This window comes from Delphinapterus leucas, chromosome 2 (assembly GCF_059928025.1).
Source record: "Delphinapterus leucas isolate spDelLeu-1000000601 "Yukka" chromosome 2, BTC_Dleu_Yukka2, whole genome shotgun sequence".
Lineage (NCBI taxonomy): Eukaryota > Metazoa > Chordata > Mammalia > Artiodactyla > Monodontidae > Delphinapterus > Delphinapterus leucas.
This window is the reverse complement of record NC_143130.1, coordinates 178989320-179231886: the sequence shown is the minus strand read 5'-3', so window position 1 is coordinate 179231886 and position 242567 is coordinate 178989320. Positions and strand designations below refer to the sequence as shown.

The window sequence follows — 242567 nt, the reverse complement described above, 5'->3', positions numbered from 1 at the left end:
TGCTGTCAGGGCTGGTTTCTCCTGAGGCCTCTCTCTGGACCTAAAGATGACTGTCTTCTCCCTGTGTCCTCACATGGTCTTCTCTCTGTTTCTGTGTCCTAATCTCCTCTTTTTATGAGGACACCAGTCATAATGGATTAGGGCCCACCTTAATATCCATATTTTAATATAATTACCTTTTTAAAGACCCTCCCTCCATATACAGTCACACTTTGAGGAACTAGGAGTTAAAATGTGAACATATAAATTTTGGAATGCAGTTCAGTGCATAACAATTCCTGGAAGGATCTGCTGGATCTCATCCTCCAGCTAAAGTGTATTAAAGCTAGAGCACTGCAGTTGTTCTTTAAGAAACAAAGTTCAGGGCTTCCCTGGTGGCAGAGTGGTTAAGAATCCACCTGCCAACGCAGGGGACACGGGTTCGAGACCTGGTCCAGGAAGATCTCACATGCCGCGGAGCAACTAAGCCCCATGTGCCACAACTCCTGAGCCTGCACACCTAGAGCCCATGCTCCACAACAAGAGAAGCCACTGCAATGAGAAGCCCGCACACCGCAATGAAGAGTAGCCCCCACTCACTGCAACTAGAGAAAGCCCACGTGCAGCAACAAAGACCCAGTGCAGCCAAAAATAAAATAAATAAATTTAAAAACAAAAACATTCACTTTAAAAAAAAAAAAAGAAACACAGTTCAGCTTAGGATTCATAAGCATCCCAATGTATTTCCAAGGAGAAGAGGCATCTTACCATCAAAAATGACAAAGCACACAGGAAGTGAAACACCATGAGAGCACGCCAGCAGAATCATATAAACTGGATAGAATGGGATTATCAGACACAGAATTATACTTTATATTTTTAAAGAGATGAAATCAACTTCTAGTTAGTACCGCACCACTATAATTTTCTACTCTTTGTTTCAAACCTTATGCATCTTTACATTTTAAATGTGTGTCTCATAACAACAGTAGTTTGATTTTAAAAATCTAATCTGATAATCTTTGTTTCATAAATTGAGAATTTATTCCATTTATAGTTAATGTAATTAAATTATAATTGGGTTTAAATATAACATCTTTTTGTTGTTGTTGCTGGTTTTTTTTTTTTTTTGGCCACACGTCTTGCAGGATCTTAGTTCCCCCACCAGGGGTTGAACCTGTGCCCCCAGAATTTACTTTATATTTTTCCTTAAATTGGTAAGGAAATGACCCTAAATAATGACCATGGAGATTTGTAAGAGATTCAAGTAGACCTTCTAGAAATGAAAGTTATAAGAATTCAACTAAAATTAAACACTAACTAAATGGCTTAATAACCAGACACAGCAGCAGTATGAATAAAACTGGCATAACTCAGATATCCTTGTCCCTGGAGAAAATCTCAAAGGATCTACAGATAAGTGACAATTAATATGTGACTTTAGTAAAGTTGCTGGTTTATAAAAGTTTGCTTACAGAAAGGATTCTGGGAAGATGGCAGGGTAGGAAGCCCCAAAATCAGTCTTACCACCTAGCCAACAATTGCCCTGGCAGAATCTGTCCGATGTTACTATCTGGGGACTCCATAGTCTACTGAAGGCTTTCAGCATGCAGGCAAAGGCTTGGACAGTAAGTTGCATGTAACTTTAGTCATTTTCAGGTCTTAGCACAGCAGATGCCCGTCCTCCACCCTCAGCCCTGTCGGTGCCAGCTGTGCGCACCCTCCATACAGCCTGCAGGGTCAGGGTGGGCCCAAAGGACCCTGTCTACCCAACATTGGAGACGTGTGCTCCAGCTACTCTTGTGATTACAGGGGTCCAAAGAGGGAGGCAACCTTTGATGTTGCCCCTCCCCCATTATTGCAATCCGCCCCCCTCCAGCCAAAGTGACTTCCAGGGGATATAATAGGCCAGTGCCCTTCCCAGTTTCATTTTTCTTTTTCCTCTGTTGGGAGCCGGATATTGGAGACTAGGGCACTCAAAAACAATTACATATACAGTGACAGCCAGAAGATGACTGCACATGCCCAGGACAGATGCAGGCTCAGAAAAGAGCTGAGAAGACCTTAAGTTTACACTTTATGCTGATCCTTGACATAAAGACAACCCTCAAGAGAACAAAAATAACCAAATCCCCCAGGAAACTCTGGGGAAGGGGGAGCATCTGATTTCCAGACATACCACAATAGATTCAAATGTCCAGTTTTCAACAACAGCAACACAAGGCAAAGAAAGAAAAGTATGGCCCATTCAAAGGAAAAAGAAATCAACCAAACAGTTCCTGGAAAAGATCTGATGGCAGATCTCCTAAACAAAGACTTTAACACAACTATCTTAAATATGCCCAAAGAAATAAGATGTGGAAAAAGTCAAGAAAACGATGTATAAACAAAATGGAAATGTCAAGAGGTAGAAAACCTGAAATGAAACCCAAAAAATTCTGGAGCTAAAAATGTATGATAACTGAAATGAAAAATTTGCCAGAGGGATTCAAAGGCAGATTTAAGTGGGCAAAAGAAAGTCAGTGAGCTGGAAGATAGGGCAATGGAAATTACCAAGTCTGAAGAACAGACAAAGATAGAGGAAAAGTGAACAGAATCTAAGGGATCAGTCAGAAACTATCAAGTGGACCAACATACACATTGTGAGAGTCACAGAATAAGAAAGGAAAAAGCATCAGAGAGAATATTTGAAGAAATAATGACTGAAATCTTCCCAAATATGATGAAACATGTGGATATAAATGTCCAAGAAGCTCAATGAACTCCAAATAAGATGAATGCAGAGAGCCACACCCACACCTGCTATAATCACACGTTGGATAGAAAGACAAAGCATCTTGAAAGCAGCAGGAGAAGTGCCTCGTCACATACAAGGGATCCTCAATAAGATCTAAAGCGGATTTCTTACCAGAAGCTTTGGAAGCCAGAAGGCAGTGAGTTAATAGATTCAAAGTGCTAAAACCAAAACCTCTGTCAACCAAGAATCCTCTATCCGGCAAAACTGTCCTTCAGATGTAAGGGAGAAAAAAGACATTCCAGATAAACGAAAGCTGAGGGAGCTGGTTGCCACTAGACCAGCCCTGCAAGAAATGCTCAAGGAGTCCTGTGGGGTAAAGGGAAAGGACACTGGACAGTAACTTTAAGCCAGGTGGAGAGACAAAGATCTCAGGATATACATGGGCTGTTATAAAAGATATTGATGTCACCTTGGTTTGTAACTCCACGATTTGTTTTCTGTATAATTTAAGACTAATGCATTTAGCTATTAGTTCATGTTTTGGGACACAAAGTGTCTAAAGATATAGTTTTGTGAAAACAGCTAAAAGGGATGGAGCTGTAAAGGTGCAGAGTTTGATACTGAGGTTAAGCTTGTGTAAATTGAAATTAGAGTGTTATAACTTTAAAATGTTAAATGTAATCCACATGGCAACCACAAAGAAAATAGCTATAAGTCTGCATGCCGTAACTAAGAGTCCACATGCTGCAACTAAGAGCCCACATACTGCAACGAAGATCCCATGTGCTGCAACTAAGACCCGGCACAGCCAAAATAAATAAAATTAAAACAATTTTAATTTTCTTAATTAAAAGGAAATAAGGAATTTGTGTTTCACCATAAAATTCAACTACACACACAAGATGACAGTAATGCAGGAAATGAAGACAAAAAGTTATAAAGCATATAGAAAACAGCAAAATGACAAGAGTCCCTTTTATCAGTAATTACTTTAATCCATTTACATTTAAACTGTCCAGTCAAGAGTATCCATTCTGTCAAACACACATGATCCAACTATGTCTACAAGAGACTCACCTGAGATCTAAAGACACAAACAGATTGAAAGTAAAAAAGATAGGAAAGATTCTGTGCCAAGAGTAGCCAGAAGAGAGCAGAGTTCGTTATACTAATGTTAGACAAATTAGATTTTAAGTAAAAAAATTGTTACAAGACAAAATAATAAAAGGTTCAATACAGCAAGAAGATATAGTAATAGACGTATATGTACCTAATGGCAGACCAGAGTATTCGAATAAAAAATAGAAAGGGTGAAACAGTTGGCTCCACAATAGTGGGAGACTTCACTACCCCCTCCCAATAATGGACAGAACATTGTAGCGGTCAGTTCCTCTATAAATCAACTATACCTAACAGGCATGTACAGAACACTCTACTCAACAATAAGATACACATTCTTCAAGGGAACACGGGATGTTTTCTACCATAGACCATATATTAGGCCACAAATTAAGCCTCCATAGATTTAGAGAGATGCATATCATATAGGATATCTTCTCTGTCCTCAAGGCGATAAATTAGAGGTCGACAGAAGGAAACTGAAATTCAAAAACTGGAAGTTAAACATAATCTAAACAACCAATGGATCAAGAAGAAATCACAAGGGTAATTAGGAGTTACAGACAAGTGAAAACAAAAAACAACAAACCAAAATGTGTGGGATTCAGAGGAAGCAGCGCTAAGGGGGAATTTATAGCCACGAATGCTTACATTAAGAAAATAAAGGGCTTCCCTGGTGGCGCAGTGGTTGAGAGTCCGCCTGCCGACGCAGGGGACACGGGTTCGTGCCCCGGTCCGGGAAGATCCCACATGCCGCGGAGTGGCTGGGCCCGTGAGCCATGGCCGCTGAGCCTGCGTGTCCGGAGCCTGTGCTCTGCTATGGGAGAGGCCACAACAAAGAAAATAAAGGTCTCAAATCAACCACCTAACTTCACAGCTTAAGCAACTGGAAAAAAGAAAACTAAGCCCAAAGCTAGGAGAAGGAAGGAAATACAGGGCAGAGATAAATGAAACAGAGAATAGAAAAATGAGGGAAAACATAGTCAATGAAACCAAAAGTTGGTTCTTTGAAAAGATCAAACACGTTGACAAACATTCAGGTAGGTGGACCATGAGAGACTCAAATTACTGAAATGAGAGATGAGCGGGGACGCTACTCCTGACCAGCAGAAACAAAGCCTGCGAGAGCTGTAACAGCGATGCAGACAAGTCGTGTAACTTCGATGAAAGGGGCACAGGCAGCCAGTCGGACACAAAGCCGTTTGAAATGTTTTATTCCAGTTTCCAAGTGTCACCTGGTAAACCAAGGTTTGGTCGTTAACAAAAGTACTAGTCACAAACCCATAAAATAGAACACATCTGAATCCATTTGGTCCACGTAGGCTTAGCTAGTTAACTGTTGTCTCATTGAGCAGTTTACTAACGTTTCTGGACTAAATCCCAAGATGTCACCCATCAGTCGGCTTGTCTGTTTGTGGAAATTGTGGCAGGTGACCCTGGGAAGCCTGTGTCCCAAGTCCAGTCTCTACAGTGTCAGTGGATCAGGGGACTGGCACGGTCATTGGTGAAGTGTTTCCTTCCATGAGATTCTGACTCTGATGTGTAGTTTGAAGCACATGTCTTTCAGTAAGTGACAGAGAAGTGGAAACCACCTGTTGATGACAGTTAGCCAGAGTCACTAAGTTCTACCACTATCACAACCCACGTGTCAGATGGAAGAGATGAGTCTTCTCCTGAGAACAAGATCAGTTAAGCATCTAGCCAATGACTGTCGTGCAAGTGGACATTGGAAGTACTTCCAGGTCGTTTTAGTTTACCCCACAAAACATGTTTGATTGTCACCACTGACAAGTATTGTAGACCTAGAAACTGCTTTTTAAAACATCCATTCAAGACTTATTGTTTCCAAGGGAGAGGGATGGATTGCGAGTTTGGGATTAGCAGATGCAAACTATTATATATAGGATGGATAAATAACAAGGTCCTATGACAAGGTCCTACTGTACAGCACAGGGAACTATATCCAATATCCTGTGATAAACCATAATGGAAAAGAATATGAAAAAGAATGTATATGTGTACACGTGAGTCACTTTGCTGTACAGCAGAAATGAACACATTGTGAATCAACTATACCTCTCTCTCTCTCTCTCTCTCTCTCTATATATATATATATATATAAAATTTTTTTTGACTTAACTGTGCTAGTATTTTTACTGGGATTAGGATGCAATGTTGAGTGTTTAGGGCTATGCATATGACATTCTGTACATTTTGAGTGGTCTGCCCCAATCTTGTTTTTCCATAAGTATGTTATTTTTACTGAGCAATTTTGCAGAAGGTAACTTTTTTTTTTTTTTTTTCAGTACGCGGGCCTCTCACTGTTGTGGCCTCTCCCGTTGCGGAGCACAGGCTCCGGACGCGCAGGCTCAGCGGCCATGGCTCACGGGCCCAGCCGCTCCGTGGCACGTGGGATCTTCCCGGACCGGGGCACGAACCCGCGTCCCCTGCATCGGCAGGCGGACTCTCAACCACTGCGCCACCAGGGAAGCCCCAGAAGGTAACTTTCTTAAGATGCATAAATGTTGTTAGAGTAGAAGTGCCTGCACACTACACACTATACTGAAACTATACCTGGGAGCAGGATGTGACAGGTGCCACAAAACAGGGTCCTAGGGTACAGGGACATGGACAGTATTTTTTTTCCTGTACAATTACTTCTCCAGGATACGCCACTAAGCTGCTTCACGGGAGGGTAAGTGCTCCCCCTGGAGGAACTTACAGTCTGGGGGCCAGTTCCTTCTCCACTCCAGGCGGCGTTTCTAGCACACGATACTCGATACTCGCGCTGGTTGAGATTAAGCCCTGGCTACATATAAATAGAATGGTGTCTGCTTTCACTTCCGAGATTACATTTTACAGAAGAAAGCAAAGCGTCACCTGGTCCTTTGCAGCTGTGACTGGTTTTGCCTGTGGAGCCATCCCCATTCCCAACCTCTCTCCTCTCAAGTTCAGTGGATACACAATAAAATATACTTCTAAAAAATAAGTTAAGGGGCTTCCCTGGTGGTGCAGTGGTTGAGAGTCCGCCTGCTGATGCAGGGGACGCGGGTTCGTGCCCCGGTCCGGGAAGATCCCACATGCCGCGGAGCGGCTGGGCCCATGAGCCATGGCCGCTGAGCCTGCTCGTCCGGAGCCTGTGCTCCGCAATGGGAGAGGCCACAACAGGGAGAGGCCCGCGTACTGCAAAAAAAAAAAAAGAGAGAGATGGTAGACCTCAGAGTGACTGTCCCTTGAGAAGACCAACCACTCACTTGGCCAGTTTATTACATCAGACCTCCTCCAACCAGGAGAGGAAGAAATTCTTCCTCAACAGAATCAGTACCTACCCTGGATATAGATTTTTTTTTTTCTATGCCCAGAGCTCCTCTGCCAGCTCTGCTCTCCAAAGGCCTACCTGATGCCTGATGGATCTTACATACATCACTTCAGAGTGAGGGCCACATGGTACAGCAAAAGAGGTACGGCGATGGGTTAGGACTGCAGGATCTTCTGTTCCTAATAGAGGCCATATCACCCTGAAGCAGCTGGCCAGATAGAAGATTGGAATTACCTTCAGCTGCTAAGACATCAGATTGGGGACCTCATCCTACAGGGTTGAGGGTCTGTCCACCAGGGTGTAGAGTAAGAATGGAACCAATGGCCCACATATGATACTACATCCAAATAGCTAGAAGACGCCGGCGGAAGTGGGAGTGGCCACTCTTCTCATCACTCCTGGAAACCCATGTGAAGGATTTGTGCTTCCTGTCCCTGAAGCAGTAGCTTCCACTACATTATTATCCAGGGGATGAACTCTTCCTCCGGGTACAGTAAGGGTTCCACTGAACCTGAAGCTATGACTACCATCTGGTCACTCTGAGCTCTGTATTCTGATGGACCAGCAAAGAAAGGAGTTACTGTCTTGGTGGGGGTAATTGACCCTGGTTATCATGAGAAGCCACGGTGCTGCTGTACAATGAAGACAGAGAGGAGCACGTCTGGAACTCAGGGGATTCTCTGGAGCATCTCTGGGTGCTTATATCCTAAGTGAAAATGGTGAATGGCCTATTGCAGCAACCGTATTTTGACAAAAGCAAGGCAACTAAAGCCTCAGACTCCTTAAGTCTGAAAGTCTTGGTCACCCTACCAAGCAAGCAACCTAAGCCAATTTAAATGATTGTTGAAGGCGAGGAAAATCTCACGTGAGTGGTGGAGAAAGAAGATGAATAGCAATTGCCCTCTTCAGTCCAGGTGCATCAGCAGCTCTAGCTTCTCCCCCTAATTTTCGTGCATTTAGCCTTTTGTGGATATTGAAAGAAACTGAAAAACTGGACTTCAGTATGGCGTGAGAGGGTCTGAGAGGCGCAAGCGGCTGACGGTGGCTGACACCCCTGGTGTCCCACGTTACACACCATCAGCCCACTCTGTCCTCAGCCACAAGCGTAACGGGCAGTTCCACGTACGCTCAGGTTGACGGCATCCCGAGCCAAGTGGGCACCATGCAACCTTTCTACTTCCTACGGCAAGGCTGCAGTCGTTTTGTTTTAAAGACCACAAATTCTTTGATGCTCATCCCATCAAGAGGTAGAGTCTCTCTGCTTCTTGATTTCGGGCTTGGACATGTGACTTGCTTTGGCCAAGGCGATATTAGCCAGCATACCATGAACAGAGACTTGCAAAGTGCTTGCTGTGTTTGTGACTCGCCTTTTCAATAATTCTTTGACCTACGCAGTCCAGGCCAATATGGTAGGAAGAGTCAAGTAAAAGCACCACCATCAAAGACTCAAAAGATGTATGGATGGTGGTCCCTCCAAAATATTCATTTGATTCATCTGTCTGGCGTCTACATAACACATAACCTAGATGGATCATGGCAGATGGCGGTGGACTAATGTGGACTTAAACAGGTTAAACAGGTAGTAATTCTAATTATAGCTGATGTGCTGGATTTGATATGTTTTTACTGGAGCAGATCAATCAACCCTCTGGAATATGATATACGGTTATTGATTTAGTGAGTGGTTTAGTCTCAACACTTATGAAGACAGAGGAGCAGAAGCAATTCAGCGCTATGTGGTAAGGTCATCAATACACCTCAGCTCCACGTTAAATCTGCTGCCCTCTGTTCCAGCACGGGCAGGAGAGACCTTGATCATCTTGATCTTTTGCATGACGTCATGCTAGTTCACTATACTGACGACACCATATGCTAATGGGATCTGTTAAGCAGGAAGAGGCAAGTACTTTGGACATGCTAGGGGGTCTCATATATGCCAGATAATGGGAGATTAAAGACAATTCGGCGGACTGGCACATCAGTGAAATGTTTACAGGTCCAACGGTCTGAGCATGCTGAGACATCTTCTCTAAGGGAAGGGAAGATTGCTCCCTTTTGCATCTCCTACCACTAAAAAGGAGGTACAGCTATGTAAAGGGGCTCTTTGTATTTTAGAGGCAACAGATACTGCACCCACTTATTGAGTGATCCAGAGACTTCCAGCTTTGAATAGGACCCAGAGCAAAAGTGGGCTTTGCGGTGCGTGCGGGATGCTTTTTGAGCCACAAGATCCAGCACATCTAATGGAAATAAAAGTGTCAGGATTGGATTTGAATGCTATTTGGACTCTCTGGCGAGCCCTGATAAAAGAGTTGCAGCAAAGCCCTCCAGAATGTGGGGCAGGTCCACACTCTCCCCAGCACTTATGAAACAGCTCCTGGGAGCTGTCAGCCCTGGTAGACATACAGCAGAGGGTCATGGCCACAAGTGACTATGCAGAAGAGCTTCCTGTCATGAGCTGTTATCTGACCCACTGAGTCATAAGAGAGTCAGTCACAGGGCAGGCATGCCCAGGAGCCATCTGTCATGTAATGGTAGTGGCACTTTTGAATCAGGCTCAAGCCAGTGCAGAAGACAGGAGTAAATTCCAACAGATCCACCACCTCTTCTCTCTCAAGCCTCACCCACGGCCCCTGGGGAGTTCCTGATAACCAGCTGGTGGTAAAATGACGGGCTTGGGCCAGTGACCCACTCGTGGAATTTGTGCTTCTTGTCCCTAAAACTCTGTCAAGTTAGAGTTCCCAGGGATCTCTCCCAGGAGAGAACACTGAAACCTGGGACACGGCAGGTTTTGCTAATTACCACTTGGCTACTCATTATTACTGGTAAAGTTTCCACAAATTGTCATTGACTCTGCATGCCAGTGGACCAAGGACAAAACGGTACCAGATCCTATCACCCCGAGAAGCTCCTACACGATGGGGACACAGGGAAGAGATTGTCGGGAGCTTGGGGATTCCCTGGGACAGCTCATCTTAAGGCTTCCAAGAGACAGCTGCTGGCCGTCACCTTGAGAGGGGCCTGTGACTGATTGGAATGACACCATCTTGTTTTCATTGAAAAAGGGGAAAAAGGGAGCCCCCACATTATAACATGCAAGGAAACTAATAGATCCAGGGCGGCAAGGGGAAGACAGTAATGGACACAAATGTTACGCGTCCCCCGGGTCCCCTCGGTGCTGCCCACCTCCTGAACCTCCCTGTGGCTTGTTCCTCCCCAGCTGTTTCTACTCCCAACTGACTCAGCACCCAGATAGTCCTGGCACCTGGGACAGAATAGCCCTGTGCTCTGTGGACGCTGGACGCCTCTCCTTCATTGCCACTACATTATCCGACCTACTTTACACACATCTGCAATGCTGGCCTTCTCTTCACTCCTCTGGAGGAAGCCCCACATCCCAAGCTGCAGGATCTGCACCCTGACTGCCCACCGAAGGGCCAAATGAAGTAATGTAGAAGGGTGAGAAAGTGACCTCCTCGTAGCGCAAACTTTGGCCAATGGAAAACTGAAGGCATCTAGGCAGACACATTTCCTCCCCTCTTCCCTCTCACGAAGTGCTGAGGAAATTCCCCCTCCCAGTCTATCCAAAGAAGTCCCACGGGCCAAGCGAACTCACCTGCCAAGCCTCTGCTCGCCCCTTTGGGCTCGCTGTGAAATGGTACCAGCGCGGCGATGCATCACTTCACACTGGGCCGCACTCTGCTTGCCTTTCTCTTGTCTCCCCTCCTTGCTCCCTGGTTTGCATCTCCCCTGAAAAAGCATCGTGCCAACTTCATCTTTGCCTCAGGCTGTTTTCTAGAAAACCCAGGCTAAGCCGTACTTCACGTATTTACTTTCATTTTGAAATTTTTATTGGATAAAATATTTAAAGCTGTGGTCTTTTCTTTCTGTAATTGTTTCCCCACTCAGGGAGTCAGAACACTGAGTAACCCAGGCGGCCGGCAAAGGGCCTGAGAAGGGATGGGCTCGGGAGCGGTCCATTCCGAGTTGCCACCACGAGGGGGCGCAGCCAGCTCGATGGAAGAGAAGCAGCGCGTCTGCCCTGAGCTTCCAGATCAGGGCATCAGGCCGGAGTCTGCAATCCCGAGAGCCTCATGCAAAGCCGAGATGGGCTGGTGTCCTCTCCCCGACGGAACCCTGCTCTCCAAAGTTTCCTCTGCACGAGGGGGTTCCCAACACCCGCCTCCCTTTCTTTCCAGTCTTGGTTCCCGTTGATTGACGTACAGCGTCCAGGTCAGTCCCCGGGGCCACTCCCTGGCTGGGGCCCCCCTCCCGGGAGCTGCCCTGCCCCAAGGCTGGCCCACCTTTTCAGGGATGTCATTGGGATCATTGGCCTTTGGAGGACCCAGGGCTGCCATCTGCCCCTGGGCAGCATATGGAACACAGGAAAGGCTGGGCAGCACGGACCTTGTGCCCTGATCCCCAGGGCCAGGGATCTGAGGGGTGAGTCATGGGAACAGAGTGGGCGTTGGGCTGACAGATGTCATTGTGGTGATCTGGAAGGGGGACTCAGAGTAACGACTGGCCAGCGGGGAGAGTGCTGGATCGTCAGTTCCCTCCTAAGCCTCGTGGGGAAGGCACATGCAGGAAACAACCAAAGGGAGGCCCAGCCGAGCTCCCCGCCCTGGTGTCCACTCTCCACGGTGTCCCCGTGGGTGACCCAGCCTGTTCTTTGTCCCCTGCCCACTGATTCTCTCCTCTCAGTGCGAAGGGGAGGGGCTGGCTCCCACCATGCAGCCCCCTCTCTCTGGGGACACCTCTCTCAGTCCGCCTGGCTTCTCTCCTTCCAGCTCAGAGTGCCCTGTGTCCTTGGGAATCCCAACACTGCTTCCTCTTTAAGTCTATCTAGAAGTTCACTAGCCAGCTCAGCCCTTGCTAAACAATCCTGGAGCAGTCCTTGGATCTCCTTGGAAAAAATAAGAGTTCCCCTTCCTCTCCTGGCCTCCCAGATTTCACCTATTGATAACGTAGTACAGACTGGGATGCTGACTGCACTCAGGGCAAAGACTTGGCAGGCAGAGGCAGCTGGCAGAACTGCCCCCTTCCCCCCATAGGGCTGAGGCGAGCTGAGGCAGGGCCCCTCCCAGCTAAAGTGGGACTCGTGTGCCCCTACTCAGGCTGCGGAAGGACCCAAGGACTCCTGCACAGAGTGGGCCGGGGTCTCTAGCTCACAGGGAGCAGAGTGAAGGTCAGGGCAACTCGGGGGCATGGAGTGTTGACAGGGCTTATCCTGCGAGACAGTTCCTGACCTCCAAGTTCCGGACTTTGCCCACCCACCCCTGAGAAACAGCCGCCCTCTGGGTCCAAGAGCACCTCTGCTGACCAAGCTTGACCCAGCTCTCCTTTCACCCTGTGACCCCAATGACAGCTTCCTGGGCAAAGACCCCCTAGCCCACCAGGTACTTGGCAGCCCTCAGCATGGGTTCCTCCTTCAGGGGGTGGCTCTGCCCCAAACCAAGACAAGCTGCTCTTAACCGCCCACCACAGGGCCCAGACCAGGCAGTGAGGGTGACGAAATTTTACTGCCTGTCCTGGGGACCCCAAACTGGGTCCCCTCCACCACTCCTGGCTACACTTCAGGAAGCTGCAGCCCTGGGGTCTTGGACAAGCTCTAGGTGGGCCCTGGCCCTCCAGGAAGGGACGATGTTGCCCTCCTTCCCCCCAGCCTAGGCCTAAGCCTCCCAGCCCCTCAGTCCTCCACCTGGATCAACTCTTCACAGAATAACTGGCAGAAGGATTGGCCAGTCCCTTTGGGAGGAGCCCGGCCGCAACTCAGGCCCCATCACATAATATACCAGTGTGACTGGTCTCGTTTTGAAGTAAAACCCTAGGCATCCTTTGCTCTATTATATAGACTTAAAAAAAGAAAAAACAAAACAAAACGATTTTCTAGTTTCAAAAGTACTTCACTGTAGAAAATGTCCAAACTAAATAAAATATCAAATAAGAAATTTAAAATTATTCATAATTCCAACAGACTCAAGCACTACAGACATGGGTACGTGTTAAACAAACTCTTTCTACACCATGTTTGTACAAAATACCATTTTGTTTTTAAAAATCTGAACAGGGAGTTCCCTGGTGACGCAAGACTCTGCACTCCCAATGCAGGGGGCCTGGATTCGATCCCTAGTCAGGGAACTAGATCCCACATGCATGCCGCAACTAAGAGTTTGCCTGCCACAACTAAGGAGCCCGCCTGCCGCATCTAAGACCTGGCACAACCAAATAAATAAATACATAAATAATATTAAAAAATAGTAATAATTATAAAAAATCTGAACAAAGAAAAGTCACCCACCATCCCATAGATTTTAAAGGACTATGTGAAGGACAGACTGGACGGGACCCCTCCGCCCTCAGCCCGTCTGTTGCTCTCTCCCCTCCCCAGGCGTGCAAACACATCTATATTCACGCAGCGATCCTGCCATAGATACTCTACTGCAAGTTTGCGTTTTTCACTTAATGTCATGTCACGGACATTTTCTCCAATGAGTGAAAATGGACCTGGCTCATTTTGCGGCATGCGGGATCTTAGTTCCCTGACCAGGGATCAAATCCAGACCCCCAGCAGTTGAAGCTCAGAGTCCTAAGCACTGGACTGCTCATTTTCTGAAATGACCACATTGTCATGTAGTGTAATTATTTCCTCTTGCCCTCTTGCTGGATATTTTGGGATTTTCCAGTTTCTCCTACAGCAAGAATCCTTGTATACATAACAACACATGTCCATTTATTTCGGATACATACATTCCCTAGAAGTAAGATTGTTACCTCAGAGATCTTGTGTAAGGTGAGATAAGACTCTTTATCTCTTTTTTAAGATAAGAAATCTAGCAGAGGACTTCCCTGGTGACACAGTGGTTAAGAATCCACCTGCCATTGCAGGGGACATGGGTTCGACCCTGGTCCGGGAAGATCCCACATGCCACGGAGCAACTAAGCCCGTGCACCCCAACTACTGAGCCTGCGCCCTAGAGCCCACGAACCACAACTGCTGATCCCACGTGCCACAACTACTGAAGCCTGCACGCTTAGGGCCTGTGCTCTGCAACAAGAGAAGCCACCGCAATGAGAAACCCGTGCACCGCAACGAAGAGTAGCCCTCGCTCGCCACAATTAGAGAAAAGCCCGAGCACAGCAACGAAGACCCAACGCAGCCAAAAATAAATAAATAAATAAATGTATAAAATAAAAAAGAGAAATCTAGCAGAGAGGCAAACTGTCTACTGTTTGTCCGAGAAATCTCTTAGGTACTTACACTGTTTAGGAATCCAGAAATGTGATTACACATGGTTACCAAGTAAGACCAGTAAGCAGAGTTCAGGTTTCTACCGGAAGTTGTTCTCATGAGTCATGGCAACAAATTCTAAAGTCTTAGAAAAGCGTTTTAAGACCCTTCTGTTTAAATAACAGATGCATTGTAACAGAAGTGAGAAGTCGGTAACAGTATAAATGTTCAGACAAGTCCCAGTTTTGTACCAGAAGACAAGATTTGTACAGAGTAAGTGGTCTGAGTTCAACACCTTATCAAATCAAATTCTTCCATCAAGTTTTATAATTCAGAATGATATCTTTCCCTCCATGATTTCAGGGGAAAGGAGACATCTTTAACTATCGACTCCATTTTGTTAACTAGGTAGTCTTTCGTTTTTAAGGCCAGGTTCTGGAAGTTCATTAGCTGGCCTTAGAAGCAAAGAACAGATGTGTGGAGCTCCATTTTACTGAGCAAAAAAGAGAAATAAATGAATAGGATCTTAATTAATAACAGCTGAATAAGGAGCACATATAATTTCTCTTCAGCAAAGAATAGAAACGCTTTTTAATGGATACTGCAATAATTAATTCCAAAAAGACTTAGGCCAATTCATTCTTCTACCAACAGGGAGCCAGTTTCCTCACAATTTTGCCAGAACTGGAGGCAATTATCTTGTTTATTTTCGGACAATCTGATAGGACACACACACACACACACACACACACACACACAATTAGCATGTTTTCATGCTTTAAAAAAAGGGCTGGGGACTTCCCTGGTGGTCCAGTGGTTAAGACTGTACTTCCAGTGCTACCACTGCAGGGGATGCGGTCAGGGGACTAAGGTCCCATGTGCCACGTGGCACGGCCAAAAATTAAAAAAAATTTTTTTAAGGGCTTTATTGAAATGTAATTGACATGTAATAAACTGCACATATTTAAAGTATCCAGTTTAGTAAATTTTCATATGTGTATATACTCATGGAACTATCACAGCGATCACGATTAAAACATCCATCATCACCAAAAGTTTCTCACGCCCTTTGTAAGCCCTCTCCTCGCCCTCGCTGCTCACCACCCCCCAGGCAGGGACAGACCCGCTTTCCTAGTTAGATCAGCTCGCATTTTCCAGTGGCGAGGCTAATGGCCACTAGCCCTCCTGCTCGCTGCTTTTGCAGTGTAATTGTCACACCCCCTGTGGAGGGCCATTTGACGATATCGGTCAAGGTGACAAATGCACAAACTGAACCAGCCATCCCGCTTCTAGGAATGAATCTTATCAACATCCATGCAAAGTGACGCAAGGACCAGCTAGACACTTCGATTGTAGTAGCAAAATGTTGGAAACTCCCTAAATGTCCATCCGCAGACACCGGGGAAATAATTGCAGTGCACCCAGACAATGGAGTACTATGCGGCCATAAAGAAGAATGAGGAAGTTCTCTTGCTTCTGATACAGTAATTACCCCCAGATATGATGTTAAGGGGAAGTGTGTGTGCAGAGCAGTGGGTGGTGTGCGTGCCTCTTCACTCTTTGGGGACCATCAGGAGAGCCATGACCCTGACCTTTGCCCCTCTTGCCCTTCCCCACTCCTCACTGCAGGAGAGGGAGGAAGTATTTCCCCGGCTGGCTGGCAGTTGGGTGGTGTTATTAAGGCTTTCTCTGTCTTTTATTTGTTACATTTGTCCCACTTGGTCTCCTTCTGTCTCCAAGGGGGAGATCTGCCCGGGGAAGCACAGCTGCTCACATCCAAGGGGGTCTGTGTGTCCAGCAGTGGTGCTCAGTGTTGGACAGCCCGGAGCCTGAAGTGAAAGCCACATTCTCCATGTAAGCTTTTTCAGTAATGCCCAGGATACTTTGATCTTCACCTGCCTGCCAAACTCAGATTGTGCACAGGTAGGTCATTTACTGGATCCCTAACAATGAGATTGTATGCCAACAGTTTATACACATGCCATACATGCATTCTACAAGGTATCTGTGTATTTTGTGTGTGTGGTAAAATACACATAACATAAAACTTACCATCCTAACTAGTTTAAAGTTACAGTGGTATTAAATACATAGGTTCACATCATCGTGCAGACATCATCACCATCCATCCCCGTAATGCTTTTCATCCTGTAAAACTGAAACTTCATAACTATCAAATAATAACTCCCCATTCTCTCCCCCCGCCAGCCCCCTGCAACCACCATTACACTTTCTGTCTTTATGATTTTGAACACACTAAGTACTTCATCTACGTGGAATCATACAATATTTGTCTTTTTGTGACTGGCTTGTTTTATTTAGCACGATGTCCTCAAGTTTCATCCATGTTGTAGTACATGTCAGAATTTCCTTCCTTTTAAAGACTGAATAATTAATCCCATCTTAGTTCAATGGAACTCCATTTAATTCTATTTTAATTGCATTGTATGGATATACCACATTGTGCTTATCCATTCATCCATCCATGGACACTTGGGTTGCTTCCATGTTCTAGCTATCGTGCATAATGCTGCTATGAACATGGGTGTACAAATATCTCTTTGAGTTCCTCCTTTCACTTTTGAGTATATACCCAGAAGTAGAATAAAGAATCATAGGGTATTCTTTTTAAAATTTTTTGAGGACCGCCATGTGTTTTCTCCAGCAGCTGTGCTATTAGGTTGGTCAAAAAGTTCATTCTGGTTTTTCCATAAGATGGTACAGAAAACCCAAATGATCTTTTTGGCCAATCCAATGTTTTTCACATTCCCACCAACAGTGCACAAGGGTTCCAATTTCTCTACATCCTCACCATCACTTGCTGTTTTCTGGTTTTTTGATAGTAGCCACCCTAATGGGTATGAGGTTGGTATCTCATTGTAGTTCTGATTTGCCTTATCACTAATGATTAGTGATATTGAGCATCTTTTCATGTGCTTGTTTATATATCTTCTTTGGAGAAATGTCTGTTCAAGCCTTGCCCATTTTTGAACTAGATAGTGTGGGGTTTTTTTAAAATTACTGTTATTTTTGAGGTTTAGAAGTTCCTTACATATTCTGGATATTAATCTCTTATCAGATATATGGTTTGCAAATATTTTCTCCCATTCTGTGGGTGGCATTTTTACTCTGTGGATAGTGTCTTTTGATGAACAAACTTTGAAATTCTAGTGAAGTCTAACTTGTCTATTTTTAATTTTATTACCTATGCCTTTGGTGATATGCCAAGAAATCATTGCCAAATCCAATACTGTGAAGGTTTTGACCTGTGTTTTCTTCGAAGAGTTTTATAGTCTTTGGTCTATCATTTGGGTTCTTGATCCGTTTTTAGTTAATTTTTGTAAATGGTGTTAGGAAAGGGTACAATTTCATTCTTTTGCATGTGGGTATCCAGTTTTCTGAGCACCATTTGTTGAAAAGACTGTCCTTTCCTTATTGAATGGCCTTGGCACCCTTGTCAAAAATCATTTGACCAGGGGCTTCCCAGGTGGCGCAGTAGTTGAGAGTCCGCCTGCCGATGCAGGGGACACGGGTTCGTGCCCCGGTCCGGGAAGATCCCACATGCCGCGGAGCGGCTGGGCCCATGAGCCATGGCCGCTGAGCCTGCGTGTCCGGAGCCTGTGCTCCGCAATGGGAGAGGCCACAACAGTGAGAGGCCCGCGTACCTCAAAAAAAAAAAAAAAAAAATCATTTGACCATGTATGGGAGGGCTTATGTCTGGGCTCTCCATTTTACTCCATTGACCTATGTCAGTCTTTAGGCCAAAGCCACAACTGTTTATATTACTATAGCTTTGTAGGAAGCTTTGAAATCAGGACATGTGAGTTCTCAGTTTTGTTCTTTTCCAAGATTATTTTGGCTATTTGGGGTCCCTTGAGATTCCATGTGAATTTTAGAATGGGTTTTTCCACTTCTGCAAATAATGTCATTAGTTTGCAGAATTCGGGATTTTCTAGGGATTGCATTGAATCTGTAGATTGCTTTGGGTAGTATTGATATCTGACAATATTAAGTCTTCCAATCCCTGAGCATGGAATGTGTTTCCATTTATTTGTTTCTTCTTTAATTTCTTTCAGCAGTGTTTTATAGTTTACATTGTACAAGTCTTTCCACCTCCTAGGTTAGGTTAATCCTTAAGTTTTTTTTTTTTGTTTGTTTTGTTTTTGCGGTACGCGGGCCTCTCACTGTTGTGGCCCCTCCCATTGCGGAGCACAGGCTCCGGACGTGCAGGCTCAGCGACCATGGCTCACGGGCCCAGCCGCTCCGCGGCACGTGGGATCTTCCCGGATCGAGGCACGAACCCGCGTCCCCTGCATCGGCAGGCGGGCTTTCAACCACTGCGCCACCAGGGAAGCCCCAATCCTTAAGTATTTTATTCTGTTTGTTGCTATTGTGAATTTTTAAAAAATTCCTTTTCATATTGTTCATTGTTCACATATAGAAATGCAAATGATTTTTTCATTTTACTTTGTATCCTGCTACTTTACTGAATTCATTTATTAGTTCTAACAGCTTTATGTGTGTGTGTGTGTGTGTGTGTGTGTGTGTGTGGTGTCTTTAGGATTTTCTACATATAAGATCATTTCATCTGCAAACAGAGATAATTTTACTTCTTCCTTTCCAATTTGGAAGGCTTTTATTTATTTTTCTTGTCTAATTGTTCTGGCTAGAACTTTCAGTTCTGTGTTGAATAGAAGTGGTGAAAGTAGGCATCCTTGCCTTATTCCTGATCTCAGAGGAAAAGCTTTCAGTCTTTCACCATAGAGTATGATGTTTGCTGTAGGTTTTTCATATATGACTTTTATTATGTTGAGGCAGTTTCCTTCTATTCCTATTTGTTGAGTGTTTTATCATGAAAGGGCGATGAATTTTGTCAAAATTTTTTCTGTATAAAAGAAGTTGATAATTTTTTTTTACCTTCATTTTGTTTTTGTGGTGTATTACAATGATTGTTTTAATACATTGAACCATCTTTGTATTCCAAGAATAAATCCCAATTGGTCATGATATATAATCCTTTTAATGCTGCAAAGTTTGGTTTGCTAGTATTTGTTGAGAATTTTTGCATCAATGTTCATAAGAGATACTGGCCTGCAGGTTTCTTTTCTTGTAGTGTCTTTTTTTTTAACATAACTTTTTTTTTAAAGTAATTAATTTATTTTTGGCTGCTTTAGGTCTTCGTTGCTGCAGGTGAGCTTTCTCTACTTGCGGCGAGCGGGGGCTACTTTTCGTTGAGGTGTGCAGGCTTCTCATTGCGGTGGCTTCTCTTGTTGCAGAGCACAGGCTCCAGGCATGTGGGCTCAGTAGTGTGGCTCACGGGCTCTAGAGCACAGGCTCAGTAGTTGTGGTGCATGGGCTTAGTTGCTCCGCGGCATGTGGGATCTTCCTGGACCAGGGATTGAACCCGTGTCCCCTGCACTGGCAGGTGGATTCTTAACCACTGCACCACCAGGGAAGTCTCTCTTGTAGTGTCTTTATCTGGCTTTGGTATCAGGGTTATGCTGGCCTCATGAAGTGAGTTAGGTAGTGTCCCCTCCTCTTTAATTTTTTAGAAAAGTTTGAGGATGTGTATTAATTCTTTAAATGTTTGGTAGAATTTACCAGTGAAGCCATCAGGTCCAGGGCTTTTCTTTGTTGGGAGATTTTTGATTACTGATTCAATCTCCTTACTAGTTATAGGTCTTATTCAGATTTTCTGTTTCTTCATCATTTAGTCTTGATAGGTTTTGCATTTCATGTGGGTTATCTAATGTTTTTTTTTTTGCTGTACGCGGACCTCTCACTGCTGTGGACTCTCCCGTTGCAGAGCACAGGCTCCAGACGCGCAGGCTCAGCGGCCACGGCTCACGGGCCCAGCCGCTCCGCGGCATGCGGGATCCTCCCGGACCGGGACACGAACCTGCGTCCCCTGCATCGGCAGGCGGACTCCCAACCACTGCGCCACCAGGGAAGGCGGGTTATCTAATTTTTTGATGTACAGTTGTTCATACTACTCTCTTTTAATCCTTTTTATTTCTGTAGAATTGGTAGTAATATCCCCACTTTCATTTCTGATTTTAGAAATTTGAGTCTTCTTTTTTTTCTTAGTTCAGCTAACTAAAGGGTTGTCAATTTTGTTGATCTTTTTGAAGAACAAACTTTTGGTTTCATTGATTTTCTCTATTGTTCTTCTATTCTCTATTTCATTTATCTCTGCTCCAGTGTTTAGTATTTCCTTCCATCTAGTAGCTTTGAGTTTAATTTGTTATTTTTCTAGTTCATTTAGTAAAGTTAGGTTGCTGATTTGAGATATTTCTTGGTTTTTAATGTAAGCATTTATAGCTATAAATTTCCCCTTAGCGCTCCTTTTCCTGTATCCCATAAGTTTGGGTATGTTGTATTTTCTTTTCTTTTTTTTTTTGCGGTACGCGGGACTCTCACTGTTGTGGCCTCTCCCGTTGTGGAGCACAGGCTCCGGACACACAGGCCCAGCGGCCATGGCTCACGGGCCCAGCCACTCCGCGGCATGTGGGATCTTCCCGGACCGGGGCACGAACCCATGTCCCCTGAATCGGCAGGCGGACTCTCAACCACCGCGCCACCAGGGAAGCCCAGTATGTTGTATTTTCAATTTCACTCATCTCTAAGTATTTTCTAATTTCTCATGTGATTTCTTCTTTGATTCATTTGTTGTTTAAAAGTGTATTGTTTAATTTACACAATTTTGTCAATTTTCTAGTTTTACACTTGTTATTGATTTCTATCACATTGTGCTCAGAGAAGAAACTTTGTATGGTATTTGTCTTTTAAACTCTATTTTAACAAATCTAAATTTTTAGGTTTGTTAAATCTAAATCTAACTGAGATTTAATTTGGGACCTAACTTATGGTCCATCCTGGAAAATATCTTATGTGCACTTAAGAAGAATTTGTACACACTTCCCTGGGGGTCCAGTGGATAAGACTCCGTGCTTCCAGTGCAGGGGGCTCAGGTTCAATCCCTGGTTGGGGAACTAAGATCCCACATGCCATGCAGAAAAAAAAAAAAAAAAAGAAGAAGAATTTGTACGCTGTTGTTGGGTAGGGTGTTCTATATATGTCTGTTAGGTCTAGCTGGTTTTCTGTATTGTTTAAGGCCTCTGTTTCCTTACTTATCTTCTGTCTGGTAGTTTCATCCATTATTGTGAGTGAGGTATTGAAGTCTCCAACTATTATTGTAGAACTGTCTATGTCTCCCTTCAATGCTACCAATTGTTGCTTTGTATATTTTGATGGTCTGTCACTAGATGTGTAAATGTTTATAATTCTTATATCTTCTTGCTGTATCGAAACTTTATTAACATATACTGTCTTTCTTTGTCTCTAGTAAACTTTATTGATTTAAAATCTATTTTGTCTGACATTAGTATAGCCCCCCCCCACTCTCTTTTGGTTACTATTTGCATGGAATATCTCTTTCTATCCTTTCACTTTCAATCTGTTTGTGTCTTTGGATCTCAGGTGAGTCTCTTGTAGGCAATATATAGTTGGATCATGTGTTCTTATCCATTCTGATAGTCTCTGTCTTTTGATTGGACAGTTTAATCCATTTACATTTGAAGTAGTTACTGATAAGGAGAGGCTTACTTCTGTCAGTGTGCTGTTTATTTTCTATATGTCTCATAGCTTTTTTGTCCATCATTTCCTGCACTACTGTCTTCTTTTGTGGTTAGTTGATTTTTTATAGTGAAATATTTACATTATTTTCTCATTTCCTTTTGTGTATATTTAAAGGTAGTTTCCTTGTGGTTACCATGGAGATTACATTTAACATCCTAAAGTTATAACAGCCAAATTTAATTACTTAATTAATTAATTAAATTAATTTTGGTTTATTTTTGGCTGCATTGGGTCTCTGTTGCTGTGCGTGGGCTTTCTCTAGTTGCAGTGTGTGCGGGCTACTCTTCGTTGCGGTGCGCGGGCTTCTCATTGCGGTGGCTTCTCTTGTTGCAGAGCAGGGGCTCTAGAAGCGTGGGCTTCAGTAGTTGTGGCACACAGCCGCAGCAGTTGTGGCTCGTGGGCTCTACAACACAGGCTCAGTAGTTTGTGACCCACAGGCTTAGTTGCTCCATGGCTTGTGGGATCTTCCCAGACAAGGGATCAAACCTGTGTCCCCTGAACTGGCAGGCAGATTCTTAACCACTGTGCCACCAGGGAAGTCCCTATAACACCCACATTTAAATTTCTTCCAGCTTAACTTCAATAACATATAAAACTCTGCTCCTTTACAGCTGTCCTCACCTCTTTCATTGTCAGTATCACAAAATTACATCTTTAAAGATTACTGTTGTGTCAGTCCCAGCCTACTGAGGGGAACGCTCTTGGCTGGGAATGTCTAAGGCACTGGCCTGGGCCTGTGTTACTCATAGTGAGCACCACAGGCATTTCTGCCATCAGAACCAATGTTGTGGCTGGGCTGGCCTTGCGTTTCTTAGTATGATTGCAGGATGCATGCACTTCAGCAAAAACCCATCAGGGAAGTTTGAGGAACAAGCTTTATTACTCACAGGTCCTGGAGGGTGCACAGCACATCTGAGGGCCACATAGTTAGATTGTGGGAGAGAAAGAGAGACAGAGAAAGAGGACCTGGGGCTTTGCCCTTATTGGGCTCCAAAGATGGTGTCTGGGGTTTTGTGGGTCACTCATCATTGAAATATAAGAGCAAGAGTTAGGGTGTAGTTTTCTACCAAGTTGTCAGTTTTCTACGTTTCCCACAGTGTTCTGAAAGGGGAACATCTTGAGTTCGGGTGGCCTAGTTCCTTAACTGTTTGTTTTGGTAGTAGCTTTTTCAAACAGATGGCAATATGTTTATTTGAAACGGATGTCTCAGCATTTACACTACAATCAAAGCTTAATTTAGGTACTTACACTACACTTGTGTTTCCCAAAACATAAATCAGTAATTCTTTTAAATTCATTATTCTCCTAAATTATGTACAAAACAAGGTTTGGAGTTACAAACCAAAGTTACAGTAATACAAGCTTTATACTAGTAATTTTTTTCTTTAAATGTGTTAATCTCTTAATCATGCAGAAAACAAGCAAAAGTACAGTTACAAACCATTGTTACAATAATACTAGCTTTTGTAATTGCCCATGTATTTACCTTTATGGAGATGTTTATTTCTCCATACGGCTTCAAGTTACTGTCCAATGCCTTTTCATTTCATCTTGGATAACTCTTTTGGGCATTTCTTGCAGGTCAGGTCTAGTGGTCATGGAGCCTCTCAAGTTTTGTTTATCTGGGAACATGTTCATTTCTCTCTCACTTTTGAAGGACAGTTTTGCTGGGTATAGGATTCTTGGTTTACAGGTTTTTTAATTTTAGTATTTGCATATATTGGCCCACTGTCTTCTGGCTTTCATAATTTCCGATGAGAAATCTGCTGATTATCTTACTGAAAATCCCTTGTATTCATTTCTCTCCTGCTACTTTCAAAATTCTTTCTTTGTCTTTGTCTTTTGAAAGTTTGATTATAATGTGCCATGGTGTGAGTCTCTGAGTTCATCTTACCGGGGGTTTGTTGAGCTTCTTGGATGTTTATAGTCATGACTTTCATCAAATTTGGGAAGTTCTCAGCTGTCATTTCTTCAAGTATACTCTCTCTCTTCTCTCTGGGACTCTTATGATGTGTATGTTGATCTATTTGATGGTGTCCCACAGGTCCCTTAGGCTCAGTTCACTTTGTTTTCAATCTGTTTTCTTTGTGTTCCTCAGCCTTAATAATTTCCATTGTCCTACCTTCAAGTTCACTAGTTCTTTCCTCTGCCTGCTCAAATCTGACTTTGAATCCCTCTACTTTCTTTCTCATTTCATTTAGTGTACTTTTCAGCTCCAGAATTTTGGGGGGAGGTGATTCTTTTTAGGTTTTCTCTTTACTGATATTTTCAATTTGTTTACACATCATTTTCTTGACTTTCATTACATCTTCCATTAGTTCTCTGCGCTTCTTTAAGACAATTATTTTAAAGTCTTTGTCAAGTTTATCTTCTATCAGGTCTTTTTCAGGGACAGTTTCTGTTGGTTTAGTTTTTCCTTTGAATGAGCCATACCTTCCTGTTTCTTTGTATGTCTTGTGATTATTTGGTTGAACACTGGACATTTCAATGTAGTAACTCTGGAAATCAGATTGTCCTCCTTCCCCAGCGTTTGCTGTTTTTTGTTATTGTTTTTATTTTTTATCTTTATTGTTGCAGGCTGTCTCTGTGCTGAGGATTCGCCTGAGATGTAAACATAATGTCTTTCTGAGTCTTTCCTGGATATGCACTGTCACTTACTATTTTCCCCCCGTACATGCAGTTGTTTTTGAATGCCCTACTCTGGCTCCCAAAAGGATAAAAAGCAAAAAGGAAGGGGTGGGGAAGGGCCATGGCCCTTTAAATCCCCTGCAAGTCACTTCAGCTAGTGGGAGAGGGTCTTCCAACAATGGGGAGGGGGCAGTGCAACAACAATAGCTGCCACCTCTTTGTCTGCACCTCTGTGATCAGACACAGCAGTCCGTGATGAGAGCACAAATTCCCAATATTTGGAGAGCAGAGTCCTTTTTTCCCACCCTAGTTCCCACATGCTATGTGTGGGCTGCTCCAAGAACATGTATATAGCTGCCTGCCAGGCTTCCCAGCCTGGGGGTCTGGCAATGGGAGGAGGATCCCCCAGAGAATCTGGCTTTGAAGACCAGAAGGGTTTGATCATAGGAATTACAGGACTGGGAGAAACAGAAACTCCACCCTTGGAGGGCACACACAAGGACCTGTGCACACCGGACCCAGGAGAAAAAAGCAGTGACCCCATAAGAAACTGGGCCAGACCACCTGCTGGTATTGGAGGGTCTCCTGTAGAGGCGGGGGGTGGCTATGGCTCACTGCGGGGGCAAAGACGCTGGCAGCAGCACTTCTGGGGAGTACCCACTGGCGTGAGCCCTCCTGGAGGCTGCCATTAGCCCCACCCAACAGCCTGTAGGCTCCAGGGCTGGGAAGCCTCAGGCCAGACAATGAACAGGGTGGGAACACAGCCCCACCCATCAGCAGACAAGCGGCTTAAAGTCTTGCCCACCAGAAGGACAAGACCAAACTCCACCCACCACCGGTACCTCCCATCAGGAAGCCTGCATAAGCCTCTTAGACAGCCTCATCCACCAGAGGGGAGACAGCAGGAACAGGAAGAACTACAATCGCAGCCTTTGGAACAGAAACTGCAATCACAGAAAGTTAGACAAAATGAAACAGCAGAGGAATACATCCCAGATGAAGTAACAAGATAAAACCCCAGAAGAACAACTAAGTGGAGATAGGCAACCTTCCAGAAAAAGAATTCAGAATAATGATAGTGAAGATGATACAGGATCTTGAAAAAATAATGGAGGCAAGGATTGAGAAGATGCAAGACATGTTTGACGAAGACTTGGAAGAACTAAAGAACAAACAAACAGAGATTAACAACACAATAACTGAAATGAAAAATACACTAGAAGGAATCAATAGCAGAATGAGTGAGGCAGAACGGAGAAGTGACCTGGAAGACAGAATGGTGGAAATCACTGCCGCAGAATGGAATAAAGAAAAAAGAATGAAAAGAAATGAAGACAGTCTAAGAGACTTCTGGGACAACATTAAATGCATCAATATTCACATTATAGGGGTCCCAGAAGGAGAAGAGAGAAAGAAAGGACCTGATGAAATATTTGAGGAGATAATAGCTGAAAAATTCCCTAATATGGGAAAGGAAACCATCACCCAAGTCCAGGAAGTGCAGGATAAACCCAAGGAGGAACATGCCAAGACACATGTAATCAAATTGACAAAAATTAAAAACAAAGAATATTAAAAGCAACACGGGAAAAACAGCAAATAACATACCAGGGAACTCCCATAAGTTTATCAGCTGATTTCTCAGCAGAAACTCTTCTGGCCAGGAGGGAGTGACATGATATATTTAAAGTGATGAAAGGGAAGAACCTACAACCAAGAATACTCTACCCAGCAAGCTCTCATTCAGATTTGATGGAGAAATCAAAAGCTAAGAGAATTCAGCACCACCAGACCAGCTTTGCAACAAATGCTAAAGGAACTTCTCTAAGTGGAAAAGAAAAAGCCACAACTAGAATCAAGAAAATTACAAACGGAAAAGCTCAGTGGTAAAGGCAAACACACAGTAAAGGTAGTAAATCATCCACACACAAATATAATATCAAAACCAGAAATTGTGCCAAGAGGAGAACACAAATTCGGGATATTGGAAATGCATTTGAAATTAAAAGACCGCAACTTAAAACAATCTTGTTTTTGTATATTGCTATATCAAAACCTCATGGTATGTTCTTGGAATGGAAGAATCAACATTGTGAAAATGACTATACTACCCAAAACAATCTACAGATTCAATGCAATCCCTATCAAACTACCAATGGCATTTTTCCCAGAACTAGAACAAAAAATTTCACAATTTGTATGGAAACACAAAGACCACAAATAGCCAAAGCAATCTTGAGAAAGAAAAACGGAGCTGGAGGAATCAGGCTCCCAGACTTCAGACTATACTACAAGGCTACAGTCATCAAGACAGTATGGTACTGGCACAAAAACAGAAATATAGATCAATGGAACAGGAGAGAAAGCCCAGAGATAAACCCATGCACATATAGTCACCTTATTTTTGATAAAGGAGGCAAGAATATACAATGGAGAAAAGACAGCCTCTTCAATAAGTCATGCTGGGAAAACTGGACAGCTACATGTAAAAGAATGAAATTAGAGAACTCCCTAACACCATACAAAAATATAAACTCAAAATGGATTAAAGGGGCTTCCCTGGTGGCGCAGTGGTTGAGAGTCCGCCTGCTGATGCAGGGGACACGGGTTCGTGCCCCAGTCCGGGAAGATCCCACATGCCGTGGAGTGGCTGGGCCCGTGAGCCATGGCCGCTGAGCCTGCATGTCTGGAGCCTGTGCTCCGCAACGGGAGAGGCCACAGCAGTGAAAGGCCCACGTACTGCAAAAAAAAAAAAAGGGGAAAAAAATGAATTAAAGACCTAAATGTAAGGCCAGAAACTATCAAACTCTTAGAGGAAAACACAGGCAGAACACTCTGTGACATAAATCACAGCAAGATCCCTTTTGACCCACCTCCTAGAGAAATGGAAAAAAAAAACAAATGGGACCTAATGAAACTTAAAAGCTTTTGCACAGCAAAGAAAACCATAAACAAGATGAAAAGACAACCCTCAGAATGGGAGAAAATATTTGCAAACGAAGCAACTGACAAAGGATTAATCTCCAAAATTTACAAGCAGGGAGGGTGGGAGGGAGATGTAAGAGGGAGGAGATATGGGGATATATGTATATGTATAGCTGACTCACTTTGTTATAAAGCAGAAACTAATACACCACTGTGAAGCAATTATACTCCAATAAAGATGTTAAAAAACAAAAACAAAAACCTCATGGTAACCACAAAACAAAAATCTACCATAGATACACACACAAAAGAGAAAGAGGAATCAAAATACAACACTAAAATTAGTCATCAGATCACAAGAGAAGAGAACAAAAGAGGAAGGGAAGAAAAAAGATCTACAAAAACAAATCCAAAACAATTAACAAAATGGCAATAAGAACATACATATCAATAATTACCTTAAATTTAAATGGATATGAACAGACTGATCACAGGTACTGAAATTGAAAGTGTGATTTTAAAACTCCCAACAAACAAAAGTTCAGGACCAGATGGCTTCACAGGAGAATTCTATCAAACATTTAGAGAAGAGTTAACACCTATCCTTCTGAAAATATTCCAAAAAATTTCAGAGGGAGAAATACTCCCAAACTTATTCTATGAGTCCCCCATCACCCTGATACGAAAACCAGACAAGGATACCACACACAAAAAAAATTACAGACCAATATCACTGATGAACATAGACGCAAACATCCTCAACAAAATACTAGCAATCCGAAACCAACAATACATTAAAAGGATTATACACCATGATTAAGTGGGATTTATCTCAGGGATACAAGGATTTTTCAATATCTGAAAATCAATCAGCACGATACACCACATCAACAAATTGAAGGATAAAAACCATATGATCACTGACAAAGGATTAATCTCCAAAATATACAAGCAGCTCATGCAGCTCAATATCAAAAAAACAAACAACCCAATCCAAAAATGGGCACAAGACCTAAATAGACATTTCTCCCAAGAAGATATACAGATTGCCAACAAACACATGAAAGGATGCTCAACATCGCTAATCATTAGAGAAATGCAAATCAAAACTACAATGAGGTATCACCTTACACTGGTCAGAATGGCCATCATCAAAAAATCTAGAAACAGTAAATGCTGGAGAGGGTGTGGAGAAAAGGGAACCCTCTTACACTGTTGGTGGGAATGTAAATTGATACAGCCACTATGGAGAACAGTATGGAGGTTCCTTAAAAAAACTACAAATAGAACTACCATATGACCCAGCAATCCCACTACTGGGCATACACCCTGAGAAAACCATAATTCAAAAAGAGTCATGCCATTTGTTTTGTGTGTGGCAGTTTTAAGTTACTAGTTTTTAAAATCAGTACTTTTTAATGGAAACAACTTGACCAAAAATCTGTCACAGAATTTGAGACCCATTAAAAAATTTAATGAGAAAAAAAAAAAAAGAGTCATGTACCACAATGTTCATTGCAGCTCTATTTAAAATAGCCAGGACATGGAAGAAACCTAAGTGTCCACTGACAGATGAATGAATAAAGAAGATGTGGCCCATATATACAATGGAATATTACTCAGCCATAAAAAGAAACGAAATTGAGTTATTTGTAGTGAGGTGGTTGGACCTAGAGTCTGTCATACAGAGTGAAGTAAGTCATAAAGAGAAAAACAAATATCGTATGCTAACACATATGTATGGAATCTAAAAAAAAAGGTTATGAAGAACCTAGGGTCAGGACAGGAATAAAGACACAGACATAGAGAATGGACTTGAGGACATGGGGAGGGGGAAGGGTAAGCTGGGATGAAGTGAGAGAGTGCCATGGACATATATACACTAACAAATGTAAAATAGATAGCTAGTGGGAAGCAGCCGCATAGCACAGGGAGATCAGCTCGTGGTTTGCGACCACCTAGAGGGGTGGGATAAGGAGGGTAGGAGGGAGACGCAAGAGGGAGGGGATATGGGGATATATGTATGCATATAGCTGACTCACTTTGTTATACAGCAGAAACTAACACACCATTGTAAAGCAATTATACTCCAATAAAGATGTTGAAAAAAAAATATGATCACCTCAATAGATGCAGAAAAAGCTTTTGACAAAAGTCAACACCAATTTATGATAAAAACTCTCCAGAAAGTGGGCATAGAAAGAACATACATCAACATAATAAAGGTCATATATGACAAACCTACAGCTAACATCATACGGAAGGTGAAAAGCTGAAAGCATTTCCTCTAAGATCAGGAACAAGACAAGGATGTCCACTCCTCCACTTTTTTTTTTAAGTGAGTTTTTTTTTAAATTAATTAGTTTATTTTTGGCTGTGTTGGGTCTTCGTTTCTGTGCGAGGGCTTTCTCTAGTTGCGGCGAGCGGGGACCACTCTTCATCGCGGTGCACGGGCCTCTCACTGTCACAGCCTCTCTTGTTGCGGAGCGCAGGCTTCAGACGTGCAGGCTCAGTAGTTGTGGCTCATGAGCCCAGTTGCTCCATGGCATGTGGGATCCTCCCAGACCAGGGCTCAAACCTGTGTCCCCTGCATTGGCAGGCAGACTCTCAACCACTGCATTACCAGGGAAGCCCCCTGCCACTCTTATCGACATAGTTTTGGAAGTCCTAGCCACAGCAATCAGAGAAGAAAAAGAAATAAAAGGAATCCAAACTGGAAAAGAAGAAGTAAAACTGTCACTCTTTGCAGACCACTTTAGAAAATCCTAAAGGTGCTACCAGAAAACTACCAGAGCTCATCAATGAATTCAGAAAAGTGGCAGGATACAAAATTAATGCACAGAAATCTGTTGCATTTCTATACACTAACAATGAAAGATCAGAAAGAGAAATTAAAGAAACAATCCCATTTACCATCACATCAAAAAAATTACAATACCTAGGAATAAGCCTACCTAAGGAAACAAAAGACCTGTACTCCAAAAACTATGACACTGATGAAAGAAATTGAAGATTACACAAACAGATGGAAAGGTATACCATGTTCTTAGATTAGAAGAATCAATATTGTCAAAATGACTATACTACCCAAGGCAATCTAGATTCAATGTAATCCCTATCAAATTACCAATAGCATTTTTCACAGAACTAAAACAAAAAAAATCTTAAAATTTGTATGAAGATACAAAAGAGCCCGAATAGCCAAAGCAATCTTGAGAAAGAAAAACAGAGCTGGAGGAATCAAACTCCCTGACTTCAGACTATACTACAAAGCTACAGTCATCAAAACAGTATGGTACTGGCACAAAAACAGAAATATAGATCAATGGAACAGGATAGAAAGCCCAGAAATGAAACCATGCACCTATGTTCAATTAGTCTATGACAAAGGAGGCATGACTGTACAATGATGGAGACAGTCTCTTCAATAAATAGTGCTGGTGAGGCTTCCCTCGTGGCACAGTGGTTAAGAATCTGCCTGCCAATGCAGGGGACATGGGTTTGAGCCCCAGTCTGGGAAGATCCCACATGCGGTGGAGCAACTAAGCCCGTGTGCCACAGCTACTGAGCCCACACGCCTAAAGCCCATGCTTGGCAACAAGAGAAGCCACAACAGTGAGAAGCCCATGCACCGCAATGAAGAGTAGCCCCTCTTGCTGTAATTAGAGAAAGTGTGCACGCAGCAGCAAAGACCCAACTCAGCCAATAAATAAATTTTAAAAATAAATAAATAAATGGTGCTGTGAAAACTGGATAGCTACATGTAAAAAAATGAAATTAGAACAGTCTTTAACACCACACACAAAAATAAACTCAAAATGGATTAAAGACTTAAATTTGAGACTGGATACTGTAAAACCCCTAGAGGAAAACATAGGCAGAGCACTTTCTGACATAAATCGCAGCAAGATCTTTTTCAATCCATCTCCCAGAGTAATGGAAATAAAAACAAAAATAAACAAATGGAGACTAATGAAACTCAAAAGCTTTTGCACAGCAAAGGGAACCATAAACAAAACGAAAAGAGAACCCACAGAATGGGAGAAAATATTTCCAAATGACGCAACTGACAAAAGATTAGTCTCCAAAATTTACAAACAGCTCATGCAGCTCAATATCAAAAAAACAAACAACGCAATCAAAAAATGGGTAGAAGCAGCAGCATACCACAGGGAGATCGGCTCAGTGCTTTGCAATGTCCTAGGTGGGTGGGACAGGGAGGATGGGAGGGAGGCTCAAGAGGGAGGGGGTATGGGGACATGTGTATGCATATGGCTGATTCGCTTTGTTGTGCAACAGAAACTAACACAGTATTGTGAAACAATTATACTCCAGTAAAGATCTATTTTTAAAAAAAATGGACAGAAGACCTAAATAGACATTTCTCCAAAGAAGATAAACAGATGGCCAAGAGGTACATGAAAAAATGTTCAATATCGCTAATTATTAGAGAAATGCAAATCAAAGCTACAATGAGATATCACCTCACACCAGTCAGAATGACCATCATCAAAAAATCTAAAAACATTAAATGCTGAAGAGGGTGTGGAGAAAAGGGAACCCTCCTACACTGTTGGTGGGAAGGTAAATTGGTACAGCCACTACGGAGAACAGTATGGAGCTTCCTTAAAAAATTAAAAATAGAGCTACCGTATGATCCAGCAATCCGAATCCTGGGCATATATCTGGAGAAAAGCTTGGTTAGAGAGTATGCATGCTCCCCAATATTAATTGCAGCACTGTTTACAATAGCCACGACATGGAAGCAACCTAAATGTTCGACGGATGAATGGATAAAGAAGATGCGGTACATATATATAATGGAATATTACTCAGCCATTAGAAGAATGAAATAATGCCATTTGCAGCAACAAGGATGGACCTGGAGATTGTCATACTAAGTGAAGTAAGCCAGACAGAGAAAGACAAATACCATATGATATCTCATATGCGGAATCTTAAAAAAAATGATACAAATGAACTTCTTTACAAAGCAAAGAGACTCACAGACTTAGAGAATGAACTTATGGTTACCGGGGGGAAGTGGAGGGAGGGATAGATTGGGAGTTTGGGATTGACATGTGCACACTGCTATATTTAAAATAGATAACCAGCAAGGACCTACTGTATAACACAGGGCACTCTGCTCAGTATTCTGTAATAACCTAAATGGGAAAAGAATTTGAAAAAGAATAGATACATGTATATGTATAACTGAATCACTTTGCTGTACATGTGAAACTAACACAACATTATTAATCAACTATACTCCAATATATATATATATAAAAAAGCTGCCTACCACATGGCTGGGGATGGGGGATGGGTAGCTGCTACTGTGCTAGGAGCTGAAATTGACCAAAATTAATCAGCAATCAAAATTTATCATCCAAGTATTTCCGTAGGATTTGCAAGCCTTCAACAGACTCCAGAGGTGCAAAATAGTTACATCAGACAGACTCTGTCCATGTGATTGTTGTCTAGGTGGGGACATAGATCCCTGGTGCTTCCTCTTCTGCCATCTTCCCAGGATCCTCTCCAAGGTGTGTGCATTTTATAAAGATATAACACAATGCACATATACGTGTACCATGCCCCCAAATGATACTATTGTTCACCCTGAAAATCAAAGAAACGAAACTAAAAGCCTTTTAGAACAAATAGCACAATCTGGTAAGGTCACTGATTACAAGACAAATGTACACAACTCAGTAGGTTAACACTTTGTGCCCAGGACCTCATAAGATGATTTTTATGGTAAAAGGTCTGATTCACAATATTGGCTAAAACCATGAAAACCCTAGTAATAAGTTTTAAAAGAATTGTTCAAGACCTATACGATAACAGCTCAATAGAGAACATTTAAAGCTAAAAATCAAGAAAGAGGACCAGGGAATTCCCTGGCAGTCAAGTGGTTAAGACTGTGCACTTCCACTGCAGGGGGCACAGGTTCCGGTGCGATCCCTGGTCAGAGAACTAAGATCCCACGTGCCATGCAGCGTGGCCACCAAAAAAAAAGGAGAGGGGCAGAATCCATGGGTAGAGTACAAGGGGCTGCCTGGGGTGGTGCTGGTGGCAGGGGGCAGAGAACTGACTTTTTAATTATAAGCCTAGAACTGGTATTTGACTTCTTTGAACAATATTTACATTGTTAGTCTGTAAATAAAAATATAAAATGAGATTTGAAAAAATTCACAAGACAGAACAAATTTGTGAGAAGTTACAAGATAATTTTGAAACCTTGGAATTACATTTTTAAAAATAAATATTCAAATGCCCTCCAGAAATTTTGTGCTAAGTTACAGTCCCACCAATGGTGGGTGCATGTATTAATTTCCAACACTTTGCTTGTGTAACCCTGGGAGTGGGTGTTGCTTTAGGAGTGAGGCAACTAGGGCACAAATTTTAAGTGCAGGCTTGGTATTTGCATGATCCTTAGAAGAGCACTTCCTTAAATTTTGTGCCTTGGTGCCTCACTGCTTCATCCTAGTCCTGGCCCTGATTGTGTCCCTGGGTAATTGCAGGGATTAATGCCACCACTGAAGACTTGAAAGAAGCAGGAATGGGAATGCCTAATACAGTCTCATACATCTAACTCGCCAGCTTAGCCTGTGCAGATGTGGAATGGATCTTGGAGAATGACTGTGAACTGTAATAAATGTGATTAGGTGGTGACTCCACTTGTGTCTGCTGTCCCAGATGTAGTAAGTTTGCTGGAGCAAATCAAAATGGCCCTGGCACTAGGTATGTAGCTACTGGTCTAGCTAATAACTTTTTCTCTGTACTAATTTTCAAGGACCACCAGAGACAGTTTGCTTTTACCTGGCAGGGTCAACAGTAAACCTTAACAATGTTGCCTCATAGCTATGTAAATTCTCCTGCTCTCTGCTACAATATATTCCACAGAGATACAATTGGTTTTCCACTATGTCTAGAGTGAGAGATGGCTAAAGGGACAGATCTACGCTCATTTAGACAGTTGCTAACAGTTTGGCTGGATGGACCCCAAACAGAATTGGGAGTTTGGTGACAAGAATATCTGGGGAAGAAGTGTATAGACAGACCACCTCTCAGAGGGGGTACAGACAGAGATTTGTGTGTGGTATGAATACCTATCAAAGGGCATTCACTTCGGAAGACGCTTATTAATCAGATGAAAGAATGAAGCACTGCAGTGGTGTCAGTCAGCCTCTGTAATAGTTTGTTAGGGTTTCCTTAACAAAGCACCGCAAACTGGGTGGCTTGAACACAGAAATGTATGTTTCACAGCTCTGGACGCTACAAGTCCAAGATCAAGTTGTTGGCTTCCTTCTGAGGGCTGTGAGAAGAAATCTGCTCCATGCTTCTCACCTAGCTTCTGGAGGTTCTCTGGGAATCTTTGGTGTTCCTTGGCTTGTAGAAGCATCACCCCAATCTCTGCTTTCATCTTCACATGGCATTTGTGTGTGTGTGTGTGTGTGTGTGTGTCCAAATCTCCCCTTTCCATAAGGCCAGCAGTGATATTGGACTAGGAGCCACCCTAATGATGTCATTTTAACTTGATTACTTCTGTAAAGATCCTGTCTTTAAATGAGGTCACTTTCTCAGGTATTGGGCATTAGGATTTCAATATGAAGGCAGGGGGGAAGAACACAGTTCTACCCATAAGATCCTCTTTCTCCAGCCACCCCAGTGCTTTCTCAATGGACCCATGAACAAAGCAGCTACAGTAACAGGGATGGTGGCTATGCATGGGGTCAACAACACAGACTTCCTCTTACCAGGCAGCTCTAGCTACTGCTGAGTGCCTTATCCGACAGCTGTAGGTCAGCACTTAGCTCTTGGTGGCACCATTCCCTGTGGACAGCGGCCAGCTGCCTGGTAGCAGGTTGATTACATTGGACCTCTTCCATCACGAAGGGGCCATGATTCGTCCTCCCTGGAATAGATGCATTCTGGACATGGATTTGGCTTTCTTGCCCACAGCGCTTCTGTCAGCACCATGACTGACAGACTCATGAAATGCCTTATTTACCATCATGGTTTCCACGCTGCATTGCTTCTGAAACCAAGGAACTCATTTCACAGCCAAGGAAATGCATCATGGCTCCCGGCCATGGAATTCACTGATCTTACTGCATACCTGATCACCTGGAAGTGGCTGGCCTGATTGAAAGGGTGAGCGACTTAGTCAAGTTTCAGTTATGGTGCCAGTTGGGAGACAACATCCTGGACTGATGAGTCTCTGTTTCACAGGCTTCTTTATATGTTTGGATCAGAGACATGGGTCTGTTTCCGCCGTGGCCATAATGCACTGGTCCAGGGACCAAGGAGTTGAGTTGTGCCGAGCCCTCTCTCTTATACCCAACATTGAGCTCTGCTGATTTCAGGGTCTCAGTCCCCACGGTGGGGCATACTGTGGCCTGGGGACACACAGAGGCTTCATTAAATTGAAAGACAATACTACCACCTAGCCCTTTGGGGCTTGTTATGCATGGAAGCAAAAAGCCAGCGGGGGATTGCTCTGTGGCTGGAGTGACCAATTCTGATCACTGGGGGGAAACTGCATTGCTGCTTTGCAGTAAGGACTGGAGGGTGGGTCTGCAGAGCAGGGCATTCTCTGCAGCTCTTCTGACAATTTCCATGACCCACAGGAAGGGTTAACGGAGAATCACATCAACCATAGCAGGGCAGCATAGCTGGGGACTCAGGCCCCTTGGGTATCTTCATTCAGGTCATTTCATCAAGTAAACATCCCCGGCCAGCTGAGGTTCTGACTGAGGGTGGGGAAAATCCGAGCTGGGTAAGGAAAGAAGGATGAGTAATGAGAGAAGGAAGCCACAGACACCGTAGGGCCTCTCCATAAGCTCTCCACAGCTCTTACAGAATCAAGGGCCGTGGTACCTTTGCCTCATTCTCTTTGCTTGTTTAATGCGTTTGTTTGCACATGCAAACCATTTCCCTCTTTTCTCCCCTTGACATTGTGATTGTACGTGCAGTTTGTTGGAGGTTAACTTTACAATTCAGAGTTCAGGTAACAGACTATCCAGTGGGCCGTGACTAAATCTGAGGAATAATGAGCATAGCCAGCGAGGGATACGGTGACTCTTGTGACTGCATCTCCTCATTTTGGAGAAAGAGTGAGCACCTTCTCTTGTAGGAAGTATAGGTGTCTTGTGTTGAGTGGAAATGTTTATGGAAGGTTAAGTATGCGCAGAAGGTGCGTCTGGAAGCTGATTGCCCGTGGGCAATCTACTGCCCGCCCAGCCCCCAGCTCCAAACTCCTCCTACATTGCCCTGCTTGGGGATTCTGGAACTTTCTCCCTTGCAGAGTGCTAAGCTTCGTCAGTAGAGGGCGCTGGAGGGACAGTGAAGTGCGAAGGGGTCTTCTGGTTCAAAGTGTTTGTTGGCTGCCACCTGGCACAACTCTGTGTGGACTGCCTCCTCCGCCACCTCCTGAGGTGGCCTTGCAGCCAGCTCTGAGCACGGCACCTGCCGGTGCACGGCTCACCTGCCATCCCAGGGAGTGACTTTCCAGCAAGTTCTACAGGCACAGCACCTCACTGAACTTCACCGGGGCTGCATCCTCCCCACTGAGGCCTGAGTCCAGTCCCAGTGCCGGTGTGGAGGTGAGGGGACGCTTCCAGATTTGCTCCTTCCTTGGAACTGTGCCTCAGCCCTCAGCAGGGGCTGAGCGCCTGCACTGTGAGAGTTCTCCTCATGCTTAGTAGCCAGTCCCTGTCACTCCAATGCCCTGCTGCCGTCCTGCTTTAAATGCTTCCTGTTCCAATTACTGTGTGCTTTCCACCTCTTGACTGGACCCTGAATGACGCAAAGACCAGAAAGGTGCTCAGCTACAAGCGTGGGCCATTGTTATGGCCGAGGGATGCTTAGAGGGCAGAGCCACGAGTGGAGAAGAGATGGTGGAGTCCAGAGCTGGGGAGAAGGATGGATACTCAAGGGCACCCCAGGGAATAGCCACCCTCTCCCGGAATAGGGGGTCGGGCAGCACACAGAGGCTGGCCTTCAGAGTTGCCTCCGGCCCCTCCTTTTTCGCGTGGCATTGCTAACTGACGTCATCCTCTCCTCTGTGTTGCGTGTATAAAGTCTAACTAGTCTTTATAGTTCACAAGACTCTGGGTCAGGAGTTGCTCCAACCAAGGAGCTGTACTGGAGAAGCCCATCTACGTTCACAGGATCACGGGATCACAAACAGACAGCCTGATCCATGAGAGTATGAGACTCCGGGAGATCTTGGGACGGGGGTGAATATATTTTTCATGAGGGAGGAATATAATAATTGTACTCAGAGGGTAGATTGTAGGGGAAAATGGCCACAGCATTCAGCTTCTCCCATCAAAAGGGAGCCGGTTTCTCCAGCCCTTGAATCTGGACCTGGTCATGTGACTGCCTTTGACCACTGGGACCTTAGCATATGTGACGGAAGCAGAAAAAGTGGGGCCTTCCCAGTGGTTAAGACTCCGCGCTTCCACTGCAGGGGGCGCAGGTTCAATCCCTGGTTGGGGAACTAAGATCCTGCATGCTGAGTGGTGCAGCCAAAAAAATTTTGTAAAAAAAGACAAAATAGAATTCATGGTTGAGAATTTCTATCTTTTGTATAACACAGGGCACTATACTCAATAACCTGCAATAAACCATGATGGAAGAATATAAAAAAGAATGTAAATATATAGGTGTATAACTGAGTCATTTTGCTGTGCCGCAGACATTGGCCACACATTATTTTTTTTTTAATTAATTAATTTATGTTTGGCTGCATTGGGTCTTCGTTGCTGCATGCGGGCTTTCTCTAGTTGCGGCGAGCGGGGGCTACTCTTCGTTGTGGTGCGCGGGCTTCTCATTGTGGTGGCTTCTCTTGTTGCGGAGCACAGGCTCTAGGCGCGCGGGCTTCAGTAGTTGTGGCTCGCGGGCTCTAGAGCGCAGGCTCAGTAGTTGTGGCACACGGGCTTAGTGTCTCTGCGGCATGTGGGATCTTCCTGGACCAGGGCTTGAACCCGTGTGTCCTGAGCTGGCAGGCGGACTCTTAACCACTGCGCCACCAGGGAAGTCCAGCACAACATTATAAATCAACTATATTTCAATTTTTAAAATAGTAATAAAAAAAGAAGAAGTGCTTGTGCACCAGGCTGCCCTCTATTGCTGCAGGAGCCTTCCCACCATTGTGTGAACAAGCTCAGGCCAGCCTCATGGGAGATGAGAGGCCCCAGCTGCCCCAGCCATCCTCCCCAACCCAGAAACTTCCACAGTTGAGGGCCCAGGGCCATCCGGACAAGAGAGGCTGTGGGTCCAGCCTCGGGGTCAGCCCTAAACCATCGGACCATCCCCCCATCCACCAGAAGCAGAGTCACAGTAGTGGAGATCTTAGCTGACCATCCCTGCATTCCCTGACCCCACCCTGTCCCAGGCCCTCAGGGTGTCTCTGCAGGGAAATAACTGTCCGTACAGGAGCGCAGTCCGCCTGATTCACCGCAGTCCTTAATGCAGGTTCAGCATGTGCGGCACCCACCTGGAAGGCTCCCTCCTTCCTGGGGTCACCCCCACGCAGCCCTCCCAGGTGAGGCTCCAGCACAAGCCTGATCCATCCACCAAATCCAAGGACTGTTTACCGCCCTGCAATGATGGGCAGAAGCCAGGGGCTGAGCCTGGTCCGTGCCCACTTACGCCGCAGGCAAGCCATCTCCACTTCCCTCGATGTTGCTGTGGTCTGCTCACCTCTGGGTCTCTCCCTGGCATTCTCAGGGAACGTCAGCCCCTGCCCGCTGCCCTCTCCACCACGTGGTCAGCATCCACATCTTCCTCCCGGTTCCTGGAGCCCTCGGCTCCCCGCAACGTCAGCCACGCTGTCTCGGAGCCTCACCCCTGCTGTGTCTTCACCGGTAACCGCAGCAGGAACACGACCTCAACGGTCCTCCTATCCCCACACCTACCAACTCACCCCTGCAACAGCACCCCAGCCCCCTGGGACCCCATCTTCTGACCCAGCACCATTTCACAGCCCCTCCCCATCTCACACGCCCACCAGCCTCCTGCCAGCTGAGACCCCAGGTCCCCTGCTCTAACCTCTCCTGGGGGAACCCCTCACACCTCAGCTCTGCTCACCCCTTGGTGTGATCGCCTGACCCAAACCATGTTCTCGGTTAAACCCAACTCTGCGACTCCAGGCTGGTACCTGAGCACTGAGCTTGGCTGGAGAAAATCTCAGGCTGATGACCCCACTTCAGGGACCCTCGACTTCGCCGGATGATCCCACGCCAGAGAGTCCCAAGTCTCCTCTCTCCTGGGACCTCCAGCATCTCAATGAAATATTAGATTATAACATGTATAACACGTTCACATGGCTCGATAATGAAAAAATTAAAACAGGACACAGTGGAATATCTCCTCCCCAACTGCTGTCTCCCTCCCCTTCCCCTCCCCCTCCCCCTCCCCTCCTCTCCTTCTCCCCCACCAGCCCTGCACACGCACTTGTGCGCACGCACTCACCAACAACCATGCTTAGTTCCTGGTGTGTTCTTCCAGGCTGCCTTAATGCACACACAGAGGCAGACACGAATGTCTATCTTTTCCTACTTTTGTTTTTTTCGATGGCGGAACACCACCAGCTGTTCTGCGTTGTGCTTTTTTCCTCAACATTATATGTTGGGACAATTTTCAAATCAGAACCAAGAGAACTTCCCCATTTTCTTTTCTGGCCGAATGGTACTCCACTGTCTGGGCGCACTGCAAATATTTCCCCAGTGTCTACTGATGGACATGCAGGGAGTTTCCAATATTTTCCTGCTACAATGGAAGCGACTGTCCTGATCCCTGTGTCGTTTTGCATGGATGTTGGAGTGTTGATAAGATTCATTTCTACAAGCGGGATGGCTGGTTCACAGGAGTATTTGTGGGCTTCACTGATCTTATTGAATGGCCCTCCACAGGGGCTGTGAAATCACACTCCCAGAGCAATGAGGAGAACGCCTGGTGGCCGTCAGCCTTGCCAGACACTGTTGTCACCCATACGCTTGAGGTTTGGACAGTCTAATGAGCCGCCCTCGCTTTCTGCACATCTTTCAAACTTAACTCCCCAGATTTCTCCCCCAGGGATCTCCTGTCTCCTCCCAGGCCTCCCCTGGCTGTGAAGAGGCCCCCAGGTCCCCGGCTGGGATGGTGATGGCTCTTCTCCCTCATCCTGCCCCTAGCCAGGCTCATCTCCCTCCAATCACAGGGCTCACAGACCAAGCTGTCTCTCCCCAGGCACCCCAGCACCCCTTAAGGGCTCTCCTGGCCTCCCCGCTGCCCCCCACTCTCCCTGCAGCAGCCAGCAAGGCCTTTCCCAGTCACACATCACAGCAAATGGCCTCTTCCAAGCCCTCCAGTGCTTTTCCTCTACAGCTGGAGTGAATCCCAACTCCCAGCCCCAGCGAAGGCCCCCGGATCCCCGCCTGCTTCTCTGGGGGTGCCTCGCTCCACTGCCCACTCTCGGCCACCCCCGCCCTTGAGCTCTTTCTTTCCCTAAAACCTGAGCCCCTTCCAGTTCCCACCTCCTGGCGTGGCCAGGCTGTCCCCATCCCGCCCCTTTCCCGTCTGTGCAAATGGGTCACCACGCATGGTCCCCTCCTCAGTGATCACTCCCCATGGCCACAGTGAGAGCTGGCCCTCTGCCCGTAACTGCGGTATCACCCCCTCCCCGTCTCCCCCTGCACTTGGGCCTGGACTGTTTACTTACTTGCTCCCTGTTCTTTCCGGGTCTCCCGGGAATGTGAGCCCTTCAGGGAGGGCCCGGGCCAGCTCTGCCCCCGCCCCCAGCAGGGATGGGGCGAGGGCTGGAGGGTCCCACCCATGTTTGTCCCACCATCCACCGTGACCTCCCTTCCAGTTCACAGGAGCCTGGATGGGGAGCCGGGTCTTGGGGCCCCTGCCCCGGCTCTGTCCTCTGTCCCCTCTGCCCAGTCACTCACTCCCCAACTCTGGGGCAAATCCTTCCCTGAAAGGAATTTTCCTGCGGCGATCAGGAAGTTACTGAAGTAGGTGGCCCGAGCTGGTGGCCCTGACGGGAACTCGTACATCTCTACCCCTCCTACAGGAACAGCAACGTGTCCCTAACTGCGACGGCCATGTCCTCTTCTCATTGCCCTTCGCCTGCCCCGCCGGGGGTGGCCCTTCCTGCGCTGGGTCCAGCAGGAGTTGACCTGGCCCTGCCCCCCCAACCCCACCCCAGGGTGCCTGCCTCTGGCTGCCTCTATTCTCCTCGGACCCCGGCCCACCCTGCTGCTGTGAGACTGGGGGACTCAGCACCCCAGCACTTTTGAGTCCAAATCCATCCTCTTTGGTCCATTAATGTCTGCCCGGATTGATCTAAAACTTTCCATCTGGTCCTCAGCTCCTTTCACGTCCCCCTGTGCACCCCCTTCCCTCTTATCCCTCACCCCGGATTCTGCGGGAGGATCCAGGGGAAACCCGCGGCCACTCCCACCCCGCACTGCAGGCTCAACGCGCCCAGGACCCCGCACTCAGAGCCCAAACGCAGGGCGTCCCCAGTCACCACTGTCCCCTCCCCTCCCCTCCTTGCACAACACCGCTTGGTGGATCCATCCCACCCCCATCTCATCTGAAAGGACCTTCCCTCCCCATCCAGGCCTTTCCTGCCAGACTCCAGACTCCACCCACCCTTGGCTCCCTTGGGCGCCCCTCTCAGCTCTGTGGAATGTGTTCACCCAGGTTCCCCTTTCCCTCCCAGGGACTCTGCCCTTCCCCCAATCCTGGGCCAGGATGGGGATGTAGAGGACAGCTGGGGTCAGCTCTGTTCACAGCTGTAGCCTTCAAGGTCAATTCCAGAAATATGAGAGTCAGTTCCCACTGGCCCTATGCGCGGAGCTGAAAGGATTGTCTGGAGGCCCCGCCTCCCCTTCCTCAGTAAAGGACAGTGGGGGGGCTGGATAGGGTCATGACCACCCTTTACAGGTGAGGAAACTGAAGGGCGAAGTGATGGGCCTTGCCCCACAGCAGACCCCCCCAAAACTCACGCTCACAGGTAAGAAGTGGGTAGGAGGCGCTGGGGGGCCAGACTCATTGGGGATTTGACACAGAAACTGGGGGCACAGGGTCTGCCAGACCCCAAGAGGCTGAGAAAGCCACTGATGGCCCATCCTTGCTCCCAAAATAAATCACTCCACAGCCACTTTTGAAATCAGCTTTATATCAAGCTATAAAACTAAGATCATGTTATAAAAAAACACATACAAAAGCAGTACTATCAAAAATAATAATAACATCAAACATGCTAACTCCTACAAATGTACAAAGGCCTTTGTGCACCACTTACACGGGCCAGTTTCCGGCCACAGTACCTGGAAAGAGGGAGCACAAACCCGAGAGCTGGCTGCAAACCCCATCACGGCGTGCCCAGCGGCGCAGGCGAGGTGGAGTTGTGCCTAAGTCTGACTGCTGAGAGCCTCTGGGGTAAGCAGAGGCCGAGGAGGGTAACTGAACCCATGTTTTCCTGGGATAGGACAAGGCACCCCACAGGGCAGGGGATGGGTGGAGGCTGTGGTGGGCAAAATAATACCCCCCTCCAAAGATGCCCACGTCCACATCCCTGGACCTGTGACTACGTCACGGTCCAAGGCAAAGAGGACTTAAGGGGTCAGGTGGAATTCAGGCTGCTAATCAGCTGAACTTAACATCAGAAGAGGATCCTGGATTGTCTGGGTAGGTCAAAGGTCATTGTCTGGGTGGGTCAAAGGTCATCACTGGGGTCCTTAAGGAAGGAAGATGGAGGCAGGAGAGGGGTGCTGAGATGTGAAAAAGAGATCGACCGGCCCTTGCTGGCTTTGGAGATAGAAGCGGGCCACTAGCCAAGAAACAGGGGAGGCCGGCCTCTAAAAACTGGAAAAGGCAAGGAAATGGCCCTCCAGAGCATCCAGACGGAACCAGCCCGGCTGACACCTTGGCTTTAGTCCACTAGACCCATGTCAGCCTTCTGACCTCCACAACCGAAAGAGAGTTCTTGTTTTAAACTACTGAGCTTGTGGAAGTTTGCTGAAGTGGCAACAGGAAACTAATCCAGAGGCCGAGGAGTCAGAGGTCAAGCTTGCCCTGCCCAGACCTCAGCCTGACTTCCGGGGAGGACCTGCGGAGGAACCCCTGGGCCTGTCTCTGTGTGGGGGAAGGCGGAGGCCGAGAAAACCCAGGAGGTCCTTGCCCCTCCTGGACCCATCCTCAGGGGAAGCCCGTGGGGAAGCAGAGAAGGGTCAGGGGCTGAGCTGCAGGGGCCCTGATGCCAGCTCTGCCCCCAGCTTGCCATGTGACCCCACAGGCCCCTTTCCAGGTCCCAGATGAGAGCTCATCTTTCCCTTTTTTCCCTCCAGTTCTGCCCTCCATTCCACGCCCTGGCTGAGCCCAGCTCAGCACAGCCCTGGACCAGAGGAGGCAGAAGGGGTGACGCTCAGGCCGCCACCCAGGAGCTGGGGAGGCGCCAAGACCCAGGCTGAGGAGGGCAATTCGGAGGCAGCCTGTGGAAGGACCCTACAGACAGGCGGTGACCCTGGAGCTCCGTCCCCTGGCCACTCCCCCTCCTGGCCCCTCCTTCAGAGCGTGCAAGATCCACCGTCATCTACAGGGAGCTTCTCATGTGTGGCCTCCTTGGGTCCCCATAGCTCCCCCCACCCCGCCACGGGAGGGGTGAACAAGCCAGGGCCTGTCCAGTTCCCGCGGCCCAGGGACCTGCACCTAGGCCAGGGCTGGTCAGAAGCAGCAGCAGAAGGCAGGACGTCCGTGAGAGGCCGTGTGGGGCTGTGAAGCCGGTGCTGGTCTGAACGGCCCCCGAACGGGGTGGCATCCGCCGCTCGCCATGAGCTCACAAGCAGGTCAGGCCGCGGAAGTAGCTAACCAACCTTTATAAGTGAAAACAGGGACTTAGAGGGCTCGCGCGCCCCCGTGTGGATGTCCAGGATGCTCCGGATGCCCCTGAATTCACTGTTGGACAGGTTCCCCTTGATGGCCAGGATGGCACTCAGGTGGCCTTTGCTGGCAAAGAGAGTATCCTGTCAGTCCAGCCCGCTCACCAACACCCCTGCTCACACCCCCTCCCAGCTCCCCAGACTCCGGGCGGAGCCACAGGGCACTGCAGCCAAGCCCCTGCCCACGAGCAGCAACCCCCCCCACACGCTCCTTTGCCCACTGAGCTCCTGCGGCGCTGGCCACCGTGCGTCTCCAGAGCGCGCGAAGCTCCTGCCCACCTGGGGCCTTTGCACTGGCTGTCCGTCCTGGAGTGCTCTTCCCCATGCTCTTGAGATAACCCGCTTCATCTCACCCTTTAGCTCTCAGCTAAAATGTCAGCTCCCCTGAGAGGCTTTCCCATCTCTAAAGTCAGCACCTCCTGTGGTTCACAACCTTGGTTAAACAATCTTTAAAACTCGCAATTGAACTCCTTTGCCTGATCACCTCATCGTTGCTAACCTTAAACAGACTGTAAGTAACATGAGGGAGAACGAAGACCTTGTCCGTCTTGTACTTCATTGCATCCTGGTGCCTGAAACAGAGCCTAAGGAGACCAGTACCTAGTAGGAGGCCAGTAACTGTTGGTGGAATGGGTGGATGGGTGGATGGATGGATGGATAGATCAGTGGACGAATGGATAGGTGGATAGGTGGATAGATGGATAGGTGGATGGGTGGAAGGGTGGATGGGTGGAAGGGTGGATGGGTGGAAGGGTGGATGAATAGGTGGGTGGATGGGTGGATGGGTCAACGGATGGACAGATGAGTCGATGGGCGGGTCACCAGATGGATGGATAGAAGATGGGGGAGCAGGTGGGTAACTAGGTGCTTGTATGAGTGCGGAGACGGATGGGTGAGTGTGTAAGTGAGGGGATGGGTAGATGAGTAGGTGGACTGGGTCAGCCCGTGGCTGGACTAGGCTACGCTGGGACAGTCCAACTCATATCCCATAACTGGAACAGTCTGACAGCATTAGAGGACCCAGACCATAGAATCAATTTCCCTGACTCACCAGATCCTCAGGCAGCCAGGGGCTAAGCCTCCACTCCGGAACAGGGGTACTAGGACCCAGGGCACAGGTCACGCCCCTGAGGGCCCCTAGGCTGAGTGGTGGACCCCAGCTTCACTACTGACTTGCCATGGCCTCCAGCAGGTCCCTGGTCTCTCTGATCTCTGTTTCCCCTCTGAGGGGCAGTTATCATAAAGGCTAAGAATGTGGGCTGTGGAGCCAGACCCCCTGGCTTTGTCGTCTTAGCTCTACCACTGACTAGCTGTGTTACCCTGGACACGTTCCTTAAGCTCCCCAGGTCTCATCTGTAAATGGGGATGAAGAGTGTCAGCCTCACAGGGTGGCAGTAAGGACTGAGTGAACAGCCACTGTAAAGATCTGGGCATGGTCGCCGGTACACAGCACTCAGCAAAGGGACTGCATCACGGTGGCCGGTATCTGAGCTCTACCCACCCTGGAGGGACTCATTCTGGCTCCACCAGGCCCTGACCACAGTCGGGTACATCAGGGTCATGCTACCTGCCCAGGTCCTCTGGTGCCCCTGTTCTCACCTGAGGTCAGGGTACCAGGTGGCATACGTGGCCACCTCGATCTTGATGGCACTGGGGTCTTGCAGGCGAATAATCTCTGCGAGCGTGGGGAGGGCACGATGCAGCCAGGTTGCCGGGGAGCCCTGCAGGCACAGGCCTGGTTGGAGGGAGGCTGTCCCTGCCCCGGAGGCCACCCAGGGGCCCAGAGAGGCTCAGGTCCGACCTGATTGGGTTTGGAGAGGCCCAGAGGGGCTGTCCTGGCCCGTGAAGAGCTTGGAGCAGGAGGGCAGCCTATGGGAGTGGGAGCTGGGAGGGGCGGGTGGGGGCTTACGTTCTGAGTGCAGAAGCGCTGGATGAGCTCGGCGTCGGCCAGGATGTGCCCCGCCAGCTGCTGCTGCTGCTCTGCCGTCTTGAGGACCAGGCGCCGCTTGCTGAGGCGGACGATGTACTCCTTCACCAGGTGCAGGTGTACAACCTCCATGAGCTCCTGGGTGGGCGAGTGGGCAGGGTCATGTAAGCCAACACACAGGGAACTCACCACCTCCCTCGAGGCTTCGAAGCCAGGGTCCAGGGAGGGGCGGATGCCAGAGCAAAGGAGCGCGTCCGTATGTGTGCGCGTGTGTGTGCGCGCATGTCCAGACCACCCCCTCCCCCCCACCGGCTCCTGCCACCAGCTCAGCACCCCCTTACCTCCCGGAAACAGTCCTGCAGTTCAGAGAACTCAGGCAGCCTCTCACCCACCACGGAGATAATTTCCTCCAGGGTCTGCGCGGGGGCCGCCCAGCGGGTCCGTGTGAACCTCTTGAACAGCGGCTGTGAAAGGAACGAAGTAGTATGTCTGGCCACGCCCTGCAGAGGAAGGGCCAGCCGCAGAAACATGCACACACAGACACACACGGACACACGGGGCCCAGGACAGGGGCCGGGGACGTTAAGGACTCCCAGGGAAGCCAGGGAGCGCTCGGGCCCTGCTCACAGGCAGGGACTGGAGGCGTGGTCTGCACACCCTTCTCACAGGCCGACCAGCTGCCATCTGCCTGCCCTGAGGCCTTTTCCACTGGCCGCCCTCCTTAAATAAATAAATTCCTGCATAAACAAAGCCTTGTGCTTGGCTGGGCCTGTGAGGAGCCAGCCAAGTCATCCAGGGTCACCGCCTGGTCACCCACAGCTGCTGGGCACTGAGGCCAGGGCGGGTTCCCATGGAGGGCAGGCAGGGAGTCCCTCCTCCTCGTTTCCTGGGACCCCTGCCTCATTCTCTGCTAAAGGCGCTAAAGGGTTTCTGTGGATTTCTTGGCCCACAGCAGACGTGATGACGGCTGCCAAAGGCTCTGAGCATCACAGCTGGGAGTTAGGCACGGGGACAGGGCCTGGGCAGGAGGGTCTGGGGCGTCTAAGCGGGGGACGGGCACTGAAGCTTCCCGTCTGCACCCGAGGGCCCTGGGCGGCCCTCTGAGGCCAAGCCCCGGGGCTGAAGCGTTGGGAGTGAGGTCAAGGGCCCGCCATGGCCCCCTCACCTGGCCTCACACCACGCCTTCCACGTGCCAGCTCTTCGCTTCTGCCACCCTCCCTGCCCAGTCTCCTCCCAGGCCCTCCCCGCCCTCCCCCAGCACTGGGCTCAGCATGTGGCACACGGCGGGAGGCTCCGGCTACCTTCAGGACCCCAAACAGGCTCTGGAGCAGGGTATCAACGCCATGACTCTTGAGCTCATCCAGGGGGCTCAGCAGAGGGCTCGGGAGGTCCTGTGGTGTCTGGCACTTCTGGTCCACGAACATCCTGGAAGGACATGGGAGGCAGGGAGATCACACCAGTCCTGCCCAGAGAGCCAGTTAGCCTGAGGCTAATCTTCCTGAACCATTCCTCTAGAACCCTCCCTGGCTCCCCATTCCCCATGGGAGCAAGTCCACGTCATCCCACCCATGCTGCCGAGGCAAGGCCCAGCCTTCCCACTCCCAGCACACACGTAACACCGCATCCTCTTCTAACTGAGGGCCTCTCCACAGCACCTCACTTTGCTCATCTGCTTAATGGACGTGATCACTGTACCTACCTAATAGGGTTGTCATAAGGATAAAATAAAATAAAGTAAATCAGTTGCGCGAGTGCTTGACCCACCAGCACTAGATAAACGTTCACTGCTGCTGCTGCCGCTGCCGCGCCACAGGCCCTGGCATTTCCTTACGGACCTGCTCGTTTTAATTCAACATCTCTGCTGAAGCTGCCCCTCCCCCCCTCCCCCATCCCGGGCACCTCCCAGCCGCCTCCCAGTTACCCTCTCTCTCTCTCTCTCTCTCTCTCTCTCTCACAGGCAGGCAGCCTCAGTGATGCCGGCTCCCACAAACCCCACCCAGTGCCCTCACCGGAAGGAGAGGCAGTTGTTGATGTTGGCGATGACATTGGCCCTGTAATTTCTCAGCTGTTTGCTCCTCTCCAGAAATTCATCAAAGGCACGCTGGTAGCTGGTGAAACCGAAAGGGAACATGCGGGACCAGCACAAACACCGGGACAGGAGCAGCCTCCCTGGGTTTACATATGGGCTCCCCACAGCACAGGGAGGGGCCCCTAGCCCCGAAGCATCCTGTAACTGGCTTCACGTGCTCAGGCCAGTGAGGCCAGGGCCCCTGCAGAGCTCCTGAAGAGGATGTCCACCCCGCTCTGCTGCCTCCCTCCTTCCCCCAGGCCCCCTCTAGAGCTGGAAGACTGGAGGCCTGGGCCATGCAGGGGTCCTCAGAGGAGGGGGAGGGAGCTAGCCAAGAGAACCGTGAGGGTGCAGACTGGAGCGTCCCCGGATGCGGAGGCCAGTGTCTCAGTCCCTCACGGGGCATCTTCTTTGCAGCTGGGGGCTGCTCTGCTGGGAGCTTTGCCGAAAGCAGGTGGTCAGATTACCTGAGGCTCTCAGCACCCAGGTGGGTGGTACAGGGGGATGAGGACGCCTGCTCAGAATGACAGACCCCCGAGGAGCAGGGAGGGGCACTGATCTAGCTTGGATCCCCACCTGGGGCACGAGGACGGGGCGGGGCGCTGAGAGGGGTGGCCGCAGGGACCCTTCCTGCGTGCGCACAGGCCGTCACCCACCTCTTGAGGAACGCAGCCAGCTCCACCAGCAGCATGTGTTTCATCCGCGCGCCCAGGTCAAGGGTGATGCTCTCGGCCTTGGCCTGGCCCTGGGAGATGATCTGCAGGGGTGAGGTGAACTGAGCAGGGGCCCACCCGGTCTAGGGCTGGGGCTGGGGCGGGTGTGGGGGTCGGTAAGACATGGAAAAGAGGGACTGTGCTCAGGGGCGAGCGTGTGTTTGCACGCAAGGATGTGCGCTCGTGCACGAGGGGCAGCCGTGCTACCTGGATGACGTCAATGGCCAGCTCACTGTGGCAGCGGCCGTCCAGCCTCTGCGGAGCCACATCCTGGGTCCAGCGCTGTGACTCCAGCTCCAGGGCACGGGCCATCAGCTCCTTCACGCTGGCCTTGGGGGAGGAGGGGCTGGTCAGGGGAGCGCGAAGCCCACGTGGATGTGCCTGTCAGGCTCCCTGCCACGTCCTGTCTGCCCCGGCCGCCCCTCCGCTTCCTTCCCGCCCCTCCTTTGCCCCGGCCCTGGCGCTGGCGCTGGCGCTGGACTCACCACCTGATTGGAGAGGAACGTGGCCTCCAGCAGCCGGATCTGCTTGGGGGACAGGAGGCTCCCAAGCCTGACTCCTTGCAGCTCGCCTGCCAGCTTGGGGCTGTTGATGATGTCACTGTGGGCAGAGGGGGCTGGCATGAGGAAAGCTCACGCCACCCCTCCAGCAAGAGCCCTCCTCCTCGGCCTCAGCCTCTGGCAGGCCCAGAGCTCAACTGCCTGCCTCCACCGAACCCCATCCCTGCTTCCCCACCTCATGTGGTGGGTCCTGCACCTGCTCAGCCTGATCCAGGCCCCAAACCCTGGAACCGTCGTGCCTCCTTTACTCTCACCCGCATCTGCTTCTGCTCCAAAATACTGCCCCGAGACTGATGAGCCGCGAGCTACGGCTAGAGGCACCCCCCTGACCAGCCACCGCCCTCTCTCGCCTGGCTCACTGCAGGACCCCCCTCCCTGCCTCCCCGCTTCTGCCCTCACCTCCAACAATCCCTCCTCCACCCAACAGGCAGTACCACCTCTCAGGTCTGATTTCCCGGCTCTAAGGGCTCCCCGCTCTCACAGACAGGATACAGCTCCTTACCCTCTGCCTCCTTCTCACCCATCCCCCACCACACTCCAGCCCTGCTGGCCTTGGGCACCCACTAGCCCTGTGCCCTCTTCCCCCCGCCCCCCCAGCCGGGTCTGCTGCCCCCAGAGGTGGGCCAGTCCAAGCAGGAAGGGCTGTTCCCGCACCACACTGAACTGCTCTGAGGAGGCAGATCCACCCATCCCTGTGGCACCTCTGTTGGGTCCCAGAGCCCCCCTGGGGACTGCCCAGCCCTGGCACTTCCTCAGGGACCTTGGTCTGCCTGGAGGCTCAAGAATGGCCCTCTCTGCCCCTCCCCCAGCCTGGATGCGCTGTGTCCCTTTGCTCCCCGCACTTCTGGCCACACAGGCCTCCACGGAGCCACCCTGGACTCCCCCCCTCGGGGCTCCATGCCCGGCTGGCCTCAGTTTCCTGCTGCAGTGACCCCAGTGGGTCCCAGGCTAAAAGCCCCTGGGGTCACTGGGACAGGAAGGCTGAGGGTGAGAAGTGTGAGTGCCTGGCATTTCTTGGTGAGTCAGGACAAGCAAGAAGGAACAGGTTCAGAGCCGCCCTGACTCTCCCGCAACCCCTGCCCTGTGCCAACTTCCCTATGCCCTGCCGACTCCTCACCCACCACTCCCCAACCGGCCCTTCCTCCGGCCCCCGTGAGGCTGACCCACCAGTACCAACCGAGACCACTGGCCACCCAGATGTGTTCCCGAGATGCTCGGACATTGCTCACACGGGCTACACCTCCAGGCTTCCTGTGGGCTTTACACTAGGTGCCGGGGCCAGTCCCTATAGGAGCCCCTGGCCTCTCGTGCCCTGGTCATTTCCACGCTGCAGTATAAGTCTCTCCCCACCCAGCTTGTGTGAACGACCAGAGGTCTGGGGAAATGAGGGGATGCCTGAGGCGGTACCCGGCTGGTAACCAGGTATCCTTCACCGGCAGAGCAAGTCTTCCAAACTGAGGGGCTCCAGGCCTCGGGGGCCAGAGCCCAGCTCTGTGCGGCCTCACTGAATGACCCTGCACAATGGGGATCTTTCCAACAGGCCCAGCGGCCCCACCCTGCCCCTGCTCCCTGTCCTGCCTGGGAGTGCCCCCAGGGGCCTGCTGGATAATCCAAACACTGACGAGCTCCACACAGCTCCCAGAATGCTTCACAGCTCAGCCTCAGGCCCTGGAAGATGACTCCCTTTGCCGGGAACACCACCCTCCCTCTTACTGACCTGTCCTCCTCTTTCCTCCCCTGCCTGACTGCCTGGCTTCTATTAGACTGTGAACTGCCCCAGAGCAGCAAACTCCTGTGGCAGGTAGAAGTCTGCGCCATCTCTTCTGAGCTGGCTTCCTGGGCTGACCCAGGCGAGGTCAGGGCCCCCTCCTCTGGGCTCCCCTGCCACACCCCTTCCTGCTCTGGATGGGCGCTACTTCATGTCCTCCCCAGACTGGGAACTCATGAATGAATGATGAAGTCCCTGCCATTCTCTGTGCCTCAGTTTCCCCAACTGTGGAATGGGGCCGAGGCCCAAGAGACTAAGGACTCCAAGTGCAAAGCAGACCCAGCCCAGGCCCTGCCCCCTTGAGTCCAAGCCCATCTGTGCTTCTCCCACCTGGAACTCCCTGCACGCGGTGACAGCCCCTGCAGAGCGGCCTCCCTGCCCCTGGGGCCCCGCCCAGCACCGGGGCGCCCGGCTGCCCAGCCGCTCACTTGGGGTAGAGGTTCTGCACCCAGACCAGCAGCACATAGGTGTCGCGTTCGCTCAGCTCGAACTGCGCCAAGTCCGCCAGCTGCGCCGCGAAGTGCTCGTGGTAGCTCTCGGCGTAGGCCGCCACCACGGCGAACTCGGCGGGGAACAGCGGCTTCAGCCGCTCCACCACGGCCTCCAGGTCCTCCTTCATGGTGCGGCCCATGTGCAGGAAGGCGCGCTCGGCCTCCGTGCGGCCCTCGGCAGCCGCGGCCGGCCGCTGGCCCAGGCGCTCCTCGGCCGCCTGCGCCACGCCGCGCCGCCACAGCTGCAGCCAGCGCCGGGGCCGTGTGGCCGCCAGTGCCGAGGGCCTGGGCCCCGCCGCCGCCGCCGCGCGGTCCTCGCGCTCCTGCTCGGCCAGCACGGCCAGCGCCTGGCGCAGCCGCTCCGGCGCCACCTCCAGCGGCCGGCGCAGCAGGCCGAGCACCTGGTCGCGCAGCAGCACGTACAGCGCCTCCACCTTGCTCTGGCGCCGCAGCAGCTCCTCCTCGTTCATGCCGCCCGCCGCCGTCGCCGCCTGCAGCTCCCGCTCCAGCGCCAGCAGCGGCCCCGCCGCCTCCAGCCGCCCGTGCTCCAGGTCGGCCTTGAGCTCCTCCACTGTGGCCAGGACCCGACGTTAGCGCGGCCCGGGGCCCCGAAACCCACCAGTCACCTCCCGTGGGCCGAGACCTCAAAAGGTGAGGTGAGGCGCCGGAAGGGGCGAGTCGACGTCCCAGACAGGACCGAGGACCCCTCCGCTCGCTCCCTGCCCCTGAGATCAGGGCGCGCAGGGGAACCTGGCAACGGAGACACCTCCGCGCCCACCTTCCCTGCCCTCTCTGTCCTGGGTGAGTGGGGCGCCCACTCCAGTGAGCCCCGATCCTGCCCAGACCCTGCCCGGCTGGGACCTGGGGCCCCTGCCTACCTGTGGGCAGCCGGCCAGCCGGCCCGGACTGGGACTCAGAGTCGCCCTCTGTCTCTGCTGAGCTGGGCTGACTCTTCTTCTTCCTCCCTTTGGTGAAGACGCTAAACATGTTGGCCAGGCCTTTCGACTTCTTCTTCTTCTTCTTCGCAGCCTCTTCTTCATCCCTATCTGGGGCTTCGTCGGCCTCCAGGGGTGGCACCAGGTCCTCGGAGGAGGCCTCCGACATGGAGGCTTCTGACTCTGCCTCCGAGGTGAAGGGCAACTTCTGGGGGCTTCGGGGCAAGTCAAGGGCCCCTGGCGCAGGCTGCTGGCCCGTAAAGCCTTGTAAGGTCATCGTCTTCAGCATCACGCCGGCTCAGGCCTGCGGGTTGGCAAGGCGAGGGAATGAAAGGCTCAGCGGTCACCAGGGGATGGGCCTGGCTCCCGGCTCCCCGATCCAGGTACACAGCCAGGTTGATGTGTTTTCACCCGTATGACCACCAGGCTCTGGCCTTCTCCTGGCCCAGATGGGCACCAACAACTCAACTCTCTCCCCAGACACCAGTTCCTCAGGACCCACCGCCCCTCTGAGAACTGCCGAGGCAGGGAGGAAGCTGGGGTTGGGAGGCATATTCCAGACAGAAGGGGCCTTCACTTCGTTTTGGCAAGTCCTTCCTTGACAGCCCACCCTCTGGGCAGGGAGAAGGGACTGCAGTGCATGAGAACCACCCGGATTCCACGAGACCCCAGGGGAGCAGGCAGACCACGGGCCGCCGTCCCACGGCGCCGAGCGAGAACCGAGGTCCAGAAAAGTCACAGAGCACCAGAGGCTGGGGCCGAGGCGGGAATCCAGCCCCAGCCCCGTCCTCCATTTTGCCTGTTCTTGTCTTGACTCGTGCAGCTTTGGGGTCACAGAGGAACGCTCTGAGCAGAAACACGGCTGCTCCGGCTGGGACCACAAGGTAGGCAGGGCCTGACCCCTATATGACCTTGGGGCTCAAGTCTACAGAAACCATAGTGCCCCCTCAAACTTCAGGGGGTCTTTCCCATGTCCATAGGGACAAGGGGCCCAATGAGGCACAGGGCTGTCTGAGGTCACACGGCAACTGGCAACTGGGACTGGAAACCCAAGCTTCCCAGCTCCACAAATGGGGTGACATCATCGTCACAAAAGCTTCCACTTTCTGGGCGCTTCCTGAGTGCCCATCCCATCACTTCCGCACTCCCTTCCAGAAGGCGTGTTATTTTCCTCATCTCACACAGCTAGCTCAGAAGGGCTTAAAATGTCCCAATGGTCAACAGCCTGGGCTTGGAACTCAGATCACCTGGCTCCGGGCACCCCTGCCTCGTGGCCCCCAACACCTCGCGAGCCGCATTCAGAGGGGCAGCACCCTCCCCAGCGCCTTGACCATTGTGAAAGCCAGGCCAGGACTGGTGGAGGGGAACATGGCTGACCCCAAAGGAGGGAGCGGGGCAGGGCTGGGCCTCCCTGGTAACTGGGGTGATCCATAACCACAGTGCCTGCCCCACCACCGGAGAGTAAACACACCAAGTCATGACTCATACAGACAGTGACTTCAGTTCGCCCCTGCAACGGCCCTGCAAGGCAGATGGGGTGATCCAATCATCCAGAGAGAGAAATTGAGGCGGCAGGAGGCGGGGTGGGATTAGGCCTGCAGACTTTCTACAACCCCTACTGCCTCCCCATCGGCCCAGCCTCCTCTCGCATCCGCCCGGGGACTCGTCCCAAACCCCCGGGCTTGACCAGAGCCACTCAGTGGCCAGGAAGCCGGGGTTTCTCACACTCCCACTGGCTTCAGCAGGTGCCTGGGCAGAGTCCTACCCTGCTGGATCTCCGTTGCGTCCCCTGTGCCATTTGGCCTGAGAGTTCCACTCCAGAACCAAGCAGGGAGTACTCTGGGGAGCCCCAAAGCCAGGGTCCCCAGGTGCAAGGCCACTGGGTATTTCTGCCCTGCAGAGCCCTTGCCTCAGCTTCCCTCCTAATCCATCCCATTTTCATGCCAGGCACCCACAGGAGCTGGTCTGGCTGGCTGGCTGGGGCTGCTCAGCGCCACCCTGGGCCCCCAGGCCCCACCTCTGCCCCCCGCTGGCGTGAGGGTGAGGGCCATCTGACCCGCTGTGCTCCCACCGGCCTCACCTCTGTCCTCACTGCCCCCCACCTCCTCCATCCCCACACGTGCTAGGCTCTACCCAGCCTCCAGACCTGGCTCCTGCAGGTCCCCGCATGGCATCGCTGCCTCCTCGCCTCTGTGGCACAAACTCTCCTCACCCTTCAGGGTCCTGCAGCAGCCCCCTTGGCCCACATCCCAGGCCTTGACTCTGAGGCAGCTGGTGCAATAGAAAGAGAACAACTGTGGGCTTAGCTGTACCACCCACTAGGGTGTGGACCAGACTTCACCCTTCCTTCATAGGCCTTAGTCTCCCCATCTGGGAAATGGGGATGAGGACCCCACCTCACAGTACTGCTGAAAGGATGTGAGGAAACCACTCAGACACATGCTGGCACCTAGCCAGGCCTCAGTAAGGGTCTGCGTCATGTGTCCCAGTGTCTGTCAGGCTAACCCTGGCGCCCGGATACAGCAGAAGAGGGCAGGAGAGGGATCCTTTAAGGCCAGGCTCGCGGCTGGGCACACTGAGACAGGAAGGGGAGTGCTCCGAGTCATACCCTGTGGCCACAGCCTGTGGCCCAACAGTGGCACCCCTCAGGTCCTCCCAGCTCCCCCAGCTTCTCCTCAGGCACACACACCCTCACTCTCCTTTCCGGGTCAGGGCTGAGGTCCACCCAAGCCTCCCTGGTCCCTGTGCCTAGCTCCTCCGTGCCTATAGGTCCCGCTTCCTACCGCAAAAGGGACACCCGGCGCCTTTCCCCACAGCCTCTCCCTGATGCTTTTTGCGGGACACAGTCCTCCGCTGGGAGCATCTAAGCCGGACCCTCTGCACCCTGACGCAGCAGCTCAGCTTGGGGGCCTCAGTTTCCCTAGAAGAGGGGCTGCCAGAGACCTGGGCTCCGTCCCGCCCCCTTGGTCCCCTCCGTCGCGCCGGCCGCTCCCTCGTGGGATGGGGCCGGAGACTCGGGGTCGGGGCGGCCGGACAGCCGCGCGGAGAGGTTGGGGACGGACGCACCGCGGGCGGAGGTCACTTACTGTGTCCGGGCCGGGCCGCCGCTGTCTGGGCTGAGCCGGGCGCCGCCTGAAATAGACGCAGACTCCGCCCCCGCTGGGCCCGCTCGCCCCGCCCGCCGCCTCCGCGGAAAACCCGCGGGCGAAGGCCAAAGCACAGCGTGGCGGGGGCTGCCTGTGTCCCCGTGTCCGGTGTCGCGCGCCGCCCCCAGGCGGTGCTGGGCCTGCTTAGCAGGGGAGCGGGGGAAAGGGTCACGACCTCCCACCAGCCCGGACGGGATGACTGGGCTGGCCAAGCGTCGCCAGGCTGTGTCGGGCGCGGGACCGGCACCCGAGGCGGACGGAGTGGGTCTGGCGCTGACCCGTTGTCCGACGACGGCTTCCGATTGGCTGGCTGGGAGGGGCCCCCGCGCTCAGGACCACTTTCGCGCGTCACAGATCCAGCACCCACCCCAGCTCAGCCCAACTGTGGGGAGTCCCCTTCCCCCCGCGGGGTGCTGGGGACAGTCCCACCTGACTCCCTCGGAGGTTAGCCGCGCGGAGAATCACCCCGTCTGGAGAGAGTGTTCCCCCTCTGGGTATCACTGTGGCCGCAGAGAGCCATGGGAGGGGGCCTTCATGGAGGAGCCTCCCTAAGGGATCGGGGGTTGGTCAGCCATGGACAAAGCACCTACGCTGGTGCCTTGCATACGCTGTCACCATCGAGTCCTGCTTAAAACGGAGAAATGGCTCACAAAAGGGAGTGACTTGGCTTCCCTGGTGGCGCAGTGGTTGAGAGTCCGCCTGCCGATGCAGGGGACACGGGTTCGTGCCCCGGTCCGGGAAGATCCCACATGCCGCGGAGCGGCTGGGCCCGTGAGCCATGGCCGCTGAGCCCGCGCGTCCGGAGCCTGTGCTCCGCAACGGGAGAGGCCACAACAGTGAGAGGCCCGCGTGCCGGGTGGGGGCCGGGGGGGGGGGAAGTGAGTGACTTGCTCGAGGGCACACAGGCAGTAAATGGTGGTCGGTGGTCGGAACCCACACGCAGGCCTGTAGGACTCCCACTGAAACACTTTCCCTTCCTGGGACCGGCGCTGGGCCAGGACAGGCTCCTAAAGGCACCAGATGGGGACCCCGACAGCTCAGGCTTGAGTCTCACTCAGCCCAGCTTTGTCCGCACTCAGCGTGGCCTTGAGCAGGTCACATCCCTTTCTGGGCCTCCGTTTCCCTGTCTAAGCCCTGTTTTTCTGTCAAAGGGCCGGAGGGCTGCTGGTGAAGAGTACCTCTTCTCCGTTTCACATCTTAGGAATTCCTGCCCTCTGGAAAGGACCCTGTGGCTCAGGAATTTCCCGCCTGGGCACCAGCTTCCTTTTTGCTTCTTAATAGAGCCTCTGCTCCTCCCTCCCTTTTGTTTGCCACCCCTCCCCCTCCCCACTGGTTCCCTGCTCCCCCTGGGAACTGGGCACATATCTCTGCAGGCTGGGAGGCCTGGCCAAGTGGGCAAGGCAGGGGGGAGATGGGGGTGCCCTTTGGAACTGAGAACTTCCTCTTCCTCCTTAGGAATGGTGGCGAAGGGTCAGTTTTGGGCTTGGACATCGATCCTGTCCCTCGGGGGGTGAGGGGTGGGAAGGGGGGGCTGCAGTAAGAAGGGCTCCACCCCTTCTCTCCCTGTAGCCGCAGGGGTGACATTTTTCAGATCTGAACCAAATGGTCACAGTGCCCCTTGACAGGGAGGGTCATTCCAGCTGCTCCCAGTGCATAGATGGGGAGACTAAAGGCCAGAACCCCTCTCCCCGCAAGTTCATCCAGCCAGACAGGGTGACAAGGGCAAGAAGCAAGGGGTCCTGGCCCAGTGCCTCCGTGGCTGCCTGCTGTGGCCTCATTGCACAATCCCCATGCCTTCCCACCAGGCTTCTTCTTCTAACCCCAAACAGATTGGGAAATCGCTGGAGAATCCAAAGTGCTCTGGGTAATGGGGGGAGGGGACAGTGTCAGGCTCAAAGACCCCACCATCCCCTCAGAGCTCCAGACCCTGGTCTTCAGGGACAGGAAGGATGCTTCACCGGGCAGATGCTGGGCAGCCACCCTCGTCCCCAGCTGCCATGACACCTGCGCTCCCTCTCCATGGCCTCACTGAGCTCCAGGCTGCGGCTAGGGGGTAGGAAAAGCTGCCCACCCCTCCTGTGGCTGCACCAGGCACTTCTTTCCCTGAGTTCAGGCATGAGGGTCAAGCATCACATACGTGAAACCCCCAACTCAAGGGAAATCCTCTGAAAATAGGGCTGCATAAAGGGCCAAGGGGTGTGACTGCCAGTGGGGCCCATAGGGCAGGAGCTATTCTAACCCCCTCTTGACAGATGAGGAGACTGTCCCCAGGAGACCACACTTCCAGAAGGAGCCAAAGGCCAGCCAAGAATTGCACCCTCAGCAGGAAATGAGCATTAGATGCTTGTTGAGAGTGTCCCTGGCCAGCTGCTCTCCCATCCCCCACCTCCCCAGGCGATGGGTGGGGGGGCTGCGGGCCAGTTCCACCTGGCAGGGAGGGCAGCACGCAGGAGCGGACTGGCAGTAGATCCTTCAGGCCAGCCCAGAAGTCAAGTGTGCCAGCACCTGTCCAGGAGCTGTAGTCAGCTCCTTGCATGCAACTCAGGGCTTGGGAGGCCCAGGACACGTGCCTTCCCTCCTCTTGGAAATGACAGATGACTTTTTTTTTAATTGTGGTAAAATACACATAACCAAATGTACCATTTTGACCATTTAAAATACATAGTTCAGTGGCATGATGTCATACATTGTTATGCAACCGTCACCACCATCCACCTTCAGAATTTTTTCACTTTGCAAAACTGAAGCTCCGTACTCATTAAACACTAACTCCCCCTCGTCACCTTCCCACTAGCCTGGCACCCACCATTCTACTTTCCATCTCTATAAACTTGACTATTCTAAGTAGATCATATAAGTGGAATCAAAAGGATGGTAACTGTCCTTTGGTAACCGGCTTATGTAACTTCACATAATGTCATCAAGGTTCATCCATGTTGTGGTGTGTGTCAGAATGTCCTTCCTTCTTAAGCTTGAATAATGTTTCATTGTTTATCTTTTCATCTGTCCATGGACGCTTGGGTTGCTGCTGCCTATTGGCTGTCGTGAGTAATGCTGCTCTGAGCACGGGTCGACAGCTGACATTTGTCAACAGGTGCCAAGCTCTGTTCTAAGTGCTTTGCATGCACTAACTGATTTCATCAATCTTATGAAATGGGTACTCCTTAATTATCCCCTTTTCACAGATGAGGAAATCGAGGCACAGATAGTTCCAGTCGCGTGGTGGTCAGCAGTGGAGCTGGAAGCCACACAGTAAGCGTTGTGCTGTATTACTTATCCCCTAATGTTGATCAACTGAAATACAGCTTGATGCATTTAAGTCAGACACAAGGAAGGACTGACTGCTGGGCTAGGAAGCTTCGATGCACAAATGGGAGCTTTTACTGCCCTCTACTCCTTTTTCATCTTTGGAAAAAAAAAAAAAAGATTTCCCAATCTCTTTCACGACCTTGTCCAGTCAATTAACTGAGTCTTCACCCTCACCCTGTGGGGCAGCAGGAGGGGCTGACCCAGTCCCAGCAGCCCAACCAGAGAATAATGCAGGCGGTGTGTGTTTAATGTTCTCCCTCCTTTCCCCCTCCCGAAGCTCCCTGGAAGAAGGGTGGGAGGCAGAGGGAGCCCGTTCTGGCACAGGGCTCAGCAGGTGCAAAAGCTGGCGGGGGGATGGGACTGGAGCCAGAGGGCACCAGGAGGACCTGGCTGGCAGGGCGGTGCTGACCGCCGGTGGACTCCTCCTCACGGCCCTGCCAACTTCCCTCTGTGAGATGACTTGCACTTCCCACTGCCCCAGCCCTGGCTCTCACGGCGCTGCTTCTCCCTTCACTTCTCAGGCGGTCACCTGACCTGGGACCCTTCCTGGAGCCTCTTGTTTCCTGGGGATGTCCCACTCACTAAGAGCGCTGGGCAGAGCCATTGGATCCTCTGTTGACAGGTGAGGAAACTGAGTCCTGGAGGGGTAAGTGAATGCAAAAGCTGAGGCCTTCAGGCTGGCATCTCTGCTGCCACCCAGTCTTCCCCAAAGGGGAAGTCACTTGCTCAGGGTCATTGGCAGCTGCACCTGACCTCGGCCAGAGTCTCCTGACCCCGCTGAGGACCATGGAATGGCCAGGACAGCTGACCAGGCACCACCCTCCCAGGCCAGCCCCTCCCAGGGGGGCACCCATCAGAGCAGGCGTACCCCGACAGGCAGTGCCCCCCAACCCCCAGGCAGCCATCTACTTGATAACAGCCCCTCCCTTCCTCCCAGGAGGAAGTTAGACCTCACACTCCTTTCTGTGTTTGGCAGATGGGGAAAATGAGGCCTGAGGAGGAAAGGCTTCCTCTGGTGCTCGATGAGCCTGGCCCACTTCCCGTGCTGGAGGTGGGACCACTCGGGAGAAAGCAGGGCCCACTGGGCAGCAGGACCCTAACCCCAGTGGCCTTCTAAGGAGTGTAATGCAGGAGGGCCCCCTGGAGGGATGCCCTTCCAGGGCATCAGGGAATTTCCGTGCCAGCCCCAGTGACCTGGCCTGTTTCCTAAGTGGGCCTGGCTTTTCACAATGGCTTTCAGTGGTGATGCAAGATGGCCAACTTCACCTCCTAGCCCTTCAGACCCGGGGCTGCCCTGGTCCAGCAGCCTGCGGGCCCTTCTCCTAGACGGCATCATTTCCAGGAAAACAGCCTTACTCCTCATAAAGTCCCACCCAGTGACAGAGGCAGGTCACGTGGCAGGAGCTCTGCTGGGAATCCCAGTGCTGTGTAGAGCCCGCCAAGGCTGAAGGGGAGCAGGGGAGCCTGCCCCAAACCGCCACAGGGCCCACCAGTTCCTCAAATCCGGGTGTTGGAATGCCTCCTCATCCGATACCAGGGAGCTCTGCCCTCCTGGACTTTGGAGAAGGAAGGCATGATGGTGGGGCTCGGGCATGGGACCACTTGGACCCTGGGGCACTCCACCACTTACATCTGTGTTTTTTTGTTTTTGTTTTTTGGCCACGCCTCGGCTTGTGGGATCTTAGTTCCCCAACCAAGGATGGAACCCCGGCCCTTGGCAGTGAAACCACTGGACCACCAGGGAATTCCCACATCTGTGTTTTTAGGCACATTGCTTCACCCTTTGGGACCTCCCAATCCCTTCTGGAAATGGAGCAGACACTTGCTCAGGGGGTTGCCAGGGAAGGCTCCAAGGAGAGAGTGCATATAAATAACAGGAACTGCTACTCGGAGGGAGTGCAAACCCCAGGCCAGGCCCTTATCCAGCACATCAGCATTTTCTCCTGTAATGCTCCCAATTTTACACCAGGAGATAGAGCCCAGAGAGGTAGAGTAACTGCCCAAAGTCACACAGCTAGGAAGGTGCAGAGCTGGGACCCCGGCCCAGAGAGGTCTGAATCCAGAGGCTAATTCTTTTTCTTTTAATTGAAGTATAGTTGATTTACAATATTATATTAGTTTTAGGTTACAACGTGGTGATTCGATATTTTTCCAGATTATACTCCATTTAAAGTTATTATAAAATAAGAGGTTAATTCTTAACCCCCGCGCCGAATCCTTAGGAAGGAGGAAGGTCATGAATCACGGTGCAGAGCCAGCACACAGCGCACCCCAGAAACAGCGGGACTTTGCACAGCATTCCTCCTTCCCGCATGCTAAGAGTCCAATATTTGGGGATCCTATCAACCTAAGAGCGTTAGGTTCTCTACCGTCTGCTTTCACAGGGCTCAGGAAAGACTGCCGTCCCCCCAACACAACTCCCTCCAGCAAAAGCAGGTGCTTCACCAATGCCTGAAATGTCACTATCCCATGGATGTTCCGTGTATACAGCCCACTATCCGTGTATATATCCATGTGTATAGCCATGTATATTGCTTCTTACAAACTCAAGGGTCCTATAAGGAGCCCTCATTGTTTCTGGGGAAGGACACAGGGAGATGGGAATAAGGAGACGTTCACTGTATATCCTTTTTGTACCTTTTTAATTTTGAGCTATGTGAATGTATCACTAAAACATTAAGGTTAAAAATGAAAACATTTGGGCTTCCCTGGTGGCGCAGTGGTTGAAGGTCCGCCTGCCGATGCAGGGGACACGGGTTCGTGCGCCGGTCCGGGGAGATTCCACATGCCGCGGAGCGGCTGGGCCCGTGAGCCATGGCTGCTGAGCCTGCGCGTCCGGAGCCTGTGCTCCGCAACGGGAGAGGCCACAGCAGTGAGAGGCCCACATACTGCAAAAAAAAAAAAAAAAAGAAAACATTTAACAAATGCATTTTATTATTTTTATTTTTTTAAACATTCATTTATTTATTAAACATTCGGCTGCACCGGGTCGGGCCTTAGCTGTGGCACATGGGATCTTTAGTTGCGGCATGTGGACTCTTAGTTGCAGCCTGCCTGTGGGGTCTAGTTCCCTGACCAGGGATCGAACCCGGGCACCCTGCATTGGGAGTGCGGAGTCAGCCACTGGACCACCAGGGAAGTCCCAACAAATGCATTTTAAAAGCCGCTAATGAGCGGGTGGGTGTATGTGCACCCAGAGGATGGGAATCCCTGGAAGGATGAAGGGTTTTGTAATGACCCCATGGGTCCCAGGAGAGGAGTGGACCCAGAGGTGGGTGTGACCTGTCGAAGTATCAGTCCGCTGCAAGCATTTCACTAGAGCAGGGGCCCAGGGAGGCTGCCCTGAGTCCCTAGAGGCACTCAGCCACGGGGGTGTGACGGCTCCCAGCAACTCCGCCAAAAAGGGCCCTGCGCTGTCACCCAGCGGGCCTGATTCCCCCAGACCTGGAGCTCTGTGGCTCAGCCCTCGTCAGCAGCCCCCTCCGATCATCTGATCGCAGTGCCTGGCACAGGCCCACTGCCCAGTGTTCTGCACCGACTGGCTGGGGAAGGACCATCCCATCTCCTCCCCCTGGGCCGAGGATGGACAGTGGGCAGACACTGACCTTGGTGGGCGGGGCCTCTGACCTGCTGGAGTTGCCTAAAGGACTCAGGGGTAGCAAAGGAAGGGAGGGGACGGAGAGTGGCCCCGGGGACCCCGCAGCTCCTCTCCCCGCCAGGGCAGTGCTGAGGGGCCCCGCCAGGACCACATCCTAGCCGCTGAGGGTGCTGCCCCTGTGTCTAGGGGCCCCATGTGGTCCAGGGCCTGGAAGGAAGGGGCCGGGGTCACCAGGCAAGGAAGGAAGAGGGAGAGGCCGTGTAGACACGGAGGTGACACGATGACTGCGTCTCGCAGCAAGCCCTTGGTGCCGGGTCTCTTTGGCCGGTGTCATCTACCCCTGAGTTCCCTCACCTACTGGGCGCTCCCTTCCACATCGCAGATAAGGAGACCAAGCCTCAGAGGGGAAAGGGCCCAGGTCACCAGCTGTGGGAGGGCAGTGCTGAGACCTGAACACGCTCAAGCATGGGCGAAGGGCCACAGAGGGCACAAGTCCAGGTGGAGCTAGGGGGGACACCCAGGTCCCTCCTGTCACCCCAGGCTGTCCTTGGGTAATCAGGCTGGGTTCATCCTGTCCTCGGACCCGAGCACCCTGCCTTGGGCAGGCGGCCCCCACACACTTTCACTGCCCTCCAGCCTCATCAAGGACCCACAGGCTCAGGGCCAGAGACCAGACGTGACCCTTAGTCCATGAAGGAGCCCCAGGAAACATGGGCACTGGGGGAAGCCAAGCTGAGCCGAAGCGGGAGGAGTAAGGGGCCGTGCGGGGGGAGGGAGTGGCCAGGCAGAGGTGCGACCAGGGGTCAGAGGTAGGGCCCAGGACCCGAGATCTAGGGGCAAACAGGATGTCCTGCTGCACAGGGGAGCACAGACACCAGGCAAGGCCCGGGCACTGACAGGGGCTGGCACATTCCAGGAGCGCACACACATATGAACACACACACATGCACACAAGCACACACATTTCCTTATCAGCCAGTCAACATGGTTCACAAGTCCGGAAGAAGCTCTGAGAGCCAGCCCCCTCCCCCCATGCTTGGCCTGGACAACAGGATGGCCACGGAAGCACTCTGGCCCTTCGCAAGGCCTCATGGGACCTGGTGGGCAGGGGGGTCCTGAGCACAGCCCCCAAGCCCGGGGCAGAACAGCCAATGGCCAGAGCCCTGGACCTGAGCCAGCCCTGGGTCCCCTGGCCTCAGCCCTCCCTCCAGTCTGCAGCCTCCCTGGCTGCACCTCCATAGAAGCTGCCGTCTGGCTTCCTGCTCACCCCAGCTTGGCCTTGGGAAGCTGACCCCAGCCCCCAGACTCTGCTGGGCTCACAGGCACATCCACAGGGCACACATACCCACCGGGCATGGAGGATCCTGCCGGGAAAGCCTTGACTTCCTGTCTCTGGGCCTGGGTCTCAGCCTAAATCCTTCCCACTGCAACATGAGGAGTCTGCTCAGACCCACACCCCTCCCCAGCCTCCTGTTGGGGGGCCTTGCCCACTCACTGACACCATCCACCTCAGGATTCACTGACAGAGTCCCCTACCCCTGCACCCAGCCTCTTCTCGGCTTTTTCTTGCAGATGGTGGCCTGGCCAGACACCTGCGAACATGGGGTCACGGTGGGGCCAGCGCCTGGCTTTACAGCAGGCTCTTAACTTCACTCTCCCTGGCCTGGGAGGCACAGACAGAACCCCTATTTCACAGCTGGAAAAACTGAGGCACAGAGAGGTGAAGAAACTTGCCTACAGTCTCCTGGCTGGAAAGTGGTAGAGCTGAATCCCCTCCCACCTCTGCAGCCTGGCTTAGAAACCCAGCCCCAGGACCCTCAGCCTGCAGCCAAGGGGCTCAGGCAAGGTCAGGCCTGCCAGGGTCAGGGCGAGGAACAGGGCCTGCAGGAGGGGGCCTCCCTGAGGGGCCTGGGGACTGGGACTCAAATGTGGGAGGGGGTGGCAGGGGCTCCCAGGGGAGAACCTGGCCAGGACCAAACCAGATCAAGGCTTCCTATACCCTCACCACCACCCCGGCCTGAGACTCTCACCCAGACCACTGCCGGCCCCTGGGCTTACATGTGGGGTCAGGCTGACCTGTCAATCACCTGCCCCTCCCTAGGAAAAGAGGTGCCCCTCCGATACCTCCCCTCTCCCTGGCTGTGAGGATCCCAGGCCACCAGTGCTGGGGCCTGTTGTGAAGCAGTGCCAACCTCCACCCTCCACTGGCCTCAGTTTCCCCACTGACACAAGGACCGCTTGTCAGCGTCAGCACTCACACACCCCGCCCCCGCACCTGTTCCCGGAGCCTGGGAGCCCCATCCTCTCTGCTTCCTCCTTCCTGCCTTGCTCACCCCACCCCCGCTGGATTCCCCACTTGGGAAGATCTGGACACTCCCTCGGCCCCCGGCCTGCCCCACCCCTGGCCAGCTGCCCCCATGGAACAGGCTGCCGCTGGCACCTGTTCCTGCTCCCCCCGGGACCCCGAAAAGGGACTGGGGGGAAAGGCACCTATCGCTGCCTCCGGCCGCATCCTGTCAGTCTCCCCATCTCAGAGCTCAGCCTTCCTGGCAAGCCCGAGGTTACAGACGCAAATGGGTTCCAGAGCAGCCTCAACTGCAGGCTGGAGCCCAATTTCAGTGCCAACTTTTTGTGAGAGGAGAATGAGGAGGGGCGTGCGCGGGGGCGCAGCGGGGTGATCTCCTTGCAGCGCCACGGCCAGAGCCAAGACCTGCAGGGGCAACCCCTCATACACACACTCCAGGTTGACACCTGCCCTGCCACAGCATACAACTCTCACTGCTGGGAAGTTCCTCTCACAACTAACCCAAATACCTCAAGCTGCAGAACAAGGCTTGGCCTTTTCTTGTCTCCCAGGGCCCAGGCCTGCTTAAAACGGGGCAGAGCAGCGCTCACCCCGCTGGGCAAAGCTCACTAGGCGCGCGGCACTGGGGGCCCGGGGTCAAAGCCTGGCTTGCTCTGCAGCCACAGGGGTGGGCCTTCCCAGTTCTAGACCTGCCTCAGTCTCCCCATTGGTACAGTGAGCAGGAAACAGCCATCACCAAATGGAGTCACCACGGAACTTCTGGCTGGACCCTGGGCGCATGGGAACCCAGACCTCCTGCCTGAAGTCAACTTGGCCTGCCCCTCCTTAGGGAGACACCATTTTCATTCATGTTTATTTTAAAAATAAATACTCTGTTCTTCACTTTCAGACTGGGGTGGCGCTGGACAGTTAGGCAGGGAGGCCTTCCTGGGTGGGCAGTACCGATGGGAACTTCTGACACGCCCGAACCCTCCCCCGCAAATGCCTGAGATGCCTCTCATGGCTGTTCATTCTGGTCACCAGCCATGTGTGGCTGAGGATGGGAATTCCACAACCATGGGCTCCTGACTTGGGGTTCAGTGCCTGGGGGAAGGTGGCCAACCCTCCACCTGGGGTCGGCCCCTCTCAGGCCCAGGAGCACTAGATGCAGGTGATTAGCACATCCATGGAGGTGGGCACCTCGATCTCCTCGAAGAGCACGTGGCCCCCAGCAGCGCCGGGGCCCCCTGCCTCGGCCACGGCCCTCAGCAGGTCCTGGGCATGCGTCAGGAGGTGCTGGTTCCGACGGTGGCCCAGTCGGCGCAGCGCTAGAATGGCCAGCACGTGGTCCCGCCTGCAGAGACACGCGGACCCTCACTGCAGACCCAGCAGCTTCAGTGACACCCCAGACCCCGAGGTGAGGAGAACCCTGGGGGCTTGGGCTGGAAGTATGAGTGCACCCAGCATTCCTGGAGCCTGGTCTCAGAGAGACTGAGAATGAACCTGGAGGAGCCGTGCTCCTGGAAGAGGTGGCTGGGCCTTGAGGGGTGCGAAGCCACGTAGAGCCAGGAGGGCAGGCCTCTGTGGCCTACGCAGAGGTTCAAGAAACCTAGTGGATTGAAGGATGCAGCAATGCGGCCACACGGGGGCGGGGGCGGGGCCGGGGGAGCCGCTGGCCTCAGAAAGGAGTCAGGGCCTCCTGCTTCCAGCCCTGTGCAGGGAGCCACAGCCAGGCAGCAAGCAGAGAGGCAGCATGGGGGTGGGAGGCCTGCGCCCAGTGGTGTCAGGAGCTCCCCCTCCCCTCCCGAGCACCCCAAGAAGCTCGAAGCACCACCCCACAAGCTAGGGAGGGCAGGCCAGCCCAGGGCAGGAAAACAGGGACGGGCCAGAAGGGGAACCTCGGGCGCTTGGAGGGGAGGGGTGGTCACTGAGGACTGGGGGCCTGGAATTCTCCCCGGGGGGTCGGGGTGCAGGGCAAGGCGGTGGGTCCAGGAAGGAGCTAGGCCGGGGGTTTTCTGCAGTCTCCCCACCCTGGAATCTCCAAGGCCATGGAGAAATTCGGGCTGGGATTTCCATGGGTACCATGACTCACCACCACCACCACCACCACCCCCCCACCACCACCACCGCCCCCCCGCCCCGTCCCATCACACACCCGGGATCAAAGCCTCCTTCCTCCTGGCCAGGTCTGGGGCTTCCGGAAAGAGCCTTCTCCCAAGGGTGGGGGCAGCGGCCTCCCCTCAGCCTCCCGGGGGAGGGACGTGTCCCCACCATCAGACACGGGAGGAGGGTCTCCCACTCCCTTCAGACTCCAGGGGTGGGGACGTGTCTCCCCATCTCACCACAGGACTGAATGAGGATGGTGAGAATAGACCACGAAGGAAGGGCAGGCCCGATCCCACGAGGCCCCGCCACAGCCTGAAGGCCGGGGGCCCTTAGCTGCTGCGCCTGCACCTGCGCACTCAGGCCGGCGCTAGTCCGAGCCCCTCCCCCTCCCCTCCCCCCTCCCCCGAACCAGCTCGCGCCGCCCTCAGGCTCGTCGCCCGCCCACCTGCAGCCGCAGGGACACTTCTGCAGGCACGAGTCCCCTGACCCCAGGGCCCCGCGGGGCCCGCCAGAATCTAGTGGGGAACGGACCTGATGTCGGGGTAGCTCCGGATGAGTGTCTCTAGGTGCCGCCGGATGTCGTCTTTGTAAGTCTCGCCCAGTATGTCCGCCACGCACGGGATAGCTCGGCCCAACCAAGTAGCCTCAGAGCCCTACGGACACAGGGAGACGCGTGCGGGGTGGGCCACCGGCCCCCCCCCGGAACCCCCTTGCCGCGCCTGCCGGCAGCCCATCCATTAGAGCCCCGTAGAGCCCTCCTGAAGCCACCACCGCGGTCCCACTGGGTTGCCTCCTGCATCGCGGAAGGGGACGCGGGCCTCGGCACCGTGGACCCAGTCGCAGCTCAATAGTCATCTTCCCTCTCCCACGATAGAGCACGGAGGTGTCTTCCAGAATCTGCTCGGATGGGTAAACCGAGGCCCCGCGGGCAAGTCCTGCCTGGAGTCGTACAGCGGGTGGGGGACCAGCAGCCCAGATAAGAGGTGTATGTGGAGGGAGCAGACTCTCGAACTGCTCAGGGTCAGGGGCTCAGGAGAGGTCTTCCATAGTTCCCGCCCATCAGACGGGGCTGCGACCCTCATCCCTTCCCCACACACCCCACAAACTACATGCAAATGAACGCAAACGTATGCAAAGTGTCGTCCCCACCAGCCCCGCTCGGCTGGGGAAGAGTGCGCAGAATCACTTCCGACAAAGCCTGCCCCGCAGGGGCTCTTACAGGGGCGAGCGGAAATGAGAATGGGGGGTGCTAGTGGAGGGTCCCCACGCTGGAGGCCCCCCGAGGAGGCCGGCACTCCGGGCAGCCAGACAGTGCTCCTACCAGGCCCTGGAAGGTGTTGCCAATGGCCTGGGCGTCCAGGCCCATCTTCTGGGAGCCACTCACGCGCTCCACACCCCGGAACCGCTCGCGGGGCCTCAGCGCCTGCGCCAGGTACTCGCGGACGACGTAACGGTGTACCTCCTGCAGAGTCTCCTGGGCGGCCAAAGCGGGAGTCTGGGTCAGGGTCAACAGTAGGGGCCCTGGGCATGCCCCCACCACAGCTCGCCCCCCCCATACCTGCGCCCGGGGCGGGACCACATGCTCGAGGTGGCCGGCGAATGCCACCACCTTGTCCAGGAGGGGCTGCAGCACGTCCTGTGTCAGCCAGGCCTTGGTGCACAGGACCTTGAAGAGCGGCTGGGGGCAGAGGGGGTCAGGAGTCTTCTAGCCAGGTGTCCTCCCCACGCACTAGACCCTCCCCTGGGAGCCCCGTGCATGGCTCCTGACAGGGGTGTTTCAGGCCAAGGGACAATCTGTCAACAGGAAGAAATTCTGGGGAGCTATCTGACCCCCTCTCTACGGTACCTTGGTGACATTCCCTCTCCTGCCACAAATTATGTCACTAGGCCTTTCCCAGGGACTGCCTCCTCCAGGCCTGGAGCCCCAGTAGGCAGAGTTTGAGTTTGAGTTTGAGCCTCTAGCCAGGCCTTGCTTGGGGAGTCCTGGGGGGGCTTGAGGGGCCGGACGAGGAGGAGTTCATTGGACACACCCACTCTGAGACTGGGAACTTGTCTGGGTCCCCCGCCAGTCCCCCGACACACCACCCCAGCACTGCCCCCACGGTAAATGAATGCCGTGACTTGGGCTTCCAGGCTCCAGGACACAGGGGGCACCTGCTGGGCATGGAAAGTGGGGAGAGAAGGGCCCATTCCCCTCACCTGCACATCACCCTGCAAGCCCTGGAGCAGCCGCTTCTGAAAGGCGCAGGTGGCAGCCACCAGGGGCTTCTCCAGCTCTTCAAGACTTCCTGGGAACCTGGCCAGAAGATGAGTTCTGGGGAGGGGCCAGGATAGGGGACAAAGTGAGCAAGGGGGAACAGGCTGGGGTCAACGCCTGGCATACTGCCATGAAGACTGGTGCCACACCAACGCCATTCACTTAGACTATAATGTGACGGGCAGACCCCTGGGGCTGCACAGTGTAGTAGCCCTGGGAGCAGAGTCAAGTGAGGGGACGGCACTATGCCCCAGGTCATAGAGGGGCAGGGCAGTGGAGTGGTGGTGGCCCCACTGCATGGCAGAGCTCCCCTTGGCAGCACTGAGCCGAACCTGCACCCCTCTTGGTGACAGAACAGTGCAGCGCAGCCATTCCTGACACAGGGGCCCCTCCTTTGAGCCTCATAACTGCCTCTCCAAATATTATAATGTCCCCATTTCACTGTTGAGTAAACCGAGGGCCAGGCTCTGCCCGGTCCCCAGCCCAGGGACACAGAAAGGCAGGCTAAATTTCCATCAGGGGCTTGGCCAGAGGCTGCCTACCAAGGAACAGAGAATGTTCCCTGGGGCTGAACCCCAGGGTTCCCCGTGCCCAGGGCCAGTCTGGCACAGATTAGGGACAAGAGAGTGTTATAGAAGCAGTGCCTCAGCGTGGTCAGGCTTTGGGTTCACACAGACCTTGTTCACGTCCCAGATCCAGCATGTACTGTCTGTGTGACCGTGGACGAGTGGCACTTCCTTTCTGAGCCTCCACATTCCCATCTGTACATGGGGACCCCACCCTCGCGCTGCAGCAGCTGATGCCTCTTAAGTGGGGGGGACACTAACGCTTGGCACAGAAGGGGGACAGCCAGTGCCAGCCCACGGGGGGGCCTCTGCCTTCTGGGGGTAGATAAACCCAGGCCCCAGCACGAGCAAAGCCTGGGGGGGGAGTGTCAGGGAGGGCTTCTTGGCCTCTGCTCGGCCTTGAAACTCCCCGCATCCCTTCCAGGGCCTCAGCTCTGCGGGGCCGAGACAGGACCCCACAGCGGAGACGGAGGCGGAGAGGCGAGCTATCCCTGGAGGCCTCCTGGGAAGGCCGCCTGAGGCCGCCGCGGTAGCCTTCCCGGTCCCGGTTCCCTCAGTTTGCGCGCCCCCTGCCGGCCGTGCTCGGCACCGCCCCTGCGGAGGAGCGAGATAAACCCACCTGAACTCCTCGCAGGCATTGATGTTGGCGCACAGGTTAGGCTCGCTCACCGCCCCCGACTCCAGGAAAGCCTTTTCAAACCTGGCGGAGAGGTACGCAGAGGTCTTGGAAACTCTTTCTGGCTTCTATGACCTCGCGTCCGCCCTCCCTTTGGCCTTACGATGAGGCTTGTCCGGGGATCTCGGACACTGAGCCAACAGGATGGGCCCTCCCCAGGGACGACCACCGTCCACACCCTGGCCACTCCACCCACCACACCCCGGCCCAAGGTGCGCCCCTACCTGGGCAGGAAGAGGCCAAGGGCCCGCGTGCAGATCTGCAAGGTGGTGGCCTCCAGCTCCGCGGAGATGGCGCCAGCTGCCTTCACGTGCTCTGCCACGAGCTGAGAGCGATGCCATGCGCTGAAGGCGCATCTGAGCCCTCAGTCCCGATGCCCCCAGCCCCCCACCTCGCGGCCCCGTGATGTCTCCAGCCTTCCCTGCCCTTCCTCGACGTCTCGCCTGCAACTTCCAGCGGCCCCAGCCTCGAGGTCAGCCGTCCCAACTCCCCCCACCCACAGGGCCGCCTGCTAAGCTGGGAGCTGTGGCCTGGCGCTCCCAGCTTGGCCAGGCAACCCGAGGGCCTCTGATCCAGCCCCATATGGGGCCTCAAGCTCCCGTCTAACGGGGAGGCGGTTATGACTGTATTTTACAGCTCTGGGTGTCTCTACCGCCTGAGGCCCAAACACGTGTCCCTCCTTCTGGGCACACCATGTGTACGTCGATGGACAGTGGCGTATGGTAGTGGCCCTGCAGCACGTCGGGGGCCTCGGCAGCCACCCAGCGACTCTGTTCTACCTGCAGGATGCCATCGAAGCAGCTCGCGATCTTGGTCTGTGCGGGGTAAGGAAGGGGCCGCGGTGAGACCCTCCCAGGAAGGAGGTCCCCTACCTCCCGAGCCCAGAGCCCCGTCACGCACCCTTGGAGACAGGGGCCACCCTGCTGGTGCACAGGCCCATGCCTGAGGGCACGGAGCCTCCCTGCAGTGGGGCGGCGGCGGCCACACTCAACCTGGACTCCGCCCCCTCCGGCCTGGCCCCTCGTGGCCCTTACCTCCAGGAAGCTGGTGTAGTCGCTCTCGAGTCGGGCCCACACATCGGGTGCCAGGAGTGGGGGCAGCGGCTCCGAGGGCAGAGCCAGGTCCTGGGAGCCCAGGAAATCAGGACTGGAAGGCAGGGTGGAGCCTGAAGTTCTGAGCAGAACTCTGATGGGGCAGCGGCTGCCCCTACTCCCCTCTGGATAGGCTCAAAGCCTAACGCCATCACCGTGAGGGCCCCGAATCTGGGCTCAGCCCCTCAGCCCCCACCGCGCCCTCCAGGTTTCCATCGAGACACCCCTCCCCGCGGCTTCTGACTGCAGGACTTCCTGTTACCCTCAGCGACCAGCTGTGCATGCAGACTGCGTAAAGAGGGCCGTCCAGGTGGACCTTGACCAGGTTGCCTCGGGTGACCACTACCCTCACGGTCAGGGTACACCCAAGACTGAACTCTAAACGCCCCCAGGACCATGCAGCTCAGGGACCAGCCACTACCCTGTCCACACTAGGGAGGCCCAGACAGGGGCGGGTACTTGTCTGAGGCCACAGGGCCTATTAAGGAGCCCAGAACTTTGGCGCCCTCCTCCGGCTTGCCTGTCTGCCCGTGGGGCTGGGGAGCGCTCAGCGGGGGAGGTGACCCACCCCACGACGTTCTGCAGAGCCCTGAACCCAGGTGTCCATCCAAAGCGAGAGTGGGGCTGAAAGCCAACTCACGCCAAGTGCTGTGAGCCCACGGTTGTGTCCTGCCTGGAGGGGTGCCCGTTGCTAATTCACTCAGAGGCACCCTGTGGACTAGCTTGTGCCTAACTGGGCTCCCTGCCTCATAAGCAACCCCCGCCCCCCACCCGGATGCTTTCCAGCTTCAGGAACCGGCGGCTGGATGGCCCCCTCCCCTCTCGGGAGAGCACCATGGTCTAGAACGGAGAGGAGAGAATGTCGAAGCCTCCTGGATATCGCCAGCACTCTCCGGGGAGGAAAAGGGGAAGAAAGGTGCCCTGTGCTCTTTAGAGCAGGTTCCTGAAGGCCTCTCGCGTGGGCAGTTCCAGCCCCTCCTTGCCCCTCATGGCGTCCTGGCTGGGGCCTCACCTGCTGTAGACATTGGAGGCCCAGTCCAGCAGGACGTAGAGCTGCTCGCAGCCATGGGCGTCGTGCGCCAGCTCCTGGAGGCGCTGGGCCACTGCGCCGTGGAAGGCGCGCAGGTAGGCCTCCCACGCGGGATAGCCGGCGGCCGCGTAAGCCGGGTGCACCTCCAGCTGCACCTTCTGCAGGTCGCGGCGAACCAAGCGGCCGAGCTCGGCCAGAAGCTGGGCCAAGCCGGAGGCACCCTCGGCTGCCCCCGGGGCCTCCCCTGCGCTCACCTGCTGCACGCGCTCACGCGCGCTCCGGCGCACCGCGTCCTCCCAGTGCTGGCGCCAGTGGCGCGGCGTGCACAGAAAGTCGCCGTCTGCAGGGGGCTCTGGGTGGGCCTCCTCTTCCGCGCGCACCACGCGGGCCAGCTCCGCGAGCACGGCCGCGTCCACGCCGTCCGGGCCCAGGGTCTCGAGCACGATGGCGCCGATCTCCGCAGCCAGCCCGTCGTAGTGCAGGCACAGGTCCATGGCGCGCCGCGCAAAGCCCGTGGGGTCCTGCTCGAAGGTGCGCGAGGCTTTCTCGGCCACTAGCTGAGTCTCGAGGTGCCGCAGCTGCTCGAAGGCCGCCAGCAGTTTCCGCTCCGTGATGAGGTCAGCCACAGATTTGTCTTTTGCGAGGTCAGGTGAGAAGAGGGGCAATGAGGGGGACGCCTCAGCTAGGCCTGTCGGCCCCGATCCCACACATCCGGAGCCGGGCTGCCGGGCCCCAGAGCTGCATCTGAAGGCCTGCTCCAGGAGCGACAGCCCCAGGTGCCCTGTGTCCTCTGGAATCACCTTTGAAGAGGCAGAACCCCAGGTCCCAAGCCTGGCTCAGAACAGCAATTGGGATCAGCCCCTGCCTTCCCCCTCCCCCACTCCCATTCCCACTCCCAGCTCTACAGAACTGGACCTGGTGGCTTCAAGTACGGTCCTGACTGCAGGTCCAATGGGGTCAGAGCTCAGGGTGGGCATGCCCAGGCTCCTGCCGCAGTGTCCAGCTTCAGCACTTCTTGCTGTTCCCTGCTCTGGGCCAACTTCCAGCCCCTAGGAGCGCTCTACCTTCACCTACATTCCCCCTTCAGGGCCCTACTCCAATGTGTCCTCTCCTGGGCAGCCCTCTGACCTCTCCTCTGCCCCATGGCTCACAGGCACCCTCTGTGACGCTGTGATCTGAGAGGGCCAGTGCCTTCTCCACCACTCTGGTTTGGCCAGGAGCCAGGCTGTGGAAGCCTGTGGAGTCCGGGGGTCCTGCAGATCTGGGTTCACATCCCATTTTTCCACTTCCCAGCTGTGAGACTTGAGGCAAGTCACTTAACCTCTCTGAGCCTCACTTTTCTCAGCTGCCCTTGTTGGAATGTTGGAAGAATTTAACTTGAGATTGTACAGGGGCAGGGGTTTGGGGTAGCTAGGGAGGAGAGCCTGTCAGGAAGCCTAGGCCCCACTGCCCCCCTCTCTGGCCTCGGTTTCCTCCCCTGCTTAGCGGTGAGGAATCCCTCACCTTCTAGTTCCGCAGGCCCCGCCCCAGTGGATGACTGCGGGCTGACACCGTCCATGGCCCTTGAGGACGCCTCCCGGCCATGGGCCACCCCTGGCCCAGTGGTAGCCTGGGTCTGGTCAGCAGCCGGGCCCTCGTCCCGAGCACGCCGTAAAGACCGGAACAAGAGGCGGGAGCTGCGCCTGAGCAGGCCTGGGTCCTCCTGGGGGGCGCAGCCCGAAGCCCGCTGGCTTGCCTTTGAGAAGGCCCGCCGAAGGGTGCCCAGGCCAGGCCTCAAGCCCTCACGATGGGCGCTGGACGTATCCTCACTGCTTGCCTTCCGAGTGCCCTGAGCTGGGATCCGGGGTCCCGCAGGCTCCCTGGGGCTGTGCAGCTCCGGCCCAGAGGCCACTGTCTGAGGCGACGGCATCTTGGCGGCAGCAGAGCTGGGGGCGAAAAGGAGGCTCAGGAAGCCCTGGGGGGTGCCTAGCCCCCAGGAGCAGACACAGAAACCCATGAGAGCCCTGTGGGATGTGCTGGGGCCCAGTAGCTTAGTCAGGGAAGCTTTCCCCAGGAGGTGACCCCAGGGCTGTCAAAAAGGAAATGTCACCAGGCCGCTCCCATGGCCAGAGCCGTCTTTGTGCCAGGCTGCAGCTACTTCTGCAGACACAGACAGCTGCTTCCATCAGGAAACCTTCCCTGACACCATCTTCCAAGAAGGTCTCCTCCAGGCCCACCTCACCGGCTTTGCCAGGCCAGACCCTCCCATCGGAGCTGGAGAGGGAACTGAACGCGTGGGTTCTGGGGCACAGCCCGACCCGCAGCCCACAGTCCCCGGGGCTGGGCCCAGAAACCACGTCCAGGACTTCCTGGACCTTAGGTCCTGAGGCTAAAATGCCCACCCCCTCCACAAGCCACTCACTGCCCCCCACCCCATCCTTCAGCTCACCCCCATTCAGCCATCAGGCCTAACTGCTTCTGCTCAAAGCGGAGCTCAGGGACCCCCGTGGGAGGCCATGCCTTTTCCCTGGGTGTCTCAGAACTGGAGGGAGGTGGGGTCAGGCCGGAGGGGGCTGGCCTAGGCCACCGGGGGCTTATCGGGCCTTGCAGCCTGCAGGGAAGGCTGTGGGAGGGGCCATGCTTCTATATTTAACCAGGGGCTGGAGGTTCCCAAGCTGTTTCTCACCCATTGCATCTCCTCCCCACCACCCAGAGAGGTATGCTCTGGCCCCTCCCCGACAGAGGGTGGGGAGGGGGTCCCCAGGGCATGGGGGTGCAGAACAAGGGCTGCCCCTGACCCACCCCGAGCGGGGCCCTCACCACCCAGGCTCCCCCAGGCTCTGCCCACACCCCACCCCCTTTCCGCCCAGCCTGGCTGTGTTTGACTTTCTGCCTTTAGGTAAAGCTAGGGGTGGGAGAAAGGAGAGAAACTTCTTGGCTTGCTGGAACCTCCCACCCACCCCATTGTGTTAAGAGGGGTTGGAGATGGTGGGGGGCCAGCAAGGTCTCACTTTGACCTTGAAGAAACTGGGGCCCAAAGAAGGGCAGGACCTGCTGAAGTCACTGACCAACCAGAGGCTGAGACACCCCCATCCCCAGGTCACCCCCCACCATGGGGACAAAGGCCAGGCTGGAGCCAGCACCTGACTCTTGGGTGATAGTGGGCAGGAACGGCCTCTCCCCAGGCCTCAGTTTGACACCAGGATGGGCAGGACCCAGACCCCTATCCACCCCCTCATGCCCTCCAGCGAGATGTCTGTGCGGGGGTCAGACATGCAGGGGGTCCTCTGAGGCCTACCTTCCTCTCCCAGAGGCCACTGAGCTGCTGGAAGGAGGCCCCACTGAGGGAGGGGCAGGCTCAGGTGATTGATGGGGGCCTTATCAGCCCCACCCTGGCCACAGGTCGTTGTCCTCCCCTGGTGCCAGGACTCGGGGACCCTGCCCGCAGACCAGCCCAACGGCAGGGAGCATTGTCACAGGAGCCGGCCATCCCCTCCACCCACTGCCCCCCCACCCCACCCCTGGTGTCCCCCAGTGCCCAGCAGGGGCAGGTGTGGTGATGAAGAAAGCCATTCCAGCTGTGCCCAGCCTGCCGTGCTCCGGGCTCTGTCTCCAGGGAGTGTGGGGGAAGGACAAGCTGGCCTACCTTGGCTGGGAAGAGCTCACACTTAGTAAGCACCCATTGCGTGCTCAGCCCAATGCCCGACACACGTCAGATCCCCATGACGATAAAGTGGCAGGGTGTCGTTCACTGCATTTCATACATGAGGAAACAGGCTCAGAGAGGGACAGGGTCTTGCCTTAAGCCACACAGCTCCCAGGCGGGGAGCCTGGGCCAGCCCAGGTCTGTCTAGGAACCTGGGAGCAGAGGCTGGACTCCTGTGTCTCCCGGCATCAGCAAGCCCTGCTGCCCGAGGAACCCTTTCTCCTGGCAGAGGTTCGGAAGGTGGGGTCAGCTCCAGATGCCCGGAGCGGGGTCGGACTTGAAGCTCTCCCAGGAAGCCTAGAGGCAAATTCTGGGGGAGGAGGGGCAGCTGGTGGCTGGGTCTCATGGGAGGTCACAGAGGCAGAGACTTGGAGCCCACCTACCCTGCTCAACCACCCTCGTCCCAAATCAGAGCTGCACTGAAGGCCCATCGAGGCCCCTAGCTGGTCCCTCTGCCCTCTGTTCCCTGAATCCCGCTTCTGCAGCTTCCCAAGTCATTCTTGACCTTCACAAGGCACAAGTCAACCCGGTCACTCTCCTACTTTAAACCCTTCCGTGGCTCTCCGCAGCCCTCAGGCCAAGCCTGAGCCCCACAGCCTGGCATTCGAAGCCCCCTGTCCTGGACCGAGCTTTCTGCAGCCTCATTTCTGGGCCTCCTTGACCTGCACCCATCCAGCCCCACCAGCCGCCTTGTGCCTGTCCAGCCTCCCACCTTCTACTTAGGCTGCTCCTTCTCCCAGCCTCCCCCTCTACTCCCCGAATCTGACCTGGTCTTCAGAACCTCGGGTGCAGGTGCCTCCACCTCCAAGGAGTCCTTGGGCTGTGCTGTACCACCTGTCTGCTCGTCAGGCCCTCGGACTGTCCCTGTGGTGATGGGGCCTCCTCACTGGCCTGGGGACCTCTATTCTTCTACCCCCTCCCCGTCACCCCAGAGCCAGCCTGGCGGAGGAGTGAACCATCAATGTAAGGGTCACCCCCTGCCTGGCTGGCCTGGCCAGGCGTCACGCTGGTGTCTTCTGGGCTGCAGACTCCTTGCCGACTCTACCTTGGCCCCTGCCCCGTGCCTGCCTCCCCACCCATGGGGCCTCTCTCTGGCTTTCTTTCTCTCTGTCCCATTGCCCTGAGTGTTCAGAGGCCCTGGCCCTTGTGCCTGGGACGTGGTGCTGGATGAGCTTCAAGGCCCAGGAGGCCCAGGCCTAGCCTGAGCCCTGGGCCCCATGTTCTCCAGGTCAGGCCAAGACACCCACACTGCAGGGCCAGTGGCAGGGGCAGGAATGCCACCCAGAAGACATGGTCACTGGAAGCTCCCATCTGGGGCCACCCTATCTGTGACCAAGAAGTCAAGTTTGGGCTTCCCCCACCACTTGCTATCCCCAGCCCCAGCTTCCACCCCCTTTTCCTAGGCCTTCCCTCCTATAGCATCTCCTCCCAGGTATCCCGTGGTGCCCTTCCCACTCCCAGCCTCTCCACCTACCCTGGGCCTGGACTGTCAACCCATCCTTCAAAGCTCCAAAGTAGCCGCCTCGGGCAGAGGACTGTGTCTCCCTCATACCTCCCACCTGCCACCCCCCCATCACCTGATCACAGGTCCTAACTGTACCCCTTCCTAGACCCCTTGAAACCCATCTTGTCAGAGCAATGGGGGGGGGGGGTCTTGCCAAAACATAAACCTCCCTTAAAACCCTTCCTTGCAAGGTAAGGTTCTTCTCCTGAAATACGGAAGAAGACAAGCGTGTGTTCTCACACCATTCAACATTTGCCTAGAAGAACTAGCAAAGGCAATAAGGCAAGAAAAATGAATAAGAAGTATAAATATCGGGAAGGACCTGATAAAAAATGTCATTCTTTGTAGGTGACATGATCGTCTGCTTAGAAATAGCTTTTCTATACTCCAGAAAAGCCTATTTTTAAAAGGCACTTAAAAGGCTTCCCTTTTTAATAGCAACAAAACATAACCCCTCTCCCCACCCTGGGCTGCCATCACCCTCGGGAGAAGCACAGACTCCTTAGCTGGGCATTCAAGACCCTTCCTAACTGGCCCCTCCAGTTTCATCTACTCAATCACTCACCCACTCTGATCACTTGGATGCACTCACCTCTCCTCCACACCTTTGTACAGACTGTTCCCTCTGCCAACAGTGACCTCGCCCCCACCTTCTGCAGCTGCTGACTGCTTCAAGGCTCAGCACATGTGGCTCCTCCCCCAAGAAGCCTTCTCCAACCAGCTGAGCCCCAGATCATGGTCGGCGCCTCCTGCTCTGGGCCTGGTTCCTGCCCTGGGCACAACTTCTCCCATGATCGGGGGACAATTACAGGGTTTGGGGCATCTGCCTCTTGACCAGGAACCCCCCCAGGGCAGAGAGTGGGCCTGACCCAGCCTCCAGCCAGGGCTGGTACATGGCAGGTGCCCAAGGAAAAGAGATAAGCAATTTCATGTAGGCGCATCAGCCCATAGGTGTGCCGCTACTTTGTGCATATGGGTTTTGCACAACTCTGTGTTAACCTGAGTGTGTCTCCCGGTACGTGTGTGCCTCAGAGTGTCTGTGAGTGGTTCTGTTCGTGAGTCCATGTAGGTCTGCATGTCTGCATGTTCATGTCTGTATGCTTTCTATCTCTGTGTGTTGTGTGTGCATGTGTGCACACGTGTATCACTGTGATTTGAGCTGGCATTCTGGCCTGGGCTCCGAGCCGGGGTGCTCAGCCTGGAAGGCCACTAGCAGAACCAGAATTGTCCTCAGCCCCTTGAGTCCCCGCCTACTCCCCACAGCACCCCGCTGGCCCTCCTGCCCCACCTGCACAGACATACCTGCCGGGTGAGTAGACACTGGGCCCCAAACAGAGCAGGGCTGCCAGGAGAAGCCAGCCGAGCTGGGGCCTCAGAGTGGGGCCTAGGCGCTGGGGCCTCTGGAGCAGCCAGAGCGAGTGACCAACAGCTGGGACTCCCCAGCTACCGCCAAGCTGGCCACGGCCCCCAGCCCCACCCTCCACCACAGCCCCATGCTTTCACTTGTAGAAATGCTCCCGCCCCGTTCCCACTCCAGAGGCAATCACTCCAACCTTTGACTCCTGGCAACGCAGGCCAGCGGCCGTGGAGGGGAGGGACGAGGAAGCAGCGCTCCGGAGGCCGTGGAGGGGGTGGACATGGCTGGGGAGGGCTGGTCACACTGAGGCCAGAGGCAGCAGGCACCAGCTGGCTGGAAGGGGGCACCCAGCCCACAGCGGCCAAGCCCAGAAGGACCCCTCCCTCCAGGGCAGAGTCGCCAGCGCCAGCCCTGTGCCCTGCCTGGCGCTGAGAGCCCCAAGGGCAGAAATGGGGGGGAGACAGCAACAGCAAAGGGAACATTGTAGGCCACCTGCCAGGAGCTAGAAGGAGAGGGGCCCTCGAGGACAGATAGGATTACGCTCAGGGACAGGAGGGATAGCAGGGGTCCGCCCGTGAGGGAAGGTGAGGAGGTGGGCCTGAGCCTGAGTGGCCAGGAGCACAGGTCCCACTCCTCCAAGGTGGCTCCAGCTAAAGACATTTTGTGGGGAGGGTCACTGAGGAGACGCTGGCCCGACACCCTCCTGGGGGGATTCCGCTGCTGGCGTCCTACGGAAAAAACTTAGGGAAAATCCAGGGAGGACAGATCCAGGCCTGTTCACTCGGGCTGGAGCCACAGGGGCGTGGGGCAGAGCAGGGGAGGTGCTCTGGGCAGCGTTCTGAAGAGAGCAGACACAAGCCCCTGAGCTGTCCCAGGGCGCTGGGGGGCTTAAACAGCAGACATTTATTTTCTCACAGTTCTGGAGGCTGCCAAGGTCCCAGATCAAGGTGTTGACAGGGCTGATTTCTCCTGAGGCATCTCTCCGTGGCTTGTGGATGGCCGTCTTCTCCCTGTGTCATCCCTCTGTGGGTCTGTGTCCTCATCTCCCCCTCTTATAAGGCCATGTTGGATTAGGACCCACCAAAATGGGCTCATTTTAACTTAGTCACTCTTTACAAAGACCCACCTCCAAATACAGTCACATTCTGAGGTACTGGGAGGTAAGACTTCAACATAAGAATTTTTTGAGGACAGAATCCAGCCCATAACAGATTGGAAGGCACCTGAGATGCTGCAGTACCTTGCTGACATCTGCACATGGACCAAGTTGTACCTGGAGATACCAGCACCTCCTCCAGGAAGCCCTCTAGTTTTCTCTTGAGTCATTAGCTCCCAGAGCCCTGGGTTCTCCTCTGTGAACTGGGGCCATAAGAGTCCCAGCTCAAGCCTATGAGGCACCCAGCTGGTTGGGTGGGCCTTCCCCCCCCCACCCCAGCTCAGGCCAGCCTGCCCAATGGCCTCCTGTCCCATGTGTCTCCAACAGTCAGAGACTAAGAGATGAGAGGGGCAAGCACAACTCAAGAGACCGAAGTGGTGGGGGGGGGGCCCTCGAGGTGATCACCCAGGGCTCTTCGGTGGAAGTCCTGGGACCCCGTGGGGTAGCTGCTCCCCACCCATATTGCACTAGGACACCAACTCAGAAAGGCATAGGAACCTGCTCACGGCCACACATTTGGCAAGAAAGAGGCTAGGCTTCCAGCCTAGATCTCTGCCTCCGAGGACTGGGTCTTCCCATGGGGCAGGGCCCTGGTGGACACTGGGGGCTCCTTGGTCTGCCCCTCCTGTTCTCCAGGTCACGGGGCACATCTGAGTGCTGGGACCTCCCAATGTAGGTCACCTCCACTCAAAAGATAGGTCCCTAAAAAGTTGGTGGTGCCCAGGCCTAGGGGGTTGCCCCCTGACCTCTTCTCAGCCCCCAGCTGCACCCCACCCCTGCCCAAACCTGTGCCCGCTTTTCAGCATGAGGCTGTGCTCTTTCTTTTACTCTATTTCCATGTTGTTTTCCCCCAACTTTCTCAGTAAAATCCCTTTGGAAAAGTCCCATCCTTGTCTCAGAGAAGCCTTGGGCACAGGGCCGGTCTGGCCCGGGTCAGGAGAAGGCCGAGCAGAGGGGGCAGTTGGGAAGGGGCGGAACAGCTGGGAACCCCAAGAAGAGAGCAATTCCTCTGCCCCATGTTGGGCCGCACAGCCCTGGGAGAGGCATTTCTCATTCAGCCTCAGGTTATTCCTCCATAAAATGGGGTTGTTGTTGGGATCCAGTGGGCTCACCTCAGCAGAGGACCTGGCACCCAGGGCAGGAAGGGAGGGAGAAGGACCACACCACCAGATGCTTGCCTGTCCTAGGGGTTCCTGGGGAGCCAGGCTACTGCACGCTGAATGTAGAGGCCCAAAGTGGCAAATTCCACTTACACTGCCGCCGGGTCCAGGGCAGAGACCGGCCTGGGAACACGACACCAAGGCTCCAGCCTCTGCCCCTAACCGGCTGTGGGCCTGGGCAGGGGTCAGTGTCTGTCTCTGAGCCTCAATCTCTCCGAGGCCGATGTTGCAAAGTTTAGGTTGGCCAGCTCCTGCGCGCTGGGGGCGGGGCCGCAGGAGGAGGGGCGGAGCATATATCTCTGGCACCGCCCCCTACAGTTACGCGCAAGCTCGCGGGTCAGTCGCTGTGTGCGTGGTCTCAGCCTGCTGGTCTTTAAGGGCCGAGGCCCTGCGCTGTGCGGGACAGCAGACCCACAGGGTGAAGATCGCCCCCACTGGGCTGCCTCCCCGGGCCTGACACCCCCTTATTCCCCAGCTCACGGAGCACGACGGGGACCCGGGACCTCCAGTTACGGGTCGCCTCCACCCAAGAGCTGCCCTGTTAGGCGGTGAGCTCCAGAGTGGCGTTGTGGGTACCGCTAGGGCTTAGGTCTCGGGCGCACCTGGGATCCTGACCCAGCCCGGCTCTTTGTCAGCTGTGGGACCTTGAGAAAGTCGCGTTTAAATGGCTGCAACACTCTGCCCGGGAGGGGCGAAGATGAAATCTCAGTAAATGGCACCATCGTCCCGCCCCTCCCCAGCATTCCACACCAGGAACCCGGAAATGACTCCTGCTTGCTCAGGCCCTCGACCCAGTCCCATGTGTCAGCAAGTCCTGGCAAGGCTTCCTGTGAAGTGTCTGCCCCCTGCCCCCTTGTGGAGCCGACAGGAAGGGTCTGTGGAGGAAGAGGGGCGGGACCTTGAAGGACAGCCCAACCCCCTCCTAAGAGGAGCCATCCTGGGCCTGTGTACTGGCCGCAGGTTTAAAATTAAAGCAGGCTGCCAGGCAAACTTCTGCACCTCGCCTCCCACCTCTCCTGCATTTGGGGGGTGGGCTATTTTTAGAAAGAAGGCGGGTAGGAGAAAGTGCCTTATTCATCCTGGAGGTTAGCAAGGCCTCCAGGAAAGAACAGAGGGGCCTGTGTCTCCCACCTCCTCCTCCAGGTTCACCAAGACCTCACGCTACCACCCACCTGGGCCTGTGGATTTGTTGAGCTAACATCTATGCAGGGCTCCCCCTTGCCAGGCCCTGAGCTTCCTCAGGCCTGGGTCAGCCTGGCTGAGAGCAGGGGGCCAGGTTGGGATGATGGGAGGGAGGGTGGCACAGCTGGGGAGTGGGTCCAGGCAGTGATCAGGTTTCTGCGCCCCAGGCCCACCCCAACCGGCCAGCAGAACCAAGAAACGATGTCGCTGTACCCCATGGAGGGATAGGGCCCTCGCGTGGCCCAGGAGGAGGTGCTACCCAATCTCCCACATGGACACTCTGGCTGGATCAGTGGCTTCCCAACTTCAGGGATCCCGTCATAGCCGGGGCCAGCACTAGCCTTGGGCTCCTCACTTCGCACCTCAGCTTCCTCATCCATACGATGGGATTACGCAAGGACTTAATAAGATTCAAGCTGGAATAGGTGTGCCCCACCCATGTACCATTCCTGTGCCCTACTGCACCCAGAGTGGGTAGGGGGTGACAGGAGAAGTCCTGCCTCGGGGTCCAGCCAGGGCTGGAGGTCCCAAGGAGGGGGGGAGGCCACCTAGAGGAAGCTGGTCTTGCCTTGGACAGCCTCAGCTGAGGCCGAGCAGAGCAGAGGGCCCTAGGCAGGGTGCCAGAGCAGCAAACACGACAGTCCCGTCAACCACCCTCACCCCCAGTGTGGAACACCCAGTGGTCACTCACTGGGCACTCTGGTCTGGTCAGCATGGGCTCTGAACAGAGGCCCTTGCCTGGAATGCCACTGGCAGAACCAAAATTGTCCTTAGCTCCTCGAATCCCCACCAGGTGCACCCCCTGACCACCAGGAAGAGTCTTTATTTCTGCTTCCAACCAGAGAACAAGGAGGGGTGTGATCCGGACCCTGGGCTGTGGACAGGAGAGGGCAGGGGCTTGCAGTGCTGGCGGAGCTGGTGAGGCCGGAGGTGGTAGCTCAGCTCTGCCTACTGGGCGCCCGGGCAGGCCCAGGCCGCTCTAAGCATCCCCAGCCGCTCTGGGGCTGAGGCCCTCTCAGCTGTCAGAGCCCAGGGACAGCGGAATCTGGCCATGTCCTTGCCCCATCACTGGGTGCAGGGGGACTGGTCCTCAGAGCTGGCACGCTTGCTGCCAGTGCCATCTGGAACCTTCCCTGGTGCTCCCAGCAGACGCGGTGAGGGAGGCTGCAGAAACACAAGGGCCTCCGTGTTGGTGGGTGATGCATTTCTGACAGGTCTGCAAGGAAACGTGCGAGGGTGGGGCAGGCCCCAAGTTTCCCACGGGCGAAGGAGAGGAGGTGCTGGGTGCGTGGTCCTCGGTGAGAGAGGGCGGATGAGGCCAGGCTCTGGGAGCCCCCGCCCCAGAGCATGGCCACCAGAGGTTGGGAGGAGGCCCGGGGACCTCCCCAGAGCCCACGTGTCACTGGTTACCCGAGGGGCGGACCCTGGACAGACCTGGCAGAGGCTGAGGGGAGTCTGGGGAGAGGTGGGCGGCACGGCACGGACAGGCTTCTTCTGGGCCCCGGCTGCAAGGGGCCTGCGGGCCAGGGAGGGCTGCAGCGGGGGCGGGGAGCTGGCCTCTGGGGAGGAGCAACCGGCGGGTGGGGGGTCAAGCAGCCCCAGCTGAGGCTGAATTCCCTGGGACAGACTCCCCAGGGGTCTCCAGGGGACAAAGCTAGCCAGGGCACAACGCACCCCTCATGCATCCTCCACAGAGGCCCTCACTGCCCAGCCCGCTGTTTCTCCCGTGCTGCAGGGCTGGCTCCTGGCTGACCCCTCTCCTGCCCGCATCCCCCTCCCAGAAGCTCCGCTGGCTCTGGCAGCCCCTCGGCCTTTAACCAGGGCGCCCACGCCAAGACAGGCACCTCCCACCAGGCTGGCCCATCTCCCCGGCCTCGCACCCACACCCGTACCCCGCGCAGGCTCTGGTGGGCAATGCACGCCTGTCCCAAAGGTAATGAATCGTGAGGGCGAGGGGAGAGGGGGCGGGACCGGGTGGCGAAGGGTGAGAACAGACCCATACCTGTGTGCCAGGCCAGGGGCCACAACAGCGGATGAGGGGACTTCGTGTGCCGATGGGAGGGGGACGGTGACAGGGAGAGGGGCAGGCCAGGCAGCGCCTAAGCGCCGAGCAGAAGCTCACAGGGCAGGCAGGTGAATGGGTGCAAGCAGGCTGGAGGGTGGGGGACCCGGCTCCTGACTCCTCTCGGGACCCCTACAGGCAGCCCCTCACTCAGCAGCAGCAGCCTGGCTCTGGGCGGACCCCCTCTGGGCGCCCTCCGGAGGCCAACGCAGCTCCCCGCTCGCCACGGCACCCCCCTCGCCGGGCTCCACCATGATTGAGGGCAGCCGCTGGCCCACCCGAGGGCCCTTCTCCCGGGCACCCACCATGGCCTGCAGGGAGGGTGGGTGGGGGTCAAGGCAACGCCAGGCCTGGGCTCCCCACTCCCTGCCATGCCTGTCCTGCACTGTCCCAGTCCCCAGGGCCAGGAGAGCACACGCGCATACATGCACATCCTCCAGAGGGTCCCGGCCCCTCCCCCATCCCACCGCTGGAGCTGGGGCACTCAGCACCTGGGATTGCGGGCTCTCCCTGGGGCAACACAGGACCCACCTGGGCTCAGCCCTTAGGCCCATTTAACAAACAGCAGCCTGAGACCAGAAGGCCAAGGTCACATGGTGAGCGAGCTCAGGGCTTTTGTGCATCCCCAGCTGTCTCCGGTATCCTGCAAAGCCCCTTCCTGGGGGTCTTTCCTACTGGGCCCTTGGCCCCCTCCCCAGCTCGGAGGAGCTGGGAAGCTGTTGCCATGGCAACCTGAGTGACTTGCCCCGGGCTCATTGTTCAGTGCCCACAGGAGCCCTGCGGGGGGGCCGCCTCCCCAAGCTCTCCTGGTGCCTTCAGCATCTCCGCCTCCCATTCAAGGCCTTCCAAGGTAGAGGCCCCAACCACCAGTGCCGCAGCACAGGCCTCCGGCCCGGCGCCACAGCAGCCCTGACTTCCCTCCGTGCCTTTGCCTCGGCTGGTCCCCTTCCTGGAGCTCCCCACCCCCCTTCTTTCACCCAGAAAGAGGACTGCTTGGTGCGTGTCTGCCTTCCCCCAAAGGTGCATCGAGGAAGGGCAGGCGCACAGCCGGCAGGACTTTGTTAAATGGCCCTGAGTCCCCCAGCAGAACCATCTGAACATGTGTTTAAATGCACTCTCTGGGTGGGGGCCCAGGAAACAGCATTTTAACAAAGTACCACAGGTGACCCTTAAGTGTGAAAACAGGTGTCACTAGCCTGGGACATCTGCGGAATCGGAGTGACAACAGAGCAGGGACCCCAGCATGGCCCAATGACTGGACCTCCTGCTGGCCTTGCCAGTCCAGGGGCTCCTTCTGGGAATCCCTCTCCCCCCATCCCACCCTGCCATTCTCCTTCCTACCCTCCTCCAGGGAGCCCTGCTGGTCCCCGCCCGGGGGTGCTCCTCTGCCCAGACAGTGGGGGAAGGTGATCCAGGCCCGTGGAGTTTGGTGTCCACCCTCCCCGTCTGCCTCGCCAGGAGGGCAAGCCCAGGCTCCAGACTGGCCCTCGTGCAGCTCTGGGCTGGTCCCCCCACTCTGGTCCCACTGCCCCCAACAATGAGAAGAGCCCAACTCCAGCACTCAGGATATCAGGACGGCACCCCTTAGGCAGGGACCTCACTTTTCAGCTCCATCAGTACCACCCGGAAAAGTAGCACTGAGGGCAGGGGACCCTGGCATGGCCTCACCCAGCAGAGAGCAGACTGTCTTGGGCACAAGGTCTGCTTTGCAGATCAGACCCCCGTAGAGGAGAACCTCCACCCAGATGGGTAAACTGAGGCATGTGCTGAGTCGCAGGCCAGGGTTCCAGGGTGGCAGACCGCAGGGTCCCAACTGCATACCTTTCCTGCCAGGCCTCCAGCCTCCTCAGCTGGGTTCAGCTCTGGCACGGTGGGCTGGGGGGCACTCATGCTGCTGCCACTGTTGGGCTGCTCGGAGACAAGGAGCAGAAATGGGGTGTCTGCTGTGGGCCAGATGCTCGATCCCACCCTCCTCCCGGAAGCTTCAGACGACTCCAGCCCACACCCGCCCCACCCCAGGCCCAGCACCCACAGCCCAGGCTGGACCTCTCTCACTGCTGCTCCCTGCCTGAGCCCACCCTCAGGGGGGCGCTGAGGGACAGGTCCCACACGGTGTGCCCAGGCTGCAGCGGGGCAGTGGCAGGAGTGCTCAGTCCTCCCTGAGAACAGACACCCTGCACACCCAAGGCGAAGGGAAACTGACCTCCTGCCTGCGTGTGGCCACGCCCACTCAAGCCAGGCGCAGGGGCAAGGGAGCCCCACCAGAGACCACACAGCAGGGGCTCTGGGAAGAGAGGTCCTGCCAGGACTCGTGGGCACCGGCCTCAAACTCTCCACCTGCACTAGGCCAGAGGCAGAAATGGGGGCGGGCTCTGGCAGGCAGACACCTCGTTGGGCGCTGGCTCGGGGGACAGCAGCGGCCACGTGCAAGGGGCAGGAGTGCTAGCAGGGAGGGCACTGACCGGCAGGCTGGAATGCTTGTGATGCCCTGCTGCTTGTGGGGAGGGGATCCTGTGCCCACCCAGCAAAACAGGATGGCTGCCTTTCTGGGAAATGAGGTTTCTTTCACCCAGCACCCAGCTTAGGTCAGCTGAAGTCCCACTGGGACCCAGGGAAGGCTGCGAGGGGACCACACACTGCAGTGGGCATCCCAGGGCATACCCACCTGAGCCTCCACCCAATCCCAGAGCTTGTGAAAGCCCCTCCCCCCAGGCTGATGCTCCCAGGTCAGTCCCTCCAGAGGAGCCCTTCATAGGGGATCCCATCCCAGGACCCCAGAACCTCAAGTAGAGCCCGGGGAGCCAGGACAGAGACCAGGAAAGTGGACTCAGAGATTCAGACAGATGCGAGAAAGAGCCAGAGGGACAGGCAGGAAAAACCCACTGGCCACAGAGACAACGCAGAGCTGATAGGACTGGAGAAAGAGCGATACAGAGAGAAGACAGAAACTGCCCCAGAGAGATTATGCGGATGGAGAAGGAGAGAGGAGGGGTGGTAGAGACAGGTGATAGAGCCAAGGGGGCAAGCAGGCAGCCAGCAAATGCCTGAGGGCTGCCACCCCGCAGCCCGGCGCCAGGGGCCAGTGCCAGTGGGGCATCCGCACATCTAAGGCTCCGCCACCCACACCTCCCTCAGCTGCCAGGTGTGTAGGGCCAGGTATGGCCGCGCACAGCCCCCACATATACTGTTCTCGCCCAAAGCGCAGCGTCCAGCAGCCAAGGGCTGACTGTGGTCCCCACACCCTCCCCTTCTCAAGGGAGCTCCGACTCAACCCCCCCACTCGCCCCTTCCTCCTCTCCCACCCACGCCGCGCCTGGCCGCCCGGGCGCCCCGCGGGGCCCCGGCCGGGTCAAGGGTGAGGAGGGGCGCCCCTTGTGCCCCACTCACACTCACCCGCCCGCGCTGGATGCACGCGCCGGGGCTGCCACGCCGGGCTTGGAGCTGCTCGCCCCGCTCGCCCTCCGTGGCTCGCTCCCTCCCTTCGTCCCCCGCGCTCTCCGCCCACGGGCTGTCCCTTGCCCGGCCCTTCATTCACACTCACGCCCCTCGGCTACCGGCCACCGCCCTTCCCAGCTCCAGCTCCCAGGTAGCACCCCGGCCTCAACTTCCCTTTGACAAGACCGCATCCCCCAGAACCTGATCCTGGTCACTTGAGGCGCCCAGCCTCAAGTTTGAGGTGCAGGAATTCAGGGGGCAGAATTTGGGGAGGCCAGATACATAGAGGACGCCCTCCAATTGGAAGGGGGAGTGAAGAGGACTACACTCAAGTGTGAGGGCCAATATGTGCATGGGGGGGGCGTGTCACTGCACCAGTCCCCTCTTCACCCCTGATGCCATTCCCCAAAAGGAACAAAACAGCCTTGGGACAATCAGTCTCATTCAGCCTGGTGGATAGGCCTGACACCTGAGGCCAAGATGCCTAACCTCTGATCCACATAATTCCCCACCCTTCCACCATCCGGCACCTAACATCCACCATCATTTATCCAACGTCCAACGTCCATCCAACAACCACAATCCATCACCATTCAGCATCCACTTATCCAACCACCGTCATCTACCATGCGTCATCTATTCATGTCTCTTCTACCATCCAATCACCATTCAACCACCACCCAACATCGACCATCTACCATCCATTACCCTCCATCAATAAACCAACGTCTGTCCCATCCACAATCCACCACCTAACTTCCACCATCCAATTACCATCCATTCACTACCCACCATTCAGCCACCATCCAACCACCATGCATCCATCCATTCCCCACCACACCCGCCATTTACCAAGCATCAGTACGCCATGAAAATACCCACCCTTCAGTCCAACCTTAATTCACCATCCATCCATCCACCACCTGCATATCCATCACTCACTATGTAACAGCTTCCCATCAATATTTAACAACTATCTATCCACCATTCACCACATATCTGGCTGTGAATCATCAATCTACCATCTACTGTCTATTTATCTGAATTTATTCACCACCCAACCATTAGCCTCCAGCCAGCCAGCCACAACTCACCCGTTCACAATTCAGTCACCAGTCATGCCCCTCCCTAATCCATTCGTATTTCTATGAACCATAATCTACCATCCCCCACCCACTAGCCATCTACCGTTCACCCACCTCTTATCCCTATTCACACATATCTATCCATTCATTGCCCATCTCACAATACCCTCTATCGTCCATTCATCATCCATAATTCATTATTCATCCGAAACCCATTCAAGTGTCATCTACCACCCATCCATATTCATCCATTCTAGAAAAACTTACTGAGTGCCCTCTATGTACCAAGCATTACTTTAGGTGCCGGGGGTAGAGTAGAGAGACAGCAGTAAGCATTCATCCACCATAACTCCTCCACCATTACAATCCATTCACCATCCAGCCAGTCATTATCTGTGCATCATCCCCCATCCACTATTCACTATTCATTCAACATCCATATTCATTTATGATCCATTCACTCTCCATTTGCCATCTACCCATCTTCCTCTATCTATACATTAAACCTTGCATTTACAGTACACTGACCACCTACCATCCATCTACCATCTCTCCACCATCTTCCCATCCACCATTCACCTTTCATGCATCTATATTCCAAGATGTAGCCATTTATCATTTAGCCATCATCCATGCATCACCTAATCGTCATCTATCTATCCAGAATCCACCCATTCATTATCTGTCCACCATCCACCTTTCACCTACACGTCCACAGTACACAAACCCTTATCTATTGACCTAGCAACCATCCATTTATTTGCCATTCATGCACCTTCCAGCCACCATTGACTTGTTCACCATTGATGATCCATCCATCAATCATATATCCATTCACATTGATCTACCATCTTGCCATCCATTCTCCACAGCTAGATCCTTCACAAGCATCCACTTACTATTCACCCACCATCCATCCATACTCCCATGATTCATTCACCCAACAAGCATCCGCCACCCGCCACCTGTCACCTGCAATGCATCCACTATCTATGGATATTTCAGTATCCATCAATCCGCCAATTTAGTGTCCACATTCACCCACCCTCCATCTATCAACCTACAGTCTATTTATCTATTCATCACCACTTAACTACCATTATGTAGGTGCATCCACCATCTTCCTACCATATACCATCTAGCACCACCATCTACCATCCTTCCAGTACTTATCCAACCATTATCTATACACCATCCACCCAACCACACACACATTCTGCCATTGCATCCATCACTCATCCATTAATTCACCTCCCATGCAGTCATTCATTCCCCACCAACCACCTGCCCACTTAGTAACTTACCCATCCATCATTCTGAGATGAATTCATCTATTCCTATATTCTTATGTTATCCATACACATAAACAGAAGTAAATCATTCTCACTTCTCTTTTTCCACCACCCATCTCCATCATTCACCCATCCACCCATCTTCTCACCATTCTTCTGCCCATTTGTTCATAAACTAAGCATTTATTTATTAATAAATCTTAATATTAAACATAAATAGTAAACACTTATTACTCAGTGCTAGCGCTGGGTTCTGGGATCATCGAAATGAATAAGATCTCATCTGTATTCACAGTCTGATGAATTCACAGTCTGATGGTTCAAAAAAGGGAAACATCACAATAGCCAAGACATGGAAACAGGGTTTCCCTTTTAAGAATCCGCCTGCCAATGCAGGGGACATAGGTTCGTGCCCTGGTCCGGGAAGATCCCACATGCCGCGGAGCAACTAAGCCCGTGCGTCACAACTACTGAGCTTGTGCTCTACAACCCGCGAGCCACAACTACTGAAGCCGGCATGCCTAGAGCCCGTGCTCCGCAACAAGAGAAGCCACTGTAATGAGAAGCCTACACACCACAACGAAGAGTAGCCCCCGCTCACTGCAACTAGAGAAAGCCCTCACGCAGCAACAAAGACCCAACGCAGCCAAAAATAATAAATAAATAAAAATTAAAAATACATTGAAAAAAAAAAAAGACATGGAAAGAACCTAAATGTCCATTGACAGATGTATGGATAAAGAAGATGTGGTACATAGTACTCAGCCATTAAAAAGAATGGAATAGTACTCAGCCATTAAAAAGAATGAAATAATGCCCTTTGTAGCAACATGGATGGACCTAGAGATTATCATACTAAGTGAAGTAAGTCAGACAGAGAAAGACAAACACCATATGATATCACTTATATTTGGAAGCTAAAATACAATACAAATCAACATATCTACAAAACAAAAATAGACTCACAGGTATAGAGAACAGACTTGTGGCTGCCAAGGAGCTGGGGAGGGAGGAATGAGAGTTTGGGATTAGCAGAGGCAAACTAGTATGTATAGACGACAAGGTCCTACTGTAGAGCACAGGGAACTATTATATATTCAATATTCTGTGACAGACCATGGTGGAAAAGAATACGAAAAAGAATTTATATATATGTGTATATCTGGGTCACTTTGCTGTACAGAAGAAATTAACAAAACATTGTAAATCAACTATACTTCAGTACAATTAAAATTTTTTAAAAAAAGGGGAATCAGGCCAGACAGAGAAGTGTCAGTGTCAAAATGCATACTGCGTCCAAATCTTGGTGCCTCCATCTTCTGGCCATGGAATGGCTGTAGCTCTTCGCACAAGTTTCCAAGGAGGATGAACTGGAAGGCGGCATCACGTCAGGATCAGCAGAGGCCTGATATGGGCAAGGTGGCTGCAGCGTGGGAGACTTGATGATGTGGGTGAGAAAAGAGGTGAGAATGGGAAAAGAGGTTGGCAGATATGAGGCAAGGCTGGGAGTACCCGGCTAAGAGACTGGTCCCTGATGATGGGTTCCTGGTGACAACGGGGAGCTCTGCGGGGCAGTGTTTAGGCAGGCAAGTACCCCATTCAGCTAAGTCCTGAGAAGGGACCCCTCCCCCAATATACATACACTTCTTCATTGGACAGTACCTGGACCAGAAGGACAGGGGCAAAGCTGCGGTGGTCACTGTGGCTGCAACCACACCCTCTCAACACCCAGGCACCCTTGTGTCAGGAAAGCGTGTGTGGGCACACTCCCCTCCCACCACCCCATCCCCCCAGAGGCCATCCCACCTCCTTTCCACTTGCGCAGGATTTTCTCTCCCTACTTGTTAATGAGGGTGATAGCTGTCACCCAAGGTGTTGCCTTTCACCCAAGATGTTAGCTGACAAGGGCCTCACGGCTCCTGGGGTTCGCTCACTCCTAATAGGGCTCTCAGGAAGTGCTCAAGGCCCTTGAGGCTTAAAGCTCTGATGGTGCGGCGGCGGCTTGGGACGGGGAGTATCTTTAAGGACAGGCCTGGAGGCCTGTATCTGAGCCCACAGAGTCCAGTCTTGGGGCCCATCTTTGCCTCCAGCCTCCGATTCTGCTTTTCCTCCCCCCTTCTGCCCTCCACCATGGGCCCTTCTCCACAGGAGACAGGCAGAACTGGAGGCAGGAGCTGTGTGTCCCGGCCGCTCCCAGCCTTTGCTGTGTGCCGTTGGGAAGCCCTGCCCCTCTCTGGGCTTTGGTGTTCCCGCCAATGCAGTAAGAGAATGGAGTACCAAATGAAGAGTAAGAACCAACTATCTCTGATGTTCCCTGGCCCCGGTGAGGCTGGAGTTATCCCCTTCCCAGCCCCCTCACCTACACGCACCCTCCAAAGCTTGAATGGAGGTGAGGGCAGCGCCCGGCTGGGGGTACTCAGAGTGGGTGGAATCCTGGCTCTGGGCCAGGAAGGTTTGCTCTTGGCGCCATCTTGTGGCCATTCTAGAGTAAAACATCCCAGACTCCCGCGAGGGCCACAGCAGAGCAAAGGGAAATTCAGGTGTTAATTTGAATGTGAGCACCTTTGTCCTATACTTTGTCCTCGCGTGCTGATCCTCTGTGAGAGGCAGGTCCAGAACGGAGTCCCTCTGCCCTTGGTGGGCTGCTGGGCGGAGGGTCCTAAGTAAATGACCCCAGTGGAGGAGTGGACGGGCCCAGGGGGTGGATTGACAGCGAGGGAAGAGGGAGGTCCGGCTGGAGAAAACATCCCACCCCTACCCCGCTAGAACGAAGGCCCTGAGGCAGGGATTTTCAACCTTTGCTCCAACACTAAATCCCCAGCCCCTAAAGATTGGTTGACTGCACAAAGTTTCTGGACATTTCTCTCTAATGTAAATAATTAGATTTCAGAGTTTTAAAAATGCCATAAGAGAATCGCACCCAGAAAGCACGGGCGAGCAGGTGTGCAGAGCACAGGTGCACGGCGCCCTTCCCAGCGTCTATAGGACCCCAAGAGCCGCCGGCCTTGCCATCAGCCCTTGAGACCTGTGATGTGCTCCGCCTACGCTGAGCGCCGCGCCGGGACAAGTGCGGGGACAGATCCCGGAGGCAGGGGGAATCTGTCCTCCGGGTGAGGCCGGAGTGGGGAGCGGAGAGGGACCTGGGCCTGCCCTCGGACCCGAACCGCCCTCCTTGACCTGCACTGCCGCTGCGCTGAGCCTGACAGGGGGACCGGGTGGATTGGGGTCCTGAGACAGGGCGTCAGCTGGGGTGGGCGGGCCGACGGCCCGGAGGCTCCAGGGGTCGGGGCTGGGCGTTCACTGCTTCTCTCGAGCGCCCCCTCCCAGTCCTGGCGACGTCCGTCCGCTCGCCTTCCTCCAGCGCCCGCTGGCCACGAGGCGACCCTGCGCGGGCGGGGAGCCCGGGGTCGCCCAGGCCCTCCGCCCCACTCCTCGCTCCCGCGACCCCCGACCCAGGAAAGGCAGATTGAGGGCGGTTGGCCTGGGAGCCTCGCCCCGCCTCCGACGGTAGGAGCGGGCGGTGGAGGAAGCGCCGCTCGCGGCCCGGCACCCGCTCTCCCCTCGGACGTGGGCGGCCCGGAGCCTGCCTCTCGGTCTCTGTTTCTCCGGGTCTCCGGCCCTCCCTCGGGCGGGGATTCCGGTTGCAGGAGCCAGAGAAGGGGAATCCAGTTGACCTTCCTTCCTCGCTCAGCGCCACCGCCTGCAGCATCTACCCCAGGCACAGCCGGAGAACCTGGGGCCCGGAGAGAGCGGGCTCGCCCGCGAATGGGAGGCGGAACCGGACGGGAACCAGCGCCAGGCGCCCCGCGCGGCGCGGGCACCCTGCCCTCTGGGGGAGGAAGGGGCTTGCTCCCCATTTCAGAGGCGCGAGGCGCGAGGCGCTCGCTCGCCCCCCCAACCCCCCCAACCCCCCCCCCCACCCCGCGCAGGGAACTCAGCTCGGGCGGAGAAGGGAAGCGGGGGGCGGGGGGGCGGGAATCTGTCTCCGCCGGGCCCGGCCTGGAGGACAGGTGACCTGGGACAGGTGGGGATGGAAGCGAGAGAGGCAGCCCAGGTGTAGGGAGAGCGCGGCGGGCAAGTGACCGTGGGGCTACTGCTGGAATCCAGCGCCGGTGCCACCGCAGAGCTGACGGAGGCAGCAGGGGAGGAAGGGAGCTGTCCAAGGCCACGGCCGCAGAGGCCACTCGGTCATTCTGCCTACCATAGGGGACAGTGTTGTCGCTTGCCCTTCCCTGTGCCTCACCCCAGCCCTGCCCGATGTGCGCAGGGAGAGACTGGGGCTGGGCAGGGCTCATGGTCCTGAGTTTTTTGTTTTTTTCTGTTTTTGATCGATTGGCTGCGTTGGGTCTTTGTTGCTGCGCGTGGGCTTTCTCTAGTTGTGGTGAGCAGGGGCTACTCTTCGTTGCAGTGCGCTGGCTTCTCATTGCGGTGGCTTCTCTTGTTGCGGAGCACCGGCTCTAAGTGCACAGGCTTCAGTAGTTGTGGCGTGTGGGCTCAGCAGTTGTGGCGCACGGGCTTAGTTGCTCCGCGGCACGTGGGATCTTCCCGGATCAGGGCTCGAACCCGTGTCCCCTGCATTGGCAGGCGGATTCTTAACCACTGCGCCACCAGTGACGTCCCTCACGGTCCTGAGTTTTAATCTCTAAAGCCCCCGAGGACTCGCCCAGTGCCAGGAGCAGAGGGCAGAACCCAGCTGGCCAGCCTCGGAGACACCCCAGGTCTTGCCCCACGTGGCCACCCCACTAAGCTGAAGTTCCTGTTCACAGAGGTGGGGACAGATTGTTCTCCAAGACGCACTGGTAAATTAGCAATGCCTGTCCTGAGCCCCTTTGTGTAATAAACATGAAGTTTAAAATATGTGCCCTTTTATACGTATATATGTTTGTATGGCATTGAAATGTTCTGGAAGTACACCAGTATTCTAGCTGAGCCTGCATTGCACTTCCTGTGTACAAGGCACTGTCTGGTGCTTTGCCAAGCTCACTTAATCTTGGAAACCTTGTGAGGATGGTATATTATTATCTCATTCTAAAGAGGAGGACACCGGGCACAGAGAGGCTGAGGAAACTGCCCAGGGTCACAGAGCTGAGAGGTGGGGCTCGGGTTTGGGTGGGCACGTGAGACCTGCTACAAACCACTGGGCTGGGCTGTCGTTTTCGGGGTACTGGGCGCGAAGGGGTCGGGAGGCAGACCTCTCACCGCACCTCCATTTAACACTGTCCAGCCACACCCCAGCTGTGGCCCGGCCAACCCCGTGGGTCCTCCAGACCTCACAGCAGCCCTGGAATCAAGGGCGGTTAACTTCTGTTCCCGGATACGGGCTCAGATACTGAGGCTCCGAGAGGGAAGCGGCTTGCCCCAGGGCTCCCAACGCAGAAGTGAAGCTGGGACTCGAGTCTTCCCGGCCCCTCCTGCCCTCCAGGGGGCGCCCCGGAGTCCTCCCTCTCCCCGCCCCAGGGGCGTCGAGTCCCTGCCAGACGGACGGGATGGATGTTAGGCCCTTGGACGGCGCAGAAACTACCCGCTCCCCGGCACCCTCGCGTTTAACCGATTCTCGGGAGCTGGGCTCGAAAAGCCCCCGCGTGACTTTCCTGCGCGCCTGGGGGCAAAGCCCTGACGGCCGGCGGAGGCAAGGCCCCACCTGAGCAGGCTCTAGGTGGGCGGCGGGTGGGGCGGGGCGGGGTTCCCAGCCTGGAGGCCCGGCGAACGGTGACCCCGCGCGTCAGGGCTGAGCGGTGGGGCCTGGCACCCCGGTCCCGCCCGGCTTCTGCGCCCGGGAGCCGCCGGGAGATCGCCAGCCCAGGCCTGGACAGCCCACGCCCGCCACTCTGCCCGGCCCCCCAGCCCCGGTCTTCTCCGCTCCCTCCCCACCCCTACCTCCGGCAGGTCCTTCAGCCGCGCGGCCACCATTTTCTCCCGCATCCGTTCCCCAAGCCCCCAAGCGCGCAGCGCGACATCCGCCGTTCCAGGCGCACCTCGCCAGTGGGAGCCCAGGCCCCCAAACCCCGCGCCCCAGGGCCGGGCGCTCTGCGCCGCTCCCTAGTTGGGTGGGAGGGTGGGGAAAGGCGGGAAGCTCTGCTGGGAGGGGCGACCCAGGCGGCAGGCCCTGTGGGCAGAGGCCAGGCCTCCAGACTCCCTGACCCTGGAGAGTCAGTGGGGGCCCGGAGCCCTGGGTCTTGGAGGCCGATTTAGGGAGATTATCCTCTGAGCTCTGCGGGCGGCACCCGGGGGAGGTGTGGGAGCGGGTACGGGGTGGTGGAATGGTGGGGTTAGATCTATGGTAAGATCGGCAGTTCTAATGGTGATGGAGACGTGAGCTGTGAAGTGCCCTCGGTGCCCACCCTGCGCATTCTCTCGCTTAATCCTCACAGCCTTGGGAGGTGGGGACCCTTATACCCTTGCAGCAGATGAGGGATAATTTGCTGACAGGTGAATCATCCCTTGGGCTCAATCAGGTGAAGCGGGGGCTGGCCCAGCAGTCTCCCTCCCTCCCCTTCTCACTCAGCCCTGGGGGACTGAGGGGAGTAGAAGGGAGGTGAGCGCCCACCACAGCCCAGAGCAGAGGCCCTGGAGGGAAAACAGCCACCGATGGTCCCCAGGCTTCAGCGTGCAGCAGCGTGGCACGGAGGCCCCTGCCCCTGTGGGTCTGGGGTGCATTTGTAACAAGTTGCCAGGGGTTATGCCGCTGGTCGGGTCCGGGGACCACACTTTGAGAACCACAAGGTGGGAGGGTGGCCACAGCGACAGGAGTGTCATCAGTCTGCCTCTTCCAGGCCTCCTCGGTCCACACACCAAACAGGACATGTCAGCCTTGCAGGCTGTGCTCGAGGTCGATGCTCAGACCTCTGCTGGCCACACAAGCTTAGACGAAGCCCTAGCTCCTCCAACTCCCTGTGCGCCCCTGGACAGCCTCTCACCCACTCTGAGCCTCAATTCCCTCATCTGCACAGTGGGGGGAGCTCAAGGCCGTGTGCAGATAAGCGAGGGGCCACGTGGAAAGTGCTTGGCATGCAGAAGTAGCTGGGGTTGGTACTCCTTACGGAGTTACTCTTTCTTCCTGGGAAGAAGACACCAGCCTGGGTTAAGAGGAGGCCCCTGCTGCTTTGAGGGAAGGTGGCACAGTGGTGGGCCAGGGTGCCTAGGCTCGGAAGCAGGCCCTGCCTTTACCAGCCGTTACTTTGCTTCACCGAGCCTCAGTTTGCTCTTCTGAAAAAGGGGGCGATTCCTGTCCCTGCCTCGTTGGGTTCTCAGCAGATTAGTCTGTAAAGAGCACTTAGGGCGCTTAGGGTGTTTGCAGTCTTTGCTGCAAAGCCTTGATGTCCTCCCCGAAGCCCCCCATCCCCACCCTACGCCTCCTCCCTGACTTTCTGGTCTAGCTGCCACACCAGCAGCAAGTAATTCCCTCTCGAAGCAGCAGTGTAGACTCTGGGAGGGGAAGTCCTAGGTCAAAGGCTCAAAAAGGGGACGCCCCTGGTGGTCCAGTGCTAAGACTCCACGCTCCCAATGCAGGGGGCCGGGGTTCAATCCCTGGTCAGCGAACCAAGTCCCACATGCCTCAACTAAAGATCCCGCATGCTGCAACTAAGGCCCGGCACAGCCAAATAAATTAATTAATTTTTTAAAAAAGGGCTCCAAAGGGCCCCCTTATCCCTGAGGCAGTGAGGAGCCTTCCAAGCAAGAGAGAGATGTGATCAGAGCCAGGCTTCGGGAAGATGCATCTGGCGGCCAGTGGAGGATGGGGGAGACCACCAGGTGGGGGAGGGAGGCCGGGTGGGGATGAGGCTGCACCGGCTGCCTTGGTCGCCGCCTCCAGCCTCTCTCCTTCCATTGTCGTCACTACCATCAGCCACTCTTGGTGTGACTGGGACGATCTGCGTTCACGTTCCCAGTGCGACTGCAGGTCACCCGTGACCTCGCTGAGGTCTCTCCGGGACCCTGTAATGGAGGGTCTCCCTCTCTCTTTCAGAGGAGGAGCTGGGGGTCACAGAGCTGGGCCTCGGTCTAGTCCTCTCACCCAGCCCTCAGAGCAGCCCACGTGGGCAGCTGCTGGATACTGCTGGGTTCAGTGGTTTTGGATGCAGAGAACATTCCAGGCAGCCACGGGGCGTTTCGCGCAGGGACATGCATGGGGAGGGGCTCACAAACTTGCAGCCAGTTCTGTGCCAAGGTGCCCAGGCAACAAGAGGCCGCACACTCGAGACAGGACCGCCTGACGTCCCCTCGCCTGCCCCCCCGCCGCTGCCCTCACCGTGGGCTCCCTGACTCCTTCCTTCCTGTGCACACGTCTGTGGGGACACTTTCTTTGTGTCTGGCCTTGGCAGAGTACCCGCTCGTGCCCCTGACCTTCAAAGTTCTCCACGTCGTCAGCTCGGAGGCTGAGAAAGCGGAAGAGAAACACCCCTCAGGAAGAACTGTGGCCTAGGGAGGCCGGCAGCAGGAAACCTCAGGAACCACTGTCAGGGTCACAGCGGCCGCAGGACCCAGGCAGCGACTGTCAGGGAAGGTGGAGCCGCTTGACCTATCAGCTGAGGCCCAGCCACACACGTCTCGGCCTGCCTGCCTCTCCACCATTCCATGCTGGCTGCCCTCTGTTCCCGCTCTGTGACGGGGATTTCTCTACCTGGAAAGCCTCACAGAGCTCCTTCCTTTTTGTTCACTTCTCAGCTACAGTGTCCACGCTGTAGAGGCCTCCCCGTAGTCCCCATCTGGAAGGCAGGCACTGCCCTATCTCATTACCAGGTCCACTTCCTTCCAAGCCCTTATCACTGTCCAAAATTCTCTCTTTCTACTCCTCTGTAATCTGTTCCTGGACCAGAGTGGACGCTTGGGCAACCACCTGGGCCGCTGCTGCATCTTCGGCACCTAGAACAGTGCTGGACCTGTATCATTTTTTAATGGCTACGGGGAACTCCATATTTTGAAGGTACCATCATTTATCTATCTGTCCATTGATGGACATTTAGATTTTCATTATTTTAATTGCAAGTAACCGGTTCATGAATATTACTGTACACAGGACTGCATTGGTCAGAGTCCCAGCAGGGGCACACGAAAGCAGGGAGATCCAGGAAAGCATAAAATGGCCTGTTTACTGACGTGTGAGCAGGATTCCGGGCAGTTGGGGAGGGATGGGGGGGGGGCAAGGCTGGCAGCGGCAGGGAGCTATTACCACCTCTGGGGGGGAGGGGCAGTGGGAGGGAGGGGTGGCTGGAACCTGGGGGCAGCTGTTTCAAGGAGAGGGGCCTGGAGCAAGCCGTGGCTGCAGCGACGGGAAGGGGGAGGTGGGGACAAGATACCCTTCTCGCTCTCCTGAGCTCCGCCTCCCATGGGTACAGCCCATCTGGGGCACAAAACAGGCAGAGAAGGACGGAGAGTGGACCGGGAGGGGCACCCGCCCCTCGGCCTTCAGCATCCACCCCTGTTCAGTGGGGGACATGTGTCCTCAACACCCAGGGCGCACGATGCTACATTAGCCTCTGATCGTGCTGGGTGATGGGCAACTGGGGAAGCAGCCAACCCCGAAGCCGGAGGTGGTGAGCTCGTGGTGAGCATCACAGCGCTCCCCATATAAGGTCGCAAGGGTGGAGCCGGGCAGGTGAGAAGGAAATAGCCCCCAGGGGGCTTGCTGGGCCAGTGCCTGCTTGCAAAACGTCCTGCAACCACTGAACCCTGGGTCAGCCCAAGGGATGACCCAAACTTTTGTTCCTTCAGGACCTGAGCGCTGTGTGGGCCCATCATTAAGGAACTCCCTTCCTTTTTCCCAGTAAGAAGAACCACAGTGCAATCCCCGGACTCCACACGTGATCTACCTGGCCCCAATGTGTAGACTCAATTCAAATTCCCTCTGATGACTGAGATCAACATCCCCTTCTATGCCTGCTGGTTCAGTGGTATAAGGAACCAGAAATAGCCCGTCGGGGGAGGGGACAGCCTCGGCTTTAATTCACTTTAATTCATTGGGAGCATGACTGTGTTTCCTGATGGAGGCATTCCTTTCTTGGACACTAGCCCAAGGTCACAGGAAGGAAAGCAAAAATTCCTCCAGTGCGTTCTTTCTTTGGTGTAATCGTGGGGAGGGGCCACTCCCACCTCCATTGCTTGGTTCCTGGACCCATGCGTTTGGGCTGTGGGGGAATGGCGCCATATAATGCCTGCTGGGTCAAGGCATACACTACACCCTGGAGAATAGCGCTTGAACCTTGCAGGGTGTTGGCTCTCAACCAGCACCATAACTAGTCTTCTACAGACCCTTCCACCATTCTCCCCAGCCAGCTGCTTCTGGGTGATGGGGCACATACATGGTAAGTCCAGGGAATTTCATGGGCTTGAGCTCTCTGCCACACTTTCTTCAACAAAAAGTGAGTCCCTTGGCGGTCCACTGGCGGCCCAGTGGTTAAGACTTTGCCTTCCAATGCAGGGAGTGCGGGTTCAATCCCTGGTCAGGGAGCTAAGATCCCACATGCCTCGTGGCCAAAAAAACCAGAAAACATAAAACAGAAGCAAGATTGTAACAAATTCAATAAAGACTTTAAAAATGATCCACATCAAAAATCTTTAAAAAATAATAAAATATTTTTTAAAAAATGAGTCCCTCAGTCCAAGGCAATGTTGCTTCAATTGCCATGGTGATGGATAAATAAAGCATTCTCTGAGTCCACAAATGGCCGTGTCGGTAGAAGCAATGTGGCTGGAAAGGCAAGTTCTGACCTGAAATATACAAGGGCAAAACAAATCACTGTCTCTTCCATGATGAAAGAGGTCCTATATCTCCAGGCAACTGCCTGGTCCCTCTGGGGAATGGTACCAAATTAAGAGCTCAGCGTGGGTCCCTGCTGGTGACAAGGTGGGCTCTCAGCCATAATGGAAACCAAGTCAGCCAGACTGAGGGAAGTTTGTGTGGCTGAGCCCCTGTGTAGCCTCCATTCCTGCCTCCTCGGCCACTTGGACGTGGACCCGTTGAGCAAGCACTGGGGCAGGGGAGGAAAGAGGCTGACGTCCTCAGAGTAGGTCATCTTGTCCACTTGACACGCAAGAGCTTCCTCCGTGGTAGATGTCCTTTGGGGAGTATTTATTCTCACTCTGTACCCGTTCTGAGAGCTCCATCTGCTTGCCCTTCCCCCAGATCTCCTAGAAAAAGTATTCTTTCCAAGTCTCTGATCAGCTGGCCAACCTGTTAGCCACTGCCCATGAGTCAACATAGAATCAACATTTTTGCCTCTGGAAGAATTTCTCTCCACTATGGTCCTTCAGGGCTTCTTCTGAGTGTGTCTGTAAAGCCACAGCCATCCAGCTCTGGCTGGAGTCACCACCCCAGGCAGACAGATCTTTAAGTCAGGCACACACCTTTTCATCCTCTGTTGACTGATCACCACACTTCCCATGAGTTTAAAACAGTTGGTAATACAGTAGGAGCAGGTACCACGGAGTCTAAGTCACCTACTCATGAAGTTTCCTTGTTCCTTCCAGGTCTGTCAGGGACCAGTTTCATTTTACAATGGAATGCTGCGTGCATATCCATGTTTAAGATTTAGTAAATAAGATAACATCTATTTTATGATGGACAGCTTGAGTCATAGTTTCTTGGTATCCATGGCCAGGCATTAAGTCGCCACTTAGATCCAGCAGCAAGCCAGGAGCTCTCTTTGAAATGGAGAAAAGTTGTTGGCAGAAGAAGACATGGCCTGACTCCAAAACTCTGGGTGCACACACAGTGATTTTCCTATTGGGACTTGCTCCACAGAGCACCTCTGTCTGCCACACACTAAAAACAACAGGTTCTGCTGGATCATGGGGTTTAAGTGGCAAGGCAGCTTGCATCAAAGCCTAGACCTGATGAAGAACCCATTTGTTCTCTGGGTTCCACTCAAAATTAGCAGTCTTAGTGGGTACCCAGTAAATGAATTAGAGAAGCTTACCCAAGCAGTAAATGTGTCTATAAAATCCAAAGACACCAGTCAGGCAATGGACCTCTGTCCTCATGGTGGGCCTTTGTATGTCTGAAAATGTCTTTATTTCCACCTTCGTTTTTGAAAGACACTTTTGCTCGGTATAGAATTCTAGGCTGGCAGTTAACTTTTTTTTTTTGGTCCTTTAAAGATGTTGCTCCAATGGCTTTTCATTCACGTAATTTCCAATGAGAAATTTGTTGCTCTGCATGTAACGTGTCTTTTTTCACCCTCTGGCTATTTTTTTTTCTCTTTATCACTGGTTTTGATTATGATGTGCCTTATTTAGTTGTTTGTTTCTTGGGTTGTTTTTTTTTTTTCTGGTACGCGGGCTTCTCACTGTTGTGGCCTCTCCCGTTGCGGAGCACAGGCTCCGGATGCGCAGGCTCAGCGGCCATGGCTCACGGGCCCAGCCGCTCCGCGGCATGTGGGATCTTCCCGGACCGGGGCATGAACCCATGTCCCTCACATTGGCAGGCAGACTCTCAACCACTGCGCCACCAGGGAAGCCCGGTTTTTGTTTTTTTTTTTGATGTTTCTTGTGCTTGGGGTTCATTGAACGTCTTGGATTTGTGATTTATGGTTTTCATCGAGTTTGGAAATTTTTCAGCCATTATTTCTTCAATTTTTTTTTTCTGTCCCTCCTCTTTCTTGCTCTTCTCCTTTGGGATTCCAATCCACATATTGGACCACTTGATATTGTCCTACAGTTCACTGATGTTCTGTTTATTTTTTAAATTCCTTTTTTCCTCACTGTTTTATTTCGGATAAGCTCTATTGCTATGCCTTCAAATTCAGTAATATTTTCTTGTGTAATGCCTAACCTGCCATTAATCCCATACAGTGTGTTTTTCATCTCAGAAAGTGTAGTTTTCATCTCTTAAAGTTCTCTTAGGTTTTTTAAAAATGTCTTTTATGAGTCTATAAACTTTAAAAAAAATTTATTTACTTTATTATTTTCTTTTTTGGCTGCGTTGGGTCTTCGTTGCTGCATGCAGGTTTTCTCTAGTTGCGGCGAGCGGGGGCTACTCTTCATTGCGGTGCATGGGCTTCTCATTGCAGTGGCTTCTCTTGTTAGGGAGCATGGGCTCTAGGCACGTGGGCTTCAGTAGTTGTGGCACACAGGGTCAGTAGTTGTGGTGCATGGGCTTAGTTGCTTCGCAGCATGTGGGATCTTCCTGGACCAGGGCTCAAACCCATGTCCCTTGCATTGGCAGGCAGATTCTTAACCACTGCGTCACCAGGGAAGTCCCTCTGTTAACTTTTTGAACATGTGGAATAGAGCTTTCATGTCTTTCTCTGTTAATTCTAGCATCTGTGTAAGTTCTGGGTGGATTTTGATTATTTGCTTATTCTCTTCACTATGGGTTGTGTTTTCTTGCCCGTTTGAATGTCTAGTAGTCTTTGATTAGATGCCAGACATTGTGATTTTACCTTTTTGGGTGCTGGATATTTTTCTGTTCCTATAAATTTTCTGGAGCTTTGTTCTGGGATGCAGTTAAGTTAGTTGGAAACGGTTTAATACTTTTGGGTCTCGTTTTTATGATTTGTTAGTAGGCAGATCTGGAGCAATGCTCAGTCCAGGGCTAGCTCCCACTCCCAAGGTATAACCTTCTAGAGAATTCTGCCCAGTGCTGGTGAATTAACAAGTTTTTCTAGTCTGACTGCTGCAAAACAACACTATTTTCAATGTAGGTGAGCACCAGGCACTATGCCTGGTTCTTTCCCCAGCCTTGGGTAGTTTCTTTCTACACAAGTGCTAGTCAGTATGCTGTTGGGTACTCAGGGGGACCCTCTGCTGATCTCCTGGTTCTCTCTCCGTGCAGCTCACTCCTCTCTGGTACTTTGTCCTGAGCCTTCCAGCTGCCAGACCCTCAGCTCTGCTTCCTCATCTCAAGCAGCCCACGGGGCTCCCCCCCCCAGTCCCCTCTCCCTGGATGGGCAGCCATAGGGATCACTTTTGTTTATGGTGTCTGAGGGATCACAGTCCTTTGTCACCTGGCTTCTAGCATCGTGAATATCGTTGTTTCATGTATTTTGACTATTTTCTTCACTGTTTCAGGTAGGAGGGTAAATCTGATCCCCATTACTCCATCTTGGTTGAAAGCAGAAGATAATTTGCATTTTCCTGCCAATAAGATTGAGCACATTCTCATATATCTATTGATCCTTTGTGTTTCTTCTTCTGTACAACACACCCTTGTTCATATTATTTGCTTGTGTTCCTTTTGGATTACTTTCATTTGTTCTTAAGGATTTGAAAGGGCACTTTTCAGTGTAAATGGCAAGACCCTTGCTCACACTGGTTTAAAGAAAAGAGGAAATTTTATTGTTTACGTAACAAAATACCCCCTGCTCCTTCTCTCTTTCTGACAGGAACTGTGGCTGTTGGGGTGACGTCCCACCATCACAACATGGGCTACGAAGCAAGGATCAGCCACCTGCAGCCTGTGGGCCAAGTTCCTTTTTTGTAAGTAAAGCTTTTCTGGGGCACATGCTCATTTGTTTGCATATTGCCTATGGCTGTTTTCATGCCGTAGCAGTAGAGGCAGAGACTAGGATATGAAAAACCTGAAGTACTTACTATCTGGACCTTGGCTGAAAAAGCTCACCTGCCCCTGGTCTAAAGCAAAAGACGAGAAATTCTCTCTCCCAGTTTTTTTTTTCTTTTTTTAAAAATTTATTTGGCTGCGCCGGGTCTTTGTTGCAGCACGTGGAATCTTAGTTGCCATGTGTGGGATATTTAGTTGCAGCATGAAGACCCTTTGTTGCAGGATCTAGTTCCCTGACCAGGGATCGAACCCCGGGCCCCCAGCATTGGGAGTGTGGAGTCTTAACGGCTGGACCACCAGGGAAGTCCCTCTCCCAGTTTAGTATACAACATCCTAAAGGAGTTCACCTATTGGCCTGGCGTGAATCATATGGTGCCCCTGATCCGGGGTCGCTGTGGGTGGGGGGGAGATGGAGAGCTGACCAGCCGCCTCGGGTGACATGTTCACCCCCTGCGGCGGCCCCTCTAGGATCCCATGAGCAGAGTGGAGGCAGAACAAAGACTTACGGGGAATGGGGTTCAGGGGACAGGGAGTGCCAGACAGACAAACACCAGACTGTCCAGCAAAGGGACAATGACCTTTGTCTTGTGTCCATGTACAAGGGATTGCTCAGTGAGCTTCAAAAGCAGCCCTCCGTTTTGGGGCACAGTGGACTGGGGATGGACTCCCAGCCGGGAAAGAAGGCTCACGAGCTGCTTTGGAGGCAGAGCCAGGAGTGTGCTGCTGTGTGGGCACCTGCCTGCTCTGGAACATCTGTCGGGGTGAGGGGTGCTTCCTGTGGACAGACGTGAGCTGTGTGGACAGATGTGAGTTGCATGGATGGGTCATCTTAGGTCCTGTCCAGTGGTCTCCATGGAAGGGCAGAGGGTCCCCTGCAGGCACCAGATAAACACCCACCCAGAAAAGTGATACTGCTGCCCAGGAGAGAGAATATCAGGGAACTGTTGGGGAGCCTGTGAATGTTCCCAGGAGAGAGGGGTCAGCTTACACTTTGCCAGACCAGAGGTGAGGCCATAGCCCTCCCCAGTGCCTCTCCGTTCTTCCTCTCTGGCAGCCGCCCCGGATGGGTGGAAGCAGGGCCGAGCTAGCTGAGCGGCTTGCGGGAAGGAACGAGGGAGACTGCTCAGCACAGCCCCCTTTCCCCAGGGCTCATCCCAGGCCCTAAAGGGCCCGAGGTAAGATTTAAAGTTAAATCAGGTTCAAAGGTTTGACTCTGTAGATCTGGACGCTCTAACTTCTGAACTGAGACGTTGTTTGTGACTTGGTTACTGTATGTTGTACACGTTTCAGGGTCTGAGGCTAAGGCTAGCCTTAGTCTGGCTTGCAGTGTTGCAAAGACCAGAAACCCACCGTACCAGCCTATGTAGGAGGAGTTTATTGTAAAGATACTGTTATGGACTGAATGTTTGTGTCCCCAAAATTAATATGCTGAAATCCTAACCCGCAATGTGATGTATTTAGGAGGTGGAGCCTTTGGGAAATGATTAGGTCATAAGGGTGGAGCCCTCATGAATGGATTAGTGCCTATTTATGAGGCCAGAGAGCTACCTCTATCCCCATGTGAGAACACAGAAAGACAGCCCTCTGTAACCAGGGATAGGGCAGTCACCCAGAACCAGACCATGCTGGCATCCTGCCCTTGGACTTCCAGCCTCCAGAACTGTGAAAAAATAAGCTTCTGTTGTTTGTAAGGCACCCAGTCTATGGTACTTCGTTATAGCAGCCCAAAGTGATTAAGACAGACACAGAGGAACCTCATGGTTGCCTGAGGACACTGGGATTCCCTGGTCTGGGGAACCCAAGACACTGTATCCATCAGCAGGTCACAGAGCCCTTAGTTTTAGAAATAAAACTCTAATGCACAATACCAGCTACCAATATGCGAGCATGTAAAGCAAGCCAGGCACTGTTCAAAGTACTCTCTGGGTATTAACTCATTTAATCCTTCCAGAAACTCACTGAAATACTGGGGTAGGTCCTATTATTATTCTCTTTTTACCTCCGAAGAAATTGAGGCACAGGAAGATTTCTAGTATCCAGACTAATGGGCAAGACTCACAGGTATCCATTTAGGCAAGCGCTAAGAAAAACTACAGGGTGAGCTGGGGCCTGATCCAGCCCAGTCAGGTAGGCAAGGCTGCCCTGAAGGGACAATCCTGAAACAGATTGGGGCTGAGCACACAAAGTGAAGGTGGTCAGGGAGGGGCATCCAACGTGAAGGGCTTGGCAAGTGCAAAGGCCCTGAGGCAGGAGGGAGCAGGAATAGTAGAGGAACAGCAAAGAGGCCAGTGAGACTGGAGTCAGAGACTGAGAAGAGAGTACGGACAGGGCTAGAGGGCTGAGCAGACCCCTGCTGGGTCTGAGCATGAGAGAATATACTGTGCAAATGCGGACACAGTGGGAATGAAGGACGTTGTTATACATACACTGGGACAAGGGCAAAAAATGGGGACTGTCCCAGACAAATTCAGACGTTTGATCACCCTACTTAAAAGCTAAGATGAAGAATTTGGTTTTAACTGTAAAATGGCCACGTGGGCTGCTCGGCCTTTTTTTTTTTTTTTTTTTTTTTAAAATTTAGGTATCATACATATAAAGTGCATACATATTTAGAGTACAGTTTGATTAATTATGTACAGACCCATATACCAAGATGGGTCTGGTCAAGATAATGTTCCTAGCCCCTCAGTTCATAATCCCCCCAAAGTATCCTCTAGTTTGACCTCTAACACCAAAGATTGTTTTTGCCTGCTTTTAAAAAACTAAGGTATAATAGATATACAGTGATATGCACTACTCTGAAGTGTACAGCTTGAAGAATGTTCCTTTTATGTACTCCTGCATAACCATCACCCAAGTCAAATTATAGAACATTTCTAGAGGCCCAGAAGGCTCCCTCCTACCCTTTCCAGTCAATACCTCCCACAGAGGTAGATGCTACTGTGATTTTATCTCCATGAGCCAGTTTTGCCACAGGTTCCTTTAGTGTTGCATCTTCGAACCTCTGTCCCCTCATCTGCTCCACCTGGCTGCCCTGCTCCTACTGAAGCTCCCCCCGCCTCCGCCTCCCTTTCCCAGGTTGGGGATCCCTAACCCTGCATCCTGGCTCCCCAGCCCTCGCCCACCCCCATGGCCTCAGTGACCTCCCACGAGTTCTAGGCCCCCCCTCCTCTCCCGACGCCAAAGGTTTGTTTGGGTGGAAGACATTCTCCGTCACCCTCCTTCCCCAGGCACACGAATAAACCCGTAATCTTGGTATAAGCAGGGACTCGCTAGGCAAACCCAGCCTGGAGACAAACAGCAGGCCCCTTCCTACCAAACTGACACCCCAAGGCATCTGTTTGCGGGGAGGGGAAGGTGGGCAGTAGAGTCTGAAGCGGCCACTGCGGGTGCAACACCAATTCACGGGGCGCTGGGTAGACCGCGGGGGCGCCCCTCTCCAGCAGCCCCCACCCTGTACGGGCGGGCCTGTCTCCCGCCCGTCAAGTTAGAAGAAGGTCGCCTTTTCCGTAAGGCCGCTCCCAGCCCAGATGAGACCCGGTTTTAAAGGAGACAGCCGAGGCTGCCAGCGCTGCGTCTGCGGGACGGCCCTCGACGCTCACGTCAGCCCACCGGCCACGAAGCCCCCAGGGAGGACAGGCCCCGTGGGTCTACTCCGAGACCCCGGGTCCCCTTCTGGAGGCAAGACGTGCGCGCGCGGGAGCGCAGGCCTCGCGCACAGAGGCCCGGTCCCCGACGCGCTCACGCACGCCGCCCGGCCGCCCGGCCGCCCTCTGCGCACGCGCCTGCGCCACAATCTCGGCGGAGCACTGGCTATTCGCTCGCCCCGCCCCCGCCGGGTGACACTCCCCTTCGACCCCGCCCGCCCGACCTTCCCAGCATCCCGACCCCCCCCCCTACGGCAAGCGGCGAGGTCCGATCCCGCCGGGAGCCGGGAGCCGGGAGCGCAGGGGCGGGGCGGCGCGCTGAGGTCAGCGCGGCGGCGGCCGGCCACGCCGTGGTTGGCTGCGCCCGCGCTGGCCGCGCCCTGGTTGGCTGCGGGCCGCGGGGCTGTGCCGCCGGGTCGAGGCTGGGGTCGGGGCTCGGGCGCCGGCCGGGCTTGCGCAGCGCTCGGCTCCGCGCCGCTGCAGGTCGACGGCGGGTGGCGAGGAGGGTGCGGCCGCGGGCGGGGCCGAGGAGCGCGAGGCGGGGGCGGGCGGCGGCGCCGAGGGGAGGAGACCAGCCCATGGACCCGCGGGGCCCGGCGCCCCAGACGCTGCGCCGCCGGGACCGAGCCCAAGATGTCGGCCTAGGCCGGGGCGCGACGACGCGGACGGGGCGGCGACGAGGGGCCGCGGCTGCCGAGGCTCGCGGCCGCCGGGACGCTGAGGGCTCGCCCTGACGGACTGGCCGAGCGGGCGGCGAGAGGCCGGCGCGTTGGGAGCGGGCCGCGCGGCACCATGTCTGCCAAGGTGCGACTCAAGAAGCTGGAGCAGCTGCTCCTGGACGGGCCCTGGCGCAACGAGAGCGCCCTGAGCGTGGAGACGCTGCTCGACGTGCTCGTCTGCCTGTACACCGAGTGTAGCCACTCGGCCCTGCGCCGCGACAAGTATGTGGCCGAGTTCCTCGAGTGGGGTAAGTGTGCGCGGGCCTGACCCTCGGCTCCGCGACCCCCGCCCGGTTGCGCCCTCCCCCCACTCCGCCCGCCTCCTCCCTGTCCTCGGGCTTCCGCTCATCCCGCCTCGTCACCGCTCCCAGACCCGCCGCCCCATCCCTGTCCGGCCGCTCCTGGCGCCCTCACCGCTTCGCGGCTCTCCATCCCGCCCTGCCCTCCTCTTTGGCCTTCTCACATCCGCGTTCGGCCGACCCGCCCCCTCATCCTGCTCCTCGGAGCCACATCCTCCGTTCCCATCCCCACCCCCGCGCCCGGCCATCGCCCCGGCCGCTTCCTAGATCCACCCTCCGAGTCTGGATATCGTTTCCTGCAGCACTCCCTGGGATATCCGCCCCTCGCCCTTGGGGTCCGGAGTCCGCGTCGAGTTGCTCCCCCCGCTCGCCCTGCTGGCTTGTAGGGGCAGCGGCGTGTGCTTTTTGCGTCTGTCCCCCGCACCCCCGTGCGTCTCTTGGGAGCCCCTCCTAGGTGACAGCTTGTCTGCATCCCTTGGTGTCTGGGGCCTGAACATCCCTTTGACTGTACCACCTCTAAGGGAATTTTAAGGTTAAAAGCCTTGTTTTGAATACACCATGCGAGAGCAAATTGATTTTTTTCATTGTAGTTTTGCCAGACCCTTGTAATATTTGGGGGGCAGCTGGAACTGTTAGTATATGGAAGTCACTTAAGAACTTTCTTCGTCTGATCTTTGCGTGCCTTAATCATTGGTTAACTAAGCTATTATGCTTTATTAGGACAAAAATTTGATTAAGCTACTTAATGGTTAGAATCTCAAGAACAGCTACACGTGTAAAGTGAAATCTTCTTACATTCTTTCTCTCTAACTTGGACATTTTGTCAAGACTCTCAGCCTCATATAAAAATACTGAGAAGGAAGATGCAATGTTTCTGTTCAGGGTTCGGGCCAGATCTATGAAAATCTTATCCTTGGGTCATGTGCGCCATTGGACTAGGATTGTGCAGTTGGACCCAGTAATTTCTAACCTTTGGGGCTGATAAAGCTGATATTGACATGAAGAAACAAACGAATGTATTCCATAGTGAGGCCACCTCCTCTGCCAAAATGGTAATTAGAATTTGGAATTTTGTTTACAAAATAAAACTTAAGTTGTGATATTCTTTAGAGAGCTTCTGTTTTTCGCTGTTTAGTGGAATTTTGATGTCTTGTGAGAGCAGCAGTAGAAGGAGGCCCACAGCCCCAGGACAGCCTGTTATGCTTTATTTTGGTGGGGTCCACCTTTCTTGATTATATACGATATCAGTAAAATAGGAGTACTATTCATTTTCTGGGGTCATTTATCAGTGACATGATTTCCAACTGAATGATTTAACTGACTTCACAGTTGCTTTGAAAGTGAAGTCTTTGGTGCCTGTTACATCCCAGCCTTCTGAGTATCCTCTTTGCTGTTCTTGCTTAGCGTTTGATCTTGAAATCCAGTTTCAAGATCAGGTTCAACTCAGTGCTTGGTATGTGAGTAAATGTGTGACTGCAAAGAGGAGGCAGAGGGAAGGTTGAGTTAGCAGGTAAGGTGTGGTCCAGCTAGCCTCTGGCCTGGGGACCTGCAGTGCCTCGGAGGGGCTTATCCTGAAGGCTGGGTGCCCTGTGGAGCAGTGGTCCTTCCTTGTGCAGCCCCCTCACCACCAGATGGTACCTGCCACTCTGTGAACTGGTGGGCTTCACTGGAGGAAGCTCTTCTCTGCATGTGCGGAGGTCTTATGAGATTTGGGTTTTCCAAGTCTTAAGTAGAAGCTGTGTGCTGTAATATAGAAATCTTTTGAAAATCGTGTGCTGGCTCTTTGGAAATTATGATTACAAATAAATTACATTATTCTAAAGAACTCAGTCTGCACAGAACTTTAAATTACAGAGAAGAATGTACTCTAAGGTGGCACGTTCATGGAATAGTAATATATTTTAGAAGCAGCATTTCATCTCATGTGTGTTAACATACGCACCGATGTAACTCCACAGTGTGTATTACTAGTTAGGATGTGCGTGCAGTCATTATTTAGTGTTACTTGGAATGCCCAGTCACTGTGTTTGGAAGGCAAAGAATGGTCTTTCAAGTGGAATTGTTTGCGGAGCATTATTAGGTGCCCTGACTTCCAAGTGGAATTACTTCTGCTCTGCTCAAGAAACACATACATAGGCTGTCAACCTGCGGATTGTTGAGTGTTTGGATTTACACTCTGCCTGATGTTTGAGACCTCTGATGTGTTGAGTCCTCTCCTGCAGAGGGGCCAACCTTGCTAGGTGTCTGTTAACAGTTATGTAGAATTCTTGAAACTTAATGAAGAAAAACAGCCGATTCAGCCCAGATTTGAGACTTACTGGGGAATCTTTGAGGAAATTTGGAAAGTATTAAAGATTTTAAGTTTTAAAAGAAGATTTTCTTATTTCCACAGTGGCTGCTTGGGACAAGACTCGTCCTAGGCTTCGCTGTAGATTTTGCCTTTAATTTTCCCTTGATTGTGTTTATAGTTTGATTAGTTTTCTCTATGAGATCCAGGACCTTAATTAAAAGTTGGAAATACCCTGCTTTGCATGTGTATTTCTTTAAGCTGTTTTTTAAATGCAAATTTGATACCGTTTGAAGCAGAGCATATGAAACATTTTGAAATTTCTACAAGTAAACAGCAACAAATATGGACAACTAAATGAGGTGAAATTGTTGTCTTTCATCTTCGTTACATAAAAATACTTTTACATGTCTTAAAATTTATTTTTCATGACTTAAAAATAATGGCTGGTATTATATTTAGACAGAGCTGATGTTTGAAGTCCCAGCCCATTGGCACTGGGTGGACCACAGTGGCCCTCTGCTCTGACCCCCACGTGGCCTGCAGAGCAGGTGGGAGGCCTGGAGCTCGCTGCTGGCGGCAGACGTGAGCGTGGGTTTCCCGTTTCCCAGTCCAGGGCATCTTCTCCCATCGTGCCACCATGCTTCCTCTGTAAGGGCTAGAATTAATCTTTGTAGCCCTCTGTTTAATTTCCTCATTGGTGATTTTTCTTATTATGAAGGAAGCGGTACCTTCTCAGAGTTCTCCTTCATCTGTGTGAATTCCTGTAGCTCTTGGCCTGGGGATGCTCAGCCCTAGGTGTGAGTGGGATGACTCTACCAAGTTTAATACGTTCAGGCTTAGCTGGTGGTGCTGAACATCTCAAGATACATTTTAATCTAATGGTTTCTCCAGATAGAATTTTTGCATAACATAGGAACACGTTTTTTTAACTAACAGATATAAGAAACAGATCTTTTGAATAATAAGATCTAACTTGTAGGGGAATACTGGGATTGGGTAATAAAATTTAGGTTAACATAATTTGGATTTGTAAATAGGTATTTGAAATGCATGGTGATATTGACTACATGGCAAGTGATGGAACGGCTGAAACCATTAAACATTAACCGGCCAGCCTTACTTTTTCTCTCTTAAAACCTCCTCCATTGACAGTTGGGCTTTGAGGTAAACAGCAGTGTCTTTGTTAAATGTAGACTTGCAGTAAGTAAAACTGGAGTTAGAGTGAGTTGTTCTCACTTCAAGATACCACTGTGTGAGCTACCTGAAAAAGCTTCTGCTGTGTGGTGAATTGCTCTTCAACTGCAAATGCACGTTAAGGTAAAAACTCAGAATGCGCCGGTGGCAGTGTTGACAGGAACGCCCCTTGCCTTTGCCCTGCCTCTTGTTGCAGCACCTGACGCCCTTGGAAATCTTGTCCTGTCTGCTGACGTCTGTGATGCTGGATAAACATGCGAGCAAACAGGACTGTTAATTTCAAACTGTATTAAGTACAACAAAGCTATTGAATGCTTTTCTTGGTAAAGAGGCAAAATGTATTTTTGAGACTAATAAAGTAAAAGGATCATGCTACAAGAGACCACATATAGATTTTTTACCCTTTTTTAAAAAATCATAAGTGGTAAAATGGGGCTTCCCTGGTGACGCAGTGGTTAAGAATCTGCCTGCCAATGCAAAGGACACGGGTTCGAGCCCTGGCCTGGGAAGATCCCACATGCCGCGGAGGAATATGGTAATTTTTGAAGGCTTTATTTAGACTTAAAATCTACCAAAGGACAATTAAACAATTAGTATCTATTTTATCTTATTTTTTAATTTTATTCATTTAAAATAAAACAGATACTATCTATGAGATGAAGGTCACGCTTTATAGTATGATTTTAAATAATCTGTTTCATATTAGATTTTTGCCAGTAGGTAAGTGGCAGCAAAATTGTTTTCAGATTAAAACTTTGCAAAAAGGGTCAATTGTATAATAGGAGACTTGAAAAAAAATTTTTTTAATGTTTAATTTATTTATTTTGGCTGTGCTGGGTCCTAGTTGCAGCACGCGGGATCTAGTTCCCAGACCAGGGATCGAACCTGGGCCCCCTGCATTGGGAGCGCGGAGTCGTACCCACTGGACCACCAGGGAATTCCCCTATAATAGGAGGCTTTGGATTTTTGTTGTCTTTAGGAAAGAATTAGAAATTTGAAGAGAAATTTGAACTGAATTATATAATTTCTGTTCTTGCATTGGAGCTTCTTTGGAGACGTAAGGAATTTACTCTTCAGCGGGGAGTCCTAACATTTACTGGCTTGATGATGATTCCTCTAGCCTCCAAAATCACAGAGTCATGGGTTTGAAAACGGTTAGGAGTTTTAGAGATCCCATGATCTGCCCTTCACCCCCATCTCCCCTCTCGTTTGGGTAAACCGGGCTCTGGACATTTTCCCTAATCATTTCTGAGCAAGTAGCCCTCTCACCAGGGTTTCTCTCCTTCATGGACCCATGGTCAGCCCTGGGCCTCCTTGCCGGCACCTGCTTTGAAATATCTTAGTTTTATTTTAACCTTTCTTCCCCCCCCGCCATTCCCATTATCAGTGGCCTAGCTGAAGCTCTCAGGCCCTCAGACCTAAATTAAAGCCTTTCTTGCTTGAAGATTTAAATATCTCTGCCAGATCAGTCTTCAACACTGCTTTTCATTTCATCATTCCCCCTTTCAAAACTTCTACAATGACTTTGTATTCTGTTGCCTTAAAAAAAAAAATCAGGTCTGAAATCCATGGTCCAACGCTGGAATTTAACATTGACCTAAGGGACTTCCCTGGTGGCACAGTGGTTAAGAATTCACCTGCCAATGCAGGGGATGAGGGTTCGAGCCCTGGTCCGGGAAGATCCCACATGCCACGGAGCAACTAAGCCAGGGCGCCACAACTACTGAGCCTGTGCTCTAGAGCCCGCGAGCCACAACTACTGAGCCCGTGTGCCACAACTGCTGAAGCCTGTGCGCCTAGAGCCCATGCTCCGCAACAAGAGAAGCCACCGCAATGAGAAGCCCATGCACCGCAACGAAGAGGAGCCCCGAAGAGGTTGCTTATAGAAGTTAGACCCAGAGTGGGCTGGCTGGTAGAGGGACTACTGTTTTGCATTATATTGAATAACTCTGTAGAACTACTTGACTTTTAAAACTGAGTAAATGCATTACCTTAATAAAAGTAAAATTGTATTTAATGAAAATCACCCCCACAGGATATGGTCAGAGGTGCCATTAATCTCAACCTCTAAAACTTGGATTAGTTGTATCTTTTTAGGTTTATTTATTTCATTTATTTATTCATTCACTCATTTATTTTTGGCTGTGTTGGGTCTTCGTTGCTGCGCGCGGGCTTTCTCTAGTTGCGGCGAGCGGGGGCTACTGTTTGTTGCAGTGTGCGGGCTTCTCATTGCTGTGGCTTCTCTTGTTGCGGAGCACGGGCTGTAGGTGCACGGACTGCAGTAGTTGCAGCACGCGGGGCCAGTAGTTGCGGCATGCGGGCCCTAGAGCACGTGGGCTTCAATAGTTGTCGCACGTGGGCTCAGTAGTTGTGGTGCGTGGGCTCCGTAGTTGTGGCGCACAGGCTTAGTTGCTCCGCGGCATGTGGCATCTTCCTGGACCAGGGCTCGAACCCGTGTCCCCTGCATTGGCAGGCGGATTCTTAACCACTGCGCCACCAGGGAAGTCCCTAAGCAACCTCTTTTAACCCTTCTGTTTCTCCTTATCATCAACTGTCTTATGATCCCATGAACTGCCAGTAATAAGAGAACCAAACAACAGTGACTTAAAATCAAGGTTGAATTCTAAGTTATGTGACACTGTTGGTAGTCCAGGGCTAGGAAGACAGTCTCATTCCAAGAAGTCTTCAGGGACCTGGGCCCTTTCCTGCAAAGTCCACTGTGTGGTCTGATGGGGGCCCTCCTGTCTACACTCCAGGCAGCGGGTGAAGGTGTTATGCGGATGGGGGGGATTCTTGGATGCTGATGGTTGTCTATTTAGCAGTTCTTGCCTCAGATTTCATGCATCTAAATCGCATGCTTGTACTGCTGATTTCTGACTTGCCATTTTATATATTACCTGTTAACTTCCTACTGTGGAAGAGAAGGCTATGGAGCTTTACAGGTCTTCTTTCCTGCGCTGCCCGAAACACACACACCCTTCCTTTCTCTCTGCTTTTCCAAATCTGGCTATATAATAATTTTTGTTTAAACTGATACTCAGTGTTTGTTGTTATCATTGGGTAAACATTTTAACAGCTGAGCCACATAGGATACAGTTAATTCACAGTCTACTAAGACAAGGAATTTTTTTTTTTTTTTTTTTTTTTTTGCGGTACGCGGGCCTCTCACTGCTGTGGCCTCTCCCGTTGCGGAGCACAGGCTCCGGGCGCGCAGGCTCAGCGGCCATGGCTCACGGGCCCAGCCGCTCCGCGGCACGTGGGATCCTCCCGGACCGGGGCACGAACCCGTGTCCCCTGCATCGGCAGGCGGACTCTCAACCACTGCGCCACCAGGGAAGCCCAAGGAATTATTTTTGTGTTAATTGGAATGAATTATTTTTTCTCTCATTTAGCGTGGATGCCAATGTATAGTCATGAATTTAGTCCAGGCTTCTAAATAGAACTCCCCAGTACAGACACCTCGAGTAATCTCTCACTTTTCATCCCTTGTAGAGCCTTTCATTTTCCTGTTCCATTCTAGGCTGTTTCTTCTCCAGGCCTGCTACTTAGCAGTCATCCTGGGATTTCTCTTCATTCCTTCTGGGAATTCTTTTTGTGCCTCTCCTGTGTGGAATGGGAATTCCTGTATCCTGTGTCTTATATTCTAGTGGCTTCCTGAGAAAGAGTTCATCAGAGAGAAGTTTTTTTGAGAGCCTGTCTGAAAATGTCTTTTCTTTTCTCACACTTGAACGGCAGTTTACCTGGGTATTGAATTCTAGGTTACAGGTCATTTTTCCTCAGAAGTTTGGAGCTTTACTCAGATGTCTCCCTGCTGTTGTTGCAAAGGGGAAGCCTGAGACCATTGTGATTCCCACGCCTTTGTGAGACTTGTTCCATCTCTGGGAGCTTTCAAGGTCTTTATTTATGCCTAGTGTTCCTTGGTGGGTCTTTTTGGTGGGGACACTTGGGTCCTTCAGCTCTCCAGAACTTTTCTGTATTATATCTTTATGATGTCTGCTTTCTTCATTCTTGCCTTTTTGGTTGCCTGTTATTCATATTTTGGACCTTCTGGAATTTTCTGCTAGTTTCCTTTCTCCTACTCTTTTCCATTCATTGATCTTTTGTCCTTATTTTTCTGGGAGAGATCCTCAACTTTGTCTTCTAGTCTTTACATTGAGTTTTTATTTCTGCCATCATGTCTTTCATTTCTAAGTGTTCTTGTCCTTAGTATTTCTTTCTTTTTAATAACATCTTGTTTCTGTTTCATGAAGGCAAAATCATTGAAAACTTTTTCCTCTTTATGTTTTGTTGATTTATGTGCGTACATTTTTTTTTTTTCGTACATTTATGTTTTACAGACATTTTCTTTTGTTTCTTGTGCTGTCTCTGTTTCTTCTGAGTCCTTTTTATCCTGTTTCCTACTTTGGTCTTCGTCTTTGATGTCAGAAGCTCTTCTTCAGATGTCTGGTGATTATTGGCTGTCTTCCATAATTATGCCTGGACTGATTGGAACTCTCTGTGTGCGCAAACTTCAAATGTTGAGTCTCACCACTAGAAGGCAGGTGGGGGTGTGGCTCATTTGAGGGGCGCTGCCAGGGTTGTTAAAGTAGTTCCTCCTCTGGGCTGTCAGTTTCCCCAGAGTGGGGTTTCTGGTCTCCTGCCTAGATGGTAGGGAGAGTGGTATATGCCCAGCTGCCAGCTTTCTGCGAAGGTGGGGTGAGGTGGAGGAGGGCCAGTGGTGGGGGTGGGGGTGGGAGGAGGTCTGGAGTATAACTTCTTCTTCTGCGGACTTAAAGCCAATTCTGTTTTCTGTCCATTATTGTTTAGCCTTCAAGATACTGGTGCTGCTGGTTATTCCTGGGCTGCCTTATCCGTACTTCACTTTCACTTTTCTAGCTTCGCTAAATTAGATGCCACTTGTCCATTTGCTCTCCCCACTGTGCAGCATTGTGTTGACATTTGTAGTCTACTGTCATCTCCTGTCATTCATTCAACAAGCATTCTTTAAGGACTTAAGAAGTGCCAGGCACTGCAGTGGTAACAAAACAAAATTACTGTTCTCTGGAGCTCATGTTATCCTTGAGGTTATGTCCCACTGTAATCTATGCTATCATTTTATGAGATTTCCAGGTGGTGCAGAGATAAGGGTGTCCTATACACTGGAGGTAACTGAAAGGTACCCTAGTTTTCATCTCTAAATGAAGTCAGAGCGTACAGTTGCTGTTTCATTTTTTTTTTGGATGTATTCTGTTTGTTATATTTACTCACTTATTAGAAAGTTTCCTGCGTAAGTAGAAGGAAGAAATGGAGATATGGGAGGGCAAGTTTTTTTCTAGTAATTGTACAACATTGGAAGAGAGAGAAAGGAGAAGGGGTAAAAGGATGTGAAGGAGGGGGACTTGGGTGTGTTGAAAGCAGAAGAGGGGGTGCCTGAAAAGTGGTTGGAAGGAGGGCTGGGGAGGCACCCTGGGTGGGCATAGGCGTGAAGCAGGAGTGTGCCTGTGTGGATAGGTAACGTGGCGATGTTTGAATTGGGTGTTTGTGACTCAGGGACCCGGTGTATAAACTTTATCTTTCTTGAAGTGACACAGAGCTGATTCTGTTTAGCTCTAAAGCTTTTGGTATGTAGGAAGAAATCACCAATTTAAAATAAAGAGCAGAATAAGAAATGTTCTTGCCACTCATGGTTTTATAAATACATAAAAAACAAATGAAATCCAAAGGTAAATAGACCTCCCTTGTTCCTTAAAAAACTAAAAATAGAACTACCCTATGACCCAGCAATCCCACTACAGGGCATATACCCTGAGAAAACCATGATTCAGAAAGATACATGTACTACAATGTTCGTTGCAGCACTATTTACAATAGCCAGGGCACGGGAGCAACCTAAGTGTCCATTAACAGATGAATGGATAAAGATGTGGCACATGTATACAGTGGAATATTACTCAGCCGTAAAAAGGAATGAAATTGAGTTATTTGTAGTGAGGTGGATGGACCTAGAGACTGTCATACAGAGTGAAGTCAGTCAGAAAGAGAAAAACAAATACCTTATGCTAACACGTATATATGGAATTTTAAAAAGCGGTACTGATGAACCTAGTGGCAGGGCAGGAATAAAGATGCAGACATAGAGAACGGACTTGAGGGCAGGGGGGTGGGGGTGAAGCTGGGGTGAAGTGAGAGAGTGGCAGGGACATATATACAGTACCAAATGTAAAATAGCTAGCTAGTGGGAAGCAGCCGCATAGCATAGGGAGATCAGCTCGGTGCTTTGTGACCACCTAGAGGGACAGGATAGGGAGGGTGGGAGGGAGGCTCAAGAGGGAGGGGATATGGGGATATATGTATGCATATAGCTGATTCATTTTGCTGTACACTAGAAACTAACACAACATCGTAAAGCATTTATACTAAAAAAAAAAGTTAAGGAAACCTAAGCACTCAAAAAACAAAAAAACCAAAGGTAAATAGACCTCCCTTACCAGGATACCCAAACTACATTTTAAGGCTGTTGCTCTCTTGTGCTTTACCCCTGTTCATGTGAAAGAATTGAATTAAAAACATTGAGTTTCTCTCGTTTTGTTTAAAAAATTTAAATCAGGGGGCTAAATTGACTTTTAACATATTTTTAACTTGAAATAGCATTTATATTGATTCTTCATTATTGAGAAAGATGTTGGTTTCATAATTAATGGGTTTGCAGCAATCCTTAAAAAATAATTTTGCAGCTCAGATTTGTTTCTTTTTTAACCCTAAGTATTTGGAATCAGATTGTTGAAAAGTCTTTAAGTATATTAACAAATCACCTTTTTGGTGTACCTTTAAATGAATCTGAGAAAATGTTGATGAAGCATTGCTTTCAAATATGTAGGATATATTGTCTAGCTAGCAACACTTTGGGAGGTTACTAAGAATGCTCTATTTCCAATTCCACCAGTTAAGGTGTCAAGGGTAGCATTTACACTAGACTGTATTGGGACAAAAATGTTTCTCAAAACCTAAGGCATTATTATGGTTTTATGTAATCAAAGTGATAAGCCTGGATATATTTCTTGTACAAGTATATAATTATTTTTAAAAAAGCAAGATTTGTGTTTATGAAGTTTTGATAATCCTTGTGAAATGATATGTTAAGAGGGACATTGAACAGACCCTGGATGTCTATCAACAATGTGAGAGAAACTTAAATCGAATTACACAGCTAACTAAATTTATTTTAGTGAAAAAGAAAGGTTTCCCTGCCATGTACAATTAACAGATGACTTCTTTTCTTTTCTCTTGTCTTTCTTTTTTGTAGCAGTTTTATTGAGATGTAATCCACATGCGGTTTACCTGTTTGGGTTGTAGAGTTCCGCAGCTCTAGTATTCCGTAGAGTGGTGCAGCTATTTATTTCCACCTTCATCACCTTCAAAAGAAATCCTAAACCCTTTAGCTGTCAGTCCCAACTCCTTGCTTCCCTCACCAGCCCCTGGCAGCCCCGAGCAGCCACTAATCTCGTTTCATTATATATTGGCATATTCTGGACATTTCCTGTAAATGGAATCATATAATATGTGGTCTTTTGTGATTGGATTCTTTTCGCTTAGCGTAATGTTTTCAAGGATCTATCTGTATTTCATTCCTTTTTATTGCTGAATAGTATTCTGTTATATGGATAGTCCATATTTTGTTTACCCATTCATCAGTTGATGGACATTTGGGTTATTTCTACCTTTGAGCTATTTTGAATAATGTTGCTATGAACGTTAATGTACAGGTTTTTATGTGGACATATGTTGTCATTTCTCTTGATCGTATACCTGGGAGTGGAATTGCTAGGTCATTTGGTAACTCTCTGCTTAGCATGTTGAAGAACTGCCAGATTGTTTTCCATAACAACCGTCCCAGTTCACATTCCCGACAGCAGCAGTAGGGTTCCAGTTTCTCCTCATCCTCACCAATGCTTGTTCTTATTTGTCTCTTTTATTCTAGCCATACTAGTGTGTGTTGAAGTGGTATCTCATTGTGGTTTTGATTTGCTTTTGCCTAAAGGCTAATGATGAGCATCTTGTTTATTGTTTTGTTTATTGGCCATTTTTATATGTTCTTTGGAGAAATGTCTATTCAGGTTCCTTGCTCATTTTTTAAAATTGTGTTAAAAAATAAACAAAAGTGTTTATTTTGTTGAGTTGTGAGAGTTCTTTATATATTCTGGATACAAATCCTTCGTTAGACGTGTGATTTGCAGATATTTTCTCCTACACTGTAGGTTGTCATTTCGATTTCTTAATGGTTTCCGTTGAAGCACAAGTTATTAATTTTGATGAAATCCAATTTAACTTTTGTTGCTTTTGGTGGCATATGTAAGAATCCATTGCTAAATCCAGGGTCACAGAGATTTATATCTGTGTTTTCTTCTAAGAATTTTATAGTTTTAGCTTTTACATTTAGGTCTTTGATCCATTTTGAATCATTTTTTATATAAGGTGTGAGATGGGAGTTCAAATTCATTCTTTTGCATGTGGCTATCCTGTTGTCCCAACACCATTTGTTGAAGAGACTGTGTTTTTCCCATTGAATAGTCTTGGCACCCTTGTGAAAATCAACTTGCCATAAACGTATGGTCTTATTTCTGGGCTCTCAGTTCTCTTCTGTTGATGTATATGCCTATTTTTATGTAACTACCACACTTTCTTGATTACTGTTGCTTTGTAGTAAGTTTTGAAATCGGGAAGTTTGAGTCCTCCAACTTTGTTCTTTTTCAAGATGGTTTTGGCTATTCTGGGTTCCTTGAATCTCCATATGAATTTTAGGGTCAGTGTGTCAATTTCTATGAAGAAGCCCTCTGGGATTCTGATAGGGATTGAGTTGAATCTGTAGATCAATTTGGGGAGTATTGCCATCTTAACAATATTAAGTCTGCCTGTCTATAAACACAATATATCTTTCCATTTATTTAGCTCTCTGAATTTTTTTTCAAAAATATTTTGTAGTTTTCAGAGTTTAACTTGTTTTTACTTTTTTACTGTGGTAAAATACATATGACATAAAATGTGCCATTTTAACTTTTTTTTTTTCTTCGCGGCACGCGGGCCTCTCACTGCTGTGGCCTCTCCCGTTGCGGAGCACAGGCTCCGGACGCGCAGGCTCAGCGGCCATGGCTCACGGGCCCAACCGCTCCGTGGCACGTGGGACCCTCCCGGACCGGGGCACGAATCCGCGTCCCCTGCATCGGCAGGCGGACTCCCAACCACCGCGCCACCAGGGAAGCCCCATTTTAACTTTTTGAGTGATCATTTAGTTGCATTAATTCCATTCACCATGCAAAGTGTAAGATTTGTACTTATGTTGTTAAATTATTCCCAAGTTTGTCTCTTTTTAAATGCTGTTGCAAGTGGAATTGTTTTCTTAATCTCATTTTTGGATTGTTCATTGCAAATTTATACAAATACAATTTTTTATATAAATTTCTATTTATTTATTTATTTATTTTTGGCTGCGTTGGGTCTTCGTTGCTGCACGCGGGCTTTCTCTGGTTGTGGCAAGCAGGGGCTACTCTTCGTTGTGGTGTGTGGGCTTCTCATTGCGGTGGCTTCTCTTGTTGTGGAGCATGGGCTCTGGGCGCGCGGGCTTCAGTAGTTGTGGCACGTGGACTCAGTAGTTGTGGCTTGCGGGCTCTAGAGTGCAGGCTCAGCAGCTGTGGCGCATGGGCTTAGTTGCTCCGCGGCACGTGGGATCTTCCCGGACCAGGGCTCGAACCCATGTCCCCTGCATTGGCAGGTGGATTCTTAACCACTGCGCCACCAAGGAAGCCCCAAATACAATTTTTTTAATAGTGATTCTGTATCCTGCAAAATTGCTCAACTTGTTTATTAGTTCTAATGGTTTTTTTGGTGGATTTCTTAGGATTTTTGTGTACAAAGTCATGTCACCCATGAAGAGAGGTAGTTTTGTTTCTTCCTTTCCAATTTGGATGCCTTTTGTTTATTTTCGTTGCCTAATTGTCCTGGCTAGAACCTCTAGTACAGTGTGGAATAGAAGTGGCAAGCGTGGGCATTCTTGTCTTATTCCTGATCTTAGGGAGAAAGTGTCTCTGTCTTTCACCATTAAGTATGCTGTTAGCTGTGAGTTTTCATAGATGCCCTTTATTAGGTTGAGGAAGTACCCTTCTATTCCTAGTTTGTTGAGTATTTTTGTCATGAAAGTTTATTGGATTTTATCAGCTGCTTTTTTGCACCTGTGGAGATAATCATGTGGCTTTTGTTTCTTATTCTGCTGCTCTGGTGTATTACATTTAATTGATTTCTGTATGTTGAATCAATCTTGCATTCCTGGGATAAATCCCACTTGGTCACAGTGTACAATTCTTTTTCTGTGTTACTTGATTTGGTTTGCTAGTATTTTGTTGAAGATTTTTGCATCTATATTCATAAGAGATAATTGGTCTGGAGTGTTTTTCTTTCCTTATATGTCTTTGTCAGGTTTTGGTATCAGGATAATACTGGCCTTATAGAATGAGTTAGGAAGGGTTCTCTCTTACATTTTTTGAGAGTTTGTGAAAAATTAATATTTGATTCTTCCCATGTTTGATAAAAGTCACCTATGAAGCCATCTGGGCTTTTTACTTATTTTATTTTATTTTAGGTTTTGGCTTCTCTTTGTTGTGGAGCATAGGTTCTAGGCACGCGGGCTCAGTCACTGTGGCTCGCGGGCTCTAGAGCTCAGGCTCAGTAGTTGTGGCGCATAGGCTTAGTTGCTCCACGGCATGTGGGATCTTCCTGGACCAGGGCTCGAATCCGTGTCCCTGGCATTGGCAGGCAGATTCTTAATCACTGTGCCACCAGGAAAGTCCCTGGGCTTTCTTTGTGGTTAGTTTTTTGATTACTAATTCAGTCTCTCTAGTTATTATAGATCTGTTCACATTTTCTGTTTCTTCTTGAGTCAATTTGGTAGTTTTTGTCCTTTTAGGAATTTGTCCATTTCATTGAGGTTAATTTGTTGGCATACAGTTGTTTGTAGTATTTCTTAATCCTTTTATTTCTGTAGGATCTGTAGTAGTGTCCCCTCTTTCATTTCAGTTCTAGCAATTTGAGTCTCCTCTTTTTTTTTTTTTTCTTGGCCAACTTTAAAATGGCTAAAATGGCAAATTTTACATTATATATATTTTATCTGAACAAAAAAGTAATTGCAAGTAAAGGTAATTGAAATCCATCCATGTCGTTGAGTGTAAATAACTATAGCTAGTTCTTTCTGGTTGCTGTATAGTAGTCCACTGAATTCGTTTCCCACAGTTTATCCATTCATTCAGATGGACATCTGGGTTGTCCAGTTTGGGGCTATTAATGAAGAGTGATGCTGCCAGAACTTGTTTTGGTTTTTAAAATTCTCCAGAAAGAATGAATGATTTTTCTAAATCTAGTGCCTCTCTCCAAACGTTGAATTCTGTAATAGTTTGTGGAGGGTGGTCACCGATGGTTGAAGTCACAGTTCTTGGTAGCTTAGGATTGTCCCTCATACCAAGTATTAAAAATAGTAGAACCTATATCACAGAAATTATATTTGGCCAGTGCTATTTTTATCTTAAATAATGTTAAAATTATAAAAATAATGTATGCTCATGATTTAATGAATTCAGGCAGTATAGAAGGGTATGTCATAGAGGGTAAAAGTCTTCTTCCCCTTAGTTGTATTATAATTTTTTTACTTCTTTTTAAATTTTACAGCATCTTCTAGAATTTACATTAAAATTGAATATTGATTTGAAAGATTTTTAACATAAAAATATATTTCTATTGATAGTCATTTAAAATTTTTCATAAGAAATTAACGTTAGAATATGGTTATTACATATATCGAGGATTGTGATTTTTGTCTCTGATAGACTATTAATTTTTATTGTTTATATTAATATACATAATGCTGTTGAATCATTCATACATTGCCAGGATAAAGCACACTTAGCCATGGCATTTTATTCTCTAACTGCACAGTCAAACCTGTTGTATTCATGTTTTCTTTATTAATTGAAGAGGCGTCTGTAGTTAGTGGTTTTAACTTTCATATGTTGTCTTTGGAATATTTTGGTATCAGAATTATGCTAAGAAATAAGATTTTTTATGAAAAGTTATAAAGCTTCCAGTCTTGTGTTCAAGAATATTTTTACAGAGTGAAGAACTATCTAAATACAGTGGCTTTCAGTGGGGGATATTCTTAGACAACTTTCAAACTTAGTATTCTGTTGGGTTTTCTGTCTCTTGGTTGATTTTATAATTAATATTCCCTAAGAAACGCCATTCATTTTATCAATAACCTTTGGTTTATTAACATGGAATTGTATATGAAATAATTTAACTACTTTTATTTCTTTTATGCCTGGGGCTACATCATTTTTAGTTTTCACTCAGTAGTTAATTAGGGAGAGTTACCAATTTTATGTTGTCAAAGTTTATAGCATTTATGTTATGTTGTGACTTACAGTGAAATCTTTTTCATTCTAAGTTGGTTGTAAGAATTGGAAACTAATGAATAGAATTTATAATAATTTTAGGTATGTAACTGTTATTCACTGTAAAACCCAATTGTGTGACTGGACCCAGGGAGAAGGCACCGATCCTGTGCCTTGAGCAGGAGAGTCATCCAGATGTTAGCATTGAAGAGTCCCTGGACTTTCTTCCTAACTTTCTTTGCTGCTTCTGGGCATAACTCAGCTGCCACCGTTTCTTATTGCTCACGTCACTCTTTCTTGGATTCTTTTATTTTGTCAATGAAATGGACAAATTCCTAAAAAGACAAAAACTACCAAATTGACTCAGTGGTTTGCTAGAGTCTTTTCATGGTGGGGGGATATGTATACATACATATATATTTTTTTAATTTATTTTAAAATTTTATTATTTATTTTTGGCTACGTTGGGTCTTCATTGCTGCGTGCAGGCTTTCTCTAGTTGCGGTAAGTGGGGGCTACTCTTTGTTGCGGTGCGCGGGCTTCTCATTGTAGTGGCTTCTCGTTGTGGAGCACGGGCTCTAGGCGCGCGGGCTTCAGTAGTTGTGGCATGTGGACTCAGTAGTTGTGGCGCGCAGGCTCTAGAGCGCAGGCTCAGTAGTTGTGGCGCACAGGCTTAGTTGTTCTGCGGCATGTGGGATCTTCCTGGACCAGGACTTGAACCCGTGTCTCCTGCATTGGCAGGCGGTTTCTTAACCACTGTGCCACCAGGGAAGCCCCGTATATGTTTTATATATACAACTGTATGTGTATATAACATTTTCCCCCCATGAAGGGATCAAGGGTGGTAATCTTTCCAAGTTATTGCATGTCTAAAAATGTCTTATTGTGCCCTCATTTTAGTGGTGTTTGTTTGACTGAGTATGGATTTCTAGTGTCGAAATGTCTCCCTCTTTTTTTTTTTTAAAAGTCAAGTCTTTTTTTTTTTAATTAATTTATTTTTGGCTGCGTTGGGTCTTTGTTGCTGTGCGTGGGCTTTCTCTAGTTGCAGCGAGCGGGGGCTACTCTTCGTTGCAGTGTGCGGGCTTCTCATTGCGGTGGCTTCTCTTGTTGCAGAGCACGGGCTCTAGGTGCAAGAGCTTTGGTAGTCGTGGCACGCGGGCTCAGTAGTTGTGGCTTGCGGGCTGTAGAGCGCAGGCTCAGTAGTTGTGGTGCACAGGCTTAGTTGCTCTGTGGCATGTGGGACCTTCCTGGACCAGAACCTGTGCCCCCTGCATTGGCAGACAGATTCTCAACCACTGTGCCACCAGGGAAGCCCCGAAATGTCTCCCTCTTGAAAAAGATATGCCTTCATGATCATGGTGAGGTGCTGGGTAGAAGGTGGCTGTAATTTTTTCTCTTTCTGAGGATACTAATTAGAATTTTTACAAGTGTTCTCCCTGATTTATGTTTCCTGTGGGGTCAGTTCTTTGTTCACCTTGGAACTTTTCCTCGTAATGATTTTCCTTCAAATACTGGTAATTCTTGGTGGTTCTTTTTGTCGTGGATTATTTAGAAAACTTCCCTAAAAATAATATAGAATTACTAGTTGTTCCTACTGAGTGGTGATGTTTTTGAGCACTGCTAAATCCTTAGTCCATCAGATTTTATTATTTATTTATTTATATTTTTAAAATTGAGGTATAGTTGTTTTACAAGGTTGTGTTAGTTTCTACTGTACAGCGAAGTGGAGTTCCCTGTGCTATACAGCAGGTTCTTATTACCTATTTTATACATATTAGTGTATATATGTCAATCCCGATCTCCCAATTCATCCTACCCCTCACCCCCCACCCCCTCCATCAGATTTTATAGTTTTTCCTCTCTGGTAGCATTTTCATAACGATTGGTTTGTAATATAAACAAAACTTCATTTTGTAAGAAGAAAAAAAACTTTAAAAATTCACACCATTCTTAATATCTATTTCACAGCACCACCCACATCCCTCTTCTTATGGCTTAATTATTGTGGATTGTATTGCAAGTTTAACGATGCTAAAAATACTACATTTATTATCTGTGAAAAATATTCTCCAGTAAAATGAACTTTAAATGTTTTTTAAAATAAAGTTTGGTGTGGAGAAATTTAACTGTTGTTTTCCACTTTTCCCATGGTATTCTCCTTTCTTCAAAGTGAAAGAGAGTCCTTAGGTAAACATTTAGCAGTTAGAGCATCACCTAGACCTTCTGAAAGTTGAGTCCAGGGTACGTGCTGCTGCACCGGCATTAACCAGGTCAGGGTCTATAGAGATCTGTTACGCTGAATACTGAAGCCGTTAGTCATGGCAACTTTGCAGAGTTTGTACGAAATGTTTACCAGCTCATAAAACTTTTATGACCCAGAAGGAATGCCAGCAATAAAACAAATGGACTCATAACAGATAAACTGGGTGTGTAGCTGATTTTCGTGCCCAGATATGCTTCCAGTGAGGAAAACTGTTGTGTGGTTTGTGACAAGACTTTGTGGAGATTTGGATTCTTTCTGTTTGGCTTTCAATTGATTTGAGTATTTGTAAAAGGAAACTCATTTGTCAAAAACTTCTAGCCTAATATCCCTTGTCATGCCTTCACTGTCCATTTAGATATGAAATTGTCGAGGACCCCATGTTTGAAAATGTCATTGTTCCTTTTTTGGAATGGCTTGAATTTTTCATATGTTGATATTCTTTGTTTTCGTAATTAGTGTTAATAAAAGTGATAGCAATTGGTATTATCTCCTAAGTCCATTAAAAAAATTTATTATAGGAATCTCAATGAGAGAGTAGAATATTGAACCCCTCCGTTTTTCTGCGGAGCCCACGTGTCCGATTCAGCCCGCCTGCCCGCCCCCGGCATTTTATGACAATTTGAAGAGTTGATTAATGTCTCGCTAGTATCCTTCCCTTTCCCCCACACTTCATATTGGTTTGTTCAGCTTTTTCGTATACATTTCTTAGAACTTTATATTTTAATATTCCCTACTGTTTCCTTGTTATATTAGGGAAATTAGCCGCTTTTCTATATTCTGTTTGATAGTTTTTCTTAGTTTGTCTTTTGTCAGAACTCGCTGGTGTTTCTTTCTGAGTTTATTACTGCAAGTTGAAGTGGAGGGTGCCGGGGTCTGAGGTCTCCAGTGCTGTGCCCCCTTCCTGTGCTGGATTCCCCCCACTTCCTGTGCCGGATACCCCTCTTCCTGTGCCGGGTGCCCCCTCTTCCTGTGCCAGGTGCCCCCCTTCCTGTGCCGGGTGCCCCGTCTTCCTGTGCCAGGTGCCCCCCTTCCTGTGCCGGGTGCCCCCTCTTCCTGTGCCAGGTGCCCTCCTTCCTGTGCCGGGTGCCCCCTCTTCCTGTGCTGGATTCCCCCCACTTCCTGTGCCGGGTGCCCCCTCTTCCTGTGCCAGGTGCCCCCTTCATGTGCCGGGTGCCCTCCTTCCTGTGCCGGGTGCCCCCCTTCCTGTGCTGGATTCCCCCCACTTCCTTGCCGGGTACCCCCCTTCCTGGGCCAGGTGCCCCCTTACTGTGCCGGGTGCCCTCCTTCCTGTGCCGGGTACCTCTCTTCCTGTGCCGGGTGCCCCCCCTTCCTGTGCCATGTACCCCCCTTCCTGGGCCAGGTGCCCCCTTCCTGTGCCGGGTGCCCCCCTTCCTGTGCCGGGTGCCCCCTCTTCCTGTGCGGGATGGCGGGTAGGCTAGGCTCTGTCACCAGCGCCTTTAGACGGCCAGTGAGCACTGCCTGGCGTGGAGCTGGAGAAAATGCTGGGTGGCCAGAGTTCAGCGCAGCTTCCTCTGTCTGGAGAAATGAGAGGCCTCGCTGAGGCGAGCCGGTCGTGTTTGATCTGGTCGCGGAGGGGGTGGAGGTTTGCTGGGTGGAGGGGAGGCCAGAGCAGAGTGGCCTGGAGGCCCGGCGGGAGGAGCGGGGCGTGGCTGGACGGTGCTGAGGAGTTCCGTGGAGGGTGCAGGCTGGGAGTGGGGAGCCCGAGGCTGGGAAAGTGGGTCAGAGCCCGATGAAGGGGCGAGGAGCATCCTCAGAGGGTAGAAGCCACCCCGGGAGTGGGAGGAGGTGCAGACAGCTGTGTAGCCGTGTGACAGGCGGGCCACCCCCCGCCGGCCTTTCCTGAGTGACCGTTGTGGTTATGGAAGAGGCGGTGACGCTGCACACCGTGGCACACAGCTCCAGCCACCCCTTCGCCGGTCCTGTCTCCTAAAGACACGTTCTGGTAGCTGCTCCGGTGCCCACGCGGGCCCCTCTGCGCGGGCCGCACCCGGGGGCACCCGGGATTCCGGAGGGCTGCGCGGGGCAGGCCAGGCCCGGCTGGAGATGATGGTGGGCGGGGCTCTGGGGTAGCCTGCTGTGCCCCCTGCCGGCCCTGCCATTCAGCGTCCTCTAGGTGTGAGAAGGCTGGTCCCGTAGGGGAGTCACAGTGATTCTCAGCGTTTCCTCTTAAACTGGGCTTCGCACGGTCAGGGTCAGGGTGGGACGAGCCCTCGAGGCTGGTTGGGAGGTTGTGAGTATCATGTGCACTGGAGGATGTGACGGCTCCCAGTGGGGGACAGGCACGGCATCCCCTGACCGAGCAGGGGGGCGAGGGAAGTGAGAGGTGCGGGATTGCCTCTCGGGTCCTTCGTGTCAGAAACGGCCACGCTGCCCAGGATGTGGGGAAAGGGTCCTCACTGACTTCAAGGCCAGAAGCTCATTTAGGTGCTTGTTCAGCTTGGATGACCAGCAGGGAACTCCAAGAGGCACGCTGGGCTCCTAGCATCTATTTTAGATATTTTTTTTAAATATAAGGCAGGTCTTAAATATAACATAACAGTTGTTTGTTGGAGACACTTTGGAATTGACATTGGTGAGGAATCACTTTTTAAAATATGATCTTAAGCTTTTGGTTTTTTAATTGGGCTTCAGAAAAAGTAGTTCATGCCTGGCTGTGTCTGACAGTGAAGCCGTACCCTCCAGTGCATCCAGCTCTTACTTTTTCTTTAATCCAGCTCTGAAAAGCCAACCTGCCGACAGGCCAAACAAAGGCTGTGCCCTTGAAATGTTAGGAGAGCCAAGCAGCTTCCTGCTGAGAGCACTCCGGGGAAGAGCTAAGGAGGGGTGTGTGTGCAGATTCAGTTCACTCAGAATCACCAGACATTCTGGAAAAGTGTGATTTTTTTTAAATCAAATAACACTTGTAATATAAATCTTTAATTTTAATGAAGGATTGTTTAAGGAGAAAGCCATTTTTTGATTGGTTCTTATAGTGTGCAAAGGTAGACTTCACAAAGCTAGATGTCCTTTTTTGAAATGTTAACATTTGCCAACCTTTCAGTAAAATTGTATTGATTTACGGGAAGCTTTTGTCATTTGTTTGTTTTCAGCTTGTCTCATCTCTGACTGTCTAGTGAGAAGAGGACCACCTTACCAATGGCTAGATGAAACCAGAGCGATGCTTTAAAAAGTCTTATATACAAACAGCTTCCTTCGTACTTTTTAACTTATTTTGCGAACGGTGAGCTGAAGATAGAAGATACAGGAGGACATTCAACCTTCTCTAGTGTCTGGATTATTTTCCTTTGTGTTTCATTTTCTTTATGCTGACATTTTATTAGTGAAAAAATACAAAGCAGAGGGCTTGCTCGCTTATTTTTTAAAAAGTACCTCAGAAATGCATGGGTTCAGTTGGATGATGTGACGTACCACTTAATGTGGATAGCGTGGCATCCAGCCTTGGACATATCCAATTGTTGATGTTCAAATAAACAGCATATAAAATGAGTGAAGCCATTTTTGTCACATCTAAAGTACTTCTCCAGCAACTTTATAAGCTTCTTTAACAAAAAACAAAACCATGCAACTTGGTTCTTCTATACACTCAGGAGCGTTTTGAAAAGGCTTGGTTTCTACCTTAGCCTTGCAGGGCGAGGGCTTTGAAACTGCTCGAGCACTCAGAAGCGCAGGCCCATCTGGGGCTGAGGTGGGTGACAGCTGCTCAGAGGTCAAAACTGCCCTCCTGTCAGGGCCGAGAGGCAGGCACAGAGGCCGGCTGCTCCTTATTTCCCCCCTTTTGGAAGGGAAGTGAGTGCATCGCTCTGAGGGCAGCTTGCTTGGTTCTTTTCTCTGGTTCAGAAGCAGTTGCCTTGAAAGTAGGTTAAATATTGGAGTTGCTCTGTGGCTTGCTGTTGCCGTTTTGAATATTCTTACTCTCCTTCATGTCTGGCCACTGGGGCTGCAGTCTAGCATTTCTTGGTAGCCTCAGATGTCTGACATAGGAGTAGGTTCTAGAAGATTCATGTAATTTTGGTAGAAGCACATCCTTCCAGAGACATTTATTCCTTGGGCAAAAATCCAGAGCTAGTCACTGAATATGGTAACGCTTGAGTGACTTTTGAATAGGAGAAGATCACCGACGAAAAGGGTTACTTTTAAACCCCCCCCCTTTTTTTTTTTTTTTTGCGGGACGCGGGCCTCTCACTGTTGTCGCCTCTCCCGTTGCGTAGCACAGGCTCCGGACGCGCAGGCTCAGCGGCCATGGCTCACGGGCCCAGCCGCTCCGTGGCATGTGGGATCTTCCCGGACCGGGGCACAAACCCATGTCCCCTGCATTGGCAGGCGGACTCTCAACCACTGCGCCACCAGGGAAGCCCCCCCCGCCCCGACTTTTTCTAAACACCTTGTATATCAACCATCCAGTTCAGAGACATTGTCATATCGGACTTGGGTCATTTCTGTATTTGGCTCTGGGCAGTCATTATGAACACTGATGAAAATGGTTTATGTACAGAAGGTTTAGGAGCTTGAATAGGACTCTACTGGTCTCTGGACGTGTGCTAGAATTTTTTTTTGAGCCCTGACATGAGTTCGTTTTTCTCTTGTTTTCAGTTGAATGAGTTTAAAAATAAATAACAATCCCATTAACCAAGAATTCCACGCACTTGGGTTCAGAAAGAAGAGTCCGCTCCATATGTACGGGTCATGAGCATGGAATATAATGAAGGTCATAAGATGATGCTGAAAAATGCTTCTTGGAAGCAATAGATTTTGTTTTATTCAAACCAGGTCAGTGTTGGAGTGCTCTCGGAGGGCGGGCCTGTGAGGTCAGCCTCCTCAGGGCCGGGCAGGGAGTGGCCCTTCGCAAAGCTGTGGCTGCGAGGAGCAGCCCAGGGCCGGGGCCGGGCTCGAGGCAGCAAGGGAGGCAAGGCCTGTGTCCCCGGAGAGGGCCAGGTGCTTGCTGGCACCTGCCTGAGCACAGGCTGATCCTGGGAAAAGGAATCGAGGTGGGGGGAGCACAGTGAGTCTTCTGTGATGAGCATGTGATCACACACGATTATAATGGCTCCACGTCTGGATACAGGGAGCTCGTGGTTTACGTCCAGGTCTCATCTAATCTTCCCCATAACTCTCAGTGCTGGGATTATCCTTAATTTACCAGTGAGGAAACCAGGGCTCAGATCAGGGATCTTGCAACACCAATGGGGCAGCTAGGTCTAACTCAAGTGCCCGTTCTCAGCCACTGTGTCTGCTTCATTTCAGTAACTTCTTTAAATATCCCTAATACCTTTTGAGTAAATGAATGAGTGAGTCATGAACCCAAGCAGGCTCTGTTGTGACCCCCTTGTTCCCCCGTGTAGAACTCCTTCCCCACTAGTAAGCACTGCTGCGACCCCATCACAGATTAGTTAATGCCTGTTTTTTTTAAGTTTGTTATTTTTTTAAGTGTATACAGTTCAGTGATTTTTAGTATATTCAGAGTTGTACAACCATCACCACTGTCTAATTCTAGAGCATTTTCATCACCCCTAAAAGAAACCCTATCCCCGTTACTAGCCACTCCCCATTCCCCCCTGCCCCCAGCTCCTGGCAGCCACTAACCTACTTTCTGTCTATGGGTTTACCCATTCTGGGCATTTCATGTAAATGGAATCGTAAAATATGTGGTCTTTGTGACTGGCTTCTTTTACTTAGCATAATGTTTGTAAGATTCACCAGTGCCTTTTTATGGCTTAATAATACTCCATTGTATGGATAGACCACATTTTGTTTATCCGTTTATCCAATTAAAGACATAGAAAAACAGTTTTTTCCTTGTGATGAGATAAAGAGGTCCATACTTGCAGTTACGAAATAAACGAGTCACAGCTTTGAAATGTGCAGTATGGGGAATATAGTCAGTAATTATGTATCCTAAGAGTTTTCATCACAAGGAAAAATACATATTTTTTAATTTCTTTAATGTTGTGTCTGTATGAGGTGATGGAGGCTCGCTAACCCTATTGTGGTGGTCATGTCGCGGTATGTGTAAGTCAGGGCACTATGCTGTGCAGCTCACACCTACACGGTGCTGTGTGTCAGTTACAGCTCAGTAACCAGGAGAGATTCAGAAAAGGCTTTCCTCTCGGAGCAGCTTTCACTTACACCATGCAGCAGTGTGCATTATCTGGGTCACGTGGTGCAGCACCTCCCTGGCACTCATTTGTCTCCCAACGGGAAGCAAGCATTTTTAGTTTTGATGAAGTCTAACTAATTAAAACATTTTTTCTTGCTTATGCTTTTGGTTTCATATTTAAGAATTCATTGCCTAATCCAAGGTCATGAAGATTTATACCTATGTTTTCTTCTAAGAGATTTATAGTTTTAGCTCTCACTTTTTGGTCTTTGATGCATTTTGAGTTAATTTTCATCTGTGGTCTGAGGTTGGAGTCCAGTTATTCTTTTGCTTGTGCTTGTCGCATTTGTCCCAGCACTGTTGGTTGAAGAGACTGTTCTTTCCCCTTTGAGTTTTCTTGGAGTTGTGTCTGGTTTTGAGTTTCATACAATGAAATCGAGAATATTTTGTGTCTGATTTCTTGAGCTTCCTGCTCTGTCCTTGAGGTGCGTCAGTGTTGTGTGTAGCACTGGGTCATTCTTTTTTTCTTGGTGAGTAGAATTTCATTGCAGGAATACCACAGATTTTTCTCCATTCCCCTGTTAGCGAACATCTGGGTTGCTATCGGTTTTTGAGGGTTATTAGTAAAGCTGATATGAACATTCTTCTGTCTTTTTGGTAGGTGTAACTGGGTTGTAGGGTATGTTAGCTTAAGAGATACAGACACAAATGGGGGCATGGAAGGGCGATAAATCAAATATTCTGTTTAGAGGATGGTGAAAGAATTGTTTGCTTGGATTACCAGTTTTCAAAGAATTTGAGTGATACAGTTCACCTTTAACTAAAATGATACTGGCTGCCATTGACCGTTAGTTCCTCAGAAGGTATAATCATGAGATTAAAAGCAGCTGTTATTTTCCTGTGCAGAAAGAAAACCAGGCTTTTCTGAATTCGCAGCAGCGGCACGCAAAATTATATTTGCCGACTTGATAATGATTAAGAACAAGAAGAAGAATAAGTGGAGTTAATTTTTTCCCTTGTTTTTTAAAATTGAAAATTTTAAATTTTATAAGAAATGTGAAGTCACATATGTGGAAATAAAGATAAATAACAAGGGAATAAAAATACCAAGCATTTATATGAACTTGGGCTTTGTGTATTCTCAGTTTGCTTATTTATCAAAAGCAGATAATATCTATCCTGTAGGTTTTAGAAACTATTATATGACATTCCTGACACATATGTAGATGTTCAGAAAGTGGTGATAATTTTATCAAATATTTGGGGTGGAAAAGAGAGTAAAAGACAAATTTAAAGTATTAAGTCAAGATCCTAACTCCATAGGTTTCCTAAATGGAACCATGGCACAAGTTTGATTTAATCATAACAGAATGTTGGTGAATATTTTCGCTTGCTAAAAATTCCTCCAAATTACTGACTACTGAAAATAAGTTGCCTTCCTTTGAATGTACTAATTTGCTGATGATTTGCAAACTTCTTACTTTCTTATTTTACTCTCCCCACTCCCTACTTAGTTGCCATTTCCTTCCTAGATACAGTTTTTATTAGTGTCCTTTGTTAAAGGCCTCGGGACCGGTGTCTTCTAGAAATGTGCCAGCAAGCTCAGACTTGCGAGTCAGGGGCCAGGAAGAGTAAATGAGGACTCACTCTGTTACAGGATTCCAGGGGCGAAGCTTTGAGCTCCTTTTTGCCCCTCAGCCTCAATCCAACAGGCCTTGTAAATCTGAGGCATTCTTGGAGGAAGAGTTGTAGACATCCCCTTCCTTGCCGCTGCTCACGCCCTCCTTCTTGCCCCCGTGGGTCACAGCCCAGTTGTAAGTGTGTGCGAGGGGGTCCCCGGGTCTGGCTTTGTGCTGGGAAGGGGTGAGGAACTCAGGGATTTCTCTTCCTGCTCTGCACCGCAGCTAAGCTCATTTCCCGATCCCTCTTCCTGGTGACGGCCTAGTCCTCCAAGGGCGTCCCCGTCTCAGCGCTGGGTGTGTGCAGGGTCCTGACCAGCTGACTTGCAGGGCGTCATCTGTAACCACAGAATGCACTGTGTACTGCTTTTTGTCTTTAAAGTAACTCAGAATGCTGAGGGTGAAACTGGTCATTTACAAAGTTTCCTAGATATCTATTTAGTTAACAAGTAAGATTTGGAATCATAAAACCATCTCTAGATGGCCGTGTTACTGTACTGCTGAACTAGCAAAAAGCCATACTCTGTTATCATAGATGGTTTTAAATACTTCAGTTTGGCATGTTGTGAAATCTGTGTATTATCAAAATATATATGTGTATAATCCCAGTAGTTGATTTGATAAGGCAGTCTGTATGTTTATCAATATATTTATTTATCAGAGTTTTTACTCAAAATTCAGTAGAGAAAAATCTGGAAAAACTGAAGAAAAACCATTGAGTAAAATCACTAATTCCACCCCCCCCCATGGTAATAAAGTGCTAGTGAGGGTACATGGGGAGGGAGCCTGATGCAGGTGAGCAGGCCCATCAGGGGAGTGACTCCGCCAAGCGAAGTGGCCTAGCCATAAAAGTATCGCGTGCCATTACGTTCATTTTAATTTTGTTTATTTCATTTAATTTTTTGGCCTCCACACGTGGGATCTTAGTTCTCCGACCAGGGATCGAACCCGCACCTGCTGCATTGGAAGCTTGGAGTCTTAACCACTGGACTGCCAGGGAAGTCCGATGTTCATTTTAAAGAATAGCTGTATTCTGTGGATTGCTTATTGAATCTTGAGACATTTATCTTTGTAACCCTAGAGTCATGGTTTATTGTTAGCATCTAATCCAGTGAAAGTGACCTTCTTGTTTACAACCTCTGAGATGTCTGTAATACTCATCCCCTCCCCCTCCCCCTCCTCCTCCCTGTGCTGTTGGGCTAGTTGATCAGTGTGATGTGAGCACAGGTTTGGAATAGATCGACTTCCCCTCCATTCCAAAATGAGTGGGGTTGCGGCTTGGGGGATCTCAGTCCCCCCCCATCCGCCCCAAGGGACTGAACCCTCGCCCTTGGCAGTGGAAGCGTGGAGTCCTAACCACTGGACCACCAGGGAAGTCCAGTTGTTTTTTGAAAATGAATTCAAACATCTAATCCATGCTTTTTATTATTATTTTTTAAAGCCGCAAAGCTCTTCAGAGTTGTCTGTTCTCACGTCTTCACTCCCTCTCTCCCATTCTCAAACTCAGTCTATCAGACTTTTGTCCCTCACCACTCCCTCAAAACTGCTGCTTTTGTCAAGGCCACCTGTGGTCTCCACATGGCAGAAACTGCTTAATTCTCAGCATCAGGACGGAAGTCCTGGCTTCCTGCGCACCGTGCTGGCTGTTCCCCCAGGCTCCCAGCTGCTTCCTTCTCTTCTCCCCATCCTCTTACTGAAGCTCCCTGGGCTCAGTCCTCAGTCCCCTCCTCTACTCCGCTAACTCCCTGGGGGACCTCTTCCAGGCTCCTGACCCTAATGCAGCCGTGTACCGAAACCCCAGTGCACAGCCCCGGCCCGGGCTCCTCTCCAGAATCCAGACTCGTGCACTGGCTGCTGGCTGCCTCCTGGGCATCTGCTGGACACCGGCAGCTCACCCCGCAGTCTGCCCCGTCCTGCTTTCCCCACCTCACTCATTGGCAGCTCCCTCCTCCTAATTGCTTAGGCCAACGCCTTGGATGATTCTCACACTGCACATCCAGTCCAGCAGGAAATCCTGTTGGTTCCACCTTCAAAATATAGTCAGAATCTGACTGTTCAGACCACTGTCACCATATAAATTGTAACTCTCCTCCCTGCCTCACCACACTCCCAGTTTCCCTGCTTTTTTTCCTTTTATCCAAAGGGTTTACTATTTTCTGTATAATCTATTTGTTCTTTATATGTACTGTTTCTTTTCTGTCTTATTCCACTAAAATGTAAGCTTGATGAAGTTAGGGATTTTTGTTTGTTCACAGATTTATTCCTACTGCCTAGAATAGTTCCTTGCAAACAGTGGGCACGTAATAAGTATCTGTTTAATTGACTCTGATAATTTTGAAACATGTATATAAAGCCCTTTGGGTCCTTATTGATTAGGTGGTAGTCATTGTATCATTGACAACAGCGTTTATATACAGGATTGCAGTTTACAAAATGCTTTCACATATTCGTTTATTCAGCTAACACAAATGCCAGTCATTGTATCAGACCCCTGTACAAAATCCGTGGGTTCCTTGCTCTGGCCCCCAAAAGAGATGAAGATGCTATGTCTTTGTTCACGTTGGCTTGTCCCACTTTCACGGCCAGATCTTTCTCCACATCCCTACACGTAATTTACACTGCAGCCGAGCCCTACTGGGTGTTCTTTCGGATGCTCTGTGGCTCCCTTCTTCATGCCTCTGTTTGCTCAGGCTGCTCTTTCTAAATCTCTGCTGATGGATGTGTGCATGCACCTGTCTTCCTCCCTCCCCCCCACCTTTTCCTGTCTAATACAGTAGCAGGACTTCAGGGTTGCTTTTTTTTTTTTTTTTTTACATCTTTATTGGAGTATTATTGCTTTACAATGGTGTGTTAGTTTTCTGCTTTATAACAAAGTGAATCAGTTATTCATATACATGTGTTCCCATATGTCTTCCCTCTTGCATCTCCCTCCCTCCCACCCCTCTAGGTGGTCACAAAGCACCGAGCTGATCTCCCTGTGCTATGCGGCTGCTTCCCACTAGCTATCTATTTTACGTTTGGTAGTGTATATATGTCCATGCCACTCTCTCACTTTGTCACAGCTTACCCTTCCCCTTCCCCCTCCCCATATCCTCAAGTCCATTCTCTAGTAGGTCTGTGTCTTTATTCCAGTCTTACCCCTAGGTTCTTCATGACATTTTTTTCCCTTAGATTCCATATATATGTGTTAGCATATGGTATTTGTTTTTCTCTTTCTGACTTACTTCACTCTGTATGACAGACTCTAGGTCCATCCACCTCACTACAAATAGCTAAATTTCATTTCTTTTTATGGCTGAGTAATATTCCATTGTATATATGTGCCACATCTTCTTTATCCATTCATCTGATGATGGACACTTAGGTTGCTTCCATGTCCTGGCTATTGTAAATAGAGCTGCAGTGAACATTTTGGTACATGACTCTTTTTGAATTATGGTTTTCTCAGGGTATATGCCCAGTAGTGGGATTGCTGGGTCGTATGGTGTTCTTTCGGATGTACAAATAGTTCTATTTGTAGTTTTTTAAGGAACCTCCATACTGTTCTCCATAGTGGCTGTATCAATTCACATTCCCACCAGCAGTGCAGGAGTGTTCCCTTTTCTCCACACCCTCTCCAGCATTTATTGTTTGTAGATTTTTTGATGATGGCCATTCTGACTGGTGTGAGGTGATACCTTATTGTAGTTTTGATTTGCATTTCTCTAATGATTATTGATGTTGAGCATCCTTTCATGTGTTTGTTGGCAATCTGTATATCTTCTTTGGAAAAATGTCTACTTAGTCCTTCTGCCCATTTTTGGATTTGGGTTGTTTGTTTTTTTGTTATTGAGCTGCATGAGCTGCTTATAAATTTGGGAGATTAATCCTTTGTCAGTTGCTTCATTTGCAAATATTTTCTCCCATTCTGAGGGTTGTCTTTTGGTCTTGTTTATGGTTTCCTTTGCTGTGCAAAAGCTTTGAAGTTTCATTAGGTCCCATTTGTTTATTTTTGTTTTTATTTCCATTTCTCTAGAAGGTGGGTCTGTGTCCTACAGAGCTTTTACTTGTTTTCCCCTCTACCTCTATCCTCACATCTCCCTTCAAAAAAAAGCAAAAAAGATTGTAAGTTCCCTCCCTCATACCCTCACAGCTGGTTTCTTTTCTCTCTCTTCTAACAACTTTATTGGGATAAAATTCACAGACCATAAAATTCACCCATACAGCTTTTTTCTTAAAATTCTTTATGTCTCTTACCTTGCTCGTCCATGTGCTGTTGTTCAGTGTGTTTCTGTCCCTGTCCTCTGCCAAGCCAAGGGAACTCTGAACGGCAGGGAGTCGGCCTTGGTAGGGGTGCCCAGTCGGGCTTTCCTCAGTAAGTTTTGAATTGAACTTGGACTGGAGGCCTGCATTCCTCAGGTCTTGCAGGGCATGTTAGAGATGGAGAAAAAGGCAGGGCCCTCCCGCAGGACAAACCAGAGGGTCACTGTGAGATGAGACTGCTTACAGCAAGGGGATCATGCCAGCCAGCAAGCAGGTGCTGCGCCCACCAGTGGGCCAGACGGACGTGGCGAGGCCCAACCAGCCTCACCTTCTGCCTGCCCATGGAGCTGGGCCTTTTCGGATTCACCCTTGTGGTGAATGATTCCAGATGTTAAAGTGAAATTTCTTCAGAACTGTTGCATTTGAAGACCAGTGTAGTAAAGAGGGTGTGGGAGACTTACGGTTTGAAGAAAAACTGCAGAGATGGCTGAAAGGCCCTAGAAAATTGAACAGTGTTGAAAGGGACAAGAAGCTGTGATTGTTCCAGTCGAGAAGAAGAAGCAATTTACCAGATCTTTTCACTCCATGATTGGGTTCTTCTCTGTTGGTAGAAAATTGAGTGAAAGAAACAGACAAGCTGCCATATTAAATTATGAAAAAAAATTTTTTTTATTTATTTTTTATTGAAGTATAGTTGAATTACAGTGTTGTGTTAATTACTGCTGTACAGCAAAGTGACTCATTTATATATATACACATATACACATTCTTTTTCATATTCTTTTCCATTACGGTTTATCACAGGATATTGAATATAGTTCCCTGTGCTGTACAGTAGGACCTTGCTGTTTATCCATCCATTCTATACGTACCAGTTTGCATCTGCTAATCCCAACTCCCGGTCCATCCCTCTCCCTCCCCCCTCCCCTTTGGTAACTGCCAGTCTATTGTCTATGTCCCTGCCTCTGTTAAATGACGAACATTTTTTGGGTTAAATTCTGGAATGGGGTACATTAGAGGGTAACAAAAACCTAAAACGTTTCCCCCCTTATATCTGTCTTGCTAGTGTAATCCCAAAGCAGCACGGTAGCTTAGATGACCTCTTACGGGAAGATGACTAGAACTGGCCCTTCTGACGAGCCCTTAGCACTTTCTAAGCTGCTCGCCGAAAGGTGAGACAGCATTCCCCACCAGTCCCAGAAACCTGACCCAGTGCCCTGAGAAGACACAGGCCTGAGGCACCACGCCAGCTGTGGGTTCAAGAAGCTCTAAGGTCAGGGTGCAGCTCCAGTTTTCTCACTCGTAGGATGGGGGTAATGCCGCCGAGCTTGCAGGGCGGCTGGCGCTGGTGGGGGGATGGCAGAAGTATAGCTCATGTCTGGTGCAGACTCAGGGCCTGTTGTTGGTGGCCACTCCAATGCTGGGTTCCGCAGCAGACACACTAGGAAATGCTCTGTATCAGTGAGTTACTGTTCCACATTCACACTTCACGTAGACTTTGCCCTCTACCTGTCATGTTAAAATGAGGTCAAACAAAACAGAAAGAGAACTAAAACTCTTAGATCAAAAATTCTACTTACTACAGAAAAAAAATATGAATCTCTTAAAAGGTTTTTGTCCTGGGCTTCCCTGGTGGCGCAGTGGCTGAGAGTCCGCCTGCCGATGCAGGAGACGCAGGCTCGTGCCCCGGTCCAGGAAGATCCCACATGCCGCAGAGCAGCTGGGCCCGTGTGAGCCATGGCTGCTAGGCCTGCGTGTCCGGAGCCTATGCTCCGCAACGGGAGAGGCCACAACAGTGAGAGGCCCGCGTACCGCAAAAAAAAAAAAAAAAGGTTTTTGTCCCATTTTCTCCAGAAGCAATAGGGTAATACATCTGATGGTGGTCCTTCAGGCGTGTCTTCAGCTCATGTGTTTTACCAGTCACTGTACTGTAATTAGTGACGAGCCTTTGGGCAAGTTGGGGAAGCAGACGGCAGGCAGCTTAAAGGCCTGGCCCGAGGGGGCCTATCACAGTCTCTGCCTCAGGCAGAAATTTCACTTGAGTTGACCGTTTGTGTTTCACCTTTATAAAGAAGTTCTTAAGCGGGGCATCACTGAAGAAAAGTAGCCATGTGTGTGGAAACGTGAAGGTCATCACAACAGTCAGAACGCTGTTCCACGCCTTCCACGAGTCACAGCTGCTCTCTGGTGCGTGAGGGGGAAGCAGTAGAAATGCTGGTTAAAGTGGAAGGTCAGTGATGGCTTATTCACCAGGGATGGGGCAGGCAGAATGGAAACTGTGGGGTGGTCTGGACCTTGCAGGTAAAATTTCCCTCCCTCCACTAATGTAGCAGGTCCAGGAGCAGCCCTGCTGTGGAAGGTGTGCTCGTGGGTTATGTTACACCCTCCTCAGAAGAGACCCTCCTCCCAGGCTGCACGGGGCCCTTTTTGGGGTGCTTGGTTTACAGGGCTGCTCAGTGGAAGTTACTAAGTGCTACCCAGGTGTCATCTGTGTGTAACCTGCTCAGTAGAGCTTGTTTGTAACAAGTGTACCTTCTTGGTTGGTAATTTAGCTGGATTCTAGGATAATTTGGGGTGGTATAGTTTACTTGTTAAATATGACTTGTAAATAACTGATTAGAAAACAGTGTCATCCAGTAACAGTGACAGTAGCTCCCGTGTAATGAGAACTTACTGTATGCTGGGCACGGTGCTCAAAGCTTTATGGGGACTATCTAGTACTCCGCCGGTGACTTCTTGGAGGAACACTGTTACTCTCAGTCAGCGGGTGAGGAGACAGCCTTGGAGGTGCCAGGGAAATCTGCCAGGCTCGCGCAGTGGCCTGGGGGTGTGTGGGCTTAACACGGGGACCTGTCTTCTGCTGAGTAACGGGACAGTGATCCTGGGGGAGCTTTACCCCTCCCCTGCCAGTTTGCTAACCAGTATTCATGCTGTACTCTTGATTTTTCTTTTTCTTAAACTTAGAATGTACATATGTAGGATGTGTCTGTGCCGCACAGAAGAAACGGCCTGGAGGCCAGCTGTCTCGTTGCTGTGAACATCAGGGCATAATGTTGTCATCTGTTTGTGCTTGTATCGCATGTTTGTGACTTGTATACAGGTATCCCCTGCTCATCAAAAATTAGGTTTCCGCCACTTCGCTTTTATGAAAGACCCACCTGTTTTTGACAACCTAGAGAAATCCTAGGACGATTTCCACTTTTAGGAAAAAAGGCAAAGAGTGAAAATACCGGTCAGTGTTTATTTTGCTGAGTGCCATTATAGAGGCAGCACCCTCAGCAGTGACAGGGGCCCCCGCCAGGCTCCCTCCCCGGGAACCACACTCGGCATCTCCCCAGAGCTGTGCACTGTGTCTGAGAGCATCTCTGCTTTGTCCCTGTACGTCAGTTAGCAAGATGTGTCTGTCCTAAGGTGACTGCTTTACTCCAGTTTGGCTTAGGAAAGGTTTCCTTGGAGCACTGTACTTTGGGTAGCGGGAAATCTGGATGTGACGGTGTTCGCTCTTTCCTATTGTGCTGTTGTACACTGGGTTTTTTTTTCTTTTTTTAACAAAACATATATTTGTATTCACATTAGCAAGGGAGTTGGCTTTCTTTTATTATTTATTATTATTCTGGCTGCATTGGGTCTTCGTTGCTGCGTTCGGGCTTTCTCTAGTTGTGGTGAGCGAGCTTCTCACTGCAGTGGCTTCTCTTGTTGTGGCTTGCGGGCTCTAGAGCTCAGGCTCAGTAGTTGTGGCACACGGGCTTAGTTGCTCCGCGGCATGTGGGATCTTCCCGGACCAGCGATTGAACCCGTGTCCCCTGCATTGGCAGGCGGATTTGTAACCACTGCGCCACCAGGGAAGCCCTGGCTTTAGAAAAGAGACGTGTGCTGTGAAGGTCACTCACTTTACACAGGTTCTTTGCTTTGACAAAGGAATCCCAAAGGGCAGTGCCACGGCAGCTTGTGGGGGAGACCCGCTGTCTCTGGGTCACTACCTCCTTGATCAGAGGCTTCAAGTGGGACGTGCCACTCTCAGGCAGGAAGGCAGACAGTTCTAAGTGATACCCAGTAGCGAGGCAATAGGATTTTATTTCAGTAATGACAAAGCAAGATGGACCAAATGAAAAGGAATTGAGAAAAGCAATCGATCAACTATGGAGTGGAGGCAAAGATGAAGGAACACGTGACTGACCCCTGGCTCGGTCCCCACGCAGGGTCTAGGAAGGTTAACCGCCTTCACGTGACAGCAGGCTGTTGGAATGAGACTTCTCCTGGTTTACTGTTGACTCAGTACAGCCTCCTCACCCGTTCCCCACCCCAGTTTCTCAGATTTTCACTGACTCAGTCTGAACCTTACTTGTCTTCTGAGTCACAGTATTAAAGGGCTTCCTTTTCTTTCTGTCTTTGTTTTTTTTTTTAACATCTTTATTGGAGTATAATTGCTTTACAATGGTGTGTTAGTTTCTGCTTTATAACAAAGTGAATCAGCTATACATACACATATAAGGGCTTCCTTTTCAGTCCTCTAAAATCTTAAATCTCATTAAGTTAAAATCAGTGTTTGTTCACTTCACAGCATTATAGTTCCTGATTATCAGCTTATGTGGAAGAGTTCGTACTTGGAGAACTTTATTTGGGAGTTAATAGGGCTTCTTGGAAGATTCAGCTTTCTCAAACTGATTCATATTGAGAAAGATTTGTGATGGGCTCCCTATGAAGGATCGTATTCTGTCATTTAACAAAAAATCTTAGTTATTAAAACAAGTAAAACCCATTTAGTGTAATTTAAGCACATTTTTCAAAAACTTTATGGTAGGTGTTATTCTTCCATAGGTGTATCCGCGATCTGAACTGTGAGAACAGATTTCAAGCCATTTTTGAACTATGAACTCCTTCAAAGCTGGGACTGGTGGAAGTGTTTGCTTTTCCTGCCACGTGCTGGATCAAGACCTGGCCCTTGCCCTGTATTCCCGGGCCCGTGGGGAGTTCATGCCGTGGGTGCTCAGCAGGGGCTGAGTTCATGTCTGTCTGCTTTATTGTCCTGCCTGTGGCCACACTCCCAGGTCCTTGGGGTGCTGTGCCGGCCTCTCCTCCCCTACACGAGACGCCTTGCAGAGCTGCCCGTCACTGTACCCAGCCAGCGGGGGGTGGGGGGTAGTTGCTACAGGCAGCAGAGGGTCTCCATCATGGGGGCGGCGGGGGGAAACTTCCCGGGATCGGAGCTGCTGTTCACTCCGGAGGGAGGAGAGTTGCCCCTCGTGTCCTCTGCATGTCATTTGGCCCTTGGGCTCCCATTTCCTCATTAGTAAATGTACTGTTTGGACTGGATAATCTGAAAGACCGTTTCCAGCTCTCCATGTGTGATTGCCAAGGGGCTGAGGCCATGTCAGGAGAGAGGCTGGGTGACGCCCGGGTCCGGGGGGAGGGGGAGGCCACGCAGGGCACAGGCAGAGCGGGGCGGGCTGAGCAGGCTTCCCGCTGCCCTTGGGCTGCTGCCCTGTGACACAGTCCTCTTTCCTGACAGGGCCCCTCCCGGGCACTCCTTCCAGCCTGTCTGATCTTATTTCCTCTCTTGATAAACAAACCAAAGGTGGGGGGGAGCAGTCAGTTTCTCATTTCACAACTGTTTTCAGTCACTTTCAGCTGGAGGTCCTCCCTCCACCCCCAGTCCTTCCTGGCAAAGCTTTTTCCTGTTTAAAGGGAACACTGGGCTCCCAGTTTTCCCTTGCAGTTGGGACCTCATACTTGCAGGTGGTTGCCCTTGATTGGTTGATTGATTCATTGCCTTTTAGGGCATCAAGAGAAATTTTATAGGGGACAATCTTGGGTTGTAGAAGAATGAAGAGATTAGGAAAATTTTTCTCCTAATTAAAGTTTAGCTATCAAAGGGCTAAAGCTTTATTCAGTCTTCTTTTGGTGGGAAATAACCCAAGTTTTTGAATATATTCTTACCTTAGAAAAAAATAAAAGCCCTCCCAGTGGAGAAAGTAACCTTTCCTGATGACTGGTGGTTGAGGATGGTTGTTGAGTCAGCTGTGCTTATTGCGTTCCCTGTTTGTGTCGGGGCTTGCGGGGCAGCGGTTAACCAGGTGGAGGTAGACCGTGCCTTCCTGGGCCCTCCAGTCCAGCGGGGAAGATGAAGGTGAGCAAATACACGTGCGAGGCTCACTTATCAGAAGGCTAGCAGGCTCCTGACCTAGTCACCTGGTTGGAGCCAGGGACCCCGAGGACAGTAGCAGATGGTGGGGGAGATGGGGGCCGGGGGGGTGCTATTCCACCCAGGGTTGAGCGAGGGCCTGCATAGCTGAAAGACAAGTGTGGTGGGATTGAGGGGAGCACAGGGGCGACGCGGGGCAGGGGGAGGCAGGCAGGACCCAGACATGCAGCAAGCTCTGTGAGCATTTAGATGCTATCGAAGAGCCGTGCAAAACTTGAGGAATCGTCAGCAGGGGAGTGATGGGATTGTGTTGGTTTTGGAGGAGATGGTGCCGTGGGGCTGGAGGGCTGGAGAGGCGGCGGGTGGGTGCAGGAGGCCAGCTGCAGGAGCAGGGGAGTGATGGTGGTCTGCATCGGAGGGAGGGGGATGGGGCTGGGGGCTTGGGGAATGGTCTGAGGCTGCAGCTGCAGGTCAGGGTGTGTGTGGTGCAGGACTCCGAGTGGGTGTCAACCCTGGCAGTCGCTGGAGTGCAGAGCCCCGCAGGGCCAGCCAGTCGGCCTGTGCCCGCTTCTCTGAGCCGGAGGGCGGCAGTGCCCGTCTGTCCTCAGCGTAGTGTCCCGGTGCTGGCGCACTTGGGGGCCCAGTCAGTGTTTGCTGACTCGGCAGCTTTTTGTTGCGGGCATGGGAAGGAGAGGTCATTTTACTCTTTCTAAAATTTAGAATAGTGATGTTGTCTTACTTCCGAAACTACCAGTTCATTATCACCATGAAAAGCAAACGTTATTTTAAGCATTACAGCTGATCTGTTTTCTTTAAGCTACCCATAATGTCTGTCTTCTAATCTTAATATAAATGATGTTTAAAATGAATCCCTAATGGTGTTTTGGTTGCTGTGGTTTTGCTTTGCATCCTGAATGTTTTAAGAGTGCATGACAAGCTGTGTTGCACCCCAGTGGATATAATTCATAAAATTTTGCCGATAACATTTTGTATTCTGAGGAGCATTGCAAGCTCTAGGCTTAGTGGAGGAGCATTTATGCTTTTCAAGTGCTACTGCCCTGCTTCCTCCCAGTAAGCTCTAGCTCCAATTTCCTAGCCACAGAGACTGGTTCTCCCCTCCCACCCACCCCCAGGTCAGCTGGCTGTTCTGAAGGGATACTTTTTTGAAAACGTGAAACAGCAGTAGAATCTTCTGAGAAAAATCAGTTTGGTCTGTTCCCCGTCTCAGGCTCTGCAGCAGTAACTGTGAAGTGTCTCCTTCCCCACCCCACCCGACCATCCCTGGGTCTTCCCACGTGAGTAAGTGGCACCCACTCATCACGTTGCCCTGGCTGGAAACCCAGCAGTCATCCTGGAGTCTCCTCTTGCTTCACCCACGTCGCAGGCGACTGCGCCTCCAGAGGGAAACCAGACGCGGCCTCCTCGGGGCTCCAGGCCCGACACCCCAAGCCCCGCTTACCTCCTGTGGGAAGCGGCGTCCCCCAGCTGTCCTTCCGTGCTTGCCCTCATGGCCTGCTTTCCAAATAGTGACAGATGATCTTTAAAAAGAGGTTAAAAACTTGTTTGGAAACAGGTTCAAACTTACAGAAAAGTTGCAGGTAACAGTATAAGGAAGTGCCTCGAGGAGTTGAGAGTAAGTTGCCTGCATGGTCCCCCTCCCTGCTGAAAGTTTGGCGTGTATTTCCTGCAGCCCCGGCTGGTCTCTAGCCCCAAGTCAGGAATATGACATTGACACAGAGCTAGCAAGGGATCACCCCAGCCCCAGTCTGCTGTTCTCTCGTAGCAGAGGAGCCTGAGAACCAACGCTCACTTGACTTCCGTGCTGTCTTCCTCTCTCCCTTCTGTGGGGACTCTGGCCTCTCCTGACTTTCATGACTGAAACTGTTGTCGGCCAGTCGTTTTGTAGAATATCTCTTCAATTTAGGTTTTCCTCCCGTTTCCTCATGATTAAATTCAGCTTTTATAACTTTGCCAGGAAAATCACAGAGGTGACACTGTGTTTTTCTCATTGCGTCCTTTGGGGTGGCACACAGTCTTCACCCTGATCACATCACTCTGATCGCTTGGTTTAGGTAACGTCTGCCAGACTGCACTGCGAAGGCACTGTTTCCTCTGTTTGATCAACAAGTATTTCGTTTGGATGTACTTTGAAGCTATGTAAATATCCCATTTCTCATCAGATTTTTTTTTTTTTTTTTTTGCGGTACGCGGGCCTCTTACTGTTGTGGCCTCTCCCGTTGCGGAGTACAGGCTCCGGGCGCGCAAGCTCAGCGGCCATGGCTCACGGGCGCAGCCGCTCGGCGGCATGTGGGATCTTCCCGGACCAGGGCGCGAACCCGTGTCGCCTGCATCAGCAGGCAGACTCTCAACCCCTGCGCCACCAGGGAAGTCCTCTCATCAGATATTTTAACATTGATTTATTTAATATCAGTGTGTACTCCTGATTTTGTTTTATTTAGTGGGCTGGATCATCTGTGACTATCCGTATTTATTTTGATTCACTCCCATTCTTTTTATTTTATTTATTTTTTTGTGGTATGCGGGCCTCTCACTGTTGTGGCCTCTCCTGTTGAGGAGCACAGGCTCTGGTCGCGCAGGCTCGTGGCCATGGCTCACGGGCCCAGCCGCTTCGTGGCACGTGGGATCTTTCCAGACCGGGGCATGAACCCGTGTCCCCTGCATCAGCAGGCAGACTCTCAGCCACTGCACCACCAGAGAAGCCCTCACTCCCATTCTTTGAGCGCTTTCTTATTTTCGGGCACAAGAAGACGTTCCAGGCTGACCTGCGCTTTCCTGACCCACGTCTGGACTTGATGGAGGTGTCCTGGTCTCTTAGCTGGAGAATGGTATTTAGAAACCAAGGTCTGTCACTAGTGATGCTTCTTGCTGCTGGGGTGTTGCCACCTCCTGGCCCTCTCCAGAGGCAGAGCTAGGGCTTCCATATGTATGTACACACCCATTTATGTCTGCACCTTTTCTGCATCCACATACTGAAAACCACGAGCTCACACTGATGCCTCCACTTCTAATTCAGTGCTGTAGGGTCTGTTGTCCCTTTTTCGTAACTCCCTTTTCTGACAGTGAGGAAGCTGGCCCCCGTTATCTTGAACCTGTTTACTGATGTGATCAGTCCTTCTGTATGTAACAATCTCCTGTCCCCGACGGACGTCCTCCTTACCCCAGCGTCACCCAGTTTGGGCTCCGACCCCTGTTCCCGTTGGGCTCTGCCTAAAGGAGGTGCTAGAGGGAGGCGGGTGTGTGGGGGGGTGTGTGGGGGGTTGTGTGGGGGGGTGGGCCTTGCAGCTTCCTGCCAGCTTCCCTCCTCTGTGGCACCTTAGCAGCCAGCCTCCTCCTGGCAGGAAGTGTCTTCTGGTAGTGGGCAGCTGGTCCCGGTTTGGGCATTTTCCCACACTTGCAGAGACCCCAGCATCAGCTGGCGAGTGCCCCTCTCAGCTCCCTGGGTCCCAGCCCTTAGGTCGCAGCCTTTGTGCTTAGAGACCCCAGTAACCGGCAGCAGCAGCCGAGCCTCGGAGTTTCAGCTGGGCGGGGCCCTTGCCCCAGGTTTCACAAATCCCAGCTTCTGCCTTTGGTTCCCCAATCCTAAGCCTAGCATTTGCTTCCTGCACCTGCTGTCTCATGATAATCCAGTGCTCCCTTTTAACTTTTTTTTTTTAAGTCTTTATTGAATTTCTTACAGTATTGCTTCTGTTTTACATTTTGGTCTTTTGGCCGCTGGGCATGTGGGATCCTAGCTCCCTGACCGGGGGTCGACCAGAAATCGAACCCTCACCCCCTGCATTGGAAGGCGAAGTCTTAACCACTGGACCGCCAGGGAAATACCCCCTTTCAACTTTTTTGGTTACCTAGGTAACAGTCCTTTCTGTTACATTTTCTTCAAATAACTGGTGTGGCTTCTGTCTGTTGACTCTACCCAGTCCGTATGGTGGGGTCACCTTGTACTTGTGTTGACACTGATTGACACCCCATTTGAAATGTCACTCTTTCTCCTTTTCATGGGTGTAAGTCCTTCCGTCTTTCTTATTAGTCCCTCCTGTCAGAGTGATTTCATGGCCTCTCAGTACTTGTGTGGTTCGCAGGGTGGTCTGCTGCTGTGATTTAATTCTCTATTCTGGTCCTAGCTAATGCAGTCTTAATGATTTTTACATAGCGCTACAATATTTTTACTGTGTCCTCAGAACTGTTTGAAAATATTTAACATTTTTCAAAAATAATGCTTTCCTTCTGGATCCTTTTTAGTGCCCTCTATTTTTAAACATTAAGTTTTGTTCACATAGTTGATTTCCTGTTGCTTGACTCTTAATTTCTTTACCTTTCCAAGCTTTCATTTGGGGTGTTTCCATAGTTCTTCCCCCGTTTATCAGACTGCCACTGATAAATCCGTGTTCATACATTTCAGGGAAATTGTACAGGGTTCTGTAAAATGCATAAGCAACAGAAACAGGTTCTATAAAAACAGTAAGAGGAAAACTTGTCGAGGAACATCAAGTAAGACAATTGATGTGGAAAAAAAAGATGAAGAGGAAGCTAGCCAGGTCTCATCCGCCACAAGGGACTTCGCGCTTCTCTGCCTCAGCCCTCACTGAGGTGGGAGGAGGGACTTTTTGCCTATTTTCGGGATAAGAAAATTTAGTCACAGAGGAGCAGATGACTTTCCTAAGATGGCATGGCGACCAGGTGTCCCACTTAGGACTTGACTCCTGAATGGAAGGAAGCCAGGGCTTTTCCCTGGGCCTCCTCCTGCCAAGTAGGGCAGGAGTAAACAGAACTGGATAGCGTATCGTTGGACCACTTACATACACACAGATCGCTACCACTAGAAATAAGATAAACACTTCACACCGTGCTCCTCCGACATACTCTAAACAGCAGATGAATAATGGGTTGACTATTTTAAAAAGCCGTTTGACCAAAAATAGGATTGACAGTCAGATTGTTAACGAGTCATAACTTTCTAAGCCTTAATAAGAAAATGACAAAGGAAAAATGAATTTGATTTTATTAAAAATGATACTTTTATTGGAAGTAATAATTGCTATAAAATAAAAATAGCGCAGTTCAGATGAAAAGAGGCAACAGAATGGAGGAGTAGTGTTTACAGCTGTTACGTGTAAGAGAGCCAAAGTAAAGCTCTTACACAGTTGATTAAAAAACATCAAGATGTGATTAATGAGCAAGTGTCATGAATGGATAATTAACATCACAGGGCACAGCCGGACATGGGAGAACACCACCTCGACAGGCATCAAAGAACTGCTGATTTCAAAGGAAGACGAGATGTCAGTGTGTGGCTGTGAGGGGGGTGTGACTCAGGAGATGCAGCTTGGAAGGCAGGTTAGGAACCAGATAGAATGTTAGTGCCCTTTGGAGAGTCCTGGAGTTTCATCCTCAAAATTAATTTAAAATAGTAAAAAATCTGTGTGCATGAAAAGTTCACTGCAGATTTATTCACCATAAGACAATAATTAAAGACATTTAGCCTCTCCATTCAGTAGACACAATTATAAATTGTTGGTGTGTCAACTTAGTGAAATATTATGCAACTGTTAGAATGTTAGTTGAGTGGTATAGAATGCTAGTTGAGTGGTATGAAAAATGTAAGAAATGAGATAAAAGCAGAATACACAAAAATAGCTATATAAACATTGACCGTGTCTACGGTCAGGGGCTGGAATGGGAACATGTGAAGTTAAAGTGGTTCATGGCACAATTATGGGTGGAATTTTCTTTAATTTCCATGGCAATTGCTGTTTGATTTGCACGTTTAAAACACTGGCCAGCAGGTTTTGTGAGTCTTTGGGGTTTTTGTAGAAGCGTCCAGAATGCTGTGTTGAACCCCTGCCAGAGTGAGTGTTTCGGCAGTGTAGCAAGTGTGACTGTGGCGTGGGTCCTCCACAGGTGGGCAGAGCGGCACCATCTCCTTCCCACACTCGCTGGCCTGGGGGTGGTTTGTTGGGATTATGTTTCTTCACAGTAAAATGGAAGGTACCGTTTGGTTCCCCCAGAAGATGCCGAGAGGGATTGTGAGCTCCAGGGGCTGTTTAGAGTCTGTATTTCCATGAGGATTTTTGGGAATGGGTATTTTAGGTGATATTCGGAAGAAAGGTGAACCATAAGTGACCTTTAAGTTCTAGCTCAAGGGTTTTCTTTAGCCTGGCCTCCCCCGCCCCCCGCCCTAAATAATTCAGGGCCTGTGTGTTCTGTTCCCTAATCTCTGTGCCAATGGGTATTTACCGTTCTTGGTGCCTATTAATAGGCACCAAGAACCTTCTGGTGGCTTTGGCTTTTGTTCCTTGGATCAGTGAACCATGGTGGTCAAACCTTGGTGGTACTAAGCAACTATTTAAGAAAAAAAAATTTGGAGTTAGATTTATAATATGGAGCTCAGTTAGAAGCCCAGAAAGTACCAGATTGCAGGTTTGGGGGGAGATAATTGTAGATGCATGTGTAGTTATAAGAAACAACACAGAAAGAGCCCTGGTACATTTTGCCCATTCCCCCCGCCATGGGAATGTTGTGAAGCCGTAATCGTGGAGGATTTGAAAAAGATCTGTAGAGAACAAATAAAAGTTGGCATAAACAAAGGGATTTAGATCTGAAGGTGAAAAGAGGAGAAAGGTGTAGGAGACGTAACGGAGCGGCTGCTAGACGGAGTGCGGGTGGTCAGCGCTCGGGTGCTGCTTCTGGAGTCTCACAGCGCGGGGCTTCTGGTCCTGGGGCTGCTGTGACTAATTACCACCAACTGGGGGCGTAAGGTCGCAGAGATTTTTCTTCTCTCTCACAGTTCTTGAGGCCAGAAGTCCAGAGTCAAGGTGTCAGCAGGGCCATGCTCCTCCTGAAGGCTCTGGACAGAAGTCTGTCCCTGAAGGTGTCAGCAGGGCCATGCCCCTCCTGAAGGCTCTGGACAGAGTCTGTCCCTGAAGGTGTCAGCAGGGCCATGGCCCTCCTGAAGGCTCTGGACAGAGTCTGTCCCTGAAGGTGTCAGCAGGGCCATGCCCCTCCTGAAGGCTCTGGACAGAGTCTGTCCCTGAAGGTGTCAGCAGGGCCATGCCCCTCCTGAAGGCTCTGGACAGAGTCTGTCCCTGAAGGTGTCAGCAGGGCCATGGCCCTCCTGAAGGCTCTGGACAGAGTCTGTCCCTGAAGGTGTCAGCAGGGCCATGCCCCTCCTGAAGGCTCTGGACAGAGTCTGTCCCTGAAGGTGTCAGCAGGGCCATGCCCCTCCTGAAGGCTCTGGACAGAGTCTGTCCCTGAAGGTGTCAGCAGGGCCATGCCCCTCCTGAAGGCTCTGGACAGAGTCTGTCCCTGAAGGTGTCAGCAGGGCCATGCCCCTCCTGAAGGCTCTGGACAGAGTCTGTCCCTGAAGGTGTCAGCAGGGCCATGGCCCTCCTGAAGGCTCTGGACAGAGTCTGTCCCTGAAGGTGTCAGCAGGGCCATGCCCCTCCTGAAGGCTCTGGACAGAGTCTGTCCCTGAAGGTGTCAGCAGGGCCATGCCCCTCCTGAAGGCTCTGGACAGAGTCTGTCCCTGAAGGTGTCAGCAGGGCCATGGCCCTCCTGAAGGCTCTGGACAGAGTCTGTCCCTGAAGGTGTCAGCAGGGCCATGCCCCTCCTGAAGGCTCTGGACAGAGTCTGTCTCTGTCTCTTTCAGCCTTTGGTAGTGGCAGCAGTTTTTGGCGTTCCTTGCTTGTAACTGAATCACTCGAATCTGAGCCTCCATCTTCACGTGACTTTTCCCCTCTCTGTGTCTCTGATCCATATCTCTCACTTTTATGCAGACGCCAGTCATGCTGGATTTAGAGCCCACTCCATTCCTGTTTGTGACTTCGTCCTAACTTGATTACATCTGCAGAGACCCCACTTCCAAATCAGGTCGCATTCACAGGTTTTGGGGAGACACTGTCCAACCCAGTCCACTTTCCACAGAAAAGTTGGCTTAGTTTTCTTCTTCCTAAAATGTGGATGGTCATGGAATGAATTTCAAGAACGTGTGTGCTGACCTCGTGGGAGTGGTGTCAGATGCTGCTCCCAGCCCAGCCCCCGTTACCGTCAGGGGCTCCGCGCGTCTCTCAAGGGTGGTTGCCCGTTGTCGCGGAGAACGCCTTGTGTCCCCCCCCAGCTGCCCTGTGGCCCTGAGAGCCGGCAGGTGGTGCCCAGAACTCACGGACCTGGTGAGCCGGTGCCTGTGCCGCCCTGCAGAGCAGACGGGTGCCCAGCGGGGAGAGCTCAGCTTTCATGATTTTTCTAGGGGATCTTTGTTGTGATGGTATTTGTTATAACAGATATTGAAATACAGGTGCCAGTATGAACATCCACATTAATTTGGCATAAATACCGACTTTCCAAATGTTAATGACTTTACAGATATTAAGTGTCTTAAAAAGTATTCATTCATTTAAAAAGTAAAGTTTTTTCTAAAGAAAGTATAACTTAATGGAATACCCCAATCAATTAAATTTTTATCTATTGTCAACTTTTTAGAGTAAGTTGTTAATTTTACTTCTTTTAATTTGTAGCTAAACCATTTACACAACTGGTGAAGGAAATGCAACTTCATCGAGAAGACTTCGAAATAATTAAAGTAATCGGAAGAGGTGCTTTTGGTGAGGTAAGATAAACTTATTTTTGTTCATTTTGCCTAGCAGCTCCCATCTAGCAGTTTTAGGGTCCTGTACATTGATTTTGGGACGAGGTAATTATTGGTATCATTTGGAGAGTTCTTGGTGGATAAAATCTGAAAGAGAGTTAAGGAGAGAAAAAACAAAAACAAAAGCTGGTGACTGGTGAATTACCCTGAAACTTGTCTTGACCAAAATAGTTCTTTCTGACAGATAAGTTTTTAAAAACATCCGTTTGTCAGTCAAAAAAAAGTGTTGGCAGCAGTTTTCAAAAAAATACAAGAAGGGTCGCATCAGAGTGGTGCTCATCGTTCGTAGCTTGCCTACCGTCCTCATGCGATTGTGAGTCCCGCCCCCTGTGTTTGGAGGAGAACAGCTTGTGCACCGGGTCCTTGTGACGCGCCCTGCAGCCCCCCCCAGCTCCGCCTGGAGCTGCTGTCCCTCCTGCCAGCTCCCCGCCCAGCCCGCCTGGGTGTGTTTACAGGCGCTTAACTGAACTACATTAACTCCTCTCCTTAGGTTTTGCCGGTGGCACTCCCAGGCTGCGGAGCTGTGCGTGTGGGTTAATGAGATGCTCTGTGTCATGTCCAGCAGCGCGTGTGCTCTGTCCAACACAGCCCTGCTGGACGTGACTCTAAAGTGCTGCAGAGTGGGAGACAGCATTTGTTGTGCATGGCGTACACTTCATATTGGGCAAAATATACGTGGAAAAAAGCAAAGCAGGAATTTAACGAGATAGCTGCTTTGTTCTGAAGTAGCTCATGAGTGGAAACCAGGCCTGTGATCTGTCTTTGAAAACATCTCAGTATTTTTGGTGATTCTTCTGCTACCAGCACCTGACGACAGCCCTGCTTTATTCGCAGGGCTTCAGTAGAACACACCAAAAGAAAACATTCCTATGAGAAAGCTTTCAAAATACTCGAGTGAGAAAGCTCTGGCCTGCCTGAGTGAGTGTGGGCAGTTGTGTGTTGTGCCCTCATTTCTTCCTTGGAAACTGCCCTGGCCTCAGATCAGACCCCAGCCCCACGCTCTGTGGCGAGCCCCGTCTCTCATCCTCATACCCTCCTCTCCCTCACCCAGCCTGGTCTTCATACCCACCCCTTCCCCAGCCCACTCCTAAGAGCGAATCTCACCAAGGAGTGGGTAGAGGGGAAGTAGCGCCCCAGGGGGGCTGCTTTGGTGGCAGCCTTGTCCTCTGGGACGGCATCTCCTCCCAGGCTGACCTCGGAATGACCCTGGATTCAGGACTCCCCGACCGAATTCAGCTCTGGGCTGGGACGGGATAGGGAGGTTGTTGGTTTTTTTTTTTTTTTTGGTACGCGGCCCTCTCACTGTTGTGGCCTCTGCCGTTGCGGAGCACAGGCTCCGGACGCGCGGGCTCAGCAGCCATGCCTCACGGGCCCAGCCGCTCCGCGGCATGTGGGATCTTCCCGGACCGGGGCACGAACCCGTGTCCCCTGCATCGGCAGGCGGACTCTCAACCACTGCGCCACCAGGGAAGCCCGGCAGGCGGACTCTCAACCACTGCGCCACCAGGGAAGCCCGGGTTTTTGTTTTTAAATATTAAGGTATACTTACATGTAAAACGCACAGATCTAGGTGTATGGTTTGAGTTATGACAGATGTCTACACCTGTGTAAGCAGCACCCCAGTCTATATAGAGCACTTCTGTTCCCTAGCAAGTTCCTTCCTGTTTCTTTCCAGAGCCTCCACCTCCTGTAAGCCCCACCCTTCCCCAGGTGGCCACTCTCCCGATGGCCGCCAACAGGGAAAAAATTGAGTTCTGCATAGAAATAACAGATCTCTGAGCTCTAGTTAGGATGTGATGAGGTAAGGGAGGGTTTTTGTTGTTGCTCAGTGAGAAGAAAGAGAAAGACTTTGAAAGCTAAACCCAATTCAATTCGCTATATGCTTTCACCGACCGGCCCCCTTGTACCAGGAGTTGTGCCGGGCTGCTGGACACAGCGCCGAGCAAGACCCAGGCCCATGCGGAGCTCCGCAGTGACAGCGAGCCCGTTAGGGTGTTGGGGGCCAGGGGCAGGGAGAGACTCCAGGGCAGGAGCCGGGCGGCCTTTGGGAGGAAAAAAGAAAGCACAGGAGAGAGTGTTGTTGTGTCAGAACAGCCGGCGGTTACTTTTAGCGCTCTTCTTTGCCAAAGGACTTGATGCGAAACTCAGTTCCTGAGTTTAAAGAAGATAACATCGATCACTTTTTAGCTCTTCCCAAATCTCGGAGCCCCCCCTTTGCCTTTGCTCCCTCTCCAGGCTTTAGCAGCTGCTTTGTGCATTCCCTCCCCGCTCCCCCTCCATCATCTCTCCCTGGGCCCTGTGGCCTGCGCTCAGCACGCCAGCCCTCCTTGCCCAACTGCTCTGGCCCCGTGGCCATTCTGGGTCCCCTGCACACGAGCGCCAGCCTTCCTGCCACAACTAGAATTCCGGGCTCTGTGGCTTGTATTCCCGCCACCGCGCTGCCTCCCTGGGATAGTCTCGTAATCACGTACCTGAAATGCAGCCAACTGCAGCCTCTCTGTCTCTGACAGCACCAAGTGGATCACAGAAGTGAGGATACCCTTAATCATTGTTGCGTCCAGGGTGTTCTTCACATACAGTTCTGATTGAATGGTAGGCCAGGGAAGGGTGAGAGTCTGTGTGCGCCCCCGCCTTGGTGCACAGGTGTGTGTACCTGTGCTGCTGAGGCCATGGCACGGGGTGCTCAAGAGCCCTGCCCCTGAGAAAGAGCTCACGGAGTCCAATTTGAGAGGAGTGTATGAAACGCTTACCTCAGCAGAGTTTAGCAAAACGTTTCTAGATTATTATTCAAACAAGGATTGGAGTCCTGGGGCATTGCCCTTTTTCTGGAGCACAGTGACTTTGAGAACACCTTCGTCCTCCCCTCAGCGTCTCGGGGACAGCGGCCCAGGAAATTCCTAAGACCCTGGCACCCTTCTGGAGGCTCGTTCCTCAGCTACTGGGGTGCGGTGCCCAGGGCCATGCTTTCGGCGTGACAGCAGCCCCCCGCAGATGACTGCGTGCCGGGCAACCCAGGCTTCGAGCCCCTGGAAGCCTTGCGGCCACTGGCTACACCGCTGGCCCATTGGCAAGATGAGAAGTCAAGCCCGGAGCGGGGGGCCTGGCCCCAGGGCGGGCTGTGGGGGCGCCACTTGAACCCCACCTGCGTGACCCAAGGCCTGTGTGTCCAGACACTGTGCCCTGCCGTCTCTCTTGTTCCTAGAATGACTTAAAGAAACAAAGCTTTGAAAGCTTTGTTTAGAAACGGTTTCAAATTAACAGAACAGTTGTATGAATACAATGGTTCAAAAACAGTCTAACCCTTTACCCAAATTCCCTTTTGCTAGCATTTTATCACATTTTCTTGATCATATTATAGCTGTGCTGCTCTTGCTTGAGCTTGCTCCCTCCCTCCCTCCCTGTGTGTGTGTGTGTGTGTGTGTGTGTGTGTGTGTGTAATTTTTACTGAACCACTGTGGATGAGTTGCTTACGTCAAGCAAGACCCTCTACCCCTAATACTTTAGTTCCTGTTCTGATAGGGATGGTCTTTGACATAACCACAGTTCATAAACTTAAATTTAGAACTGATAGAACACTTTTTGTCCAATCTGCTGTCTTATACCAGTTTGGCCCAGTGATGTTCTTTGTTTTACCTTTTTCCTCTTGTACTGGATCTGGGCTAGCATCAGGTATTATACTTAATTGTTGTGTTCCAGAATCACTTTTTAATGTTTTGTAAAATTACTTTGATTTGTATTTCTTTACTTAAGTGTCTAATTTTGGGGAGATTTGTAGGATTATCATCTCTCTTTGAAGGAATTCAGACTAAGTTTTCGGCTAGGAAGAAGCTTCTGGTGAACCAAACGAGATTCTCTAAAAATTATTTCTTTTATAGGTCGTTGTACAATAGAGAAGGTTTGTTTTTGGTTGTTTTACATTAAATTTTACTTGTCTACTTATTCTTTTGTTTTGTCTGCGTTGGGTCTTGATTGTGGTACGCGGGCTTCTCATTGCGGTGGCTTCTCTTGTTGCGGAGCACGAGCTCTAGGCGCACGGGCTTCAGTAGTTGTGGCGCACCGGCTTAGTTGCTCTGCGGCATGTGGGAACTTCCCGGACCAGGAATCAAAACCTTGTCTGCTGCTTTGGCAGGCAGATTCTTAACCACTGCGCCACCAGGGAAGTCCTTGTCTGCATATTCTTGGTTTGATACGTGTTTTCCATGGACAGATACATTCTTTTTCCTTCTACGTATTTTATCAGAGCCATCTTGCGTGTTTTCTGGAAATGGTCTGTGCCCTAACAGGCCGCTTGTAAAGAAATCAAATTTCCTGTGTTCTGCGTCTCATTTCCAGCAAGATCTGGATCATTCATGAGGCTCGTCATTTTCAGAATTTCATTATTTTCCTCAAAGGTTAACAACTCTACCGTTCTTGCCAAGTTAGACCTTTTGTGTAGTAATTACTATGTGGCTTTTTTTTTTTTTTTAACTCTAACATCTCACCTATCTGGATTATAGCTAATTCCCAGGAAGAAATAGACACTTCTAACATGATGACAAAGTGTGTGCCCAGAATTCTTGTTCTTAGACATGTCGGAGAGCCCACAAAGCCTTTATTTACGCACCGTTTATTTTTAATTTATTCAGAGTCGTAGCGAGTTTGGTCAGTGGTTTCTAAGACCGTAGCGAATAGACAGCAGCTTAGGTGTGGTGTGCCATGGAGTGGCAGTGAGAGGGGTGACTGAGGGCGATGGCTGGAGGGTGATCTCGGTGTACTCGTGGGCAGGGGGCCCTAGCTGGGAGCCCTGCAGAGGAGGGCAGATGCTTCTGACCATCTGCAGGCTCTGGAGCCACATGAGGGCATGTTCGTGGTGGACCCCAGCCCCGCCCGCCGTCATCAGGCTTCGGGAGGGTTATATCTAATTATGACGGTCAGTATAATACAGTCCTAAAAGGCACGCACCTGAGGATGAGCCTCTGCCGCTTCTTAGGCATGTTGTTCAACCCCTCTGGGCCTCAGATTTCACATCTGTAAAGTAAGGATATTAGAAATAGCCACCATCTAGGGCTCTGGAGACGATTAGCTGAGAGGGTGCAGGTCCATTGCTTGGCACAGCTCCGGGCATGGGAAGTGGTCCGTGAGTGTCAGCTCTCATGGTCACTTCAACGATGTTGTTGTGTGGTGGTGTTGTTCAGAAAGTAAGGAAGTAAGTGATTCACTTTTAGAACTCTTTGTTCCAACCCTGCTGTGTGGCTGCCTGCCATTGGCAGCAGAAAGGCTCAGAAGTTATTATCACTGCTTATGGTTTTGTGAAGGGGACTTAGGTCAACGAATGACTGATTTATATAGGGTAGGATGTAACATATGATGGTGCAGACATCACATCTGGTGTTGGTAGTAATGGAAGAGTTCATTTGAAATTTGATGAAGACCAGGAGTTCCAAGAGGACTTCCTGGAAGAGGTGGCATTTGAGTTGTACCTTGAAGAATATGGCTGACAGCCAGCACACTAAGGGCTAATAACTATGTGCCTAACCATTCTGAGCACATTAACTGTGTTGACTCATTTGATCCGCACAGCAATCTTAGGCCAGTCCTGCTGTTATCCATTCTAGTTGTAGAAACTGAGGCACAAAGAAGTGAATTTGCCCAAGTTACATTCCAGAGCCCCCCTAGATACTCACCAGCCCAGTGAAGAAAAGATCCCAGAGTTAAGCCCGGGCACGTGCAAAGGCTGGCCGTGGGCATGAGAGGTGGACATGGGCATCGGTGGAGGCGGGTAGGCGTGAGTGGGGATGGAGCCCTTGAATGCAGGAGGGGAGCTTGGGAGCCACTGACGAACTTCAAAAGCCATTACCGTGAAAATCCCCAGACACACCAAAGTAGAGGCCAGCAGAGCCCCATGTGCACCGGTGCTCAGCACTGAAGCGTTTCGGACTGAGCAGATGACATCATTCAAGCTGCAATGTAGTTAAAATCAAGTTTTGATGCTTAAAAGGGCAAATCTTTATTCACATAGAAAACTTTACTTTCCTTAACAGGTCATTTTCCAGGGTTTCCAGGCAATTAAGATTTCCCTGTAGTTATATGAAATGTGCTGACCTTTTGTGTTCCGTTGACTAAATTTTTGTTAAACTCCCATTTGTGTGGCAGGTTGCTGTTGTCAAAATGAAGAACACTGAACGCATATATGCCATGAAAATCCTCAACAAGTGGGAGATGCTTAAAAGAGCAGAGGTAAGTGTGGAGCATTAAATAAATAAGTAAACGGGTTTATATGCACGAAAAGGGGTGATGAAGCCCAGCTGGGCAAGACCACATCTGGGCCTGCCTTCCTTGACAAGAGCAGGCCGCTCTTTGTCAACAGGACCTCAGCCCCCTCCCAGCACCGTCTGCCTTGGTGTTGACTCATTACCAGGTGTCCTGCTCACAAGCTCCCCCTCAGGTGTGTCTGCAGGGGCAGTTTAAAACCTCCATGGAGGGACTTCCCTGGCGGTCCAGTGGTTAAGGCTCCACACTTCTACTGCAAGGGGCCTGGGTTCGATCCCTGGTCGGAGAACTAGAATCCTGCATGCCTGTGGCATGGCCAAAAAAACCCAAAAAATGAAACAAAACCCTTCAGGCATTTATCTCAATTCTGCTCCCTCTGCAGAAGGAATTATTGAATTTGGAAATGTTTTGTATTCCCTCCTCGAGGGGAGTGAAGATTATAAATAAAAGTAGATGGCTGCTGCATGGCAGCCTCTGACCCGCTTTTTCTTTCTTCTTCGTCCATCCCTGTGGCGGCTGTTTCGTGCCCCCGACCCCGCTCTCCCCAGCCCCACGCCCAGCCCCCACTGAGACACAGGTTCTCCCTCTGGTCCTTGCCAGACTCACCTCCACTGCCTCCCAGTGTCTGTACCGCCCGCCCTGTGTGTTCCTCCATTTCACATTCACCTTGGAGCCAAGGGTCCTTCCTTTCCAAGGGCACGTTGCCATCAGCCTCCTGGCTTTGTCCTTTCTGAGCTGCCCCCATCACTGTCCTTTGTTCTCTGATTGGCTCAGTGCCCGCTCTGCACCCAAGCCGCTGTTCCCCTCCTCACACCGCTGCTGCCCTTTGTTTGCCCGGCGCTCTCCCCTCCAGAATTGGCCACCTCCTCCTTTCGACATTCCTTCTGTGGTTTCTGGCCTCTCTCATCCTGTCACTAAACCCTCCTTGTGATTCTAGGTGGCCCTTTCCTCTTTTGTTCTGGATTTTTACCTGCCAATGACAGTCGCCACCTTGTGTGGACAGTACACACGCCTCTCACTGAGGCCGCGTGGCTCTCCTGAGCTCAGGTTTTCCCTCCCTCGCCGGGCACTTCCGCTTCAGCATCCCCCCCCCCGCCGCCCCCAGTGTCTCAGGTTCATCATGTTAAACTGCCTGTGGCTTTTCCTCCTTCCCTGTCTACACCCAGCTATGGCACCCAGCACAAGGTCTTACACCTGTTTATTGCTCAATAAATGCATGTTGGTTGACTGAGTCATCACCAGTTTTGCAGCCACCAGGGCTCGAAATGTGGGTGGCCCATGACTCGGCCTCAGCCACCCCCTTCCGAGCCTCCGTCCCTCTTGGCTCCGCTGGTGTCCTCCCCGCCATCCTCACCCATCACCTTCCTCACCTCGTGCTGCAGCCTCGGCCCTGGCAGCCCTTCTTCATGCCATCACTGGCTTGTTGGCAAACACAGGAAAGTCACTGAAGCAGTTCTCTTGTGGGGGGAAACGTCTACTGTTGCATGAAAGTTTGGGAAAGGAAATAAGTGTTTGGGGAAAGAAATACTAGCAGCAAATTCTATTGAAGTTTATGTTTTTACAGGAGTGATTGATTTTTGAAAGGTGATCGCTGAGCCATACATGGTATGACTTGTTATGTTAACCTCTGGAGTGAAGTGTGTGTGAGGTCCTCAGGTTAGGGAGAGGTGATTCTCACCTTATCATACCAGTTAGTATTTACCCAGATGTCACAGCGAGTGAGTACATTTTAGAGAAGTAAATATTGCTTTTTAAATGTAAATCTGGTTACACAGAACCCATTTAACTGGCACACTCAGCACCAAGTCCAAGGTTGTCTGCTAATCATGGTGATTATCCTAGAATGTGTACAATGGGCTGTAAGTATGTGTGTGTGTGATACATACAAAAATGTAATATAGGTACAGTGCTGGTTAAGGTAATTTATCTTTTTATTCACATTTCATTTAGTAGGCTTATTATATTGTATTTTCATTTTTTTAAGTTTATTTTATTTATTTATTTTTGGCTACGTTGGGTCTTCGTTGCTGCGCGTGGGCTTTTCTCTGGTTGCATCGAGCAGGGGCTACTCCTCGTTGTGGTGCGCGGGCTTCTCACTGCAGTGGCTTCTCTTGTTGCAGAGCACAGACTCTAGGCATGTGGGCTTCAGTAGTTGTGGCACATGGGCTCAGTAGTTGTGGTTCACGGGCTCTAGAGCGCAGGCGCAGAAGTTGTGGCACACGGGCTTAGCGGGATACACGGCATGTGGAATCTTCCCGGACCAGGGCTCGAACCCGTGTTCCCTGCATTGGCAGGTGGATTCTTAACCACTGCGCCACCAGGGAAGCCCTTCGTCGGCTTATTTTAAATATTTAATTTTGTAATATTGACTTCAAAAACTCATCTTTAAAAGCATGACTTCAACAAGAGTTGGCAGTAGAAAAGTCACTAGGCAATGGAAGTTCATAACTTATAGACCGGGCTGGGCTTTTAGTTCTTTATTTTTTTGGTCATAAAAGAAAAAAATTAGAAAGTTTATCTGCTCTTAAAACTATTGAACAGTATTTCCTCTCTGTGGGTACCATACTGGCGATCCTGGTTTAAGAACGGGCTTTATGCTGAATGTTGTTAGGTAGACACTTGAGGATGTGGATCAGAATCTGGTGGAAACAGTGTTCCAGACACTGGGGCTTCTGGGCTGGCCCCGGCCCCAGGACTCAGGTTTTCTTTCTGCTGCCCCTTCCCCAGGCCTGTGGTCTGGGGGCCATGGTAGTTTCAGAACCACTTGTCTCTGCACATCTGGACGTTGTTAAGTTCTCTCATCTGCTTCAGTTAGGAGAATAGGACACATCTACCTCAATCCCGTTTTCAAAAGAAAAAAACTCTTTTTAAAAGTTTAGAAAAGAGGGCTTCCCTGGTGGCGCAGTGGTTGAGAGTCCGCCTGCCGATGCAGGGGACACGGGCTCGTGCCCCGGTCCGGGAAGATCCCGCATGCCACGGAGCGGCTGGGCCCGTGAGCCATGGTCGCTGAGCCTGCGCATCCGGAGCCTGTGCTCCGCAACGGGAGAGGCCACAACAGTGAGAGGCCCGCGTACTGCAAAAAAAAAAAAGTTTAGAAAAGAAAAACTTGTAGAAAAACAAGTTCTGAAGGTCACCAGGAGACTCTGAGAGAACAGGTGGAGAGCTTGCTGCGGTGCTGTGTGTGCAAACCCTCCCCTAGGGGTGCTGTCATTTTCCTTAAGCTTTGCAAGTTGGAAATACAAGGAGGAGTTAAAATCTTCTGTGGTCAAGAAAGAGGACATCTTATTATAATTATACCAAAGACCTAGTTCCTTTTAAATACAGATTCTATCTGTGTATTAAAGCTCTTTAAAAAAAAAAAAAAAAAAAAAAAACCCACAGCAGCCTAAAAGACGGCCTTCTGCCCGTGTGCTACAGGCCATGGATCTTCATAGGAGAATCCTGTTAGCATCATGTGCATCAGTATACTGTGAATAAATCACATTTCTTGAAAATACCTGACCCAGGTCTGTAACTCAGATCAGTAAGCAGGTTTGTGCCCTGTCCGGCCAGCCGTGTGGCTCCTGAACTGTAGTCCTGCAATGGGGGTGGGGTGGAGGGGATGGGACATGAGGGGCAGCCACACCACAGGCTACCCCGAGAAGTTGGCGACACTGGAATGGGGGGCAGCTCAGAAGCTGTAGCTGAAACGCACGCGTGAGCTGGGGTGAACCTGGTGTGCTGGCCCTGGAAGCGGCGTGTGTGGGAGGGTGGGTGCAAGCCCCAGGTGGGGAGGTGAGTTCTCAGCGGCCCTTGGGGCACCGGGGTGAGGGTCGGGCTGCAGGAGCAGGAGAGAGCAGAGGTTCAGCTGGTGCCAGGAGCCCCACTGGGAGGCGGCAGTGCGCCTGGCTCCCTGCGTCCCAGAAGACAGGGGACACTGTCTCCAGAGCCTCTGTCTGCTTGGGACTGTGCTCTGCAGGGCACTTTCCCGATGGACACAGACTGACTTTCTCCCCAATTCTTTACAGACGGCTTGTTTCCGGGAAGAACGCGATGTGCTGGTGAATGGGGACTGTCAGTGGATCACCACGCTGCACTATGCCTTTCAGGATGAAAATTACCTGGTAGGTGTGGGTCACCAAGAACTTAAGGACTCTATCAAATGGCATCTCACTGAAGTGTTTCGATTCCTTTGTGCTGCCACTAAAAAATGAGTGAGACACTGGAACTGTCGTTGCCTAAATGTATATTTGACAGATAAAACTGAGGGTCTGTTTCCATGTAGTCATCAGGTGGACTTCTTTCCTCTAATCACTAGATACGGTGCTTATTTTATTCTTGGTTTATTATAAACTGGGGGTTTAAAACATTTTCTATCTTGAATTACGTAAAAGAATAAGAAATTGCTGTGGGGATTTAAAATGTTTGACCCTTTAACCGAGTGGGTGTTTCTGCCACGTTTCCCTGACGGCCAGGTCGGGTGGCACGTGCTGGTTTGCAGCCCTCCCCGCTGGAACCGCTGACACAGGTTTTGGGGTGACTCTTGGTCCCCTTGTTCTTGTCACCTGTTTGTTCTGATTGGAGCTGGGGCTCACTTGCAGTGTAGGCAAATCAGCTTTGTGATTCACGTGTGTGGGTAGAATTGCGCTCGGACGCCTAGTAGAACAGATGCAAGACAACCGGTTTGGAGTGAAAGGGAAACCAGACTTTTGGCTTAGGGCCTGAGTGACTCCACGACTGCTTTGTTAGGACTTTTAACTCTGAGAATGACTTTCCAGGTTTGCCTAAACCTAAAAATGTGCGCACCGTGGAGCTCTGGGTAGACGGGGCCTGGGCAGACCTCAGGGAAGCCGGTCTCAGCCCAGCTCCTCTGGCCGGGGCACAGCTGGCATGTTTCCCCAGCAGTGGCCGCACGGGGCTTCGAAGGCAGGGGCCTCGGCTGTGTGACTTGTAAGTTCCCTCTCAGTAGTGGGCTCCATTTGCTTACAACAAGTGGAGTCATGGAGGATTTCTTTTATTTATCTTAAAATAATCTCTTGCAGACATCAGAGAAATCCCTTAGATACAGTAGTCTAGGGTTAGGTAAAATAGTTTGTTATATTCTTTATTTAGATTGAAAAAACATGTGTTTTGATGGAAGGGGCAGCTGGGGTTTATTGAGCACAACCTATGGGTTATCGCGGTCAGTCTTCCCAGTGGCCAAGTGAGTTAGGCATTCATGATTTTTCACCATTTTATGAATGGGGTCTGGGGCAAGGAGGGAGGAAGTCATTTGTCCAAGCTTATCACACAGATACAGGGATTGTGCCAGGCCCAGCCCGGGCCCCTCTGGCAGGAGGTGGTGCGCGTTGCCCTCCCTCTGGCTGAGAAAAGAGTCCTCCTGCCCTGGGGCCATCTCTCCATAACCCGTTGCTTCCGGGACCAGTGTCCCTGCGTTGAGTGGACTGTCTCCAGTTCACTTCCTATTTTGACAAGAACTGAATGAAATCTCTAAGGAATGCTAGTCTGGGTCTGCACAGAAGGAAGACAACTTTTTTTGTTTCAGATAAGTTGCCCTGCAGTCAGCGTAGCGTGTTGCCAGCTTATTCTGAGTTAGAACGGCCGGTAAGGAATTCCTGTGATGGAGCATCTTCTTGAGTTTGGGAGCTCCCCAATCAGACGTACGGTGAAGACCGCGGAGAGAAGGATGCCAGGGGCCCTGGCCCTTCCTAGTTCGTGAATACGGGGCTGCAAGACCGGGTTTGGCTCCTGCCTCTGCTACCCACGAGTGGCGTTTTTAGGGGCAGTCACTGCCCTGCGGGGAGGAGGTGAGGAGGAATGAGGCGGGAAGTGAGCGGCCTGAGTGCCGCTGGGGCGCAGGGTGCAGCAGGGTGAGGGGTCTTCCGTGACACGGAGCCCGCCCCACAGAGCCCGCTTGTGTTAGAGTTGCTACTGTGGGTATCTAGACTGGGCATTTTGTAAAAATTAAACTTGTTTCACCAGTAACTAAAAGGGTGTTGCCTTATTGACTCAAGTCAGGATTCTGTGTTATGTGACAGGGGACATAATTGGTAGCGTTCTCTTATTCCAAAAATACGTTTCTACTTGCCTGCCTTATCAGCCTTTGCAGGTTACTCTTCTTGTAAACTTGTTTTCCAGGAGCCCATCAATCGTATTTGGCACCGCTGTGATACACTTTTGTTTTTCTTTTCAGATTTCTAGGTGGACAGGGAAACCGTTGAGCTCCGCTAGATGCGGCGCTTGCCTCACTCCCACTGTTTTCTTTAGGGGCACCCGACTCTCCTTCACCCGTGTGTCCGTCCGCAGGTGCTGTGGTCTGCTCCCCCGGATTACCTGCGCTCTGCCCAGCTGTCGTTCTGCCCACCCTCCCCAGCGCTGTCACCCTTGCCTCCTGCTGGGCCCCTCTCTGGTCCTGCTCTCGTCCCTCCTCCTCGAGTCTGCCCTGCACAGGGCAGCCAGAGGAAGCTATAATCGTGGAGCAGGATGCAGCTTCTCGTGGTTCTCAGAGTGGAGCCCGACGTCCCTGCCGTGGCCCACGGGGCCTGGCCTCAGCCCGTCTGCACTTGCCGCGCTCTTCCCCAGTCGCCGGTTCCCGTGTCTCCAGGGCCCACGTTCCTGCTCCTCTCAGTCCCTTTGTCTGGAAGGCGACCCTGGCCCAGCCGGCTTCCTTCTGCCCTTCAGACCCCCGGGCCTGGGTCCTCGCGGTGTCCGTGTGCGGGAGCCGCCAGTCGGGCCCTCCCACGCCTACAGTTGGGCTTTCTTCCTGGTCCCGTCACTCTGAATTCCTGTGTTCACCTCCCCCCACGTGATGTCAGTCCCGTGGAGGAGGGACCCGTCGCCTAGCGGGTGCCGACAAGTTTGTTATTGAGAGAGTGAGCGAGCCAGACGTCCTTTGAGAGTCGTCTGTGTGACTGGAGTTGTGCCAGGCGTGGGAGCGACAGGACTCCTGCCCGTAGGAGCCGCTCTTGGGTGGAAGGGATGGGCGACAGTGCCAGGAGGCCAGGGTGGGAGGCCCGGCTGAGGCTGCCGTTGGGCAGGAGGGGGCAGGGAGATCAGGGAGGCTTCTCAGTGGAGGGGTCGAGTGAGGTGAGTCTTGAAAGCCGAGTTCTGAGGCAGGATGGGAGGGCTGTTGAGAACAGGGATCTGCAGGGAAGGCTTCCTCCTTAGGCCCGGCCACAGGCTGATGGCTGCCCTCTCCCAGGAGACACTATGCCTCATTTAAGACCAAGGACCTGGAGTCCAGTTGCCTGGGTTCACATCCTAGCTCTGCTGCTTGCTAGCTGGGTGACTTAGGCTGCGTCATCGAGCCTCCTTCCCTTACCTGTAAACCACGGTCATGACAGTAGCTGTGGCCAGGGCAGTTTTGAGGATTAACAGTGATGGTGGCGGTAAATCGTAGAACCTGAAGGCACAGCACGTTTTAGTTGTTACATCACGGACGGTAGCTCTTAGTACTAGGGTCTCCATAATACTAAAGGATTGTCTCTCTGGCTGAGTCATCGGGGAGTGGGATTTCCTCTCTCTGTTCATTGGTTAAAAGTTAACTGCTCAGGGCTTCCCTGGTGGCGCAGTGGTTGGGAGTCCGCCTGCCGATGCAGGGGACACGGGTTCGTGCCCCGGTCCGGGAAGATCCCACATGCCGCGGAGCGGCTGGGCCCGTGAGCCATGGCCGCTGAGCCTGCGCGTCCGGAGCCTGTGCTCCGCAACGGGAGAGGCCACAACAGTGGGAGGCCCGCGTACGCAAAAAAAAAAAAAAAAAAAAAGTTAACTGCTCAGACCAGAGCATCCATCTCTTAAAAGCATCAAAGGGGGCGGTTCCTGGGAGGAATAGCTTCTCCAGCGGTCTCTGCTCGGCAGCCCCAGCAGTAGGGGTGCTGGCTGCCGCCCTGACTCTGGCTATGCCAGACTCTCTCTGCCTGGTGAGATGACCCCATCAGGTCTCCACAGCCCCTGGGGCTCCTCCACCGTAGCCTTCAGGGTGCAGCCAGAGGGGCTGTCTTCCAGTGGAAGACTGTCTTCCGGTGGAAGGCTGCCCAGCACTGCTGGCCCCGGGCCCGTGAGTGCTGAGCGAAGGGATGGCCCAGTGCTGTTGGTGGAGCACACCCAGCGCCTCGGCCTTTGCCCTCTTGGGGCTCTAGTTTCCACTCCAGCAGTGCATTCTCTGACCCTTCCGTGGGGATGCACCCATAGGAACTTACCTTTCAGTTTGTTCATGAAACTGTTTTTCTAATAAGAGCCGCTGGTTTTGTGATTTTAGGTAATTCACCTCCCTTCTCTGGTCCTGTGTCCTCTTCGTGTGGCAGGAGAAACTGGAGAAATAGTTTTAAACCGCATAAAACTTGATGGAGTATTATTTGTGCTTCCACTTTGGGCCATTAGCTTTTAGAGCACCTCCTGGAGTGTCGAACCTTTCAGTCATTTTTTCCACTGATTAAATACATGTACGTGTATATATGTATTTTCCCCATCTAGGCAGTTATTATCTTAGCATTTGCTCTGAAGAAGATGGTCTGTCATAATCAAGGATGTTTGTCATCTCCACATATTTTTTTCCTAAAGGAGTTGGCGTCTTCTGCCTATGCTAGTTCCTGTGTGCCTCTTGACATGATTTATAAAGTCCTTCCAATTTTGGAGGGGGAGGATTTCTCACAAAGGAAAAGAAAAAGTTCCTGTCCAGGAAGTTTCCATTCTAGCATATCTTCAGAAGAAGATCATCTGTTTTTCATAATCAAGGATGTTTGTTATTTCCACATTTTTTTTTTGGAGAAGTTGGCATCTTCTGCCTGTGCCAGTTTGTGGTCTAGACAAAGAGTATCCAAGTGTTGGGATGTCCTGCCCCCACGTCCCCACACGCCTGGTCCCTCTGTGGACCGATCGCAGACTCTTAACCACCCATGGCCCTGGGGGAGTCGGGTCCCCCACAGAGTTGGAATCAGGCAGGTCATCAACTGCTGGAATCACTCAAATGAGGTGTGGCCATTCCCGAGGTTCCCGGGCAGACAAAGCGGGTCAGGTGCAGGTGACACAGCTTTACTGATGGCAGTGACAGCTCAGCTCACCAGGGAATGCAGCACGGGCCCTGAGAACAGGTTATATAGTGTGTGCTGAGCCAGCAGAGATACCCGTCAGACCATAGCCCAAGATGCCCTTTCTCAAACATTGAATATCCTCCCTGCACATATAGGAACACCAGCCCTTCGGGGAGCAGACACTTGGGGAGACAGAGGCTCAGCTGCCTATCCGTGGGCTGGGGTCTCTAGTGAGACACTGTGAATCTGCATCTGTTCTTTCCTCTCCTGCCTTTACTGTAGGTGAAATTTCCATATACATTTATTTTCCTTTTGAATTTTGTATTTCATTCGTCTCTCACTATATCCGTGAATCAACACAAAACTATTTTAATTTTCATTTCTTTATGATGTATGTTATGGGACTTCATTCTGTTTTTTTCTTCAGACATTTTGAAAATATTATTATTTTGTATATTCTTCTTTAACCTGATTAAAAAATGGGCGGAAGGGACTTCCCTGGTGGCGCAGTGGTTAGGAATCCACCTGCCAGTGCAGGGGACACGGGTTTGATCCCTGGTCCGGGAAGATCCCACATGCTGCGGAGCAACTAAGCCCGTGCGCCACAACTGCTGAGCCTGTGCTCTAGAGCCCGCGTGCCACGACTACTGAACCCCTGTGCTGCAACTACTGAAGCCTGCACGCCTAGAGCCCGTGCTCTGCAGCAAGAGAAGCCACCGCAATGAGAAGCCCACACACCGCAACTAAGAAAGCCCGCATGCAGCAATGAAGACCCAACACAGCCAAAATAAATAAATTTTTTTAAAAAAGGGCAGAAGAACTGATAGACATTTTTCCGAAGAGGAAATGCGGCTGGCCAACAGGCACGTGAAAAGACGCACAACATCGCTAATCATCAGGGAAACGCAAATCAAAACCACAGTGAGACATCACCTCACACCTGTCAGAATGGCCGTCATCCAAAAGAACACAAATAATGAAACGTTGGCAAGGTTGTGGAGAAAAGGGAGCCCTCCTACACTGTTGGTGAGAATGTAAATTGGTGCAGCCACTATGGAGAACAGTATGGCATTTTCTCAAAAAACTAAAAATAGAATTACTATGTGACCCAGCAATTCCACTCCTGGGTATATATCCAAAAAAACCCCCACCAAAAACACTAATTTGAAAAGATATATGCACCCCAATGTTCATAGCAGCATTTTTTTGTTTGTTTTTTTACAATTGCCAGCCTAGGCGTCCATCAACAGATGAATGGATAAAGAAGATGTATATATGTATATAACACATATGTAATGGACTACTACTCAGCCATAAAAAGAATGAAATTTTGCCATTCGTAGCAACATGGGTGGATGGGAGGGTATTATGCTAAGTGAAATGAGTCAGAGAAAGACAAATATTGTATGGTATCACTTATATGTGGAATCTAAAAAATAAAACAAACTAGTAAATATAACAGAAAAGAAGCAGACTCACAGATACATAGAACAAACTAATTGTTACCATTGGGGAGAGGGAAGGGAGAGGGGCAGTATAGGGGTAGGGAATTGAAAAGGGGGTTTCTATGGGATTATATGAGAACATGTGTGTGAAACTTGAAAATTGTAAAGCACTATAGAATTTAAAGAGTGTTTCATTCAATAAAAATGAAGAGGATTGGGGTAAAATATTTCTGAAGAATATGAAAAAATGATTTGTACAAATCAAAAATAATAACACTGCTAGTTTACATAGGAAGATTTAACGATATCAAGAAATCAGCAGTCCTTTCAGGGGCTTCCCTGGTGGCCCAGTGGTTAAGACTCTGCGCCTCTATTGCAGAGGGTGCAGGTTCAATCACTGGTTGGGGAGCTAAGATCCTGTATGCCGCCCGGTGTGGCAAAAAAACCCCACAACAATATCTTGTATATCATTCAGCCATAAAAAGGAACGAAATTTGGTCATTTGTAGAGACACGGATGGACCTAGAGACTGTCATACAGAGTGAAGTAAGCCAGAAAGAGAAAAACAAATATATTAACACATACATGTGGAATCTAGAAAAATGGTACAGATTAACCGGTTTGCAAGGCAGAAATAGAGACAGGTGTCCCCTTATATGGACACCAAGGGGGGAGAGTGGGGGGGTGGGTGGTGGGATGAATTGGGAGGTTGGGATTGACATACATACACTAATATGTATAAAGTAGATAACTAATAAGAACCTGCTGTATAAAAATAAATAAAATCCAAAAAAAAGAGAAACCAGTGGTCCTTTCATCAGTTTATAAATGGAATGTGACTTCTATATTGATACCATCTGATTGTGTTGTACAGGTAGAAATTTTATTGACAAGAAGAATAAGTATTTACTGAAATCTCTTCTCAACTACAGCAGCATTATGGTCCATCAGGGTCCTTGTTCTGGGGAGGAAGTCCTGGATGACAGGAACAGCAGGAAGCCGTCCACCCAGACTTGAGGAGTCCAGAGCTCCTGCAGTGGAAGCTGACCTTTGGTTGTTAGGTTTCGTGGTGACTGAATGTCATCTTCTCTGCCCTTCTCTTCCCAATTGTAGTACTTAGTCATGGATTATTACGTGGGTGGTGATTTACTGACCCTGCTCAGTAAATTTGAGGACAAGCTTCCAGAAGATATGGCAAGATTCTACATTGGTGAAATGGTGTTGGCTATCGATTCCATCCATCAGCTTCATTACGTGCACAGGTAATCACCTTGTTATATATCTTATGGAAATCACCTTTAATGTGTCAGGATATTCCTTTCAGAGTCCCCTGAGTCGTGGACCCCAGTTCCAGGCTGTGCAGGGAAGTCGTGCAGTTAGTGGGTCCTCCCTTTGACTGCCATGCTGCAGGATGCCTTACCAGGTCGCTGCTTTACACCCCAGCACCTGGCTCCCAGGAGACCCCAGCTTTATGTGACTGTTGTGACGCTCTAATTGCTGTCAGCTGAAGTCACCTTGTCTTTTGATATTTACCTGCCATTGGCTCATGTTCTCCCCTGCCCAGCCTCCAGAGCTCATGCCTCAATCACCCATAAAACACTCAGGAAAGGGGGCCTGGGTTGAGGAGAGGGGCTCACATCACAGCATCGTAAAGGACTTGAATTGAGTGAGTGTAACTAATCTTGCATGTCAGACGGGGGCGGGGGGCGGGGGGGGGGCAGGGGGCCCCCTCCCGCCCTCCCCACCCCTCCCCCGCCAGGACAGCGGCCTTAGTGCCTCAGCCAGCCTGTGCCTCTGTGTCAGTCTCATTCTACCATTTAAGACAGTGCTTTAATCCTGTGGGGTTTGGGTGGGGTTTTGTTGGTTTTGTTCTGTTTTATTTTATTTTTATCAAAGTATTTCACGGCAGTAGCTTTAAAAAGTCAAATAGTTGTACAGGGCTTAAAACAAAACGTGAGTCTCCAGCCATCCCCCACCCTGCTGCCCCTTGCCATAGGTAATGATGGACAGTTTTTACTTGTTTCTTCTGTTTACTTCCATATTTCTAAATAACGGGCTTCATTGCTGTTTCACTTTGTGTGGGGGGTGGGGAGTCTTAGACCACATCTATCGAAATGGAGATTTGACTCTTTGACACAAGTAAGTACATCTGTCTCTCATCCCTGTCTCCCACACAAACTCTCAAACTTCCCTCTCCCATCTGGCCCCAGTTAGTAAAATACAGTTGGCCCTTGAACAACATGGGTTTGAACTACACGGGTCCGCTTATACTCAGATTTCTTTCACTAAATACATAATACAGTCTTACACGGTCTGTGGGTGTAGACCCACGGGTATGGAGGGCCGACTGTGAAGTTATACTCAGATTTTCGACTGCGCAGAGGTTGGCACCCCAGCCCTGGTGTTGTTCGGGGGTCAAATGTAATAACTTTTGGCTAGATCAGTGTGTGGTGTTTATAGTATACTGTGTAAATATTACAGATGAGCCTGGTGGTATAAATAGTTACACTTCCTATATAAAGTTTTGTTTCTTCTGGAGTTAATAATTGCACTGTTTTTTTCTTTGGCTACTTCTCTGTGTTGCTGCCACTAACTATCCCCAAATATCGTGACCAAATTGTAAAGCTCTGTACATTCAGACACACCAGCAATCCTCGATCTACCTTCCTGGATCCATCCCTTCTGTCTTTCCCACGCCTTCCTGCTCTGGTGGCTCTCATCGTGAGGTTTCTTTTTGAGTGGAGAGGTTCTCTTCCCGTCTCCCTGGGATGGGCTCCCTTGTTTTCTGAGTCGTGCGTCTTTCTGTTTCTTGGTTTATTCTTCTGATTTGGTGGCACATATCCTCCAGCAGTTTCTGGAAAAGGAGGTGTGTGAAATAATTTTTTTGAGAGGAGCATCTTAATTCCCTTCACATACGTGGCTGACAGATGATCCCGTGTGGAATTCAGTGTTGCCGTCGAGAGGTTTGCAGCTGTCATGAGTCCCCTGACCTTGCACTGTGGTCGGGCTGAGCCTCTGAGCCTGTCAGGGATTTTCCTAAGCAGACGCAGCTCCTGCTCTGAGGGAAGCAATGGCTCCCAGCGTCAAAGGAACAGCCCTTCAAGTCCTGCCAAGAGTGTGACCTCATTGCCCTGTGGGGGGGGGGGGGCAACTTGCCTGGGACCACACGCTCCTGCCCAGGGCGCTGTGCATAGGTCCCCGTGTCATGGGCGAGCCCAGGGAGCTGCCCCCCGTAGCGGTTGCTGCTTTTAGGGCCATGAGGTTTGGGACAGGGCATTTCCTCTTTTTCCTGTTTTCTTTAATGTCGTTATGCCTGCTTTTATAACAGTTATTGTTGTTGTTTTCAACGTTAGATTTTATACTCTTCTTGAGAGAACTTTGCCTAATTCACAACAGAGAGATGAATGTCTTTGTATTTGTCACAGAGCTCCAGGGAAATTAATTTGACTGCCTTTTGAATAGTTTATTCTTTCCTGTTTTTCCCTAATTAGGAAGCTTTCTCCTCATTTTCTTAATTGGTTGTGTAGAAGTTTTGCTCTATCTTTTAATCTCTGGGCATGGTAGGAAACATTAAAATAATTCAAGAATTTTTTTTCCCTCAAAGTCAACTCCATATTCAGACTAAGTGCTTGAATGACCTAGTGAAAACAGTAAGCTCTGCGTTTTTGCTAGAAAGTTCACAAAGTTAGGTAATACAGGAAGTCAGTCCTACCCAGTCTCCGGGGGATGTAAGTTGAGGCTGCGTTTGGCGGGGCCAGAAGGAAATGAGTTTCATCAGCACAAGACTGTTCTCACTGGTGGATTGGAGGAGCGTGGTTCAGACCGTAGCTTGGGGCCCTTTCCCGTGGGAGGATGTGGGCCTTGGCGACTTCAGGCAGCGCCCGCCGCCCCGCCGGCCGGGCTTCTGCGTGTGGAACGGCTGCTCCCTGGCTCTGGACCCCTGCGAGGCTCACTGTGCCAGAAGCAGTGGGGAGCTCGGACCTGGGACCCCACCCCCCCGGTGGGTGCCGCCGCTCTCTGAGAGGTCAGCCCCAGATGCCAGCAGAGGCAGAGACCGAGAGCGACAGGCTCACAAAGGATTGCAGCTGGGAAATCACATCCCCAGAGAGAACAGAATACGTACAGCTTACGATCGAAATAAGAACAGGTACACTTTTAAGAGAAGGAATATTCAGAGAACAAGAAAGGCCTTAGAAAAGGAAAATTAGAAAGCCGAGGAAAAGAGGCGTGGAGTAGGAGTAGAGGACCTGGACGAAGACAGAGGCGGCCCGGGGCCTCCAGGAGCCGGGCTGGCGCGGAGGCCCGTCCGTGGAGGCACAGGGACCAGCCCCGCGCCACCTCCACCGAGCCTGCGGCTTGGTTTTGCAGTAGGAAGCCCCACGGGCGCACTGTGTGTCGCTCAGAAATGGGACAGCAGTGGGCGGGAGGGCCTCCTTTCTCAGCGCATCACGGGCAGAACAGGAAAGGAAAATCAGACTGCAGTCTGTCCAGGGCTGTAATCCCACCCACCCGGCCCCGCCCCGGCCAATTCCACCGTTTTAACCAGAGTCACAACAGCCGACAGAGAAAAGTCCCTTTCGGGGGACTGGAGCTGCTTCTCAGCTGTGCGCCTGACTCTACTGGAAAAGCGGCCACCGCCGGGTTTGGAGGGAGAGTGGGCTGGGTTAGTCCCAAGCAGGGTGGTGGCCCATGGGGACGGTCAGCTCATGGATTGGCTGCTCTCTCAGTTGGTGCTGTGGGGACCACCTGCCCAGCCCAGAAGCACTGCTGGTAGGAGCTCTGGGTTAGTCCTTGCCCTCGGCCTCCCTGGTGTTTTGCTGAGAGGGCCTTTCTTTGTAACCTCCCTGCATGCAAATAGGCAATTCAGTTTTTTTTTTAAATAACATTTATTGATGATATTATATTTTAAGTAGAGAATCATGCTGCCCAGATAAACCAACACCATTGGGAAAAAAAGGTGCACACAGATGGTTAGCAAGCTGAACACCTCTGGAGGGTATGAAGGGAGAGGGGCAGCCTTTGTGAAGACCCTCCCCACCCGTCTTCTTAGACTCAAGTAGTGATTCACTGCTGCATAGTTAGGACTTTTCCCCTTTGTATCTAAAAGCAGTCTGTGGGGAGACACTTTAAGATCGTGCATGCATCCTCTTCAGAGTTTCTCTCCTACATTTAGTATCTGTTGATGATTTTTGCCCGGGCCAGCCTTTACTGTGATGGTTGCAAAATGACGATTTCCAAACTCCAGGATCCACTCCACGTTGAAGCACCTTCCTTCTCTCCCATTTGTCTATTTATTATCAGTGTGGGTACCTGGATCCTTTGTCACCCCAACGGTTTATAATTTGTCATTGTCTGAATTCTTTTTATGCTTATATTGTCCTATATTTGGCCAGTGGAAGCCCCTTCTACCTGACTCCCATGTTTCTGACATGCCCTCATCGTTTTTGAGAACTGCCTTAGTTTCTGGCTCATCTCGTACCTTCTCCGAGGAACCCTGGTTCCTTTAGTGGGGGATGGTTTTAAAGACCATATCTGGGTGCTGGGTGTGCTCGAGTTACAGGGTGTCTGTTTTAGGCCCCTCAGTGGACAGAGTAAAGTGCATGTCTGTACACGTCCGCATTTATACATACAGACCCATGTCTAATTTGGGAATCACGAGTTACCCTTCTGGCTTTCTCCCGGTCCATTTCCGTCTCCTCCTCTGGCTCCCGGCAGCACCAGCACGTCCAGTCATTTGCCCAGCGCTGCCATGTATCTGAAGTAGCTTCAGAATCGCTCTGCTTTTTTTATTACTATAATTTATAAATTTATTTATTTATTTACTTATTTTTGGCTGCGTTGGGTCTTTGTTGCTGCGCGCAGGCCTTTCTCTAGTTGCGGCGAGCGGGGGCTACTCTTCATTGCACTGTGCAGGCTTCTCATTGCAGTGTTCTCTTGTTGCAGAGCATGGGCTCTAGGCGCGCGGGCTTCAGTAGTTGTGGCTCGCAGGCTCTAGGGCGCAGGCTCAGTAGTTGTGGCACACGGGCTTAGTTGCTCTGCGGCATGTGGGATCTTCCTGGACCAGGGCTCGAACCCGTGCCCCCTGCATTGGCAGGTGGATTCTTAACCACTGCACCACCAGGGAAGTCCTGAGCTACCAGGGACCCTCGCTCTGCTTTTATCCTACTAAAAACAAACCTAACCCTAGCCCTAACCCCACCTCCCAACTGCAAGTGTCAGGTTCTCTGCCGTAAGTTACTTAGGTTTGGGGTTTTCTTCTACCCCATTTCCCTTCAGTGCTGTTGTGTTACTGGTTTGAAATACAGTTGGGTTCACTGCTTTCATCAGCTTTCCATTTCAGCTGCCCCTTCCCATCTTTGTTGATTTCGTTTCCTTTTTTAAGCATGTAGAACACAAGCATGCTTCGATAATACCAAAACTAAGCAAGGTTATACTCAGAGCTGTCACTTCCTTCCTTATCGCATCCACCTCATTCCCTGCCCCTTCTAAGTAACCAGTTCCTTGTTTTCCGTTTATTGTGTGTGTGTGTGTGTGTGTGTGTATGCGTGTATGCAAGATGAGCAGACATGTTTCCTTATTTCTCTTTTCCTTAAACAGAAGGCAGCATGGTTAAATATGCACCTAACGCATTTTGTTGTTTTCACTTAACGTATCCTAGAAATCATTCTGTATCAGCTCATGGAGCTCTTCATTCTCTTTTACGTTTGCACAGCACGCCACATGTATCGGTACCATAGTTAATTCTCTTGTGGGTGGACATTTAGGTTGTTTCTAGTATTTTGCGATTATAAATAATGCAGTAATGAATAACCTTGTACCTACATCTTTTTGTATTGTCGGTGTGTCTTCAGGGTGAATTCCTAGAAGTGGGATCACTGGATCGACAGAGAAATAAAATACATATTAGATATATACTAACATTTTTTATTAGCTTTATCAGATGTTGCCAGTTTCCATCCGTAGAGATACACCTTTTTGTGTTCCTACCAGCAATGTATGAAAGTGCCTGTTTCCTTGCAGCCTTGGCAACATAGTGTATTTTTATGTTTTTGCCATCTGATGGATTAGAGATGGTTATACAGTTGGGTTTTTTTGTTTTTGTTTTTTGTCTTTCTTGTGGAGCTGAATTTCATTTTTATATCTTTCTGTGTGAGCTATTTATTTCATGTCATTTACCCATTTTTCTGATTTGTAGCTTTTTCCCTTCAGTTGCTAAATATTTGCCCTTTATCTGTAATATATGTTGCAAATATTTTTTCCCAGTTTGCCATTTCCTTTTTGATTTTGCTTATTGTAGTCTTTTGCCATGTAGATTTTTTTAATGTATTAAATTTATCGGTCTTTTATTACATTGGGATTTTGAGTCATAGTTAGAAGTACTTTTTTTTTTAAAACCCCAGAGAAAAAGAAGACCCATGTTTTCTTCTAATAGTTTTATTTTTAATGTATGGATCTCTGATCCATTTGGAGTTTATTCTTGTATAAAGAATGGATCTGGGCTTCCCTGGTGGCGCAGTGGTTGAGAGTCCGCCTGCCGATGCAGGGGACACGGGTTCGTGCCCCGGTCCGGGAAGATCCCACATGCTGCGGAGCGGCTGGGCCCATGAGCCATGGTTGCTGAGCCTGCGCGTCTGGAGCCTATGCTTCGCAGTGGGAGAGGCCACAACAGTGAGAGGCCCGCGTACCGCAAAAAAAAAAAAAAAGAATGGATCTGATTTTATCTTTAACTAAAAGGCTCTTCAGCTGTCCCAGCATGAAACTTATTTGTGTCTGCCCGCTGATTTGAGATAACATCTTTATTATATACTCAGTTTCTGTATGAATTTGGTCTGTTTCTGGACATTCTATTCTGTTCCATTGTCGTCTTTCTCTCTGTGGTCTGGGACCACACTGCTTTAATCATGGAGGCTTGAAATCACGTACGGCCAAGTCCCCCCATCATGCCTCTTTCTCTTCAGTGTTTTTCTAGCTATTCTTCCATGTTGGTTGTTCCATATCAACTTGTCTGGCTCCAAAAAACAGGACATTTTATTTATTTATTTTTAAATTTGATGGGCCCTTTAGTCTGTAGATTCAGGTCTTTTTTACTTCTGGAAAGTTCTCTTGGAGCATAGTTTCAAATGTTAGTTATGTTTTATTGTTTTGATTTCTTTAGGGACTCCTGTTATGTATATGTTGTGCCTTCTTTGCTTGTCTTCCATTTCAGTCTCCAGCTACTTTCTCTCTGACCCTTTTTAATTCTTTGTCTCATTTTTATTCTTCCAGACCTTTTCCTCCATTTCTTCAATGCCTTTCATTAGATTTTTATTTAAATTGATTCCCCTTTGGCATCTTATAATTTAGTCCTTATTTCTACTAAGATTTTGTCTTTTTCTTCTGTTTCTTTCCTGGGTTAAATCAACTCTCTTTTCACTTCTCCCCATGTTTGTCTAGTTCTGTTTGTAGGTTTTTTTTGTTTCCTTTTTGTTTTGCCACACTGCAGGGCATGTGGGATCTTAGTTCCCTGACCAGGGATTGAACCCACGCCCCCTGCAGTGGAAGCGCGGAGTCTTAACCACTGAACCACCAGGGAAGTCCCCTGTTCTTAGTTTTCATTTTTCTGACTCACTGAGGGATTATATTGTTTTGTTTTTCATATTCTTGGGTGTTTATTTAAGGAGATTTATTTCAGTTTGGAGTGCTAGAAGGGTTTTTTGCTTTGTTTATCTTTTGGGGTAAGAATTGTCATCATCTTTTGCTCACATTTCTTTGTGAGACTCGTCTGTTGTGTTGGGAGTAGTTGGTGCTCCCGTGTGTTTTCATTGAGATGTAGCATTCTGTCACGTGAGGACAGCCCACTGCTTTACCTGTCTCCTGCTTTTAAAGTTTCTGTTCCTTTTCATGCTTATGTGGCTTTTCCAGTCACATAAGCTTATTCTGCCTGGAAGGAGGGCTAGTTCCTTAAAGTCCACCCTGCCGTCCCCCCATCCCTGCCCGGTGTTGGCAAGTGCACAGAAGAACCGTCAGTAAGACCACGGGTTTAGTGGGACAGTTTACTTTCCTGCTGCTGTATAACTGGGCAGACTACTCCACTCTGGAGCTTCCCTGTTGTTGTCTGTAAAATACAGTTTTGGCGTACGTGGTGCTTTGTTGGTCTGTAGCTGTTCTACCCCAGTTGCTCAGGCGTCTCTTCTCAGTGGTAACGGCCACCTTGACTCGCTTCACACTCTGTCCCTCTACCTCTTTTTATATCTCCTCCTGTTTCTTTGTAGCACTTGCCCCGTGGATTGTACTCAGGGATGCCAAGACCATGTGCATATCTGTGCATTTGCATGTTCATTTCCTGACACCCCAGCTGGTGTGAGGCTTCGTGAAGGCAGGGCAGCGCCGTACTGTCGTAGGCCCGGGCTCAAGAGCAGCGCCTGGCACGAGGCTGGTGCTCTGGAAGCATTGGTTCGCAGGCTGGGTGGGTGGGTGGGAACAGTAACGGTGTCTCAGCGTGTTAATGGGGGATTAACTGCTGTGCAGGAATGAGCGCTGGCGGTGACTGCTGCTGCCATGCCCGACTGCATCATCACGGGGATGTTTTCTTGGATTGTTACAGCTGTCATGACTGATGCTAGCGTTTCCCCCGATGATCCGCTACCAGTTAAGGGCTTTGACCTACCTAATGTGTTGCATGGAAATGGTTAACTTATGTATTTATTTTACTAACAGAGACATTAAACCTGACAATGTCCTTTTGGATGTGAATGGTCATATCCGCCTGGCTGACTTTGGATCGTGTTTGAAGATGAATGATGATGGAACTGTAGGTATTTTTGTTGGAGATTTTCCATTTGGTTTTGGGGTTTGCTTGCAATTAGAAGGGGCTTATTTACATTTTCAATTTGAGATACAATTAAGAAACCAAGTTTATTCATGTAAATTAAGACGAATGCACTTAGGAGACAGTTGAAATTTTCTATTAAGTTTAAAACATCTTTGTTTACAAAAATAATACGTATGCCTTCTATAAAAGGGGGGTTGTCAGGTTTCCTCAGATCCCTAGGGAGCTAAAAGTGTGCCAGCACAGCAGTGAAAGAGAGGCAGCCCTTGGGTCCTTGCTTAAAATGCCTGCCAGGTGGACAGACCTTAACTGGGTGATGGTGCATTCTCGTTTCCGTCTGGGGTGGGACTTCCTGTCAGCCAGGGGTGTTGCAGATGTAGAAATGGGGGCCTTGATACCCCTGTTCCAAGGGCCAACGGACACTCCCTGCACAGCAGGAGGACCTCCCCGGAGGGGCCGTCGCCAGGAGGCTGGGCTTGGGCCTCAGCTGGACCAGCACGCTGGCTGAGTGGCCTCAAGTGGGGCTGCTGCACCTCACTCAGCTGCTTCCAGCCAGCGGCTTCCAGTGCGTTAGGGAGTCGTCTGCGTTCTCCCTTGCGGCCCTTGTCACAGTTTCAGTGTGAGGTGTTTGGGAGACTTTTCTTCTTTAGAATCTACACATATCATAAAGTCTAATGCAACTACTTCTCCAGAGGAGAGCAGACCCCCGCCCCGCTTCTTACTGTGAGTTTTCAAGCAGCAGTAAAAGAACCTGTAAAACTGGCATCACTTGACAGCGTTTTCAAATGAGCGAAGCGATTTACTCACTTTCTCTCCACAAAGCCAATCTCTTATTTCTGGAGTCTTGACCACGCGTTGATTGATACGTTGGTGCTGTCCCCGAAGCCAGTCTTGTAACGACGGGAGCAGTGGCCTTGGTCTGAGCCGGAGCGTTGGTCACCTTTCTTACCTGCATGGCACTCCCGTCCCGGTGGCACTCACCCTGCGATAGCTCCCGACAGCTGTTGCCCTGCTGCCCGGTCAGAGCTCCTGAGGACTCCCCGCTGAGTCATTCAGATGGCTCTGGGGCTGGCACCCAGGGAGAGCCTGGTCTTTGTGCAGACGGGCCTTCTGGGTTGTTGTCTCCATGTCCTGCCTGACCCTCAGGCCTGTGGACTCCACGTGCTCTGAGGCCGGTCTGTGACCTCTCAGCCTGCGCAGCCCCCTTGCCTTCTCCGGGATGGTTGCCACCTCACCAGTTGTAGCTCTCCGTAGAGGTGTTGCTACGTTCAGGTCCATTCCCAGTGCCCCATGTAGGGAGTGTCCAGGCACCCAGCTGGTCCCTGGACCTACTTCCAGACGTTCCTGTTTGGGGGCCAGAGGGTTAGGGTGTGGTGAGCAGCCTGGACTTCCCCTGGGAGCATGTTAGAAATGCAGCGTCTTAGAATCTCTGTCTCACAGGTATATGGTGTCCCTGCGTGAAGGTCTGAGAAGGGCTGGGCTGATGCACATGGTCCTTGGACCGCACTTTGAGCCGCAGTGAAGAACGTGTGTCTTCAGTGCCATGTGGAGGCTTGGTGGGCATTTGGGCGTTGAAAGACCCAGCGTGCAAGAGTCCCGTGCGTTCCGGGCACTGCCTCTGCCCAGTGCTGTGGCAACACTTATTTGCGTTGAGTTTTGAGTCCTTAGGTTTCAAATCATGACCAGGTGCAAGTCCTATTCCGTGACGGTCTCATCACCCGCTGTCCCTGTTTCAGAGAAGATAATTAGGGGTTTGCAAGGGGAGCTGCCCTGGGCCCCCACCAACCGCCCTCTCCCCTAAGGTGCAGTCCTCTGTGGCCGTGGGCACCCCTGACTACATCTCCCCGGAGATCCTGCAGGCGATGGAGGACGGCATGGGCAAGTACGGCCCCGAGTGCGACTGGTGGTCTCTAGGTGTCTGCATGTACGAGATGCTTTACGGAGAAACACCGTTTTATGCAGAATCCCTTGTGGAGACCTATGGAAAGATCATGAACCATGAAGTAAGCTGTTGCATTTCCACACCCTGTTTGTTCTAGTCCCGAGGCACAGGCCCCAAGGCAAGGAAGGCAGCCTGAGGGGGTCACCGGGGAAGAGGGACGGGGTGGAGTAGGCTGGGCAGCCAGACGGGGGTCTGCACAGGCTGCTGACACAGACGGCTGGGGGGAGGGGGGTCCAAGGATGCTCCTGTTTCCTGGCGGAGGGTGACGGGTTCATCAGGCCAGGATCGCTGCAGGAGAAGCGGGCTTCGCTAGGAAAACGCAGGTACCCGCGGTGCCGTGTGGGGTGGGAATTGCCAGAGAGGGTGGCCCACCGACCACTTTGACCTGTGCGTCTGGATCCACCGGATGCCAGCTCAGACTCTCAAACCTGTTTGCCCAGAAGTCAGTTGTCATGAACAGATCACACATCTCAACATAGTAGCGTTCTTGATCCTATTTCTTTTCCTCTTATTTTTCCCCTTTCCTTTTCCCAGCTGTTCATTTCTCACTTCAACATTGCTTTCTTCTGTTTCCTTCGTTTTTCTGTTTATTTCTTCTTCCATCTAATGTTTTTGTCATCTGTATTTTTTCTTCATACTCCTTATCAAATGTCTTTCTAATGCCAGTTTCATCCTTTCTGCCTGTTTGCTTACAGCATTCTTTTTTTCCCCACCTGCTCAGTCATTCACACACCCCAGCAAGGTTCCCACTTGTCTGCCATCTGTCCTGCAGCCCTGTCTCCCTTTATTTGCTCAAATAGGGAGCAGATTAACACGAAAGTGGTAAAGGGTCTTCTGTTTAAATCAAAGCAAGCTATACTGTTTTTTAAAAAAACACTTTTCCCAAAGTAGAAATAATTTTTTATTTATAAATTAATATATACTTACTATAAAAACTTCAGACATGCAAAAGTGCATGCAGTAAATAGATGGTGGAAAACACCCCATATACTTCTCAGCGAGACCTGCTGTTTCCAAGCGCCTGCCGCCTGTGGGGCCTGGCCTAGTGGTCTCTTCGTTCTTTTATTCAGTCTCCACCGCAGCCCTGGACAGCAGGGGCGGCTCAGTGCTCAGGCCCACTGTGCCATGGTGGTATGTGGCCTTGTGGACTTAAGCTGGCGTGGGGGGTTGGCATTTAGATAAATGGCATCACATTGCATGTGGCCGGGGTTTTGGTCATCTTTCTGCTCAGCACGTGGAGGTGGACCTTACTCTCTGTGTATGTGTGCACCACATCTTGTTTTAACAAGTCCCTTTTTGATGAGCATTTAGGTTCTTTTCAGTTTTCTTGGTCAGAATAGAATGGCATCATGAACATGTTATGTTTTCTCTTTGGGACCGTTTCTCTAGACCAAATTTTTGGAAGTGGAACTGCCACAGCTGTTGGCAAAATGCGTTCTGAAAGGCTGTGCCAGTTTCTCTCCCACCCACAGCCTGTTGTCAGCATTCTTTGCCACCTTGATAGGTGAAAATTTATCACTGTTTTAATTTATGTGCAATGTGGTAACAAGTCTGCCATGAGGAAAACCAGCAAGACTTATGATTTTTATGTTTGCCTTTCTGGAATTCGGCTTCATTAGCTTTGGTTGCACTTAGTTACCATGAAATAAAAAGTGACTGTTGCTTTGGAGCTGTTGTTTCTACTCTGTTCCCTGTGATGTCTGTGCACCTTAGATTTTTCTGAGTGTTTTCATCACGTGTCCCCTGATTTGCCCCCTTCCCCCTCCAGGAGCGGTTTCAGTTCCCATCCCACGTCACAGACGTGTCCGAGGAGGCGAAAGACCTCATCCAGAGGCTGATCTGCAGCAGGGAGCGCCGGCTGGGACAGAACGGGGTGGAGGACTTCAAGAAGCACGCGTTTTTCCAAGGACTGAACTGGGAAAATATACGAAACCTGGAAGCCCCTTACATCCCGGATGTGAGCAGTCCTTCCGACACGTCCAACTTTGACGTGGATGACGATGTGCTGAGGAACGCTGTAAGTGCGGCGGCCGTCCCTGTGTCGCACCCCAGGGGGTCTGCAGCGCACAGGGTCGCTCGCCTTGGAGGTGGCGAATCTTAGAACTGTGCTGGGCTCCAGAAGTTTTGGCAGTTGTCTCAAGAAAATGTACCTTTTATCCCAGCCTACGGCTTGGTCCTTAACATCCCGTTTTTAAAATGATGGGTTACTCAATTTGAGTAAAATGGAGTTATTAAATAGCTGTTTTGTTTTAGAATTCATCAGAATTACTTTTATCTTCATGGCTTTGTACCTTTGCGAAGCAGCGTCAGGTACGTTATCACATTAGAACGTCACTTCCGTTGTCACCACTGCCAGGAGCCCGCCTGCGGCCCCACAGGTAGTACGTGGGCCTCAGGGTTTCCGGTCCTTCTCACTGACCCTGTGCGTGAGGACGTCCGGACTTCCTGCCATCACGTGTGTTCAGCGTGTGCGTGAATGTTTCCTTATGCCTCGGGAAGTCAGGAGTGACCGTGGTGATGGGCCGATTTTGAGTTGCTGATGTTTCAGGTCGTGGGTTTTTCAAGTTGGGATGTGGCCCTGGGACCCGTCTGGTGTCTGACCTTTTCTGTCAGGGCCTCTGATGCACTTGTCAGTATACCTTTGGCCCCCAGAGAGTTTTGCTCATATGCTGTAAAACTATTTTGGCGTCATCAAACTCAGCCTTATTAGTCTATACGTGTGTCTTTGTTTGGGGATAGAGAAACTGAGGTTTCAACCAAGTAAAAGAAAAATCTTGATTATTCCCTGCAGACTTTTTCTTAGTAAAATAAGAGCTGACGTTTAGATGATGTGAGCAAAGCATTATCATTGTTGAAAGGATTTTTCCTGGACTTCAGAGAAACTGTTTCCACACTGCAGTTCTCCAGATAAATAACTTTGCTTTTATTTTTAATAGAGAAGGACCCGCATATTGAAAAATAGAGTTGTAGTAAACCTGTCTAAAATAGTCCACCTTTGGGTTCCAAACCCTGCTTCTGCCTTGGCCTCTGTTTCAGGCCAAGAACCCAGAGCCCAAGCGCCTGCCCCGGGTCCCCCACTCCTCCCTGCCCAGGGTCACGGTGAGTGGGGATCTTGCCGCTGTAGAAGGTTCACAGTCAGCAGCCTGATCCAAGTTGGACCCGTGCCGTTATGATCATCAGAAGCAGTGGGTTTATCCCCTTAACTGCGCCACGCTTTGGCCCCTGCCAGGAGCGGGAAGTGGACCTGCCGGTACCCGGCCCCATGCAGGTGGCACCATGGAGGCAACATTCCAGAAGCGCCCTCCGTTCTCCCCGCTGCACTCTTGAGTTCATCCTGGGGTAATACTTTTTCTCCCTTGTTTGCCATTTGTTTGAACGTAATTTCGTTTATGTTGTGTGTGTTCTTGCGCAGGAAATATTACCTCCTGGTTCTCATACGGGCTTTTCTGGATTACATTTGCCATTCATCGGTTTTACATTCACCACGGAAAGGTATGTCAGCATTTATCGCTCAGCAGCAGAGCAGGAGCCTTCCCACCCGGGGGGGCGGGGGTGAGCAGTCCGAGCTCTGAGAGGGCTGTGCTTACGGGAGCGCCGGATGGCTTTGTCCTTTAAAAGTGCACACCTGGTGCTGCACGTGATGCCATGTATAGCGGGGTCGGCAGACTTTCTCCATAAAGGGCCTGGTAGCACATACTTTAGGCTTTGAGATCTCTGCTGTATACTTTTCTTTTTTAACAACCCATTAAAAACGTAAAAACCATTTTCAACTTATGGGAGGTACAAAAGCAGGCTCGAGAGGATTTGGCCCTCGGGCCATAGTTTGCTGGCGCCTGATCTCTGTAGGCCATCGGCACTGGCAGGATTTGTGCCGATGGGACATCAGTGGCTGCAGTTAGTGGCACGGTGTCCATTCATGCCCGGCTGAGCGCCATCTTCATCAGGGCTCCCACTCGCTTTTGCGGGGCTCTTAGCCACGGCCCTGTCGCTCCCATGGGTGGGGCTGCAGCACAGTCCCCGCCAGAGCTGAGAGCATGAGCCCCACATGTGGCTCCAGCCCCGGGAGCCCCGGCTGGTGTTTGTCTGCGTCGGCCTCTGTCTCGAATGGGCCTCTGGCAGACTTGCGTTGCCGGAGACGCTCTAACTTGCTTTTAAAAGGAAACTGGGCCAAGAAGAGAGGGGTTAGGAAGAAAGGCGGGTAAAATAAAACAAATGGAGCTGCCACGGTGCCTGAAGTGATACAGATTCCTTGCAGAAGAGGGTTACTTGTGCTCAAGCTTGTAGAAACTCTCTTTAGGTGTGGATGCCGGAGTTAAACAGCACGTAAGCCAAAGTTATGGCACATGCCTTCCAGCCAAGAAGGAGGCGTTCCAGGGTGTGCTGGGCGTATTGATTTATTAGCCCCTCTGCAGAGGCGCTAGACCTTCCCACTGCATTCAGTTCACTGGGTGCTTATCACACCTGTGGATCCCAGCCCCGTTCCCACGACCGAGGCTCAGGTGTGTTGGGTTGGGTCCAGGGACCTCCTCCTGGAACGGACCCCGGACCCCGGCAGTGCCAGGCGGCACAGCACCCTCGGGCCACCTTTGAGAAACACCAGCCAGCCCCTCCTGTGAGTGTGTGTGTGCTTGCGTGTGCACGGTGGGTGCCTCGCTGCATGCATTGTAGGACTCAGAAACGTCCCTGACATCACTGTCACGTTAAATGCAAGAGGAACTAAGTAACCTGTCTCCGAGTTAAGCTCTGATGGAGAGAACCATCCTTGGCCTTAGTCTGTGCGTTGTGAGTCGGCTGGTCATTGGTGAGGAGCTTATCTGTGCTGGTGAGAGTGCTGGAATTGAAGGAACCTTACAGGGTGTTCAGTCTTCGGGGGAAGATGAGCCCCGGAGGGTCGAAGGAACCGTCTCCAGTCAGTGTGGAGCCAGCGTGCCCTCGCCGACTCACTTTGCCGCAGGCCTCCAGGGTGAGCGTCCTGGGAAGCCTCTGCCTGAGCCCAGCCAGGCCCCACCAGCCCAGCTCCTCGTGCAGAAGGCCTTCTCTTTTCAGTGTCTGGTTGAGTGGACGCGATGATTTAGAAGTTGTGCTCTGTACTAACACAGCATTGTAAATCAACAGTACTTCAACAAGAAAGAAAGAAATTAACGTCCCCTCCCCTGCAGAGGCAATGTCTCTGACCAGCTCTGAGGGCGTCCCTCTTCGCTGCCCGTTGTCACCCAGTCATTTGCAGGAAGGAAGACTCTTGTCTAATTTTGGCTCCATAAACAATAAAGTCTTTTCACAAGTGTTTTTGTTTGCCAATTTAAAAAGGCTTATCTTTTACCCCAGGAAGTTTTTAAATGCTAATGGAATCACTGTAAATTCTCAGTAGATCAGAAAACCCTGTTGCTTTATTTGCAGCTGTTTTTCTGACCGGGGCTCTCTGAAGAGCATAATGCAGTCCAGTACGTTAACCAAAGACGAGGGTGTGCAGCGGGATTTGGAGAACAGCCTGCAGGTTGAAGCCTATGAGAGGAGGATCCGGAGGCTGGAACAGGAGAGGCTGGAGCTGAGCAGGAAGCTGCAGGGTGAGTGGCAGCGGGGCCTCTGCAGTGGGGTCTGCTTGCCGCTGCCGTGGGCCTGCACTCATGTGTGTCTTTTCCCCAGAGTCCACCCAGACCGTCCAGTCCCTCCACGGCTCGGCCCGGGCCCTGGGCAGTTCAGCCCGGGATAAAGAGATCAAAAAGCTGAACGAAGAAATCGAACGTTTGAAGAACAAAATAGCAGGTAAGTGTTCTAAAGTCAAACTGCTTAGTCTCTATTCTTGGGCATTCGTCTCTGCCAAGAAAATTTTCAGAGTCCTTTTCATTGGATGGAAAAGCAGGAAAAAAAAAAAGTTAAACTTTAGGAAAGAGTTCTGGTATTTTGCCAGCTTATTTAAAATCATTTCTCCAACTTGCTTAACTCTAATACTATAATGTTATAGTTACAGCTAGAATCAGTTCTTAATATTTTATGCATAAACTCTCAGAATATTTTGCATTTCTCTCTCTTAATTCTCCTCTTTGTCACTCTGAGACAGAATTGCCATAACTTTCCTTTCTGAAGCTTCCCTCAGTGGCTGTACTCACTTTCCAGTGTTTTAGATGCTGGTTCTATTGTCACGAGAGTGTGTGTTTTGTGGTTCCTCGGTTATCAGAGCTTCCTGAAGACTCAAGTCACCTTTAAGTCTTGACCCTTTACCTGACACATGGGTTGCTGCTGCACTTGACTCTCATCTCAAATCAAACCCGAGTCAATTGCCTTCTCTCTGTTTCCTATCTGGGACCCACTATCCCGATCCAGAAAAGGGCTTCCATTGAGTCCATTACTTACTAAAACCCTCCTGCACCACTCGGCTGCACTGCGCTGGCACACACACGGAGCAAGGGCGAGACAGAGAGGCGCATGCCGCCCTGGGGCTCACGGTCCCAGGGAAGGGTGCGTAGACAGAGGGGCAGAGCCAAGTCTGCTGGGTCTGCTCAGGTGTGCAGGCGGCCATGTGTGTGCCTGAGAGAGAATGTCAAAAAAGCCTCGAGGGCATTTGGGATTATTAAATAATTCCCTGTTCAGTAAGTCAGATCACAAAGAGCGTTGGGATTATTAAATAATTCCCCGTCAGTAGGTCAGATCACAGAGTTTTGCATGTAAGGGAATACGCTTTCTTTTCTCTTTTGCTCAGATTCAAATAGGCTCGAGCGACAGCTTGAGGACACGGTGACTCTTCGCCAGGAGCACGAGGATTCCACGCATCGACTGAAAGGCCTGGAGAAGCAGTACCGCCTGGTGCGGCAGGAAAAGGAGGATTTCCACAAGGTAGTCAAGAGGCCTCGTTTGTGTGAGAGAGGCTTACGTGATCTTGCAGAGTGTGAGGTTGAGTCCGTGCGTATGTTCGAGGATGTCCAGGCCCCTCGCCTGTGTGCAGATCCTGGCCCCTGCTGCCGAGGCTCACACGGAGCCAAACTGGCGCCCGGTTACCGTGGGGCCAATCGTGGTCGCGGGTGCTCTTCAGCGCCGTGGCTACACGGGCGCACTTTCCGGTCGTCGTCTTTAACCTCGGACACGGGCCTGCTGAGCGGGCGGTATCCCCGTGTGAGGGCTGAGGGTTTTCCCTGCGCTGACCCAGCTGGCTTAGGGCGCGTGTCTTCACCCCAGCCAGAGTCCCTGTCCTTCCTGCCCGGCCTGCAGCTCTGGCAAGGCTTTGCGAAAGAGGCCATAGCTCCTTCATGACATTGATTTTCAGTGAGACACGTCCAGCTGTGTTCAGACAGCAGTATGTTCACACCGGTGAGGACCGTGTTTCCTAAGGTACACTCGGTTGTTGACCCTGTGGTTGGGGTCTGTTTTCTGAATCGAGCAGGATTTCCGTTCCCCGTGGTATCGTACCACCTGCAGGGCTTCGTCTCAGAGGCGCAGGTGGGCTGGAGAAACTTGCAGTGGGCGGGTCCACAGGGGCCTTTCCTCCCTGTGGCGGGAGCTGCCCTGCCAGCCTGCTCAGATCCTGCTGCTTCCAGCCGCAGGCCAGCAGGTGCCACGGTGACCAAGCAGCCCAGTTGTCAAGGGATCGGCTGCAGGGAGCAGATTGTTTTTATACGGTTCTTTACTTTGATTGAAATCTTAAGCACTTTTGTATATAATGTGCTCTTTTCTGATCTGCTGGGTTTAAGTAAGCAGATTGGCGACCAGATTCGTGCTTCAGCTACTTTGGTGATTGCGTGGATGACACAGGGGAGAGGTCGAAATTCCTGGGCCAGACTTGCCTCTGTGAGCAAGCTGCTCACATCATAGGAGGGTCTCACTGGTCTCAGGTGGGCTTCTTCAGGCTGCGCTGGGACAAACAAAGGGCTTTTTCCAGGAAGGTCAGTTCTCGGGGCTGTGGCTACAGCCTGTAACCAGATCTGCTGTCACTTTAACCCCTTAATACAGTGGAAGACAGCGCTTCTCGCCTTCCAGTCCAGTCCTTGTTAGGCAAACGTAAACCATCTGTAATTTAACTCTTTTGTGTTCAGCAATTGATTGAGGCTTCCGAGCGGTTGAAGTCCCAGGCCCGGGAACTGAAAGACGCCCACCAGCAGCGGAAGCTGGCCCTGCAGGAGTTCTCAGAGCTCAACGAGCGCATGGCCGAGCTCCGGTCCCAGAAGCAGAAGGTGTCCCGGCAGCTGCGGGACCGGGAGGAGGAGGTGGAGGCGGCCGTGCAGAAGATGGATGCGCTGAGGCAGGAGGCCCGCAGGGCCGACAAGAGCAGGAAGGAGGTAGCTTCTCGGGGCTTCAGGGGACGCTGGTGGGGCGCCTGGGTGATCCCAGTAAAACAGCTTTGGCAGCTTAGGCTGCGTCACGTAAATCACTTGAAGATACAATGGATCTTAAACTTCACGTGAAGCCAAGTAGCCGCTTTGCTAAGCGTCTGTTTTGTAGCTCTCAGCCCTTGTTCCCTATTTGGGAAGTTATTAAAAGAAGTTCCTGTAGTACTAAAATTTTAAAGCAGAATAGAGGGTATTCACGAACAAGAAATACCATAGAAACACGTCATGATGTGATGCACCATGGCTTCAGGAGACACGAAGGCTTCTAGGTGCGCAGGGCCGCTGCCCCAGAGCAGCGGTCCTGAGACTGGCTTCGGGATCCTTGACACTCAAAAATCACTGAGGGCCCCGAAGGGCTTTTGTTTGTGTGGTTATAGGTCTTAGTGTTTACCACGTTAGAAATTAAAACCGAAAAAATGTTCAGTATAACAACAGACTCATTACATGTTAACATAAATAACATTTTTATGAAAAGTGACCAGTTTTTTAAAATATAGTGAGAAGTGTGGCATTTTTAACATGCTTATGCCTTTCTTTAATGTCTGACTTAATAGAAAACACCCGGGTTCTCATATCTGTTTCTCCATTGTCTGGAGTGATACGCTTTTTTGTATAATGTACGTGAAGAAAGCCCAGCTCCTAAGGTAGGGACTTAGAAGGGGAAGGGCCTTGCAGACCCTAAAAGGGCCTCAGGACCCCACTTTGAACTGCTGCCCGAGATGATTTCAAACGTTCTGCTACCAACAGGCAACATATGGCCCACAACCCTTGCTTTAACATTCTGTTGGGTTTACTCGGTAAACTGAGTGGGAGGGTAAACTGAGTGGGAGGCGCAGAGCATGTGCTCCTGTTCCTTTCATGTCCAGGGCTCTTTGTCCTTCGGCCTCAGAATGCCTATTTGTTTTCTTCTTAGACAGTTGATTTTGCAACCCCAGTACATTTGTAGTTCTAGCCAACTGTAACTCTTTGTAGTGAACCCCTAATTAAGCATGACCATTCCAGTTCTGGGTGAAATGATAACTGTGTCTGGGGTTTGCTTTAAAATGATTGGGGAGTAGCCATGCAGCTGAAGCAGGCCCAGGGTGCTACCTGTTGACGCCGGGTCATGGCACATGGGCTTCATTATACCACTCTATCTACTTTTGTGTATGTTTCAAGTCTTCCATTAAAAAAAAATGAATCTGGGACTTCCCTGGTGGCGCAGTGGTTAAGAATCCGCCCGCCAATGGAGGGGACACAGGTTCAAGCCCTGGCCTGGGAAGATCCCCCCACATGCCGCGGAGCAAATAAGCCCGTGCGCCACAACTACTGAGCCTGCGCTCTGGAGCCCGCGAGCCGCAACTGCTGAGCCCGCGAGCCACAACTACTGAAGCCCGCACGCCTAGAGCCCGTGTTCCACAACAACAGAAGCCACCGCAATGAGAAGCCCACGCACTGCAACAAAGAGTAGCCCCTGCTCGCCACAACTAAAGAAAGCCCGCGGGCAGCAACGAAGACCCAACGCAGCCAAAAATAAATAAGTAAAATTAAAAAACAAACAAACAAACAAACAAAAACCCCGAATCTATATCCTACAGTATTGGAGTATTTGTTTTCACAAACTGGTATCTTTTCTTGAAATATAGTTTCAAAGTATCAATTTAAATTAGAATTTAGACTTGTTTTATTACTAACCAGCCATTCCAGTTAAGTCCTGAAGTGTATTTCTCAGCCTTTACTTTGTGATCAAAATCTGATGAAGAGCGAAGAATTACAAGGTTTCGTTTGCTTAGAGTTCCTTCTGGGTAAAGGTCTAGCTGCCGCAGTGGAGCTGGTTTGTGTTGATAAAAAGCGCTGTTCTCCTTCCTTAGCTGGAAGCTCAGCTCGAGGACGCCGTGGCCGAGGCCTCCAAGGAGCGCAAGCTGCGTGAGCACAGCGAGAACTTCTCCAAGCAAATAGAAAGTGAGCTTGAAGCCCTCAAGGTAGTGCTCGGTGAGGTCTTTATTCTTACTGAGAGAGCAGACTCTTATCCTTAGCGGTTGCCAGGCGGGAGTCACCTTAAACGATGCGATTGTCGGGGCTCCAACAAGACCTGGCGTGGGGCGGGGGCGGCGGGGGGCCGGGAACGCGATGTAAAGCTTATGGGAGCTTCTCACCTTTAAAAACCGGGTTCCTTCGTTTCTTTCCTTGTGTAAATGTTTCCGGCAGTCTAGAGCCAGCCCTAGCAAACGGACGCCTCATGCTTTCTCTGTGTCTGGGGTTTCTAAATTCGATGGAGTCAGTTTCTATAAAAGCTTACAGCCCATGTCCTGCTGCTGACAGTGGAAGAGCCGGGCTGATGGCCTGGGCCCCTCGTCCAGGGCCAGAGGGCAGTGGGGTGGCTGGGGAGGGGCGGGGGAGGGCTGTAGTGGCTCCTCATGGGCTTGGCGAGACTTCAGATCCGGGACTCCACTTTCTGAGCCTGGGTTTCCTCATCTGTGAAATGCAGACGATGGGTCTTCTCTCGCCCTCACACCTGGCCCGTCCCCCCAGTACACATCCCCGAGGTGTCAGCTTCTCCCCGTCGTATTTGCTTCCACGGGCAACACCTTTTGCCCGGACTCGGCGGCCTGTGACTGCGTCTCCCTGTCCCTTTCTGTGCCCTTTGCAGTCTGCTCTCCACACAGCAGCTCGTTACAGCAAAGTCAAAGCTCGTCACGTTGCTAATGCCCTCTGATGGCTTTCCGCAGCGCTCGAATAACCCTGACCTCCTCCCTCGTGCCCCCCGATTCCTCCTGTTCTTCAGACACTTGCAACTTGTCCCGCCACTCCCCTCACTCAGTGCCTCTGCCCTGGCTGAGCCCCCGCCTCCCCCGTGATGAAGACCTTCCTAGCCTGATGGCTCACTTCCCACGTCACCACCCCGTGTGACCCTGTTAGCAGGAGGGTGCCTGGCACACGGTCAGCCCTCCAGAGAATATTGTTGCGTGAATGAACGGACAGCGTGAGGAGACCTTGAGAACCATTCGTGTCAGAGTGTGAGACGGGGCCTCTGGGTCTCAGGCAGATCTGGGCTCACCCCTCCCAGGGCAGACACACACACACACACACACACACACACCTGCCCCCACCAAAGCCTGCCCTGCAGCTGTTAGAAGGATCGGTGTCTGTCGGCAGGGCAGAGGAAGAAGCACTTGCAAGTGTCTGCCGTGGTCGGGGTGATGCCTGAGCCTCGAGGAGGGCGCAGAGATTTGTAATTTATTCCAACCTTTATCTTCAGATGAAGCAAGGAGGCCGTGGGCCAGGTGCCGCCTTAGAACATCAGCAGGAGATTTCCAAGATAAAATCTGAGCTTGAGAAGAAAGTCCTGTTTTATGAAGAGGAATTGGTGAGACGCGAGGCCTCCCACGTGCTGGAGGTGAAGAATGTGAAGAAAGAGGTGCACGACTCTGAAAGCCAGCAGCTGGCCCTGCAGAAGGAGGTCCTGGTGCTGAAGGACAAGTTAGAGAAGTCCAAACGTGAGCGGTGAGTCCTCACAGCCCCGCGGTGCGGAGGCCTCGGGCTGCGCCGGGCCCGGGGAGGAGCGTTGGCAAAGTCAGGAACCCCTAAAACCTCTCCCGCCTTCTCAGGCACAGTGAGATGGAGGAGGCCGTGGGCACAGTCAAAGACAAGTACGAACGAGAAAGGGCGATGCTGCTTGAGGAAAACAAGAAATTAACTGCAGAAAACGAAAAGGTGATTTAAAGGATCTGAACCGTCACTTTGTGGATGCCGTAATTTTTTCGTTCTTGAGTCTTAGAAGTTTGGTGTTTTAAGTATTTTAATTTTTAAGTGAAGTAATAATATGTTTGGTCTTTTAAGTGGGATGTTTTCATTTGGTTACAAGCTGCTAATTACCTGAAACCAGTAGCTCTAATCACCTCGATGTTAAGATTTGTATCGAAACGTGACTTAAGTTTGATATGATCAAAAAGTCCACATTGGAAACTTCGTTTGGGAAACCCTCATAACGATTAATGAAAACTTTCAAAATTCAAAAGGACTTGTAGTTTTCATAATGCTGAGGATGCCCAGTAACGAGTTGTGTGTTACAATTGTTTAATTTCAGCTTTGTTCCTTTGTGGATAAACTCACAGCTCAGAACAGACAGCTGGAGGATGACCTGCAGGATCTGGCAGCCAAGAAGGAGTCGGTTGCCCACTGGGAAGCCCAGATCGCGGAAATCATTCAGTGGTACGTGCACGGCGAGCCCCGCGGTGCGGCCCAGCTGGCGCCCCCATCGTGGTTTCCCCAGCTGCCACCTCCTCCTTTACACCTCATGCTGCGTCTCTGAGGTCTAACCCCACAGATCTCGCCTGTTTCCCCCAAATCGGTACCGTCTGGGGGCAGCAGTTCTGTCCAGTGATCATGACATTGGACTGAAGGTGGAGAAACAGCACCACCAAGTCCCCGAGGGTGTGGGTCGCGCCGGCCCCCACCCCGCATGTCCTGGCTGAAACGGAGGCAGAGCTTCTGGGAAGCACGGCTGCACGATGGCCCAGGAGCCCCAGAGAGCGAGCTGGGACTGGCCTCCCCTAACAGGGTGTGGGCTCGTCACGGGTGATGGGGGGTGACATGGCATTGGGCCACCGTGTCCTGAGGAGGGGTGGTGGGTGCCTCTGGCTCACGGGATGGCTGTCCCCCTCCAGGGTCAGCGACGAGAAGGATGCCCGGGGCTATCTTCAGGCCTTGGCTTCGAAGATGACCGAAGAACTCGAGGCGCTGAGGAGCTCCAGCCTGGGGTCAAGGACACTGGTAGGTCTGGGTCTGAAATGCGCACTTCTGTTGCTGGGGGATCATAGGTGGCTCCAAATGTGAACGTGCAGGTAATTCAGTGACGTGGGAGGCTTCTGTGTGGCTGGCATCTTGTCGGGCGTCAGGAGATCACAGATTACTTTGATACCATTCATTCATTTAGCAAATCACTGTTGAGTAGCAGGCTCTGTGGTGCAGTCTTAACTTAGCAGGATGGGATTCCGCCGTCGAGGAGGTTTGCTTTATTAGTGTGTAGGTCTGTCCGTCTGTCCAGCAGCCTGTGTGACTCTGAGCGCTGGGCTGGTGGTGCTGGTCCCCATGCAGCAGCTCGCGCCCCCTTCTCTCCTCTACCATTTACCCTTGTTAAAATACGCATGTGTGAGTTACTTTGTGAATAATTCACAAAGTCAGAGTAAAGGTGAAGAGGAACAAAACTTCATTAGGATTCTGGCTAGAATTAAACTTAGTGAACGCACAGTTTTATTCCATGTTTTCCTGGTTTGAAGGTATATTTACCAAGGTGGGGGGGCCAGTACTTTCGGGTGGACTGAACTGCTGGCCCCCATCCCACAGGGCCTGGAGCACGTGCGGCGTGTAGACGCTGAACCTCAGGAGTCCGTCTCTGATAGGTTGCAGCTCATCCTTGACCTCTCACTCTTCTTGCGCTTCCGTCACCAAAACACAATACATTTTTTATTTTGTTTTTATTTATTTATTTTTGGCTGTGTTGGGTCTTCGTTGCTGCGTGCGGCCTTTCTCTAGTTGAGGTGAGCAGGGGCTGCTCTTGGTTGTGGTGTGCGGGCTTCTCTTGTTGTGGAGCATGGGCTCTAGGCGTGCGGGCTTCAGTAGTTGTGGCTCTAGAGCGCAGGCTCAGTAGTTGTGGCGCACGGGCTTAGTTGCTCCACGGCACGTGGGATCTTCCCGGACCAGGGCTCGAACCTGTGTCCCCTGCATCGGCAGGTGGATTCTTAACCACTGTGCCACCAGGAATGTCCAGAACACAATACTTTTGAAAACATGGACAGCTCTTAATTTTATTGAAAGAAAAACTACCACTGTGTTCTTTGCTCCATGATTGGAAAACATTTTCATTTTTACATTTATAAACACCAATTAGAATGAGTAGTACATGTTTTTGTTTCTATTTTTCTTTTCTTCCAGTCATGTTTACAAGTACACTGGCATTTATAAACTGCATTAAATAAAGTTTGGGCACAAACCTTATAAAAGATGAAAGAATACGTCCTTTTAGCAAAATGGGATTGTTGAGATTTTTTTTTTTAAATTTATTTATTAATTTTTGTCTGCGTTGGGTCTTCGTTGCTATGCGCGGGCTTTCTCTAGTTGGGGCGAGCGGAGGCTACTCTTCATTGTGGTGTGGTGGCTTCTCTTGTGGCAGAGCACGGGCTCTAGGCACACAGGCTTCAGTAGTTTTGGCATGTGGGCTCCAGTAGTTGTGGCTCGCAGGCTCTAGAGCACAGACTCAGTAGTTGTGGCGCACGGGCTTAGTTGCTCCACGGCATGTGGGATCTTCCCGGACCAGGGATTGAACCCGTGTCCCCTGCGTTGGCAGGCGGATTCTTAACCGCTGCACCACCAGGGAAGCCCCCGTTGAGATTCTTGTTGCAAAATACAGTGTGGATAGTTCTTCGTGTTGAAGGACTTACTGGATGAGAATGTCCTTAGAAGTGTATTGTCCTTAGAAGTGTGTTGTCTGTTCACTTATCCATTCTTGAGAAAGTTCCCCTAGGATGTGGTCCCCTGAGCCTTCTCTCAGCTTATCGGTCCCGCTGTCACCACTAGATGGAGCCCTGCCCGCTCCTCCGTACCCCCTTCTGCTTGTGAGCCATCTCTCTCACTCCGTTTTCTCCTCTTTCTTGTTATGGAGGAAAAATGAAGAATTCTTAACTGTGTTCAGTGAAAGCCTTAAAAAAAAGTCTGCAAGATAATCTCTTCAGACTTCTCTTATGCTCTTGAAAGTCGGTGAGATACATTAGGCAGCTCAATAAGGAAATGGAAGAATGCTGTCCTCAAGCTGGTTTATTTCACTATGGCTTCAACCTTCTAGGTCATTACATCATTCTTCCTTTCTGTTATTATTTTAGTCTTTTATCATAGGTAGGAATAATTGATGAGTAATGACATAGTTACTAAGATGATGAAATAGCAAAACGTTTCAAGACGTAGGAAAAATAAGATAACTGTGATCCTAGAATGTGACTTAAATTTGTAAAACAGTGTAGTGGAGCCATGTAGAAATTACACTACAGGATCAGTTTTATTCTTAAAGAAAAAAAAAAAACCGTAAATTTTATTCTTTAGAAGACCTCTGAGAAAAAAGTCACAAAACTAAAATTGGATCCCATGGACTTTAACATCTGAGAGTTGATACTTAAATATAATAAGAGCTTAAGATTAAAAGAAGATGAATTACTTATTTGTTAGCATTAATTTTGTTAAACAAGTAAATAGCTTAAGAATGTATTTTTAACATTTGAACTGATCTCTACAGGATCCCCTTTGGAAAGTTCGCCGTAGTCAGAAGCTGGACATGTCTGCACGCCTGGAACTGCAGTCAGCTCTAGAGGCGGAGATCCGGGCCAAACAGCTCGTCCAGGAGGAGCTGAGGAAGGTCAAGGACATGAATCTCTCCTTTGAAAGGTGCCTGCGGGGCCTTGGGCCACCCGGGGGCGGGCACTTAGTCGGTGTTCCCTTAGACCTAGGTGCAAGGGTATGTGTGTGAGCACTTCACCTCCTGGGGGCTGTGCTTATTAGTGTTTTAAGGAAAAAATGAGAGCATGAGAGTCTGCAGTTTTGAAGTGTATGAACAGGGGTACTTGTCGTGCCTGCCCTGCCGCTTTCCCAGGCACCTGGATTAAACACCCTCCCCGCTCCCCCAACATCTTGACACTCTCTGAGCCAGCACAGAGAGGACCTGGGCTCTGGGCACTTAAAGCTGTTTATTTTTTATTTTAGCAAACTAAAGGATTCCGAAGCCAAGAACAGAGAATTATTAGAAGAAATGGAAATTTTGAAGAAGAAGATGGAAGAAAAGTTTAGAGCAGATACTGGTAAATTAGAATCAACGCGTCTGAATTTTTTTTTTTTTAATTTATTTTTGGCTGCATTGGGTCTTCGTTGCTGTGCACAGGCTTTTCTCTAGTTGCTGAGAGTGGGGGCTACTCTTCATTGCAGTGCGTGGGCTTCTCATCCCGGTGGCGTCTCATTGTTGCAGAGCACAATGGGCTTCAGTAGTTGTGGCTTGCAGCACGTGGCCTTCAGTAGTTGTGGCTCACGGGCTCTAGAGCGCAGGCTCAGTAGTTGTGGCGCACGGGCTTAGTTGCTCCACAGCATGTGGGATCTTCCCGGACCAGGGCTCGAACCTGTGTTCCCTGCATTGGCAGGTGGATTCTTAACCACTGCACCACCCAGGGAAGCCCCTGAATGATTTAAATATAAATCTTTTTTAATGAAATGGTTTTATTTTACATTTCATTTCTTTTAGGTTTAATAGTTTTTAGTTACATAAAGAAAGCACTTAGCATAATTCCAAAGTCCAAATTCTGAAGTAGAGTTTGTTCAAAGATGCCTTCTCCAAAGGTAGCCACAGTTTTTGGTTTATTCTTCCTTTGTTTCACCTTGAAAATATAAAGCAAGTACCTGTACCTGTATAATTAGACAGTTGTGTCCCCCATGACTTCACAAAGGCCTGCCCTGCTCTGTTCCGTGCTCAGGCGAGGCCACAGCCCTCAGCTGGTCCCGGACCCTTCGCCCGGCACAGCGCAGCACCCTGCTGGGTGTTGGGCTGTTCTGGTCTCTTGCTATCACAGAGTGCTGTGGTGAGTAGCCGTGTGCATATAGCGTTTCCTATTTCTGTCCGTGCATTTTGGGGATAGGTTTCCAGAAGTGGGATTGCCAGTCAAAGGTTAAGCATGCATACACTTAGCCTCAACAGTGCTGGATTCTGCTCCGATGCTCGTGCATTTGTGTCTCCGCCACAGTGCAGGCGAGCGTTCCTGCCCCAGAGCCTCGCCTACAAAGTGTGATCTTACTCTGAATGGGTGAGAAGTAGCACCACATTTGCATTTTTTCTTACTATGAGCCAGACTGCACACCTTTCCATGTGTTTGAGGGCTGTTTGTGTTTCTTATTCTGGTGACTTACGTATCTGTGTTTTCTGCCCATTTTTTATAATTCAGGTTGTGGCTTTTTCTTAATTTTTAGAAGCTTTCTATATATTGAGGACTAGAACCTTTTGTTTGACAGAAGTTGCAAATATTTTTCCTAGTTTGTCTTCGTTTATGATGGTTTTTTGCTATTGTTGTTTTGCCAAGCGTAAGGTATTTTTATTGTTGTTTTTTTAATTTTTGTGTGTCAAATTTATCAGTTTTTTCCCTTTTTTGAGTTACAGGGCAGTACCCCCATGTCCCCAGTTGCTCAAGTAATTCGCCCATGTCTTCTTTTGACGCTTGCATAGTCTCACTTTTAACATTTAGATTACTGACTCATCTGGAATTTACTATGACGTACAGTTTGAGGGGCGGACCCCGTTTTATCTTTCTCCTGTGGCTGGTTAGTTGTCCAGTACCAGTTATTAAAAAGTTCCCCTCGCTACTGATTTCAGATGTGGGTCTTACCATAGCTGAGATTTCATTACCGTGGGCGCGGGGGCTCTTCCTGGATTTTCTCCCCTGCTCATTGTCCATGGGCAATGCCCCCCCGATTCTAATTAGAGACGCTTCAATGAATCTGCTTTAGCATCTGGTAGGTCTCCTCCCCCCACCCGCCCCCTCATTTTTAGAGATTTCCGGATAGTCTTCCTCGGTTACTCTCTCAGATTTATCATTAACTGACAGAATTGATATCTCGGTGACCCTGAGTCTTTGCATCTTAAGTTTTTACCTTGACTAGTCCCGTTTTGTTCTCACAGGACTCAAGCTTCCAGATTTTCAGGATTCCATTTTTGAGTACTTCAACACTGCACCTCTTGCGCACGATCTGACGTTTAGAGTAAGTAATTATGTTTTTACAGTGACAGGTGAATTGATGAAAAGTTAGAAATCAGTTACTGCGATTTGACTGCCTGCAGGGCCGCAAACCCACAGTACATTGGCCCCGGGCAGTTTAGCTCAGCTGTGCCGATCCTGCAATTGACCAGGGGCTAAACGTGTACAGTTGGAAGCAGTTAGGGTGTTCGAGGCGTTCACAGAGAGGCCCCTCAAGTTAGGTGGAGGGTAAGAGAGGGCTTGGCATCTTCCGGGAGGAAGTCCACACCGGCCTCTGCCTGTGTGCTGAATATTTCAGGCAGTTTTTAAACCACAGGCTCTCACGGTGAAGAATGAGCCGGTCGTGTTCCCGTTTCAGTACCGTACAGCCTTGCCGGGGCGGAGGTGGGTGGCTTGCAAGAATAGTCCGGCCCGGGCCCCTGTTGCGGTCCTGGTGCTGGAGTTCATCGCCTCTGCTCAGGGAGACCCGCCCCGCACAGGAGGAACCCAGAGCAGCCCCTCCAGCTTCGGGAGTGGCTGCTGGTCTGAGTGGATCCCGCTTCCCTCCTCTTCAGCTGCGCATTCTTCACATCAGTCTGTGGAGGCAGGACGGTCTCTGCAAAACTTCAGGGATGGGCCCTTCCCAGCAGCCCCGTAAAGCAAGCCGCAACGGGAAACTAGTGAAAGGAAATGTCATTAATGGGACCTGTGATGTGTTTGCCGTTGCTTTTGTTTTCTAACTTTTTATTAGAAAATTTTAAACCTGCAGGAAAGTTGAAAGAATAGTACAGTGAACATTCGTATCTCTCACCTGGCATGTTGCCGCACTTGCTTTCTCTCCCTCTCTCTCTCCACATGCACATGGACCTTTTTCCCCTGAGCTATTTGAGTGTGGGTTGCAGGCATCATGACCCCTAATACACTCAGTACTCCAGCGTTTCTTTCCTGAATTGAAGACGTTCCCCTGCGTATCCACAGTGGCGTCACCACGCGGGGATGGTTTGCACTGATGCCGCAGCGCACAGCTGCCTTCCCTCCAGCTCAGAAGCCAGAGCTCGTGTCTCTTTGGTCTCCTCTAATCTGGAGCCGTGCCGCTGTCCCCCCCACCCCCCACTTTGTGTTTTATAGCATTGATGTTCTTGTAGTGTCCAGACCAGTTCTCTTGTAGAAGGCCTCCACTCTTCCTCTCGATTAGATGTGGGTTGAACATCTTGATGTGAACTCTGCTCGGGAGATGGTGTGTTCTCCCCGTGAGCGGAGGCCAGTTTGCTTAGCACCGGGGACGCTAAGCTTCTTGACCCTTAGGTGGAGGTGGTGTCTGCCAGACCAGACCCCACCCCGGGAAGGGCCCTGGGAGCAATCAGCGGTCACCATGGGTTAGCGGACGACCGTGATCCTTGCCTAGATCAGTTGTTGGGAAATCCAGGCGGATCTGTATTGCCCCCACCATTCTGGGCACACACCTGTTTACATTCACCTGTCAGGAGGGTTTTTTTAATCAAATTTGTGATGCTGCCTTTTCCCTGAAGTCCTCACTTTTTAAGAGGCAAATACATGCAACCGTTCACAACCCGCGGTACGTGCAGAACCTGCCGCTGCTCAGTCTGGTGCCTCCTCCTGGCCCTGCACGGCCAGACACCGTCGTCGGGGCAGATACAGACTCCCGAGAAGCAAAGACGGGGGTTGTTAACTGGGGGGGGGGGGGGGGCGGGTGCGGACCGCAGTGGCTTTTCTGTAAAACTAGTGGACAGCGTAGCGATCCGTGAGGCGGCAGGTGGTTCTGGCTCAGACCTTGCATCTCCGTGGGCGGCCAGCGTGGCGGCTTCAGCGTGACGGCAGAGGTTCTGACCTCTGAACCTCAGCCTGTGCAGCCAGCACCCCTGCCATTTTCATGCTTTAGTCCCTCACTCCCCTGTGATTTAAGTAGGAAGGACATTTACTGATGGAAAGAAAACAATCCTTGGTCAGAGTCTTGAGTGTGCTAGGAGGGTTTCCAGACGTGAGAAATGTCTGATTGAAGCTTCTCTTCTGCTTTCCCCGTATTAAGCTTGCTGTTTATACTAGAAATGTTTGCCATGATGAGTGAATCAGTACATTTTCACACAAGTTTTTATTGTCTGTCGCACCCGAGGGCTCTGTCTCCTCCTCTCTGCCAGCCTCTTGGGAAGAAGGAGGCCGCTGCCCGCGCCGGCTCCCCGCGCCCTCACTCACGTCAGCAGAGTGGCACTGGATGTGCACCTCTCCTCCTCCTTCATTTGCATCCTTTTGATTAATCAACCAACGAAATGAAACTAGTGGGGCTGCTACACGGCTAAAATTAAATTACTTAATGTTCTCTTGCCCTTCATTTATCTAAAGATGGAACTGTAGCTCATGTAACATGCCTTACTTATGGGAGAAGCTTGCTTATATTTGTAGCTAATTGATCTAGCCTTTCCCTTGTGAGTTTGCTTACAAATTCAAATATTGGAGTACACAGTTGTGTATGTGTTGTTTGTGTATGTGCTGCCTTCCCATCTGAATTTGGCTCCTTAGACAGCAGCCTAATTAATTCCAGCCATTGGAAGGTGTGTCTCTGATTTGGTTCAATGGGATTTCGATTTGGAATGCAAGCTGTAAACTGCTCTTGTAGGTACCTACCCAGCTACTGCTGTGTCACATTTATGAAGCTTTGTAAACTGTATATGTGCATCTGTGTAAATTGTAATTGCTGGTGATGAGGAAATGTTAGAATCAGGAACACTCATGCATGTGAAGGTCATTTTTAGGTGGTTTTAGAATGCAAGCTTGAGCTTCAAATTGTGGGAATAAATTGGGAATCTTGAGTTATCAGAACAGAACATGACTTCCCTGTGTCATAAAGCTTCCAGGGAAATTCCTACTTCTGGTCACAGGTCCATAGATTTTTTTTTTTTGCGGTACGCGGGCCTCTCACTGTCGTGGCCTCTCCCGTCGCAGAGCACAGGCTCCGGACGCGCAGGCTCAGTGGCCATGGCTCACGGGCCCAGCCGCTCCACGGCATGTGGGATCTTCCCAGACCGGGGCACAAACCCGCGTCCCCTGCATCGGCAGGCGGACTCTCAACCACTGAGCCACCAGGGAAGCCCCATAGACCTTTTTTGACGTTAGTATTTTTTCTCGATCCCTGAGTTGGGGTTATGGAGCACGTGGCTACTTGATCTTAGGGCTCCTGGGTGCAGAGTAAAATCAGTGCTGACTGACCTCAGAGGGTTGGCAGCTCCCGTTCCTGCCCTTAAATGGCTGGGGCCGGAGGATGGGGGGTTCCGGGCTGCAGTTGGAGCGTGAGGCCTTTGGCGATTGTTGTGACTTGTCAGAGTCCACCCTCCCACGCGGTCGCCACCCCAGCCTTAGAACGCCGGGGGCAGAGGCCTCGGAGAAGGTAGGACAGCTGTGAGTGAGGCGGGGTCCGTGGCGGGACGTCCCAGGACTAAGGACCAGTGCTGGGACCTTAGGTCCCCAAGGAAATGCACTTTTTAAATAAAGAACATGTAGTTAGAGTCTAAATTCTGCAGAATAAGTTCTTTTATTCCCACAGTATTTCTCTGCCTTTGTTTTCACAGACCAGCTCAACTAGTGAGCAAGAAACACAAGCTCCAAAGCCAGAGGCGCCCCCACCAGCCTCTGTGGCCGCAAGCACAGAGCAGCAGGAGGTGAGAGTGTTGCCCTGTTGACGCCCCGAGAGCCCCGCGGTCTGCCCCTGCCCCCACAGCCACGCGCCTCGCGGGCCCTCGAACAGAAGCTGCCCTGATGCCTCACAGCTTGCCACTCCAAGCCCGGCTTGTGTTTGAGAATTACTGTCAGTGCATCAGCCAGATGAGGGCTGCTTTGACAGGTGTCTCAACAATCGAGTAAATTAAAATGCGGGACTGTTTATCATTAATCAGTTCTGCTGTGTAAGAGGCGTGCTGAGCTAGGACAGTGCTCACCTGTCCACGCTTGTCCCCACTTGTCCCCCAGGATGTGGCTCGGGCCCCTCAGAGGCCACCCACCGTGCCGCTGCCCACCACACAGACCCTCGCTCTGGCGGGACCAAAGGTAGGAGGGACCTTGCTCTTCCCCGGGGGGCCTTCTCGGATTTAGACAACTTTTGTGTAAATAAGACGAACTTAGTATTTTCACGTACACAGTAATGTTTTGTTCTGAGTAGTGTGTAATCCAGAAAGCATCAGGACCCTGTGTTTTCTATATTTTAAAAAATATATATATATATTTAATTAATTTGTTTATTTTTGGCTGCGTTGGGTCTTCATTGCTGCGTGCGGGCTTTCTCTAGTTGCAGCGAGCAGGGGCTACTCTTCCTTGCAGTGCGCAGGCTTCTCATTGTGGTGGCTTCTCGTTGCAGAGCACGGGCTCTACGTGCACGGGCTTCAGTAGTTGTGACACGCGGGCTCAGCAGTTGTGGCGCACAGGCTCTAGAGCACAGACTCAGTAGTTGTGGCGCATGGGCTTAGTTGCTCTGCGGCATGTGGGATCTTCCCGGACCAGGGCTTGAACCCGTGTCCCCTGCATTGGCAGGCGGACTCTTAACCACTGCGCCACCAGGGAAGCCCCCTGTGTTTTCTTGATTAAAGCAGTGAGACATGAGTGCATTTTAATTGGCTGATTTCAGAGTTTAACCTCCCCGGACCTCTGTCTTCACTCCCCAGACCGCATTTCCTAGTCCACTGGTAACCACTCTGCACTCGGTGTCCATCAAGTCCCTTCTCCACATTCGTTCCCATTTGTCTGGCTGCACTTTGGGCCTCAGAGGTCCACCTGGTTTATGGGAGGCACTTCTTCCTCAGCGTGAATGGAATTCTGCTCAGTGTGCAGCTTTGTACCTTGTCTTTTTCGTAAATGTATCTTGGAGAGCTGTGCCGTCAGTGCGCCCGGGTTCAGCGTAGGTCATGGCTTCGAGGTGTGACAGGGCCCTGGTTTCAAGCTTAGCAGGTGTCTGGCCTTACGTACTAGATGTTTTTTTTTCTTTGACGTAGACATGGTCTTTTTTAAGGTTTCAGTCACAGACAGCCATGCCAGCTAGAGATGGGGGCTTGATTTTGTTTGAGACCAGCTAACGGCTTGGCTTTTGGACTACGATTCTCGTGGAGTCAGGGATCAGACTGCTCTCTGGATTTTGTGTTGGTCACTCCCTTGCTTCCTACAAATGGTTCCACATCTTCACGTGCCCCTGAAATGAATCCTTTCATTTGCCATGTTAAGCTTCATGGATGCTGGCTGGGCTTCTCATTCTGTTGTCGGTGGCGTCCTGTGTCTGCTCTCCCGACAAGGAGCATTGGGTCTTTCCAGACTCTTGCTGGGAGGAACAAGCTGCTGTGGGTGGCAGCCCACTCCAAGACATGGCCCAGGCCAGCCCCAGAGCCTCTGGCAGGCAAGGGGCTCGAGTCACCACAGCGCCCCAGCCCTGCCAGCGTCGCTGGTGTGGGCGGCGAGGGTCCTCACTGAAGGCTGCACGTGTGGACTCATTTTCTGGCTCAGGCTCCATGCGTGGGGTCACGCCGGGAGCCGCGCACGTCGTGGTGAAAGCGTGTGGCTCAGCTTTTCCAGGGTGCGCTGCAGTTGTTGGAACGCTTGGTTACAAGCAGACATGTCCCCGGTCCCCACCGCCCGTGTCTCACCACCTTGACCTTCTTCCTGCAGCCGAAAGCGCACCAGTTCAGCATCAAGTCCTTCTCCAGCCCCACGCAGTGCAGCCACTGCACCTCCCTGATGGTGGGGCTGATCCGCCAGGGCTACGCCTGCGAGGGTGAGTGCGGCCTGCGAGCCAAGAGGGGCCGGGCGTGGGAGTCACGGTGAAGGCCGGCAAGGTCAAGGGCAGCCTAGCCATGAGGGGCCCAGGGCACATGCTCCTTCTCTGGCTTTACAAGTGCTCGGTGAAGGTCTCTGAGTTGAGATCATGCTGCAGTGGACAGCGCGCTGCTCTGGGGTGACCAGGGTGTCTGTTGGTCCTTGTTTGTTACAAAATGTAACATCCACGTCCCGTCCACGTCCGTTCTTCTGCAGGATGAGGAAAAGCAGAGAGTAAAAACAACTTTACGATCTTCCACTATCAAGTCATTTAGAGATAAGCACCACTGTCTGGCCTCTTTTCTGCTAGTTTGTCATTGTTAGCATTGTAGGCCTCTGTGTTGTGGTCTTGCCCTGTGCTGGGGCTGGGTGGGAATGCGTGGCCAGCCGAGGTCCCGCGGTGAGAACTGTGACGAGCCGGGGCCGGAGCCCCCGAGCACAGGCGCCAGCCCCCCAGTGGGTGCTAGTGAGCGTGTGGAAAAGTTGCTCGATGCCAGCGTACCCTAAGCGTTTGTAGGAACTGCTCTAAAAACTGTTTCCTTCTTGGGGTGCCACGCACGTCTGAGGCAACTGCTGCTTTGGGGGCGGAGGTGTGACAGTGTGCTCTGTGCTTTCGCAGTGTGCTCATTTGCCTGCCACGTGTCTTGCAAGGACAGCGCTCCCCAGGTGTGCCCCATACCCCCCGAGCAGTCCAAGCGGCCTCTTGGTGTGGACGTACAGAGAGGCATAGGAACAGCCTACAAGGGCTACGTAAAGGTAGGACGTTCCCCCTGCTGCCTGCCCAGGCAGGCGACCCAGCCTGGTGACCCACGGCCGTGCCCAGCTACCCTGGAAATTGGTCCGCTTGCTGCATGAAGCGACCCACATGCCGGTCCTGGGAGCCCTCTGGTCCTGGGAGCCCTCCCCTCCTGGGGTCCTGAGGGACCCCCCCGCCCCAGAAACACACTCAGCGTTAGCTGGGGCCTCTCGTCCCCACCTCCTGGGCTGATGCACTTAAGGTTTCAAAGCCAAGTGCCATTTGAAGGCGCTGTGCCCGGCCCAGCATTCCACGCTGCTCCCCGTCTGCTGTGAACACACCCATTCGTTGAGCTGTCTGCACTGTCCCCTGCGTCACCTTCTGTCATGGGCAGAGCCCCTCCCCAGCACTGCCCGAGTCATCCTGGGCCCAGACCCAGCTCCGCCGCCAGCCTGGACTGGCCGTGCAGCAGCTAGGAGCGGACCACTGCACAGCAGCCACCTCCAAGAAGTCTCCTGGGCCTGCCACCTCCACTTTCCCTTGTCCGGCCGTGTTGCGGCTGGCACGCCTGGCCCAGAGGAACATGGTTACTTTGATCTGCAGGTCCCCAAGCCGACCGGGGTGAAGAAGGGGTGGCAGCGGGCCTACGCAGTGGTCTGTGACTGCAAGCTCTTTCTGTACGATCTGCCCGAGGGCAAGTCCACGCAGCCTGGCGTCGTGGCCAGCCAAGTCCTAGACCTCAGGTCGGTGTGGTGTAGTCTATCCTCGTTCTAGGAGGTTTACTTGACTTACATGTCTGAGAATGAGAGTTTGTTGCCTGGTAGCCTTTAACCCCATTTCTACCTTCACGCCCTTAGTTATTGGGCAGCTCCAAAAACAGGTGCCTGCTAGAAACTTTCCTGCTGTGAATGTTTTTGCCCTGAAAGATTTGCCAAATAGGCATCTAATACATCCAAGAACAAGTAGAAAAGATCCCAGAGACACATTGCACAGCCTGAGGTAGTCTGTGCTCTGTCTTCGTGAGCCCTTGTCTTCGTGTGGCCACAGCGTTTGCTGAGTGGCACCGTCTCTTAGGGCTTCCATCTCTAGTCAGATGCCTTCCTGCCATCCACATACAAAAAGGCACAGCACCCTTCCCTCCCCACCTTCTCTGTGGTTAACTCTGAAATGGACATAATAGCAACGTCGTGAGGTACTAGGGTTGTTGGGAAGATTAATTAAGCAAGTGAATAGACAGGGTGTGCTTAGCTCAGAGCCTGGCGAGCGGAGCTATTGTTGCTGCTGCCACGTCCTCTCCTCACAAGGTGGAGCGCCCGTCCCTCTGTCACCCACCCCCAGTGCCACACAGTATGGCACCTGTCCGGGACTAGGGCCTGGCCTGGAGCTTCGTTCTCCAGCATCGGTCTCCGGGGGGCCCACGGGGCAGGGGTGAGCAGCTGGGCACCTGCAATGTGGGAGCGGCCCCGGGCGACCCTGCTCACCCCGCGCTGCACACAGGTGTGCCCCTGGCCCAGCAGTGACGAGACCGCTGGCAGGTGTCCCGAGACGAAACGCTGCCCGTAGCCCAGGGTTTAGAGCGAACTGGAGGTGATTCCGTGGTTATCTCAGCACATTTTATTCCCGTTTATAGCCAGGTACAGGCCAAAGCAAAGATGTGGTATGTTTGTACCTGTGGAACAGTCTGGCACAGTATAGAACAGTGTGACTCAGGAAAGTGGTTTTATTCCCAGTCATCCCGAATCATTGAAACGCATGCAAGATTCTTGTGTTTTGTTTGTTGTCTTTGTCATTATAAGCGTTTTCTTATCCTGGTGGAGGCGAGGAGCTTCCCTTGTATTCTAGAAAGTATCCTTTTTGATACCGTTCCTAAAGGGTGGAGGACAGAGTCCTGTGTGCATGTCTCTTTTCCGATATTCTGAATGTGTTATTTCTTACCAGAGATGAAGAGTTCTCTGTGAGCTCAGTCCTGGCTTCAGACGTCATACATGCTTCACGCCGAGATATTCCGTGTATATTCAGGGTATGTTTTCTTTCCGATTTTTTAGAGACGTTTCATTAATGATAAAAAGTCCGTAGGGGGACTTCCCCGGCGGTCCAGTGGTCCAGTGGTTAAGACTCCGCAGTTCCGCTGCAGGGGGCACGGGTTCAATCCGTGGTCGGGGAACTAAGATCCCGAATGCCACGTGGTGCGGCCAAAAAAAAAAAAAGAAAAGAAAAAATCCACGTGGTTAAAGTAAAAAGGACTGTTGTGAGCATTTCCTTGTCTTGTAGCAAGGGGCTCACGCACATCCAGAGCGGACCTCCCGTTTCTCCAGACCCTTCACACCTGTCGATATGTCCCGTGTCGCCCGTCCCCCTCCCCGTACTGGGTAACGGACCCTGTCTGCACACAGCAGAGCCCTGTCTCCCCAGCGTCAGGCCCTCCCGCTCCGTCCTCCCTCCTCGGTCTGTGTCCCGGCTGCTCCAGTCCAGTGCACTAGATGCTGGAGGCCGACACACGGTTGGCTACAGATGAAATGGACCATTCAGCCTCCCGCCTGAAGACTTGTTGGCCATTAACTGGAGCAAAGCCGGGGGAAAATTAGTAGACATTGCTTATCAGCGGTCTTGCTGGCTGAGTTGGAGTGTCCCCTGCTGAGCTAGTGTTAGATGCGGTGGCATCAGGAAGCTTCTAAAAGATGGTGGATCCCCCTCCACTGGGAATTTTTATAAGTACAGAGAAATTTGGTTGACCACAAAACCAAGTGTATGGATCACTTTCTGTTAAATCACATCTCTTCAGAAACTGTCTCTGTATACAATACAGAAAATTCCCATCATTGTGTGCCTAAAGGATGATTTGTAGCAACTAAGGTTGTCCCGTGTCCTGGTAAGTGTTTGGGGAGCGCCCACAGGGAAGTCGTTTGTTTGAGATCCTGTTGTCCCTCGACGTGTTCTGAGAATGTGTTTCTCAGTTGTGATCAGAGCATTCAAGAAGGCGGCTTTCGAGTGAACAGTGAACCGCAGTTCTGGCCAGAGCCGAGTCACCTGAGCTCTGGCGAGGCCGGGCTGCGGGCGCCGTGTGAGAGCCAGGCTGTCGCGGCCCGCGGGCGGCTGGACCAGGACCCTGGCGGCCCGCGGAGGCGAGCTCTCCGGGCAGCAGCCCCCGCCCCTCACCCCTGCAGGCCGCGTGGCGTCTGTTCGGCGTGTCCGGTTGTCTTACGGCTCTTCTCTGTCTGTTTTGTTTTCCGTCGTGAAGGTGACGGCCTCTCTCTTAGGTACACCTTCTAAGACCAGCTCGCTGCTCATTCTGACGGAAAATGAGAACGAAAAGAGGAAGTGGGTGGGGATCCTGGAAGGCCTGCAGGCCATCCTTCACAAGAACCGCCTGAGGAACCTGGTGGTGCACGTCCCGCAGGAGGCCTACGACAGCTCGCTGCCCCTCATCAAGGCCGTCCTCACGGCCGCCATCCTGGGTGCGTTTCTCCGCGTCCCGGCCGCCTGTGGGCTCAGCGGTGTGGCCCATTTGAACTGGTAGTTTCTCCGCCGCTTTGGAAGCAGACGGCCCGCGCGCCGGTACTGACCGCTTTACGTTGTTCGCAGACGGGGACAGGATTGCCGTCGGCCTCGAGGAAGGGCTCTACGTCATAGAGGTGACCCGGGACGGTGAGTGAGCTGGACGCTCAGGCCGCCTGCTTAGCGCCACGCGCGCGGGGTCAGTGGTGGCAACGTGTAGGGTTAAGACGGATTTCCTGGGTGAGAGCAGTAAGTCACCGTGTCAGAGAGCTTTATAAAGAAAGGGAAAGGCCAGCGGCTGAGGAGAGGAACGTGCCACAAATAAGACAGATGGTCAGTGACTGTCTGCCTCGTGTCCCCCAGCCCTGAAGGCTGTGGGCAGGGCCCACCCGGCAGGTCCAGTGAAACGCAGAGACCAGCCTCGAGGGCTGGTGGTGAGCTGACTGCCGTGTATATTAGGCCCTTCAGGGAGAGGACTGAGCAGGGAGTCGGGGCAGGGAGAGCTTCCCAGGAGGAGAAATGCTTCCTTAATTCCTCGGTGCACCGAGGCCTTACCAAAACTCGCCTTCCTTTGCTTCAAATTTTGACCTTTCATTCTTCCCAGAAGAAAAAGCAAAAGTACCCACAAGTCTCCCCGCTTCACCGCCCTGGGCCCAGCTCTGGGCGCCTCCCCCAAGGAATAGGGAGTTGCCCCGAGGTGGTGGTGGTGCCTTCCTGATGGGCCTAGGGTCCCGACACAGGCACAGTGGAAGAAGGGTGAACACATGTGGCCTTGGGATGGTGGCTGCTGCCACAGGCTGTTGTCCCTCGGGGTCCAGACCCCCGGCTTTCGCTCAGAGCCCGAGTGGAGGCCCTGCCCCAGTTAGGGTATCGAGGGTCCTGGGTTGGTCTGGGGGCCCAGTGAGCAGGTGGGAGCCTTCAGCGAGTTTATCCAAGGATCCAGTGAGGTTTTTTTGTTTTCCAAACGTGGTTCCTGGCTTCAGGGATGAGCCGGAAGGCTGTCCAGATCCACCCACGCAGGGCTTCACTGCCCTTGGCACCTCCCAGCCAGGGCCCTGGTGCCAGGCGTGTGTGTGAGGTGACGAGGAGGGGGCGCTCCGGGTGGGGTGCGAGCAGAGGCCCTGGCCTCACGCTCTGGCCCCCATCCTGCAGTGATCGTCCGTGTGGCCGACTACAAGAAAGTGTACCAGATCGAGCTTGCCCCCAAAGAGAGAGTCGCCATCCTCCTCTGCGGCCGGAACCACCACGTCCACCTGTGTCCGTGGTCCTCCTTCGACGGCGTGGAGAGCAGCGTGGACGTCAAGCTTCCGGAGACAAAGGGCTGCCAGCTCATGGCGACCGGGACGCTGAGGAAGGGCGGCCCCACCTGCCTGTTCGTGGCGGTGAAGCGGCTGGTGCTTTGCTATGAGATCCAGAGAACTAAGCCTTTCCACAGGAAGCTCAGCGAGCTTGTGGCCCCTGGCAATGCACAGTGGATGGCCGTGGTCAAGGACAGGCTCTGTGTTGGCTACCCTTCCGGGTTCTCTCTGTTGAGCACCCAGGGAGATGGGCAGGCTCTAAACCTGGTAAATCCCAATGACCCCTCGCTTACGTTCCTCTCACAACAGTCTTTTGATGCCCTTTGTGCTGTGGAGCTCAAAAGTGAGGAGTACCTGCTTTGCTTCAGCCACATGGGACTGTACGTGGACCCACAAGGCCGGAGGTCACGCACGCAGGAGCTCATGTGGCCTGCGGCGCCCGTTGCCTGTAGTATGTATATGTTTTCTGTTGCCATACCCCGTTGCCGCTGTCGCATCACCGGTCAGCATGTGTCCTATTTGCTTTGGTTTGTCCTCTAGCTCCCTTAGCTGAGTGGCCGTGAGAGGCGGGCCCTGCGGCTTGCTGCGGGGGGGCAGGGTGGTCCCACTGCCACACCCCGGGCCCGTTGGGGTGGGCTTTGCCCTCCTATCCCACGGGCACTGCGGGGGCCCTCAGCCCAGGAGCCCGACGGAGACGGCTGGCCTCCCTGGGGGAAGCCCAGGCCAAAGGAAGACAGGACCTGCGCTGTTTTACGTTTTAAAAGATGTTCTTCGTGATGATGTATAAACTTACACGGTGATGAAAACAAGCTAAAGGTTTCCAGTGACCAGAAAATACTCAGTTCTGATGTCCAGGTCAGAGTTCCTCTTGGGACAAATATTGTTCCGAGGGGTAGGAGCCGTTCTGGAGAACAGTTGTTGCTTCATCGGCTCAGTTACGTGTCCTTCTGCATGGATGACAGCGCTGGGCACGAGGCCCTGGAGTCTGCACTCCACAGGGGGCGCTTCCTGCTGGGCCTGCTGTCTGAGCACTTTTTAAAGACCCTAAACCTCCCATTCTGGCCACTCGATATAGCGTATAGCAGGTGGGCTGCATCATGACGCCGGAAGGCAGAGGGACGAGGAGTGAGTGGGCAGCCGCAGGGCACACGTTGATTTCCAGCTGCTGGGGGCTGGGGTCGTGGGGGTGGGGCGTGGGAGTTCGGTTTTTCCTTCATTACCTAAAGGAACAGTCTTGCGGCTGCCTCGTTGCTGGCTTCACCAAGCTGGCAGAACAGCCAAGGCGCTGGGACCAGGAGCCAGGCCCGTGAGGGGAGCTGCCGGCCTTCAGCCGGCGGAGGCTCGCTGGACGTGTCCCGGCCTCGTTAGCCCTTGGCCAGGGCCTGGGGTGCGGTGCAGGCAGCCAGAGCTGGCAGGAAGGGCCGAGGCCTGGCCCTGGCGCTTCTCCTGGTCTCTCCCTGCCGCACCCGCTCGTCTTCGTGGGCGGCCAGTGCAGGAATGGCCTCAAGACCACCCGGTAACGTCTGACAGGATGCAGGTCACTGAGTGCCGTGTTCTGTAATCTTGACCGTGAGTGACCTGGCGGGGACGCCCGAGGTTCCTGCGTTCTCCTCTGATTCCAGCTCTCTCTCCACCTTTGTGCTCTCGTCTCACCTCCATGCACAGTACAGATGCCAAGTCAGTTTTAGAGCTGCCAAAAGTAATTCAGTGACTTTGAGGCTGGAGAACTAGAAGTGTGGCCTGCTTGTCCCAAGCCCCGTCCGAGCATGCGTGTGTTCTGCCCCCTTCTGTTACCTGGGGGGCAGGGCTGGGGGGGCGCTAATCGGTCCCAGCCTACCGAGGAGGACCCTGAGGGCCACGAGGTGAGGTGACCTGCACAAATCACACAGCAGAGGCTGGCTTCAGACTTGGATCTGTCAGACTTCACGGCCCATGTTCTCTCCACTGATTTAACTTTTTAGTTTAAATTTTTCTTTAGACTGGACATCTCAGTTTATCACTTTATCAGTAAGTCGTACGCACAGATCTCTCCTGGCTCCCTGCAGATGAAGCCCCACGTGCCCACAAGTAAGAAGAGCTGCCCCAGAAGCCCCCATGTGGGGGAAGGTCCTCTGAGTCACTTCAGGGCCCTCTGGTTTCTCTGACCATCTTTTTCGCATGTGGCACTCAAAAAGGCCTTACGGTTTGTCTGAGATGTCACTTCTGGGACAGTTTGGTGCCTGGTTCCAGCATCTTTTGTCTGTCTCCTAAACCCTGTTGTATTTTCTTTTTTGTGTTCAAAAGAACAGGTGTGATCAGAGAGCCCATGTGGAATCTGTAATAGCAGCATAGCAGAAGCTTTTTAGAAATTTATCTTCAGTTAAGCGTAACGTGAGGAAGATTAACCCTGGAAGGTAGAAGGACCAGGAACCAGGGCTGAGCCAGAGCCACCTGCCAGCTCTGCGTGCCAGCCCGGGCGAGGCTGTGTGATGACAGCATGCTGGGACCCCAGCCTTGCGCCCCTCCCCTGGCAGGATGGCGGGATGCAGCCTCCACCGCTGCTTTCTCTCAGATAGTTCAGATATTTTTTACCACTGTCCTAAACGTGGGAAAGGCCCCTTAAACTTCGGGTGCCACAGGGCCACCAGTCCTCGGTCTCACACGTCTGGTTCGCTGGGAGGGTCTTCCGTCACGACCTGACGATGTCCCATCCCTTAGCGGGGAAGGGGAGAGACAGCACCAGCTCCCCAGCTCATCGCAGGAGAATAATTGTCATTTTACCGCGTGTGTTCAGACCCGATTACAGGAGGGCTGCCTGAAAGCAGCTCCAGAGTAAGCCAGCGCCCTTGCCCAGAGCCCAGCAGTAGTCTCTGGGTGGAGATTTTAAATATTTACCCAGAAATCTGACCTTTTGGCATCTCTGAAAGAAGGGATTTGCCTTAAGAAACAGGACATTGGGCCCCTGCCTGGATTTCAGATGTTTCGAGCCTGAAGTGACAGGCTTCTGCAGTAGTTGTATAAGAAAGCTAAAGGGGAAGCCAGGTGTTTAAACAGGTCACCTTCGGCACCTGTGGCGATGGTATTGAAATGCTGTTTAGTTTCAGGAGTGGAGGTAAAGCGGTCAGACGTCCGTTGTGTTTGTCTGAACCTTGAAGTGAAGGTTCCCTCTAGAGTAAGGGGCAGGGCCCCTGCGGCCTGGGCCGTTGCACCCCACGCTGGGCGGGCAGCCCCCGGCACTGGGGGGGCGGGCCCGGGCTCACCACTCTGCTCCGTGTGCGCCAGGTTGCAGCCCCGCACACGTCACGGTCTACAGCGAGTACGGCGTGGACGTCTTTGACGTACGCACCATGGAATGGGTCCAGACCATCGGCCTGCGCAGGGTAAGGCCTGGCGGTGCCCGGCCCCTCCCCTGGCCGCCCCCCTCCCGCCCCACCCCCCCAGCAGCCAGCCTCCCTCTCTGGTTTCCAACGCAGATCCGGCCACTGAACTTGGAGGGCAGCCTCAACCTCCTCAACTGTGAGCCTCCCCGCCTGATCTACTTCAAGAGCAAGTTCTCGGGTGAGCCCTTCTCGGGGGGAGCAGAGGACGGGGGCTGGAGGGGGCCTGCCTGGGAGTCCGCACGGAGCCACAGCGGCCTTTCCTTGTCTTGCAGGAGCGGCTCTCAACGTGCCCGACACCTCTGACAACAGCAGGAAGCAGATGCTGCGGACCAGAAGCAAAAGGCGGTTTGTCTTCAAGGTGCCGGAGGAGGAGAGGCTGCAGCAGCGGCGGTAGGAGCCTGGCTGGGGGCTGTGCTGGGCCCAGAGGACCCTGACGCCTTCCTGAACCTCACGGTGTTTCCTTTCCCCAGAGAGATGCTTAGAGACCCGGAGCTGAGATCCAAGATGATCTCCAACCCCACCAACTTCAACCACGTGGCCCACATGGGCCCAGGCGACGGGATGCAGGTGCTCATGGACCTGCCTCTGGTGAGCCCGCGGGTGCTGTCCCCTGCCCTCTCCACACCCCGGCTCCCCTGTGGCTCCTGCCTGTGTGCTCCTGAGGTGTCTGTCACCATCTCAGTCTGTTAAGGGTTTGTGAGAAATAGCTGTCAACGGTGCCAAAACATCTCAGTATATGGGCACGTAGCATACTTTGTGGGTTTTTTTTTTTTCCTTAAAAAATGTGTTTTCTGTAGAATTTGACTTGGCCTAAAGTCACTATTGCCAATTCTTAGCTCAAAACTGACCTGATGCCGCTGTCCAGAGGTCCTTCCCAGCCCGTTTTGCCTGTCGAGGCCCAGGGCCCCGGCCTGCTCGTGCTGCAGACTTTGCACTTGGCCTGCGCGCTCTGCCCGGGGCCTGGCTGTGCTCCCCCAAGGCGTGCTCACGTGCTATCTCTCTGCCCAGAGCGCCATGCCCCCCTCCCAGGAGGAGAGGCCCGGCCCTGCTCCCGCCAGCCTGTCCCGCCAGCCTCCGCCCAGGAACAAGCCCTACATCTCGTGGCCCTCAGCAGGTACCAGGGGCGCCCGGGGCGGGGCCTGGATGCTGGGACTCCAGGCCTTCAGTTCGTCTCTGAACTGTTTTCCCCAAGATGATCAGTGGCTACCTGTGTTCCGTAGGTGGATCTGAGCCCGGCGTGGCTATGCCTCTAAGAAGTATGTCTGATCCCGACCAGGACTTTGACAAAGAGGTAAGACTTGCCCAATTACAAGGGACAAGGCCTGGGGTCTGCAGCTCCACACGTGCAGGAGACTCGAAGCAGCTGTTCTTTGGAGAAAGAGACTCCATCTCCCCTGGAGTGGCCACGTAGGGCCTCAGTGGTCACCAGCCCCCCGGAGCTCCCCACTCATGACTGCTGAGGCTGAGCCAAGGCCGGGAGGAGGGAGGACGTGGACCCTGTGGCTGTGAGTGTGTTGGGAGAAAGATGTGGATTCTCGCCTCCAGGTCATGGCCTCAGGGAGACCGAGGCCTCTGCGGCCTGGTGCTGGGCCTCCTTCCAGGCCCTGCTCCCGAGTCACCTGGTCCCTTGCCCCCAGCCATGGCTGCCCGAGGCTGGGCCAGCCCCGGGAGGATGCCGCCGAGAGCTCAGGAGGCATCAGGAGGGGGGCCAAGGGAGCTGCTGGGGCCCGGCTCTCCTCCTGGGCACTGACTGTGGGTGGGCGTCACCGTGCACAACTGAGAAATGAAAGCCCTCCTGTGAAAAGTGCAGGAAGGCTTTTCCCGTCTAGACTCTTCTGTGTACTTTTATGCATGTGGCTGTAACACGTCAGTAGGCACGTTCCTTTTAAAGCACAGGTGGCCTCATGTGTCTTGCTCTCTCCTCCTCTGACTGCCCCCTGGGATCGGAGTGTGGGGGCCAGGTGGGGGCGTCCCTGGCTCAGGTGTTCTTGGGCTTTCAGACCCAGCTCCTGGTGGCAGTGTCCTTGGTTCCCTGTGTGTGTGGTGGGGGAGGAGGCTGGGAAGAATGGCAGCCTGAGGGCTGTGCCCCAGCAGCACTTTTGTGGGAAGGAGGAGAGGGGCTGGGTGCCGCTGGCTGTTCTAACAGCCCCGGCACCGACAGCACGTACTCATGGGGGCTGCTGAGCTGACAGCGGAAACCAGAAGGGCTTCGCTTCACGTGGTCCTCACCTTCCTGGCGTGGCCAGCTTTTCAGGTGTGGATCGGCTGCTGCTTCCTCTGGGTCCACCTTTGCGCCCTTTACCCGTCTTCTCTTGAGTCACCATGCTTTCCTCTTAACTCGTTTATAGAAACCCTTCGTAGGTTGTGGGTGTTAATCTGTTGCAGGTACTTTTCCCCTTACCGCTGACTTTTTAATTTTGTCTTTAATTGTAAGGGCATTGCCATACAGAAATATTTAATTCTCGTACAGTCTAGTCTTTATCTTTTTAATTAAGATAAACATTCTCTTATAGTCTGAGAGCTTGGTAGGGTTTTCTGTTTGTCATTACGTGTGGAAGTGTCTGTGAGGGGGTGTGAGAGTGTGTAAGTGTGTCTTAGCGTGTGTGTGTGTGCGCAAGGACCTGAGCTGCTGCTTTCTAAGGTACATGACACGCTGGCCCTGCACCACTTCCTTCCTTCCAACTTGAAGTGTTACCCTTTATTATTTGTTAAATTCCTTTGCTTACGTGTCTCTATCCCTGGAGCCTCTGCTGCACCACCTGTAACCTGAGAGCCGGTAGAGCACATCTCTTCATTCCCACTTTTCAAAACACTTTCTTAGCTTCTCCTTCAAATAAATTTAAAAATATTTTTAGGGGCTTCCCTGGTGGCGCAGTGGTTAAGAATCCGCCTGCCAATGCAAGGGACATGGGTTTGAGCCCTGGTCCGGGAAGATCACACATGCCGTGGAGCAACTAAGCCCGCGAGCCACAACTACTGAGCCCACACGCCTAGAGCCCCTGCTCCGCAACAGAGAAGCCATCACAATGAGAAGCCTACACGCCGCAACTAGAGAAAGCCCACGTGCAGCAACGGCGACCCAACGCAGCCAAAAATAAATTAAAATTTTTTTTAGATTATGGAGCTTGTTGACTCCATCATAATCTAAAAAAAGTGAAAATTGTGTTGAGCTTTTCGCTGGGATTGTGTTGGATTTGTAGATTAATTTGGGGGCCGCTCAGCATCCTGACCTTCCCTGTGTAGGAACACTGCACATCTCTCCCGATGGGCTCCCTCTTGCAGGTTGTGCGTGTTGGTGGCTAATAAGTTAATTCTTAAGCATTCCAAGGTTCTTGTTGCCATTGTGCGTAAAGTATAATCCTCTTAATGTGGGACAGTGAGAGATTCAGTTGGTGGACATTTTGGTGCCAGTTTTTCCGTCTGTGTTTATCCGTGAAGTTATCTGTGCCTTCTTTTCTGAGCTGCTCTCTTTCAGCTGTCTTCAGGGCTGCACCAGCCTCAACTCTGGCTTAGGAAATCCGGATCTCTTAGTTGCCATCATACAGGGGTTTTCTTTTCCTGGAAGGTCTCATAGGCCTCCCTTAAAAGGGCCTGAGGTTGATGGCTAGAGAGGTGGGTCTTCTGGGGTTTCTTTCCTTATTTTTTCCCCTGCAACTATGTGTTTTGAAAATTTTCAAACTTCAGGAAAGTTGCAAGAATAGTAGAGTGAATAACCCACATGAGCGGCACCTAACCCATGTTCCCCATTTGGGCTTTTGGGGAGGAACCAGCAGAAAGCGAGTGGCAGTATTCCCCACCCCTAAGTACTTATCCCGCACCTCCCTTGGGAGGGCGTCTCCCCACTGCCCGGTGACGTCCTGTTCCTAAACCTAGAATCCAGCCAGGGCCACGCGCTGCGTTTAGTAGGCACATCTCTTCAGTCTTCAGTCCACTGTGCAGTTTGTTTACAAAAAGTGCAGTTTTTCTTGCAAAACGTTCCTCAGTCAAGGCTTGTCTGGTTTTTTGAATTGGGTAAACAGCGAAAAGGCTCCACACCTGTCTCCCAGCCGCCCGGTTCTCCCCAGGGACCAACACACACGTGTGTATGAGTGTGCGTGCACACTGCACACACTTTTTTCCTGACTGCACACATCGTACCCTTTATCTGAGAGCAAGGCTGATCCCTCACGTGACCACAGTACAGCTGCCACACTGATGAAGCCACCTGCGTGTCCCCATAATGTCCTTAAGCACCTTTGCTGGCGCAGGACCCAGTCCCCAAGCATGCGTGGCATTTAGCTGCCTCATCTCTTTGGCCCCTTTACTCTGGAACAGGCCCTCAGCCTGTCTGGCAGAGAGCACATCTTTTATTTTCTAGAACACTCCTCAGTTTGCGTGTCTGACATTTCCTTGTCTTTTGAGATTTGGGTTGTGTGTCCCAGGATGGAGTATGGCACACAGGACGTGGTGTCCTTCTTGGGGTGTTGCATCCTGAGGTACATGGCATCTGTTTGTCCTGTACTGACCTGTTTGTTCCTTTAAGTTTATTTAAGTGAAATTCACATAACAGAAAGTAACCATTTAAAAGTCAACAATTCGGACTTCCCTCGTGGTTCAGTGGTTAAGGATCCGCCTGCCAATGCAGGGGACATGGGTTTAATCCCTTCCAGGAAGATCCCACATTCCGTGGGGCAACTAAGCCCGTGAGCCACAACAACTGAGCCTGTGCTCTGGAGCCCTGAGCCACAACTACTGGGTCCACGTGCCACAACTGCTGAAGCCCGTGCGCCTAGAGCCCGTGCTCCGCAACAAGAGAAGCCACCGCAGTGAGAAGCCCGCGCACCGCAACGAAGAATAGCCCCCGCTCGCCGCAACTAGAGAAAGCCCGCGTGCAGCAATGAAGACCCAACGCAGCCAAAAGTAAAGAAGTCAGCAATTCAGTGGCTGTTTAGTATATTCACAGTGCTGTACAACCACCAGCTCTGTCTACTCAGAACACTTCCATCACTGCAAGATAAAACCCCTACCCACTGAGCAGTTTCTCCTCAATGCCTGCCTCCCCCCAGCTCCTGGCTACCACCAGTCTTAACAATCTATGGATTTGCCTGTTCTGGGCATTTCACATAAGTGGAATGAATCAGACAGTACATGGCCTTTTGTGTCTGGCTTCTTCCGCTCAGCATCATGTTTTCAAGGTTCATCCATGCTGTAGCATGTATCAGTAAGTTGTTTCTTTTTATTGCCAAATAGTCCAGTCGATAGATGGACCACGTCTTACGTACTCATTGGTTGTTAGGAATAGTGCACTAGGGACAGCTGCGTACATGTATTTGTTTTGAGTACATGTTTTCACTGCTTTGGGGTATGTACCTAGGAGTGGGATTGCTGGGTCATATGGTGGCTCTACTTTTAACTTTTTGAGGAACCACAGCAGCTGTACCATTTTACATTCCCACCAGCAAATGTACAAGGGTTGAGTCCACATCTTTGCCAACACTTATTTTTTTTCTTACAAGAAAATTTTTTTTCAATAGCCATTCTAGCAGGTGTGAAGTTGTATCTCATTGTGCTTTTGGTTTGCGTTTCCCTAATGATCAGTGATGTTGAGCATCTTTTTCATGGGCTTATTGGCCATTTGTATACCTTCTTTGGAGAAATGTCTATTCAAGTCTTCTGCCCATTTTTAAATTGGATTATTTGTCTTCTTGTTGTTGGGTTGTAAGAGATTTTTATATGATATGGATAGGGAATTCCCTGGGGGTCCAGTGGTTGGGACTTGGCATTTTCACTGCTGTGGCCCGGGTTCCATCCCTGGTCTGGGAACTGAGATCCCATAAGTTGTGTGGTGTGGCACAGCCAAAAAAAAGGATACCAGACACTTATCAGATATGTGATTTGCAAATATTTTTTTCACGTTCTTTTGGATTGTCTTTTCACAATTCTCTATGTCTTTCAGTGTACAAAAGTTTCTAATTTTGGTGAAGTCCAGTTTTTCTATTTTTTTCTTTTGTTGCTCGTGCTTTTGATGTTATATCTAAGAATCCATTGGCAAATTCAAGGTTATGAAGATTTAGTCCTGTTTTCTTCTTAAGAGTTTTATGGTTTTAGCTTTTGTTTAGGTCTTTTTTACATTTTGAGCTAGTTTTTGTGTGTGGTGTGAGGTAGGGGTCTAGTTTAATTCTTTTGCAGGTGAATATCCAGCACCATTTGTTCCTTCCCCCATTGAATGGTCTTGGCACCCTTGTTAAAAATTCATTGACCACAGGTTTATAGATACATTTCTGGACTCTCAGTTCTATTGCATTGGTCTTTATATTAATACTACCACACTATATTTGATTACTGTTGCTTTGTAGTACGTTTTGAAGTTGTAAGTTTGGGAAGTGTGAGTCCTCCCACTTTTTCTTAGTATTTTCACTATTCTGAGTCCTTTGCAATTCTATATGAATTTGAGGATTGGCTTTTCCATTTCTGCCCCTCCCCAAAAAAATCCGTTGAAATTTCAGTAAAGATTGCATTGAATCTGTAGGTTGATCATGTTGGGGAATATTGCCATCTTTAGTCTTCCAATCCATGAACATAGGATGCCCTTCCGGTTATTTAGGTGGTGTTTCATTTCTTTCAGCGATGTTTCATAGTCTCAGTGTACAGATCTTTCACCTTCTTGGTTAAATTTATTCCTAGCTGTATTTTATCCTTTTGGATGCTATTGTAAATGGCATTGTTTTCTTAATTTCCTTTTCACATTGTTCATTGCTGATGTCTAGAAACACAACTGACTTTTGTGTGTTGATCTTGTACCCTGCAACTTTACTGAATTTGTTCTTCGTGGAGTTCTTTAGGATTTTCTGTCTATACAGAGTAATGTCAGCTGTGAAGAGAGATGCTTTTACTTCTTCCTTTCCAGCTTGGATGCCATTTTTTCTTGCCCTGGCTGGAACTTGGAGCACAGTGTCGAATAGCAGCGGTGAAAGCAGCAGCCTGGTCTTGTTCCTGCACCGAGCAGGGAGCTTTGCCTTTCACCACCGGGTGTGAAGTGAACTGTGGGCTGCTCACGGACACCCTTTGTCATGTTGAGAAAGGTCCTCTCTGTTCCTCATGCTTTTATCATGAAAGGGCTTCACGTCTGTGACCTCTGACTGCTTGGTTGCCATTCTGTCTGGTTTCTTCACTGCGGAGTTACTCCTTTTTGGAATAGTTACTGAGTCATTTGTGGGGTTGGGCCTTGGTTTATGATCTCTCACCAGCAAGGACCACGTGACAAGCTTGCAGCGTGTGCTCTCATGACAAGAATGGAGCCAGCAGGGGCTACAGCTGCCCAGGCAGCATCGCCTCCACAGGCCCAGGGCCATGGTTCTCACGCTGTCCCTCTTTGTCTTCACAGCCTGATTCGGATTCCACCAAACACTCGACTCCATCGAACAGCTCCAACCCCAGCGGCCCACCAAGCCCCAACTCCCCCCACAGGAGCCAGCTCCCCCTTGAAGGCCTGGAGCAGCCGTCCTGCGATGCCTGAAGCTGCCGGTCACCGCAGCGGGGCCGGGGGCCCGGGTGGCCTCCTGTCAGTGCCAAGACTGAGCTGACCCTCCAGTGTTGTCCAAGGAAATGTAGAATCGATTTGTAGATACGGAGATGAAGAAAATACTTTATTATAATAATGATTGGCTTTATGCCGCACCGAGGCGGTAGGCCAGATCTCATCTGCACAGCTGTTCCGTTTGCACACGAAGGACCGCCTGCGGCCCCTCCTGCCCAGAACCAGCTGAGGCAGCGCGGGGGGCCCGTGACGCCGGCCTCCTGCAGACCCCAGTGGCGCCGGGGGGCTCTGCAGGAAGCAGGCAGCTCGGGGCGGCCTCGGTGCCGCGTCTGTTCCCTGTTCCCTGAAACTGTTTCCTAGGACCTTAGGAGAATAGTAGGAAGTTGTATAGCATTCCCAGTGTCCCTAGAGTTTTGAAGACAGAGGGGAGTGGAGCTTAGTTTGTGGCCTTTTTATTCATTTAGCCATCACATAGTCAGATGCAGAAGTCCTTCTGCCGACCTTGTAGCCATGGACAGAGGCCCATTCGAGTGAAGCCTGCTCTGTCCTGGTCCCTCATGTGTGTCAGTCCGTTTCCGGTCCCAACCACGAAGTGTCACCCGTATCTACTACTGTGAAGTCAGCTGTGCTCCGTTTCCCGCTCGCTTCCACAGCTCTGCCTCCTGCTGTAAAACCAGTGAGTGTCGTGCGGCCGGGCCCCGAGGCCTGCGGGCCGAGAGGAGGCCAGAGCCCCGGGTAGCCCCGCGGCAGGTGCCAGGACCCCCGCCCCGCATGGAGCCCCGTGATTAGTGCCCTTCCGGATCGTGTAGACTCACCGCCACACTCCACCCGGTGGGCTGGCCCGCAGCGCCCGCGTGTATCTGCCTGCCTTCCCCGCGGCATTTGTGAGTATCAGGCAGCCTCCTGTCTCTGTAAAGGCTTGCGATTAACTCGCCCCGCTGGGCTTCTCCCTGTTCTCCCGCCGGTCAACGTTCTCGGTGGCAACGCTGTTGAAGACGTGCACTTACCTTGAGTCGGCACTGAGTGACCTGGGCACCGTGGCCTGCCTGTGCGTGTCACACGCCCAGCACCCGCCTGCCCGCCCCCTGGGCCTTCTGCTGGGGCTGGCACCTGCTGGGGGTTCTGGTTTTTACTTTTTTAATGTAAGTCTGAGTCTTTGTAATTATTGAATTGTGAGAACATTTTTGAACAATTTACCTGTCAATAAAGCAGAAGACGGCAGTTTTAAAGTTCTCAGTGGTTTGTCTGAATGTGACCACCTGTCACCCGGTGTCTGGGCCCCCCCCCCCCCCAGTAGCGCCCTGTGCTGGAAAGCACTGTCTTGCCTGTGGAAGACATTCTTGGTCATTTGCTCAGGCGGGGTCCATGCTAAAGGTTCGTGTCCACGTGGCAGGAACCAGCCGCCAGAGCTGGGACCTCTTGCCTGCCAACGTCACGATGGGGGCCTCCTGGGGACACCCTGCACCATGGTGGGCAGGGTCAGGGGTGGGCCACTGGCTGGAGAGGGGGGCCGTCTGGCCAAGTGTCCGTGCCAGGACAGGCAGATGGGCATTCAGCCTGAGAGCAGCAGGTGCCCTCCAGGGCCGGGGCAGGGTGGGGCCGGCTGCTGCACCGGGGACCCCAGTGCTGGAAAAGGGCGATGTGCCCATGAGCCCGCAAGGCAGAGCAAGACCCCGGGAGGGAAGCTGCGGGGGACAGACGCACGCTGGCCCTTCAGCAGCCCCGGGGGTAGGGTGGGGCAGACCACCCCCAGGAGGGGGAGCTCATGGGGAGGCTGGGCTGGATGGGTGGCCACACTGGGGGCTCTGGCCCCCAGGGCGGGGAGCAGCCTGCGGTGAGTTGGGTTTCATCGTTTGCTCTGTCCCCCAGTAAGCTCCTGGTAACGTGTGGTTAGTGACGGCACCTGCCCAAGAGGGTGGTGTGAGGATACAGTAGAGCACAGACAGCAGCCAGGTGCCTGGCAGGTGATGCTCGGGGAGCGTCCTGGGCAGCCTTGCGGCTCCGCCAGTCAGCACGGCCTGGGCTCCACAGCCCAAACAGCCCCACCGGCCGGCGGGGACCCAGGCCCGTCTCACTGTGGGCCTCCATGCTCACAGCTGGGGAAGGAGCATGGCAAATTTTAGGAGCAGACACAATCCTCCCACCTGTCCCTGAAAGGGGACCACCCAAAGCACAGGCAGAGACAATTGACTGAAATCACAGCACCTGGAAAACTGAAAAGCGAGCATAGGCCAGTGGTGAGCGGCCATGTGGGTAGCCGGGGCCTCGGGGTCAGAGATGATGGGATTGGACATTGGCCCTCCCTCCGTTTGATGTCTGACCCACGTGAGGTGAGCACCTCTAACAGCTCTGAAACACGGGTGCTGAAGTGTCAGTCGTTTTTTAAATGAAATATTAGCTATTGCAACAGCTACACAGCACCAAGAGTAACAACCACCCACAACATGGGTGAGCTTCACAGGCAGGATACTGACCACAGAGCACGGCTTCGCGACTGACGGAAACTTACAAGCAAATTCACTGTTAAGAGGCTCGCAGGTGGTTACCCTTGGTGGGGGGGGGGAGGGAGGGGGGGATGTTTTCAGATGCTGCTATACACAGAAGTGTCCCTGACAATTCAAGCTGGGCATCCATCAGTACAACTTTACACACACACACACACACACACACAATCCACCGTCCCACTGCTGCCCCATCAAGCACCTACCAAGTGAGTGTCATACTCAGAGCGGCTCAGTCCCGACACCCACCCTCCGGGTCAGAGCTGCCCTCAGAAGGGAGAGGGCGAGGCCTGGCCCTGCAGCGATGGACACCAAACAGCCCCCACCCAGCAGGACGCACCTGCCAGCTCTCTGACACGCTCCACCACTGTGGCGGGCGGCTCTGCCCCTGCCCCCAGCAGAGGGGACAGATCTACTGTGTCCCTAGGACCGCTCCTCCGGGCAGCCCAGTCTGCCGGAAGTCCAGGTCCACCTGGCTGGCCCTGGGTCCGAGCAGCTTGGCATGAGGTAGGGAAGCACCTGGCAGCCCACTTATCCACCCTCCTTGGTGCCTCACTCGGATTTGCCTCTCCCCACCGCCCCCCTCCTGCTTCAGTCCCCTCCCCAGCCTTAGGGGCTTCTTCCATGGGCTCCTCCAGAACCGGGGCAGCCCCCTCCTAATTCTGGGTGGAACCTCGCAGGCCAGAAGCCTCGGACCGCCCCAGCCTACAGGTAGTACCCAGGACTGCCCTGGGCGGGTGGCCAGGCGCCAGCCGGCACAGGCTCTGAGGACCACCCCTCGCCATCCCACCAGGCAGGGGCAGAGGGGTGGCAACGCAGGAAGCAGTGTGTCCACGGCTGACCGCAGGTGCGGGAAAGCCCTTTATTGAGCAAGGCCACCCTGTCCTTGGCCAGCGGAGGGTGGGGTATCCCGCAGGGCCTGCGACGCCGAAGCGGGGGCGGGGGCGGTTCCGCGGCCGCTCAGGCCTCGGCCTCGGCTTCGCCAAAGAGCGGATTAACGAAGTAGCTGCGGCTGGAGCTCCAGACGTCCAGCTGCGGGGCGGGGAGCTGCGGGAGAGCGGAGTCAGGGATCCGGCCGCGGGAAGTCCCACACCCCCGCCCCCGGGCGTCCCCTCACCGCCTCCGCCAGGTCCGCCGCGTAGAACACAGGGTTGTGGAAGCCCACGGGCGCCCCAGCCGGCGCGGGGTCCGCCTCGTCGCGCCTCCTCCACCTGGAGGTAGGGGACGCGCGTGAGCCCTGCGTGCCTGAGCGCCGCGTACTCGGGCGCCGAGGCCCCGCCCCGAGGCCCCGCCCCGCGTACCTGAGCCTCCCCGCGCGGCGCAGCAGCAGCGCCCCCGCCAGCAGCGCCAGCAGTGATAGGAGCAGCGCGGCCGCCAGGCCGCCCGCCAGCCCCGCGCGCGGCCCCGGCGCGTTCAGCCCCGCCGCCGAGCCGCCCCCAACGGGCGCGCCCGACTCTCGAGCGGTCGCCGATAGGACCCCGAGGGCTTCGCCTGCAACGGAGGGCGCCGGCTCAGTCGGTCCCGAGCAGGGCGGGGCGGGGCAGAGGTGCGGGTCTGGGAACGGGGCGCCCGCGGTTACCGTGCTCCGCGATGTCCGCCAGGAGGGCCCGGGCTAGGCGCCCCGCGCCGCCGGTCTCGGGGCCGGTCTCCACCAGCACCACCTGGATCTCCGTGTCTGCCTTCGCGCCTGAGGCTTCGCGGAGCCGGGGCTGGCGCGGAACCTTGGACACGGCCATTTGCAGCCCCTGATACTGGGGCTGGAGAGGGGCACAGAGTTGGTCCGGGAACTCCGCCCCTCGGCCCTGCGGGAACGTTGTGGGCAGGGACAAACGGTGGACAGGCGGAGAGTGGACGCCTCAGTGAGGAGGCGGAGTGGGGCCCGGGGATTCCGGCGGAGAGGGTGGTCCCAGACCGGGGCTGCGGAAGGGCAGGGGCCCCGGTCGGGGCGCGGCCCCATTACCAGAGCCAGGAAGGCGTGCAGCAGCCGCGCCCGGTACCGCTGCAGGTCAAAGGCCGGGCCATGGGTCAGCGATACGATGGCTCCTGAAGAAGCAGGCAGGTGAGGGTCAGCACCGCGGGTCCGGGCCCGACAGGCAAACTGAGGCTGGGGGCGAGCCAGGGTGGCCAAGCCGTCCTAGCTAGCAGGGGCCGGGCGGGGCTCTCACCGCAGAGGTCGCAGCACTGCCCTTCGGGCCGGAGGGGATCTCGGCAGGCAGCCTGGGGGCAGCGGCCACCCAGGGGCTGGAGCAGTGCTGCGCAGATCCACGGCTGCACCTGGAAGCGCAGAAGCGGCGGTCAGCGCGGAGACGGCGAGGAGCAGACCGCAGTGAGAGGGCCACGCGCCCGGGGAGGCGAGCGGGCCAGAGACGGCGGGGCGCGGCGGCCCCTGGCACAGTTCCGACCTCCGGCGCAGAGCCGGGCCCAGCTGTGCGGTGCCCCAGCCACCCCGCTGCAGGCCGCCCTCACCTCGGCGTGGCCGCAGACGCAGCCCGACTGGTCCGCGCAGGCCTCGGGGCCCACGCTCAGCGCGCCCGGCCCGTGGAAGCGCAGGCGGCCCGCGCGGGACGCCAGGAAATCAGCCAGGTCCTCGTCGCTGGTGAATGTCTGCAGGTCGCCGGGTGACCACCGGAGCCAGCCCGAGGACGAGACAGCACCTGAATGCTCGGAAGCCACCGGGCTAACAGGGTGGGAGGCGCTCCGGGGAGCGGCACTGAGGGGCAAAGGCGCGGAGCTGAGACCCCAGACCCCGCCCCGCCCCGCCCCGCGCGCCCGGCTCACCTGGCCCAGAGCCCGGACGCTGCGGACGCGCACCGTGCCGGCGCCCGGGCCGAGACCCACCCGGAAGGAGGCGTCGGACGGGAAGATGACGTCGTCGTGGCTACAGGGCACGCGCTCGGCGTCCACGGAGAAGAGACCGTGCGCCGCGTCTCCGGAGCGCCACAGGCGCGGGTCGTGCCAGCAGAAGCGGTCGGGGTCGCGGAAGAGCGCGGGGCCGCCTGGGCGAGCGCGCGACCCTGAGCTCCGCCCAGAACGCGCCCTCCAACCCGGCCACGCTCCAACCCGGACCTCGCCGTCCCCTCCAGGCCCCACCCACGAACGCGCCCCCTCGAAGCCCTGCCCCTGGCCCTCCCCCTCACCTGTGCTACAGTCCAGGTGCGAGCCGATGTCCAGGGCGCTGAATCCAGCTCCTGAGGCCAGGACGAATTCCCCGTCCAGCGGCAAGAGCTGTAGGAAGCGCAGGCTGAGGCGGCGCCGCGCGGTGGACTGGGGCATCAGAGGGTCCCACTCTGCGCCCACCCCCGGTCCCCCTGTCCCTGGGGAGAAGATTCTAGCCCACAGAGTGAGCAGGCGAGGTCAGGGCCTGGGGGCACCTCGCCCTGCCTGAAGGTCAGATAGGCCGCAGGGAGTAGGGCTGCAAGCCAAGGAGCAAGGAGCTAGCCTGAGACCTGGGAGTGACCAGGTCCCAGGGGCAGGGTGACTCTTGTCAGGGCCATTGCCCTCCCCTGTCGCCCCTGAAAAACTACAGTCCAAGGGCTCGTAGGTTCCAGGAAGCCAAGCTGCTGGGGACTCTGGAGTCAGCCCTGAGCCTGTGAGGGAGGGGAGGGGCTACAGTTGGGGAAGCGGGTGCCAGAGGCAGCGGGGAGGGTAGTGGGGCCTTGGAGCCCCTTCAGCACAGAAGCCCAGGCCTCAGGTGTCAGAGTAAATAGGGCAGCGGGGAAGGCCAGGAGGAGGGCTGACTGGCCCTGCCCCCTCCACCCGCCGCTCCAAGCCCCAGGACCCCATCTTTTCTCCTTGCCCCCGCCAGGGTTGGGGTTGAAGGTGAGGGTTGGACCAGGGGAGATGCCCAGTGCAGGGGTCACGGGGGTTCAACGTCTCAGGGCACATCCACCCAGGGCCCCGCCTGGCATCCCAACTTGCTGGGTAGGGCCTGCTCTTCAGTCCCCCAAGCACTGGGCCTGACCAAGAGGCTGACACCGGGGAGATTCAAGGTCACAGGCCAGCTACCTCCACAGCTGAGGGTGCAGCACTGTGACAGCAAGGCAAACCCACCTACAGGCGCCAGGGACAAGCCATGGACAGACGGACACGATGCGCCTCAGGAGGGGGAGGCGGGTACTAGCAGTGTGAAGCATGAACAAGAACTCGGTTTTCAAAAGAACCAGAGCGGGAGATGTACATACTATATGATAAATGTAATAGCTGAAAGACAGCAGGAAGGCGCTGAGCGGGAGAAACCAGGAGAGATGGGAGCCCGCCCAACACTGAAGCACCAACATTCAGATACAAGGGTGGGCGGGGGGAATATCTGAAAAACAGTGAAGATGAATTTTCCATATTTGAAGAAAGCTGGGAGACCTCGGATTGAAAGGTCTCATTGAATGCCACATAAGGAAAATCACGGAACACTATGTTCATGAATATCAAAGACGAAGAGAACATTCTAAAAGCGGCAGAGGGGAAGAACAGATCACCCAGGAAGGAAAAAATTCAGGAATCGGGTTTCTCAGCAACAACAATGCTTGCACAGGACAGAACAGGCTGCCGGAAGACTTCTGGAGTCTGCAGCCACCTCTAGACACGCCCTTAGACACAGGCCTGCCCACCAGTGGGCAGGAACCCGGCCCTGCACTCCAGATTAGTATGTTACATATATTAAAAGATAATAAAAGTACCTTTAAGCCTAAAAGACTTCAGAATGATTGCCACACAAAGACCTGCCCTGAAAACATGCTAGGAGAAAGTAAGAAGGAAAGAAATCCAGAAGCCTAGAAGAGATATGGGAAGTAGGGTGATGAAATACTGTGATGAAGCTTATTGTTGTCTCTTAATAAATGTTTAAATCTAGGACTAAAATGTGATGGGGGCCGGGGAGACCACAAGGGCACGGACATACAGTAAAGAACTTACTCGTTTGAGGGAAGATACAGGTATTGAAAAGATTAAGAAATCAGGACTGCCAAACTTGAAAACCTGGATGAAATATACCAATTTCTAGAAAATTTTAAAATATTAAAATTGATGCAAGAAGCAATAGAGGGACTTCCCTGGTGGTCCAGTGGTAAAGAATCCACTGTCCAATGCAGGGGATGTGGGTTCGATCCCTGGTCGGGGAACTAAGATCCCATATGCCGCAGAGCAGCTAAGCCCGTGAGCCACGACTATTGAGTTCGCGTGCCTCAACAAGAGAGAGAAAACCCTCACGCCACAACTAGAGAGAAGCCCACATGCTGCAACGAGGAGCCCGCGTGCTGCAACTAGGACCCAACGCAGCCAAAACAATAAAGAAAAATATTTTTTCAAAAAAGAAGCAATAGAGAATTTGAATAGACAAGTAAGCATTAAAGGTTTGTTTGTTTGGCAACACCGTGTGGCATATGGGATCTTCATTCCCTGACCAGGGATGAACCCATGAACCTGAGAACCCGCGCCCCCTGCTGCGGAAGCACGGAGTCTTAACCCCACTGGACTGCCAGGGAAGTCCCTAAAGAGTTTTTTTGTTTTTGTTTTCAAATTTTATTTATTTATTTTTTGCTGCACTGGGTCTTTGTTGCTGTGCAGTGGGCTTTCTCTAGTTGCGAAGCTGGGGCTACTCTTTGTTGCGGTGCACGGGCTTCTCATCGCAGTGGCTTCTCGTTGCAGAGCACAGGCTCTAGGCGCGTGGGCTTCAGTAGTTGTGGCACGCAGGCTCAGTAGTTGTGGTGCATGGGCTTCGTTGCTCCACGGCATGTGGGATCTTCCCAGACCAGGGCTCGAACCCGTGTCCCCTACATTGGCAGGCGGATTCTTAACCACTGTGCCACCAGGGTAGTCCAAAGAGTTTTAAATGTTAGTCAGAGACCTCCTGTTCCCTAAATTCCCAGACCAAGTGTTTTTTATAGGTGAGGTATACTAAACCCTCAAGGAAATTTTAACTTCTTACAGGAAGTTGTTCTGGAAAACAGAAGAATGAAAATTGCCAGCCCATTTTCTGGGGCCAGTGTAAGTGCGATTCCAAAGCCAAATGAAGGACAATACAAAGGAAAAAAGATTATAGGCTCAGCTGAGTTATAAACGCAAATGCAAAATCCTAAATAAAATATTAGCTGACTGGATCCAATAATGTATTTTAAAAATACATGGTGATCATAGGGTTCATGTCCCAAGAATGCAGGAAGGAAAGGATAGGGAACGCTCCCATCGCGACTTCCCTGCAGTATGTACGATGGTGTCCCAGCAGATGGTAGCGGAGAGTCTTGTGCCAGCAAACTCAGTATGACAGAAGTCAAGTGTCTTGAAGAAGCGGCGCACTTTGACCTGCACCTGAAGGAAGGTACCAGGAGGACATCAGTCTTACCAGGACGGTTCAACCTCAGAAAACCTCACTAACAGGCTAAAGGAGGCAGGGGGAAATTACATCTCAGTGGATGTAGGACAAAAAAAAAAACTGAAAAGTTCAACAACATATTTATGATTTTTTTAAAGCTTCTAGTAAACTAGAGATAGATTAGAATTTCCACAATTAAATAAAGTTTATGTACAAAACCCTACAAACATTAATTTAAACCCCACAGTTTATCTCAAATGTGAGTCTGGGACTGCTTGGCAACATTGTATGTTTCTTATTCAGAACCACTGATGAGGCTTTATTTTTAAACATACTTGTCTTCTGACAGAAAGGACTGTACATCATATTGTTTCTTCCTTTCCGAAATTAGTCTTCCGTCTTTGTGACAAAAAACATACTCTGATTATTGCTATAAAGATGGAGGAGAAGGTCTAATACTACTTAGCCTTAAGAGTTTCTGGCATTGTTCAAATGTATTTTCTGTAAACAGAAACCTATTTGGAATGTTTTCTAATTGCTACGAAGAGTAGCCCCCCCTCGCCGCAACTAGAGAAAGCCCGTGCGCAGAAACGAAGACCACACTCAGCCAAAAATAAATAAATAAATACATAAATTTATATAAATATTTTTTTAAAAAAAGGAGTTAGGACTGGAAGAGAAGAGGAACAACGGTCGTTGTTTACAAAAATAACCAAATAGAAAATATAATTCTTAAAAATAGGGCACCATTCACAATAGAAACCAAACTATAAAGTATTTATAAATTAACCAATACTACACAAAACCTCATGTGGACCGTTTTAAGACTCTAGTAAAGAGTTTTATGACCAACGATCTGAAATATCTGGAGAGAAAATCCATGCTCTTGAATGGATGACTTGCTTGTATAAAGGTATCATTCATTCCCAATCAAATTCCAGGGTTTTGGTGGTGGTGCTGTTGTTACCTGATAAACCTACACTATAATCTCTCTGCAACAATCAGATCCACAAAGAACTAGTCAACCTCGTAACAGGGGGGTGAAGAAGGCAAGTTACCCAGTGGGATATTAAGGCAACTCGCAGAGCCTCAGAGTGGGGACAGTGTGGTGCCGGCAGGAGAACGGGCAAAAAGATCAAAGGAACTGCAGGGAAAGCTCAGAGACAGCCCTCACTGGGCAGCTGACGAACAGTGACCGCAGAGCCACAAAGCCAGGGGGCAAGGCTGCTGGTTTGGAGGAGGACATTCATTGGAAACTGGGCTCATTCCAAGGAGGAAAAAATACGCCTGGTTCCCTAGCTAGTGCCCCACTCAGCCACGTGCCCCTGATGGCAAAGCTCTGACTTAACAGACAGAATATATAGTTGATTATGGTTGTGACTGAGAAGCAGGAAAAAGATGCTTAAACAAAACACCAAAAACACAGTTATAAGGCAACAGATTTTGCATTCGATAGATTAATAATGGGGGTTTCTGATCAGCAAAGGGAAACGCAGGCAAAGTCCACAGTGAGAAGACACTTGCAGTATCTCAACAATCATTAATGGGTAGAATATAGGAGATTTCCCCCAAAACAAGAAACCTGGGCTAAGGGTAGAAATGGGAGGGGAGAAGGGTTCAGGAAGAGAAAAATCCCAGGGAGAGAAGTTCCAAACCGAGAGAAATGCAAATGAAATCACTGACAGTCGTTGTGCCTGTTACTAGGGCGACATCTCAGCAGCCGACAACGCTGGGGACCCGCGTGCAGAGGGGGTGGGAGGGGCCTCAGGCAGCGCTGGGTCCGTTCGGCCCCCTGTCCCTGGGCCCCTGGTCATTTCCCACCCGGGTCCTCCGGGAGCTGACCCCGCGGAGCGGAGGAGAGGCAGGGGAGGTGGGGGAGAGGCCCACGGGGCCGTGCGCAGGGGTACAGGCGCGCGGAAGCCTCTGGCGGGGGGGGGAGGGCTCGCGTCTGGGCGGCGGGGCGTGGGAAGGAAGGGGCAGATGGAGGGACCCGATAAACGAGTGAACAATGAATGAACGAATGTTGTGTCTTTTAGGATCCCCAAGCTCTTCCAAAGGAGACCATCAAAGTAACGAAGTCAGCCAGGAGGAGCCCCCAGGTCCCGGCACCCTCCCCCGCAGCTGAGTCCTCTGCCCGCGGGTTCCGGCTCGCTCCACGCCGCCGCCTGGTTGCCATGGTTACCAGGACTGCGGAGGCGGGTCCCCTCGGTGCAGCTGCTGCGCCCCTACCTCCCCGGCTCTGCTGTCACCTTCTCATCATCACTGCTCCCTCCGCACCTTAGTCTTTGCGTTGGACAAATGTGGGAAAGACATCCCGACCCAGGATCTGCGGGGACGGGGATATCCTGCCCTCTGCCCCCTTCCCAGGCTGCAGGTGAGGGCGGGGCTCCACTGAGCCCACAGCCCTGCCCCACTTGGCGCCAAGCTCCCAGAATTAATGCCGCTTTTGAAAACCATCAATTAACCGAGCTGCCTCCAAGTGGAAATAAGGGGTCACCAGATCCTGCATCTGGGCAAGAGATTGAGTCCCAGGCCTGGGCCCCCGGACTGCCCCTATTCACCCACAGAGTCCATTGGCCTCCAGGTGAGGGGACCCCCACCCTGGAACTCACACTGTGAAGCAGTTTGAGAAAAAGTTCCCCTCGAATTCTGCTGGTGGAGTTTGAGGCACCAGGACAGGGAAAGGCTTTGGTGGGGTGGGGAGCGGGGGCTTTCCCAGAGCAAACCTTGGAGAAGACAGACTACAGGAGGGCAGGGGCCAGAGGCAGAGGGCAGTGGGGATAAGAGGTGCCCTCCACACCCCCCAACAAGGCTGGGGCATAGCCTGGCTGAGATTGTAGGACCGGCGTCCCCCGCTCCCATGTGGGTCCCGGACCTTCCCGAAGCCCCTCCAGAGGCTGACGGCCAGTGGACTGCGGGGTCCCCCACGCGACTGCAGGCCGGTCAGGAGGCAAGAAAGGGGCATGGAATTGACCCCGGCGGGACCCACCAGACCCCCACCGACCTGGGCCCCATTTGCCACCCGGACTCACCATGTCCGAGATGCTGTGACCTTCTCGCACCAGGACTGACACCATCTGCAGGCAGAAGCGGCATCAGCGAGCAGACCCCACCCTTGGTGTCCCAGTGGGCCCGGACCACGCTGGTCCCCACCCCGGCCCCAGGAGTGGGGGCCAGGCACCTTGTCCGCGGGGAACTCGACAGTGGCGCCCGCGCACGGGGTCCGGTTCTGGCTCCAGTTGGCGGCGGCGTCGAAGTCGGTGTTGGGGACCCAGAATTTGTAGGCGGCCCGCGTCAGCGCTGGGGAGGGTCGACTGAGTGCTCCCGGGCCCGTGGCATCCGGGGTTCGCGCCCAGACGCCCCGGTGGCCCAGGGAGGACGACCTCACCCAGACAGGCCCTCGCCACTCCCGCTCCCGGCGTCGGACCAGACACTGCAGGAGCCTGGCCACAACGCTCCCTGACGAACTCCTACGGGATCTGCAGAGCCCGCTTAAACGTGCCCTCCTTCAGGACGCCCGCCAAGATCGCCTCCTAGCCCGCCCCCAGTTCGCCCCGCGCTGGAGCCAAGGACCGGGCCAGACAAGGATGGCGACGACCAAGGGACGGAGGCGAATGGGGCAGCAGAGGCCTCTGCCATGTAGAAGGGGCTGGGGGGGCCGCAAGACCCGTCCAGACGGGCTCTGAACTGGAGCTGCGTCCTGAGGGGGCCGCGAGGGGCTTAAGAGAGGAGAACAGGGACGGGGCTGCAGTTTCTAAAGTTCCCGGGGGTTGGGGGCCGGCCCCGAGGACACGCGCCGGCCTGGGCGCGACGGGGAGGGTCCGCGGCGCCCTCGCGGCCGGGAGGACGTAGGCCGGCGGCGGAGCTTCGGGAGGGACCGGGGCGGTGCCCAAGTCGAAGGCGGACAAGCGCCCGAGGGCAGGCGCGGTCCGGGCGTAGGTCTGGCCCGGGCTCCTCGCCTCCCGCACCGCCCGGCGGGCGCTGAGTGCGGAGGGATCTGGAGGCCCGGCCGGGTTTCGCAGCCCCTCAAGCTCTCGCCGCCCGCCCCTCGGGGGCCCTTGGCCTCCAGGTGTGTCGCGTCCCCCCCTCCACCCACCCCTTACCGCAGAGCTGCAGCCACAGCAGGACCCGGCCCGGCGCGCCCATCTCGCCCGGGCTTCCGCGTCTCGGACCCGGAGACTTTGCCCCGCGTGGCCCACGTGACCGGGCGGGGAGGGGCGGGGGCGGCCGGGGAAGGTTACACATTTACCTCCAGACCCGCCTGCAGCGACCCTTAGGCCCCTCGGAGGCGCCGGCCCCGCCCCCCTCCCTCCCACACACTCAGCCCTACAGGACCTGAGGACCTTGGGCGCTTGTCGGACCGACTTGCCCAAAATAACGGGTGTGTTGGGGGCGGCGGGTAAACAACCTCTGCTCCCACACCCCCTCTGCCCCAGATGCAGCTGGAGCTGCACCCAGTCTGCCCACCTAGTGGGGCTGGGTGTCCACTCTCCGAAGCAGGCCCTCCTGCCTCCTGGGCTGGATGGACTGTGGATGGTGGCAGGTAGATGGTGCCTGGTGTCTCGCGTATGGAGGAATGGTGAGCGGGTGACAGTGGGTGCATGGTGAGTGGTGGAGCGTATTTGTGCTGGTTCGTGGATGGATGAGGATTGGATGGATGGGAAATGGTGAGTGAATAAACAAATGGACAGTAAATGAGTGACAGTGGATGGAAAATGAGTAGTGCGTGATCGACGCGTGTTGGATGGTAGATGGATGCATGGATGGCGAGATAACGGATGGTGGATGGATAGAGGATCGATGGTTGATGGTGAGTAGACAGGTGATGGGTGGCAGGTAAATGTAGGTAGTTGTTAGTGGGTGGTGGATGGATAAATGGATGGATGATCACAGATGGTGGATGGATGGATAGAGGAGAGTAGATTGTGGAAAGATGGGCCATGGATGGTAGATGGTAGTTGGATGAAGAAGAATAGTGTAAAGGGTGGAAGATGGAATGGTGACTGGATAAATGGATGGTTGGTGGGTGAAAGATAAATTGTGGATGTTAAATGGTCTATGGGTGGATGGCTTGTTGAGATGGATGGTGGGTGAAAAAAGGTTGTGGATTTTGGATGGAATGGCTGGAAATGGGTGGTAAATGAGCTGAATGAATGGATAAATGAATGGCAAATGGGATTCAGATGAATTGTGAATGGATGGTCGGTAGAGGGGTGGTGGACGGATGGGTGAGAGTAGAGACGATGACTGGATATAAATGGATGGGTGGATGGACAGGTGGATAGACTGAATGAGTACAGGATGGGTGAATGGATGGAGGACGGGGGATGCTGGAGGGATGAGTCGGGGGTAGATGGCCGTGTTTAACTGGCGAGGTGGGTGCTTGGCTCTCTGTATGATGCACATAGGGATGGATGGTGGTGAGTGGGTGGAGGATGGATTTGTTAGGGATGGGACGTAAAGAGTGAGTGGGAGGTCAGATAGATTGGGCTTGGTAACCTGGATGGTTATGGGTGGTGGGGTGAATGGTGAACTGATTCTTAGGGGATGGGCTGTGAATCAATGGTGAGATGACTGGGGTGATTGGTGGATGGTGGGAGACCAACAGATGACGCCTTGTCGGTTATGGTTGCTGGAAGGGAGAGGAATGGTGGGTGGGCCATTGGGTTCAGGATGCCTTGGTGGTTGACGAGTAAATACAGAAGGATGGATGGAGGGGTAGATGATGGAGGTGGATGTATAGATGGAGGGCTGTGGGTGAAGGGGAACTACTCAGCACCTTCTTCCCTCCCTCCAGCTCACCTGCCCTCTCCTGCACCCCCACCTACCTCTCACCTGCACACCTCCTGCACACCTCCTGTCATGAGCACTCTTCTCTCTGACTGGGCCTTTGCTTCTCCCCAACACAAGATATTTCAGACGAGGAGGAAATCCAAGGGGCCCACCGCTGGGAGCCCTCAAAGCACTTTATGCCGTGGGTAGGGACAGAGACTTCTCTGACTAGGAAGGAGGGGGTGAGCACACCAGCTTGTCCCACCCTTTCTCCCGGGTGGGATCGGGGCACCTGCTCTCAGTGGCTCAGCGGTGCCAGATCTGTGTGGAGGGGTTGGCTCCCAGCCCAGCCTGGGATGGGGAAGGTGGGTCTGCGTGGTCCTGAATTTGGCTTTGGCCACCGGTAGGGCTGACAGGAAGCTCCATCCTCCACGGCAGTCAAGGAAGGCTTCCTGGAAGAGGTGGTGTTAAAGCTGAGACTGGAAGGATGAGGTCACAGCTGCAGCTACAGGTTGGGTTGAAAGTGGCAGAACAGGAGGAGCCAGGGCTTGTCGGCTGTGGGGTATCGGCGTCCATTGCTGAAAGGGGTATCCTTGAGCAGAGGCTGGAGGTGGGTCCAGCTATCAGAGGGTGGCCCAAAGAGGCATCCACACCGAGGCAGGAGGCAGGCACCAGCCGTGGCCCAGAGCTGCCAAAGGGTCCCTGGAATGACTCAGAAGCAAAGACATGAGGTAAGGAATGGCTGGACTGAGATGCAGTCCTAACCCTAACCCTAACCTGCATTCACAGAAGGCCTGCAACTGCATGCACAGGTGCCCGGACACGCAGGTCCATATATGTGCGCACTCTTTCCAACTGGTCAGGACCCCAGTGGGAAGTAGGAGGAAATGCGAGTCTCAAAGAGAATTTCTTCCAGTAACTAGGAAGTCCATGCAGCAGCCGCTTTAGGCAAGGTCGGACCCAGGGGCTTGGGCTGTCTGGTCTCTCTGTCTCTGTGTCGCTCTGTCTGGCTCTGTCTTGGCTTGACTGCCCTCTGTGGTCAGCCTTCTTCTGGGAGACCTGGACCTGCTGCCTCCCCAGCTAGGTCACTGTGCAGAGTCTCAGTGAGGTTCCTGTTTCCAACGGAGCGCCAACCCTGTGGGCCGGAGTTGCTGTGCTCCGATTGGCCGTTGCAGCCTTCCCTTGGCTGAGGTCAGTGTGAGTGCGTCAGTCCTGCTGCCCTGGGGGTGCGGGTGGTTCCCACCCTGCCTGCAGCCATGGTCCCTAGTCAGACCCCCCCATCCTCACAAGCCTGTGAGGACAGAGCCGTGTCCCCCCCCAGGCCAATTCCCCAGCTCCTTCTCCCACACTTTTGTCACTGACTGGCTGTGTGACCTTGGGCAGGTTCCTATACCTCTCTGGGCCTCAGTGTCGCTCTGGAGGAACTGAAGCTCCAGTACACACGGTTTTGTTCCTGGACACCAGGAGGAGAGGTGGGGGTGGGGGGAGGATAGAGGGCAGCCCCCCTCAGAAGGGCTTCCCTTTACTCAGGTCTCTGCACATGGTCACCTCCCCAGAGAGGCCACCTTGGCCACAAACACCCCAGTGTCAGCATCTACCACCGCGTGCCCCGTGGGCCACAGGGCGTTGCTCACCCTCCTCATGTACTCCTTGCAACACAGGAGATGCTCCAAAAATAGTCGTGAGGGGAAGGGATGGCTGGCACGTCCCCAGGGCTGGCCGGTCACCTCCCAGGCCCTGCCGCCCCACAACCTACCAGCTCAGGGGCTCTGACCCCTGGAAAACTCCCCGCCCTCGGGCCTGTGGCCTCCTTGCAGCCTCCGGATTTCTCTCTGGGCCTTTTGTTCATCCACACGCTTGGCACCAGGCCTGCAGCGGGGCTGGGAGTGCAGCCTCCTGGGTTTGCCACTGGATGGGGAGACGGATGATGGACTGGTCAGTGCTCTGAGGAAGCACGGATCAACCAGGGAGGGCCGGAGTGTGCGTGAGGCTGTGCAGGAGCCCTCAGGCAAGGTGGCCAGGGCAGGCCTCTGTGAGGAGGGGACATGCCAGCTGAGACCTGGGAGCAAACAGCTGGTGCAAAGGCCCTGAGGCTCCAAGGAAGGCGAGACGAGCACAGCAGGAGGTGAGGCCAGGGCAGTGTTGGGGGCTGGGTCTGATGTACATGAGGGGGGTGTGAACGGGGGTCTCCGCCTGGCTTGGAAGGGGCTGAGCTGGCCACCTGTCCGCCAGGGGAGCACAGGTGGGGCAGCTCTGTTGTCCAGCAGTGGGGCGCCAGGCTCGGATGCAGGCTGTCCCGGGTGTGGATGCAGGGCAAGGCCACACGATTCACTTAACCTGGTTCGTCCCTCACCTGCAACCCTCACCTGCAAAGCCGGGTGGCAGTGCCCGCCTCACAGGGCACCAGGAGATGCTCAGCCCTGGACACTCCATCTCTTTTTTTGTCTGCGGACCCTGGGAAAAGGAGGACATCGGGGGAGACTGACCTGGGAGCTGCCCCCGGCACGTCGCTAAGCCCCCCACCTTGGGGAGGGGTCCCGCAAGGGTCCAGCCCGGGCCTGTGCTGTCCTGCCTGCCCGGCCCTGCCCCCCCTCCCGGTGTGTGTGGGACTTGTCACCGCCCCTACAGCCTTTGTTTGGAGGGGAAGTTTGTCAGGGGAACTTCGCAGGCCTCTGGGCCCAGAGGAGCCACAGCTGGAGGTCAGAGACCTCCCGACCCCTCTCCCCTGCCCTGGGATTGGCTGGGCGAGGACAAATGAGTGGACGACACGGGACACACAGGGCCGAGTCTGAGGGCCGCCACAAGGCGAGCGGACCCACGGAGGCTGCGTCAACTAGGTGTCCGCGCCCCAGACTCGGCAGGCGTTGGGAGAAGGGGGAGCCTCTGGAGCCCAGGGCCACGGCCACCGCGTGGTCCCTGACTCCCGGGGTGCCTGTCTGTGGCTGGAGACCTCTCAGCTGAATGACCAGAGGCCAAGTCCAGGGCCAGCCCACCCTGCCCAGCAGACCGAGGTCACCTCAAGGTGCTCTGTCCAGGTGTGTCGGCACCACTGGCTGAGCACACGTTCCCCCCCACCCCAGAGCACCTTCCACGCGGCCTCACGCGGCCTCACGACTGCCTGCGAGCAGAGGCGCTGCTATCCCCATTTTACCCACAAGGAAACAGAGAGGTGCTCGGCGCAGGGGGTGGGGGGGCTCTGCCTGCAGCCCTGCATCCCCCCAACTCCAGGGCCAGCCTTCTGGTCCTCAGATTCCAGCCCACCCCCCGGGGCCTGGCAGGGGCAGTGGCTGCCTGGGTCTCTGGGGTCTGGCCTCCGCCCTCCGAGGCCTCCCTTGGGGTCCAGGGGTCACCCGGAAGCAAGGCCGGGGCCCGGGGCTTGGTTCACTCAAAGCCTCCTCTCAACCTCTGACTTCTGATCTTGTGGCCGGGCTCAGGACGACGCCTCCAAGCAGCCGGAGCTCTGCAGGGACACACGTCCTGGGCCTCTGCGGGGTCAGCGTTGGCGCCGCTTCCCCTGGGGGGTGGGGTTGGGGGGGATTAAGAGGCCGCCGACGCCGATTTCGATCCCACAGCTGTTAACGACCCCATGAGGTCCCATTGGTCCCCAAACAGGCCGGCCACACGCGAGACAGCAAAGCGCAGGGTGGCTCCGGGGCCGCGCCCCCTCCTCTCCAGGCCTCGCTCTTCTTACTTAAAACAGACCCTGCAGAGCACGGGCGTCCGGGGCACGTGCGGGGGGCCGGGGCTCCGGGCACACTTCTCGGGACGGCTCGGTCCCGGGAGCATGGCAGCGTTTCTGCCCCGGCTGCTGAGGGGACAGCGGCAGCGAGTCCCCAGCTTCCCGGGAGTCCCCCTTCATCGCAGGGCTCAGAACAGGCAGCCCACCCCGCGTCCGGGGCTGAGGGAGGCGGCGAGGGTCCCTCCGCAGGCGGGGACCGGGCCGCACCCGGGCCGACTGCGGGGACCGAGGTGGGGCGGGGCCCGGCCCCGGGGAGCCGCCGGGAGGCCCCGCCCCCAGCAGCCCTGCGGCCGACCGGCGCCCGGGTCTGCGGCCTCGGCCCAGGGGCAACCCCGGGGCGGGCCCTTCATCCTGGGAGTTGTTGCCGATTCTTGCCCCGTAAGACGCAGGGGAAAAAACTCCAGAAGGGGGAAAGGA

General features: G+C 51.9%; 5 protein-coding genes across 12 annotated transcripts; 1 reads left to right on the top strand and 4 right to left on the bottom strand.

Annotated features, from left to right (window-relative positions):
- Positions 1-42737: 42737 nt before the first annotated feature.
- Positions 42738-56167, bottom strand: TNFAIP2 (TNF alpha induced protein 2). Of its 2 annotated transcripts, none has more exons than XM_022576018.3 (12): positions 56068-56167; positions 52925-53285; positions 51984-52617; positions 49713-49827; positions 49435-49557; positions 49171-49271; positions 48456-48554; positions 47748-47871; positions 46788-46910; positions 46429-46584; positions 46119-46240; positions 42738-44586 (listed from the first exon to the last, which is right to left on the bottom strand). In XM_022576018.3, the coding sequence occupies exons 2-12, from the start codon at positions 53268-53270 to the stop codon at positions 44445-44447; spliced, it is 2085 nt and encodes a 694-aa protein (XP_022431726.1). In that variant the 5' UTR covers positions 53271-53285; positions 56068-56167; the 3' UTR covers positions 42738-44444. The 2 variants fall into 2 exon arrangements, with proteins under 2 accessions (XP_022431726.1, XP_022431727.1); XM_022576019.3 differs by having other exon boundaries at positions 42738-44453.
- A 4904-nt stretch (positions 56168-61071) lies between these two features.
- On the bottom strand, positions 61072-75050 carry EXOC3L4 (exocyst complex component 3 like 4). Its single transcript, XM_089908236.1, has 9 exons — positions 74548-75050; positions 73027-73678; positions 71616-72069; positions 71148-71248; positions 70867-70947; positions 69624-69738; positions 68746-69102; positions 67956-68077; positions 61072-66672 (listed from the first exon to the last, which is right to left on the bottom strand). The coding sequence occupies exons 1-9, from the start codon at positions 75038-75040 to the stop codon at positions 66480-66482; spliced, it is 2568 nt and encodes an 855-aa protein (XP_089764362.1). The 5' UTR covers positions 75041-75050; the 3' UTR covers positions 61072-66479.
- A 9103-nt stretch (positions 75051-84153) lies between these two features.
- LBHD2 (LBH domain containing 2) lies at positions 84154-87113 on the bottom strand. The gene is made up of 3 exons (XM_022575847.3): positions 86972-87113; positions 85306-85461; positions 84154-84252 (listed from the first exon to the last, which is right to left on the bottom strand). The coding sequence occupies exons 1-3, from the start codon at positions 87038-87040 to the stop codon at positions 84154-84156; spliced, it is 324 nt and encodes a 107-aa protein (XP_022431555.2). The 5' UTR covers positions 87041-87113.
- Positions 87114-109637: 22524 nt separating this feature from the next.
- On the top strand, positions 109638-225066 carry CDC42BPB (CDC42 binding protein kinase beta). 4 transcript variants are annotated; one of them, XM_089908231.1, is made up of 38 exons: positions 109640-110073; positions 154988-155079; positions 161251-161334; positions 165375-165470; positions 172934-173082; positions 181517-181610; positions 183431-183631; positions 185339-185587; positions 186607-186669; positions 186983-187062; positions 188968-189134; positions 189214-189333; positions 190268-190401; positions 191595-191837; positions 193739-193849; positions 195127-195371; positions 195476-195581; positions 195955-196079; positions 196535-196640; positions 199153-199301; positions 199617-199711; positions 201571-201650; positions 205207-205296; positions 205604-205681; positions 207284-207389; positions 208050-208186; positions 208770-208909; positions 210105-210186; positions 211405-211621; positions 211749-211811; positions 212814-213410; positions 216221-216318; positions 216412-216496; positions 216591-216708; positions 216789-216906; positions 217327-217432; positions 217539-217609; positions 223682-225066. In XM_089908231.1, the coding sequence occupies exons 1-38, from the start codon at positions 109899-109901 to the stop codon at positions 223811-223813; spliced, it is 5202 nt and encodes a 1733-aa protein (XP_089764357.1). In that variant the 5' UTR covers positions 109640-109898; the 3' UTR covers positions 223814-225066. The 4 variants fall into 4 exon arrangements, 3 of the variants coding, with proteins under 3 accessions (XP_089764358.1, XP_089764357.1, XP_022431736.1); XM_022576028.2 differs by lacking the exon at positions 186607-186669 and having other exon boundaries at positions 109641-110073; XM_089908232.1 differs by lacking the exons at positions 172934-173082; positions 181517-181610; positions 183431-183631 and having other exon boundaries at positions 109638-110073.
- Positions 225067-225126: 60 nt separating this feature from the next.
- Positions 225127-236145, bottom strand: AMN (amnion associated transmembrane protein). 4 transcript variants are annotated; one of them, XM_022576030.2, is made up of 11 exons: positions 235821-236145; positions 235672-235716; positions 229473-229560; positions 229114-229331; positions 228802-228939; positions 228501-228609; positions 228296-228378; positions 227915-228092; positions 227637-227826; positions 227453-227546; positions 227176-227382 (listed from the first exon to the last, which is right to left on the bottom strand). In XM_022576030.2, the coding sequence occupies exons 2-11, from the start codon at positions 235714-235716 to the stop codon at positions 227296-227298; spliced, it is 1230 nt and encodes a 409-aa protein (XP_022431738.2). In that variant the 5' UTR covers positions 235821-236145; the 3' UTR covers positions 227176-227295. The 4 variants fall into 4 exon arrangements, with proteins under 4 accessions (XP_022431737.2, XP_089764359.1, XP_022431738.2 ...); XM_089908234.1 differs by having other exon boundaries at positions 229473-232635; positions 235821-235878; XM_022576029.3 differs by lacking the exon at positions 227637-227826 and having other exon boundaries at positions 225127-227382.
- Positions 236146-242567: the final 6422 nt, after the last annotated feature.

Bases quoted from the DNA above. Each gene is read 5' to 3' on its own strand.
- AMN (XM_089908233.1), bottom strand. From the start codon at position 229,608: ATGCCCCAGTCCACCGCGCGGCGCCGCCTCAGCCTGCGCTTCCTACAG. The intron at 228,940-229,113 runs GTGAGCCGGGCG...GGCGACCTGCAG, and splicing joins GCGTCCGGGCTCTGGGCCAG to ACATTCACCAGCGACGAGGA. The intron at 228,379-228,500 runs GTGAGAGCCCCG...CTGCTTCTTCAG, and splicing joins GCAGTGCTGCGACCTCTGCG to GAGCCATCGTATCGCTGACC.
- CDC42BPB (XM_089908231.1), top strand. From the start codon at position 109,899: ATGTCTGCCAAGGTGCGACTCAAGAAGCTGGAGCAGCTGCTCCTGGAC. The intron at 186,670-186,982 runs GTGAGTGGGGAT...GTTCTTGCGCAG, and splicing joins CCTCCCTGCCCAGGGTCACG to GAAATATTACCTCCTGGTTC. The intron at 208,910-210,104 runs GTCGGTGTGGTG...ATTTCTTACCAG, and splicing joins AGCCAAGTCCTAGACCTCAG to AGATGAAGAGTTCTCTGTGA.
- EXOC3L4 (XM_089908236.1), bottom strand. From the start codon at position 75,040: ATGGGTTTCTGTGTCTGCTCCTGGGGGCTAGGCACCCCCCAGGGCTTC. The intron at 70,948-71,147 runs GTAGGGGCGCAC...CCTCTCCGCCAG, and splicing joins CTTGGCCTCTTCCTGCCCAG to GTTTGAAAAGGCTTTCCTGG. The intron at 69,739-70,866 runs GTGGGTTTATCT...GCCCCTCCCCAG, and splicing joins AATGCCTGCGAGGAGTTCAG to AACTCATCTTCTGGCCAGGT.
- LBHD2 (XM_022575847.3), bottom strand. From the start codon at position 87,040: ATGAGTGCCCCCCAGCCCACCGTGCCAGAGCTGAACCCAGCTGAGGAG. The intron at 85,462-86,971 runs GTATGCAGTTGG...CCCTCCCTGCAG, and splicing joins CTGGAGGCCTGGCAGGAAAG to GCCATGGTGGGTGCCCGGGA. The intron at 84,253-85,305 runs GCTGAGTGAGGG...GTGTTTCTGCAG, and splicing joins CCCAGAGCCAGGCTGCTGCT to CCTCCCTCACCGCGTCTGCT.
- TNFAIP2 (XM_022576018.3), bottom strand. From the start codon at position 53,270: ATGCTGAAGACGATGACCTTACAAGGCTTTACGGGCCAGCAGCCTGCG. The intron at 49,272-49,434 runs GTAGCACGGCTG...TCACCCCTGCAG, and splicing joins TGGCCATTGACGTCATCCAG to ATCATCTCCCAGGGCCAGGC. The intron at 47,872-48,455 runs GTGAGGGCACTG...ATGTCCTTCCAG, and splicing joins AACAACTGCCTCTCCTTCCG to GATGTTCGTGGACCAGAAGT.